General features: G+C 41.2%; 2 protein-coding genes, 1 non-coding gene and 2 pseudogenes across 6 annotated transcripts; 4 read left to right on the top strand and 1 right to left on the bottom strand.

Moving 5' to 3' along the window:
- Positions 1-93,482: 93,482 nt before the first annotated feature.
- On the bottom strand, positions 93,483-104,578 carry LOC132888820 (DNA mismatch repair protein Msh6-like). Its single transcript, XM_060924914.1, has 6 exons — positions 104,315-104,578; positions 102,250-102,367; positions 102,006-102,092; positions 101,750-101,904; positions 97,374-97,576; positions 93,483-93,667 (listed from the first exon to the last, which is right to left on the bottom strand). The coding sequence occupies exons 1-6, from the start codon at positions 104,558-104,560 to the stop codon at positions 93,586-93,588; spliced, it is 891 nt and encodes a 296-aa protein (XP_060780897.1). The 5' UTR covers positions 104,561-104,578; the 3' UTR covers positions 93,483-93,585.
- Positions 104,579-123,313: 18,735 nt separating this feature from the next.
- On the top strand, positions 123,314-203,875 carry msh6 (mutS homolog 6 (E. coli)). Of its 4 annotated transcripts, XR_009655004.1 has the most exons (11): positions 123,314-123,644; positions 124,074-124,276; positions 151,110-151,285; positions 188,705-191,246; positions 194,716-195,008; positions 199,145-199,262; positions 199,420-199,509; positions 199,611-199,765; positions 200,335-200,537; positions 202,822-203,064; positions 203,691-203,777. XR_009655004.1 is itself a non-coding variant. In XM_060925334.1 (10 exons), the coding sequence occupies exons 1-10, from the start codon at positions 123,400-123,402 to the stop codon at positions 203,770-203,772; spliced, it is 4,107 nt and encodes a 1,368-aa protein (XP_060781317.1). In that variant the 5' UTR covers positions 123,315-123,399; the 3' UTR covers positions 203,773-203,875. The 4 variants fall into 4 exon arrangements, 3 of the variants coding, with proteins under 3 accessions (XP_060781319.1, XP_060781317.1, XP_060781318.1); XM_060925334.1 differs by lacking the exon at positions 202,822-203,064 and having other exon boundaries at positions 123,315-123,644; positions 203,691-203,875; XM_060925335.1 differs by lacking the exons at positions 124,074-124,276; positions 202,822-203,064 and having other exon boundaries at positions 123,507-123,644; positions 203,691-203,875.
- A 17,294-nt stretch (positions 203,876-221,169) lies between these two features.
- On the top strand, positions 221,170-221,353 carry LOC132889828 (U2 spliceosomal RNA). Its single transcript, XR_009655105.1, has one exon. It is a non-coding gene; the product is annotated as a U2 spliceosomal RNA (small nuclear RNA).
- Positions 221,354-221,370: 17 nt separating this feature from the next.
- On the top strand, positions 221,371-221,528 carry LOC132889827 (U2 spliceosomal RNA; annotated as a pseudogene).
- Positions 221,529-224,099: 2,571 nt separating this feature from the next.
- LOC132889826 (U2 spliceosomal RNA) lies at positions 224,100-224,267 on the top strand (annotated as a pseudogene).
- Positions 224,268-288,358: the final 64,091 nt, after the last annotated feature.

Here is a 288,358-nt window from a genome sequence, read left to right as displayed (position 1 = left end):
AACTTCTCCAGCATTTCAGGAGTTAATGACCTTCTGTGAGGCCGGTAGACCATGCCAGCAAAAGAAAACAAGCGCTCGATTGGTGCTGATGATGGTAGTGTGGTGTTGAATCTCACAAAGAGTAGTTTGATAAGTGGATATGAATCCAGTGAGGCCAGATCCTTTCTGGGATCCTCTAGGAAGTGAAGGGTCTCTAACTCTGCCTTGCTGTGGCTTGGTAAGGCCTCGCTCTCCATCTGGTTGTCATTTCCTGTTGACATTGAAGACAATCAAAACAAACAGTGTTATTCACTGTCTAAATCCTGAAATTGTACATTTATCACTAAAAGATAATGTGACATATTAATGACTTAATTTAGTCTTGTAAAGTGGAAAGATGTTCTCCTTACCTTGATCAGAGAAGACAAAGAACTCATCATCATTCTCATCAGTGGTGCTTGATGATGTAGCATCACTCTCTGACAGAAGACCAAGCTCTTCAGCGGAGTGCAGAATGAGTTGATGAATCCTCTTCTTCTCAGAAGTCAGTCTAGGAGGCAACCACCTCATCTTGAAGTATGGGTGGGTTACTGTCGCCAAGATAGCTTCGTTGACATCAGTCTCCAGCTGCAAGAAATTGCTGAACCTCTTCTGAAAACCCGCTATGGTAGCTTGCAAAATAAGCGAACAGTACCGCAGGTTTGAAGCTTGCAAGTCATCAAGTTTAGCCTGAATAGCAAAGAGAGTTGGCAAAAGCTCACCATAGTAACATGATGTTTGACCCTGAAGGCAATCAATTGAGATGGCAATAGGTTTTAACACTCTGCAATGTTCTTCAATGTAGTCAAGTTCCACTTCCCTGAACAGTCGAAGTTGCAGGGCAGTCATGATATTAGGGAGCTTCTCACGCAAAAATGTCAACTGACTCAAACAGTCATAAAGAGAGTTCCACCTAGTAATGCAGGGTGTCTTGAGTTGGTGGTCAATCAGTTCGCTTAGCACTTCAGCACTCTTTGGTCTGCCTGATGCTTTCCATAGTGCTGAGCACTTTGCCATAGTTGAATGATTCAGCCTAGTGAGAGTTGGATTGTTAGTGATCAATTTTTTGACATCAGTAGTTGAAATTAAACTCAGTGTATGTGTTGCACATCGGATGTGTGGTGGTAAAATGATGGAACACTCAGATGTTTCTTCTCTCTCAGGATCTATGATCAGGAAGGAAAGTTCATGTTCCAGCTCTTCAACTTGATCCTGTTCATTCGAAGTTCCAGTGATATTGAACTCTACAAATGCCTTTGCAAAGTTGGATGCATTATCAGTCACTGTAGACACAATAGTGTCTGAAGACAGCCCATACTCTGTGTGAATTTCATCCAAAAGTTCTGCTATTCGGTTGTAGGTGTGGGGGCTGAGAAAATGCCTAACAGCAAGAGTGGCTGATTCCCTTTCCAGCGGGTATCCATTTATCCAGTGTACAGTTGCACCCATACAACTGTTTTGGGTTTTTTTGTTGTTGACCAAATATCCACTGTTGTACAAACATGATGAACATGTTTAAGTGTCTCTTTTAGGTTTGCTCTTTTTGTTGCAAATTCATCATCAATTCGTTGACCAAGTGTCCTTCTAGACATTACACTGGCACCTGGGCGAAGCCCTTGCACAAGTTCTATGAATTCTGTTTGTTCGAACAGTGGCTAATGAGTGCATTCCTTTGATAATAAAGGATTTCACAAGGGAGTCGACTTTACTTTGTGGTATTGGTGGACTAGCATGATCAAACAATTGAGTCTGTCTTAATGTTTTGGCTCTCTTCTGTTGGCCACTAGCATATTCCTTTTTGTAATTTTCAAATTCCTGTAGTTTCTCTGGATGCCGTCTTTTCAAATGTGTCTTGAAATTTGATGTTGCTTGATATGAGCCACATATAATGACTTTCTTGGTTATGCACAGCTGACACTCATCTTCTATCTTTCCACTTGGAATTTGAGATACTATTTTGAAGAATTTTCCATCCAATATGGCACACTTCAACCCAGTGGTACCTTCTGATGTTGTGGCGGCCTGACACTCATCTGATGCCTCTTCATCGTTGTGATCATCACTCATCTCCATTCAGTGGGACATCCTCTATTTCAAACTAAATTGTATAAAAAAAAAAAAGAAATATATATATATATATATATATATATATATATATGGCGGCACGGTGGTGTAGTGGTTAGCGCTGTCGCCTCACAGCAAGAAGGTCCTGGGTTCGAGCCCCGGGGCCGGCGAGGGCCTTTCTGTGTGGAGTTTGCATGTTCTCCCCGTGTCCGCGTGGGTTTCCTCCAGGTGCTCCGGTTTCCCCCACAGTCCAAAGACATGCAGGTTAGGTTAACTGGTGACTCTAAATTGACCGTAGGTGTGAATGTGAGTGTGAATGGTTGTCTGTGTCTATGTGTCAGCCCTGTGATGACCTGGCGACTTGTCCAGGGTGTACCCCGCCTTTCGCCCGTAGTCAGCTGGGATAGGCTCCAGCTTGCCTGCGACCCTGTAGAAGGATTAAGCGGCTAGAGATAATGAGATGAGATATATATATATATTTAGATCAGTTGCTATTCAAAAGACACAGACTTAAATCATAACAAATACAGGAAAACAATTTCATATGACCAGAGAATGAATGAATAAATAAATAAATAAATAACACTTTGCTGAAAGGACTCTCTTCTAGCCTACCAAGCCTAATATTACCTAGGATACTAGAGGTGATAAGCATTTGGAAGTGAAAAACTCCACCAACAGCTAAACTCCATGCACAGAACTGTACCATTTTAAAATAGTTAAGCCTAATGCTAATATGTTTAGATACTGCTGATTCATGTGCATTTCAAAATTATGACAACATCACTGAGAGTGATTCATTTAGGTAAGCTACTGTCATCCACCTAGCTTTGGTTGTAGCTAAGGCATCATTTAGACAGACAATAACTGAATCTCCAGACACAGAATTAGCATTAATTTATTCTTCAGAAAGCCTTATCTTGCCCTCTGATGGACATTTGACAAGCCAGTCAACAACTGTACAATTTTAAAATACATAATCCTAGTGCTAATATGTTTAGATGTTGCTGATTTTATGTGCATTTCAAAATTATGACAACATCAATGAGCACAGTTATGCAGGGACTATTCTGATTTTAAACTGAATAGTGGTGATATCTGGTTTGAGCGCAAGTCATGTGAACTCCTCTTTTCCGTTTGATATCAAACAATTTGGCCGTAACCCGAATATCACCAATATTCCGTTTAAAAATAGTTCCTGCACGTAACTGCGTTCATTGGGAGTGATTCATTTCGGTCAGCAACAGTCATCCACCTAGCTTAGTTTAGTGTAGTTTAGTTATAGCTCAAGCACGTTTAGGTTAATTTAGCTGACCTAAGCATTTTGCTGACCTTCATCTGTCAATCCGTCGTGGCTTCGTTAGCTAAAATGTCACGAGTAAGCTAACAATCTAGCATACTACCTAGGAGCTAAAACACAGTGAATTGTTATTTTAATGCAATTTTCACTCTAATGCCATTCACTTGACATTATGTGTGGGAAGACTGTGTGTATATATATATATTTTTACAAGACACTTTACCTTAATTCTCTTTCCACGACCTCGAACACCAGAGCAGTAGAACATTTGCTTATCGTGTTCTGTCACTGGAGGAAAGCAGCAACCGCACTCTGTAGGGCCTAGCAGAGCTGGGCAGTATTTTAATTAAATGTATTTAAAATACGTATTTAAATACTTTGGTGTATTTTTTAATTTGTATTTTGCAAGATTGGAAAAAATGAAATGTAGTTTGTAATCAAATATTTTGTGGTACTGTATTTTGTGTATTTCAAATACTTAAATATTTCTATAAAAACTTATTTTTTTTTTACTCAGTTAAAGACAAGCCAGTCACCAGTGGAAATGTTAGGGTCAAATGTAAATCATGTGACACACCCAGTTAGAAATGCGAGATTTCGCATTTCTCATGCGAAATCTCATGCGAAATCTCGCATTTCTAACTGGGTGTGTCACATGATTTACATTTGACCCTAACATTTCCACTGGTGATTGGCTTGTCTTTAACTGAGTAAAAAAAAAAAAATAAGTTTTTATAGAAATATTTAAGTATTTGAAATACACAAAATACAGTACCTCAAAATATTTTATTACAAACTACATTTCATTTTTTCCAATCTTGCAAAATACAAATTAAAAAATACACCAAAGTATTTAAATACGTATTTTAAATACATCTAATTAAAATACTGCCCAGCTCTGGTTGTTGGGTATGCCCAATGTCACCTGATGAGTAGGAACAGGATACATTTTGCACTGAGTGCAAGCAGGGACTCTGCCAAGATTAACTATGACAGCATAAATAAAAGGGGAAAGCCAGAAGGTAACACATACATGAGGGTGCCCTGGGACATGAAGCAGCCAGCCACTATACCGTCAACAAACCCAAGTGAGTGAATGAGAGTTTGGGGGGGGGGGGGGGGTGAAAGCATCCATACATCCCAGTTTATCAAAACACACTATGCCTGAGGACCCTCCAGATCTACTCCTTTACCTCATAAACATTATTAACAAAAAGCTTGACTAAACAGATATGTTTTCAGCCTAGACTTAAGCACTGAGACTGTGTTTGAGTCCTGAACACTACTTGGAAGGCTATTCCATAACTGTGGGGCTTTGTAAGAAAAGGCTCTGCCCCCTGATGTAGCCTTCATTATATGAGGTACCACCAGATAGCCTGCACCTTTTGATCTAAGTAGATGGGTGTAACGGTTCAGTGTTCGTGGGTGGAGCACAGAGGACGGCAGGACAGAGATCAGGTTTGACAGTGCGTTTATTGCTAGACTTTTCAGTTTTAACAATAATTCATTCACTCAGACACACACACAACCGGCGTCTGGTTCAGGGATGAGCTCCTCTGCTCTCGCTCCTTAAGTAGGGCGCGGTCACTGGGAAGACACAAACACAGGTTAATTGCTCTCAGGTGTAGTGATTTTGCCACTCACCTTCCCTGACTCCGCCCTCCTGTCACAGACCGGCGCTTGCCCACGCCCCCGCTGCCACATACCCCCACCGCCCGGCCATCCGGCCTGCAGCCGACTCCCCCCCCCCCCCCCCTTGGCGGGAGAGGAAGTCTGCCACGACCATCTGCGCCCCCGGCCTGTGGACCACCTTGAAATTAAAGGGCTGGAGTGCCAGATACCAACGGGTGATCCGCGCGTTGGCATCTTTCATGCGGTGGAGCCACTGGAGGGGCGTGTGGTCCGAACAGAGGGTGAAAGGGCGCCCCAGCAGGTAGTACCGGAGGGCGAGGACCGCCCACTTGATGGCCAGACACTCTTTCTCTATGGTGCTGTAGCGCCCCTCACGCACTGACAGCTTCCTGCTTATATACAGGACAGGGCGATCCTCCCCCTCCACCTCCTGGGACAAAACCGCCCCCAGCCCTCTGTCCGACGCATCAGTCTGCAACATAAAGGGGAGAGAAAAGTCAGGGGAGTGTAGAAGTGGCCCCCCACACAGTGCAGCCTTTACCTCTGAAAAAGCCCGCTGGCATTGCTCCGTCCACTGGACCGGATCTGGTGCCCCCTTTTTAGTGAGATCAGTCAGCGGGCTGGTGACGTCCGAATAATTAGGTATAAACCTACGATAATAGCCAGCCAGCCCCAGGAACTGTCTCACCCCCTTTTTGGTCTTGGGCTTCAGGCAGGCCGCAATCGCTGCGGTCTTATTAATTTGGGGACGCACCTGCCCGTTGCCCAAGTGGAAGCCCAGATACCGTACTTCCACCTGCCCAATCGCACACTTCTTTGGGTTGGCTGTGAGACCCGCCCGCCTCAGCGACCTAAGGACGGCCCTTAGGTGTTCCAAGTGCCTCGGCCAGTCATTACTATATATGATGATGTCATCCAGATAGGCGGCCGCATAGGTGGCGTGGGGGCGGAGGACCCGATCCATCAGCCGCTGAAACGTAGCGGGCACCCCAAACAGCCCAAACGGAAATGTGACAAATTGGTGTAACCCAAACGGTGTGGAAAAGGCCGTTTTTTCTCGGGATAGTGGAGTCAAGGGGATCTGCCAATATCCCTTCGTCAAATCCAGTGTCGAATAAAAGCGAGCCGTGCCTAGTCGATCGAGCCACTTATACCAGTTACGTGCGTCCTCACTTACGAATTTCTTAATAATATTTTTGAGGGTGCGGTTGAATCGTTCCACTAAACCGTCCGTTTGTGGGTGATACACGCTGGTGCGGATCGGCTTAATCCCCAATAACCCATACAGTTCGCGCAGTGTTCGTGACATAAACGTAGTGCCTTGATCAGTCAGAATCTCTTTCGGGATTCCAACTCGGGAGATGACGCGGAAGAGTGCCTCTGCAATACTGCGTGCTGAGATATTGCGCAGAGGCACTGCTTCCGGGTATTGCGTTGCATAGTCCACCAGAACTAATATAAAGTGGTACCCTCGTGCTGACTGATCTAATGGCCCGACGAGATCCATCCCAATTCTCTCAAATGGGGTCTCGATTAACGGTAGAGGGCGCAAAGGCGCTTTTGGAATGGCCGCTGGGTTTACTAACTGGCATTCGCGGCATGCCGTACACCACCTACGGACATCGCCGCGAATCCCCGGCCAATAGAATTGGGCCATTATTCAGGCTAGTGTTTTATCCTGCCCCAAGTGTCCAGCCATGGGATTAAAGTGAGCCGCCTGGAATACCAATTCCCGGCGGCTCTTCGGAATTAAAAGCTGCATGACTCGCTCTTTAGTTTGAGTGTCCTGCATCACTCGGTATAATCTATCCTTCATAATCGCGAAGTAGGGGAAGGACGGGGTGGGGTTCGGCTGGAGCGTTTGACCATCGATTACTCTCACTTGGTCAAACGCATGCCGCAGAGTCTCATCTCGCGACTGCTCTAATGGGAAATCCGCGAGGGATTCCCCAATAGAGAGAGGAGGAGCCGGCGGCTCCTCACTGTGACGCGGAGATGACGTAGACGGCTCTGTGACAGCTGCTCCCGCCAAAGCGACACCGGGACCTCCCCCTGTCAAATGGCAGGACCCACTCTCGACTAGGCGTGTTATTAAACCCCGAAATCCTGGCCAATCAGTCCCCAAAATTAGAGAGTGGGTAAGGCGGGGATTAACCGCCGCCTTCACTATAAATTTTTCCCCTCTGAAAATAATGTGGACCGACACCAAAGGGTAGCTGTGAACATCCCCATGCACACACAACACCTTCACCCCTTGTGCTCCCCCCAATGCCTCGTTTTGAACCAGGCTTTGGCAAATTGAGGTCTGATTACAACCAGAATCCACCAACGCCTGATATGTAGCCCCTTGGATACTCACCGGTATGCGATATGCTCCGGCCCGATCGAGGGCGGCCTCTGGTGCGTCGGGGATCCGAACCACCGCGCCCACTTCCATTGCCGTGCACTGCTGTTGAAGGTGGCCCGGCTCCCCGCAGCGCCAGGAAACCGGCCCGGGCTTTCCCTCTGCACCGGTGATCTGGGGCTCACTCACCTGAGGTGGGGGAGAGACAGACACAGAAGGGAGAAATGGGAGGGCACCGCGGGTGCGGCGGGCCGGCTGGGGGGGTGCCGGCCCCCGCCTCCGCGGAGGGGTAATGGGGCGAGGACGGGACACAGGAGGAGGGGGGGAGAGAGAGAGAGAAGAGGAGAGAAGAGAAGATGCCATCTGCTGTCCTGCCGCCGGGACAGCCGCCAAATGGTCCTCCGCCAGCTCGACTGCTCGATCCAGCGACGCCGGGCGGTGGCACCGGACCCACTCCGCAGTTCCTGCTGGCAAGCGAGCGAGGAACTGTTCCAGCGCCACCTGGTCGAGGATTCCTTCGGCGTCGTGGTTGTTGGCCCTCAGCCACCGCCAGCAGGCGTCCCAGAGCTGCTGGCCAAACGCGAACGGCCGGCCGACTTCCTCCAAGTGCAGCGCGCGGAAGCGCTGGCGCTGCTGTTCTGGGGTGCGCCCTATGCGCTGGAGGACGGCCTGGTGGAGGTCCGCGTAGGCTGGTCGGCGGGGAGCTGTAGCGCGGCCAGTTGTGCTTCTCCCGTGAGCAGGGGGAAGATGCGCGCCGCGCGCTGCTCCATCGGCCACCCCGAGGCTTCGGCGACCTGCTCAAAGAGCGTGATGAACGCCTCGGGGTCGTCCTGCGGGCCCATTTTGGTGGTGGTGAGGGGAGACGGGCCCGCGGTAGGAGCGCTGGTGGGCCCCGCCAACGCGAGGAGGTGCCGGAACGCCTGGCGATCTTCTTGTTGGGCCAACACCAGGGCCTCGAACCGCTCTTCTTGCTCCTTTCGGAGGGTGAGTAGCGCCTGGTGCTGGCTTTGCTGGGCCGTGGCGAGGGCGTGGATCAGTTCAGCGAACGGGGAGGACTCTATGGGGCTGTGAGGCTGCTGTGCTCCAGGTCCCGGGTTTCGGCACCACTGTAACGGTTCAGCGTTCGTGGGTGGAGCACAGAGGACGGCAGGACAGAGATCAGGTTTGACAGTGTGCTTATTGCTAGACTTTTCAGTTTTAACAATAATTCATTCACTCAAACAGACACACACACAACCGGCGTCTGGTTCAGGGATGAGCTCCTCTGCTCTCGCTCTCCCTCCTTAAGTAGGGCGCGGGCACTGTGAAGACACAAACACAGATTAATTGCTTTCAGGTGTAGTGATTTTGCCACTCACCTTCCCTGACTCCGCCCTCCTGTCACAGACCGACGCTTGACCACGCCCCCGCTGCCACAATGGGGCAGGTTATAAAGGACCAAAAGTTCGCTTGCGTATTGTTGTGCAAGACGATTCAGTGCTTTAAAGGTCAATAGTCGTATTTGACAATCAATAGGAAATTTGACTGGGAGCCTATGCAGTGTGGATAAGATAGGGGTGATGTGGTCATATCTTCTAGTTCTAGTAAGGACTCTTGCTGCTGAATTTTGGACTAACTGGAGCTTATTTATACAACTACTGGATCATCCAGACAGTAAGGCATTACAATAATCCAACCTAGATGTAACAAAAGCATGAACTTGTTTTTCTGCTTCGTGTGGTGACATGCATTATATTTCATATTTTTAGCAATATTTCTGAGATGAAAGAAGGCTATCCTTGTCATATCTACATGAATTTCAAATGAAAGACTGGTGTGAGTGATCACCCAAGTTTTTTACTGTTGCACATGAAGAAACAGAGACTATCCGAAGACTATCTGGTTACTATAGACTTCTTTTTACACTCTATACAAATGAATGTAGATGTCACTATACAAATAACTATATCATTAAATTTTCAGATGACACAGCCATTCTGAGTTTATTAACATCCGATTCACTGGACATCAGCCCCTACCAATCAGAGGTAGACCTTATGGTAGATCTATTGGGAATCATGATTCAGTATTGATTAAGGGAGAGTGAGTGGAACAGGTCACTTCATATAGATATCTAGGTGTCCACTTCGACTGTCAGCTGAAGTGGGCCCAGCATGTTGAATCTTTTTGTGTTAAAATAAGCCAGCGCCTGCACTTCTTGAGAAGGCTAAGGGTCTTTAGGGTGGAGAAAGATATTATGCTGACTTTTTATAGGGCTGCTATAGAGTCCATCATTCGGTATGGGATAACAATATGGTTTGGGAATCTATCGGTGAAGCTTAGAACACAATTGTATATACTCATTAGAAGGGCTGGGAAGATAATAGGTATGTCACCCCCTTCCAGACTGCAAGACATTTTTGAAGATATGGTGCGAAAGCAGGGTGTGAAAATTGTAGAAGACCTGAAGCATATCCTTCACTATGAGTATGAGTTGTTGCCCTCTGGCAGAAGGTATAGGGTCCCTAACTGTAAAACTACAACCCCGATTCCAAAAAAATTGGGACAAAGTACAAATTGTAAATAAAAACGGAATGCAATAATTTACAAATCTCAAAAACTGATGTTGTATTCACAATAGAACATAGACAACATATCAAATGTCGAAAGTGAGACATTTTGAAATTTCATGCCAAATATTGGCTCATTTGAAATTTCATGACAGCAACACATCTCAAAAAAGTTGGGACAGGGGCAAGAAGAGGCTGGAAAAGTTAAAGGTACAAAAAAGGAACAGCTGGAGGACCAAATTGCAACTCATTAGGTCAATTGGCAATAGGTCATTAACATGACTGGGTATAAAAAGAGCATCTTGGAGTGGCAGCGGCTCTCAGAAGTAAAGATGGGAAGAGGATCACCAATCCCCCTAATTCTGCGCCGACAAATAGTGGAGCAATATCAGAAAGGAGTTTGACAGTGTAAAATTGCAAAGAGTTTGAATATATCATCTACAGTGCATAATATCATCAAAAGATTCAGAGAATCTGGAAGAACCTCTGTGCGTAAGGGTCAAGGCCGGAAAACCATACTGGGTGCCCGTGATCTTCGGGCCCTTAGACAGCACTGCATCACATACTTGGCTACCAACCATCCTTGTTCTCATGGGATGACTCACCAGCACAGGTACAGGTGGTGGAGGACTGGTTCTCCAGAAGCCAAGCAGTATGGGAGGAGGTTCACCAGCACATTGAGGCGATGAACTCAAAGTACAAGGAGTATGCCGACAAATACCAAGGTAACAATCCGGAATTTTCACCAGGCAACAGAGTATGGGTGTCCACACGTGACCTAAGGGAACCCAATTCATGCAAGAAACTTCGGGCATGCTACATCAGCCCATACAGGGTGCTATGTCGCATCAGTGAGGTCTCCTATAGACTAGCGCTCCCACCGCACAGTCACATTGCTCCTACATTTCATGTGCCATGTCTGAAACCCGCTATTCAAGGTCCACTTGCTGAGAACACACTCGTCCAGGAACACCAGCCTCTGAGTCTTGAGGGAGAGCCCATCTACCAGGTAAACAGAATCCTTGATTCCAGAAGGAGGACACTTGGAATGCCTGGTAGAGTGGGAAGGCTATAGACCTGAGGAATGTAACTGGGTAGAAGCTAAGGACATTCTTGACCCCCTGTTGACAGGAATTCCACACCCAGCACCCTGACAAACTTGCACCAAGGGGGTAGAGGACGTCCCAAGAAGAGTATAGCGCCCAGAGGGAGCTCCTCGGGGGGTTCTGTCAGTAATGGTGTTGTGAGTCGAAACTCTAACCGAACTACAAACATGGCTTCCCAAGACCACAATGCCCAAATTCACAGCACCCCGTCTCCTGCTTATTAAGTTCAGCTGACTGTTGTTAACTGTTAATCAGCAGTGCTACTTAAACCTCTTCCTCACACACCTTCAGTGCGAAGTATCGTTGTGTTTACCCAGTCATACCGAGCCTTTCTTGTCTGCCTGCCTCTAGTTTCCTGAACCTTTGCTACGTTTACCCGTTTAACTCTTTAGTCTGCTGTCTACTATTCTGTTTGCCGATCAACCAACCCCTGCATGCTTTCTGACTAAGAGTTTGCTTACTGATTTGACTACACTTCCTGATTACTCCCCGCTCTCCCCTACACTTACATCCGTGAGTACCTGCATTCTGACAACTTCAGTAAAAATTTATTTGGCATATCATACTGAAATGGGGGCGGCACGGTGGTGTAGTGGTTAGCGCTGTCGCCTCACAGCAAGAAGGTCCTGGGTTCGAGCCCCGGGGCCGGCGAGGGCCTTTCTGTGTGGAGTTTGCATGTTCTCCCCGTGTCCGCGTGGGTTTCCTCCGGGTGCTCCGGTTTCCCCCACAGTCCAAAGACATGCAGGTTAGGTTAACTGGTGACTCTAAATTGACCGTAGGTGTGAATGTGAGTGTGAATGGTTGTCTGTGTCTATGTGTCAGCCCTGTGATGACCTGGCGACTTGTCCAGGGTGTACCCCGCCTCTCGCCCGTAGTCAGCTGGGATAGGCTCCAGCTTGCCTGCGACCCTGTAGAAGGATAAAGCGGCTAGAGATAATGAGATGAGATGAGATGAGATACTGAAATGGTATTTAGGAACAGGAAAAATACACAATGATTCTAACCAGTGCATAGTTAAAAAAAAAAGTTATTTCTTTTCAGCGTATGCATCCTGAATCTCCCTGACCAATATTTCCTCCAAATTTTCTATTATAACTTTTTCTAACCTCCCCCCCCCATAAAAAACACACACACACATACACAGTAACTCTAGCTATGTAATAACTGAGAGGCTGAGGGCTATAGAAATGGAGATTGACGCCTCCCGATGTACCTTAAAGGCCTAGGATGGGAGACTGCATGGGAAGACCAGGTCGTGGCATCAGAGGGACTTTGACTCTTTTTCTTGTTTCGATACATGACAGTCACATGATACAGTTCACACATTTATTTTTGTTAGAAAGCTGGATTTAGGGAACAAGGGTGTATCAGCAGGGATCTCTCCAGGTGAATGATTCAACCCAGTCTCCCATAAAAAATGTATGCAAGTGGCTTATTTGCAGCACTTTCCATAGTCATCAGAAGTTTACATACACAAACATGATATTCATGTTTACATAATATAACATGATATTCATGTCATCATGGACATGAATATCATTGTAATATTGGGCTTTCAACAATTCATTGAACCATTCTTATTCTTTAAACTGTTCATTCTTCTTTGAACTGTTCTTATCTCTTGCACAATGATTGCACATTATACATCTTTAATGAAAAAAACAAGAATTTGGTGCACAAGCTTTAATTAATTTTGATTTTCTGAAATCAACATGGGGTCAAAATTATATATCCAGGGTCAAAAATATGTATATTGCACACCTAATATTTGGTTAAATGTCCCTCAGCAAGTTTCACTTTGACTAAATGCTTTTGGTAGCCATCAACAATCTTATGGCAGAACTCTGGTTGGATATTTGACCACTCTTCTTGGCAGAATTGGTGGAGTCAAATTAAATTGGTGTGTTTCCTGTCACAGACCCGACTTTTAAGCACAGTCCACATGTTTTTGATAGAGTTGAGGTCAGGACTTGTTTTAAGCTTAATGCTTTAAGCTTTATCCATTCCACAACTAGCTGTGATGTGTGTTTTGGGTCATTTTGTCTTTTGGAACACCCAACTATGTCCAAGTTTCTGATGGGTTGAGGTTATAATAATAATAATAACAATAATAATTTAAATTTATATAGCGCCTTTCTCAAAACCCAAGGTCGCTTTACAATTATAGGTAACAAACAAATAAATAAATAATTAAAAAAAAAGTCCACCAAATAGAGGCCAGGATGTCATTTCAATGGTGTAGCAGCCACAGTCCCACCAAAAGGTGCACGAAAACAAGTCCCATACCGCCAGCACAGCCGCCACGACGACGCCGGCAACATCACTCAGAACACCACGCCATGGATCCACAAAGTGAGCACAGAAGCACTGCCATGCAGAGCGCTGGTACGTCCCAAACTGCCTGCACAGCCACTGCAACGCCACTGAGCAACATTGTTCAGAACACCACACCAAGCACTAAAGCACAGAGCGCTGGACAACCACGATGAGCAACGAAGCTCACTGCAGTCCATAGCTCGGAGCACAGGCATCACCCACGGTGAACCTGAAGTTATGCTGAAGAATTCTGAACTCGTCCTCCATCTTCCATCACTTTGTACAATGCACCAGTTCCACTGGCATCAAAACAGTCCAAGAGCATGATGCTCCCACCACCATGCTTAACAGTTGATATAGTCCTTGTGACCAAACAACTCAATCTTTGTCCCATCTGACCACAAAATGTTCCTCCAGAAGGCTTTTTTTTTGTCTGTGGTCAGTGCCAAAAAATATTTTTTGTCAAGCTTGAAGGTATCAATTTTGGAGCAGGGGCTTCGTTCTTGGATGGCAGCCTCTCAGTGCATGACAATGTAAAACTTGCTTGACTATAGACATTGTCCCAGCAGCTTTCAGTTCATGGCAGGCTTGGTTGTTCATGGCAGGCTTTCAGTTCATGGCAGGCAGGCTTGGTGGTTGCTGGGTTGTTCCTGACCATCCAAACCAATTTCCCCTTAGCTGAGGGTGTTGGTTTAGGTCTTCTTCCAGCAAAGTGGCTATGCTACCCAATAACCTGTACTTGCATGCATTAGTTTGAACTAATGATCTTGGAATCTGCAGTTGTTTAGAAATTGCTCAAAAAGACATTCCTGTGTTGTGTAAATCTATGATTCTCTTTCTCAAATCTACACTAGAGTCCTGTGACTTTCCCACTGTACAATGCCATATCCAAAAAAAAAAAAGTTGGGACACTGTGTAAACTGCAAATAAAAAGAAATGTGATGATTTGCAAATCATAAAATCCTATATTTCACTGAAAATAGTAGAAAGATAACTTATCAACTGTTGAAACTGAGAAATTTCATTGTCTGAGATGTTAGAGCAGAACATCTCAAAGCATTTGAGTCAATGTTTGATACTTGGCTATGCAGTGTATGCTTTGTATGCTTGTGCCAACACATTGATATTCATTGAATGGAGGGTGCTGCAAATAAGCTGCATGTGAAGGCATTTTCTTTGAGACTAATGTTTCAGGGTGGTACGGTGGTGTCGTGGTTGGCGCTGTCTCCTCACAGCAAGAAGGTCCGGGTTTGAGCCCCGTGGCCAGCGAGGGCCTTTCTGTGCGGAGTTTGCATGTTCTCCCCGTATCCGTGTGGGTTTCCTCCGGGTGCTCCGGTTTCCCCCACGGTCCAAAGACATGCAGGTTAGGTTAACTGGCGACTCTAAATTGACCGTGGGTGTGAGTGTGAATGGTTGTCTGTGTCTATGTGTCGGCCCTGTGATGATCTGGCGACTTGTCCAGGGTGTACCCTGCCTTTTGCCCGTAGTCAGCTGGGATAGGCTCCAGCTTGCCTGCGACCGTGTAGAACAGGATAAAGCGGCTAGAGATAATGAGATGAATGAGACTAATGTTTTAAGAATTCTGTAATGTATTTGCTTCACCGGGCGGCACGGTGGTGTAGTGGTTAGCGCTGTCTCCTCACAGCAAGAAGGTCCGGGTTTGAGCCCCGTGGCCGGCGAGGGCCTTTCTGTGCAGAGTTTGCATGTTCTCCCCGTATCCGTGTGGGTTTCCTCCAGGTGCTCCAGTTTCCCCCACGGTCCAAAGACATGCAGGTTAGGTTAACTGGCGACTCTAAATTGACCGTGGGTGTGAGTGTGAATGGTTGTCTGTGTCTATGTGTCGGCCCTGTGATGATCTGGCGACTTGTCCAGGGTGTACCCCGCCTTTCGCCCAGCTGGGATAGGCTCCAGCTTGCCTGCGACCCTGTAGAACAGGATAAAGCGGCTAGAGATAATGAGATGAGATTTGCTTCACCTGCAAGTGATCATGAAGTGATCATGCACAATCCTGCACACAAACATGCAACATGCAAATGCCTCAAGTTATGCAGTGTGAAAGGGACAGCAATAATGAGATTTTAATTGTCGTGTAGTATGTAATTGGCATGAAGGACAAATTTCATTGCTTTACTAAACCAAAGTGTTTACTAGCACAGAAATGTAAACTCATAGAGTTTGTGTTCAACTAAAATAAAGGGCACAAAAACGATCAACTGATTTTCAGATGAACACACAAAGGAAATCTTTACCTTTCTCATGCCTGCCCAAAAACACCTGCCACTGGCTCCCCAGTCCATCACAACCATCTCCACCCCCTTTGGAGTACCTCAAACTTAAATGGCTGAAGTGCCATATATTAACAAGTTAATGACAAGGGTGAGGAGGTGTTCTTGCCCACTCTGACACTCTGTGTGCGATTTGTTAAGTCCACAATCCAATTGCACAGGGTGGTGTTGAGTCACAGCTGGTGGAGTTTGGACCGGAGTTTGAACGTCCGGATGGTATTAAAAGCCGAACTATAGTCCACAAAGAGGAGCCGTGCATAGGTGTTCTTATGCTCCAGGTGCTCCAGCAGTGTGTGCAGCACTGTGGCAATGGCGTCCTCAGTTGACCGGTTCTCTCTGTAGGCAAATTTGTGTGGATCCAGTATTGGTAGTAAGGCGGCTTTGATGTGTTTAATGACCAGTCTCTCCAGGCATTTGGCGGGAATGGAGGTGAGTGCCACAGGTCTGTAGTCGTTAAGACATGTGACATTGGACTGTTTTGGGAGGGGGACAATGGTGGCTGCTTTGAAACAGGCTGGAACCAGAGAACAGGACAGCGAGGTGTTGAAGATGGAGGTGAAGACGTCTGCCAGCTCCGCAGCACAGTCTTTAAGCACCCGGCCCAGCACTCTATCTGGTCCGGCCGCCTTCCTGGTGTTAATGCTGCGGAACACACATCTCACCTCATGCGTACTCAGGACTGGAGCAGGGTTGGTCGAGGGGAGGGGGGGCCAGGACAGGATCGGTGTTGTCCCTGTCAAAATGGGCGTAAAAGAGGTTTAAATCCTTAGCCAAGGTGGGACTGTCAGCTGAGGGTTGTGGTGTTTTCCTCTTATAGTCCGTGATGGCCCTGATGCCCTCCCAGACCTGCCTTGGGTTTGTGGTGGTGTCAAACCTGGCCTCAATATGCCTCCTGTGATGGTGTTTGGCAGTATTGATGCCTCTCTTCAGGTTGGCCCTGGCAGCACTGTACGCCTCCTGGTCCCCAGAGTGAAACGCAGAGTCTCTAGCTCGGATAAGCTGTTTTACTCCATGTGTCATCCATGGTGGTGTATTAGGGAACACACGGAATTGCCTCCAGCAGGTGACATTGTCCACACAGAAGCAGATGTAATCTAAAACAGTGGAGGTGTAATTGTCCAGTGAAACACGATTGTCAGTGTCCTGCTCTTTGAATACATCCCAGTCTGTGTGGTGGAAACAATCCTGGAGCATAGGAACTGCGTCCACCGGCCATGTTCTCACAGTTTTGGTTGTGATCCCAGCGCTCTTGATCTTAGGTGTATACCGTGGGTGTAGCAGAAGAGAGAGGTGGTCTGACAGACCCAGGTGGGGGTAAGCCTGGGCCTTGTATGCGTCTGCTACATTAGTATACACCTGGTCCAAAGTTCTATCTCCTCTAGTAGCACACTTCACATGTCATCTTTGTCAGCATGGGCCCTGGCAAACTCTAGGCGGGCTTTTTTGTGCCTGGGCTTTAGGAGAGGCTTCTTTTGTGGACGGCATCCATGCATGCCATTCCTCTGCAGTGTACGCCGTATTGTGTCACAGGAAATAGTCACCCCAGTTTGGCTTTCCATTTCTTTAGATAACTGCAGTGAACTTGCATGCCGATTTTCTTCAATCCTTCTCATCAGAAGACGCTCCTGTCTAGGTGTTAACTTCCGTGGACGACCTGGACATCTCTGTGAGATAGTTGCAGTACCATCTTTCTTAAATTTTTGTACCACTTTTGCTACAGTATTCTGACTGGTAAGTAAAGCTTTGCTGATCATCTTGTAGCCTTCACCTTTGTGGTGTAAATAAAGTATTTTCTTTGGGGAATTCTGAAGAGACAAGTTGAGTATCACTCTCCATCCAGCATCCAGTCACTAAAAGAAATCATTGTTGAAGAATGGAAAAAGATTGATGTTGCAAAATGTTGCCAACTTGTTCATTCCATGCCGAGAAGACTTGGTGCTGTCATTAAAAATCATGGAGGCCATACAAAGTACTAGATGTAGTAGTTTTTGTTGTGGGGTGTACTCATTTTTGCACCACCCTAATTTGAGTAAAACTGAAAAATGTGTAATCTACGTTTATATTATTAACCTTACTTTCACGTTATAAGTTAAACAGATGTTATATTAAACTTTGTCTTGTCAACATTTTGGAAATTGTTTGTGTTCATTGAGATATTGTTTAAAACGTTACTTTTCAAAGGGGGTGTACTCATTTATGCTGAGCACTGTACACACACACACACACACACACACACATATACACACATACATATAAATTGGAGCAAAAGGACATAAAATAAACAGTCAAGGGCCTTTGAGGTATAGCAGGTAAACATGAAATAAGCAGTATAAACAATAAACTAATAGCTGTTAAGGTGAGGTAGTGCGGAATAGTGCAAATGAGCAAGGTAAAGTGAAATGTGCAGTCCCTGAGTTCAGTGTGCGAATGAATGTTGTGTGTGTGTGTGTGTGTGTGTGTGTGTTGGGGGGGGGGGGGGAACTGTGAGGGTGACATGATGTCAGATGCTGAAGGGGGGGCAGGGGGGTGTACGGTCAGAATCTGTGGCGGGGGGAGAAGGGGCAGAACAGGGAGTGAGTTGAGCCTCCTGACCACCTGGTGAAAGAAACTGTCTTTGAGCCTGCTGGTTTTGGCCCGGAGACTCCACAGTCTCCTCCCCGACGGCAGCAGGCTGAAGAGGCTGTGAGATGGGTGAGTGGGGTCACCTGCAATCCTGATGGCTTGCATTGGATCATTGGATCATTTTCCTCAATAAATAAATGACCAAGTATAATATTTTTGTCTCATTTGTTTAACTGGGTTCTCTTTAAGGACTTGTGTGAAAATCTGATGATGTTTTAGGTCATATTTATGCAGAAATATAAAAAATTCTAAAGGGTTCACAAACTTTCAAGCACCACTGTACATTCTTGGCATTGAGATGGTACTTTAAACTCGAGGTGCTTCGGTGAAACAAAAACTCCTTCCTGCAGTTTGTGCAAATGACAACGTGTTTACTGATTGTTCCATCTTTTGTTTTTTTTTGTACTCGAATTTCCCATCCAGAGGGCCAACAGGTTCTTCGGGTTCCTCCATCTCGCATGGGTCACAATCAACGTTATGACGTTAGAGTGACGACAAGTGGGCAGAGTGGGTTGAATTGTGGCATATACTGAGCGGGTTATTTTGGGCATGTGTTAATGCATTTAAAAAAGTATTGCGTTAATTCCACAAATTAATCGTCTCACGTTAACACATTAATTTTGACAGCCCTAATATATATATATAATTTTTTTAGGCATTGCCTAAACGCGGAGCTCCCAAGGAGTGTAAAAAGTGTTCATAAATAATCCTATATTATTTTTTAAAAAGCAAATTAAAATTAAAAATGACACTTCTCTAAATACAGATACACATTTCGTTGTCTGGTGCGCCACACTCCTCTGTGCTATATTATTTATTTATTTATTTATTGGCATTGCCTAAATGCCGCACTCTTGCCAAGCGACAGCTTGGTTCCGAGTGTGAATTTATAAATTCACACTATAAACTATATAAATGAGTGCACCGCACTCCGCTGTGCTATAACTTTTTCTAACGCATGCGCAAAATGACCTGCTCAGTATATCCCACAATTCAACCTACTATGCCCACTCGCTGTCACTCTAACATTATGGCTGATTGTGATCCGCGTGAGATGGAGTGCAGCGCACTCATTTATATAGTTTATAGTGAGAATTTATAAATTCACACTTGGATTCGAGCTGTCACTCGCCTATATTTAGACCATATTAACTATTGTGGCACATTGCAGGTCCATACGTGTATTCTCACATGCAATAAATAAACAAATAGACTTTATAGCTAGTGTGGAAACAAACACATATATAAACACATGCGCGCGCACACACACACACACACACACACACACTGAGTTTCTATATATAAAATAGGCTGCTTACCAATTTGCGAGTTCTCCAAGTGCTCCTGCCCTGTATCAGGCTACCATCCTGTCATGCTACATGCTACACACAGGCTATCATGTCTGTATATAGTTAATTTCCAATGCAGGCTTGTGTGTGACATACGTTTCCAAACTGGGTTTATCTATGAAACAATTCCGTGACTATTGTATTATAATATTACAATACAATATTATATTACAATATTAGTATTGTAATATATATTATATTGCATAAAAGCTTGTGCTCTTTTCAACAAACGCATTTAAATTCAGTTTTCTGCTTGGCACACATCATGTGTGAAAGTACCAGATAGATGCCAGACCCTTTTTCCTGCCTTCTTGACTTTGCGCTTGCACAGCACCACCAATTACATCCTTAGGATCATTTGATGATTTGCTGCTGAAATCATTTCCCAGATGTAGATAGTCCTTTTTCCGAGGTTCATATAGATAGTTTCTCCACTGTCCTTACCAACTTTAATATAACTGATGTTCATCATACTAAATACAGATTAACAAGTATGCTTACATCAGCTACACTTAAAGGAGATATGCAGAACCATGGCCTCACTTTTTGTTTATAAATGCCTCGAGACCTCAAGAATGGCATAGGAATCGTTTTAAGCGTTAACAGTAAATCTAATATAGTAATTTTTATGATTAAAATTATTCATATAGGTAGCGGTCTGAGTGAATGATCTTGACATCTGTGATGTCACCGCAGGAATGCTATCGGTCTCATCGCCATTTTCGCTATACTAAAACACAGAGCTGACTGCAACTTCGAGCTTCCATTTTGAGCTAATTTATCGCTATGCCACATAGACGTGTTGCTGGCGGGTGCAGCAACACAACAGAAGGTGGATTTACGTTGCATTCGTGGCCCAAGAATGTTCAAACTGCAAAGATTTGGACACATTTTGCGAGAAGTTCACGGGTACATTGTGCGCCTACGAAGTGGTCTCTCCTCTGCTCTGCACATTTTACTGAAGACTCGTACGAGACCTCTGATCTGTTGAGGAGCATTGGCTGTAAGCCCGTATTGAAAGAGGGTGCAGTACCAACAATTAAAGGAAAAGAAAACTACAAGAAAAGGAAAGCAAGTTAAGTTGCACCAATTCTCCTAGAGTGTGTGCCGAGGGTTGTTGCTAAAACCTGGGACAGAATGGCATGGGACGGGACATATTATCACTTGGGTAGTGACCTCCCCGCGGTTGTTGGTAAAACCGGTGATGTCCCGTCCCTGGTTTTAGTAATTGCCTGAGTTGAGCAGTGATGGCAGAGTACTCAGTATGGAGAAAATGAGTGGACCAGCAGTCTGATTTCTCCACTGGATACGCTCGCCCTTATGTGGAAGAAGCGAATGAACAGAGAACTGAGCGAACAACTGAAAGTCAGATTGTTTCAAAACAATCGGCCACAAGGTTGGCTTTCAAGAAGCGAGAACACAGATGGGTAAGATGTGACTCTCATTTGGATACAAAACAACAAAAACAATAACACTCGTTGTTTACCTGCATTTAGATTAATACATGTAACTTGTATTGTGTATTTAAGTTACCGGTATAAGATTATTTAATTTGCTTCAGAATGTGATTGTCTCAGTTCACCTGATTATTTAATTAGCCTTTTACTTTTTAGCAGTGAAAATGCATGCATGTATATGTATGTTGCATAAGTTATAACACCTATCCTGTTTTAATGAGAGTCAACCCACAATCAATGAAGTCAAATCAGTCTTAGTTGAGCAAGTCGGTAATGGTATTTCTTACTTTCACCATAAGTTTTTATTTATATGACTTTGGTCTATAGCTGTCAAAGGCCTCGGCCTTAAAACCGGTTCCTGCTGTGACGTCACGCACTCAGGGCTGGCTAGCTTAGCGGGACAGCTCGAATGCCAACTTTGCAGTCGATTTTAACTCTCAAAAATACATATTTTTATTCCCATTTATGCAGCATACAAGAGTCAAGGATGGAGATCCTATCCACTCAGAAATGTATTTAAAAAATAAAGGTTCTGCGTATCTCCTTTAACTTCTGGTACCTGGCTATCAATGAATTTATGTCACATTCTGGATGCCATATTGGTTGCCCATGTGCAATAACATTTTACATGATTTTAGACTTTTAAGCTTAATTGACTTTTCTAAATCAAGTGGTTTGCACTTGTGTGCAATATTATAATTAGAGCTTGTACTGTTGATATCAAATCATGTTTAAATGCTGTACCGGTACCCTTTAATTGCCCCAAAGCCCAAAGTTAAATGCCTCCACAACTGCTAATTGTCCCAACCTGTGAAGATCATTACCCCAGTGACTGCTAAATTCTCTTACACCCATAAATACTAGACTGCTAAATACATCCAAACCCCAAAATAAATATACCACTGAATGTTAAATTGCCCAAACTAAAAAATAAATGCCCAGACCCCATAACCTCTTATTGCCCTAATGGGAAATACAGTGGGGCAAAATAGTATTTAGTCAGCCACCAATTGTGCAAGTTCTCCCACTTAAAAAGATGAGAGAGGCCTGTAATTTTCATCATAGGTACACTTCAACTATGAGAGATAGAATGGGGGGAAAGAATCCAGGAAATCACATTGTAGGATTTTTAATGAATTAATTGGTAAATTCCTTGGTAAAATAAGTATTCGGTCACCTACAAACAAGCAAGATTTCTGGCTCTCACAGACCTGTAACAACTTCTTTAAGAGGCTCCTCTGTCCTCCACTCGTTACCTGTATTAATGGCACCTGTTTGAACTCATTATCAGTATAAAAGACACCTGTCCACAACCTCAAACAGTCACACTCCAAACTCCACTATGGCCAAGACCAAAGAGCTGTCAAAGGACACCAGAAACAAAATTGTAGACCTGCACCAGGCTGAGAAGACTGAATCTGCAATAGGTAAGCAGCTTGGTGTGAAGGAATCAACTGTGGGAGCAATTATTAGAAAATGGAAGACATACAAGACCACTGATAATCTCCCTCGATCTGGGGCTCCACGCAAGATCTCACCCCGTGGGGTCAAAATGATCACAAGAACGGTGAGCAAAAATCCCAGAACCACACGGGGGGACCTAGTTAATGACCTCCAGAGAGCTGGGACCAAAGTAACAAAGGCTACCATCAGTAACACACTACGCCACCAGGGACTCAAATCCTGCAGTGCCAGACGTGTCCCCCTGCTTAAGCCAGTACATGTCCAGGCCCGTCTGAAGTTTGCTAGAGAGCATTTGGATGATCCAGAAGAGGATTGGGAGAATGTCATATGGTCAGATGAAACCAAAATAGAACTTTTTGGTAAAAACTCAACTTGTCGTGTTTGGAGGAGAAAGAATGCTGAGTTGCATCCAAAGAACACCATACCTACTGTGAAGCATGGGGGTGGAAACATCATGCTTTGGGGCTGTTTTTCTGCAAAGGGACCAGGACGACTGATCCGTGTAAAGGAAAGAATGAATGGGGCCATGTATCGTGAGATTTTGAGTGAAAACCTCCTTCCATCAGCAAGGGCATTGAAGATGAAAAGTGGCTGGGTCTTTCAGCATGACAATGATCCCAAACACACCGCCCGGGCAATGAAGGAGTGGCTTCGTAAGAAGCATTTCAAGGTCCTGGAGTGGCCTAGCCAGTCTCCAGATCTTAACCCCATAGAAAATCTTTGGAGGGAGTTGAAAGTCCATGTTGCCCAGCGACAGCTCCGAAACATCACTGCTCTAGAGGAGATCTGCATGGAGGAATGGGCCAAAATACCAGCAACAGTGTGTGAAAACCTTGTGAAGACTTACAGAAAACGTTTGACCTCTGTCATTGCCAACAAAGGGTATATAACAAAGTATTGGGATGAACTTTTGTTATTGACCAAATACTTATTTTCCACCATAATTTGCAAATAAATTATTTAAAAATCAGACAATGTGATTTTCTGGATTTTTTTTTCTCATTTTGTCTCTCATAGTTGAAGTATACCTGTTATGAAAATTACAGGCCTCTCATCTTTTTAAGTGGGAGAACTTGCACAATTGGTGACTGACTAAATACTTTTTTTGCCCCACTGTACACTGCAACCATGCTATAATGAACTCCTTGGGGGACATCCAAATAACTCCTAATACCGTAAAGTTTGTAATACTGAAATGGACCCACTTGTCAAACCTATTCATATAGGTTATTCAGGTGTTCAAACACTGCCCCTGAGATTAGAAGGGGTTAGTTAGAATGTAATAAGGTTACATATGTAACTGTGTTCTTTGAACATTAGATAAAAGCCAGAGTTCCCTGTCTCTTAGAACCTAAGTTCAACTCAGTAAGAAGGTTCCAAAAGGAATGCTTGCCATTATTGATGCCATTTTATAGTGTCATATGGTCACTATGTGACTTTGTTAAAGATCTCAATATATGTATGCATGCATCCAAGAAAGTATCCATGTCCATTACACCACTCCTGACATTTCTCTGGTGTTCATTAAACATGGTTAGGTATATAACCTAATGATATTTTAAAGAAGCAAGAAATGATCAGCAATATGTTAATGTGCATACAGGAAAAATTTCTTGGTGAATAGTGTAAAAGTGAAATTGATTTAGTTCTATATTTAGTAATAAATAGCTGATTTAAGAGTGTTTATTTTGGCATAAAACTTGTTTACTTAATTCGTTGATGAAGTTATACTAAGTGTATTCTCAAGCTTTAGCTCATAGCATTTATTTTCCTATCTGACTGCAGCTGTTCTCCCTCTCTCTGTGTGTTCAGCAACATACCAAAGGATCAAGTCCATTACACTGCCCCCTGCAAACAAAGATCATGAGAACACCAGCTGCTCAGGGACTGTTCATAAGGACTGGAGAGAAGCTCAACAGCAGTCCTGCAGCAGACAGGAATTCTGAAGAGCTGCCCCTCAGCAGTTATGCTAGTTTCCCATATGTTTCTTTTGAAGGACTGTTAACAGGGCTGTAGTCAGCTTGTGGGATGGGATGGGATGGGATGGGATGGGTCTCTTTGCAATTATGTGGACCTTTTTTTGTGTGTGCATGCAACCACATATAGTCTTATGCAGTGTTGTAGTCGAGTCACTAAACCTAGAGTCTGAGTCCAGTCTCAAGTCCTCAGTGGTCAAGTCCGAGTCAAGTCCAGGTCATTAAAAAAAAAAATGGAGTCGAGTCCGCGTTGAGTCCACTATTGATCTGAGTCGAGTCCGAGTTGAGTACAACACTCCAACCACACCATTTGACGGTGGCTGTTTTAACACCATTAACATTAGTTTGTTCCTGAACATGAGGTGACTCATTTTAGATTTTTTGGATCATGGATCCGCCGACGGCAGTTAAATACTACCGCTTGAAAAATAAAAAGTCTGTGCGTATTTTTATTTTTATTTTCACCGCCAAAACGTACAAAAAGAAATGTAAAAAAAAATAGTCACATATTTTTCTTGTAACAACACTGTATCCCTGGTACTAGGCCATATTTCTTTAAGTAAACAGTATTAGAATTGCAAATACAAACGACAATGTGTGTTGTATATATCCACCTCAGCCGAGTCCGAAAACGAAACTATTTACGACATTGAGTATTCACTTGAATGTTTTTATGGTATTTACGACCGCTTTACGACAGTGTCAACCTCGTGCTGACCATGGCTGATGCTGACAGCATGGATTCAGAGCTATCGCCTCAACTGTACGTCAGCATAAAGTGTGGTAAAGAAAAGTCTTTTCACTGTCTCACTAACCAAAACGTGGGCGATTTCATCTCTCAAGCGTTGAAAGTAAACAATGAAAAGATCAAAACGATCTTTGGTTCTCAGAAAGAAGGTGGTGATGTAACGAGCATGATGCCGAATATGCCTGCCATAAGGTTAGTTCGCGATTTTGGCTGCAAGTATCTGACTGTGGAATTAGAAGAGGATGGTGCCACAGAGAGTCCTATCGAATCAAGTAGCACGAATATGTCAGCCTTCGATGTGCTCATGAGAGCTCAACGGTCATATGATCACATATACCTTCAGAGAAGCAAGTACTGGAATGCTAGTCCGTGTTATAAACTTATACACAAGAACACACACACACTATATATATGTGTGTGTGTGTGTGTGTGTGTGTGTGTGTGTGTGTGTGTGTGTGTGTGTGTGTGTGTGTGTGTGTGAGAAAGTGTGTCTCTTGAATTTAAATTATTTTTTCATCTTAATCCGACATTGACATTTTGCCATGCAAAAAAAAAAATTGGACAAGGACACTTTTATTTTTATTTCGACCGACATCATCAAAAACATGTTGAAAAAATCCGTGAACCTAAAGATAAAAAATGGGTGGCCTGACGTATGAACAGGTGAATGTGCATTCTCTTTGTCAGGGAGTGCGAAGTATTCTGTCAGAGATGGTTGGGAGACGGATGTAAGTGCAGAAGGTCTGTTTATTAATACAAATGAAGACAGGTAAACAATCCAGAATGGCAAGCAAAATCGTAAAATGGTGAAACAGGTAATAGGTTGAGCGAGGCACAAACAGGCTATTGTAGACTAAGCAGAGTCAAAGACGCAAAACAGGAAATCAGGGATCCGGAAACCAAACGGGGAAATAAGGCTTAGTAATGTGTCAGCAACGTAACTCAATACTTTGCAAAGTAAGCGTGTTTTCACAGTTTTTATGTAGGTGCGCTGATTGCATCTTAATCCTGTGCAGGTGCGAGTCGTTTACTCGACTTGGCGTGTGTGCTGTCCGGAGTGCGCCCGAGAGTCTATCTGATGCATGTGCCAAGGTGCGTAGGTGTGACACTCTTAGATGAAATTAGTACAAAATGAATGTAGATATAAATATCTCATCTCATCTCATTATCTCTAGCCGCTTTATCCTTCTACAGGGTCGCAGGCAAGCTGGAGCCTATCCCAGCTGACTACGGGCGAAAGGCGGGGTACACCCTGGACAAGTCGCCAGGTCATCACAGGGCTGACACATAGACACAGACGATTCACACTCACATTCACACCTACGGTCAATTTAGAGTCACCAGTTAACCTAGCCTGCATGTCTTTGGACTGTGGGGGAAACCGGAGCACCCGGAGGAAACCCACGCGGACACGGGGAGAACATGCAAACTCCACACAGAAAGGCCCTCGCCGGCCCCGGGGCTCGAACCCAGGACCTTCTTGCTGTGAGGCGACAGCGCTAACCACTACACCACCGTGCCGCCCAGATATAAATATCTTATGCCAAATTATTATGGCATGTTACAAAACAAACCAAATCTCCCATTCTCTTAAATGCAAAATGCACATATTTAATGAGTGTATGTACTGTTCTTTAAAAATACATTTCGAAATTACTTGAAGTAGATAAGTACATTGCTCAGCACTGAGTTAACTCATAAACTATAGAGGGTAGTAGCAGGCTTCTCGTGATTAATACCAGGTCAGCTAGCAAATTAGCTGCTCTTTGTGTAGTCTATGTAGGTTTAGTTAGCTCTAAAATTATTAGAATATTTCCTAAGAGCAATCAAAAAAGGATTTACAATACAGAAATGTCGAACTTCTGAAAAATATTGTTAGTTTTTTCTTTTTTATCAGACATCTAATTTTTTAGGTTTGTTTACCTGACATGTTTCGACGTACGACTGTCGTCTTCCTCAGAGTGTCACCGGATGTTATTGGTGACACATCTTTTATCAGCTGATGTTTCCGAAGGCGTGGCCTTCCTGTCTGGATTGACAGGTCGGTCACGCCTTCTACTGTCAGTTTGTCCCCTGCAAGATGGCACTCCAGGTATGGGAGAGCATGTATGCTCCCTCATCTCGGTTGATGGTCCTCGGACTTCGCTTACGGATCTCTATGGCCTCCCTGATCCAGCGCTGATGTTTATTATCTTCTGTGCGGATGACTCTGGCATTCCCCCAGTCCATAATATGATTTTCCCTTTTGCAATGATCTGTTATGGCTGACTTATAATTTTCCTGTTGTGCCTTTTCTTTTATTGTTCGGGTTTGTCTTGTAGCTGTCTCCTTTTCGCACTCTTTCTTATGTTCATTTTTTCTTGTGTTGAAACTCCTTCCTGTCTCCCCAATGTAAGTTTTATTGCATAATTGGCATGGAATCTCATATATGGTGTTGCATCTGTTTTCCGGATGTATTCTGTCTTTGGGATGAACCAGGATCTGACGGAGTGTTGTGTGTGGTTTGACAGGTGTGTTAATGTTGTATTTCCTCATTGCTCTTTGAATGCGTTCCGTTATTCCTCTGATGTATGGTAATGTCACTACTCCCCTGTGTTCTTGTTTGTTGGTTTGTTTTTTCTCTGTAGAAGGCGTGACCGACCTGTCAATCCAGACAGGAAGGCCACGCCTTCAGAAACATCAGCTGATAAAAGATGTGTCACCAATAACATCCGGTGACACTCTGAGGAAGACGACAGTCGTACGTCGAAACATGTCAGGTAAACAAACCTAAAAAATTAGATGTCTGATAAAAAAGAAAAAACTAACAATATTCAATATAAGACATAATGAACGTAATCGAAAGATTCTGAAAAATATGTTCTTTTATACACTCAGTTCTACTTGGTTGAGTCTCTTTTAACATGAATTCCTGCATCAATACACTGTGACATGGAGGCGATCAGCCTGTGGCACTGCTGAGGTGTTACTGAAGTCCAGGTTGCTTTGATAGTGGCCTTCAGCTCATCTATATTTTTGGGTTGGGTGTTTCATCTTCCTCTTGACAATAGCCCATAGATTCTCTATGGGGTTCAGGTTAGGCAAGTTGGTTGGCCAATCAAGCACAATAATATAATGGACAGCAAACTATTTGGTACTAGTTTTGGCACTGTGGGCAGGTGCTAAGTCCTGCTGGAAAAGGAAATTGGCATCTCCATAAAGCTTGTGAGCAGATGGAAGCATAATGTGCTCTAAAATCTCCTGGTAGATGGCTATGTTGCTTTTGAACTTTTTAAAACACAGTGGACCAACACCAGCAGATGACATGGCAATCCATGTAATCACAGACTGAGGAAACTTCATACTGGACTTCAAAAACTTTGGATTCTGTGCATCTCTACTCTTCCTCCAGACTCTAGGACCTTGATTTCCAAATGAAATGCAAAATTTACTTTCATCTGAAAAGAGGACATTGGACCACTGACCAACAGTCCAGTTCTTTGTCTCCTTAGCCCAGGTAAGATGCTTCTGACGTTGTCTCTAGTTCAGGAGTGGCTTGATATTAGGAATGAGACCGTTGTAGCCCCTTTCCTGAAGACATCTGTCTCTTGATGCACTGACACCAACCTCAGTCCACTCCGTGAGAAGGTGTCTCAAGTTCTTGAATTGACTTTTCTTGACAATCCTCTCAAGGCTACGGTCATCCCTGTTGCTTGTGCACCTTTTCCAGCCAGCCTTTTCAGCAATAACCTTCTGTGGCTTACCCTCATTGTGGAGGATGTTGATGATTGTCTTCTGGACAACTGCCAAGTCAGCAGTCTTCCCCATGATTGTGGTTGCATATAATGAAATAGACCGAAAGATAAATGGTATTTATACTGTTTTTTGTTTGTTTTGCACTGGAGCCCGTAATTATCAAAGTTAAAATAAAAAAATGCTTGAAACATTTTAGTTTGCATGTAATGTGTCTAGAATCTATTAAGTTTTCCCTTTTTTAAATAACTGATGGAAAATATTGAATTGTCTCACAATATTCTAATTGTTTGAGATGCACTAGTATGTTATTGACTGGCTACCAATAAAACTTAGAGGAATTGCTTTTAATAAATCTCATTTACATATGTTGTTTAGACGGCAAGAATGTTTTGATTTCTTTACAAGTACTGTATTTTTGTCACTGAAATGTGTCATGCTATGAAAACTATAAAGCTGTATTATCAAATCTCATGTTTACCAACTGCTTGTAAGCAGTAAATCCTGTCATCCGTCATCATTTTCTTTTTAAGATGACCTTTTATGATTCCACAAAATTTCACCTAATTCAGGATAGAAAAAAATCAAGTTTGCTGAGCTTTGATTATTCCCTTTACACCAAATTCAGCCAGTGAAGGCTTTATTAATTAGCTAATTGATGGACTCCAGTACTCTGTAACTCCGCACACAGCATTGTTGTCTCACAGTTTCAGGGTCCTCTGTTCAATCCTGAGCTCAGGTTACTGTCTATGTGGGTTTCTGTGCATGTTTTCCCAGTACCTCTCAAAACCATGCTGGTAGGTGGATTGTCAGTGCTAGTCAGCTCCTACAGTGGTGCTTGAAAGTTTGTGAACCCTTTAGAATTTTCTATATTTCTGCATAAATGTGACCTTAAACAACATCGGATTTTCACACAAGTCCTAAAAGTAGATAAAGAGAATCCAGTTAAACAAATGAGACAAAAATATTATACGTAGTCATTTATTTATTGAGGAAAATGATCCAATATTACACATCTGTGAGTGGCAAAAGTATGTGAACATTTGCTTTCAGTATCTGGTGTGACCCCCTTGTGCAGCAATAACTGCAACTAAACGTTTCCGGTAACTGTTGCTCAGTCCTGCACACCTGGCTCGGAGGAATTTCAGCCCATTCCTCTGTACAGAACAGCTTCAACTCCAGGATGTTGGTGGGTTTCCTCACATGAACTGCTCGCTTCAGGTCCTTCCACAACATTTTGATTGAATTAAGGTCAGGACTTTGACTTGGCCATTCCAAAACAGTAACTTTATTCTTCTTTAACCAATCTTTGGGAGAACAACTTGTGTACTTAGCATCGTCGTCTTGCCGCATGACCCACCTTCTCTTGAGATTCAGTTCATGGACAGATGTCCTGACATTTTCCTTTAGAATTCGCTGGTATAATTCAGAATTCATTGTTCCATCAATGATGGCAAGCTATCCTGGCCCAGATGCAGCAAAACAGGGCCAAACCATGATATTACCACCACCATGTTTCACAGATGGGATAAGGTTCTTATGCTGGAATGCAGTGCTTTCCTTTCTCCAAACATAATGCTTCTCATTTAAACCAAAAAGTTCTATTTTGGTCTCATCTGTCCACAAAACATTTTTCCAATAGCCTTCTGACTTGTCCACATGATCTTTAGCAAACTGCAGACAAGCAGCAATGTTCTTTTTGGAGAGCAGTGGCTTTCTCCTTGCAACCCTGCCATGCACACCACTGTTGTTCAGTGTTCTCCTGATGGTGGACTCATGACCATTTAATATTAGCCAATGTGAAAGAGGCCTTCAGTTGTTTAGAAGTTACCCTGGGGTCCTTTGTGACCTTGCCAACTATTACTTGCTCTTGGAGTGATCTTTGTTGGTCGACTGCTCCTGGAGAGGGTAATAATGGTCTTGAATTTCCTCTATTTGTACACAATCTGTCTGACTGTGGATTGGTGGAGTCCAAACTCTTTAGAGATGGTTTTGTAACCTTTTCCAGCCTGATGAGCATCAACAATGCTTTTTCTGAAGTCCTCAGAAATCTCCTTTGTTTGTGCCGTGATACACTTCCATGAACATGTGTTGTGAAGATCAGACTTTGATAAATCCCTGTTCTTTTAATAAAACAGGGTGCCCACTCACACCTGATTTGTCATCCCATTGATTGAAAACACCTGACTCTAATTTCACCTTCAAATTAACTGCTAATCCTAGAGGTTTACCTATTTTTGCCACTCACATATGTAATATTGGATCATTTTCCTCAATAAATAAATGACCAAGTATAATATTTTTGTCTCATTTGTTTAACTGGGTTCTCTTTATCTACTTTTAGGACTTGTGTGAAAATCTGATGTTGTTTTAGGTCATATTTATGCAGAAATATAGAAAATTCTAAAGGGTTCACAAACTTTCAAGCACCACTGTAGGTGTGTGTGAATCTGTGTTCATGCGTTACAATGGTCTGGCATCCAGTGTGTTCATCTCTCTTGTGCCTAATGTTCCCAGGATGTGCTCCAGATCCACTGTGACCCTGAAAAGGATAAAGGATTTACTGAAGAGGAATGAATGAATAAACTGAAATCCAGTGTTTACAATGCTAAACTGTGCAGGTCTTTAGGCCTAACTGAAAAACCTGAACTACTTGGAGCACAGCACTGAATGCTCATTAAATATATTACTCCGATTTATTAGATTTTCATGTTGATAATCTCCTTCTTAAACATGCAGTGTCATTTAGTTTAAATTTTATGTGGATTGTGATTATTGTTGTCCTTGGACTGACTGCAGATTATCTTGCCATATAGTGTCTTTTTAACATCTACTAAGCCTGAATTCTGTAAGGACAAGGAAATCCAGAATGGATCTTTTATAATAGTGACACATCAAGGAGACCCACAAACTGAGTTTAATCACAACTTGTAGTGTGTTTGTGTACTGTACTATGAGCTTATTATTTATGCTAATTCTATATTGCTTGACTCTTATTCTGTAAAGCTGCTTTGCGACAATGTTTATTGTTAAAAGCGCTATACAAATAAACTTGACTTGACAAAGAAAAAACTACAATACCCTGGTTGTATAAGTGTGCACAATCATTAAATAATACTTTGTTAAAGCACCTGTTGCTTGTGATACAGCAATATAGGGAGTAGGAGTCTACCTTCTTAGCACCTGTTGATTTAGAAATTTTATTCTACTATTTTTTACAAAAATGATCCAGTTCTGTCAAATTTCAAGGGGCTCTTCAATCACACTGCAGGTTTTCAATAGTATTTAGATCTAGGTTTTGACTGGGCCATTTTAAAACACTGATCATTTTCTTCTGAAGCCATTCCTTTGATGACCTGGAATTTTGATTTGGGTCATTGTGGTGGAAGGTGATTTTTATTTATTTATTTAAATTCATCTTAAGCTGTCAAACAGAGGCCTGGAGGTTTTGTGCCAAAATAGATAATAGATAAGCTATCCATTCTCTCTATCTTGACTAGAGCCCCTGTCCCAGCTGAAACCACCTCATAACACCAAGCATCACGGGCGCAGATAGAGGGTGGGACGGGTGGGATTCGTCCCACCCAGATTTAAATTCACCTCGTTCGGTCCGCCCCACTTATAGAGGGATTTCACTGACGTCACCCGAAACCGGAAGTAAACAGACCCTGCGCCATATTGGAAGACCAACAAACTCGTGATTGGGGGAAATAACGGCAGTGGTATGTGAACCCACGAGAATAAAGTGGAGTGGCAAACGACTTAAACAAATCTGAGCTGTTTTATTTATGATTTATTGGCTCAACAGTAGACTTGAAAGAAACCTGTGTGAGACTTGGCAAAAAACTGTGGATATAATGGATAAGTCTGTGCATGATCTGTGGACACTTTGAGGTAAGCAAACGCAAGAAATTCAGATTTAAAACATGCTAAATTGGCCCCAAGTTGATAACTGTATGAGGAGCAAGCCTCCCAGACTTCTACAATTTAATAATAATAATAATAATAACAATAATAATAATTTAGGATGGTTTGGGGCTTGCTCGCTCTCCCTCCTATTATATAAATAAAGTATAGTTGTGTAGGCATATATCATAAATACATATGTATAATTTGGATAAATTAACCTAAATTATGGATACCTTAATAGTAACAAAAAGTATTAATTTTTCAACTGAAAAGATATATTATTAAAAGATATCAACAAGATTACCTTGGTCATAACTATGTGTAGGTTATTCTTAACAACAGCTGTAATATCACGAACCAAGCCACTAACAACATAATTGTAAGCCTGTAGCTCTTTGTAGGCCTTCAAGTCATCAGCAGTGTAGGCACCGGGTGTAAACAACAAATAGTTTACAATGTCTGGGTAGCAAACAGATGGCAGAATTGGTGTCAGGTCCTCCTTATGTTTCCATTCTCCCTTGCCCCGAGTCTTATCATATGGGTCAAACCCATCAATCACAGCCAGTTTCTCCACATACCGTGCCCTTTCTGCAGCTGGTAATGTACTCACATAACCAGAATTATCAGCCATCGTGTCACTTCACTCTCGCTCGTAGTTTGTTTTATATTGTGAGTATGTATGTATGTATGTATGTATGTACTTGAGGTCTTCCAATATGGCGCCCTAACAAAATCCCGCGGTACGGTGACGTCACGCGGTAGCCCTCTATAGGGAGGAAAAACCGTCTATGCTGTCTTTCTTTGCATAAGGCAAACCTCACGGAAAAATCAAAAGACTAATTACCATTCGGTTTATTGAGGTGCACAGCAGTACATACATAGTTGCAACAACTCACATAAAACAGAACAAAGACTGATATTCGGTTGGTTGAGCTGCGCAGACTGCACAGGTTGCGAGGCAAGGCAAGGCAAGTTTATTTATATAGCACATTTCATACACAATGGCAGTTCAATGTGCTTTACAGAAGTAAAAACAAAACAGTAAACAATAGAGAAATAAAATTACATAAAATAATTTTATCTTTATTCTAAAATAATTAATTAAAAGAATTAAAAGAAAATAATAAGAATTAAACAACAGTAGAAATAAAATATTAAAATGCCAAAAAGAAAAAGGAGAAAAAGAGAAAGGGAAAAAAAAACCTAGCAGAATAAAATAGAATAAAGTTAAAGTAAATTTAAAACATGCAGAGAAAGTAAAGATTATAAAAAATGTAAAAATATTAATTATTTAACAGAAAGCATCTGAAAACAACTTGGTCTTTAACCTAGATTTGAAGCTGCCAACAGCAGGAGCATTTTTAATGTCCTCTGGCAGTTGGTTCCATAGCTGTACTGCATAGTAGCTAAAAGCTGCTTCACCACACTTTGTTTTAACAACTGGTTTTAATAGTAAATTTTTCTGTTGCGATCTGGTAGATCTGATTGGGTTAGGTCGCTGCAACATATCAGAGAGGTAATTGGGCCCTGTACCATTTAGAGATTTGTACACCAGCAGCAATGCTTTAAAGTCAATTCTGTAGCTTACTGGAAGCCAGTGAAGGGACCTTAGAATTGGAGTAATGTGCTCTGTTCTTTTTGTTCGTGTGAGAACCCTAGCCACTGCATTTTGAACCAGCTGAAGTCATTTGATGGTCTTTTTTGGCAGGCCTGTGAAAAGGCCATTGCAGTAATCAACCCTACTAGAGATGAAGGCATGTATTAGTTTTTCCAGATCATGTTTTGACATAAGTCCTCTTAGTTTGGAAATGTTTTTTAGGTGATAAAATGCCGTTTTAGTGATTGCTTTCATGTGACTGTCAAAGTTTAGCTCGCTGTCAATGAAAACACCAAGATTTTTAACCATTTCTTTAGTTTTAATCCCTTTTGTGTCAAGAATAGTGGTAATCCTGAGTCTTTCATCTTTTTTTCCAAATAGAATTACTTCTGTACTACTACTACTGAATTACTACTTCTGTTTTTCAATTTTTTGCAACTGAGATATATTATGAGAAATATTCTGCCGTATTTTATCAATTTTACCTTTGAAGAAGGATGCAAACTCATTGCATTTATTAACTGAGAGAAGTTCAGGTGCTAATTGTGGTGGGGGATTAGTTAGCTTCTCTACTGTTGAAAATAGCACACGGGCATTGTTCATATTCCTGCTGATGATATTGGAGAAGAAAGACTGTCTTGCTTTACGAATTTCATAATTATAATTACAAAGCATCTCTTTATGGATTTGATAATGGATGTGAAGTTTAGATTTGCGCCATTTTCTTTCAGTCTTTCTACATTCTCTCTTTAGCAGTTTAACAGCCGGGTACTGCTTCCATGGTGCTTTCTGCTTATCATTGACTCTTTTTATTTTGAATGGAGCAATATCATCCATAATTTGGGTCATATTTAAATTAAAAAATTCCAGTAAATCATCTACAGAGTCTGACATTTTGGTTGAGTTCTGAGAGAGAGCTTGCTTAAAAAGAGCACGTGTTGTCGTTTATGACTCTCCTGCCTATAGTCGTTGAGCTATTCTGAATGTGAGGAGACATAGAAACTTCAAAGAAAACACAGAAATGATCAGATAAGGCCAGGTCAACAACAGTATAAGAAACAGTAAGACCCTTTGTGATGACGAGGTCAAGAGTATGACCACGAGAGTGGGTCGGCCCCTGTACATGTTGTACTAGGTTAAAGTTATCAATAATTGCAAATAGTTCTTTGGCATAAATGTTATCAGTATTATCTACATGCAAGTTAAAATCCCCAGATATAATAAGACAATCAAACTCTAAGCAAATGACTGATAACAATTCACCAAACTCTTCAAGAAAGACTTTGGCTGAATGTCTCGGAGGCCTGTAAATAGTTAATAATAATATGTTAGGAGAGCATGTAACAAGTGCACATAAGTGTTCAAAGGACATAAAATCACCAAGTGAGGATTGTTTACATTGAAAAGAGACTTTGAATATATTTGCGATCCCTCCACCTTTCCCTTGTCGGGTAACATTCAAAAAATTAAAATTTGGGGGAGCTGCTTCGATAAGGGTGGTAGCACTATTTGCTTGATCCAGCCAGGTTTCGGTTAGAAGCAAAAAATCAAGATTGTGTTTACAAATAAGATCATTAATTAAAAATGACTTGTTTAAAAGTGATCTAATGTTCAAAAGGGCTAGTTTTACAGTAATATTTGGTTGTGCACTCTGATGCTGTTTTAAAACAGGAAGGAGATTAGATTGGTTCACCCCCAGGGTTAAATGTGCTCTATGTTTTCTGTTTCTTATCAACACAGGAATAGTGTCAACATCGGATCCCTGCTTTTTTCTACATCCATTTGCAGGGACCCAGAGTACATCAAACAAGACTTTCTAAATGTTCCATTTGGTTTGAGGGTGAAAGGACTGGAGATGACATGTATCTTTTGGATGGTGAAAAAGATTTGTAGCCAGCTGAAAGTCCTGGACGAACACAATTTTGATGAACTGGGTACACTGCTTGTCGCGACAAATTTGGACTAGAAAAAGAGAGTGTAGCCATAGGAAGCAATTTTTTCATGCTATTTGGGAAATCCATCCGAGGAGAAGTGGAGTCGTCTGTCCTTGAATGTTGGGAGGCCTGCAAGTCAGATGTTTGTGTGTCCTTGATGACGACTTGCAAAGATGATTGTTTAGGCTTTGTAACTATGTCAGTCTGCGACATCTTATCAACTGTTTTCCTCGGTGCTGACTGAGAAAAGATTGCAAGTTTGTAGTGGTCTGCTAAGACTTTGGCTCCAATCCAGCTGAGTTCAGTGCTATTTGGCTTGTAGAATTCTTTGCGATTCCAAAAAAGATTAAAATTGTCTATGAAATTCATACCAAATGAAGAACAAGTTTTTCCAAGCCAGGTGTTAAGACTGAAGAGTCGAGAAAAAGCAAAACTTCCTCTCGCTGGGAGTGGGCCACTGATAAAAGATTGAATTCCAGTCTTATAGAGCTCAGAAAAAAGTTTTCTGAAATCATCTTGGACAAACAGCTGTTCTCTGAAAACATCGTTTGCTCCCACATGTACAACGATACGCTTAATCGTTTTATGCTCGGACATGAGTTTCAAAATGCTGTCTTTGGTGTCAGAGATGGATGCATTTGGAAGACAACAAATAATCATCTCATAACCTTTTAATTGTCTTACAGTGGAATCACCAAGAACAAGGGTTGTGGGATCAGGTGGTGTTACGAGCTGCTTTTTGCCTCTTCTCACAGCTCTTCGATCTTGGTGTGATCTCTTTTTACTATGTGTTTGTCCACTTGACAAATCCTCCTCCACATCCCTGAGGCATTCAAATTTGTTCTGAAGCTTTATGGGCTGTGGATTTTCCATAGGATTGTAGATCCTATTGTAATTTGTAGAACGAGCTGGTGTTGAAGTAATTACTTTTCTGTTTTTGTTTTTGGGCTTAGCACCCATCATTTGCCAGTTTTCAGTACTCACATTTTGTACAGCTTGAGTGATGAATTCTTCCACTTGGTCTGCAATGTCCTCAGTCTGTCGGAGCGCAATCTCTGCATTCTCAGCCACTGTTTCTGTACTCCTTTCCTGAGATATCGCTTTTAATTCGTCCGTCTTTGGCAGAGCATTAATCTTTGATTCCAGAATAGAAATCCTCTGTTCTAATTCCATGCATTTTCTGCAGGATTTTTTGCTTCCTGGCATTTAAAAAAAAAAAAAAAGTGGAAATTAAAATTAAAAGCTTATAAAGATGAAGAAAAGAGAAAAAAAAAGTGGAAATTCAATGAGAAAGTCTCATCTCATCTCATTATCTCTAGCCGCTTTATCCTTCTACAGGGTCGCAGGCAAGCTGGAGCCTATCCCAGCTGACTACGGGCGAAAGGCGGGGTACACCCTGGACAAGTCGCCAGGTCATCACAGGGCTGACACATAGACACAGACAACCATTCACACTCACATTCACACCTACGGTCAATTTAGAGTCACCAGTTAACCTAACCTGCATGTCTTTGGACTGTGGGGGAAACCGGAGCACCCGGAGGAAACCCACGCGGACACGGGGAGAACATGCAAACTCCGCACAGAAAGGCCCTCGCCGGCCCCGGGGCTCGAACCCAGGACCTTCTTGCTGTGAGGCGACAGCGCTAACCACTACACCACCGTGCCGCCTCAATGAGAAAGTAAAGTATAGAAATAAAGATTAAGAAAGCAGGAGCAAAGCAAAGAAGCGTCCTACTCGCTTGAGTAGGAGGAGCAAGAGTGAGCTCGAGCTTGGTTGCTATGGTTACCCACAACAAATTTGACAGGCATATCGGGGACAGCTTCTAGTTCAGGACCCCAACACGGCATGATGAAGGGTGCCAAACCGAAAAGGCAGAAAACGATTGCATCGTTTTTTCAAAAAACAACGACTAAGTAAACTGTGCCTTACTTTACCATATCACCTTGCAATTTTTTTGATAGTCTGTTCAAAGTAATGTCGTAGTGAAAGTAAAATCGTACGGAGTAGAGATGCCTTTCTGGCAGCCTCCTTCTTTCGGTGGTAGCCTGTAGCTACAGTGCTCAGAAGGCAGTTTTAATGTTTAATCTGGCGTTCCCTGCCATAATTTCAGCGAGCATATTGTTTCATAAGGAAACTTTGCGAAGAGTTGTTGACTGACTGCCGCTCACGCAACACACAGGCATAGTTAGAACGTCAGGATGCACTGGTTTACACTTTACACACACACGTAGCCCAGCCTCTCGCTATGTTTAACAGTTGGAACTTAGCGGTTTTAAAACTAGTTTTGCAGTTTTGCAATTCCTACTCTTTATTAGTAGGCCTAAGCTAACGGTTGCAGGGATGAAGGAGTGATGTTTTTTTTTTGTCTTAGCTGAGTAATGTCGCCACCCTGAGGGCATCAGAGTATATTCCTCGCACAACACATGTTGGGGGTGGGGTTAGTTTGCTGGCAGCTTTGTCCCCCCCAGTTCAAAAAATGTATCTGCGCCCCTGTCAAGCATACCTTTTAGAATTAAGATCAAAATGTTCTACATTGGTCTTATCAGACCATAACACATTGCAAAATTTAGACGTTCTTGGAGGAAAAAAGCTAACACCTAGCCAACCTACTCTATAGCCCGGACATGAAGAATATGAGAAATTATGTCACATACAAGGAGTGACCAGTTATTGGAAAATATTTCTGAGGTTCCTTAAATGTTGCCATGGTTGCCAAAATTGTCCTTTAGGCAATTTTGGAGGGATATCCAGTTCTCTGTAATGTTACTGTGGTGCCCCATTTTCTTCACTTGTTGATTACCTTTGGTGTTCCATATACATCTAGAGTTTCGGAAATTCTTGTTTACCTCCTTCCTGATTCTCTTTGAGATCCTGTATATTCTCTTTGCAGTCCTTGGGTTCAGCAATCAGATGAAGCCAAAAAGTTGTCAAGAAAATCTTCTAGAAACAGTCGCTCTTTAGTGGTTTATTGATCAGAATCACTTAATTGATTACTTTTGAACATGAGTTTGAATGTCATGATTCTGAGCACCGTCACATGCCCCATGATAAGGTGAGCACACTTATGTAACTAGATTATTGCAAGTTTTTTCTTTTTTTCTGTAAAACATTTATATTTGTTTTTCATTTGAATTTTGTTGGTTGCTGTATTACATTAAAGGGGGGGGGGGAGATCTGACATGATTTACCTTGGTTTCTTTTTCACATCACAAAAACCTGCCATGTTAATTTTATTTTAGTGCCCCGTCTAGGTGGAACATTTAATTTGCCTGAGTAGGGGGTGGGATATTGGAACAAACTAGCAAATTCGGTGGTGATATATTAACGATAATGCTGTCTTAGAGCTGTTTAAGTAAATTAAGCTCCTTCATGCAATGATTCATCTCATCTCATTATCTCTAGCCGCTTTATCCTGTTCTACACAGCAAAATCCGCATACCCAAATTAACACTGTCAGATTTAATTTCAACACTTTTAAAGTGTCTATATGGGTCCACCCCATGAGTGTTAATTTAACTCTTTTTGCAGTGTTGGTACCTTAACACTAATTTGGTGTCATTTTTCACTCTTTTTGGAGTTAAAAGTTAACACTTATTAACAACATCCAGTGTTAGTTTTTCTCAACACTGATATGTAGTGTTAGACATGAACTTTCTCAGAGGATCATTTGTTGACTATAAAAGTGTTAGCCCCATAACCCTTAAAAGGTGTAAATTCAGTTCTTCCTGGAAATGATTTTCAAATTAAAGTTTGCTGAAATAAAGGTGGACATATTTTGTGTTTTACAATTAAACATTTATTTTAAACATAATGAAGTCACATTAAAAAATGTAACAATATGGAACAATATGGAACAATATATGTCCTTTCACTCTCATTAGAATATTGCTTCTGAAATGGTCTAAAGTAAGTCAACTGGTCAACAAAAATCAAAGCATGTTCATTGCTTTGTTCAGCAGTCGGTGAAGGATCTTCTGGCTTCAGCCAATCGATGTGTGTCTATGCAGTGGGCGGGGTGACATGAACACTTCAAGTGTAAAACCCAGAATCGGAGTTGAGAGTTAGAAGTTCAGAGTTAGTATTTATACAATTACACTGACAGGTTTGATTTAGTGACACTTTGTTTTTACACCCGATTTTGACACCAACTACTTATCAACTGAAGTCAAATATAATGGATTTAGCTCTATCAGAGTAAAATTAACTCTACTTTTGCTCAAATTTCACTAACACCCAAAATTTAACACTTCTGAATTTGCTGTGTACAGTGTCGCAGGCAAGCTGGAGCCTATCCCAGCTGACTACAGGTGAAAGGCGGGGTACACCCTGAACAAGTCACCAGGTCATCACTGGGCTGACACAGACACAGACAACCATTCACACTTGTGGTCAATTTAGAGTCACCAGTTAACCTAACCTGCATGTCTTTGGACTGTGGGGGAAACCGGAGCACCCGGAGGAAACCCACGCAGATATGGGGAGAACATGCAAACTCCGCACAGAAAGGCCCTCACTGGCCACACGGCTCGAACCCGGACGTTCTTGCTGTGAGGCGACAGTGCTAACCACTACACCACCGTGCCGCCCAAGTTAGAGCTGTTTGAGTAAATTATACTCCACCTCATTAGAATTTGATATGTTGTGGCCATATTGTTTTCAAATGTCAACGTTTCTAATAGTGCGGGCCACACAGAGTAGTTTGACACCAAAATTGTGAAGATAGGACAAAAATTGTAGGACAAGTTCTTAAAAGCAGGTTTTGCATATTATGCAAATTATTATGAACTCGAGTGGGCAGGGCTAAATGAGTCAAAGGGCAAATTTATATGGATTGAGCCAAGAAATTTCACTATAGCTCTTATTATCCAAGTAACATTATTACTTTCTACAGTATAAGCAAAATCAATAGCACCCCCAGTGGCCAATTTGAGTGTGAGTACATCAGATACTTGAACCCACCATTCGTGTAGCTCAAAATGCCTACCGAAATCTGATTGGCAGCCATGATTTTTTTTGTGCGCGCGTGTTATTTTTAAATAATTAGGTCATTATCAATTACAGATTAATATAATTATGCACCATACCAAATTTCAGCTTGATCGGATTTACTGTACCTGAGAAACAGTTATCATAAACGTACATAACCTCAGAATCACACTCTCCTGAATAGTTCAACACCAGTGTCATGGAGTGAACCATAACCCTTACGAGTTGTGCATCTAGCATGCAGTCAGTCATCTGCCGGCGCTTTAACATCTAAACTGACTTGTCACTAGCGCCACTAATATTCTCCACACTGCATTGTCACTGCTGTTTGCATGGTTTCATATTGCTGGTCAGCTTGTCATTTATCATTCATTGCCATAACTTCATTAACATTCTCACAACTTTGTTGTGTAGGAATGCGGGGAACTGAACTGAAGGGGTTTAAGGACGAGCCCAATGAGAATTGATATGGCGTCCTGTAAAGGTTTGATTTATCTTATTAAAATACTAAATATTTAATGCAGTACCCTCAAGAGTTTGACAAGTTTTATATATATATTTATATATCTATACATATATACACATTTTTAAATTGAAATATTGTTTTCAACAATGAATTTATATACATTATAGAACATTGGTTGAGACAAAATACTATATACAGAAATATTTAACCCTTCTTCGTTTAACTTTAATATAATTTGTTGGTGGAAGTTAACATATTTGACACAATCAAGAAGAACATGTTGTACATTTTCTAAGAGTCCACAAGTATCACATAAACCATTTTCATGTTTTTTAAACAAGATCATGTCATTGAAAAGGCATTTGCCAAACCTCAGACGAGTAAAAGTTGTTTGTACCATTTTATTTTTATTAGCAAATTTAACTTTGAATGAAACTTCTGGTTCTATAGAATGATAAAATCTGCCTTTTTCACTAGAATCCCAACGATCTTGCCATTTAACAAGACAAACATCTTCAATTAGTTTTGCCACATCATCAACATAGTATGGGAAAATAATATCCAAAGAGTTTTTATTCAAACCTTTTTTAGCTGCCAGATCAACAATATCATTTCCTCTTATGCCAACATGAGAAGGAATCCAACAAAAGATTATTTCAACTCCCATATTAGACAATTGGTAAAATAGATAACGGAAATCCCTAAAGTCAAAGTTTTTGAAATCATCTGAATTAATAGCTTGTAAGACGGATAAGGAATCTGAGAAAATAACACATCTTAAAGGAGGTTTGTTAATTAAAACTTCCAAAGCCTTATTTATTGCAATCATTTCAGCTTTAAAAACAGATCCATTACCAATTTTGAAAGATTTTGTCAACTTTAAAGCTTTAAATATGAAATGCTGCTGCACATTTTTCATCAGCTTTAGATCCATCAGTATAAATTTCTAAACTTCCAAAATATTTTCTCATGTGTTCCCTCGATAAAGATTTTATAACATGAATATTATCAGACTTCTTATTTAACTTTTCTTTTAGCTCAAGGTCCACTTCAGGAGATGGATATTCCCAAAAAGGAAAACTGTCAACTAGGGGAATAATTTCTGGTTTTGGAAAACCATTAACAAGATGTCCAACTTTAGATAGAATAGGTCTAAAATTGACATTTATATCACATTTTGTTCTTCAATACAACAAGAGGAAGTAGGATGATTAACCAAAGACCGGTATCTTAGAGCACACTTTGCCTGTTTGAGTTCTCTTCGAAGGTCCAGAGGCATCACCCCACAATCTACTTCTAATGCAGCAATAGGGGTCCATCTTAAAGCTCCAGTACATATTCTGAGACATTGATTTTGTATAACATCTAAAGACCTGGGCGGCACAGTGGTGTAGTGGTTAGCGCTGTCGCCTCACAGCAAGAAGGTCTGGGTTCGAGCCCGTGGCCGGCGAGGGCCTTTCTGTGCGGAGTTTGCATGTTCTCCCCGTGTCCGCGTGGGTTTCCTCCGGGTGCTCCGGTTTCCCCCACAGTCCAAAGACATGCAGGTTAGGTTAACTGGTGACTCTAAATTGACCGTAGGTGTGAATGTGAGTGTGAATGGTTGTCTGTGTCTATGTGTCAGCCCTGTGATGACCTGGCGACTTGTCCAGGGTGTACCCCGCCTTTCGCCCGTAGTCAGCTGGGATAGGCTCCAGCTTGCCTGCGACCCTGTAGAACAGGATAAAGCGGCTAGAGATAACGAGATGAGATGAGATCTAAAGACCTTTTCCTAGTTATACATGCAGTATCATAAATTTCACAACCATAGTCTAAACAAGATAACACAATTGCCTTATAAACTAATACCATTGATTCTTTATCAGATCCCCATCTACTGCCTGATATTGCTTTTAATAAATTACAATGTTTCCTACATTTACCTAATAATCAACATGAGTTTTCCAATTGAGACGAGAATCAAAATGTAGACCCAAAAATTTTACAGATTTATCATTTTTTAAATTCTTATTATTGTATTTCAAGAGAACCTTCTTAGAACCTCCACATTGAAATAAAACAGAAGATTTGGTTTCAGAAATTTTAAAACACCACTTGTTACACCAATCTTGAATACAATCCAAAGCAGATTGAATTTTTCTTTGAAGAAATTCAACATTACTACCAGATTTCCAAATAGCTGTGTCATCAGCAAAGATGGAAAAAGATACATTTGAAGGATATAAATCATTAATTGCAACAAGAAATAAGAAAGGACTGATCACACTTCCCTGCGGAACTCCATTTTGCACTTCAAAAGAAGAAGTTCAGCATCTCCTCTAACTTTGATGGAACGATCAGTAAGAAAAGAGGATATCCAATTGAAGATATTACCAGAGAAACCCATTTTATGAAGTTTAAAGAGGATACCTTTTCTCCATGCCATGTCATAAGCTTTCTCAATATCTAAGAACACAGCCAAGACTTTATGACCTCTACCAAAACTTTTAATTATATTATCACTCAATCTTAAAAGATGATCCAATGTATTTCTTTTCTGTCGAAAGCCAGATTGATTATTATTAAATAAATTATGCTTTTCACAGAACCAATTTAGTCTGGCAACAATCATTTTTTCCATTAATTTACAAAAATTTGATGTTAAAGCAATAGGTCTATAAGAAGCAGGATCTGAACTCGGTTTTCCTGGTTTAAGAATAGGCACAACTATAGCCTCCTTCCAACAAGAGGGAACCACTCCATATTTCCAAGATATATTAAAAAATTCTACTATAAATTCCTGAGAAAAAGACATATTTCTAAACATGTGATAACATAGTTCATCACCTCCAGGAGAAGAGTTTTTGCACTTCTTTAAAGCCCTTCGAAACTCAGACAAGGAAAATACAATAAGAGGAATCATTAGGTCTAAATGAAAAAACATTCATTTTCTTTCTCAAAAGACTTTATGTTTTTTAAATGTATCAGTATAATTTTCATCACTACTAACTTTAGCAAAATGAGAAACTAACACTTCTGCCTTTTGTGCATTACCATTTGTAAAAGAACCATCATTTTTTCTAAATTCTGGGATTTTTAAATTTTTTCCTACATTATCCAGATTTTTCAAAACTTTCCAAATTTTAGATAGCCTTGATCTTTCATTCAAGGTAGAACAAAAGGAATGCCAATGATTTCTTTTAGCTTTTTAAATAATTTTTGTAGCCATAGCCCTTTTACATTTGAAATTTATATAATCATTTGAATTAAAACTATGCATTGCATTTTGCAATATTTCTATCATTAACAGCTTGTTGGCATTCATCATTCCAAAAGCCTTTATTTCTTTTACCAACACCTTTAGATCTAGGAATACTAGATATTACAGCAGAATGAATAGCTTCTATTATTTTTATTGTTAATTCATTAACATCTGAATTATCAAGATCAATATATTGAAAATTTTCATCACAAAGTTTAGAAAACTTGTCCCAATGAGCCTTTTTAAAAATCAATCTAGGAATACCTAATTTTTCATATGGAACTAAACACTTAATTTCCATTGAAATACAATTATGATCACTACCTCCATCAAAATTAGTTACTTCCCAATTAGATAGACAGGCTATATTAGGAGAAGCAAAAGATAAATCAATATGTGAAACTCCAGTATTATAAATTCTGGTAGGAGAACCTGTGTTAAGACAAACAGTATCACAATTATCCAATACTCCCTCAATTATTCTGCCTCTAAGATCAGAAAAAGGACTTCCCCAAAGAACACTTTTAGCATTGAAATCACCACAAATGATACAGTTTTCTAAATTCAAGATAGTATTCATGTCTTCAACACTCAACGGAAAAGATGGAGAACAATAAACATTTACCACATTAATAATACCTAAAGTAGTATTGATTTTAACAGAGATTGCTTCACAATTAAGATTAAGAGTTTGGAAAGATGAGAAAGAAATATCTTTACGAATCAAGAAAGCTAAACCTCTATTTGTATCTGCAAATAGTACTGTATAATTATCAAAAGTAGTTATTTTATTTTTAATTAATGATTCTTGAAGACATATCAAATCAGGGAGACTATCTAAAGAATTAAGATACTGTTTGAATTCTAGAGTTTTATTAAGGAAACTATTACAATTCCATTGCAATATATATAAACCATTGTTCATTATGTATTTTTGGTAGTTTTATTTTCATTTGTTTTAGAAAGTTCAGTTGTTTTTCCAATTCCGAGATATGTTAAAATTTCATCTCTATTCAAGTGAAGGTCTAATAACTCATTTAGATTGGCAACCATTTGAGTTACAAAGAAAGTTCTGCTAGTCATTGTACTCTTCATCTCTGAGAAAGTTGTAAATATCTTGAAAAGGAGGCTGGCCAAGTCCTTTGCTTTAATGAAATTGTTATCTTCTTGGGGATTGACATTTTGTTTATCCTGTTTATTTGGGGAAGCATCAGGTTTAGAAGTTTCTATTTGTGTTTTTCTGACACTTCTGACTGCTTCAGCATAAGACACCTTTTGGACAGACTTAATTTTGATAATTTCTTTGGCCACCAAAAAAGATTTACACTCAATTGAACTAGCTTCATGAGAGCCCCCACAATCTGGGCATTTCAACTGTTCATGGCATTCCTCTACATTATGATTTAGCCCACATTTTTTACATCTTTTGATGGAGTTGCAACTATTTGCAGTATGACCAAATCTTTGACAGCTGTAGCACCTAATGGGTCGAGGAATGTACTCCTTTACTCTGAATTGTAAATAGCCAAATTTCAAAAATTCTGATAATGATTTTTCTTTAATTTTTATCATAACTGTTGGTATTGGGTTCTCACCCTTTTTGAATCTGGAAACTTGGGTTATTGTCAAATCTTTGTTACATTCCTTAAATCCCTCTAATAGTTCTTCCTCTGAAAAGCCAGGGTCCACCCCATGTATCACCCCCCTGATCTCATTGTACTCTTCCAGTTTACTTACATAGACATCAATATTAGTCAATTTTTTCAGGCTTGTTATAGAGGTCAGTTTATTTTCTGGTATTTGCACTTTAACTTTTTTCCCTATTGGTGAAATTTCAACATTTTCTCCAATTCTTTTACTAAGATGTTGCCAATTTTTATATGGGTTGACCTTAGCTAGATTGATTGTTGGATCTGTGGCACTAAGTACCACAGTTACAGTGGAATCAGTTCTCATGTTTTTACAATTGTTTTCTATTTCCTCAATTTCTAATTCATTGCAAGATCTTTTTGCCATTTACTCTTATTTGGTACTGCAACAAATAGATAGTAAACAAACACAGCTTTTTGGAAAAGTCAATGTGTATCCAAAAGTATCCCTTTTCTCCCACTAGTCGTGCTCCTGCAACTGCCTCCCACCACTCAGAGAGAGAGAGAGAGAGCTCCTGCTGCAATACAAGTAGCTCCACTGCCCTGTCTCTTCGACTCACCCCTCCTCCAGGAATGCGGGGAAAGGACTACTGGCATTTTAATCAACCACAGTTTGTTTTTCATTCTTCGTTCATAGTATTCCATTAAAATATGCTCACCACTCATCTGTATTAACTCTGTCTGACTTCCACAAATTCAAGTATACATATTGGATGTAAAAAAATCATTTATTTGTTAAAACTTTGTAATTACTCGCTCTGTAAACAGCTCATTTCAGCAACCATTTCCAGGTTCCGGGGGAAACCGAAGGACCATCCCATTCACTGTAAATAGGGGTGTTTGGCGAGGAATGGTCCATTTTGGAAGGGGCGTTTTCATAGTTTTACCAGAGTAGACATCCTAACTGTACAGAAATGTATTGGGTGAATGAAAATGCTTGTTTGTTTATTTTATGTTTTCTTATTTGATTCATTATTTTGTGAGGATTTTGTTGACATTGAGTTAATTGATTATTTTTGTGAATGGTGTAAGCCAGTGGGAGGGGATACAGCTAGCTTTAGGGCAGGCTGTATTAGGCCCCAGATGGATGGAGGCCAATCAGAGAGTAGGAGGGTACCGACTGAAACTCCACTCCAGGCCTGATAGATACAGACTGAGACTCTTCTGTGGAAATGGGGTTTTCCAAAGCAACAACATTTTGTTTTTCTTTGTCTTGATTAGCAGGATTAGAGTAGTTTGAGTGGAGGGAATATTTTGCGAGAGTATCAGCCGACGGCCTGTATGGGTCCGGTAGACGATACACTTGCGCATATTCTTTACCATGGCGGGGAGTCAGGGGGAAGGTTGTTGGAGTATGGATGACTTAGATGAAGATGATGGTAGTTGGCAGTTAAGGAAGATATATAAAGCTAAGCGGTTGAGGCAAAGTAACGAGAGTGAGGAGAAATGGAATGTTGTGAGATTTAAAGAGGGAGGAGTGAAAAATATGGATCCAATAAAGCTGACGAAAGTAATTAAGAATCAGGTTGGGGAAGTTAAATATGCAAGAATTTTGAATGATGGCAATTTATTAATTGGATGTACATCTGAAGAACAGATTGGAAGAGCTGAAAATTTGCAAGCAGTTGGAAAAGCAAAGGTAGTGAAGATTGTGAGAGTTGGTGATCAAGGAAGTAAAGGGGTGATTTGTGGGATTCCTTTATCAATGGAGGTGAAGGATCTAGTTAATCATTTAAAGGAAAAGTGTGACGCTGTTCAGAGTGCAAAATGATTAACTAGGGGAATTGAGAAAAAGGAAACTGAATCAGTTTTAATTCAGTTCAGTACTAAAGAATTATACTTTGGGTATATGAGATATATACCCCCCCCAAAAAAAAAAATTTATATATATATTTATATATATATATATATATATATATATATTAGACCATAAACCAATGAGATGTTTCAAGTGTCAAAAGTTTGGGCATGTAGCTAAAATGTGTAAAGGGGAGAATTGTGGAGGGGCACACAATGCAGCTTACTGGGGGTGTGAAGTAATGAGAAGGGAGATGGAGATTTATAATGTGAAAATGAAGAACAAAGTTACCTATGCAGAAGCAGTTAAAAGGGTGGAGCAAACAAGGGTTAATGGAAGAAATGTCAGAGGGGAAGTAGCCACAGGGAAAGTATGGATGCAAAGACAAGAATCTGTTAAAAAGAAGGAGACAAAGGAGTGGGGGGGGGAAAGAGGGACCTAGTTATCTTCATTGTAGGGGTGATTAATGCAACAGCTGAAGTTAAATCAAAAACTGAAAGGATTCAAATTATTACAAAGGCAGCAATTCAACATTTGGGTATGGCAGGTTTAAAATGGGAAGAGGTGCGAGATAGTCTCAGTATGACATCAGCAAGCCAGGAAGGAAGTAGTGTAGGATGATCATATTGATTGTTACTTTTACAATGGAATGCAAGGAGTTTATTAGCAAATGGTCAAGATTTTAAACAGTTTATAGATAATAGGAGTGCAAAACCAGATGTAATGTGTATCCAAGAAACTTGGTTAAAACCTAGATTTGATTTTCTCATTATCTCTAGCCGCTTTATCCTTGCAGGCAAGCTGGAGCCTATCCCAGCTGACTACAGGCGAAAGGCAGGGTACACCCTGGACAAGTCGCCAGGTCATCACAGGGCTGACACATAGACAACCATTCACACTCACATTCACACCTACGGTCAATTTAGAGTCACCAGTTAACCTAACCTGCATGTCTTTGGACTGTGGGGGAAACCGGAGCACCCGGAGGAAACCCACGCGGACACGGGGAGAACATGCAAACTCCGCACAGAAAGGCCCTCGTCGGCCCCGGGGCTCGAACCCAGGACCTTCTTGCTGTGAGGCGACAGCGCTAACCACTACACCACCGTGCCGCCCCTAGATTTGATTTTGTTTTAGCTAATTATATTGTCATTGGACGAGACAGAGAGCAAGGAAGTGGTGGGGGCTGTGCTACCTTTTATAAGGCAGGGTGTGCCTCATAGGGTGTTGAGTACAGGTAAGGAACAAGAATATGTGGTAGTGGAAATATGGGCTGATAAAAAGAAAATAGTAGTAATAAATTATTATAACCCTTGTAAACTCATCTCATCTTATTATCAGGATAGAGATAATGTTATATGGTGTGGAGATTTTAATGCTCATAATACAATGTGGGGAGGGGAAAAGACAGCCAATAAGGGACAGGTGATTGAGGAGATAATGAATGATAGGAATTTAGTTTGTGTGAATGATGGTAGAGGGACTAGGATTGATATAAGAACTGGTAAAGAATCAGTACTAGACCTTACGTTTTTGTCTAGTAAATTGGTGCCAAAGTATGAGTGGGAAGTGTATGGAGAAAGCACTATTGGAAGTGACCATTACCCAATTATATGTAAACTGGATGTTGATGTAAGGTTGAGCACAGAAGATAGCCATGGAAGGTGGATTTTCAAAAAGGCAGACTGGAAGAGATTTATGGAAATAAGTGATTTGTATTTTAGTTCAGTCCAAGAAACAGATGATGATGATGATGATGATGATGATGAAATTGAGTTGCGACAAAGTATTAATATGGCTGCAATGGCTACAATACCAAAAAGTTCAGGAAAACTAGTAAGAAAAGCAGTCCCATGGTAGAATATTAAATGTGAAGAGGTTGTTAGAGAAAGGAATAGAGCCTTTAGAAGGTTAAAAAGAACTCATAACTTTCAACATATGATTGATTTATAAGCAAGCACAGGCAGTAGTGAGAAGGACAATAAGACAAAGGAAAAGATCATACTGGAGGGACTATTGTAGTTCAATTGGAAATACTACTAAGATAAATGATGTATGGGGAATGATTAAAAAGATGGAAGGTAATAGAAGAGGGTGGAATTACCCAATCCTTTCAGATGGAAATCAGTTGGTTACATCAAACCTAGAGAAAGCAGAAATGATGGTAAACACACTGAGTAAGGTACATAGTTCTGGTAATCTATCAGAAGAAGAAAGAAGAGGCAGGGAAAAAACAAGGAGCATGTATGCAGAGGTTATTCAAAAGAAGGAAAAATTAGAAGATAAATATAATGTTCCATTCACAATGAGAGAATTAAGAAATGCATTGGATAGGTGTAAGAATTCAGCCCCTGGTAGAGATGAAATTTGTTATAGCATGTATTTAATAAAGTTTGGGAGGAAGGAAAGATTCCTACAGGATGGAAGGAGGCAGTCATTGTTCCAATAAGAAAACCGGGAAAAGATGCTAGTAGCCCAGCAAATTATAGGCCAATAGCTTTAACTTCTCATTTAGGTAAATTAATGGAAAGGTTGGTTAATGGAAGGTTAATGCACTTTATTGAAGAAAGGGGGTTGATGGCTAGCTATCAGAGTGGTTTTAGGAAGGGGAGAAGTACTATTGATTCAATCATATGTCTTGAGGATGAAATAAGAAAAGCACAAGTAAAGAAAGAGACTGTTGTGGCAGTATTTTTAGATGTGGATAAAGCATAGGATATGCTATGAGTAGAGGGTCTTTTAATCAAAATGCATATGCTAGGGATTGGGGGAAATTAGTTTAACTGGGTAATGGACTTTTTAAGTAATAGAAGTATTCAGGTGAAAATAGGGAAAAATATCTAGAAGTTGTGTGGTTGAAAATGGGGATTCCGCAAGGCAGTGTTATTAGTCCATTACTTTTCAATATAATGATTAATGACGTTTTTTCTAATGTTCAGCCAGGGATTGAAAAGTCGCTATTTGCAGACGATGGTCGCATATGGAAAAGGGGGAAGAATGTGAAGTACACCCTGAAGAAGGTGCAGGAAGCTCTAACCCTGGTGGAGGATTGGGGAAGGAAATGGGGTTTTAGACTATCTATTGAAAAGACTAAGGTGATGTTCTTCACTAGGAAGAAAATAGATGAAAGTTTAAAACTGGAACTGTATGGTAGGACTTTGGAAAGGGTTAAAAGTTTTAAATTTCTTGGTGTATATTTTGACACAAGACTTACATGGAGAAATCATGTATCAAAAGTAATAGACAAATGTAAAAGGGTTATGAATTTAATGAGATGCCTTGCTGGCACAGAATGGGGAGCAGATGTAGCTTCTTTGAAGCAAATTTATATATCTCATCTCATCTCATCTCATTATCTCTAGCCGCTTTATCCTTCTACAGGGTCGCAGGCAAGCTGGAGCCTATCCCAGCTGACTACGGGCGAAAGGCGGGGTACACCCTGGACAAGTTGCCAGGTCATCACAGGGCTGACACATAGACACAGACAACCATTCACACTCACATTTACGGTCAATTTAGAGTCACCAGTTAACCTAACCTGCATGTCTTTGGACTGTGGGGGAAACCGGAGCACCCGGAGGAAACCCACGTGGACACGGGGAGAACATGCAAACTCCGCACAGAAAGGCCCTCGCCGGCCACGGGGCTCGAACCCAGGACCTTCTTGCTGTGAGGCGACAGCGCTAACCACTACACCACCGTGCCGCCCAAATTTTATATATATATATATATATATATAAAATTACAGCAAGAATTGAATATGGATGTTTGGTTTATGGATCTGCAGCCAAATCAGTTTTAGCTGGGTTAGATATAGTTCAAGCTAAGGCACTGAGAATATGTACAGGAGCTGTGCGATCTTCCCCAGTATGTTCTTTACAGGTAGAAACAGGAGAAATGCCACTTTGTTTGCGGAGAAAGCAGCTTCAGGCTAACTGTTGGGTTAATCTGATGGGTCAAAGGTGTGATCACCCAGTTAAAAGTATAATTCAGGCAAGCTGGGAGAGAGAGGTGGTGAGACATCCAAGTTTTGGATGGGTAGGAGAGACAGTGGCACAGGAAATGGCTATTCTTGACAAGAACTTTTGTCCAGGAGTAATGTGGCCATCAGTTCCTCTATGGCAATTGGAGTTCCCAAAGACTGATTTAGAATTGCTTGAAATTAAGTCAGATAATCCTGAGGCAGATTTGGTGCATGAATTTCAATGTCATGTAAGAGAAATGTATTCCTGATACCTATTAATTTTTACTGACGGTACAAAGGATCAAGAAACGGGTGCTACAGGAGCAGCTTTTGTTGTTCAGAGGTGGAATATCCAAGCTGCTAAGAGAACCTCAAACTTTTTAAGTGTATTCACAGTGGAATTATATGCAATCCTGATGGCAGTACAATGGGCTGAACAGATTCAGAACCATAAAATATTGATATGTAGTGACTCTGTGTCAGCAATTAATAGTATTGGGAAAGGGTCATCAAAGAGCCGACAAGACCTTATATATGATATTCTTCTGGCAATTAGAGATGTGAAAAGGAGAGGGGTAGAAATATAATTTCTATGGGTCCCAGCACATGTAGGTATAGCATCAAATGAAAAGGTTGATAAGTTGGCTAAGGAAGCTGCTCAAAAAGTAACCATAGATGTCAACATAAATCTGTCCAAGGCGGAGGGTAAAAGTATTGTGTGGCAGGAAACAATTTTAAAATGGCAACGGCTTTGGGAGCAAGAAAACAAAGGGAGGCATCTATTCTCAATTGTCAGTAGGGTAACTGATTCAGTTAATGTCTGTAAAAGAGGGGGGGGGGGGGGGCTAGACGTAAGGAAGAGGTAATTATTTCTAGATTGAGGATTGGTCACACATTTCTGAACAGCACTTTATTTATTTTGGGAAAGCATCAAAATGGCCTGTGTTATTGCCAAGAGTACGAGACAGTGCATCATGTTTTGATTTCTTGTAGAAATTATGACCGCCAAAGGCAAGATTTAATTAGACAGCTGTGGGAGATTGGCTTGGAAGAAATATCTCTGAAAGGTATTTTAGAAATAGGGTCAAGCGGGAGGGGAAGACGATGTTTTTTCAAGTTCTTAACGGACACTGGTATATATAACAGGATATAGTGCACTAAGGTTGTAGTCCTGTAGATAATAATAATAATAATAATAATAATAAATTAATAATAAGTTAAATTTATATAGCGCCTTTCAAGAAACCCAAGGACGCTTTACAATAATAAACAAAGAAAGAAAAAAATAAAAATATAATAAAAAAAAATTAAAATAAAAAAATAAAAAGTAAAAAGTCCACCAAGTAGGGATCAGGATGTAATTCCCGTGGTGTAGCAGCCACAGTCCCACCAAAAGGCGCACGAAAACAAGTCCCACATCTCCAGCAGCGACGCCGTCAACAACATCGCTTGAACACCACGCCATGGATCCACAAAGCGAGCAGAGAAGCTCCGCCACGCAGAGCGCTGGTGTGTCCCAAACCGCCTGCACAGCCGCCGCGACACCACCAAGCAACATCGTTCGGAACATCACGCCAAGCATTAAAGCGCAGAGCGCTGGACAACCATGATGTAAAATGAGCAACGAGCTCACTGCAGTCCACAGCTGGGAGCACAGGCATCACCCACAGCGAACCAAGGCCTGGAGGGAACCGACGCCCAAAACTAGGTCCGGAGCTACACCACAACCGGTGGAAAAAACACTCAAACAAACATCAAACTACACAAGCACACCAGAAAAAAATAGAAAAATAAATAAATTAAAAAAAAAAACTCCGGTAGATGGCAGCAATGGAACTTTTTGGATGCTGGCTGCCATAAAACCTCAAAGAAGAAGAAGGTCCTCAGATGAGCAGGAGAAGGTGGTGCAGACATTAAATCATTCTAACTAGTGCTTAGCTAGCATAGCCTTAGAATGCATGGGCCCGACTCCACAGTAGTGAGTATGGAGTTATACATCTAAAGTTTTTATCTTACAGAGATAAAAGCAATAATGGAGAAAAGATACATTAGTTTTTTGTTTCACAGATCTATTCATGAACATCAACCACAAATTACATACCTGCAACTCAAAACTCTCCAAGGCCAATGTAGACTCAATATTTTCTGTGCATCACCATCTTGGTGTGATGCAGTTTCATAGTTATGCTAATTAGTTAAAGCTCCTCATTTGGCTATTTCCGTAGGGCCATACTGTTTACCTCAAGAGGTAGAAACATGGTCCCAAAATGGAGAAGAGCAACAGAGTATGGGGTGTGATGCGCAATTCTCGGTTTATCTGCTAGGCTTAGAAGGCAGTGTCTGTAAGTCCTGCTAAGTCTAATCGCCTATCACACTCAAGCCAGACTCCACCTCCGTCATTAGGACAGGTACACCCTGGATAGCTCGGTCTTGCGAGTGGGCGAACCAACGGAGTCACTGGCGCTAGGAAGTGAAGTAGCCTCTTCCCTCTTAGTTATAAAGCAAATTTGATAACGTTTGTTTAAAAGGTAGAAAAGTCTTTGTCCTCTACCGGACGTAAAACTATTGTCTCTCGAGAAACTATTGTTTCTCGTTGTTTGATAGACTAATATCTGTAGTAGTATTACTCTAATACTCCAATAAACTGTCGCACAGTCAGTCACTATGAAAACCAGAATTACACAGCACCATAAAACCAAACGAAACCCAAAGAACTACCACCAGGTCAAAATCGGAACAATAAATGTAAGAACTGCAAAATGCGAGATAAAGCTGGCAGAATACTTGATACAGATAAAGTCTCTACAACATGACGTGTGCTGTATACAAGAGGCCCGAATTACTGGCCAGGATGAGATTGAATTCACTGATGAGATGCTACAAGGATGGCGTGTCCTATATAGTGGACTACAGAGAAAAGCCTATGCAGGTGTTGCGATAATAATAGCCCCCCATGTCAACTTGTTGGACATAGAGCATATTATGGAAGGGAGAATTATACTGGCTAGAATATCTGTCCACGGTGTTAAACTGACTGTAGTTTCCTGCTATTGTCCGACTGAAGAACATGCAAACTCCACTAAGGAAGCCTTCTATAACACCCTATCCAAGACTTTAAAAACAGCTAAGCAAATGCATCCAGGTTCTAAACTGGTTGTATGTGGTGACTTCAATGCAACGATAGGCAACGATTGCCAGAGTAACAACTGGAACTGTGTTAGTCGTTTTAATGACGATGAACCCACAAGCTTTAACGGCACGAAGCTGATCGAAGTTGCTGAGAACAACAATCTATATATTCTCAATACCTTATTTGCCACTAGAACACCTATGCATACAGTGGTGCTTGAAATTTTGTGAACCCTTTAGAATTTTCTATATTTCTGCATAAATATGACCTAAAACATCATCAGATTTTCACACAAGTCCTAAATGTAGATAAAGAGAACCCAGTTAAACAAATGAGACAAAAATATTATACTTGGTCATTTATTTATTGAGGAAAATGATCCAATATTACATAACTGTGATTGGCAAAAGTATGTGAACCTTTTCTTTCAGCATCTGGTGTGACCCCCTTGTGCAGCAATAATGGCATAAACGTTTCCGGTAGCTGTTGATAAAAGTCTTGCACACCAGCTTGGAGGAATTTTAGCCCATTCTTCCGTACAGAACAGCTTCAACTCTGGGATGTTGGTGGGTTTCCTCACATTAACTGCTCGCTTCAGGTCCTTCCACAACATTTCAATTGGATTAAGGTCAGGACTTTGACTTGGCCAGTCCAAAACATTAACTTGATTCTTCTTTAACCATTCTTTGGTAGAATGACTTGTGTGCTTAGGGTCATTGTCTTGCTGCATGACCCACCTTCTCTTGAGATTCAGTTCATGGACAGATGTCCTGACATTTTCCTTTAGAATTTGCTGGTATAATTCAGAATTCATTGTTCCATCAATGATGGCAAGCCGTCCTGGCCCAGATGCAGCAAAACAGGCCCAAACCACGATACTACCACCACCATGTTTCACAGATGGGATAAGGTTCTTATGCTGGAATGCAGTGTTTTGCTTTCTCCAAACATAATGTTTCTCATTTAAACCAAAAAGTTCTATTTTGGTCTCATCAATCCACAACACATTTTTCCAATAGCCTTCTGGCTTGTCCACGTGATCTTTAGCAAACTGCAGATGAACAGCAATGTTATTTTTGGAGAGCAGTGGCTTTCTCCTTGCAACCCTGCCATGCACACCATTGTTGTTCAGTGTTCTCCTGATGGTGAACTCATAAACATTAACATTAGCCAATGTGAGAGAGGCCTTCAGTTGCTTAGAAGTTACCCTGGGGTCCTTTGTAACCTCGACGACTATTACATGCCTTGCTCTTGGAGTGATCTTTGTTGGTCGACCACTCCTGGGGAGGGTAACAATGGTCTTGAATTCCCTCCATTTGTACACAATCTGTCTGACTATGGATTGGTTGAGTCCAAACTGAGAGAGATGGTTTTGTAACCTTTTCGAGCCTGATGAGCATCAACAACGCTTTTTCTGAAGTCCTCAGAAATCTCCTTTGTTTGTGCCATGAAACACTTCCACAAACATGTGTTGTGAAGATCAGACTTTGATAGATCCCTGTTCTTTAAATAAAACAGGGTGCCCACTCACACCTGATTGTCATCCCATTGATTGAAAACACCTGACTCTAATTTCACCTTCAAATTAACTGCTAATCCTAGAGGTTCACATACTTTTGCCACTCACAGATATGTAATATTGGATAATTTTCCTCAATAAATAAATGACCAAGTATAATATTTTTGTGTCATTTGTTTAACTGGGTTCTCTTTATCTGCTTTTAGGACTTGTGTGAAAATCTGATGATGTTTTCGGTCATATTTATGCAGAAATATAGAAAATTCTAAAGGGTTCACAAACTTTCAAGCACCACTGTAGATGGTCATTTAAATCCAACCTTGGATATTACAGGCGGCTTGATTACATCTTGGGCGAATGGTTTGTCAAGAGGGCCTCACAGAATTGCCGAGTATACCCCAATGCTAGTACACCATTTGATTCCGATCATAGAATAGTAGTTCTCCATGCTATGTTTCCAAGTAAGAACAAGTGGAAAAACATCTTCAGAACGAGGAAGAAGGAAGCTCATCCAACTCCAAACATGCAAGCACTTAGAGACTCTGAGGAACTGAGAGCTAAGTACAGTAGACATCTTGATGATATCCTCAGAGAGGCCCAACCAACGATGCAAGCTGACATAATAGAACAACAAATTGTCAATGCTATCTGTACATCCACAAATGAAAATATCCCATCGCTAAAGTCAGGGCACCAAAATAAACCCTGGATAAATGAGGAATTCCTTGCTCTTCTTGAAAAAAGACGAAAATCGACCAACGAAAATGACATGAAAAAACTTACCATACAAATACGTAAACTCTGTCTTAAGCTTAAATGTCAGTTCTACAAGGAGAAAGCCAAGAGAATCAATGCTGCCAGTGAACAAAGGAATACAGAAGAGGAATTCCGGTTAGCAAAAAGCCACTCTGCTGTCTCCAAATGTAAACAACAGACCATTCAACGTGAGAAACTAGAAGAACACTTTGCACAACATCTAGGAGAAAGAGCCTTTACTATACAGCCAGAACTCTTAACACCTGAAAGATTCCCTCACATCATCCCCCCTGCAGACCAGCATACTATTGACGAAAGCCCCCCTGAGGCACCTGAGATAGAAGTGTGCATGTCTAAACTGAAAAACGGCAGATGCCAGGGAACTGATAAAGTATTTAGCGAACAACTCAAGTACTCCAGTTCGAAACAACTCCTCTTCTTCCTTGTACTGTTAATGGGGACAATCTGGGAATGCTTAAAGGTCCCTAGTGGATGGTTGCTCTCCTCAATTACATGCCTCTACAAGAAAGGACTGAGATACTTGGCAGAAAATTATCGAGGCCTTTCCATCATAGCAACGGTATCTAAGGTACTATCCATGGTCATTATCCAAAGAATAAGACCAGTCTATGAGCGCATCATCTTACCCACCCAGTTTGGATTCAGAAGTAATTGATCCACGTGCGATGCAATCTTTATTGTTCGAAACATCTTAGAATGGAGCCCACTCTATGTCTGCTTCATCGATCTCCAAGCAGCCTATGACTGTGTCCCAAGGGATGCACTATTTCGTGTCCTAGAGATTCGCCTCAAATGTCCTAAGCTGATATCCATACTTAAAGCGCTCTACTCTGGAACAATGGCTTGCATTAAAGGTGCCAGACACTATTTCAACACTTATGTAGGTTGCAGGCAAGGTGCACTGGAGAGCCCAACCATATTCAATGTATATATGGATTTTGATATGAGATGCGCTACTCATAAGATTAAAAGCCAATTTCCTGATGCTGGAGCTCGCATTGAGTATGTTATACCAAACAAAATGTCGCCTAGAGAACTGCGCACCCGAACATCCTGTGGTGTGATCAGAATACTGGAGCTCCTGTATGCTGATGATGTGGTGGTGTTCTCTGAGAACCTGGACGAGCTCCAGAAGATCTTAGAAATATATGATAGTACATTCTCAAGGTTTGGACTCCAGATGTCCTACAAAAAGACAGAAACAATGGCCTTTAATGTAGATGAAGACATAAAGGCAAAGACAAGCCTGCTTTCCATCAATAGCACCGAGATAAAAAATGTAAGACAGTTCCGGTACCTTGGTCATCTTCTGAGCAATGCTGGAAAGTCCTCAAAGTTTCTTCACCACAGGATCTCATCAGCCTACGAGAAATGGAACGAGCTGAAACATGTTCTTACAGACCGGGAAATAAATTATATCTAAACACACGCATGAAAATTTTAAAATCATGTGTACGCTCTCGACTCCTCTACAGTACACAGTACTGGGAGCTAACTAGCAGTGAAGTCCAGAAACTTAATACCGTGTGGACTGGCTTCCTACGACAAATGATTTCTGGTGGCTATGAAAGAAAGAATGTCCCACCACCACACCTGCGAAAGAAGGGGGTCGACCCTGCCACACTAGTAGAAGGCGATATAGATTGGGCATTTAAAGTGTCAAACGAGAAATTATATGAAATAACCCAATCTGGGCCACTTGAAGATTTCTGTCATGCGCAGTGGCTTAAATACATAGCACACGTATGCAGGATGCCTAATGATGCCATACAAAAGATTGTATTGTGTGACGTACAGAGATCATGGAGTGGAGTAGAAAGACTACTCAGAGTTTCAAAAAGGCAGGCTATCAGGAGTATGATGGACAAGAGAGACTTCGGGCAGCTGCTGGATATTAGATTTCCTTCCTCCAGGCAGCTGCACCCCAAGGCCGATCACGTGCCAAGTGGGAAGCAATGATGATGATGATGATGACTGTGGTGTAACTGTTTTGTGTACAACTACGGAGCGCGAGATGATGACGTCAGAGTTGGAACGTTAGGCAGTTAGAGTTAGGTCAGTCAGGCTGCCTGTGTGTAGTAGAGAGAGACACGCTATGAAATAAACATTCACGCTTTACAGTCGGACTCCACGCAGTTATTGGATAACACGACATGGTGTCAGAAGTCCTGTAGTTAAGCGTGAGGGAGAAGCCCTGGAAAAAGGACCATTTTACACATGCGACGGAAAGAAAGAGAAGGGCAAAATGAGTGACGGAGAAGGGGATAGCAGCAGTGGTCGACGGCTAACGGCAGCATCAACGGGACCTTGCGCTACATTTAATATCCAGCCACCTGAGTCCTTCGACTTTTCAAAGCCGCAAGAGTGGGATAAATGGATCCGGAGATTTGAAAGATTCCGCATGGCAAATCTTAATGCAAGCTCTGAAGAGAATCAAGTTAATACATTGATATACTGCATGGGGGACGAAGCGGACGACATCTTACGTGGGCTAACTCTAACGGCTACTCAGAAAGGCACCTACAAAGGGGTACGTGATGGCTTCCAAGGTTTCTTTGTGGTCAAGAAAAACGTAATTTACGAACGGGCTAAGTTCAACATGCGCAAGCAGAGAGAAGGAGAGCCAGTAGACTCTTTTGTTACTGCATTATATGCGCTAGCAGAACATTGCAGCTATGGTGTGCTTCATGATGAGCTTATCCGAGACAGACTCGTTGTTGGACTGTTAGATAAGGCGCTGTCCGAACGCATGCAGCTGGACGCAGAACTTACGTTGGATAAAGCTGTTAGAATGGTGCGCCAAAGCGAGGAGGTGAAAAAGCAGCAAGTTTCACTGCGGGGTGACACCAAAGCACAGGCAAGTGATGCTAAGTCTGTGGATAGGGTCAGAATGCTCAAGACCAGCAAGCCTGTTAAAGACAAACCTCGGCATGTACACAAGCCTCACGGTGCCCAGTATAGCAAAGGGAAAGCAGCGCAGTGTCACAAATGTGGCAGTTCTCCATCTCATCCTGCGCGAGATTGTCCTGCAAATGAAAGCAAATGCCATGCATGTGGCAAAAAGGGTCACTACAGCCGCGTGTGCAGAGCACCAAAATCTGTGCATGAAGTTGAAGGAGAGGAGGACGATGCAATCTTCCTCGGCAGCATCACGGCAGATGGTGAACCCTGGACAGTCAGCATAGGCATCCATGACAGTTATGTGACATTTAAAATCGACACAGGTGCCGATGTCACTGTCCTGCCACACGCTGTGTTCCTGGAGATATACAAGAACAATCCGCCAACTCTCAGAAAAGCAACAAAGCCACTCCTGGGACCAGGTAGGAGTCCACTGGATGTCGTGGGCGTCGCCAGGCTGCTGCTGAGGAAAGTTGGGAAAGCGGAGATGGAGGATGTATATGTTGTACGTAACCTGCACACTGCCTTGCTAGGAAGATCCATAAGCTGTAAGCTGGGGCTGGTTGCACGTCTTGACAGTGTTAATGTGGAGACATTAAAACAAACCTACCCAAGACTATGCAGTGGACTTGGAGAATTGCGTCAGCCATACGCCATAAAGCTGAAACCAGGGGCTCAACCATTCTCACTCAAAACACCTAGGAGGATCCCATTGCCACTGATGGACAAAGTCAAGCAGGAACTGTCCCGCATGGAAGACCTCGGGGTGATATGCAGAATTGAGGAACCAACAGACTGGTGCGCTGGTATCGTGGTGGTGCCAAAGAAGACGGGTGCTGTACGCATATGCGTTGATCTCACCAAACTGAACGAGTCAGTACGTCGGGAGAAGTTTATCCTGCCATCGGTGGAGGAGACACTGGGAATGCTGGCTGGAGCCAGAATTTTTAGTAAGCTGGATGCGAATATGGGGTTTTGGCAAATTCCCCTAACACATGATTCAGCGAAACTGACAACGTTCATCACACCCTTCGGACGCTTTTTCTTCAAGAGGCTTCCTTTTGGCATAGCATCAGCTCCCGAGCACTTCCAGAACAGAATGGTGACGGAGGTCACAGAAGGGCTTGAGGGCGTGGTGTGCCACATAGATGATGTGCTGGTGTGGGGGCGTACACAGGCGGAGCATGACGAGCGCCTGCATGCCATGCTGGAGAAGATCCAAAAGGTGGGCATCACCCTGAACATTGAAAAGTGTGACCTGTCAAAGTCAGAGGTGAGCTTTCTAGGCCACATGGTCTCTGCCAGCGGTATCCGCCCAGATACAGGAAAGACAGAGGCTGTACAGAGGATGCAGGAACCGACAACAGTGAGCGAAGTAAGATCCTTTCTCGGCATGGTGAACCAGCTGGGCAAGTTCATTCCACAGCTGGCGGAGAGGGACAAACCCCTGCGAGATCTCCTGTCGAAAAAGAACTGCTGGATGTGGGGCATCGAGCAGGCCAAAGCTTTTCAGGATCTGAAGAACGCACTGACGTCGCCACCCGTGCTAGCCATGTATGATCCTAACAGAGAATGCAAGGTCTCAGCAGACGCATCATCATATGGGCTAAGAGGAGTGCTACTACAAAGGTGGGACGAAGAGTGGAGGCCAATAGCCTACATGTCGCGGTCTCTCACTCCAACCGAACAGAGATATGCGCAAGTGGAAAAGGAGGCATTGGGACTGACATGGGCCTGCGAGAGGTTCTGCAACTTCCTGATTGGAAAACACTTCCAGCTGGAGACGGATCATAAGCCTCTCTTGAGTCTCCTGGGTTCTCAAGCTCTAGATGCCCTACCTCCTCGGATCCAGCGTTTCAGAATGCGTCTGATGCGCTATTCCTACTCCATATCACATGTGGCAGGGAAAAGTCTGTGGACGGCAGATACACTGTCACGGGCGCCAGTCGAGAGAGCAGAGACACCGGCTGAAAAAGAGCTGTTTGAAGACACGAATATCTACGTAGACATGGTGATGGAGAACCTACCTGCGAGCACCGTTTACCTAGCTGAACTGCGGGGCGAGCTGCAGAGGGACAGCGTGTGTGCACGTGTGATGCAGCTGTGTACAGAGGGATGGCCAGCCCACGGCACCAATGAACCTGCACTCAAGCTGTACTGGCCTGAACGCGCTCTCCTCACAGTTCAAGATGGTCTACTGTTAAAAGGACAAAGACTTGTTATCCCCTCAACGATGAGAAATGATGTTCTTGTCAAGTTGCACGAAGGTCATCAAGGTGTGGTCAAGTGCAGAGAGAGGGCGCAACAGTCAGTATGGTGGCCGGGGCTGAGCCAGCAGCTGAACGAGGTGGTTCTGAACTGCCGGGCATGCTGCCAGGAGAGACAGAACCACAGGGAGCCGCTGATGCCAACGCCGTATCCAGGCCAACCATGGCAAATGTGTGGAGCAGATTTGTTCGTCCTAGAGAGCAAGACCTACCTGCTAGCGGTGGACTACGCATCAAGGTATGTGGAAATCGCACTGCTGACCCACACAACGTCCAAAGATGTGATCAATCACCTCAAGTCCATTTTTGCACGTCACAGGATCTGTGAGACACTGGTCACCGATAACGGGCCACAGTTCTCAGGAGCCGACTTTGCTGACTTTTCTGAGTCCTATGGGTTTTGCCATGTGACCAGCAGTCCAAAATACCCCCAGGGAAATGCTGAAGCTGAGCGGGCAGTACAGACCGTGAAGGGACTCCTGAAGAAGTCTGACGATCTGTACCTCGCCTTGCTTGCATACAGGTCTACTCCTCTGCAAAATGGATATAGCCCAGTGCAACTTCTCATGGGGAGGAGACTTCGCACCACTGTGCCTATTCTGCCTGCACTTTTGGAGCCTGCTCTTCCTGATGGAGGCGCTGTTCTTCGGAAGGAGGAGGAGAGGAAGAGGAGAGATGCACAGCGCTACAATCTGCGACACCGTGCACGGGACCTCAACAGCCTCACTCCTGGGCAGGACGTGTGGGTCACAGACCAAAAAGCGTCTGGAGCTGTCATCGGAAGTCACACCACCCCTCGCTCATATCTGGTGGAGGGTCCCCATGGGATCATCAGGCGAAACCGTCGCCATCTCATCGCCATGCAGCCTTCACCAGAGCAAAGCAACAGTGGTGCAGCCGAGCAGATTCCAGTAGGGGTTCCAGAACGACCTGCAGCAGCACCACCGCAGCAGAATGTTCCAGAACCACCATCTACTCCCACGGTCAGAACCAGGTCTGGGAGAGCTGTGGTAAGACCGACCCGGTTCAACTTGTGATTCTGCTTATCACAGACTTTACAGAGACTGAGACAATCACACACACACTCACACAAAGGAAGACAAAAATGTGTTTTATATTGTGATTGAGCTATTTTTATTATTGCAGTGTTTGAATGTAAATGTTCCAAGTTTCAGAGTTAGAAGAGCATAGACAGTACAAGATGTTTTGTATTGTATTTTATAATTTCCTGTTCCAAAGTAAGGTTAAATTGCTGTGTGTCTGTTGGGAGTGTGAATGACTCAGATAGGAGCAGACCTTCCAGCCACAGGGGCAGAATAATCCCCTAAGGTCCTGCTGAATCAATGGTAGTCTACCCATTGATTCTAAAAAGGGAAGATGTGGTGTAACTGTTTTGTGTACAACTACGGAGCGCGAGATGATGATGTCAGAGTTGGAACGTTAGGCAGTTAGAGTTAGGTCAGTCAGGCTGCCTGTGTGTAGTAGAGAGAGACACGCTATGAAATAAACATTCACGCTTTACAGTCGGACTCCACGCAGTTATTGGATAACACGACAATGACCTTCAGCACATCAAAATGATCATGTTTCGTCCACATGGTATTGTTCTTGAAAGATATAATAAAAATATATCTTATATCATAAAAATATATCATAATAAAAAAATTTGAAAATTTCAGATGACTTTGCAGTGAGCACCTTTAAGCTTAAAACAAGTCCTGGCCTGAATTCTATTGAAAATGTTTGGACAGTGCTTAAAAGTCAGGTCTATACCAAGAAACACACAAATGTAATTGAACTCTACCAATTCTGCCAAGAAGAGTGGTCAAACGTCCAACCAGCATTCTCCAGAAGCTTTTTGGTGGCTACTAAAAGGTGAAACTTGCTAAGGAACATTTAATCAAATAGCAGGTGCTACACCAACCAGAAAAAGTATACCAGACAGTGAGGGCATGTATTGTTATCTGCAACATGGCACAGCAGAACAGACTCCTCCTCCTCTTCTCCCCTTAATCAACAACTCTATCAATCAGTTCACATCTGTACATATCAGACAAGTAAGACTGAGAGACCACAGGAGGACATCATGCATCAATTGTGAATAGTTGAGACCAGTGCAAAGGTATGTTTACCAGGATTTTTTATGTTATTGGTATTTCAGACACAATTCCTTTCTATTTATTTTTGAGGTAATAGTGTCCTTTTGTCTCGATCTCTTACACAACCTCCTATTCACATTGCCCAACATCCCACTTTTTTTTTGCCTTTCTCTCCACCATTGTCAATGCTATGTCACTCAAAATGAAAGGGACACTAATAAAGCTGAAACAGCATGTGGGTGTGCATACACATGGTTTTAGAAAGCAGATTTTCTTTTGTGAATTGTTTTTTGTCCAACCAAAGCAATTTAACATTCTACAAAATGTTATGTTTAACCCACTTAGTGCCAGTGTCAGAAATTTCTGGAACACTGACCCGCATTCTGGAACACTGCCAGAGGGTTCTGGAATACTGAACCTCTATAGTGCCAAGCTAATATGGCTGCCAACATTCTAACTGAGAAAATGAACCTTAGAAATAAGACTATGTAGCAGCAGGAGCATGGTCAAATGTCGGTTTGTGAATGGAGGCGGAGGCCGGGGAAAGTGAGTGGCAAATTGATCATACCTGTGTCGAAGTAATTGTATGTGTGTATGTCTTGCAGTGATGGCTGAGGGTGAAGAAGGAGGGAGGAAACAGGGAGGAGAGAGCTTCCCTGCGCACCGTGTGTGTGTGTGTGTGTGTGTGTGTGCGCGCATGTGTGCACATGTATAAGAGAACAGTGGTAAAAGTTGACAAGCTTGAATAAAAATAGGTTGCCCTACAATTATCACATCTGTCAAGTGCTTTGGTGTTCTGCCCCATTACAGAGACTGTTATACTGGTGCCAAAGCCCGGGACACTGAAGGGAACTGCCTGTATGGAGTCCTTGCCCTTCAAGGACTTTGTCCATACCCTTGCCACCACTGCGCTGCTCACTGTATGCCAAGAACAGGAGCAGTAATTTGAAACCTTGCTGCGAGCAGGCATTCAGTACTGCCACTACTGACTAGGGAAGCACAGCTTACCACTCAGCAACTACCCACTGACAACAGGCTGGAGTACGCCGACCTAAAGTGAACTATCCTGTAATGTGTCAACCACACCCCTGAGCAAGACCGACAACGCTTCCATACACTCACCTTGGAAGAGATCAGCTGGTCATTCGCATTTGGCCAACAGCTCCAGGATGCCTGCCAGCGGTGGCTGAGGGCGGAAGGTTGTGATGCTGAGGGAATCATCGACACAGTGACACTGGAACGGTTCATCGCTCAGCTGCCAGGAGGGACAGTGGAGTAGGTCCATTGCCACCAACCAGCACCATGGAAGCAATGGCCAACCCCCCCCCCAGCCCATTCACCAAGTCGGTGGTGTTCCCCTGCCTCCCTCCCCTTGTGTTTCTGTGTCTTCCCCCTCTCAGGTGAGAGCTCCCCGAGCTGCCAGTACAGGAGTGAAGCCTGAGCCGTTGTGCTGGCACTATGTGGAACCTGGGCATTTCCAGGATCAGTGCCTCACAATGGCGGTTGGAGCAGTGGTCTGGATCCCCAACACACCCTCGATCGGGCCGGAACGTATCGCATACTGATGAGTATCTAAGGGGATACATATCACACGTTGATGTATTCAGGCTGTCATCAAACCTCCATGCAACAAGGCATGATTCAAGGTGAAACATTGGGTGCAGCATGTTTGTTTGGTGAAGGTTCTGTGCGTACATGGGGATGTTCATGAATACCCACTGGTGCAGGGGTGGGCAATTATTTTTTGCATGGGGCCACATGAGAAACAGAAAATTTTGTGGAGGGCCGGACCAAAAGGCTGAACTAAATTCTACATAATATTAATTGTATTTCTTTATATAAAGCAGTAAATAACATTGTTTTTACAAGCTGCTAAGACTGGTAAGAGTATGGAAAAAAATGAGGTTGCCTTCCAAAAAATGTCATTTATTCAATCAAATTTCCCAAAACAATGGTTAACAAAATGTGAATGTTTGTACCATTTTTTTTCAGTCACATTCATCCCAAAACACAATAAAGACATCACAGTATTGTCTTTCTACTCCAAATATCAAGCAAGATACATCATATTATAATAATGATGCCCACATTTGTAGTCTAATCACCTCATGTGACCTGCTCGCAACAACGTCAATTCGGTGTAGGTATCAGATCTACTGTATAGATTGGCTCGGGCTCCGGCGCCTGCTGGTGACGTCACACTATTGCCGCTTTTCCACTACAAACGCAGCTGAGCCGTGCCGTGCCGAGTCGAGCTGAGTCGGGCTGAGCGGGGCTGTTGGAGTTGCATTTCGACTACAACCGCGCTGAACCGTGCTGGCTGGAAGTGGGTGGACACATTGGGTGGAGTTAGCGAAAGTGGGTGGATGTCATGTGATGTCGTTAAGCAGCGCAAACAGTGACATCAGTGACAGTGGCGGAACAAGTCAGAGCCGGGCCGGGGGCGGGGCAAATGACCGGGCCCTTTATTAAAGCTTATCATAACATCATTTTAGGCTACAAAATGTCCGCAACTGCGGTGTTTACCAATTTCAACACTACCGGGTGCAACTATGTTATTTAGTACATCAAGTCCTTCAAACGAACATGTAACTCAGAAACAAAAAACATTAGGATACTGTACATGGCTCATAATAAAACATCAATAGCCTATACTGCGCACATTATTTGAAGGGCATACGAATGAGCGCTCAGAGGTTGCAACGGTGACAGGAAGAGTCAGAAATAAAAGGAGGGCGGTGCAAACCTCACTGAATGCACTGTGTTTACCAATTTCAACACTACGGGGTGCAACTATGTTATTTTGTACATTAAGTCCTTCAAACGAACATGTAACTCAGAAACAAAAAAAAACATTAGGCGACATACTGTGCATGGCTCATAATAAAACATCAATAGCCTACTGCGTGCATTATTTGAAGGGCATACGACGAGCCTTGCGCTCCGCGAACTCGTCCACGATGCTCTGTATGTCACTGATTCAGTGATCTTTTCAGCGGTAGTCTCACGACCCGGATAGTAAACAATAAACATGGAGGACATGGAGTCGTTAGTGTTGCTGGTCTTGGTGCTGTGGCTTGTTGTCACCGACAACGCGGACAGATACTGGCAAGAGCGTATAGATGAGGCGAGGCGCATAAGGCTTCAGAAATTCTCGTAATTCGTAATTATTATTCTTCCGGGTTTGCGGTGTTTACAGATCCCAGCGCGCTCGCAGGGCGTGTGAGGACACTCCTCCTCACCAATCAGTGCACAGGGGAGTGTCTGCTCACGCCCCCAGCCTCACTCGGCACGGCTTGGCTCGCTTCAGCCCCACTCCAAAACGGTGCGAGTTTTAGGGGCTAAGCAGGGCTGAAGCGAGCTGAGTCGTGCTGGTTTTTGGTAGTCGAAACGCGAGCCGTGTCGGGCTGAAGTGAGCTGAAGCGAGCTGAAGTGAGCTGAAAAAGGGTAGTGGAAAAGGGCCATAAGTGATTGGCTGGACCGTTTGAAGGATGACATACAAGTTTGTGGTTGGTCTGGACAAATTATGGAAGTAGTTATCGCGGGATTAGGTTTCGTGGGATTTCATGTCATGTTCATGTCGCGCGCATTGCGTTTTTGTTGAACACACCTTCAAAATAAAAGCAATGCACATTCAGTCCATGCATAAGGTAAAATTAGAAAATACGTTTATTTTGTAATTTCTAATTAACCTTACGCGGGCCGGTCAGAATGAATCAAAGGGCCGGATGCGGCCCGCGGGCCGTAAAATACCCAGGTCTGCACTGGTGCCAGTTTGCTTTCACTTTCAGGGGACAAAATACAGTGCCTTGAAAAAGTATTCATACCCCTTGAACTTTTTCACATTTTTCCACCTTACAACCATGAACTTAAAAGTTTTTTTATTGAGATTTTATGTGATAGACCAACACAGAGGAGCACATAATTGTGAAGTGAAATGAAAATGACAAATGGTCTTCAAAATTTTAAACAAATAAAAATCTGAAAAATGTGATGTGCATTAGTATTCAGCCCCCCTGCGTCAATACTTTGTAGAGCCACCTTTTGCTGCAATTACAGCTGCAAGTATTTTGTGGTATGTCTCTACCAGCTTTGCGCATCTAGACACTGAAATTTTTGCCCATTCTTCTTTGCAAAATAGCTCAAGCTCAGCCAGATTGGATGGAGAGCATCTGTGAACAGCAATTTTCAAGTCTTGCCATAGATGCTCAATGGGATTTAGGTCTGGACTTTGACTGGGCCATTCTAACACATGAATATTCTTTGATCTAAACCATTCCATTGTAGCTCTGGCTGTATGTTTAGGGTCATTGTATTGCTGGAAGGTGAATCTCCTTCCCAGTCTCAAGTCTTTTGCAGCCTCCAACAGGTTTTCTTCCAGGATTGCCCTGTATTTAACTCCATCCATCTTCCCATCAACTCTGACCAGCTTCCCTGTCCCTGCTGAAGAAAAGCATCCCCATAGCATGATGCTGCCACCACCATGTTTCACAGTGGGGATGGTGTGTGCAGGGTGATGAGCAGTGTTAGTTTTCCGCCACACATAGCGCTTTGCATTTAGGCCAAAAAGTTCAACTTGGGTCTCATCTGACCAAAGCACCTTCTTCCACATGTTTGCTGTGTCCCCTACATGGCTTCTGGCAAACTGCAAATGGGACTTCTTATGCCTGTCTTTCAACAATGGCTTTCTTCTTGCCACTCTTCCAAAAAGGCCAGATTTGTGGAGTGTACGACTTATAGTTGTCCTCTGCACAGATTCTCCCAGCTGAGCTGTGGATTTCTGTAGCTCCTCCAGAGTGATCATGGGCCTCTTGGCTGCTTCTCTGACCAGTGCTCTCCTTGCTTGACAGAGCTGTCAGTTTAGGTGGACGGCCATGTCTTGGTAGGTTTGGAGTGGTGCCATAGTTTTTCCATTTTTGAATGATGGATTGAACAGTGCTTCTTGAGATGTTTAGAGCTTGGGATTTTTTTTTTATAACCTAACCCTGCTTTAAACTTCTCCAGAACTTTATCCCTGACCTGTCTGGTGAGTTCTTTGGTCTTCATGATGCTGTTTGTTCTTCAGTGTTCTCTAACAAACCACTGAGGCCTTCACAGAACAAGTGTATTTATGTGGAGAGTAAATTACACACAGTAGGACTCTATTAACTAATTAGATGACTTCTGAAGGCAATTGATTGCACTGGATTGTATTTAGAGGTATCAGAGTACAGAGGGCTGAATACTAATGCACACCACATTTTTCAGATTTTTATTTGTTTAAAATTTTGAAGACCATTTATCATTTTCGTTTCACTTCACAATTATGTGCTACTCTGTGTTGGTCTATCACATAAAATCTCAATAAAAAACTTTTAAGTTCGTGGTTGTAAGGTGGAAAAATGTGAAAAAGTTCAAGGGGTATGAATACTTTTTCAAGGCACTGTATAGTGTAGAGGTGGCGGTTAACCCATGCCTCACCCACCCATTCACTAATTCTGGGAACTGATTGGCCTGGGTTTAGGAGTTCTTCTTCTTCTTCTAATGGCGTGCATAGTGGTGGGGGAGTCCTGGTGTAGCATTAGCGGGGGAAGTTCTGTCAGAGGCATCCATGTCACCCCCATGTCACCGTGACACAGGGGGGAGTGCCCCTGCCCACCCCTCCCCATTCTTTAGGGAATTCCCTCAAGAATTTCCCTTTGGAACAAGCACAAGACGAGGCTTTGTGTAGTGCTTTTGACCAAGTGAGAGTAGTCAATGGAAAACTCCATCCATCCATCCATCCATCCATCCATCCATCCATCCATCCATCCATCCATTATCTGTAACTGTTTATCCTGTGCAGGGTCATGGGCAAGCTGGAGCCTATCCCAGCTGACTATGGGTGAGAGGCAGGGTACACTCTGGACAAGTCACCAGATCATTGCAGGGCTGACACTTGGAGACAACCATTCACACTCACATCTACGGTCAATTTAGAGCCATCAATTAACCTAAACTGCATGTCTTTGGACTTTGGGGGAAACCAGAGCACCCAGAGGAAACCCATGCAGACACGGGGAGAACATGCAAACTCTACAGAGAAAGGATCCCGTCAGCCACTGGGCTCAAACCCAGAACCTTCTTGCTCTGAAGTGACAGTGCTAACCATTACACCACCGTTCCACCTTTGATGGTCAACTCCTCCAGCCAAATGTTACACTCTCCTACCCATGCTTTGCAATAATTAATAAAAATAACTTGTACCGAATGATACAGGACACTCAAACCGAAGAGAAAATGACTCAATTGTTTATCTCAAAGAACTGTAGGGAACTCGTATTCCATGTGGCTCATTATATTATTCCATGACCAGACACCTAGAGCAGGAAAAACACTTGCCTGGCTCATGGCCCGTTTCTATTGTCCAGGGATTTACGGGGATGTCCGTAGGTGGTGTGCAGCATGCTGTGAATGCCAGCTGGTAAATTTGGCTGCCACGACAAAAAATTTGTGCCCTCTTCTCTTAATTGAGACCCCTTCAAAAGAATGGATCCAAAAGATGGATATCATCAGGCCATTGGACCGGTCTGCACAAATGAATTGCTTTATTTTAGTCCTGGTGGACTATTGGAGTGGAGACAATTTGAATCTCAAAGTGGGAGTTATTCTACTTTTGTAAGGGATGGATGGTAGAAGGTCAAGTTGGCCTCAGTAGTCTGAGTCTGGAGAAAAGCTATGTCTAGTCTGTCATGAGATAAAAGAAAAATGATAAAACATTGAATAAATGGGTGAATCAGAAACATTTGGGCAAAGTTTGCCCTCTTTCGCAGCCTACTTAGTGACTTGGTCTGCTAAGTGGTTCCCACTGGCTTCAGTTGAGTCACCAGAGTCATGACCTTTGGTTTTGATGATGGACAATTGTTTTGGGTAGGGAACATAGTGATCCATGACGAGAGGCATATGATATGTTTACCATCAGTGGCCTTAAAGTCACATGAGTGCCAAATTTTCCCAAAATCATAAGCTACCCCAAAGGATTAATGGAAATTTGTATAAATAGAATATCCACACAGAAAAACTAAAACATTAGGTTTTGAAGAAAAGCTGTCAAAAACATGTGCACACCATTCTCAAAGGGAGTCTGAGACCTATTACACCTCAGCAACGAGGTGGAGGTAATTTCATTGAGACAGTCATGTTCCAACCATGCTGGATCTGGGCCAGACCTGCAGGAAGACAACAGACAGAGTAACAAGAGAGCTGGGGTATTATCTGATGTGACAGGCTTGATAAGACAAGTTCAGTGTGGCACACAGAATAGACTTATAACCAGAATGTAGCTTAGTGGTCATATGTTGTGATTGAATATTGTTTAAAATTAAGCGTACCTGATGTGATGCATGTAAAATCAGAGGGTGAGACAATACCAGTTTTTCAGCATCAGTAACCATGAGAGCAGAGGCTGCAACAGCACGTAAACATGTGGGCATATTTTGTACCACTGGGACCAGGGTCATTGATAGGTAAGCTACAGGACAATAACCCCCACCATGCTCTTGGGCCAGGACCCTCACAGCAATCACTCCATCTTCCAAGACATAGAGGTGGAATGGCAGATTGTAGTGAAGCAGCCCCAGTGCTGGACCTGATGTGAGAGATTCTTTCAAATAACAGAATGAGTGCATAATTTCAGGAGTCCATACAATGTAATTGGGCTGTTCTTTGAGGCAAGAATTTCTCAGGACCTTGTCATGATGAGAACAGTCTGGAATGTATTGATAACTGTAGTTAATGAGTCAGAGAAATGACAACATGGTAGTCTTATTCGAGGGAGGAGCCACCTCAAGTATCACAGAGAGTCGGTCAGATGAGAGATGACACTCACCTTGAGAGATGTCAAAGCCGAGGTATCACACTGAAGACTTACAAAACCACGGCTTGGACCATGAGGCTTTAGATCCCCACCTAGCCAAAGAGCCTTGTTCACACTTGGACTTGTCCTCAGCTGATAGCACAATGTCATCTGCATATTAGAGCAATGTGCAGCCATCAGGGGGTTCCGTGAGTCTTGAACAACTACACAGAAGACCATGGGGGAGTTGATGAACCCTTGACATAGGCGGGTCCATGGATATTGTTGCTGCTTAAAAGTAAAGGCAAATGTAGGTTGAGTCTCAACACTCATGGGGACACTGAAAAACGCACTGTAAAGATCAATGACAGTAAAGTGGATATGTTGTGATTAATAGTGACAAAATCAATGCCCTTCTCCTTTTCAGGGGGCAGTGGATATTGTTTACAGTACATAGGGATAGATATTTTCAAACTGGCAGTGTATGGGGGTACCTATACATATTCAACCTCATTGGAGTGCGATGCCGAGAGAGTTTGAGGCACCTGATTCAAAATCTGAGACCACACTCACAACCTGCCATATGTGCTACTACAGGCGATCTACAATAAAAAAAATTTGGCAAAACTGTGCTTGAGACTTGTGCAACACTTGCATGTGTTCAGTGCCATAGAAGGTCGCAAACTGGCCATAGAGACTTTTTGGTTCTGCACATGCAAATTTTACAGGTCTTGCAAAAAATTCAGAATGCATATACTACGTACAGGACCTGTACTCCTTTTGTACGCCTGAACCAAGTCAGCAGCATGGCTAGTAGGGGCTTTACAATGACTGTAAGATGCATAAGTGACGCACGGTCATTGTACAAGTGATGTGCCTCAGAAGTACTACTGTACACAAGTACTCCACACTTGCTATTTGTGCAGCCCCCAAGACAGAAGTACATCTCACTTTCTACCCCATGTGTGGTGTGCACAAAGCGCACGCGACCTGCACGCGACACAAGGGGCAAAACTCTGGGTATATATATTGGGAGAGGAACTAAGGAACCGATCATGTAGTGTGTAGCATTGTAGAAGGGAAGAAGATGGCTGTCGCCACACCGCTGAAACGACTGAGGGAGTTGGACCCTTATAGGCAGCTGAGGAGCAGCACAAAGCGATATTGGCTTTGCTAATACAGGAACACTGATGTCAGAATGCGAGGTGGTGGTGGATACACCCATAGATTGAATGGCAGAGGCTCTTTGGACAGTATCATACCCTGTTCCAAGAGCTGGAGAGAGAGTTGCGAGGGGACTTTCTGTTGTACATGCGGATGCCTCCTGACCAGTTTGCACAGCTCTTGTTGCGTGTGACACCCCGCATTACCAAGGGTCCAAGAAGCTGCTGTCCACTTGAGCCCAGACTGAAACTGGTTATTATTGCCATCTGATTCCTGGCTATAGGGAATAGTTACAAGTCCCTCGAGTTTTCCTTCCGTGTGGTGGCCAACACCATTTGCCTGTTTGTGCCCGAGGTATGCAGTGCTATATACGAGGAATACAGAGCTGAACTATTTGTCATTCCTGAGACCGGCAGACAGATGGTGTGAGGTGGCAGCCAAGTTTTCCACATGCTGGAACTACCACCATTGTGTAGGAGCCATTGATGGAAAGCACATTGCTATTAAGAAGCCCAAGAAGAGTGGGTCCATGTACTACAATTACAAGGGCTTCTTTTCTATAATACTTCTGGGCCTTGCAGATACCCAATACAAGTTCCTGTGGGTGAGTGTAGGTGCCAATGGCTTGGCCTCGGACTGTGGGGTCCTCAACAGATCAAGCCCCTTTGTACTGCATTGGAAGATGACGAGCTGGGTCTGCCTCCTCCAGAACCACTGCCCAGGGATGACAGGGACATGCCCTACTTCTTGGGTGGAGATGATGCCTTCTCATTGCAAACTCGGATGATGAAACCCTACAGTCTTCGTGGGATGACAAGACCCCAGCGTATTTTCAACTACCGCACGTCCCATGCGCACCATGTTGTTGAGAATGCATTTGGCATTCTGGCACACTGTTGGAGATGCCTCCTGATGATGCTGCAGTTGAAACCGCACAGGTGCACCAAGGTGGTCCAAGGATGCCTGACCCTACACAACTTCCTTCGTATGCAGGTGCCAGGTTTCCTAGCGGCTGATGCGGACCATGAACATGGAAATGTTGTGCCTCGTGCATGAAGAGAGGGCTCTCAATTAACTGATGCAAGAACAGTTCATGGACCCCAAGTTTCGTGTGAAGCCAAGATACAGAGGAATTATTTGTGACTATTATAACAATCCCATTGGTGCTCTGCCCTGGCAAGAGCATATCATTGATATGCAGTGAAAGCACTGGCAATTAAGTGTATTTATAATAATAATATGTTCAATTTATATAGCGCCTTTCTCAAAACTCAAGGTCGCTTTACAATAATAGGCAGGAGGAAAAAAATATGATAAATAAATACATTGAGTACATAAATTATGATAAATAAATACATCGATTGCATGTGTATACCATGATATTTGTCTGAAGCAAGTAAATAAATGTTTTAAATGTGTGTACCATAATATTTATCTTTGTCTTATTAACCATAAACAATTATAACACAAAGCAAAATGGTGAACATGTGGGAATGTTATCCCACACATATTGCCCTATCTCCTTGCCATAGGGCAATATGTGTGAGATAATGGATATTTAAAGATTGACATTTGACATCGGTATTGACTCCATGACCTTGAGCACTTAATAAGTTCATCCATCCTTTATACTAAAATCTTGTATGAAGTTTGGGGGCCAAAAGCCTAATAAAAATTTAATTGACATTGATATTTTGACCATTTGTAGGAACATCTTGAAATATTAGGTCAATTATTTGACTCATGACATTTGAGAAATCTCATCTCATCTCATTATCTCTAGCCACTTTATCCTGTTCTACAGGGTTGCAGGCAAGCTGGAGCCTATCCCAGCTGACTACGGGCGAAAGGCGGGGTACACCCTGGACAAGTCGCCAGGTCATCACAGGGCTGACACATAGACACAGACAACCATTCACACCTATGGTCAATTTAGAGCCACCAATTAACCTAACCTGCATGTCTTTGGACTGTGGGGGAAACCGGAGCACCCGGAGGAAACCCACGCGGACACGGGGAGAACATGCAAACTCCGCACAGAAAGGCCCTCGTCGGTCACGGGGCTCGAACCTGGACCTTCTTGCTGTGAAGCGACAGTGCTAACCACTACACCACCGTGCCGCCCCACATTTGAGAAATGACCTTTTATTTTCTTTTAACACCATGACCACCTCATTTGCTATTTTTATTTGAGTATATGTTAATTTACCATGCAGACATCAAATAATAAAACATGAGTATAAGGGAATAATGCATTTTATTACATTGTAAAAAATCCCAACTAAATAGCCCACAGTTTGAGCACTGAAACACACTTTGACTCCGAGCTACTGTCCTGCTGCTACTCCTGCTGAGTGGTGGGAGGGGGTGTCAGGCAGGGGCGATTTCTCAGAGACAACAAGGGAAGCCGAGCTTCCCCTAAAATTCTTTCCCCAAACTGCGGCATCTATGACGTTGAATTCTCATTAAAACAATAACTTGCATAACATAATATATGCCCAAGATTGTATTTACGTTCATAACTATCCTGTAACTTATTTGAGTGATGTCTGATGAACTTGCAGTTGGCTACGAGAATCACCTTTGCTGCCAGGCTGTAACCAGCGTTGCCAGATACTGCTGACGTTTTCCAGCCAAAATATGTTCAAAACCCACCAAAATCCACTTAAAACTGCCCAATCTGGCAACACTGGCTGTAACCTTTCTTATTTCAATGGGCTCTATGCGCTGGCAGCCGGGTATCCATTGCAGTCTATGAGAGGGCTCTGAACAGCCAATTTCGGCTAGTTGTTATTGGTTAAAATCGACAAAATCATCATTTCCAGGGAAGCCGGGCTTCTCTGGGACTAAACGAGACAGTGGGAGGGGCAAGAAGCCAGGCTGATGAAGGATTATTGGAGGTAGTGTTTGAAAGACATGAGGAGGGCGGTACTTCGGCGAGGAACATGGAAGTATGATCAGTCAGTCCGTAGCGGATGTTGAGAAAGTGTAGTCGTGTGCCAAAGTGCTGTCCGACTTTCTTTTCATATAAACGTTTCTTCTCATTGATGTCTCTGTACATTACTCTGTAAATAAATGTAAATATTACTCGTTGTGCTCTGTTAACTTTCATCCATTCTATCAGTTTGATCATTCATGAATTCACTCGTTTATTTCATTTGTAGTTCAATCTGGTTGTAGGCTAGCTTGAGCCTTATTGGGATCTGCAGTGCTAGCTGCTAACAGAAATTGGTGAAGTCTCTGGAAAGCACAACCAGCTAGTATGACAGGGTCACAGACCATTTTCTGGAAAAGGAGCAGAGGGCAGAATTTGTGCATAAATAGTGTGCATCATATAATGTTCATGAATCTGAAGTGTGTATATTGTTCAGTAATGTTAAGAGAATGGTGGGCTCTGTGTTACAGGTTATACCTGGGTATAATATTCAAGGTTCTGTGTGTTGCATAGCCTACCTGGTTATGAATTTCCAGACTGTGTTGCAGAAGATGTTCAAGGATGTGTTGCACAGCTGGGTGTTGTGTTAAAGACTCTGTGTTGCATATCAGGGTATGATTGTTCAAGGCTCTTCGTTGAATAGCCAGTGATTTTTGGATGTTTGATATTTTTGATTAAGGATATGAGGCACTAGCCTGGCAAGCCAGACTATAACATGAAATGTACAAGCAAAAATACTTTCTGCCACTAGGTAGGGTTGTCTAGTTCACTATGCTAATGGGGCACACCTTTCTATGCTTTGATATCCGGCCCACAGGTTTTACGATGAATACGTAAAATGGGCTTCCCCGTTTTAAAAACCAGCAGCCGCCACTGGTGTCAGGATGTCCTTGTCCTGATCACTGAGCATGACACAATGGTCTGACAGCAATGATGGGATTGCAATGTCCTCACTTCTGGGTGTCGTTAGCTGAAACATACATGAAAATCAGCATATATAATATTAATTACATAAGCATATACATACTGAAATGAATGTTTAAAGTAGGGATGAGCGAGTACAGCATTATCTGTATCTGTTAACCATATGAATTATCTGTATCTGTATCCGTACTCGGAATGGGCGGGGCCTAACCCGGAAGTGGGTTTGGTTGTCTTGAAACGGGCGGGGCTTTAACCAGTATGTTATATTAAGCATGCAATTGATATGGGTTGATCAGAAATTGTTATATTTATTGCTGATTAGAAAACTATTTACAGGACAGCATCAGCATTGAGCTTCAGATCAATGGTTTTGATCACGATAGCAAACAGAACAAGTTTTGCAACAATGAATACAACACGTGGTTGCAATTATGAAATGAAATGTAACGAACAAGAGTTTTTATACTCAACATAACTTTCTTTTTTTAACTTTTAATTTTTTTATGATCAGTGTGATTTTTTTTGGTTCTTTTTTATTTTTTTTATTTCCACAAAAGGTGTGTGTGTGTGTAGCTTAATTTGTAATATTATTTATACCACTACTACCTAGAAAGTGTCAGACACTCAGTGCGTGAAGTAAAATAAAAACTGGTTAAAGCCAACTGATGGTTTAAAAAAAAAAAACTCAGACGACCGGCAGAGAGAGAGAGAGAGAAAGAGAGAGTGTGTGTAGCTTAATTTGTAATACTTATACCACTACTACCTTTATTTTTACATGAATTGCAGCAAGAAAGTGTCAGACACTCAATGCGTGAAGTAAAAAAAAACTGTTTTAAACCGACGGTTAAAAAAGAAAAAAAAATCTCCGACAGGCAGAGACGCAACACGAGTCGCTTTCTACCAAGCACCACGTCTGAACGAACCCACGTTTACCAGAACTCTACTGGTTATAAGTAAGTACAAACTGAAATAAAAACAAACTTGAAGCTGAAGAAACCCGAAACGTTAACAGAAAAGAGCCGTGAACCTGAGTGACTGTGGGAGAGACAGAGAGCTGTTCTCTGTGTGAGTGAGCAAAGCGGTGTGTGTAGGGGAGGGGCGCTGTGAGACTGTGTGAGGATTTTCATTGAGTCCGAGCACAGATATTGACTCGTATTACTCATATAATACTTGTACTCGACAAAAGTGCTTTATCCATACTGTATACTCGTTTCAGCCAAGTATCCGGCTCAACTCTAGTTTAAAGCATGTTTATTATAGTGAAAGAGATTTAATTAGTATTTACCTGTGAAAATACCTCTCACGGGATGCTGTGCAGCCTTGAAGGCGGTAGCACAAGTGGCCCCGAGGCCACCATCACTATTGACTGATGGAACTGCACCTGAGTCGGTGTCCAAAACTGCTGTGATACTGCTGGAAATGGCCACTGCTGCTGTGCGTAGCGACCCTGGCCCCACTGCTGCGACTGTGGCTGGTCCCCTTCAGGCCTGGAGTATCTACTCAGCAGCTGCAGAACATCCATGGTGAACTGGTCCCACCTGCTGTTGGGGATCTTGTGCATGTACTGGGCCATGTACTGCCCGAAAGCCTCCCTGGCATCCACTGGTCTGGAAAGAGTCTGCAACTGCAATCAGAAGAAGAAAATATTTGTAACTTGTGTTGCAGCATGTTGGCCTGCTACACTGATAGGTCATGTGTTGGTGTAATTTTTTTTAACAGAACCTTTTTCAGTGATAGGTGAAAAAAACATACCTGTTTGCAGATGTCCTGACTGGGCCATGGCTGCTGAAAGTACTTCAGCATCACATCCTTTAGGTGGCTGGTCTTTGCCCACTTGCCCGGCCTGCTGCCTCCTAGAGCCACACTTGAACTGGCAGGGGACTGTGGACGATCTTTGTTGCCACTCTTGGAGTCACTGTGTACATCCTGTGATGAAGAGGCCTTCCCAAGCTATAAGCATTAACAAAGAACAGTTTGGATTAGAAGAGTGAGGACAATTATGAAACAGCAAATTAACCTATCAATGAAAAAGGTTCTGTTAAAAATTACAAGCAGCACACGGAAATACATGTATAATCACACTCTCAAATCATTCTGTTTGAGGCAAATGCCTCAAACAGAATGGTGTATGTCCAGGGTGTGATGTGATCCTGCAAAAAAGTGAATGACTTCAGCTGCCACCCCTGTCTGGGTGTCCTGTTCTGGGCCGCCGAGCCACTCTTCATACACTTCATCAGCTTGCCAATGGCCATTCGCTGATTTTGGAACCAATCCTCGAGCTTGGCCACTGTAGAAGAAAAATAATTTTTAAAAAAACCTTTTCGATTACTACCAAAAGAAAATACAAACAAAATAAATCTCAGTGACCAAATAAAATACGAGTCTGACCAAATAAAATACAAGGGAAAAAATATCTTACCATCACAGCCAAGCCTCTTGGCCAATGCCTCCAGTTTCCGCCTCTTGGAGGTGTTGGCATAGAACTTGCTATCTGACTTGTCATAAAATTCCTTCCTCTCCTGGAACCACTCAACAAGGATGTTCTCTTCTGCCGGCTTGAAGGCATACTTCTCTCTGTCCGTGCAGGGCTGCTACCATCATCATCAAATTCTTCCTCCTCCTCCCCCTCTGCTGTTTCAGGCTGGGTTTCGTGAGGCTGCTCTTCAGGCTGTTCCCTCTCTGGAGATGAAGATCACTTCACTTTTGTTTGCTTCTTCTTGGGTCCCATTTTCTAAACTTTAAACTGAAAATTAAAAAAATTTTCCCACAAAATATCCAATGTTCTTCAGTCAAAAGACAGATGCAGGATGCTGCAGACACGCTTTTATACCCACTCCTGGCTTGCATCACACACAAGTCATGAGTGATTGTCACGTGCTAATCACGTGCGTCACATATGCTTCACAAGTGCAGCTCGTACTCCTAGCGCAGGAAACTGGTAAAATGCAAGTCACATGCACTCCACACTCACTGAACACGCACTGATCACGTGCGTCAGACATACGTTTTCCATGGGCTAACGGCTCAATTTTTCCCACGCCTCGAGGAAGTCAGGCATGCAACCTGTACTTGACAAGTACTTTGCCCGTACTCCTCCCCAAAACTTTCCTCCGGGTTCACCGCAACCCTGCGGCATGGCTGCAAGCTACCAAACCCTGCAACTCGTGCGTGTCCAAAACACTTACAGTGGGTTGTGCGTGTGGCATGACTAACGGAGACTAATCTGACCTTCTCCCAGGTCAGATTCCAAGAAAACAGCAGAAGCAAAAGATATTTTGCTTATCTGGTGTGCACAGAACAAAATGGCCTCGTTCCAAAAAATACAACAATTGAGTTTAGTCAAAATATCATGGCCTAATAGATTAAAATGGGAGCTAGGAATGACAACAAAGTGATGCATGAAACGCAGTTTAGGATTATTTGGCATGGTCACAAGTAGGGGAAAAGTCTCAGGGCATCTAACCCCTTTTATTTTCACAAAGTTAATAGTGGCCCCTGATACTGGCCCACTGTAAGATATCCCAGTAAAAGATGATCTAGTGGCACCTGTGTCAAGGGACAAGTGTTGCCTTCTACACAAAGATTAATTATGGGCAATGTGCTGGAGTCAGCAACAAGAATCAGGGACAACATATTGGGGTTCATGTCACCCAACAGGCAGCCCTGTGTAAACTCCCAAGCAGTGGGATACTGGGGGAGCACTTTCTGTGAGTCTGAGTCTGAGTTTGATGTCTGTGGAGTGAGATTAGGCAGACTGTAGTACTGCTTAAAGCAAGTGTTACCTTGTCTCATGTCACATGCCTTTTTCCAGTATTCACGTTCCCAGTGACCAAGTCTGTCACAGTAGTGATATTGGCCAGGCTTCAGGTCAAATTCCAGTTACCTGTGAATGGTGTCCACGTTGTGGCATCAACTGATGATTTACACTCACCTGTCGGAGATTTGGGCTTAATCACAGGGTCAAAGGCACCTGGGGAATCCAAGGCTCAGGTTTTATGACCCACTTCCTCAATGCTCATGTAATTTAGGGCACCTGCAGTAGAAATTCTCAAAACCTGAGCATTTTCAGGAAGCAGATTATTCAAAAAAGTTATGAAAAGTATAGTGAAATGCCTACTGTCTGCAGGATCAGAGGGCAGCCTTGCATGCTTGTTCCATGCAGTTTTAAAATGTGTAAAAACGGAAGTGCAGGATTCATTCTGGCCTTGTTTAAGACCTTTTACTTGAGAGAGAGATCAGAAGTATATTGAAGTTTATTCTTCACAAACCTGGTTAACTGTTCAAACATACTTGTAATGTGTTTTGCATCAGACCATGAAAAATCGTACTCTCAATTGTCCTCTGAACCCTGTGTAGGTTCGAGAGGCAGGTCATAGTAATCACTTAAAGCTCTCACCTCCTTCTGTAACATAGCATCCGTGACCGCCGGCCCCAAAGTGCATGAGAGAATACGGCGATAATCAGGACCAATGAGTTGAACGTAAGGAGTGTGAGAGTACAGTGAATCACAAAAGGCTAGAAAATCACATCTTTAGGGCTAGGACATACTTGGATTAATGTCAGATATTTGGGGAGGTGAAATGTGGTACTCCTCTCCCATAACCACAAAAGGGAAAGCTAGATTAGGTCGTGTATCATGTGGCTGTATTGGGTTGCAACATTTCTGGTGAGTATTAGGTTTATCTCAAGACTAATATATCACATCTTGCCTGGAGCAGACAGATACAATATTTGCATTCTTTTCAATGGGGAGAGTCAGCTCAAAAGTGGGGTTAATAAAGACTGCAGTGAAAGTGCTCACTGCTTGTGCATGTGTGTTAGTCTGCGAAGGCACGGCAGGCTGAGCACAGTTCATAGATTCACAACACGCCAGAGCTAGAGCCTTTCCCCATGCATTTACAGATGATACAGGGACAGATGAGCACACCACCAATGTGGATTTGGTCAATTTCACATCTTTTCTTGTAATAATTTTACCATCCTTTTTTCTGCAAGTGTGGGCACTGTCCCAATTATGTTTCTGATTATGCCAAGCATTCAAACTATGCTTCATGTAGTCAAAATCCCAGCTGGGATCTCCTAGCTTATCATATACCATTAAACCAGCACTTAATGAATGGTTCTCATCAAAAGTACCATCTTGAGGATAAGATTTCCACTGTGGTTGAGCTTCCATCCATCCAGCCAAATTATCAATGAAAGGCTGCACAAGACCAAAGCCCTTATCATACATGAATTGATGTGGAGTCCTATCTTCAGTCTTAGACTGACTACTTCCACCCAGTTTGACACACATGAGGAGAATTTCAACAAATTATAGTCTTAGGACATAATTTTCAGATTAGAGTGTATAGACTTCTCAATCTGTTTCTGGGAACACCTTGGTAATCTCTCATTGCCCGAGGATGACCATCCGTTGAGGTGTCATCTGTGGGATCACATGTGACTTTGAAGCCCAAAGGCAGAGGCACAGATGCAGTTGCAGGTAGGACGTGGAACACCCGTCCTTGGGACAGGAGTCATGGCAGCTTGATGATGGCGTTCGCATGCAGTGGCTAGGCCTTGTCGACGGTTGTCCACAAAGTTGGTGACTGCTCTTCTTGTCAAGACATGCCACCTGGTTCTGTCTGAGGCAGCATCCTCAAGTTGCTTTGGTGGAAGGTCGGCCTGCTTGCAGTAGGTCTTGAGGTTATCCTTGAACCTTTTCTTTGGTTGCCTTTTCTTGTAACTGCCGGATGCCAGCTCTCCATAGAATAGCTGTCTGGGGATTCTGGACCTGCCCATTCAGATCACATGGCCAGCCCAGTGTAGTTATGCCTGGAGCAGCTTTGTCTCAATGCATGTGGTGCTCACTCTGTCGAGGATTTCCTGGTTGCAGATCCTGTCCTGCCAATGATCAGCATGATCCGGCGGAGAGACCACATGTGGAATTGCTCCAGCTGCCTGATGTGTCTGCGATAGTGTGTTCAGGTTTCACAGCCATACGTAAGTGAAGAGAGTACTACTGCAGTGTACACTTTCAGTTTAGTAGATGTGCAAATATCCTTGTGCTGCAGGACTCTGGAAGGGAGTCTGCCCATTGCCTGGCTGGCTTTCTGGATTCGAGCTGTAATTTCTTTGTCCAGGGAGCCATCGCTGGAGATTGTGCTTCCCAAATACTTGAAAGCATCTTTAGATGAGTGCCATCAATGGAAATGCATGGTGCCTGTGGGATGCTGTTGGGGGCAGGCTGGAAAAGAACTTCAGTCTTTGCGAAGCTGATTGTCAGCCCAAACAGCTTGGAAGCCTCTGAGAATCTGTTGACAATAGTCTGAAGGTGATTCTCCTGGTGGGCCATCAGGGCACAGTCATCATCAAATAATGCTTCTGTGATGAGTTTCTTCAGTCTTTGTTTTTGCTGCGAGATGACGAAGATCAAACAATGAGCCATTGCCTAACGTAGATGTCGAGATTGCTGTCAGTGTACAACAACAAAAAGAGGTTGAAGAGCACCAGAGCAAGGACACAGCCTTGTTTCACATCATTTGAGATGCTGAATTTCGCAGATGGCTCTCTACCTGACAGTACTTCTCCTGTCATGTCATCATGAAACAGCTGAATAAGTTTGGTGAACTTTACCGGGCAGCCCAGTTTCTTGAGTATGACACACAGTGCCTCTCTGTTGACTGTGTGAAATGCCTTTGTTAGATCTATGAAAACACAGTAGAAGTACTTCCACCCAATTTGACACACACGAAACACACATGAGGAAATTTCCTTGGCGGAGTCAGGTAAAATTTCAACAAATTATAGTCTTGGGGCATAATTTTCAGATTAGAGTGTATTAGACTTCTCAACCAGTTTCTGGGAACACCATTGAGACCATATCCACACCGTATATGAGAGCTTTAGAATATACGTGGTTGAGTAAGACTCAATGACTGTCTTATTCCCTACAAACACTTGGGCAAATCAGACAAATCAAATCAGACAGATCAGAACACTGTCTCTTCCAATCAGCCCTAGGAAACACCATAGGACACTATGCATGCATGTGTGAGACTAGGATAACCAAAATCTACTTCATCCAATTGGATGAACAAACTGGAACTGGAATAAACAAAAACTACTTTATCCAATCAGCCAAAGGAAACAACATGGGACTATTTATATGATCAACATATGTGTGACTGGGATAACTGAAAACTACTTCATCCAATCAGCCCTGGGAAACACCACAGGACTATTCATATGATCAATATACCGTATGTGTATGACTGGGATAACCAAAAACTACCTCATCCAATTGGCCCTAGGAAACACCATAGGACTATTTATACAAGCAATGTATGTGTTTGCCTGGGATAACAAAAAAACTACTTCATCCAATTGTCCCTTGGAAACACCATAGGACTATTCATACGATCAGCAAACGTGTGCAAATGGGATAACCAAAACTACTTCATCCAATCGGCCCTAGGAAACACCACAGGATTATTTATATGATCAATGTATGTGTGCGACTTGGATAACCAAAAACTACCATCCAATCAGCCCTGCGACTGGGATAACCAAAATGACCATCCAATCGATCCTAGGAAACTCCATAGGGACCGGATATCCATGAGGCAGAACCTCTTAGGAAGTAGAGGTCTACATTCCTAGATCATACTTTGTCAATTCAACCTCCTTCGCTATAGACAGATCAAAACCTCATGGATTGACCCAGAAACCTCACAGATTCTGCCTCACGGATACAACCCCGATTCCAAAAAAAGTTGGGACAAAGTACAAATTGTAAATAAAAACAGAATGCAATGATGTGGAAGTTTCAAAATTCCATATTTTATTCAGAATAGAACATAGATGACATATCAAATGTTTAAACTGAGAAAATGTATCATTTAAAGAGAAAAATTAGGTGATTTTAAATTTCATGACAACAACACATCTCAAAAAAGTTGGGACAAGGCCATGTTTACCACTGTGAGACATCCCCTTTTCTCTTTACAACAGTCTGTAAACGTCTGGGACTGAGGAGACAAGTTGCTCAAGTTTAGGGATAGGAATGTTAACCCATTCTTGTCTAATGTAGGATTCTAGTTGCTCAACTGTCTTAGGTCTTTTTTGTCGTATCTTCCGTTTTATGATGCGCCAAATGTTTTCTATGGGTGAAAGATCTGGACTGCAGGCTGGCCAGTTCAGTACCCGGACCCTTCTTCTACGCAGCCATGATGCTGTAATTGATGCACTATGTGGTTTGGCATTGTCATGTTGGAAAACGCAAGGTCTTCCCTGAAAGAGATGTCATCTGGATGGGAGCATATGTTGCTCTAGAACCTGGATATACCTTTCAGCATTGATGGTGTCTTTCCAGATGTGTAAGCTGCCCATGCCACAGGCACTAATGCAACCCCATACCATCAGAGATGCAGGCTTCTGAACTGAGCACTGATAACAACTTGGGTCGTCCTTCTCCTCTTTAGTCCAAATGACACGGCGTCCCTGATTTCCATAAAGAATTTCACATTTTGATTCGTCTGACCACAGAACAGTTTTCCACTTTGCCACAGTCCATTTTAAATGAGCCTTGGCCCAGAGAAGACATCTGCGCTTCTGGATCATGTTTAGATACGGCTTCTTCTTTGAACTATAGAGTTTTAGCTGGCAACGGCAGATGGCACAGTGAATTGTATTCACAGATAATGTTCTCTGGAAATATTCCTGAGCCCATTTTGTGATTTCCAATACAGAAGCATGCCTGTATGTGATGCAGTGCCGTCTAAGGGCCCAAAGATCACGGGCACCCAGTATGGTTTTCTGGCCTTGACCCTTACGCACAGAGATTCTTCCAGATTCTCTGAATCTTTTGATGATATTATGCACTGTAGATGATGATATGTTCAAACTCTTTGCAATTTTACACTGTGGAACTCCTTTCTGATATTGCTCCACTACTTGTCGGTGCAGAATTAGGGGGATTGGTGATCCTCTTCCCATCTTTACTTCTGAGAGCCGCTGCCACTCCAAGATGTTCTTTTTATACCCAGTCATGTTAATGACCTATTGCCAATTGACCTAATGAGTTGCAATTTGGTCCTCCAGCTGTTTCTTTTTTGTACCTTTAACTTTTCCAGCCTCTTATTGCCCCTGTCCCAACTTTTTTAAGATGTGTTGCTGTCATGAAATTTCAAATGAGCCAATATTTGGCATGAAATTTCAAAATGTCTCACTTTCGACATTTGATATGTTGTCTATGTTTTATTGTGAATACAATATCAGTTTTTGAGATTTGTATATTATTGCATTCTGTTTTTATTTACAATTTGTACTTTGTCCCAACTTTTTTGGAATCGGGGTTGTAGATCCAGGAGCAAACAATCACTGACACAGACACAGCTGCTAGAAGATGTTTCTCAGTTTATTGTAAGATGAACATGAGTATATATTCACATTCAAGAGTGTGTTGTAGCTATGTGATTGGATGATTATTTCATTGACGAAGCTATCTATGCATAATGTAAATGGGCGATGAAGCATTATATCACTCGTTTAGACTACTGTATGAAAAATGAGAGACCTTATGTGACACTACATCACCCGTCAGGATCATAGTCTTATGAAAAGAAGAAAGACATTAACTGGTCAACATAACCTTCATTAAGCAGAGAGCAGAATATGTGATTGAAGATAAATCTCAAGGATTTAACTTGACCAGGTACAAGTAGCAGTCAGGACTGCCTGTACCAGTTTCAAGAACAAGCCAAACAAATATCTCTATCAACTGCTCTTGTCTTTTAAACTCTCAGTGTGATCAGATTGATCAGACGTGTACCCCTGATCCAAACTACCTAAGCGACCTTAGTGAGTTTTGAAGGTTTCTCATCTCATCTCATCTCATCTCATCTCATCTCATCTCATCTCATTATCTCTAGCTGCTTTATCCTGTTCTACAGGGTCGCAGGCAAGCTGGAGCCTATCCCAGCTGACTACGGGCGAAAGGCGGGGCCCACCCTGGACAAGTTGCCAGGTCATCACAGGGCTGACACATAGACACAGACAACCATTCACACTCACATTCACACCTACAGTCAATTTAGAGTCACCAGTTAACCTAACCTGCATGTCTTTGGACTGTGGGGGAAACCAGAGCACCCGGAGGAAACCCACGCAGACACGGGGAGAACATGCAAACTCTGCATAGAAAGGCCCTCGCCGGCCACAGGGCTCGAACTTGGATCTTCTTGCTGTGAGGCGACACCACTAACTACTACACCACCATGCCACCTTTTGAAGGTTTCATTAACTAAATTTCATCTCATCTCATCTCATTATCTCTAGCCACTTTATCCCATTTTACAGGGTCGCAGACAAGCTGGAGCCTATCCCAGCTGACTACGGGCAAAAGGCAGGGTACACCCTAGACAAGTCGCCAGGTCATCACAGGGCTGACACATAGACACAGACAACCATTCACAGTCACATTCACACCTACGGTCAATTTAGAGTCACCAGTTAACCTAACCTGCATGTCTTTGGACTGTGGGGGAAACCATAACACCCGGAGGAAACCCACATGGAGAACATGCAAACTCTGCACAGAAAGGCCCTCGCTGGTCACAGGGTTTGAACCTGGACCTTCTTGCTGTGAGGCGACACCGCTAACCTTTTGAAGGTTTCATTAACTAAATTTCATATTGATTATAAAATACTACTATTGACCTTTAAAGCACTGAATGGTCTTGCACCACAGTACCTTAGTGAACTTTTGGTTCTTTATGACCTGCCACACCTACTTAGATCAAAAGGTGCAGGCTATCTGCTGGTACCTCATATAGTGAAGGCTACATCAGGGGGCAGAGCCTTTTCTTACAAAGTCCCACAGTTATAGAATAGTCTTCCAAGTAGTGTTCAGGACTTAGACCCAGTCTCAGTGTTTAAGTCAAGGCTGAAAACATATCTGTTTAGTCAAGCCTTTTGTTAATAGATTTTATTAGGTAAAGGAGTTGATCTGGAGGGTCCTCTGGCATAGAATTTTGGTAAACTGGGATGTATGGATGCTGTCATCCCCCACTCACTTGGGTTTGTTGACAGTATAGTGGCTAGATGCTTTATATTCTAGGGTGCCCTCATGTCTGTGTTACCTTCTGGCTCTCCCCTTTTAGTTATGCTGTCATAGTTAGTTCTGATGGAGTCCCTGCTTGCACTCAGTGCAAAATGTATCCTGTTTTTACTCATTAGGTGACATTGGGCATACCTAACAACCTATGTTTTCTCTCTCTCTTTCTCCCTCCCCCTTCCTTCTGTCTGTCCCTCTGAGTTACATGTCAATCCTGAGAAACCAGTAAGATGCTGACCTCTTCTGCTCCTCAGATCTGCCTGATCCATCCAGATGCCCTACGTCTGGCTGGAGTCTCATCACATTGTTCCTGTGGAGGATGGCCCCATATGGACAGTCAAAAGTCACACTTGAGTCTGGTTCCTCTTGAGGTTTCTTCCTCATGTCATTTGAGGGAGTTGAACAACCAGTCTTGGTCACTCACCATTTGTCGCTAACTCAAGTTTAGACTTTGACTGACACTCTAGGTCTTGATAAAGGCAAGCCAGTAAAGGTCTGATGGTTTTCCTACATATGTAGATTTAAAAAAAAACCTTTAGAACATTGGTGAATAGAGTTTAAAAATATTTTAACTTAAGGCTAACTTAGGAGTGAGGACAGCTAAGAGGTTAGTTTGTAAGATAGTTTGTTTATTTTCTAAGGCAAGGAATAAAAAAAGTGCTGTATGTATGCTGTATATAGCATACTTTTCAGGGTTTTAATTGCAACATCCAAGCTAAAATTTACTTATTATTTAAACTAATCAAGAATTCAGAGTAAAATCAATCACAGAGTTGAGGAAAAAATGGTGAGAGTAGACTCGGCATGAAAACTTCCAGTTTCGGCCATGATGGCATAGGCAGCAAGAGCGAGGAGCCCTGACCAAATTTGCATGCAACTATATAAAAATTTACCTGAACATATCAGAATCAAAGTAATTTAAAGGCCCGGTCCCACTGCACTTACGGATGCAAAGAGGATGTAAAACGTAAAAAAATCTTTGCCATCCGTTGGAAAATGCTATGCATCCGTTGTGTACTCATTGCATACGTGCTTCATACGTTCTATCCATCGAGCATCCGTCCACTGTGATTTCATCTGTGCAAAAAGTTTTGAGCTGCACAAAACTTTTAGAACAGATAAACTTTCCGCCGTGTACGATGTAAATCCGCGAGATATACGAGCAACAAACGTTCTATGTCCGTCATCATCCGTTAAACGTCTGCTGTATCCTCTCTGCATCCTCTGGGCATCCTCGCAACTCACATCCGCTGCAGCTGAAAACGGAAAGAGGGAGGAAAAATAAGGTACATGAAACGTCTATTCATCGTTAGTAGCACGGAAATAGAAAGGATGTAAGCGTATGCATCTCGTATCTAAAGTATTCAAAACGGACAAAGCGTTTATATCTGGGATGTATCTCATATATTTAGGATGTCTGGAGTATGTCTAGAGTATGTAGAAGGACACCTAGTGGACAATCGATATTTTGTATAAAAAGGGGGAGAAAATCATCTAGTAGTAGAGATGTATCGATGTAGCCGCCAGCACGTCTTTCCACTTTATGCTGATGGCGTGCGTGCTGCATCCCTTTATATCCGCGGAGCAGACGCAATTCATACCCCCCGCATGCGCAGTGAACGGTCTGCATCCGATATACATCCGCGCAACATCCCCTTTGTTTCCGTTAGGCGTACGTGATGCATCCCCTTAATCTGCTATGCATCCGTTCTTTCTGCTATGCGTCCGCTTCTCAGTTATCACCGGTAACCCCTTCGGAGCTGTCATCCACTTCCATCCGCTTCCATCCGCTAGGCTTCCTATGAACATGCGTTTAACATCCCCGCTATATACTACCCACGTCCGTTCTTTTCCGTTCTGTTTTCGCAAATTTTCGCCAATTTTGTCCATTTCTGGAGTGGATGAAAATGGATAGAGCCACCCCCGAAATTTTGCTCGTCCGCTGTGTCCTTTTTGCATACGTTTTGTGTCCATCGGCCAGTGGGACCGGGCCTTAACAAGCTGAGTGTTTTATAGGGCTACGAGCTTATAATGATTTCCTCTAGTCAAAAACAAACCTCTCTTACAATGAGAAACATGATTGATAACTAGCTAACAGTCATGGCCTCCCCTGCCATGTGCCATGACAACCTGTGTGATATATGTGCTCTGGTTTCCCCCACAGTCCAAAGACATGCAGGTTAGGTTAATTGGCAGCTCTAAATTGACCGTAGGTGTGAATGTGAATAGTTGTTTGTCTCTGTGTCAGCCTGGCGACTTGTCCAGGGTGTACCCTGCCTCTCGCCCATAGTCAGCTGGGATGGGCTCCAGCTTGCCTGCGACCCTGTAGAACAGGATAAGCGGCTACAGATAATGGATGTGTGTGTGTTATTACATTATGTATTTATTTATTTTATGTCAAGAAAAGTCGATTCAAGAACTTGGGAGAGCTTCACAAGGAGTGGACTGAGGCTGGTGTCAGTGCATCAAGAGCCACCACACAGATGTCTTCAGGAAAGGGGCTACAACTGTTGCATTCCTAATATCAAGAAGCATCTTACTTGGGCTAAGGAGAAAAAGATGACTGTTGCTCATCATTTCAAAAGTCCTATGGTGTTTCCTAGGGCCGACTGGAAGGAACTTTGACTGATTTGTCTGATTTACCCAAGTTATCCTCATCTCCAAGTGTTTCTGGGAAAAAGAGTAAGACTTTACTCAACCACATATATTCTCAAACTGTCCTATACTGCATGATATGGTCACAACCGTGTTCCCAGAGACAGGATCCATCCTGATGCCCTACGTCTGGCTGGAGTCTCATCACATAACTCCTGTGGAGGATGGCCCCATATGGACAGTCAAAAGACACACTTAGAAGATGGCTCAGGACACTTACAGTTTTGCCATGATAACTTTAGGACTGCAATTGTCATGAACAGTCTGGCATTCAAGTCTCCATCAAGGAACAGTGTGGCAGCGGGGGCGTGGTCAAGCGCCGGTCTGTGACAGGAGGGCGGAGTCAGGGAAGGTAAGTGGCAGAATCACTACACCTGACGGCAATTAACCTGTGTTTGTGTGTGTCTTCCCAGTGACCGCGCCCTATTTAAGGAGGGAGAGTGAGAGCGGAGAGGAGCATCCCTGAACAAGACGCTAGTGCGTGTGTCTCTGTGTTTATTACAGGTTGTTAGACTGAAAAGTTTGGCAATAAAGCCGCTATTTAACCCTGATCTCTGTCCTGCCGTCCTCTGTGCTCCACCCACACGTAGGGAACATTACAAACAGTTAATAACGTCAACAAAATGGACTTCATGATAAAACTATAAAGCATTTCCTGGTTACACAGTTGTACTTTGGTTACATAGGACACACTTATAGAAGCAAGTTAATTATAATCATACTATCTGTAATCACTCAAAAAGGGGTGGGTTCCTTTTTGAGTCTGGATCCTCTCAAGATTTCTTCCACATGTTGTCTGAGGGAGTTTTTCCTTGCCACAGGCTTGCTCAGCAGGGATAAATAAATTTATTAGGGATAAAATTAGCTTATATATTTAAAGTCTTTCTTTTTCTATAAAGCTGTTGGTGCCATTGTTGGCACAAACATTACTATTAGAGCTGGGACTTTAGCTCAGCCAAAACTTAGCCAGACACACCAAAAAAGCAGCAGGGCAAAGGATTTTACAAGGGATTAGTGCCGGGCTGCCAGGTAGCTCTATCTATTTATAAAACTCTAAATGATGCATTTAATGCCTCTGCAGAAATTGCCATTTTTGGAGTATTAGTCAATGAGATTTTATTGGCCACAGACAAGAAAAATGCTTTTGCCTTTGCCTCTCTTTTTGCCCATAGAAGAATAGTTCTAGAGTGGAAATCTCCTGATCCACCGAAAGTTTCTGTTTGGGTCAGCAGCTTTTTCTAACTTCAGAAAAAATTAAGTATTTCACCAGAGGATCAATGAGAAAGTTCCACAAGATATGGGACCCCTTAATTTTGTATTTTGACAGGCTCAACACTCTCCCATGGCATCATAGGGCCCTGATGATTATAACATAGCAGATGAGAAGACAGTGCATACTTTGAATAAAGTGTGAAATTCCCCTACCTTTTTCCTTTCTTTCTGCTGACCCCCCCCCCCCCCCCCCCCCTTTTTTTGGCAGTGTGTGGGTGGGAGGGACTTGAATGATTAAAACAAGGGAAAAATTCAAGACATTGTATTTAAATACATCCTGTACTGTACTTCCTTTCTTGTGTGTTATTAATATGAATTGTATGCGTTTCCCATGACAGCTAGACTTAATCATTAAAGTACTTCACAATGTAGATATTAGCAAACATCAAAAATCTAATTTCCTAATGAAAGAAAGTGAGCGTTTTTCAGATAAACTTTATTAGATCATCATGTCAGAAGGAGAAAAGAAAAGACTTTCCAGGTGAACAATACCCCTCTTATACAGAGTACAGCTGTTTTCTCTATTACAGGTTGCAAATCATCTGAACCAGTCTGGCAAACTGTTCATGGTTAGCCATAGGATCTTCAGCAAATGAACACAGTTTCCTAAAGAGAGAATATACACACACAATATATTAAAAATACACACACACACATATATATATATATATATATATATATATATATATATATATATATATATATATATATATATATATACACACACTGCTCAGCGTAAATGAGTACACCCCCTTTGAAAAGTAACATTTTAAACAATATCTCAATGAACACAAACAATTTCCAAAATGATGAAAATAAGGTTAATAATATAAAATATTACATATTTTTCAGTTTTACTCAAATTAAGGTGGTGCAAAAATGAGTACGCCCCACAACAAAAACTACTACATCTAGTACTTTGTATGGCCTCCATGATTTTTAATGACAGCACCAAGTCTTCTCGACATGGAATGAACAAGTTGGCGACATTTTGCAACATCAATATTTTTCCATTCTTCAACAATGACCTCTTTTAGTGACTGGATGCTGGATGGAGAGTGATGCTCAATTTGTCTCTTCAGAACACCCATAGGTGTTCGATTGGGTTCAGATCAGGAGACATACTTGGCCACTGAATCACTTTCACCCTGTTCTTCTTTAGAAATCCAACAGTGGCCTTAGATGTGTGTTTAAGATCATTGTCATGTTGGAAAAGTGCATGACGGCCAAGGGCTGATGGTAGCATCTTCTCTTTCAGTATAGAGCAATACATCTGTGAAGTCATGATGCCATCAATGAAATGCACACATTTTATACACGCACAATAATGTCTCATCTCATCTCATTATCTCTAGCCATTTTATCCTGTTCTACAGGGTCGCAGGCAAGCTGGAGCCTATCCCAGCTGACTATGGGCGAAAGGCGGGGTACACCCTGGACAAGTCGCCAGGTCATCACAGGGCTGACACATAGACACAGACAACCATTCACACTCACACCTACCGTCAATTTAGAGTCACCAGTTAACCTAACTGCATGTCTTTGGACTGTGGGGGAAACCGGAGCACCCGGAGGAAACCCACGCAGACACGGGGAGAACATGCAAACTCCGCACAGAAAGGCCCTCGCCGGCCACGGGGCTCGAACCCGGACCTTCTTGCTGTGAGGCGACAGCGCTAACCACTACACCACCGTGCCGCCCCGCACAATAATGTCTGTATGTTTATTTACATAAGCTTTTCTTTTTAACTCTTTTGGCAAGATGAATAGATATTTTTGTCTTCCAATTAAATTTATGGCACTACTAACACTGTTCTTGCCATCCAAACTGGTCCTATTACAAGAGGATAGTGATGGTTTTTATACTTTTCCTCGTTAAATAAGATTTGATTTGGGGGATCGCCTAATTCAATTAAATTTTCTTGTCATATGTACTCAAGACAGTATCACACAGTACAATGAAATTCTTATTCTGTGAGTCATCCAGCAACATTACCTGAACATGAATAAAGGCATTAAAAGACAAAAGAAAGTAATTAAAATTAAATAGGGATTAAAATAAAGAAATTAAAGAGATCAAGTAATTAAAAACAAAGACAAATAGTAAAAATGATGCAGTAAAGTGTCAGTGCAAATAAATGGGTAGTTCAGTGCAAACTCTACTGAGTGGAGAGGCAGTGGCTGGGCTTTGTTCATAAGCCTAATGGCATGGGGGGGGGGGTGCGACGACATCACACAACATGTCTTTCAGCCTAGTTGTTTTGGCTATCATACTCCTGTACATCTCCCTGATGACAGCAGCATGAACAGTTTGTGTTGTGGATGGGTAGTGTCCTTGATAATGTTCAGGGCCCTCCTCAGAACTCTGGTGTTATAAATGTCTTCCAGTGCAGGGAGTGCTGCTCCAGTGATGCTTTACTCTCTTCCTCTGTGTCAATGATCATCTCCTTTGTTTTGCTGATGTTAAGAAAGTGATTACTGTCCTTACACCACTTCACAAGGCTTGCCACCTCCCTCCTGTATTCTGTCTCATCTTCCCCAGAAATCAGTGCAATGACTGTGGTGTCATATGCAAACTTGATAATGCTCATGTTAAGCTGGGTAGCGACATCGTCATGAGTGAAGTGTGTATACAGCATGGGACTCAGAACACAGCCCTGTGGGATTCCTGTATTTATGGTTATTGTTTTGGAAATGTTGTTCCCCAGCCTGATTGACTAGGGTCTGCCTGTTAAAAAAAATCCAGGACCCAGTTGCAGAGAATTGGTGGCATGTGTGTGTGTATCAGTGGCAGCTGGTAGTCTTTCAAACAGGGGAGGCTGGTTGGTTACGATATTTCCAGATTTTAAAAGAAAAAACATCAATTTTGCCCATACTCTTGCCTCTGATCTGGCTGATTGTTGGCAGCGTCACAAACTGTGAAATAACAGGTTCTTTTGGCCCATTAGCCTACTGTCCAATATACACGATGGTGGTGTTGGGGGGGGGTATATTTTAACATTTTATATTTTAAAATTGTGGCATGTTGTTTAAAAATTGATCATTATTGAAAGCAGCTCTTTGTCAGGAACCTCAGCAGTAGAGCTGGGTGCCACACATTTCATTCAATGACACTTTCCCTATATTTTACTTATTTTGACTGAGAAACGCTGTCACGAGGGGGAAAAACTCACACACACAAAGTTATAAGGGAATGATTTCGCACTGTAGTGGGTTGAGCACATATATTTCTATGATTCTGGATGTGAAATAGCAATGTTGTAAGGTCGGCTATAACATAAGCCTAGCGCAATTCATCCTACACGATGTTCGTCATTTTTAGAGGAGGCTGAGCCTCCCTCGTTGTCTTAGAGCAGTCGCCCGTGGTGTGTACGTATATACACACACACATAGACGGCACGGTGGTGTAGTGGTTAGCGCTGTCGCCTCACAGCAAGAAGGTCCGGGTTCGAGCCCCATGGCCGGCGAGGGCCTTTCTGTGCAGAGCTTGCATGTTCTCCCTGTGTCCGCATGGGTTTCCTCCGGGTGCTCCGGTTTCTCCCACAGTCCAAAGACATGCAGGTTAGGTTAACTGGTGAGTCTAAATTGACCGTAGGTGTGAATGTGAGTGTGAATGGTTGTCTGTGTCTATGCGTCAGCCCTGTGATGACCTGGCGACTTGTCCAGGGTGTACCCTGCCTTTCGCCCATAGTCAGCTGGGATAGGCTCCAGCTTGCCTGCGACCTTGTAGAACAGGATAAAGCAGCTAGAGATAATGAGATGAGATATATATACACGCACATATATATAAAATAACAGATTCATATATGTATTTTAGACACAAACACACAGGGTTTCCCTTAAACTATCTTTGTGTAGCAGCCCCGATACACTTAATTTATTGACTGATACACTTAGTGACATGCTGCTACCCATTAAACCGCCGCCATGACACTTAGAATTTAGACCCTACCAGGGATCGCATTAATGCAGAAGTTGTGCATTTTTATGCCAAAAAAAATGCCCCCCCCAAAAAAAAGGCATGTTCAGAATTTTAATGCCCCCCCCCACCCCCCACCCCCCAACATGTTGAACTGGTAAAAATCAGGTCTAGATGTCACCAGAAGCCACGAAATGAACCATTTCATTTCAAAATTTTCCACAGGAGCATGCCCCTGGACCCCTCTAACTTACATGCACGTGCGTGCACACACACACACACACACACACACACACACACACACAAATAAATTCCCACACTGTATAGTGGAGAACCTGTTTTAAGTATTAATTATTCTATTTTAAATAAATTAAATAATTTAATATCTCTCACTTAAAGGTAGTCAGAACCATGGTACTCCTCTCAAACTCATGGGCTTTGCAATGTCCTGACTGAATCACCTCTTCGGGAATGTCGGCAAGGCGTGCAGCATTAAATCCATAGCTCTTGGGACAAGCACCACTGATGAATTTGTACAGGAAAGTGATGGTTTCCTGGCTAGGATCCTCATCACACTCATTCTCCACCATGCAGGCCTGAGTGCAAGTGTAGTAGAAAGATCACAAGTTTTAAATCCACAAGTGAAAAGTCTGTCAAGACCCTCCAAGATGTACTAGACAGGTAGCTTTATATTTCCCTTTCTTGATAAATGTGCCTTGGTGTACAACTGCAATAATATTTCTGTAAAAAGACAGATTATGAAAGCTGCAAAAATTGTATTTTACGGTAACTTTCATGATGTTGCATGGTTCACCTTGAAGTTTAAAAAGTGAAAATACAATGTGTTTGAGCAGTTTTTTAAACCACATACTACATTTTAGCAATGTGCTTAGCTAAGTTTAGCTTTATGTTGTAAGATGAATGTGTACAAAGTACAAAGTGTGGATTTTGACTTGCAAGTTGTATTTAACATTATCTTAACATTAACTTAACCAGGGATGAGAGTGGGTCCTGATGAAAAAAGCAGAAAATCTGTAAAATGTCCTGAGGGTGCCGAAGGCACCCGAAGTAATAAGGGGGGTCCAGGGGGACACCCCCCGTGAAATTTTTTTTTCAAAATGAGACCTTACACACCCTATTTCCTGCAATCTGAGCTGTAGTTAATTAAAACACCTGATGCCTATTTTCATACTTATTGAAATAAAAACACTATTATATAGGACAATATGTATCAAAATCAATATGTGTATTGCATTAATTCAAAATAATATGTACATTTTATGGGGACTGGTTATTACTCATTGTCAACATCACTTGTTTTTCTAAAAAATGTCCTTTCAAATCCATAGTTATTTACAGTTCCATTAATAAATCAAATTTTCATATATTCAATATTTTGAATTAAATAAAAACATTTATATATCTTATCGAGACTGACCTTTTCCGAATGTCCACATTACTTGTATATGATTTCTTCACGTCTATTTAAACTTTAAAGTTATACAGTTATCAACACTGTCAGCTATAATTCAAATTATCATATATTCAGTGTATTGAATCAAATGAATGCATATTTTATGGGGACTGTCTTTGTCTTATTGTCCACATCACTTGTTTATTTTCTTCAAAAGGAAGAGCATATGTCTATTCACACTTTTTACAGTTAAGTTGTTTCCAGTTCTCAGTTATTTTTGAAACAAATTTTCATTAGATCATTTAGAATTCTTCTTCAGCTTCTTGGCCAAAGCCATCATCAGTCCTATCTTTTTTCCTTTTTCTTTCATTAGCCAGCTCCTCCTGTGTTTTTACATGCTCTAACCTAGCTCTCTTCTGCTCTCTCTCTCACACTCCTCCCTTGCTTTCCTTTTGCTTTGCTAAACTTGTTTTTTATACCAGCATCAATTTCACGTACCTTCATTTCATCTTGCTTGTCAATAATATTCGGCATCTTGAGAAAACACGTCGATTAGAGGAACATATTTTTGATATGCAGCTCACGAACATGGGCTCTCGCCTCACAGCAAGAAGGTCCAGGTTTGAGCCCCGTGGCCGGCGAGGGCCTTTCTGTGCGGAGTTTGCATATTCTCCCCATGTCCGCGTGGGTTTCCTCCAGGTGCTTCGGTTTCCCGCATAGTCCAAAGACATGCAGGTTAGGTTAACTGGTGACTCTAAATTGACCGTAGGTGTGAATGTGAGTGTGAATGGTTGTTTGTGTCTATGTGTCAGCCCTGTGATGACCTGGCGACTTGTCCAGGGTGTACCCCGCCTTTCGCCCGTAGTCAGCTGGGATAGGCTCCAGCTTGCCTGCGATCCTGTAGTATAGGATAAAGCGGCTAGAGATAATGACATGAGATGAGATGAGCTCACGAATACGTGTAAGTTTTGATAAAAGAAAACGGCTGTGGGTATCTTTGTAAAAACTGTTCTGATTGGCTATTATGGTCTCGACATCGATGTTTTGACCAATAACAATGTAGATAACACGAATTTTACATCACATTCAACAAGATTAAATGAGACAAAAGATGGCGACTTACAAATAATGTGTAAACATCGTTGGAGTTAATTAAGTTTGAACAACATGAATACCCCAACCCCCCTCAATTAATTAAAAAAATTCTCAATGGATTTGGCATAATATAAAAAGGTTGTTTTTTACTCAGAAAAAGCGGAAATCCGCCGAAAAGCGGAAAACTCTCATCCCTGATTAACATTATGAAGAACAATATCTGTGCCAAAGACAGATCTGTCATAACCTTTTGCTGAGTAGTTAAATTACTAAGACATGAGTGCATGGGTACCGCCAGGGGGGGAAAGGTTAGAACAATTCTAGGGGCCCAGCACTGCCATGGGGCCCTTTAAGGGGCTGATAATATGCTTTTAATGATTTTAATAAGACTTTTGAAATAACAACAATGCAATATTCCATCTGGTAAAATGAGCTAATTGAACAAGGTTGTCTATTTCTTGAGTTCTTCAACATATTGTCATTTAACCCTCCCCCTTTTGCGAAATAGTACGGTCCAGTTCTGGTAGAAGCGCGATTGCTGTGTCGCGGTGCAGCAGCCAGCCAGCCAGCAGTGGAGTGCGTACAGTCTATGATCGCTAAATAGGAAGAGTGGCTGTCAAAAACGTAAAGAAAGGCAGCTGAAAGCTGAGAGGGACTGGAGAGGCAGGCAACTGGTCACTCACTTTTTCCCAAAAAAAGGTAGCTATCGCTCACATGTGTGTTCAAAATATTAGTGAATGGTAAATGAACAGTATGAACGTGGATGGATTAGCCTATAAAGAGAACACTTTTACAGTTTGTACAGTGACATTTTTTCCATTTTAATAACTGAACTGACTTGTGTGATAATATTACGTTATGCTGGTGCTAATAACTAGTGCTAATAACCAGTTTCATAACTAATGGGGTGCCCTAAATATGCACAGATTCAGCCTCAGGGGGACCTCCGCCCTACCAAACCACTGAACCCCCCTTTGGAGAAGGAGGTAAGCAGCAATACAACCCATAAATGCTTTAGGATTGAAGTTTTTAATGAGCGAGCGCCATACACAGTTTGCTAGATTAAAGTGTTGCTAATAACGGACACCAGTCAAGTGTTTGACATGGTTACATTTGGATTGGTTGATATTGCTGGTAAGAATCTATCTTGAATATTGAATATTTTATTGTTCATGGATATTTGAATATTTGCTTTGACAATAAATGAGTGCTGCCTAAAAGAAAGCATAAACTCTCAGTGGATTTCTTGCAGTGCATTATGTTGTATGAAATAACTGTTGCCTAGTTATTAATCAAGGCAGGAAATTGTGATTACTGATGTTTTCTGGAACTCTCTGGCACTGAAATAGCCTATAAAGAATGTATATCTTATAAATCCACACAGATACAGTGATGCATGCAAGTTGTGTCAACACATGAACGAATGAACTCCATACTAAGTAGCCCAATTTTGCACACTTGAATGAAGAAGAGTTCAAAGCAGTGTGTTAAATAATGTTGGTTATGTTTATTTACAGTCAACTCAATAATAACTGCTGCATCATTCACCATTTTATTTCCTTTTTCTTTTTATGTATGGGCTTATATTGGCCTGAATTATGTCTGGGCTTATACTGCCATCTACTGGTCAAACAATATAAAAGTGTAAATTAGAAAACAAGGTCAAAAACTCCTGGTCCATGGAGGGGCAACCAATAGTCTAACTCTGCTTATGCTCAAATTTCTGTCTAGACACACTTTGCTTTGAACATATTCCCTTTTTGCAGAACAGTACACACAACTTTCTACCTAACACATAACAATCCATGGGATTTCCATAGGTATTTTGATGCTGGGTAGAAAACTTTTTCTATGATTTATTAGCAGTCACATCACATATTTCACTACCAATTGTCCTAGCACAAGAAGGCATGTGGCAAAATCTTGAAGTTTAATTTGTGATTGTAAATGCACCAGAATTAGTCACTGACCAGTTTTCATCTAGTCCCTGGTAGGTTAATACATAAAATGTAATAACAAAGTCACAAACTCAAGGTCCATGAGCTATCAAAAGTCAAATAATGACAATAGTGCAATTGTGACGAGGGTGGGCAAAGTTGGGGGGCCCAAAATTTTAATCTTTCATGGGGCCCAAAATTTCTGGCGGCGCCCCTGCATGAGTGTGACTTTCAGGAAAGGGCCATGTGTTGTTCGACTAAATTTATAATTATTAAATCATGTGATCCATCTCAGTTTGAGCTAACAAAAGAATAAGACTCACCATATGACCAAGTTTAACAGCACAATTCTGAGAATAGTCTTCTACCAGTGAGTGGTACTGGGTGGAAAATATAGTTCGGCAGCAGATCCTCATCGACAGTTCCTTCACCATTGCACTTGCAATGGCCGTGCCATCATAGGTGGCAGTACCCCTACCTATAGCCAATCACATTAAATGAGGCACAGAGTTGTGTTGGGTGTATTTCAGGCTTGGGGGACCCCCAAAACTAAGGTTGTTAAACATAGAAGTGTGTTACCCAGTTCATCAAGAACAAGTGAATGAGTGGTCCCATGCAAGAGGATACTGGCTGTTTCATTAAGTTCCACAAAGAAGGTACTCTCTCCTAATAGTACCAGACAGGTAAGCATGAACATTCAGACCAAGTCAGGTGATCTCTTCTCATTCAAACTTTTTTCTTCTTGCAATATAAAACATTTTCTTTTTGAACCTTAAACAGACACCTTAAATAGCACATCGTACAAAAAGGGGAGGCAACTCACCAGACATGATACGATCGGAGGCACCAAGGCGAGTGAACACTCGGTCCACAGGGGTTAGGCGCAGGCTTTCAGCTGGCACATAGCAACCCAACTGTGCCAAAATCACAATCAGGCCACACTACAGTGCAAACAAACAAACAAACAAACAAACAAACAAACAAACCCACATATAGATCACTAATAGAATAACAATCTATACAAGAGTGTTTTCCCAGACCAGGACAAACCCCGTCCACTTTAAAACATATATGCAGAGCCATGGCCTCACTTTCGTTTATAAATGCCTTGAGACCTCAAGAATGGCACAGGAATAGTTTTAAGCGTTAACAATAAATCTAATATAGTAATTTTTACGATAAAAGCAATTTATATAGGTAGCGGTCTGAGTGAATGACCTTGACATCTGTGACGTCACCAAAGGAAGTTTATCGGTCTCATCACCATTTCCGTTATACTAAAACACAGAGCTGACTGCAACTCCGATCCTCCATTTTGAGCTAATTTATTGCCATGCCACGTAGATGTGTTGCTGGCCGGTGCAACAACATGACAGAAGGTGGATTTACGTTGCGTTCATGGCCCAAGAATGTTCAAACTGCAAAGACTTGGATGCATTTTGCGAGTAGTTCACGGACACATTGGGCGCCTACGAAGTGGTCTCTCCTCTGCTCTGCACATTTTACTGAAGACTCGTACGAGACCTCTGATCTGTTGAAGAGCATTGGCTATATTGTGCCCATATTGAAAGAGGGTGTAGTACCAACAATTAAAGAAAAATAAAACTACAAGAAAAGGAAAGGTTTTTTTTAAAGGAAAGTGAGTTCAGTTGCACCAGTCCTCCCTGAGTGAGCAGAGGGTTGTTTTTAACTTTTTGGTTTAAATGAGAAGCATTATGTTTGGAGAAAGGAAAAAACTGCACTCCAGCATAAGAACCTTATCCCATCTGTGAAACATGGTGGTGGTAGTATCATGGTTTGGGCCTGTTTTGCTGCATCTGGGCCAGGATGGCTTGCCATCATTGATGGAACAATGAATTCTGAATTATACCAGTGAATTCTAAAGGAAAATGTCAGGACATCTGTCCATGAACTGAATCTCAAGAGAAGGTGGGTCATGCAGCAAGACAACGACCCTAAGCACGCAAGTTGTTCTACTAAAGAATGGTTAAAGAAGAATAAAGTTACTGTTTTGGAATGGCCAAAGTCCTGACCTTAATCCAATGGAAATGTTGTGGAAGGACCTGAAGCGAGCAGTTCATGTGAGGAAACCCACCAACATTCCAGAGTTGAAGCTGTTCTGTACAGAGGAATGGGCTAAAATTCCTCCAAGCCAGCAAAAATTCACATACTTTTGCCACTCACAGATATGTAATGTTGGATCATTTTCCTCAATAAATAAATGACCAAGTATAATATTTTTGTCTCATTTGTTTAACTGGGTTCTCTTTATCTACTTTTAGGACTTGTGTGAAAATCTGATGTTGTTTTAGGTCATATGTATGCAGAAATATAGAAAATTCTAAAGGGTTCACAACTTTTAAGCACCACTGTACATGTATGTTGCATAAGTTATAACACCTATCCTGTTTTAATGAGAGTCAACCCACAAATATATATATATATATATATATATATATATATATATATATATATATATATATATATATATATATATATATATATTATTCCCATTTATGCAGCATACAAGAGTCAAGGATGGAGATACCATCCACTCAGAAATTTATTTAAAAATAAAGGCTCTGCGTATCTGCTTTAAACAACCTTCTAAAGGAAAAACCTTACAAATCTGGGACAAACAGTGAATACAGCACTAACACTGCTTATCTTATACCTACAGACCTTTCTTTTTGTTTTTTCAATGTGAACTGCAGCTTATCTAAATTAAAAAAAACTTAGAAGTTGCATGTATATAAACCAATATCCATCCCAAGACCCAAAACCAAATACTCTGCAAGGACAAAACTCATTCCAGGCCAACTTGACATTAAAAATTTCTAAAAACTCACTAGAATTGTGTCCTAAACAGTCTACAAGAATGAACTCACCTGCCTCATTAGGGTGGACTTGCCTCCCATGTTTGGCCCTGTGACAAGTACACAGGGAGCCAGTGCCTTCCTATTGTCCTCACTCTCCTCTTCCTCATTGCCAGGACAACCAATAAAGATGTTATTGGGGATGAAGCCATCATCAAAATAGGTTTTCGTGACACAGGGGTGCCGGGATCCGTGGAGGTCCAGGAAAGGGGAAGAATGGGGGCCATTACCTGGCAGAATAATCTCTGGTTTTACCATCACTCCATTCCCACTCTGGCTGTATCCGGACAAACTCAACAGCACATCTTCAACAGCATAGACACCATCACTATTGTACTTATTAGACTGTGAAATAGGGTTTCACAAGGATCAGTTGGGTATCCATATAACTTGATGTTTAGGTGATCCTAAAAGGTATATTGGTAAAATATACCCAAGTCAAGAAAATGTAATGATGTAATTTATCATAAATATCCTCTAAACATAGAGTAAAACAAAGTCAACCAAAGGCTCAAACACATTAAAATAAATACCAAATATAGCTGCAAGCAGCAATTAAGGGGGCCAAGAACTTTGTCCCCACCCCTTTGCTATGGCAGAAGACAAAAGCCACTAGCCTCATCAGTGGTTGCTCCAAGTAAATGGACTAAATTTAAAGGCAACCGGTCAAGCTGTTCTTATCACCTCACTTCTTGTTTTCATTTCAGTTCAGTGCACCCCCCAAGTTGCAAATGTCAAATTTTGTTTCTTAACATCAGATCATATTGCTAAATATGTGCAACAACTTTAAATGTCAATTTACAAAAGGCACTGCTGAGATATGCCCTCATGTCCTGTTTGGTGACTTAATTAATTTACAGATTAAAGATGATCCAAATTTCTTGATTGGGGGGGAAATGGGATGGATGGACAGATGGACACTGAATTTCAGCATGGCCGAGTTCCTATTTGGCAGATCACCAAAAAAAAACCAACAACCAGCAACCCATAACTCCACACCACACATCGAACCAACATATCTCCAAGGATTCACAGAAAGAAGACTCATCATTGCAGGTTACATGGTTCAAAAGTTATGAACCATTTTACTAAAATTTTTGAATTACAGCACTTCCTACTTGGGTTTTAGGTTAAACAACCTGTCCCTCAGGACAAGGTCAGTGACTCATCTACAAAGTTTGGTCAAAATCCATCACAACATTGCTGAGATATGCCCTCATCCTGAAAATTTTGTTGCACATTATGGATAAACCATCAATCATGTTAAAAATCTAAGACAGAAATTTTGTTCTTGGTCTCCTGATGATAGCTTCCAAATTTCATAGTTATTCAACAAAATTTGTGGTAAGTTTAAAAAAAACAACAACAACAAAACCCCATACCCCTTAGCAAAAAGTAGTATACTTAAAGTTCATTTTATTAAGTATGCTTCAGTATGAGTATAAGTATAGCAAGTATACTACAGACCATGTACTTTTAGTGTACTAGAAAGTATACAAATTTAATACTTTTTCGGACTAAATTGGAACATTTCAAGTTTATAAAAGTATACTTTAAAGTTCATTTTAAGTTTGCAAAAGTACACTTTAAAGTATACAACAAGTACACTCATCTATATACTATCAATGTACTTGGTATATCCCTCTTGCATGCTTAAAGTATACCACAAGTACACTTATTGATGTACTTCTTTTTTTGGGCTTTTTTCACCTTTAATGGATAGGACAGTGTAGAGACAGGAAAGGGATCAGGAAATTACCTTGGGTTGGAATTGAATCCAGGTCCCCAGATTTATGGTATGGCACTTTAGTTGACTGAGCCACAACACCCCTTGGTTACATACTTCAAGTCCCTATTTTTAGTTTATTATTGTATACTTTAAGTATACTGTTATAAACATTGGTTATTTCACTAGTTTACTTGTTATACTTTAAGTTTGCTTGGCATATTACTTGTAGCTTACTATTTATATACTGGAAATATACTCCTTAATGTATTCTTAAAGTTTACTCATACTGTATGTACACAAGAGTGTGATGCATTTACAAAATCACAAGACAGAATGTTGAAAACAAGTTTGATATATTTTCAAACATTTCAAAAATAAAGACCTATGAAATCAAGTCCTTCCTTACTGGAGAAATTGATCAATAAAGTCAAGTCAAAAGTTTTTCTGTTTTTGTGTATGATTTTAAGGTACATAAAGATAATGCAATTGAGCACACATACTATATACTGTAAAGTTTTAAACTCCAGCATTATATTATATTAATATATAAATTAAATGTTAAGCATGAGTCAATGACTTGACCTTATTATGCACTTGGAGCAAGATATACTAAGTATTAGTACTTTGTGGCAGAAAAACGTGAAAAGTATACTAAAGTATACGTTTTAGTATTAAAGTATAAGTCTTAGTATTAATGTACTTAGTCTTAGACTTTTATTTATACTTTTCAGTATAAGCCAAGTATACTTCACTATACTATTCTTAAGTATATAAAATATAGTTTATAAAAAGTCAACTTCAAGTATACTTCTGCAGTTTTAGTAAAAAATAAGTATACTCATATTACACTTGAATAAACTTCTTTTTGCTAAGGGACACCACTGTTTTCGTTAGACACCAACTTCCTCTTTAAGAAATGACAAATTTCTTCAATCATCAAACACATTGAACCTTCAAGAAAATCACCAGAAATAGGAATTTTGATCTGATGTTGAATGGTTCAAAAGTTATGAGAAGTTTTACAAACTTGCAAATTATACCATCACCTAGAGGTGAATTTGGACAAAATTTTGGAGACCCTTAAGATGAGGACAGTCATAAAGTGTTCTATGGGGCGTCATAGACTCCCATAGGCAGCATAATAATAATCATAATTATTATTATTATAGAAAACACAACTTGTAGTGATTGTATGCAAAAGTAAGCCTTTTAACAACTTATTTCTTGTAAGAATGTTTATTTTAAATTCAAAACAAAGAATGCTCAAGTGTTATTCATTTGGCTGTTCAGTTTTCATTTCTTATGGACAAGAAAACCCCGTCAAGTCTTTACATGCAGCTTTGATTAGGGTTACCAACTCTGTATGACCAAAATCCTGGAAATTGTTTAAATTATTTGTGCCTGGGCTGACTTTTTCCTGCAGGTTGTGGAATGTACATGCATTCAATTAACTCTATAAAGCTTCAGTTGAGACGATAAAAATGCCAAGCATATCCATAAACCTTGCATTTGATTTTCTCATTCTCATAACACATTTATGGCAACACTCACCAAACACTTTCTTAGGAACACTATACTCATACTAGATAGAGCCTCCCTTTACACTCAAAACACCCTCAATTCTTCATGGCATGGACTCCACAAGGTTCTGGCCCATGTTGACATGATGGCATCATTGCAGTTGCATCCTGCAGACTTATCAGGTGCACCTTCAAGCTATGAATTTCCCATTGTACCACATCCCAAAGGTGTTTGCCTGAATTCAGATCCAGTGACTGGGAAGGCCACTGAACTGATTTTCAAGTTAATGAAACCAGCTTGAGATAACGTTTGCTCTGTGTATTATCATGCTGAAATAGTCATTAGAAGATTGATAAACTGTGGCCATGAAAGCAACATACCAAAACAGCTGTGGCATTCAAGCAATGATTAACAGACGCAAAGTGGGCCAAGAAAACATTCTCCACACCATTATACCACCTCCACTAGCCTGGACTGTTGATACAAATCAGATTGGATGCTGTTAGCACCAAATTCTGACCCTATCATTTGCATTACTCAGCAGAAATCAAGTGTCATCAGGTTGTTTTTCCAGTCTTCAGTTGTCCCAGTTTTGGTGAGCTTGTGCCCACTACAGCCTCAGCTTTCTGCTCTTGGCTGACAGAAGTGGAACCCAGCATAGTCTTCTGCTGTTTTAACCCATCCACCTTAAGTTTCAATGTGTTGTGCATTCTGAGATGCTTTTCTGCCCACCACAATTGTACAGAGTGGTTATGCTTTACTGTAGCCTTTCTGTCAGGTCAAACTCAGTTGACCTCATCAACAAGGAGTTTCCACCCATAGATCTGCTGCTCACTGGATGTTTTTCCCTTTATTGTACCATTCTGAGTAAATTCTAGAGTGTTTTGTGCATGAAAACACTCAAACCAGCCCATCTGGAACAATCATACCACAGTCAAAATCATATTTTTCTCCCATTGTGATGGTTAATGTGAACATTACCCAAAGCTGCAGGCCCATATCTGCATGATTTTATGCATTACGCTGCTGCTACACAACTGGCTGATTGGATAATTGCATAAATGAGTAAGTGTACAGGTGTTCCTAATAAAGAGCTTCATGAGTGTACAATGTTTTTTTAAGCCAATGGTCTCATTGGTAAAATGTAAATTTGGTCAGCTTTGGAAAAAATGTGTAAATATGTGTAAAATGTGTAAATGTTAAATATTATATTGCATTTGGCATTGATAGTTACTGATGTTGGAAATCAAAAGCAGTGGAATTTGGAAAATAACTGGGGAACTAGTGTTAGAACTATTTCAGGAGTTTTGTCTCATGTTAAATTTTTGAAGTCATGTTTTATGTCACTCAAATAAGCCTATATATTCAAACTTTTCAGTTTATTTTAAATATTATTTCAACCTCATAAAAATCTCCAAATTTTTTCTCTCATATTCCGGGAGACTGAAGCTGATTATCACCCAGACAACCTGACAGGGTTAGCAACCTTTGACCCAATGCAACCATCAATAAGTTATGCAAGGAATATTTTAGGACAGACAGCCTGCAGGATGACCTCAACACTTTCTACACCCGCTTTGAGACCTCCAGCTACAGCACAGAGAGGAGGCAGGCACACACACACACACACCTGGACAACCCAACCAACAGTCTCATCAGTCCAGGTACACAAAGCTCTGAGGAGGATCAACCCCAGGAAGGCAGCAGGACCAGACAACATCCCTGGGCGGGCCCTCAGAATATGTGCCAATGAGCTAGCTGATGTTTTCACCACCATCTTCAACCTTTCCCTCAGCCAGAGCACCATTCCCTCCTGCTTCAAGACCACAAACATCGTCCCTCTTCCCAAGAAGAGCCCACTCACCTGCCTGAATGATTACAGGCCAATAGCACTCACTCCAATCATCTCAAAGTGCTTTGAGAGAGTGGTAGTGGCCCACATTCAGAACAGCATACCGGAAACCCTGGACCCCCTGCAGTATGTCTACAGGCCCAACAGGTCCACCTCAGATACCATCACTGCTGCCCTCGATTATGCCCTCTCCGACCTGGAAAACAAAGACTCTTACATCAGGATGCTCTTTGTTGACTACAGTTCTGCCTTCAACACAGTCATCCCCCACAAACTCCTCCATAAACTCTCCACACTTGGTTTGCACCTCAACCTCTGTGACTGGCTCTTTGACTTCCTGACTGGCAGGCCCCAGACTGTCAGGATTGGACCTATTGGACTTTATCCAGCATCATCACAAACATTGGCACCCCACAGGGATGCGTCCTCAGCCCTATCCTCTACACTCTGTTCACTCATGACTGTGTCGCCTCCCACAAGGACATCATCCTGAATTTCACAGATGACACTGCAGTGATGGGATGCATCACTGGCGGTGACGAAATGGCCTACAGGAGGGAGGTGGCCAGTCTGGTGTCATGGTGTGAGGACAACAACCTCACCCTCAACACAGACAAGACAAAAGAGATGATAGTGGACATGAAGAAGGAGAGGAGACCTCATCAGCCACTGTTCATCCAGGAGCTTGAGACTGTGAGCAGCTTCAAATACCTGGGTGTTCACATCAGTGAGGACCTCACACTTTCTACACCTGCTTTGAGACCTCCAGCTACAGCACAGAGAGGAGGCAGGCACACACACACCTGGACAACCCAACCAACAGTCTCATCAGTCCAGGTACACAAAGCTCTGAGGAGGATCAACCCCAGGAAGGCAGCAGGACCACACCACACAGCTGGTTAGGAAGGCTCAACAGTGACTGTACTTTCTGAGGAGGCTGAGGAAGTTTGGTATGTCACCCAAGATCCTCAGCAACTTCAACAGCTGTGTGATTGAGAGCATCCTGACCAACTGCATCACTGTGTGGTATGGCAGCACTACAGCAATGGACCGCAAATGCCTGCAAAGGATGGTGAAGACTGCTGAGAGGATCACCAAGACTCCACTGCCCTCCCTGCAGAGCATCTACCACCGCAGAGTCCACAGGAGAGCTGCCTCCATCCTCAAAGACCCCACCCACCCCCAGCATGGACTTTTCACACTCCTACCCTCAGGCCAGAGGTACATAATGTTACATGTTGATCCTGGGATTGAGATGCTGGCCTATTCTGCCCCTCGGACCTGCTTGATCCATCCTGGTGCCCTGTGTCTGGTCGGAGTTTTATCGCCCCACTCCTGTGAAGGACGGCCCCATGAGGACAGTTGATGGTTATACCTGTTAAAACTGTTAATATTATAGTCAGGCTGTCTGTTGTTGCCCAAATGAGGATGGGTTCCCTTTTGAGTCTGGTTCCTCTCGAGGTTTCTTCCTCATGTCGTCTGAGGGAGTTTTTCCTTGCCACCGTCGCCACAGGCTTGCTCATTGGGGATAGATTAGGGATAAAATTAGCTCATGTTTTAAGTCGTTCAAATTCTGTAAAGCTGCTTTGCGACAATGTTTATTGTTAAAAGCGCTGTACAAATAAACTTGATTTGATTTGATTTGATAATGTGAAATGTAAAACTGTCAGACTAAAGAACTCTTTCTTTCCCACCGCCATCAGACTCCTGAACAGCTGACAGGAGCCTATAACCATGGACTACCTCCCTGTAAACTGTCCTTGACTGTTTACATCTGTTTACATTTATTTGCACATTACTCCCCTTTTTGCTGCCATTCCTTGACTATTTACATCTGGTTAAATTGTTTGCACATATTTGCACATTACTGCCATTTTGCTGCTGTTTCCTTGACCGGTTACATTGTTTGCACATTCGCACATTACTGCCCATCTGCTGCTACGTCAGATCATTGCCTTATTTTTGTATTACACTACCTATTTTGCACTACATTTACCTTTATTTTTTTTTATACTGGGTGTTTTTGTTTTTGTTGCTTTTATTTTTGCACTATATTGCCTTTTTCTTCTTCCGCCAATTTATTTATTTATAATTGGCATTCATGGTGAACAGCAAACTAAGAATTTCATTGTGCAAGTGGACATGTCCTAATTGTGCATATGACAATAAACACTTTGAACTTGAACTTAAAGCCTCATAGTCTAAGCTGCAGTTTTGTCAGCCCTTGATGTGATACCTTGGCTTTGACATCTCTCAAGGTGAGCATCATCTCTCATCTGATAGACTGTGGTACTTGAGGTGACTCCTTACTGGAATAAGACTGCCATGTTGTCATTTCTTGGACTCATTAACTATTGTCATCCATACATTCCAGACTGTTCTCATCATGACAAGATCCTGAGAAAGTCTTGTCTAAAAGAGCAGCCCAATGACATTGTATGGTCTTCTGAAATGATGCACTCATTCTGTTATCTGAAACAGTCTCTCACATCAGCTCCAGCACTGGGTCTGCCTGACTACAGTATGCCATTCCACCTGTACATCTTGGAGGATGGAGTGACCACAGTAGGGATCCTGACCCAAGAGCATGGTGGATGTTATCATCATATCTTTCTAATACACAGGGCCCTGTGGTCCAAGGTATGCCCACATGTTTGCGTGCTGTTGCAGCCTCTGCTGTCATGGTGACTGATGCTGAAAAACTGGTTCTGTCTCACCATCTGATTTTACATGCACCATATCAGGTATGCTCAATTTTAAACAATATTCAGACCCAACATATGACCACTCAGTAGCATTCTGTTTGAGTCTGCTATGTGTGCCACTCAAAACTTGTCTGTCAAACCTAGCACATCAGTGAATACTTCAGCTTTTTTGTTACACCACATGTTGTCATCCTGCAGGTCCAGCCCAGATCCAGCGTGGTTGGAACATGACTGTCTCAAGGAAATTACCTCCACCTTGTCGCTCAAGGTCTGATATGCCTCAAACTCTCTTTGAGCATGGTGCGCATGTATTTGCTGATGGCTCTTGTTCAAAACCCAATGATTCAGATTTTCTGTGTGGGTATTCTGCTTGTTCTACTGAGTCCCCTTATGCCTTTGGGGTAGCTGATGATTTGGGGAAAATAAGCATATTCCCTACCTAAACAATTGCCCATCATCAAAACCAAAGGTCATGACTCTGGTGACTTGTCTGATGCCTTTGATAACTGCTTAGCTGACCAAGTTGCTAAGTGGGCAACTTGGTCAGCTAAGTTTCTGAATCTTAGACACTTAGACAACCTTTATTGTCATTCAGTATGCAACAAGTGTACACCAAACAAAATTTCATTGCAATTTGGCTCAGCACAGAAATAAATATGAAGTGTATTAAATTAAATTATGCAGCAGCAAAAATATTATAAAGTGCAATAGTATAAAGTGACCTGTGGAATTTGGAATGTTCAAGTTATAAATAGAAGTTTAGGGTTTGGGTTTGGAGTTCAGCAGTCTGGTGACCTGGGGGAAAAAACTGTTACAGAACCTGGAGGTCCTGCACCTAATGCTGCGGAACCTCTTTCCAGAGGCCAGAGGGGAGAACAGTCCATAATGAGGGTGTGAGGAGTCACTGATGATATTTCTGGCTCGAGACATGCAACGCCTTGGTGCAATGTCCTGAATGGAAGGAAGAGAAGTCCCAATGATTTTCTCTGCTATCCTCACCACTCTCCTCACATTCTTCCAGTCAGAGGCACTGCAGCCTCCACACCACACAGAGATGCAGCTGGTTAGAATGCTCTCTATGGTGCTTCTGTAGAATGTAGTGAGGATGGGCGGGGGCAGGTGGGCTCTCCTCATCCTACGCAGGAAGTGCAGACGTTGCTGTGCCTTCTTGACCAGTGAGGCGGTGTTCACAGACCAGGTGAAGTTGTCTGTGATGTGCACCCCCAGGAACTTGGTGCTATTGACCACCTCCACAGCCATGTTGTTGAGGAGAAGTGGAGTGTGGCTGAGTTGTTTTTTCCTGAAGTCAACAATGATCTCTTTAGTTTTGTCCACATTCAGGATCAGGTTATTTTCCCTGCACCAGCCCACCAGCTGCTCCACCTCCTTTCTATAGGCCAGGTCATTATCGTCCCTGATGAGGCCCACCACTGTTATGTCATCTGCAAACTTCACAATGTGGTTGCTGGTAGCCTTGGGGACACAGTCGTGTGCCATCAGAGTGAACAGCAGAGGGCTCAGGGGACAGCCCTGAGGGGAGCCTGTGCTGATGGTGATGACACTGGAGGTGTTCTGTCCGACCCAAACTGACTGTGGTCTTTCAGTGAGGAATTCCAGCAGCCAGTTGCAGATGGGGGTGCTGAAGCCCAGGGGACCCAGTTTGTTCACCAGATGCTATGGAATGATAATATTGAATGCTGAAATGAAGTCCAGGAACAGCATCTGCACATGAGTGTTCTTCTCCTCCAGGTGTGCAAGGCTCAGGTGAAGAGCGGAGGAGATGGCATCTTCACTGGAGCAGCTTGGCCTGTAGGCAAACTGGAAGGGGTCGAATGTGGGAGGGAGCCTGGAGGTGATGTACTCCTTTACCAGACTCTCAAAGCACTTCATCATAATGGGAGTGAGTGTGATAGGCTGGTAGTCGTTGAGTGATGTGATATGAGATTTTTTTGGCACTGGGATGATGGTGGCAGTCTTGAAACATGATGGGACTTTGGCTTGATCCAGTGAGGTGAATCTCCTGTTTATTCAATGTGTTCTCATTTTTCTTTGTCTCCTATGTCTAGACATAGCTTTTTTTACAGACTCAGACTTCTGAGGCCAACTTGATGTTGTACCATCCATCCTTTGTGAAATTAGAATAACTTCCATTTCAAGATCAAAATTGTTTCCTTTGGAGGTAATTATGGGCAGACCTTTCCCAACCCCTTGGACAAAAAGTAATCCCAGCGTTTCATTTATAGGTGATCTGGACATGACTGTTTGTGATAACTTAAAAGGTACTGGTACAGCATTTAAACATGATCGATATCAAGAGTACAAACCCTAATTATAATAACACACAAAAGTGTAGCCATTGTCTTGGAAACTTGCTCACCTCAAAAAGAGCCAAATGTCAAGGAATTGCAGAAAATAGCCATTTATTGAATCAATCAACAAAAACCAAATCAGTCTGCAGAGTGATTTTATCAATAATGACAATTTCCCATATTATACAGTTCTAAAATATAGTTCACACCCATTTTGATATTGCCAACAATCTTATTGGCTGACATTTCATAACAGTCTTTACCAGATTTCCACCACTGTTTCCTATTGATCAGTACATCTCCCATTATCCATACAATGTAACCAATGTTATTTCCAAGCCGTTGACAACATTATTAAAAAAATAACATGGTGGGGTTTCCACTGTTGCCTCACAGCAGCAAGGTCCTGGGTTTGAGCCCAGCAGCTGACGAGGGCCTTTCTATGTGGAGTTTGCATGTTCTCCCTGTGTCTGCATGGGTTTCCTCTGGGTGCTCCGGTTTCCCCCACAGTCCAAAGACACACACAGGTTAGGCTCTAAATTGACCATAGGTGTGAGTGTGAATGGTTGGTTGTCCCTGTGTGTTAGCCCTGCAATGACCTGGTGACTTGTCTAGGGTGTACCCTGCCTCTCACCCATAGTCAGCTTGGATAGGCTCCAGCTTGCCTGCAACCCTGTACAGGAAAAGCGGCTACAGATAATGGATGGAATAACACGTGTTTTGTGCATGATTCATGATACTTGGCAAAAACAGTAGTCAGCTTTTAATTTCTTTTACTTGCTAACTTTAATATAATCAATCACTTATTTTATTATTTCAGCAGAAACATGTCCCAACAACTCACATTTTCATACTTCCTTTTCGACTGTGTTGACCAAACACTCCACTACCTGAACCGATGAATGAGAATGAACAATATACTAAGTTACTTAGTATACTTTGATAAACTCTAATACATTAATTTCCAAGACCAGCACAACACATAATTAAAGCAATACATAATAGCAAGTGGATAATTGCTTAAGACTGTGGCAGTGGGGGTGTGGTCAAGCATCAGTTTGTGATGTTACCTCTCTATATGTTACCTCTGGGCGATATTATTCGTAAACACTGTATTAGTTTCCACTGTTATGCTGATGACACACAGTTGTATGTCTCTGCAAAACCTGATGAGAGACACCAGCTTAATAAAATTGAGGAATGTGTTAAGGACATTAGACACTGGATGCTTATAAATTTCCTTCTGCTTAACTCTGACAAGACTGAAGTACTTGTGCTAGGACCACATACAGCTAGAAGTACGTTTTCTGATTACACAGTAACTCTGGATGGCCTTTCTGTTTCTTCACGTGCAGCAGTAAAAGACCTCGGAGTGATTATTGACCCCAGTCTTTCATTCGAAACTCACATTGATAACATCACCCGGATAGCTTTCTTTCATCTCAGAAATATTGCAAAGATAAGAAATTTAATGTCATTGCATGATGCAGAAAAACTAGTCCATGCTTTCGTTACCTCCAGGTTGGATTATTGTAATGCCTTACTGTCTGGATGTTCCAATAAGTGCATAAACAAGCTCCAGTTAGTTCAAAATGCCGCAGCAAGAGTCCTTACTAGAACTAGAAAATATGACCACATCACGCCTGTCTTATCCACACTGCATTGGCTCCCAATCAAATTTTGTATTGATTATAAAATACTACTATTGACCTTTAAAGCACTAAATGGTCTCGCACCACAGTACCTGAGTGAACTTCTGCTCCTCTATGACCCACCACGCCTACTTAGATCAAAAGGTGCAGGCTATCTGCTGGTACCTCGTATAGTGAAGGCTACATCAGGGGGCAGAGCCTTTTCTTACAAAGCCCCACTGTTATGGAACAGCCTTCCAAGTAATGTTCGGGAATCAGACACAGTCTCAGCATTTAAGTCTAGGCTGAAAACATATCTGTTTAGTCAAGCCTTTTGTTAATGGTGTTTATGAGGTAAAGGAGTAGATCTGGAGGGTCCTCAGACATAGAGTGTTTTGGTAAACTGGGATGTATGGATGCTGTCAGTCCCCACTCGCTTGCTCACTCGAGTTTGTTGACGGTGCAGTGGCTGGCTGCTTTATGTCCCGGGGCTCCCTCATGCCTGTGTTACCTTCTGGCTCTCTCCTTTTACTTATGCTGTCATAGTTAGTTGCCGGAGTCCCTGCTTGTACTCGGTGCAATATGTATACTGTTCCTACTTATTCAGGTGACATTGGGCATACCTAACCACCTGTGTTTTCTTTCTCTCTCCCCCCCCACCCCAAATCTGTCCCTCTGAGTTACATGGAGTCAACAGGAAATCTTTTGGTGGAGACGGTGGGGACCTCGACTGGCTATCGTAGCCTGCAGGGAATCGGCCGTCAGACATTCTGTCGCATGTCCCAGACCCGGTGAAATGTAACTGAATTGTCTTGGCCAGGCCTAAGGGTCCCATCTGCATCTCATCATTGCTGAGGAGTGTGCTCCCATCACCCAATCAAGCATCCAGCCAGAGCAGGGTCATGATATATTTTTTACCATATTAACATGCCATTGTGCATCATGCCTGATGTAAAGACTCTCGTCTCTGCGAGCCTACCACACAGATTTAATACTTGTCATTTTTAGGGCATACCTAACAATGTGTTTTCTTCCCCCCCCCATCTGTCCCTCTGAGTTACATGTTGATCCTGGGATTGAGATGCTGGCCTCTTCTGCCCCTTGGACCTGCTTGATCCATCCTGGTGCCCTGTGTCTGGTCGGAGTTTTATCACACCGCTCCTGTGAAGGACGGCCCCATGAGGACAGTTGAGGGTTATACCTGTTAAAACTGTTAATATTATAGTCAGGCTGTCTGTTGTTGCCCAAATGAGGATGGGTTCCCTTTTGAGTCTGGTTCCTCTCGAGGTTTCTTCCTCATGTCGTCTGAGGGAGTTTTTCCTTGCCACCGTCGCCACAGGCTTGCTCATTGGGGATAGATTAGGGATAAAATTAGCTCATGTTTTAAGTCGTTCAAATTCTGTAAAGCTGCTTTGCGACAATGTTTATTGTTAAAAGCGCTGTACAAATAAACTTGATTTGATTTGATTTGATTGGAGGACAGGGCCAGGGAAGGTGATTGGCAAAGTGATCACACCTGTTGTCAGTTGATGTTTTGTGTGTTTCAGTGATGACAGAGCGGTGAAAAGGAGGGGGAGAACAAAGAGGTGACTGTCTCCCAACCAGAGCTTGTGTGTGTGACAAAAGTCATAATGTTAAGCTGAAAAGTGAAATTGAGAATAAAAGAATGTGTGTCTAAAACCATTACCCACCTGTCTGCGCTTCAGTGTTCCACCCACCCTCAGGGACATACAACATGCACATTACTTGATTACATGGTCATGGCTGGGTCATTATGACAAAGAATACAGGTGCAGGTCAGAACAATACAGAACGAAGCAGGTCAGGATGATTAAGCAGAAAACAGCCTCTTAGTAAAGGCCCAGTCACACAGCAGATCACGCATAAATCACATATAAATCACGTATAAAGTTGGCTTGTGCGTGATTGTCAGTGGAGAAATTGACCATTTTTTGGGGGTGTGCGTGGTCGAAAATCACCGATTAATTGTGCATGAACTACGTACAAATCACTTACAATCACTTACAAATCACGCACATCAGCGCATAGGGTCAAAAGAGGGACAATTTCTGGTTTTTACTGACGAACACTCCACGCATAAACTGCGTATGAACCACGTATAAGCACACATGAACCGCACACTAGCACTGATGAATGACGCATAGAGCGCGCATGGATCACGCATGGATCACTGGATCAGTGGATATCAGTGAAATGTACGTGTTACTACAGCGAGACATGCGTGATATGTGCGTTATTCGTCAGTGAAAAGTCATCGACGTGCGCGGTAGCGGTAAATTTCTTGCGATCAACCACTAACAGTCCACGCATATGTCGCGCATTGTCCGCGTCAGAACTATGGCAAAGGACGCACGAATTACGTTAAACGGCGCACAATCGCGCATACTTGTGCGTGATCAATATTTTTGAGCAGCTCAAAACCTGGAATCGCGCACAAACCCGATTCGTCGAACATCCACTGACAACTACTGATGCTCCATGTCAAAAAAAACTTATGAATTACGCACAGCACTGATGAATCGCACACGACTCGAAATTTATGCACAAATTGTAAGTTTTGGCTGTGTGACTGGGCCTTAACATCAACCTGTTAGGGTTTTACTGGGAATCGAACCCAGGTCGCTGGTGTAGTAATCCAGCAAACCCCCACTAGGCCACCAGGGGAATGACTCAAGTGCAGAGGAGTGAGGCGAGAGTAGAGTAGAAAAAAAACAGTTTATTGACAATGCTCCAAAAATCCAAGGCAAACAAAAGGTATAATCCAAACGCTCAGAAGATACAAGGGAAAAAATAAAAAATCCAAAAGTTCAAAGTCAAAACAAAACCCAAAAATCAGAAAAGAGGCAAAAATCCAAACGCTCAGAATATCCAAAAACAGTAAATACAAAGTCCAAAAAGTCCATAAGAAAGCAAAGCACTAAAAACCACAAAGGCATAGACAAGGAACACAGAACAGAGGTTACTAATCATAAACAGCACAAAGACTCCGTGACTAGAAGCCAAACTGAGGGAGTATAAATACACAAACTAAATAGAACACAGGTGACAATAATGAAGACTAGGCGGGGCACAAGGCACATGGAAAAACAAAAGCACATGGCTGTCAAAACAAAAACACAAAACACAGAAACAATAGCGGCCTCTAGCAGTCAAAACAAACATGACAACAAAAAGAAATGGTAGCGGCCTCTAGAGGCCAAGATAGTCCAAGTCCTAACACAACCTCAACTACATTTAAAAGAAATAGCATTTAAGTAGGCGGCACGGTGGTGTAGTGGTTAGCGCTGTCGCCTCACAGCAAGAAGGTCCTGGGTTCGAGCCCCGGGGCTGGCAAGGGCCTTTCTGTGTGGAGTTTGCATGTTCTCCCCGTGTCTGCGTGGGTTTCCTCCGGGTGCTCCGGTTTCCCCCACAGTCCAAAGACATGCAGGTTAGGTTAACTGGTGACTCTAAATTGACCGTAGGTGTGAATGGTTGTCTGTGTCTATGTGTCAGCCCTGTGATGACCTGGCGACTTGTCCAGGGTGTACCCCGCCTTTCGCCCGTAGTCAGCTGAGATAGGCTCCAGCTTGCCTGCGACCCTGTAGAAGGATAAAGCGGCTAGAGATAATGAGATGAGCATTTAAGTAAATCAATAGAAAACATGGTTTTTATGTGAGGCCATCCTTAAAAAAAAATCCATTTCCTGTCCACCGGGTGAGCAAAAATATTTTCGGGAGGGAGGGATTTTTTTTTATGGATGGATAAGAAATCGCAATGCTGTGTTTGCTTTTTCTTTCAGTACTTTTTTATTACAAAAGCAGACACATTTAATAAAATGACAGTTTAATCAACTGAAACTTGTACAAAAACTTTAAGTTAGCATTTTAAATGCTGACTGCAACATTTGCAAAACTTTTACAAAGGTACTTAAAATGTCCGACACACGGACTTTTTGTAGTTCTAAATCGACCATTAGGCCTAGTTCGGATGAAATTACACTATTAAAATGATCACTGAATGATTTGTTTTTCTGAATCTTTACTATTTTGTTGTTCGCTAGAATACCATTTTGCGATTTCACACTGGTAAACCAGTCTTCTCTCGTTCAATTACATGCTGGCATCCAAACACACCGTTGGTTGTAAATGAACCCAATGTTGGAGTGTATTTTCATACACAAATGGAGAAATGTTCGCTGAGTGTTTAATTGTGTAGCCACCACTGCAGACCATTGTCGTTGTTAATTCATAGCATGCTCAGTTGTGTGAATGCACTGAAAATAAGAGATTTACACGCCAGGAACGCCTCATGATGCAATACGCAAGAAAAGAAAGAAGATTTACTGCCATTTTACTTTGTATTTGAGTAAAGTGAATAAATAAATGGTCTGTGGAAAATACATTTAATCCTGGGAACTGCATGCACAGGAGTTTATTTTGTGTTTACTCCCCCCCACTGGCTAGCTACTTATTTGTCATGACTGGCTAGTATGAGCCTTAGTGGAAAGCCCTGGGAATGCGTAAGTGTCAAGTTCGATTTTAGATTTATGAACCCGAAAAAATGTCGAAAAACCGGCGTTAAAAAAAAAAATTTCAACTGCACAAACGGCACTCACCCGGCCGGTGGACCGGAAACAGAACATTTTTTAATAATGGCCTGATTACAAATTAAATATTCCATATATTCTCCCCTTTCTGACTTCTAAGTCAGACCACAATTTTAAGGAATGGAGTAATTTCCAGAAATCACAATGGCATATAGTTGATTAGCAGTAAAAAAAAAACATTCATTATATGATTAAATTGATTATATAATGAACTGATTATGTAATGAAAAAAATTAACTTTCAGTCCATATACCCGGGTGTTCACACTGCACAAGATGCACAGAAACCTTAGTCAGTATATGTCCAGCTAGGTTGTTTCCATTGCAGTATTTTCTTCTGTCCCCGTCCCCTCCCATCAGTCCCCCAGCATGTTACACCATGCTGGGGGACTGATGGGAGGCCAGAGATAGGTTACTAGCAGGTCATCCAGCCCCATGAAATCCAGTTTACTCCATGAGTATGGCACAGGCATAATATGATTCCCTTAGCTCCCTAAGGCCTGGCTCCAAATCCCATCTCAGGACCACTGTAAATGATATGTTCAAACTCTTTGCAATTTTACACTGTCGAACTCCTTTCTGATATTGCTCCACTATTTGTTGGCACAGAATTAGGGGGATTGGTGATCCTTTTCCCATCTTTACTTCCGAGAGCCGCTGCCACTCCAAGATGCTCTTTTTATACCCAGTCATGGTAATGACCTATTGCCAATTGACCTAATGAGTTGCAATTTGGTCCTCCAGCTGTTCCTTTTTTGTACCTTTAACTTTTCCAGCCTCTTATTGCCCCGTCCCAACTTTTTTGAGATGTGTTGCTGTCATGAAAGTTCAAATGAGCCAATATTTATGAGATTTCAAAATGTCTCACTTTCGACATTTGATATGTTGTCTATGTTCTATTGTGAATACAATATCAGTTTTTGAGATTTGTAAATTATTGCATTCCGTTTTAATTTACAATTTGTACTTTGTCCCAACTTTTTTGGAATCAGGGTTACACACACACACACACACAGAGAGGGGGGGCTGTATGTCTTTGGTATGTATGGGGTTAGTTGTTTGGGCATCTTTGCCAGTCAAGCTGATGAATGAAATCTGGTCTTTTCATATTGCATATGTCAATGCCATTTTTGAATAGGATACCCCCTCCCACACTCTCCCCCTTGGCAGCATCGCCACCGTCAATCAGTATCAGCCTCTGAGACACTTCAGAAATGGACTAGCATTTGGAAGTTGAAAACTTGGGACCTATGAAACATGCAACTGGATTTTTTGACATACAGGAAACAGTAGAACATGCAATTAATTGCTGTGCCCAGTATCAGTGGGAAAGACAAGTTAAAAAAAACTGGAATAAGGGTGTATAAAGTTTGAAATAAAGACCTGCTACAATTAAACCCATGTTATGTGATATAAAGGGTGCTATTTGCTTTCTTTGAAAAGATCGGACTTCACAGAAAAAATTTAATAGCGTTTGAGCCATTCTGATCCATACTACAGTTCAAATAGGTGGCGGTAATGCACCTCCCAGTTGTTTGCCAAGCACCAAAAAACGCCTGAAGAAGAAACACGCCAATGACGCACAGGCCCCAAGCACTGAGCTCTCGAGCCCATTCCCCGCTGTCGAGTGAAGCCATCGGCCGCCATCTTACCACTCACATCGCGTGTATTTGGCTTATGTTAAACCGTCGTATCCGATCAAACTTGCCCCAAGAAAATATCTCCTGACTTTTCCCCCTTTTATTACCTCTTCTTATTTTCTCAACTTTACCCCATTCCTTACATATTTTTATAGTGCTCCCCTTCAAATGTTGTAGGTTTTTTTTTACTTTTCTTTGTCTGATCACTTTTTTGAATGGCTCATTTTTACTACTATAATTATTTTTACGGAGATTATTTCAGTTTTTCTCTGATACAGTATCTTTCTCTTTCATATAATACCAACAAAAAGGCTGTACAATACTTCCTTTTTATTTAGGACAGTTGTTGAAGCAGGATTATTTTCTCATGTTATTTGCCATTTTCACTTCATTCTCACGTCTTAACAGTATTTATTGGTCACATAATTCACCGTCATGCTGTAGGAGTAGTAGCGGTTCCAAAAATACAAGTGCACTTTATGGATTCAGGCAAGACGAGTCAGAGTTGGAATGGTGTTATGATCTCAAAAGCTGTAGGAAGAGTCGTGGTTCCAAAAAAAAAAAGTGTGAACAGGATTACTTAATTGATTGATAGATTGATATATAAATACATGAATAAATAAAGTAAACAAGTGTGCTTGCTGCACAAAGCAGCGCAAGTACAAGATAGATAGATAGATAGAAAAATATATGAAAGAGATATACAAAAAAGAAAACTGAAATAATCTCCATAAAAATAATTATAGTAGTAAAAGAGCCATTCAAAAAAAATGATCAGAGACTGGAAAGGGGGGGGACAATAACAGTAAAGGGAAACGCTATAAAGATATGTAAGGAATGTGGGTAAAATTGAGACAATAAGAGGAGGTAATGAAAGAAAACAAGTTTATCTGATTCAATGGTTTAACATAAGCCAAATATGTGAATGGTAAGATGGCGGCCAGACGGCTTCACTCTGACGAGCCTATGAGCTCTCCAGAGTTTATATCGAGCTCAGTGGCCCTAGCCCACTTCCTCTTTACACTTTCCCGCGAATTGTTTTTGTGGACAATCTGTGTATGAGAAGCAGCTTAGCATTACAAGTATCAATTTTGTGCAGCTAGTTATGGCAAAGCAAATTTCCATTGTTAATTTCCTTACAAAGTCATCGCCAGTCGTCGCGAAAGCAAAATCTACTCTTTGCACTGCCGAAGCAGATTTGTCTTCAATTTCCAAATCTAGTAGTTCACAGATTGAGGAAGCTAAACAAACCGCCCAAAAGAAGAAGCCTGTGGAAAACCCAAACAAAACTCTGGCTAAAGTCGGTCATGATAAACCGTTTGGATCAAGAGCTACGGATACAAATAAGAGGTTTGGAGAAAAATAGACTATATCACTACTTGTAGCGAATACATGAAGTAGGTTAGCGGAGGCTATGTTGAGGATAATGGCTTCAGCATGTTTAGTTAAACTACCTCAGTAACTAACTTTTCGGGATATTGGGCTAGTTAATGTTTTGACATTTATTGGCGTTTTACTTTTATGTAAGCTTTAGAACAACAAATCCCAAAGGAAGCGCAACGGTTTGGCCTGTCTTGTACTCGCACCCCTCGCCAGTTTAGGTTTTCTTGGCGGGAGATAGAAAGCTGGGCAGATGCTTTGGATCATTCTGCACTCATTTCTGTGCCATTTGTTTCGAAATGAAGCCTCCTGAGTATTCTCTTAAAAAATGCTCTAATGTAAAAGGCGAGAGAAAAGAAAACTATTCAAAGTTAATGTTTTATTTTTAACGTTTTTCAGCTCTTCATTTACCTTCCATGCGGGTGACCTGGTATGGGCAAAACTTGAGGGACACCCATGGTGGCCATGCATGATCGTGCCCCAACCGTTGAGTGGGCAGCTGATGAGGGGCAGAGGCCAAGCTCAGAGAGTGCATGTTCATTTTTTTGATGAGCCAGCAACGAGGGGTTGGGTCAGAAAGAAGTACGTTCGAGAATATAAAGGTGGGCTGAGGTTGCATGACCTCTATCTGGAACTAATTAAGCAATCCACAGTGGATATTAAAAAAAAAAAGTGTACACACCCTGTTAAAATGATATTTTTACATCAGAAAAACCTGAGACCACAATAAATAATTTCAAAACTTTCCCCACTTTTAATGTGATCTATAACCTGTACAATTCAATTGAAAAACAAATCTGTTAGGGAGAAAAACACAAAATAAAAAGTGTAATTTTTTTTATTATACATTTTATTTAAATGGTTGCATAAGTGTGCACACCCTTAAACTAATACTTTGTTGAAGTACCTTGTTGGCCTTCCAAGTTACTCCAGCTTCAATCTTTCCAACTAGGCTGTGGGCGGCATGAGCAGTGGTCATTTTATACGCACTTCCAACTCTTTGTTTCCAAAATGTATTCCATTTATTTGCTCCAAAAATATCAATAGAAAAGGCTTCGATAATGCACAACAAACTCATAGATAAACGAAACTTAATTCATATTCCTTCAAAAAGTTAGAAAGTGGTCAAAAAATTGTATTTAAGCCAACGTCACCCAACATTTGACTTGCAAACAAATTCTAACTCAAAGGCCTACCGTATGTAGATCCAAGCGTAGGCGTGTTCAAGCTAATTACCAAATTAATGACCAAATTAACTAGCGGACTAATAACTAATTATTGGCACAAAATCTACAATAATTTGACAGTAAACATATATACAAATTCAGAATAAATAAATATTTAGATTTAGAAAACATGAAATCTAGCAAAATGGCCATAACATTCCGGCCCCTAATTCTTGTTCAACAAGCAATTACCAGCACAGTATACAAATGGCCATTATAATAAATAATATTAAATAATGCATAATCCAAAGTCACCTTTTTAAACAATTAGTTCAATAGCATTATAATTAGAAGTCCATGTATTCACAAACATATCAAGAAAGGTTATTTTCATTTCTCTTATAAATTGTCCATATATGTCTTTTTGAAAATTCAAAAAGTCAAAAACTGAAAAAGACGAATGCTCCATGTGTTTCTAATAGACTGTATGCTTGTGTTCAAAAAGGTGTATGTTGCGTAATGAGATGTAAAGCATGTCAGTAGATGAGCATCAGTGTATATGCAGAGCCAGAGGTTCCAGAACTTGACTCAGTTGGAGGCAGACATTCACTGTTGCCTCTACACCGCCTCCATCAGAAGGCAGACCTTGCTGATTGGCTTTTCCAATTCATTCGTTTGTGTCTTGATACGAATACGCTGAACAAATCCTTTAGAATCTGCCATGGTTTCAATGATGCGTAGCCTGGCAAGCCAGACTAAATGTGAATATTTAGTCTGGCCTCGATCTGTAGACATTTCCGACGGGGGTGGGAGGAACAAACCGCTGTCTTTCAAACTGTCTGTGCGTATAGGCCAACGCTCTGACCAATCAGTGCAACAGTGACTGTGACGTGGTCAGAGCGACAGAAAGCAATGGGGGAGACCTTGAAATAAATAATTTTTCAAAATGCATATTAATTAATAAACAGGTTCTAGATATTAAGAAGTTTGGAGATAATGACCACAAGTTTGGAGTCTGTACCACATACACTCCCCCCCCCCCCCCCCCACTTGAAAAGTGTTTTTCAAGGGTTTACTTAAACTGTTTTTGAGAGTTTTTATTTAGTGGTGTTTGGTGAAATAATTTCCCTTAAATTTAAAATAACGGGAAAATAAGAAACAATCAAAAAGTAATGTTTCAAAGCTGTTTATTAATTCTTCGTACTGCACAAACTAGCCCTATCCTTTTGGCTACGAGCGGAGCCCGCTGGTAGATCAGACTTTTGCCATAGCCGGTCGGCAAAACAGCGAAAACGTCCTTCTTGAAAAGGAATGAGCGGAGAGCCTCTTCCTGCTCATGTTTCAACGAAAACTCCAAGTCTAATTCTTCTAAAACTGATTCCAAAGCGGAGTCAAACGCGCGCTGTTCACTAGCCGTAGCCATCTTTCCTGCTGCGCTTTCTCCAGCGTCGCGCAGCTTTGTCGTCACTCCTGCAAAAGCCTGCCCAAAGAATCCAAATAAAAACCTTGCGTTGTGATTGGCGGGCACGATTTGATGCCCGGGGTGTTTTTGTTTATATGGTGCGAGGCTAGACTCATTTACTAGGCAAAAATATTTTTGACCGCTAGGCGGGTAGGTCTAGTTTACTAGGCTAAATGATGCGTCCAATAGGCCAAGAATTTCTCGGTGCAGATTCGTCTACAACGAGCACATCACCGATGGCAAAGTTCCTGCGAGTTCTGTTCCATTTCTTTCTCTCTTGCAACATAGGAAGGTATTCCCTCACCCACCTCTTCCAGAACAGGTCCACAATGCATTGGACTTGTCTCCACCATCTCCGGACATACAGGTCCTCTTTCCTGAATAACCCTGGTGGCAGAATGGGTTTGCCTTTCAGTTGGAGCAAGAGTCATTCCACATCAATTCAACTGGGGCCCATGCACTTAGGTCTCAGAAAATTCTAAAAAAAAATCACCGGATGTACCCATGTTACCTAGGAGAAACACTGTAAATTTATTTGAATGTAAGATGTATACTTTCCATGTTACAGCCAGTTTTACTGGGGGAGGGGGGTGTCAATTTTGTTCAAACTTTTTTTTTTTTGTCAAAGTTCACAAGCCCATAGCTCAAGAACTAAACCATGTAGGAGGCTCAAATTTTGCATGATGGTACATAAATAGGAATAGTATGTAGCAAAACTGTCATTTTGGGTCTGGATGATCCTGCATGGTCATAGCACTCCCTCAAAGATGATCACAATTTTATTGGAGTTTTTGGCTGTGCTCTGTTTAGGCCTTCAGAAGACATATTTTTACCCAACATAGGCTCTTGATTTTTTTTCCCTTATTGAGATAAGTAGAAACACTCTCAAAAAAGTAATAAACAGAAAAGAAACTCTGTCAGTGTTTGAACAGAAGACCTCACAAGTCTGACAGATCATTTTGGATGTCATTTTCAGAGCACCGTAACACCTTGTGGGAAAGTGCGCAGATTTTTTAAATATATATTTTTAAATATATTTCAATGATTCAGTGATTTTAGGGGCACCTGTGGTTACTCTCAATATTGAGAGTAACCACAGGTGCCCCTAAAATCACTGAATCATTGAAATTGGAAAGGATACCTCCACCCCTGCACAGGCACACTCAGGTGATCGTGTCAGGGCAAAATTGGCCTTTGGTTATTTACTCTTTACATTAATGTTATAGAAAACATATTGCTCTCAATGGTGCATTTTGCCCATGTTCAGGGTGGAAAATAAAAAAGAAAGATTCGAATAAGACAAGCCAAATTGGTGTTTTTAAAAAGAAGGGATCATGGAGAATAAAGAAAAAAAATTTAAAAAATCTGCGCACATTCCCACAAGGTGTTACGGTGCTCTGAAAATGACATCCAAATGATTTGTCAGACTTGTGAGGTCTTCTGTTCAAACACTGATAGAATTTCCTTTCTGTTTATTGCTTTTTTTGAGAGTGTTTCTACTTATCTCAATAAGGGAAAAAAATCAAGAGCCTATGTTGGGTAAAAATATGTCTTCTGAAGGCCTAAACAGAGCACAGCCAAAAACTCCAATAAAATTTTGATCATCTTTGAGGGAGTGCTATGACCATGCAGGATCATCCAGATCCAAAATGACAGTTTTGCTACATACTATTCCTATTTATGTACCAGCATGCAAAATTTGAGCCTCTTACATAGTTTAGTTCTTGAGCTATGGGCTTGTGAACTTTGACAAAAAAAAAAGTCTGAACAAAATTGACACCCCCCTCCCCTAGTAAAACTGGCTGTAACATGGAAAGTATACATCTTATTCAAATTTACAGTGTTTCTCCTAGGTAACAGGGGTACATCTGGTGATTTTTTTTTTTTTTTTTTCAGAATTTTTTGAGACCTAAGTGCGCGGGCCCTGGTTGAATTGACGTGGAATGACCCGCAAGTGATTTGGAGTTAAAGCTTCAATGTCATTGGGATCATTAGAGGAAGGGGTGATTGGGCGGTCATTCAGTATTGCCTCCACTTCACATAACACTATGCAAGGATTCATCATCTAGCACTTGTAAGTTTGTGACGGAGTACAACACTCTTTTTACTTCCTGTACTAAGCGCTCCCATAGACCACCATGATGGGCCCCGTAGGGCGGGTTAAAGGTCCACTTTATACCATCTCAGGCTACGTTTACATTAGACCGTATCTGTCTCGTTTTCTTCGTGGATGCACTGTCCGTTTACATTAAAGCCCCTGGAAACGCCAGGAAACGGGAATCCGCCAGCGTCCACGTATTCAATCCAGATCGTGTCAGCTCCGGTGCTGTGTAAACATTCAGAATACGCGAATACGCTGTGCTGAGCTCTAGCTGGCGTCTCACTGGACGTCACTGTGACATCCACCTTCCTGATTCGCTGGCGTTGGTCATGTGACGCGACTGCTGAAAAACGGCGCGGACTTCCGCCTTGAATCACCTTTCATTAAAGAGTATAAAAGTATGAAAATACTGCAAATACTGCCCATTGTGTAGTTATGATTGTCTTTAGGCTTGCCATCCTTCCACTTGCAAGTAGTAAGTGATATGCGCTGGGATCTCACACACAGCGGCTCAGTCCTGAATCATGGCTTGTTCACTTCACTCGCGCGCTGTGTGAGCTGCGCAGGGCCGGAGTGCGCACCCTCCAGAGGGCACTTGCTGTTCAGGGCGGAGTGATTTGGAGCGCAGGATGCCTGCGGAGCCGAGCGTATCCGTGTATTAGGCTTGCCATCCTTCTACTTGCAAGTGGTGAGCCTTGCGCGGCTTGCCATCCTTCTACTTGCAAGTGGTGAGCCTTGCGGATGCCCTAAATGCACTGGGATCATGTTACGCGCCGTCTAAAGTCATGTGATTAGCGTATCCGCGTATTGGCGTTGCTGTGTGCACGGCTAACGGTTTTAGTGTAAACGCGAATCGTTTTAAGAACGTTAATCTGATGATCCGCTGATTCGACGTAATGTAAACGTAGCCTCAGTGTTTCCCACAGACCAGGTAGCAATTTGTGGTGCTCCACTGTGCTGATGAGGGAATCGTACACGGTGGTGTCGTGGCGGTCGGTGGAGTTGGTCATTGGGGTGTATGCAAAGTGTTTACAGCGGGCGGTGTTCAAACACAGTATTTTTCTTCAGAGTCACCTGCTGGGACTATTTTAAAGCTACAAGAAGCATTTGAGATTATTCAGTTCAATCTAAATTATTTTAAGTTCTTTAAGAGAAGACAGCTAAAACAACTTTTACCAGAACCCTGCCTTGTTTCATTCCTCAACCCAACTTTACATTACAGGGCAGGCCATTAGTTTGCTGGGCTTGATGTTGGTGGAAAACCTGTCTTTTAAATTTATGAAAATTACTCACCAAAATTGAAGTTAAAGTTTAGTTTTTACTAGAGATGCACCGATTGCAATTTTTTGGGCCGATTCCGATTTCCCATGGAGTGTGACCTGCTGATACCGATTTTGGCCGATTCCGATTTCATTTTTTCAAACCACTTCACAGCACACACAAAGACTATTTGTGTCAGATAACGGAATCCAGGGACACATGTCCACCCGGGGGAATTTTGAGTTATTGACAGATTCAGAAAGTACAGTTTCTAAGCTTTCCAATGATGCCTTCCATGTGGAGATCTGACAATATTTGAAGAATGTGTGGCCTTTTGAAAGTGCATACCTCTTAAAACAGAAAAGGGAGAAAATCGCCCTCAAAGTTTTCCATCTCAGCTACTCTGGGTGCAGGGCGGGCACATAATGGTGCTCATCTGCATGACATTAAGGAAAGCCCCAACCCCTACTAGCTAGCACGATGCTACTTTCATGTAAACAAAGATCACCACGTCAATTTTCCTTCCATGCAAAGTATGCCCAACACAATTATGAAGTACAAAAATAAGTCCTAAAGTATACTTTAACATTTTGTGGTTGAAAAATTACTCACACCGTAAGAAAGAAAGATAGCACAATGATGACACAACTAACACAATGCTAGTTTCATGTAAAGCCTCGGTCACAACCGGCTGTACGTGCTCCTACGGCCGGTCTACATGCAAAAAACGCAAGAAACGCACAGAGGGCGCACGTGTGACGTGCTGATTTTCGAGCCGCAGAGGTTCGTTGTCATGTCAAACAAACTCTATGGGCGCTTACGTTTTTTTCAGGTTGCAAGACAAACTTACGGCCAACGCGCGTCTTTCTCCGTGAACAAGAAAAACCCACAGCGATTTGGGAAACGCCAAAAATCGCACGGCCAAAAAAATCGTACGTCCGGTTGTGACCTAGGCTTAACCAAACCACAACACACTCCGTTACATGCAAAAATAACCACACAGCCTTAGATTAATAAACTTGCCCCATCAGAAAGAGAAACGTCGCCTTGCACACACCAATGCCTCTGATGGAAAGTAGTCCTAGAACGGTCCGTGTATCATCCGATCATTCAAGTATTCCATTCAATCTGGAAAACGAGGTTGCGTTTTTTTTTGCTAGAAATGGTTATCTCCGATGTAAATACCATGTGTCTGTTTGCTTCGCGGTGTTTCAGCTCCTCTGTGCTCTGTTTAGCTTGCTCATTCCATAGTGAAATTACATGCCTGTATGCAGCTTAAGTAGCCACGAGCTCAGCTCGTATCATACAGCTGATTCGCGAAAAAAAACCCAAAAGACTTAAATCAACATGTGAATGGCCCATATGGTAATTTACCCACACCCCCCAGCAGGCTACAGTCCTGACAAAAACGAGACAATTTGCAACAAAAAATGTATGCTTTTCCAACAAAACAATCTATTATCTGAAATACTGATTGTATTCTTCAAGATCTCAACTTGCACATGATGGAAAAAAAACAATCACAAATTAAAAAAAAATGCTTCTTTTGCGATTATCTCGGCTTCGTTTCGGCCGACATGTGTCCCTGGATTCGGTGAGGGGTCACATTTTCTTTTTATCTTTTCTTTAATAGAACATTCTGCCAGATTTTCAGTAATAAATTTTCAACACCTCAAAGGTTGAAAGCAAACAAAAAGACATTGTTCTTTGTAAAATCTTTCTTCATGTTTGGTATTAACATATTAATTCCTGAAATAGGAAATTCACACAAACATTTTTTCTTTTCCCATCCAATATCTGGCACAAAAAACAACTTCCCCCTCGTATATTATTTGCCTACTGCTATGGAACACACTTTCATAAGCCTATTTAGATCTGAAAACTTATGCCTTATAGAACAACCCATTTCTTCATTCAGTATCAAAATACAAAAATAATTTCCAGTCATATACCATAGCCATTCTATCATCTTTGTCAAATGTGTATTTGTAGAGTTATTTCCAATGGAGTCAAGTGCAACCAAGGTTGTAAAACAAACAAAGACATTTTTTTTCTTTCTCTCTTTGTACAAATCTAACTAGATGTTTGGTAATAGGCTAACGTATTAATTCCTGTAATGGGAAATTCACACAACCACAAACATTTTCTTCTTTTCACAAAAATATCTGGCACAAAAAAAATTCACTATATTTGGATATATAATATATCCAAATATAGTGAATTTTATTTATTTATTTTTTTGTTAACGGCGCGCGCGCCGGAGCTTGTTAGGCGCGCAGGACTGACACTGTTCTGCGCAAGCGCAACACAATCGCACTAGAAAGCATGTTCAAGCTGCCAGTGTAGCTGCAGTCTTTTTAGTTTTTTGTATTTCCACTTTCATCTCTATGTGATACACAAGTTTTGATCGGCAGAAAATCGGCATATTTTAATTTTGACCGGCTGGTCGCTGGTCATGGCCGATCACGTGAAAATCGGCCGATTCCGATCGGCAGCCGGTCAATCGGTGCATCTCTGGTTTTTACCTTAGTTTTTTGCCTTTTTGGTGGCAATCTTTCAATCATTCTTTAGTTGATATTCAAGGAATAAATTGCAAAAAACAAGCTGGAGGTTTTTATTTTAAATATTGAACTCAACACTTACCTCAACCAATACTAAAATGAAATAAATAGTATAATGTAACAAAATAATAATAAAATATAATTGGATGTAAGAAACCACTTAAGATAACACCAAGGCAACTAACAATAATGAAAAAGCATTACCCTAATTGGTGCAAAGCCTGCATGCCCTATCAGAACATTTAATTCTGCGTGGCTTCCTGAAAAAAAACTCAAGTGCCCTATCGTAAGGGAAGTCATTGGGTTCGGGACCATTTATGGAGATTCGTAAGCAGGCTGCCAGGTGTTCCGCTTGGAACATGAAACTATGTGTTGTTCATTTTCCCTTTTGTAAAGTACCAGAGGAAAGTGATGTCTGACATCTGATGCTCCCCTGGTGGTGCTCTGTTTTCAGGTGTCCTTCTAATGGCCCTTTTCCACTACCCTTTTTCAGCTCACTTCAGCTCGCTTCAGCTCACTTCAGCCCGACACGGCTCGCGTTTCGACTACCAAAAACCAGCACGACTCAGCTCGTTTCAGCCCTGCTTAGCCCCTAAAACTCGCACCGTTTTGGAGTGGGGCTGAAGCGAGCCAAACCGTGCCGATTGAGGTTGGGGGCGTGAGCAGACACTCCCCTGTGCACTGATTGGTGAGGAGGCGTGTCCTCACATGCCCACACACGCCCCGCGAGCACGCTGGGATCTGTAAACACCGCAAACCCGGAAGAAGAATAATTATGAATTACGAGAATTTCTGAAGCCTTATGCGCCTCGCCTCATCTATACGCTCTTGCCAGTATCTGTTGGCGTTGTCGGTGACAACAAGCCACAGCACCAAGACCAGCAACACTAACGACTCCATGTCCTCCATGTTTATTGTTTAGTATTCGGGTCGTGAGACTACCGCTTAAAAGATCACTGAATCAGTGACACAGAGCATCGTGGACGAGTTCGCGGAGCGCAAGGCTCGTCGTATGCCCTTCAAATAATGCGCGCAGTAGGCTATTGATGTTTTATTATGAGCCATGTACAGTATGTCGCCTAATGTTTTTTTGTTTCTGAGTTACATGTTCGTTTGAAGGACTTAATGTACTAAATAACATAGTTGCACCCCGTAGTGTTGAAATTGGTAAACACAGTGCATTCAGTGAGGTTTGCACCGCCCTCCTTTTATTTCTGACTCTTCCTGTCACCGTTGCAACCTCTGAGCGCTCATTCGTATGCCCTTCAAATAATGTGCGCAGTATAGGCTATTGATGTTTTATTATGAGCCATGTACAGTATCCTAATGTTTTTTGTTTGAGTTACATGTTCGTTTGAAGGACTTGATGTACTAAATAACATAGTTGCACCCGGTAGTGTTGAAATTGGTAAACACCGCAGTTGCGGACATTTTGTAGCCTAAAATGATGTTATGATAAGCTTTAATAAAGGGCCCGGTCATTTGCCCCGCCCCCGGCCCGGCTCTGACTTGTTCCGCCACTGTCACTGATGTCACTGTTTGCGCTGCTTAACGACATCACGTGACGTCCACCCACTTTCGCTAACTCCACCCAATGTGTCCACCCACTTCCAGCCAGCACGGTTCAGCGCGGTTGTAGTCGAAATGCAACTCCAACAGCCCCGCTCAGCCCGACTCGGCTCGACTCGGCACGGCACGGCTCAGCCGCGTTTGTAGTGGAAAAGCGGCATAAGTAGTCTTTGCGGTAAATGACTGCAGCCACCTCAACAAATGCCCTCTGATTTGCACCTTTCTTGGGTGCAGGCTTGTGCTGCCTACAAAATCTGCAGAACATCCCTTAAACAGTGTAAAAGACCATTCATCTAATTTGCTAAATTTAACATCCACAATTATGTATAATACAAAATAAGTAAATAAAAAATCAATCAATATGCTGATTACCATGCTGAGTATGGTATAACCATGGTTTAAACTGGGGCATAGTTAACCATTCTGGTTTGAATCCAGTCTCCCTATGTCCAGTTTTCCTCCTCGCCTCCTCTATCAGAAACATAGAATCAAATTTACTTTCCCCACTTTTTTTTTTATTTAGCTATAAGTCTATCTGTTTCCACCTCACCTGTTGTTTCAGCAGTAGCTGCCTGTCCTACAGCAGCAATGTCAAGCCATTATTAATAACTTGCATGAATGCTGAAGTGGGATAATGCTATAAGGCCGGTTCCTCGCGTCAAACTGCTACTGTATGCATCAAAATTGGTTTATAGCCTGACTCAGGGATGTCCGTTTCATGTAAGCCAAGAAGGCTATGATAAAGCTCATCACGAGCATGACGTAGGCTACCTTTTAAAATAAGGGGTCGGAAGGCGAATCGGGAAGGCTGCGTTATTTTTTATTAGCCTAACAGGCCTACTTGCAGTCCGGGTATATGAGCAACGGCAGGCCTCTGTACACGTCTCTGTGTGCACGCGCGAACGAGAAGAAAGAGCACTATGAATGAACGGAACGATACGCAACGGAATTTTTTTTTTTTCAAAATCGCGAGTCTGATTGTGTGGCGATAGGAATCCATTGTGTGGCGCTGCGCCACACAATGGTCTATGTATGGGAAACCCTGCCATCTTGTGTTAGACTACTATGGATTCTGCTTTGATTCAGTTCCAGTATGGCTTGTTTTAACTCATGGTTGGAGCTGACGAAGTTGATCCCATTGTCTGACCGGAACTCCTTGACTTGTCCTCTGCGGCAGATGAATCTCCTGATGGCGTTTATACAGGAATCTGTATCAAGAGAATGCGCCACCTCCAGGTGAACTGCACGACAGGTTAGGCAAGTGAAAAGGACCCTGTATCTTTTAACAAGACTTCGGCCTCTTTTTACTTCTATTGGCCCGAAGTAATAAACACCAACGTAAATGGTGGTAAATCAGCTGAGATTCTGTCAATAGGAAGATCAGACATCTTTTGCTCACCTGGCCTTTGCCGTTGTCTTTGGCACACCATACACTCTCTGATGACCTTTCTAGCTGCTGCGTTGGCATGAGGGATCCAGTAGTGACGATGAAGTGTGGAAAGCATGTGGTTTCTTCCTCTATGACCAACTTTTTCATGGACGTGTTGAAAAATGAACTTTGAGACATGGCTTTCTTTGGGCACAATTGCAGGATGTTTCATTTCCTCAGGTAAGGCTGACTTGCTTAATCTGCCACCCACTCTCAACACGCCATCAGAAACAACTGGATCAAGCTTGTACAGATAACTTGACTTCCTCACAGCACCAGAGCTCAAGGCAGCCATTTCATCGCCATAATGTTTCTTCTGTACAAGGCGCACTATGGCTTCCTCTACCAAAGACAGGTCATCAGTTGTGAGTGGTGAATTCCATTTGTTTTTTTTGTTTAACACAGATTTCATTTCCACAGTTTATGTTCTGTAACTTCTGCTTGGTTTTTATTTGCAGCTTAAGTCTTTCTTTTAGTTTCAAGATCCATTCCACGGCTCTTTTAAGCTTTGCCCAGCTGGAGAAGTACATCAGCAGCTTACTGGTGGGACACACCTCTTCCTTCCATACAGCTGCACACAAAACCTTGCTCTTCGCCTCTGGATCAGCTTCTAACTGGACAGATGTTTCATGCATGACTGCAGGCCACTGGACTTCAGGTTTGGTGAGGAAATCTGGGCCACTGATCCAGGTGGAAGATTTTAGGAAAGGGCCAACCTTTATGCCACGAGAGGCTGCATCAGCTGGGTTTAGCTTGGTGCTGATGCGTCTCCACTGAGTGACATTGGACAGTGTACGTATGATGGACACTCTATTGGCCACATATGTCTTAAACCGTGTGGTTGTGTTTGCAATGTACTTTAAAACGGTCATGCTGTCAGACCAGAAGACTGAATCACACAGGTTGAGCTCCAGTTGAGCAGACAGCATTTTGTTCAAGCGCACAGCTAAAACTGCCACGGCAAGTTCAAGACGTGGTATGGTGACTTGTTTTAGTGGTGCCACCCTTGCTTTACCAATAACAAAGGCCACACACACTTCTTGTTTGCTATTAGATAGCCGAAGGTATGACACAGCACCAAATCCAGCTTCGCTGGCATCACAGAAGTGATGCAGCTGTGCCATTCTTATCTCACCAAACTCATTGGGTGCGAAATGTCTTCTGACACTGAACGTGTCAAGCAGAACTAAGTCATCCATCTATCTTTGCCAAGCTTGTGCCATCTCTGCTGGAATAGCCTCATCCCATCCAAACTTCATTTTGCACAAATGCTGCAGAATTTGTTTTGCAGGGAGAATGACAGGAGCCAAGAAGCCCAAGGGGTCATAAATAGAGCTTACACTAACAGAATTCCACGTCTTGTTAGTGGCTTGTGTTTGTTCATTATGCTGAAAGTGAAGACATCCCGCTCAACATCCCACTGGACTCCCAGAGCTCTTTCCATGGAAAGCTGGTCCCAGCTGAGGTCCAGCATCTTAACATCTTTGGCTCGATTTTCCTCAGGGATCTAGGAGAGGACAGAACAGTCATTGCACACCCACTTATCGAGTCTGAATCCACCGTTGGCACACATGTCAGTGAGCTGCTGGTAAAGAAAGATGCCCTGCTCTACAGACTGGATGGACTTAAGGCAATCATCGACATAAAAATTCTGTCTGATTGTATTTATGACCTCTTCTGGATAGAGATGTTGGTTGTCATCAGCAGTCTTTAAAAGAGCATAAGTGGCACAGCTGGGGGATGATTCCGCCCCAAAGATGTGGACTAACATTCTGTGCTCAGCAAGGTCTTTTGTGATGTCGCCATCAGGCCACCAGAAAAAGCGAAGGTAATCGACGTATTCTTTAGCCACTCTGACTTGATGGAACATCCCTTTAATGTCCGTCATAAGGGCTATTGAACCCTGGCGAAAACGAATGAGCACACCAAGCAAGGTGTTAGTCAAATCTGGCCCTACAAGGGCCCTACAGCTCTTTGTTCAGTGAAGTTCCAGCAAAAGTTGAGGCACAATCATACACAACACGCAGTGTCTTCTTGCAGGGGTGGTAGACCCCATGATGAGGTATATACCACACCTTTCCCTCTTCATATTCCAGCTGATCTTGTGGTATGATCTCCGAATGTCTTTCTGCACTGACATTATGCATGAACTCTTTGTATTCATTAAAAAATGATTGGTCTCTTTGAAATTTTTTCAGCAGGTATTGCGCTCTCTGCCTGGCCACATTTGTTGTTGGGCATTCTTATGTCACACTTACGAAAAGGTAATTTCAAGTGATAATGTCCATCTTTAAGAACAGCTGATTTTGACATTATGTCCATAAACTGTTTATCTTCCACAGACATTTCTGCACGTTCTTTACAGTGCTGTTCCACAAAATCTTGGTTATACTGTCTAACCATTTCTTCCAAGTTGCCTATGGAGATACGATTGACCTGGACTGAGGCAGCAGCATGCCCGTCACCGTCTTTAACATGGCCAAGAGGCCTATTGATGACCCACCCAAGACGAGTCTGTACAGCATAGGGCCCACTACCCTCACTGTTCGCTGCTCTCCAGGGCTCAAGTGCTTTAGGAGCGTTCACACCAATCAGCAGCCCAATACTTGCATCTATTGGTGTCAATTCAACATCACTCAGGTAAGGCCATTTTCTTAAGTCTTCCTCTTTAGGAACATTTTCTTTAGTGACAGGGATGGACTTTTGAGTATACATAGTTTGCACATGACGTCACAGAGTCGGGGATTCCCTAGTGGCGGCCATCTTGCGGGTCAAGCTTACCGTACGGGTCACTGAGCACACATTATAATGCGCGAGTACAAAGTCTTCAAAAGAACCCAAGCAGGCTATTTAAAGCTAGCAATGGTGCACACCTGTTGTATTCACGGCTGTCGTAATAGGTCAGATGATGACGTCAAGCGGAGCTTTTATGGAATTCCCACTGTACGGGAGCATGAAGGCGAGCAAACAAAGAAACTCAGCATACAAAGGAGAAATCTGTGGCTTGCGAGAATCAACCGCAAAGATTATCAGCCTTCCAAACACAGCAAAGTCTGGTCCGATCATTTTATAAGTGGTAAGTTGTTTAAATAAACAATCAATTGTGTTTAAGTTTGTTTTTGGAAACCAAAACATCGTGTAAACAATCTCTGGAGAATGCCTAACTGGAACTGCTGAGTGTACGTTTACATTGTAATGTATACTTAATATCGCTCGTTTGTCACGTTTTCGATTTCTATTTCCAATGTTTACATACCTTGGCTGTAATTAGGACACGACTGTCACTTGTTTTTATATGGTGGACTTCACGGACCCAGCCACAGACAAAATAATTGTATGACTCCAACGACTTGTATGCTTTGAGGTCGTCAAGTGTGTAGGCACTTTTACTATTCACGAAATAGTTCACAATATCAGGGTACAATATGGATGGCAGCCCTGCATAGTCACTTGAAAATGCATCTTTGTCCACTTCGTAGGGGTCAATTCCCCGAATCAAAGCCAGTTTGGCTGCATACCGTTGTCGTGAGATGTCGTCCAATGTATCTATATACTTCCGTTTGCTTGATTTTGCCGACATTGATCTTTATTTTAGAAAACTGACTATATAACTTCATAAGTTTGTCCGAGATAACGTAGCCGGTAATAGCGATGGTCCGTTTTGTTTGCCCCACAAGATGGCGGCTGGAGGGCGTTCCCCAGAATGCCGTGACGTCAGTGAAAACTATGTATACACATCAGGTAGCCTCAGATACTCCTTTTCTTTTAGAGCAGCCACTTCCAATCCAGACAGCTTATAACTACTCACAGGCTTTTCCTGCCCCATAGTCCTAAGCAATATTTCCACCTTCTGTCCAATTGCATTTAGCTGCATCATCAGCGCTTCAGTGCAAAATGTTGCAGAGCTGCCAGGATCAAGAAAGACATACGTCTCCACAATCTTGGTTCCTTTGTCCAACTTCACTTTCACTGGAATGACAGACAGTGCACATTCTTTTGACCCGGCCCCATTATGGTTCCCAGCATCTAAAGACACGAGAGCATTTGACACAGATTGTTCTTTACGTTCAGCTTTAGGTGGAAATTCTTTGTTCTATGTGCAGAACAGTAGGGTGATTTTTGTTACAGGTGTGGCATGACAGATGTTTCAGACAGGTCTTACTCGTGCCCTTTTTTCCAGCAACCAAAGCACAAACCTCTATTCTTGAGGAATTCTATCTTTTCTTTATTGGATTTCTGTTTGAAAGACTCACATTTATCTATTGAATGTATTTTGTTGCAAAACAAGCACAGAGTTTGAACAGCATTTCCAGCTTCATGATTTAACTGGTTATGATCCAATTTCTGTTTGCTACTGGCCTGTTCTGACACTGGAGCCACAGAGGTAGCAAAGCTGCTGCTTTTAGTTTTAAAAGTTGATTTTGCTGGTTTCAAAGCAACCTTTTCTTTTGGGTTCTGATTCTCAGCATAGACTGGATCTAGTGCAGCCCTCATTTGCCTTTCAAGGAAGTCAAGAAGGTCTTTAAATCGTGCTCTGCGATTGTGCTTCTCTCTAATATCACAGACTATTATTCGCCACTTATCACGAAGTCTGAAAGGCAATTTTGAAACAAGAATTCTCATGTTGGTCGAATTTTCCAGCTCATCAATAAAACCAGCTTCATCCATTGTGTTAAAACAGCTTCTTAGGGTCTTCTATGTGTAAGACCATAAAGCTGAAGCTAGGGCTTTGACTTCGAACTTCGATATTCGAATACAATTCGAATGTTGTGAAAAAAAGTGATGTTCGAACGAATATTAGGCAGCTCTAAATATTCGAACCTGTATATGGTATCATTAGGCATAATTCTTTTATTTTTGTGAATGTGGTTGTAAACGTTTTCAGTTCAGGTCGCAGTTTTTTTTTTTTTTAACGTCTGTGGAATTTATGTGAATTGCGAAGGTCATTGTCTTTTATCTTATCTGGGCACCTGTAGACGTTAGCGTCAAGCTGGCACGCATTGAACAATGGAGTCAGATGCTAGCACGTTGGAGATTTGCACTCGGAGAATTTAAAAAGTGATGCGTGGTGCTATTTTGGATTCGAAAAAAAAGATGGAGAATGCGATTTAAAAAAAAAGGTTACCTGTAAAATATGTGGAAACAAATTGGCCTATCAATCAACAACTTCAAACTTGAGGGCCCACTTGAAGACATTGCACGCGGGAGCGCTAGAAGGTGAGAGGGGGCTGCGAGAGGGGTCTGTGATACGCCGGCAGGTGAAGATAGACACTCTAATTCCTAATATTAACTCTAATATTTTTCATTTCCTCATCAGAAGTCAGTCATTTTTGCAGATTGGACAGAGTCTGACTTTATTAAGTACAACATAGGCCTACAATAAATGAAGTGTAATGTAACTGCTGATGTGATTAAATGCAATATAAAATGTGACTTTTTCTTCTGAAAATATCGGTGTTTGTTTTTTTCTGCAGATATTTGGTTGGTTTTTGTACACCTGATGTTATAACATAAGAAATGAAATTACTAACGTAAACTATGCGACACTGCGCAGTAATGCTTTCATGTGCTGTTATTTTTGTCAACTTGGGATAGTTGCTAAAAAAAAAAAATTATTAGCTTACTTGCGCAAGTAGCCTATAGGCCTAAATTAATTTAGCCTACACATGGTGGAATTTACATACCATGAAGTTCATAAGTTAACGAAGTGAGCACGTAAAACTAATCTGTGATCTTATAACATATCGTGTCCGTGTTTGTTTGAATTGTCATGTCACTGCAGGAAGCAGTGACATGACAGCTGACACCGGTCTCATTCAAAACAAACATTCTCAAAAGCCAACACGAATGGGCTCGGAATGGCAGTGTTATAAACTCACAGATTAGGTGTAGGCGTAGCAGTACCTGCTCATTTTGTAAACGTTCCCCTTTGATTGTCAGTGAGGCTACAGTTTAGAGGCTTTCATCAGTACAAGCAACCAGGAAACCGAAGGAACAGCGTTTCACACAAAAAAGGCAACGGACAAACGACAAAGTTTGTGGATTATGTAACGTTAAAAGTGTCAGCCGGTATAATGCCAATTACTACAACACTGCACGTTTCATTAGTAGTGGTTGTAAAAACACGCCTGAATATTTCATATTTCCTGCACGTAATCTTATTGACATTGACTGAACACTGCCCCCTGGTGGATTGAATATCATATTTAATTTTGATGCCGAGGTGTTAGTGAGGCATTTAAGAATAATATAATTAATAAAAGTTTGAATACTATTCGAATGTCTAGATTAATTTCCAAACGAACTTCGAATATGATTTTTGGGCCAAGGTCAAAGCCCTAGCTGAAGCATCATCAGACTTCAAGACTGACCAATTCAAAGCCTTGTTTACGAAAGCAGATGTTATTTTCACTCTGTTTCCAAAGTTCCACTCAAGCTGCCTTTTTGGTTCTCCATATGTGGTTTGTGGACTCATGTGCATACAACTCCGCACTAAGATTCTGGGCTGACCAGCTGTAAATTGCTCCAAATAATAAAGCCTGTCCTGCATGTTATCTGTTTTGGTCTCTGTTCCTTGCTCAAATGCTTTGATAAAGGATCTGAATTGAAGGGGATCACCATCAAAAACAGGAATGTCTATAGATGGCAGAAGAGACGATCTCTGCTGTTTTACAAGCATTTCAGTGCTGTAATTTTGTCTTCTCATCACCTCAGTAAGAGCACTGGTTTGAAGGTTAGGTTCTTCACTAGAGATTGGTCTTGGACTTTTCCCCTCAGATTTAACCATTTGGTTAAATCATTTAACCATTACTCTTGGAGCCTTTTGAACTGTTGCAGGTGGTATGAAATCAGTAGACATTCTAGATGAGGCTGTAACTAAAATTTCGGATTCAGCTTTAGACCCATGGCTTTGCTGTTCCTGCAATGAGCTAAAAACTTGCACTTTTGCATCTGCAATAGCCAAATTAGTCATCAGAGTTAATGTCTCCTTTCGTGCCTTTAACTGCGCTTCTTCGAAGTCAAGCGTGTGTTTTTCTTGCAGTGCGTTTGCTTGCGCTTTCAAAGCAGCTCGTTCTACTTCAGCCTGTACATGCGCAATGGAAGCAGCTCGGGAGGTTTTACTCTTCTTGCTAGAGGTTTTACTAGTGTTACTAGAACTGGAGAGCTTGCTAGGTGGTTTAGTGAAGGCCTCGCCAGCGGCTGTGTTGGAGCTCGTGTCAGAGACGGCCTGTTGCGCTGTTTGTGAGACACTATCTTGCGGCCCAATGCGAGACGCGGCCTTTGCTGTGTTTAATTTGGCTACGGTCACTGGATTTAACTCAGTATTTTGTTCATCACCGTCTTCATTCAACCAAACTTCAATCCCATCCAAGAATTCTTTAAAACTAATCAGTTTAGGTTCATACCAATCGCTGTGGTCAGTCTCCCTTTCATCTTCATTTAATAAACTTTGAACTGAAACCTGTAGCTCCATAAATTCCCCTCAAATAATTATTAAAGGCTTTCATGTGTTCGTTTATTAAGGGTTTGGATTCCCCAGCATCAATCAAAGAATTAATTTCATTTCATTTCCTTGTAAGAACGCAGAGTTTTCCTCTGCACGTCTTAATCAAACTAAAAAGCTCTCGTTCCTTTTCAAGTCCTTTGTCTGATTCATTCAACATTTTAAACTCAGAATTTGTTTCACTACATCCAACAGATAATTTTACAACAGAAAAGATCCACAACTTCACATTATAGTTGCTTATATAATAAAACTTCTTTTCAAAATTTCTTAAATCAGTGTCCGCTTTTCAACCCGACGTTTCGGCTCATCAAGCAAATACTTTGAGTTAGCATATGCTCACAGCACGTCTTCTCCAAGTCCTTTTTATAAAGTTCCAATAATCCAAGTTCCATGTTAATATCCAAGTAAATCCATACGATTTTTTTTTACTTAAATGTATCGGCCTTCCAAGTTACTCCAGCTTCAATCTTTCCAACTAGGCCGTGGGCGGCATGAGCAGTGGCCATTTTATACGCACTTCCAACTCTTTGTTTCCAAAATGTATTCCATTTATTTGCTCCAAAAATACCAATAGAAAAGGCTTAGATAATGCACAACAAACTCATAGGTAAACGAAACTTAATTCATATTCCTTCAAAAAGTTAGTGGTCAAAAAATCGTATTAAACCAACGTCACCCCACCCAACATTTGACTTGCAAACAAATTCTAACTCAAAGGCCTACCGGGCGTGACGTATGTAGAGCCAAGCGTAGGCGTGTTCAAGCTAATTACCAAATTAACTAGCGGACTAATAACTAATTATCGGCACAAAATCTACAATAATTTGACAGTAAAGATATACAAATTCAGAATAAATAAATATCATTTAGATTTAGAAAATATGAAATCTAGCAAAATGGCCATAACATGACTGACTGCTGTAATTAAATCAGTCTTTTTGGCTAGGAGTCTATCAGCCTGCCACATATAGACTTGGCAATATTTGCCCACTCTTCCTTGCAAAAGTGTTCCAAATCTGTCAAATTGCAAGGGCATCTCTTGTGCACAGCCCTCTTCAGGTCACCCCACAGATTTTCAATTGGATCTAGGTCTGGGCTCTGGCCGGGCCATTGTAAAACTTTGAGGTCATTGTCATGCTGAAAGATGAAATTCCACTTCAGCTTTCTAGCAGACACCTGAAGGTTGTGGGCCAAAATTGACTGGTATTTAGAACTGTTCATAATGGCACGGTTCCGCTAGGATATGTGCGGAGTAGTCAACAGGTGGCATGCGCGTCACTGGGTCGTTCAACAATGTCAACAACGGTGGACGCCGCACAGCCCAAACCAACAAAAGTAGTGTTTATTCAGGGTTTATTGTGGTTTGTTTTAAGTTTAATAAGGGCAATTCCATGTAAATGTCAACCTCACCATGCAAGAATAAAGCAACATGTAATACATCAAAACCACTCCCAGAGATATCACCTAGGCCTGTATTTTACAGATGTGAATAAGTTGAACCAATTTGTCACAAGAATTGTTCCCTTCGCCTTAATATGCAAGTCTTTCTTTCTTATAATGTAAAACCCAAGCTAAAATCAACTTTGATCATGTACAATTCTATATTATTGCCACAAGCCACAGAAATGTATGCTAAAATCCACAAAACAGCAAAAACAATAGCCATCCTAAATATTATTTAAGAACTTTGATAGTTTTAGCTGATATTTAGAGAGTTTTTCAAAGGGTTATAATGGTTAAATTGCTGATTTTCTAAACATATGCCATGTCTATTTCAGACGCGTCACATCCATAACGGAATTTCGTCACATCCATAACGCTGACTTTTCCTTCCGAAACTCTGCATGAAATACAAAATATTTTAAACAAAGATTTTTTAATATTCACCTTGGACCCCTCTATCAAATGGATATCTCCATTTCGACATTAGGTTTACAATTTCACAGAGTTTGATAAAAATGTACAGTCACCCAAGAAAAGTGATACTTTTTCTGTCACATCTATAACGCATCTTTTATTGGCATTTTCTGGCATGCCCTAGATGTACTATGGGAATTGTTCTTGTTCTATCACTTCTCCAGTATGGTACAGCCTTAAAATATGCAACACCTGTTTAAATATTGGGGGACAATAAAACATGCACTGGGTCATTTGTTGCCATTTTGAGTTCAAGTGTCACGTCCATAATGCTGGAATTGCTCATAACATCTTGTAAATTTTAAAGATACGGAGCCATCAAGTAAATGTTTTTCGTGATGAAAATAGTCTGTTAAATCGTAAATTTGTCAATTGTTCATTCTTGTCACTGTGAGTGTAACCCCTGGATTCCTTGACATTAGTTGATTAGAGTGATATTTGCAGGAAATGGACACGTCCAATTTCATTTCTGTTCGCATTGGTGTTTGGTGTTTTAACATATACTTACTGAAGAGGCTCAATTTACATTCCCAACTCAAAACATCCTCAAAACATTGAAAGTTTTCAAGGAATATGAGGGATATAATTATTGTGTAGGTTTTTGGAATTGGGCTATGAACCAGAGTTAGGATGTTATGCTGGTATTTAGACATCAACTTTTCAAAAATTGTCAATCCCCAAATATTTGAAATGTTTGAAAACTCACGAGGACTCGTGCATTACCCAAGCGTGCAAACGGCGCGCTTTTCGGCGCATTCATTCCGCTTTTTCCCCGGCATTTTGGGCGACTTGTGTAATTCGTGCAGATCCGAAGAGGTTTTTTTTTTTTTTTGGGTTGGGAGGGGGGTTGCTCTCCGGTAATCCACTCTGGTAGTAATGATAGACCCGAGTACTGTGCAGACCATACATTGTATGTGTTACTGTAGCTCTTGAAGTGTTTCCGCGGAGTGGTGGATCGGACTCGAGCCTGGCATGAACCGCTCCGACGCGCTATAATGACACCAATCTATCACCAGCCAATCAGGAGACTTAATCAAACGCATCCCCGCCCACTCGTGTCCGCGTCTGAGACGTTGAATTTCCACAGAAGGAGGGAAGAAGTTGACTGAGGTAAGACTGTGTGGTAAATTAACGAATGAATAAGAGAGGAATTTCAAGATATAGGGCTTAAGTTTGTTACCGTTAAATAAGCATTGCTTGTACAGTCACGTTATGTCGTTACAACATTGACCCACTTTTAACGTGCCGAGTACCGACTGTAGCCGCTAACATGCTAATTAGCTTGCTGTCAAGTTTTTCCTTTGTCGAGCTTTAAGCGTAAGGTCATGGATACTACTGCTTGTTCCTGCTGTAATATGATACGTGATATGAACCTAACTATAAGGCACTCACTGACCGTGTTCAGTCACAGCCATCACATTGACTTGAGTTGCGTGATGAACTGTAACCTCTGTAGCATGACAGCAGTCATTGGTAGTAGTATCACTGCAAGTTCATATTTGTCTTTATTGTGTATGTATGGTTAAAGAAAATCAGTTCATGTTGAATTGAAGTTGTCATTTTGTCACTTAAGTTACAATTTGTGATATATCATCACTGTTGTGTTGTAATTTCAGTTGACAATTTCCATTTTATGTTGCTGTGAAATTAATTTAGTGTTACAATACAAACAAGACAGTGCAACTGATGTTAACAGTTCAGCTTTCTCATTACAATATTATTAGTTGATATGAATAACAATCTGAGTCATTGGTGGTTCATTCATTCTGCTCACTACAGATATAGGCCTATATATTTTTTGTGTATAGTTAATTTCCATTGTATGTTGTACTGAAATTAAGTCATTTAGTCAGCTCCCACAAGAAATTAAAAAGTTGGACCAGGGTCTTAAATCTTATTCAGTTAAAATTAGGCTAAATAAAAAGCCTCAACTTGAAACAGTCTAGTCTGGATTTCTTTTTCTGTCAATGCTTCAAGGGGTAGATCTTGCTTGCCATCTAGGCAGAGGTTAGGGATCTCGGGCATAAAAAGGATGGTGACCACTGCCATACAACGTTTGGTTACCCCTGGTGGATATATGGAACCATTGACAGCAGAGATAGTAAGATTGACAGTGTAGCTGCTGGCTGCTATTATAATATTCAACAGCATTCCGTTACAAACTGCTAGCTGCTACACTGTCAGTGGATGGAACCGATGGCTGGGCAGTCTGGTTGCTAAGGAACGTGACTCCCGGGCTTTTCCTCAGATAGGTGTGTTCATTTATCAATTTGCTGAATTTCATCTACTAGTGTGTATTTCTTTGGAGCCTCGGTGACTGGGAGTAAACGATCAGCGTTGAAGTGGAAGTAATTTACTCGTCTACAATCAAAGCGTAAGTGTTAAAATAATTGTGTGTGTGTATGTGTGTGTATATATATATATATATATATATATATATATATATATATATATATATATATATATATTAACCCATGTAGACACTACGTTGAGAACATATACAGTCATCATGCAACTCCTCAAATAACATGACGTTTTTCAGGCGTTTTTTACCCCAAGGCTAGGTTACGAACTTTGTCTCTCGTAACCTAGCCTCCTTCATCTAACCATATTAGCCATGACCTATCCTTGGGGTAAAAAACGCCTGAAAAACGTCATGTTATTTGAGGAGTTGCATGATGACTGTATATGTTCTCAACGTAGTGTCTACATGGGTTAATGACTATTGTTTTTTGTTCCTAGATAATATTTAAGTGCCGTAATATCGTTCTATACGTGCAAGAATTGGTCTTATTAAAGCTTGTGGCTGTCTGGCTTAGTTAAAATGCTAACCATTAGCACCCGACTAGCTGCCATTTTAGAACATCGAGTGATCAAATGGTAATGTGTAACCCATGTGTGTGTTATGAGTTTGTGGTGCATACATCTATCCGTGGTAGCCACAACATTACAGTCACTTAGGCTGTCTAAATTAAGCAAAAACATTGCTCTTCAGGAAGTGGCAAAGAAAAGGAAGAAAAAGGAGTAAAGATGGACTGACTTTAGGGTGGGGAACTGAAGATGGATTGGGAACTGAATTAATAAGTAATAGTAATTAATAAATGTTCTGTTTTGTTGAAACTGTTGTCTGACTGATATTTTGTGTGTGTGGGGTGGTGGGGAGGGGTCCGCGTCGCTGCGCTACCTCACTCTTTTTTGACCATGGTTGTGTTTGCATCCCTGATTACCGAATGCTGTGATTGTTTCAACTAATTGAACTTGCATGTCCATGCATTCTCTCCACATTCTCCATAACCGCAGGCAATCTCGAGGGAGCCATGTGTGTTAATTTCTGTTACCAGAATTCTTATCCCCAAATATATGAACTATACACCAATATAGAATCAGCACTCATCAAAATTAAAATTTATGCATTCTTTTGCTCTGTATGCATTCTTTTGAGGAAATATTTTAATTATTCAAGTATGTGATTTAATATAAAAAAAAATCAAACATCATTATGATTTCACAATACCTGGCCCATCAATAAGCATGATGAGCACAAATATCTTACAGGCTGCGTGAAGTAGACACGGTTACCCAGACCACAAGCCCTAACTTAAAGGGCTGATGACACGAACATGACTCTATGCAATTTCTTAAATAAACTATACAACATGGCAAACATGTTAGATTTCTGTTATAATTACGTGAAAAGAAGCTGTTGTTATGCAAATATCCAACTTTTAATTGCACAGTGCAAGAAAACTGGGTCTGTGGCTCGCGGCCATGTTGTGACGTCAGCGGGAGAACACGCTGCGGTTCACTGGCTGTTCTACTCATAGACATCCTATGGTTCTACTCTGGTTCTACTCAATGGAAATGGCGCATGAAAACACCAGTGAACTCTCTAGTGCTACCTCTTCCTCTTCTGGGAGTCTAGAATTGTGCTGATCTCTTCCGAATAGAATCTATGATAGCCTACCCTCTTTACCCTTTGCCTCTCGTTGCTAGGTGGCAGTTACATGAAAGCCGCAAGCTTTCACAAGCAAATACATGACTGATATCACGCCGACTTTATGGTTACATTTATGATTATCATGTAGAATCTATAGCTCTACGTACCTTTATCTTATGTCGTTTCACAACACATGTTCTGACAGGAGGACTGTCTTTGGATCCGGCATAGCTACTAGTAGACCCCCTCCGGAATACTGGCAGTGTTGCCAGATTGGGGTTTTTCCTGCCCAGTTGAGCGGTTTCAAGTGCATTTTGGTGGGTTTTGAACATATTTTGGGCTGGAAAACTTCAGCAGTATCTGGCAACAGATACTGCTGACGTTTTCCAGCCCAAAATATGTTCAAAACCCACCAAAATGGACTTGAAACCGCTCAAGTGGGTGGGAAAAATCCCAATCTGGCAACACTGTGTAGGCACTGCTGATGGTAGTAACACACGTTTGTGATGAACTGAACACCCAAGAGATTCTTTTAAGCTGGGAAGGGTGTCAAAACAATCCAAATCGAAGTGTTCAGAGCACAGGACGGATGTTGGTGAGGGCTCCCACTTGTCACGAGTGCGCCTGACTTGCTTCACCCACTTCGCATGCAGCTCGGGATCTCTGGGAAACTTGAATAAACTTACCCCATCCTTGTAGGTTTTGGAACAAAAGTTGGCAACACAACACGAAGGCATAATAACTAATATATATATATATGTGTGTGTGTGTGTGTGTGTGTATATATACACACACACACTAATATATATGTGTGTGTGTATATATATATATATATATATATATATATATATATGTGTGTGTGTGTGTGTATGTATATATATATATATATATATATATATATATATATATATATATATATATGTGTATATATATGTGTATATATATGTGTGTGTGTGTATATATATATATATATATATATATATATATATATATATATATATATATATACATGTGTGTATAATAATACTAATAATGACAAACTGAACACCTGTCGCATCAACAATAAACTGGTAAGTTAGGAGGAAGGTTCTTTCGCTGACGTCATATAGCTCCTCCTCCTACTCCGTCTCCTGGGTGCTGCAGCCCTGTCAAATTTGCCCAAATAGCTGCGTTTTTTATCATAACTTGTAAAATAGGCGCCTTCGTGAATTAATATATGGATCATCGGGAATTACGTTTTATGTTATAAAACATCGCCAAAGATGTCAAAAACGTGTCATCAGCACTTTAAGCACAATAATGGATGTGGCATGGGCGATAATTCGCGTATTTGTACGTTTTGACAACATTTTATAAGCGTCTTTTCCAGTCTATTCCAGTTAAATAAAATTTATTAATTCTATCTTATTTCAGCGAAACGTTATACAAACCAATGTCACAGTGAGTATTGTTTTGGCTGGGAACGACCCGGAAGTGGAGGACTGATCACAGCGCCACCTACTGAATACAGCTAAAATGTTGGGATAGCAGAACCGTGCCATTCCCTCCACCCCTGTTCCAGCTGAAGAAAAACAACCCCAAAACATGATGCTGCCACCACCACCATGCTTCACCATGGGTATGGTGTTCTTTTGGTGACTTGCAGTGTTTTTGTGCCAAACGTACCTTTTGGAATTGTGGCCAAAAAGTTCAACCTTGGTTTCATCAGACCATAACACATTTTCCCACATGCTTTTGGGAGAGTTTTTTTTATTTTGCAAAATTTAGCCAGGCCTGGATGTTTTTCTTTGACCCTACCTTATAGTCCAGATATATGGAGAATACGGAAGGTTGTTGTCACATGTAGTACACAACCAGTACTTGCCAGAAATTCCTGCAGCTCCGTCAGTGTTGCTGTAGGCCTCTTGGCAGCCTCTCTGACCAGTTTTCATCTTGTCTTTTCATCAATTTTGGAGGAACGTCCAATTCTCAGTCATGTCACTGTTGTCCCATATTTTCTCCACTTCTTGATGGCTGTCTTCACTGTGCTCCATGGTAATGCTGTGGAAATTTTTTTTTTTGTACCCTTCTCCTGATTGATACCTTTCAACAATGAGATCCCTTTGATGCTTTGTAAGCTCTCTGTGAACCATGGCTTTTGCTGGAGGATGCAACTGAGTAAATGCCTGAACTTTATTTGGGGTTAATCAGTCATTTTAATTGATGGCAGGTGTGTACCCAAAAAGACTGAATGCTGTAATTTAAATGAAAAGGTGCTTCAACAAAGTATTAGTTTAAGGGTGTGCACACTTGTGCAACCAGCTTATTGTACTTTTTTTTTTTTCCCCCTGAACAGATTTGTCTGTGTTTCAGTTGAATTGTACAGGTTATAGGTCACATTAAAGGTGGGAAAAGTTCTGAAACTATTTATCGTGGCCTTTTTTTTTTCTTTTTAAATACATCAGAAAAACCTATCATTTTAATGGGGTGTGTACACTTTTTATATATCCACTGTAACATCAAATGCATTTTGATTATGCCAAACAGGTTCACACAGTGCTGATGCCAAAACAGGTGGTTTGTTCTTCAGTGGTAAGCCTGTGATTCGCAGGGCAATGGAGTTGGCAGATCGTGTGTTGCAGGACAGTCCTGAACAGAGATTAAAGATGCCCGTCTGTATGGATGCCTCTGATGACGAAGTCGAGCATGAAGAAATGATGGAGGTATGAAGCAATTTTAAGTATATTTCTGGCATCTTTTTAAATTAATTAATGGATATGTTAAGTTATTATTTTATTAACTTATTATTGTAATTGTTGTGCAGTTATAGGTAATTGCATCTGGGTTTTTAATAGTAATGCTATCAGATCTGCCAAAATTAAAACTGAATTAAAGAATAAAATAGATTTGTGTTTCCTGAAGGAAATAATATAGTACTTGCAAAGCAAGCAAACAAACTCCCTCTCTCGAGGGAGAGAGTGAGAGAAAATGGGGGTCGCCATGACACCCACCTCTCCTGGATGCCGTTTTTGAGTTCTGGTTTATCCAAGCAGTTCAGGCTGAGGGAGTGGAATGTAGCCAAGCGGAGCTATGACACCCATGTTTTCGTCAAGAGGATAATGTCTTTTTAAATTGTCTTTTTCTGGTTCAACGTGTGCCGTCGTGGAGTGTACAAACAACTCTCCAAAGCTTAACGATTTTATGAATGGAATCTCTTTTGAGCACAAACGGACTCACAAGACGTGTTGTCCAGCACCATACGCTGCTTATCTGTACATGCGATTCCTGTCTTTCCACTAACCACTGCAGTTTGGACCTGAATCAACAAAGTTATTTTTATGTAATTGTTTAGATATTATACATTATTCAAATATTACACTACATTAGTCATTTAGCTGATGATTTTATTCATAGTGACTAGCAATAAGTGCATGTAGCCAAGAGAATCCAAGAGCGACCAGTGCTGAAGTACTAGGGCCCAGTCCTACAACACTATAACTATACCTATAACTACAACTAATACATAGATTTAGGCACTGTCTAAAAGTGGAGCTCCTATCTATTTCTGGGTTGTAGAATTTTTTTTTATCATAGCCAGCCTCTTTTATTTCTTTACTGTTATAGTGACTATACTGTTTCCTTACGTTGTACAAAACATGCACAGAAAGAGAATAGCTCTGGCCTGATGAGTCGAGTCAGGGCAGTGATTTTATTTACAAATTTGATTTCACCATTGCTGAGACAAGAATACAAAAAAAAAAATTGGAAAAATATCATCATATTGAAAACAAAATATAATACAATGAATACGCTGCCCGGTACGAAAACCCGGGATAAAAACCCAGTCGGATTAAACACTCCTGGGAAAATACTCATTTGAATGCAGCGCATGTAGCTCTGAGGATTAGAGCTTTGACTTTGAAAAGACAATAGAGGTTTTGTTAAAAAAAAAGTGCAGTTGAGGAAATATTTAAGGGGTCATCCATAATTTTCATCGTTATCACGAGCATACAAACCGTACGCGGGGGGGAGAGAGTTAATGACCAGGCGTACACTTTTTAAAAATGAAAAAATGATGATCTGTCAATGTGCGAATCGGCAGCCGCCATGTTAAAAATTTTGCGCCACATCGGTGTTGCCAGCAAGCTCTACATGCTTTCTTTCTTCAATACAACAACAATGGCTGACCCAGATTTGACCGCATTTACAAATTTGTGAATAGCAGAAATACCGCTATTCACAAGACTCCTTCAAACGAGTATGAGCAGTTTTTAAACGTTTATTGTTTCCTGCATTCATCTGAGAAGCGGCAGGAGGCAGTTAGGGCAGGACAGCCTGCTTGGAAAGAATCAAAAACGAACGTTTCAAAGCCAAAAGGCAACAGCTCCCCTTAAAAAGACAGTCCCTAATTTTCAAAAATGAATCGCCTGCTTTCTATGAAAACTTCTGGACCCATCTTGTGTCTTCTTTTCAGTGTTGGGCAAGTTATTTCAAAACTGTTTTGCGTTATTTATTACTTGTTACTGTCATTTTAAAGTAATTCATTACATTACAATATTACTGTATTTAAAATGTAAGGCATTACACTACTATTGCATTACTTTTAAGTTACTCTCACCAAAATAACTGGAAGTACGGTATGGATTTGGCAATCTAAATGTAGTTCAAGACGCTCAATTAGCTCATTAGACATCCAGTGGACAGGGTGTCCGCGGAGTCTAAAGTCTAAAAAAAAAAGTCTAAAATTACACATTTTCAATTTTAGGCCTAAAAAAGTCTAAAATACAAAGATATTTTGCACTGTTGGTCTAAAATCTCATTTGGGTAATTTTAAGACCTAGGTTACGTGCAGAATTATTCTGCACGTAGAAAATCTTCCAGGAAGTTCCTTTCAGCACCTAGATGTCACCCGGGATTGGTTAGCATCTAGGTGCTGAAAGGAACTTCCAGGAAGATTTTCTAGTTTCGGTTGTGTTGCCAGATTGGGCGGTTTTAAGTGCGTTTTAGCGGGTTTTGAACATATTTTGGGCTGGAAAACGTCAGCAGTATCTGGCAACACTGCCAGTGGGAAGATTTCCTGGTTCCGGTTTACAGCGCTGACTCAGTTCATGCAATTGCTGGTGTTGCGTAGGCTACCGTGTAAGCTCTGTCAATTTCAGCGACAAATTAAAAATGGAAGCGGACGAATTGGTTCCTAAAAGAACTAGTAAGGGGTCAGTCATCTGGCATTTTTTGGATATCGCGAGGAGGACGTGGAACAGCAAATGCCAGTTTGTAAAGTGTGCAAAAAAACCTGTCATCACGAAAGGCAGCAGCACGACAAATATGTTCCATCACCTGAAACTCACCCGGTACAGTATGAAGAGTCTCTTAAACTCCGAACTACTTGCCCACGAGCTAAAACCCCCCATGAGCTAAACAAATGACCATAGCGGCCTCGTTCTCCTAAGCCCCCCCATATGAGAAACCGAGTCAGAGATGGAGAGCTATAACGGATGCAATCACTAACTTCATTGCCGAAGACATGATCCCAGTTAGTATAGTGGAAAAACCAGGCTTCCAAAAATTACTAAACACACTCGATCCCAAATATGAGTTGCCTGGTCGCAGACATTTTACAGAGAAGGCAATACCGGAATTATACACATCTGAGAGGCAGAGCCAGAAAACATTCAGTTCAAAAGTGTGCAAAGAGAGAAATTATGTTTTGCAGATCTCTCTCTTCTCTCCCTCAATCTCTCTCTCTATTGTGAATGTCCCAGTGGTTCTCAGTAGTCAGGTTAATAGCTTGGAGATCTATTTTTTAAAATAATTTAATGAAAGAGCACTTTTCTTATTTAGGCTAAATGTCTTTCTCAGTGTTGAGCTTGCACTTTATTGATTTGAGCTCTGAGCAGCTCTGCATTGTATTGCCCCTTTGTTGCAATTTTCAAGATTGATTGTTTTTGCAGTTTGTGCCACATCTTTGTTGAATAAAAATAGCCTTATTTCAATTCAATTGTGATTAATCACGAACGAGAAAATTTAAAATTTGTTGAAAACCACCTGTAAAATTAACCAAGAATGTTATTTAATCTGCAGGGATTGTAGTGAAAACAGTAAAGAGTAAAAGTTAGATTTCATGGGGTCCTTTAGAGGAGATTTAAATATATCGAGATGTATATCGTGAAATGGAGAAAATGTATCGGGATATTCATTTTTTCCCATATCGCACAGCCCTATTGTCACGGTTTGTAGCAAAATGGGCAAATGCAAGTTTAACGACTGCTGGCTTGAACGCAATGATTTCGTAGACTGGTTAAAACGTGTACCAAACAATCCATTTGAGGCGTACTGCACATTGTGCAAAAGAACACTCAAACTCAGCACCCTGGGTGTAAAGGCACCGGAATCGCACGCGAAAGCGGAGAAGCACCAGGCTGCCATAAAAGTCTGCAACAATCGCATGCCATCACTCAATTTTGTTCACCGTTGTCAGGTCCAAGCACATCTCGAGACGGTGTATCAGCTAACTCCGTGCAAACTGTAACGCTACAACACGCAAACCGTACGGAATCGAATGCCTCATCCTCAAGTGATTTGTGGGATGTCTTTGGCTCCACTGCAACTTAGTTCCTCATTAATGCAAGCGCGCACCCTCGGGATGTAATGAGTTCATTGGTGAATGATGATAAATTTTATTTCGAAATTCAGGCTCTCCCAATTTTCTTTATTTTTTTGTGTGGCATAAGTCTTAAATTTTAACCTGCTATGGTCTTAAAAAGGTCTTAAAAAGTCTTAAATTGAACTTGTTCAAGCCTGCAGACACCCTGAGTGGAAGGTGATGTGGTATCTGACTGAGCTAGGCTTATGGTTAAAAACAGTGAAATATAATAGCCACAGTGATGGCTCATGGCACAATACAAGGAACAATCATCGCAAGAACAGACAAAAGGTCAAAGTCTGGCAAATTGTGATAGAAATACTGTAACTTTAGGCCTATTCATATTAACATTAATTGAACTGTATTGTAATGTCTAAAGATATGACAGGATACAAAATTAGCATTTCTATGCCTTTATTGTTTTAAAGTTTACAGCATTAAGCATAGTTTATGCTTCGTTAAAAAAAAAAAATTAGCCCTAAGGGATATGACTCCATTTCAGAAATTTAACAAAAATGAACATATTATGGCAAATCGTAGCCTAGAATAAAACTGGCCTGAAAAAAAAAACCCAAGCCTTTTAAATCACGGCTAGACAATGACTATTAGCTATATGAGGCTACCCAGTCACATTTCGAAAAACGGAATTAGAAATAAAATCAAAGTGCTTTTAATGATATTGAAGTGCTTAGGCCTATTAGCCCTCGAAGGAAAGGCAGCTTTAGTCTGACTTCCGACCAGAAAAAAAAACTCAGGTATACAGGACAAAAATGTAAACAAACTGTCAGCATATCTTCAACAACATACTCCGCCACAAGTCTCCTAACCTCTTGAGGCTGAAGTAGCATCTCAGAGCGGCAGCACGTTAATTTTGGCTGTTTTGTGATTTTTATCGCCACTCTCATCCTCCGCTTGCTTCCTTGCTAACTTCGTGTTACTATGGCACCTCTGTAAATGTTTAGTTAAATTACTGGTGCTATTTTGGCAAGTGGACAGTTCTTTAGGTTTAGCACACAAAGTGCATTTGGCTATGATGATCTTCACATCCTTATTTTTCACAAACTTAAAGTAATGGGCGTATGCCTATCTGGAGAATGTGCTATCCGGCGTTAGATCAGCTGCAGGTTCACTCATCTCTCTCTTCTGTCTGACTAGCCTAAAGGAAAAGGAAGCGAAACATTTTGCGCGGACGTTTCACCTCTGCTGATCTCGCGGTGATTTTGGCGAATTTGTATGAAGGAAAAAAGCCCCACCACTTCATTCCAGGTTAAAAATGCATTGTAACGCGCGTTACTGACATTTGTACCGAGTAAAATGTTACCAATTTTTTTTCTGTAATGCCTTTCATTACCGTGTTACCGCAAAAAGCAATGCATTACAGTAATTTGTTACTTTTGTAATGCGTTACTCCCAACACTGCTTCTTTTCTTCTTTTGTGAATCTTTGTATTGTCCTGTCATCCGATTTTAATAAAAAGTAATACAAGACATGGTTTTATTTTGAATTCCTATTCCATGTACAGTTAGGTCCATAAATATTTGGACAGAGACAACATTTTTCTAATTTTGGTTCTGTACATTACCACAATGAATTTTGAACAAAACAATTCAGATGCAGTTGAAGTTCAGACTTTCAGCTTTAATTCAGTGGGTTGAACAAAATGATTGCATAAAAATGTGAGGAACTAAAGCATTTTTTAAACACAATCCCTTCATTTCAGGGGCTCAAAAGTAATTGGACAAATTAAATAATTGTAAATAAAATGTTCATTTCTAATACTTGGTTGAAAACCCTTTGTTGGCAATGACTGCCTGAAGTCTTGAACTCATGGACATCACCAGACGCTGTGTTTCCTCCTTTTTAATGCTCTGCGATCATCCACCACTGTTGTCTTCTGTGGGCGTCTTTACTGCACCGGTTTTCAGTTGTTGTTTGTTTGTGGGCCTTTCTGTCTGAAGTTTAGTCTTTAACAAGTGAAATGCATGCTCAATTGGGTTGAGATCAGGTGACTGACTTGGCCATTCAAGAATATTCCACTTCTTTGCTTTAATAAACTCCTGGGGTGCTTTGGCTTTGTTTTGGGTCATTTTCCATCTGTATTATGAAACACCGACCAATCAGTTTGGCTGGATTTGAGCACACAGTGTGTCTCTGAATACCTCAGAATTCATCTGGCTGCTTCTGTCCTGTGTCACATCATCAATAAACACTAGTGACCCAGTGCCACTGGCAGCCATGCATGCCCAAGCCATCACACTGCCTCCGCCGTGTTTTACAGATGTGGTATGCTTTGGATCATGAGCTGTACCACACCTTCGCCTTACTTTTTTCTTGCCATCATTCTGGTAGAGGTTGATCTTGGTTTAATCTGTCCAAAGAATGTTCTTCCAGAACTGTGCTGGCTTTTTAGCAAAGTCCAATCTAGCCTTTTTTTCTTGAGGCTTATGAGTGGCTTGCACTGTGCAGTGAACCCTCTGTATTTACTTTCATGCAGTCTTCTCTTTATGGTAGATTTGGATATTGATACGCCTACCTCCTGGAGAGTGTTGTTCACTTGGTTGGCTGTTGTAAAGGGGTTTCTCTTCACCATGGAAATTATTCTGCGATCATCCACCACTGTTGTCTTCTGTGGGCGTCCAGGTCTTTTTGCATTGATGAGTTCACCAGTGCTTTCTTTCTTTCTCAGGATGTACCAAACTGTAGATTTTGCCACTCCTAATATTGTAGCAATTTCTCAGATGGGTTTTTTCCGTTTTCGCAGTTTAAGGATGGCTTGTTTCACATGCATGGAGAGCTCCTTTGACCGCATGTTTTCTTCACAGCAGAATCTTCCAAATGCAAGCACCACACCTCAAATCAACTCCAGGCCTTTTATCTGCTTAATTGAGAAGGACATAATGAAGGAATTGCCCACACCTGCCCATGAAATAGCCTTTGAGTCAATTGTCCAATTACTTTTGGTCCCTTTAAAAATGGGGTGGCACAGGTTAAGGAGCTGAAACTCCTAAACCCTTCATCCAATTTTAATGTGGATACCCTCAAATAAAAGCTGAAAGTCTGGACTTTGTCCATGTCCATTATATAACTATAACTTGAATATGTTTCAGTAAACAGGTAAAAAAACAAAATTTGTGTCGTGTCCAAATATATATGGACCTAACTGTAGATCCATCATTTTTTTTTTTGTCCGCTAATGTACACTTTTGGGGGGGGGTTTGCTCAAAAGTCTACTCTTTGTAGACTCATGATAATGATAAATTATGGATGACCCCTAAAATGCTCAGCATTATCAACATACTAATATTAAGAAATTGTGTTATGAAATTAGAAAGACCATTAAAGAGTTTTCTAGAGTTATAGTTTGTTCGTAAAAGATCAACTTATTATTTTTTTTTAAAAAGTGCATGTTTTGCACGAAGGTAGGCCTAAAAAAAAAATCTCCCAGCCTTACTTGCCCAATGAGCAAGCAGCACCCAAAGCCCAGAGCTTTATTTTATTTTGGAGAGGACAGAATGCAGTTGATTTATTTTTATTTATTTATTTTTTTTAATATAGGTGAAGCAACATTATTATAAATCCACAAAACCATAACACCAATATATGCACACACATTCAGAAAGAAAAGTTCTAGTAGCAGAGGAATTAATAATTTAGGGTATATTAAGCTGTAGAGTTTTGAAAGAGAATAATGATGATACTGGAGCTTTGTTTCTGTTATCAAAGGAACACAGTCCTGTGCAAAATGTCACTGTAGAACCAGAGTGTAGAAATTAACCTACAGTTCAAGAGAGTTCTACACAAACACACTCAACTTTACAACAACTGCATGCATGTGAAATGGAAATAAATCAGGACAGGAAAAACTATTTTGGATAAAATTATTGTCCTTACACAATGATCAACCTGTGGTATTCAGTTGTTCCTTTGAATTGAGAATTAATGAAAAGGGAACTGAACATTAACCATTTATTGAAATTATTACAAGAATGATAATTACTGTATGACTATAGCTACAACTGGAATGTGCTGATTGTTAGTGTTTGTAATTATGTACCATCCACTGGTAAAATTAAATAAAATCTTACAGTATTGTTTGAAAGTCTAGAGCAAGATGTTATTTTACAAAAAAACACTTCAGATATTGTTTTAACAATCATAAGCATCACTGTATAAATGATAGAGTGCAGATAGCTGTGTAACTAATTGTCCTTGGGGTTGCTGAGACATGGACGAGTGGGAATAAGATCTAGCCCACAGTTCAAGTTAAAGCCCTTTGAGAGTAAATGCTTTGGCTTTCACAACATTATGTTCACAAAAGCTGATTTCGGGAAAAAGTCTTTACACAAAGGTTTTCTTGCTTCTGTAGTTTTTTTTTTTTTTTTTTTTTTTTTTTTTTTTAAACTGTTCTTCTGTGTTGGGACTTTTTGGGGAAAAAGAAGGTATATTCCAACATGTAGCTAACACTAGGCCATAAATTTGCAGTCATTTAGAGGAATTTTGCATGGCTCAGAACCGCTAATAAACTCTCATTTCTATGTATGTCTATCTTTCACTTCTTTCTGACTAAGATTGTCCAAGTAATCTGGTAGTAGAGCTTTTTTTTTAGCTGTAGTTTTCTTCGGACAACAGCACCGGATGGCGGACATCTCCGCTTGGCTTCAGTATGTGAACAGCCAATCAGCTGGTCGCGAATGTGTTTACAATTCTTATGTCACGATTAACAACCAATGGGAGACGCCCTTTGTTGGCTGTCCACCAATCACATAATGCCACAATGGCGGTATGTTGATACAATTTTTATTTTCTAAATATTTAGCATTACGAAATACATGAAACCATCAACAATTTAAAAAATTGTAAAATATATACTGGTTAGAGGTAAGGAACATTATTACAGTAAATCCTCTAATACTGGCCTGTATTCCATTACTGGCCGGGACTCTAATATTGGCCGGTCTCACTGTCGGAGGAGGTAAATAATGGCCGGACTCTAATACAGGCCGGGGCTATAACCAACGATGTTTCTGAGATCATAGTGGCCTTACACAATCGTTCCGATCTGAAAGACAATTGTGATCAGTGGCGCCGCCAGGCGTATGGCCGTACGCACTAGGCGTACCTTGGGGAGAGAGATATTTTTTTTAATTATAATTGTTACCTGAATGCTTTGGCAATGCAACATAATAAGAGAGAGAGAGAGACGTGTGTGTGCCGGCGCATTTGTGTGCTTCAGGAGTGGGCGGGGTGTGCGTGACCAAGAAAGCTCATTGGTCAATGCAGATATACTTTTCTTGCACCACTGAGATTCTCTCCAGTTTTGAGAAACGGAGACAGACAATCGTCAGTAGTCAGAGCTTGTGCGAGAATTTATTGAGAAGCGAGTCAAAAATGAGTAAACGAACCCTGAAACAAACGAGCTTGTTTCAGACTTTTACGAAAAAGTCCAAAAGCAGTGATCCAGGGGTGTCATTTGCTTGCCAGTCCTCTCCAGTATCAGCTAGTAACACGGCACCGGCAGCTTCCACTCCTCCGCAACCTAGCAGCATTACGCTGCAGCTGGATGCTAGCTCAGTTCCTTTGAGGGAATTGCCTTCATCTACCTCTGAGTTTGAAACTAGCCATACATCCAGTGAATTTCATATAAGAACACCTACATCTCCCCATGTCCCTTACGATCAGAAGTAGATGGTTGCTCCACCTTGCTGACAAATGAGCCATCAGATAGCTTTACTAATGAGCCACGAGTCAGCCCGCTATCACTGACATCAGATTTATCAGACATAGGTAAACTTCAACCAGATGCCTTAAAATGTGCACCGGACTCTGTAAAGCTCAATGTCCTACAGAACCGCTTCAAACCAGACAGAGGGTGGGTGGCTCCTTCTACTCTGATTTTCGGTAAACTCAGAAAAATACCCGAGGAGTTTTTCAACGAGTCTATGTACCCCACGTTGCGCTACAGTGTGTGTCAGAGTCGTGCGTGCGGTAGTGCTGAGCAAGTTCACTAGATTCTAATCGAGGCTATAAAGAGTTTATTGTTTATTGTCGTGTGTAGTTCACATATGTTGTTCAAATATCAGCCTGTGTTCATGGAAGGCTATTGTTCAATTTCAAGTTAAAGTTCTATCGTTGTTTTGTGTATAAGCCTATAGATCGACTCTTCATAGAAACTGCAGCACGCAAGCGTTTTTTTTGGGGGGGGGATTACACCGCTAGTGCGTACCTTACAGTTCAGGCACAGGCAGAACAGTTTCCGTTAACTTTTTATCCCATTTTTTCAAAACTTTGTTTTGCAAGTCGGTTTGGCCAAGATTGCAGCCTGTGTTGTCTTTTTTTTTTTCGTATTGCCGTGCAGAAAAATTGCAGCTGCTGGAAAGGATGTCTGAATTACCGGTATTTGTTGATAATGTTCTGTATACCGTTATGGTAACTGTACTTTTTCAATAAATGAACCTATTTTATAGGTTCAAATAGACACAAAATCTCGTTTTTATTCATTCCACTGGTAGTCTGTTTTGCTCAAATAGAAATAGAGGCCTGCCTCTAATTCTGGCCTCCTTCCAATAATGGCCTGGACCAAGATGCACTTGAGTGAAATAAAGGCCCCGGCCTATATTAGAGGATTTACGGTATAACGCCAATCGTGATATAAAAGTTCCAAGTTTGACACTTGCCTGCTTCAACCACGCTGCTGGCACACGATGTCCTTGACCCTCGTCGCCCTTAGCCAATTGGTATAATTACATCATTAGGTGGACCCCTCTGAGCTGAGTACACTGGAAAAAGTACACTCGAACACATGCATACTTTGATGAATTATAACCAAAACAAGGAAATTTGAATGATTTCCTCAAAATATTTTTGTACTTATATATATTGTGTTGATGAATAAAAGTTTTTAATGCATTTCTCGTGAAACGAGACGAGCTACTTTAGACTGGTTCCCTGCTCTTTTAGTGCCTGTGTTGCTTAGGTTGCCAGCACTGACTTTTGTTGTCCGATCGGACGATTACCATTAAAGTTTTGCTTGTCCTTGCACAGACTAGTCGTCTGTGACGATCGGACATGAGGTTTTTCGAGCATTGCACGGTTATCAAAATGAATAACGCATTTAATACAGTATATTGAGACATAATTAACTTATCAGAAAACAACTTGATGGGGTTACTCACTACACAGCTGTTGGGTTACCTGTGGTGGCATGCACGCACAGGACCGAAACCATCAGAAAGCAACTCGATAAGGTTACTCACTACTCAGCTGTTGGGTTTCCTGTGGTGGCAGGCACACACGCACAGGACCGAAACCATCAGAAAACAACTCAATGGGTTTCTTTATGTATCCACACACTATGGCTTGGCCCGCGCAGGAGCTGCACTATAACAATACCCATAAATAAATCAGTCCCCTGCAGTTTGTGGTTGGTGGTCAGACCAGACCGATCACTGTACCTATAGCCCAGGCCTGGCTTCATTGGTATCGATGAGATTGCTTCTGAACCGATTTTTCCAGACCTGAACCTGATCCAATAAAACATCTGACCAATCAGGTAATTGTTTACATGTGACGTTGTCTGAGCACATGCTATTTTTCCTGGATGTATTTGTACATCCTTGTATCAATGGAGGAGAAGCTGGTTATAGAAATGTCAAAAAGGCAAATGTATGGAAGATGTCAAAAAGGAAGATGTATGGAAGATCATCGGCAGTAGAGTGGGTATGACTGGTAAGTGTGTGTATGGTGCGTGGCTGTGCACTCTAAAATCTCTGTAAACCATGCCCATGTTACCCAATACCAGCTGTAGAACATGTTTGTGGGTGGAGCACAGAAGCACGGCAGGCAGTTGTTTGCGTTTGAAGTATTTGTCTTTATTGCTGCTTTTCAGCATAGGACTGAAAAGTTTGCTTCTCTCTCTCTCACACACACACACACACACACACACACACACACACAGGCTAGTATCGAGCCCTCGGCCCCGACCTCCCCTTTTCGCTCTCTTCTTATAGGGCGCGGTCACTGGAGGAGACACAAACGCGTTAATTGACAATAGGTGTAGTGACATGACCACTCACCTTCCCTGACTCCACCCTCCATTCACAGACTGATGCTCGGCCACGCCCCCGCTGCCACAATGTTTTAAAAAAATAAATGTAGAGTGAGAAGCGTCATGTCACGCTGCGAGTTGAGCCATTTTAAACCAAAATTTTAGTGTGCGCAGCCATACACACTACACACACTTTGCCACAAATACTATCTGTGGATCATGTAAAAAAGACTTTGCAGTGAGAGGTCTCATGTCTGATATAATTTCCTATGTGCCCACTGCCAAATAATATATATTTTTTTAATTACTTAAATTAGATTAAAAATAAAACTTGTCACTTTAGTTACACGTGAGTCGGCGCGCTGAGCACCCACCCATTCACAAAAGAATATTAACATGGTAACAGCATCATAATTACTTCCACTCTTTCGGTTTCGATTGGTTTCTCTTTCGCAGTGGGAATGCCCACTGTAAACAGGATAAAATGTCAACTAGGCTACCTGTTTGTGTTAAAGGTTCATTGATTAGCTCTCAAAGCAAAACACAGCAAGGAAGAGCTGCTTGCATGTGTCTTATGTATGTACAGTGTATAGCTGTGTCTGTCATACCACTGACTGTCCAAGTGGGTCTGTTACTCCTGGGAGTGCCAGGAGTCTGAGATTAGCAGTCATCTGTGTGCTGCTGGATTTTATGCACCCAGAGTCTCCTTTTCTTCTTCTTTTGGCTTTGTCTTCTGTGCAAAATGAGCATCAAAAGCAGCTCTTCTTCATTGTCACTGTCAGTCATTGTGTGCGCACACAGCATACAACCGCTACATTTTCCTGTGAAAACCAATAACCGATAGTTGGGATTATAGTTGTGGTGTGACTGCTCCAGACTGGAACTAAATTCAGGTATAGTTATCAGTGTTGTGGGACCGGAGCATAAACAAATAGCCTACAAATACCATCCAATATTTGGAATGATCAGGGTAGTTAAGAGGTTGAAGAAGCTTGGACAAATACATAGACAAGGAATTATTAAGTATGGTATATTTATTGTTTCTAAGGTTTGACAGCATTTGCATCTGCATTAAAATGGTTAGCCTATGCCTCTCTCCTAGCTTTTGCTTCTTTAGTAGAGCTGTTAAGGCCCTATAAACATAAGAATTGTGCACAACATGATAAAAGCATGAAACTTTCAGGGTTTGTTCTCCAGGGCATAACAATTAATTTAAGATCTGGAGGCGCTCTCAGTTTGACCTTGGAGGTCATTTAGAGGTCATCGACCCTTATGTGCAATTTCAATGCACAGGATTAAAAATTGGGGCATTTTATCATACAAGTGTGACAAAAATTGTAATTACATGTGGATTTCCATTTTTCTAGGTCATGAGGGTCCATTTATAGTGATATTACACTTAGAAGTCAAGGTTAAGATGAAGGTCACTCTAAAATATATGATGTGTTATGTCAATTTCAACAACTTTTGTGATTTTGTAACATATTGCCAAGAAGTATATACTTTTGTAATTGTAAAATGACTTCCAAATGAGTGATACAAGTGATACAGGCCTAATGTGAGTATTCTAATCATTGCAGTCTCCAGAACATGCACAAAGGGCAGTACACTTCAATTCTGCCTTTTTGCATTTGCAGTGACCACAACAGCCCTTTTTTCAACCACAATGCAAAAGCTCATAGCACGACTGTGAGGCCTCAGGTAGTGTTGTCCAAAGTGGCTGCCATCCATAGTCACTGTTAACCCATCCCCAGTCTGAAGGACTTGGCAACTGGGGCCTAATAACCAAGGCAAGGTTCCATACATGAGCCTGATACATGGCTCATTTGATGTGTTGTCTCAAAGCAGCTTGTGTAGGGGGGATGTTTTCCAACGATCTTGACTTTCGTGTGAAAAGATGTTTCCGTGCCTCATTGACACCTACACATGCACTTGTTCTGTCATAAATGAGAACAACAAAGCGTTCCAGCTGTGACAAAGACAGGTCGCTCAGTTCTTGTGGCATTTGCAACATTTCGTGAAAAGCCGTGAGACTTCTGGGTACACAAGCCACGTGTCCCAAGCAGTCTTTTTACCACGGCCACAGAATGCTGATGATGTATCACAGCCAGTGAAAGAATTAAATGCGAGCAAAGCATCGCTAGTGGAAGGACCAAGAGCAGCAACCACCTTGTGGATGCCAATATAGCAGAAAGTGCTACCAGTTCCAAAGGCTATCCACATTTCTTCAAGGTCAACTTTCTGAAATGCAGCTACTGCCAAGACGACCACATCTGAATCCACTGTTCTAACTAACACATTCTTAAGTCCCTTTTTAGCAGCATCTGCCACATGAAGGAATAGCCTTGTGTCTGCCTCCTCTTGAGTGCATGGAACCAAATTACTTACATCAGTCAACAGGAGAGCTGAGGACATTTTTTTCGTTTGTGGCATATACTTCTTTGCCAGGAGCTAATGCCATGGCAGCAATTTGAACAGAAAGTGGAACAACTCTGTTTTGTTTTCACTAACAGATAAGAAATCCTTCCAGTTTAATGATTAAATTTATGTAGTTTACCTGGGTATCTATCAGTTACAGTTAATCTGCCATTTCCCAATTTTACGTTATTATCATTACGTTTTTTGTTTATTTCATTCATTTACCTCTATGGGTGTATATTTATGTTTATTTACTTGATTATGCCTTAATACATGCATATTTATACTTACTGTACATTTTTTTAGCAAAATTGCTCCCAAAAACACACCCATTTCAGCTCTCATGCATAGAAATGTCCTATTGATGACCTCTAATTGACCTCCAAGGTCAAACTGAGAGCGTCTCCAGATCTTAAATTAATTGTTATGCCCTCAAGAACAAACCCTGAAAGTTTCATGCTTTTATCATCTTGTGCACGATTCATCTGCTTATCTGCTCTACTACTTGAGCCCATACAAGTGACATCATGGTACAATAGGCTGGTAGAGTTCTATTTGACTAGATCTAGGTGCTTATGGTTCATATAGTTATGGTATTTGGCAGATGCTTTTGTCCAAAGCGACTTACAATATATAAACACTTAATTATTAGTAAACCTGTACAGTAGCTCTACTCTGACAAGGCCTACCTTCCAGCTGATAGCTGCTGCATGACTGCAGGATTTTTCTTTTTTTTTTTTTCTCTGGCTAGGCCCAACCTCAGCCTTTAGGCAAACAAACTCGCCCTCTCTTTTACACATAATTTTGCCCATTTTATTACTGTGTAGATAATTGTATGCCTCCGTGCTTTTGTAGTTTGTAGTTTTGTAGTTCCTTAGCTCCTTGCCATCAATGCCCTCACGACCGTTTTCAAGGAGGAAATCTGCGTCTATACGGTGACGCATAAATGTCTCCGCTATGTCTGCACGCATGCGCAACATCTTCCGTCTTGTCTGATCTGTACATCTGCGCCACTGTTCTGTCAAGTTATCCTACCAAGCCTACTACACATGCGCGAAATCCAGGAGGGTAGGAAAATTTAACAGTAGTTTTGTCCCACCGATCAGCTGGGCTGATAGAAAATCGGTGAGAATTTCACGCATTTGCCGATTTTTATGTTTTGTGCATATTGGTCGAGTCTTTGGCTGAGTCAAATGATTTGTAATGACTTGTTTTGAATAATAAAACGGTCTGTATGAGAACTTGCTAGGATAACTTTATAGAACACCGGTCCGGCTGAGGTACTGTAGTGCTCGAGGGAGGAGCAGGAGCAAGCCGAAACTCTTTTAATCTGCCTTTATTAAGTAACACTCACTCTTGTTTCAGTGAAGAAGAGAAAAGGCAGTGTCCATCTCAGCAAAATAAACCCGTTCGGCTGCTAGTTTTGTTTTCAGTCTCGGGTTTATGGTTTCACGAGCGGCTTGAATAGGCGGCGTGTGCGTGTGTGTAACTTGGCGACACCAAACTGAGGAGCTCCAGCTGGGCGGGTGAGCAGGAAAACACATCTACTGCATTAAAACACAGAGCAGCTTGAAGGTCCGTTGGATCAATGTAATCAGACATGCTCTTACTTTTTTACTTACTTTCTTACTTCCCGGGCTGGCATGTGCAGTATATGACATATGTATGACGTAAACGCGTACCCGACATGAGCAGATCCGAGCAGAGTTTCGCGTATTGGGTAGTTTAGACGGATATGCAACGGGGGCCGTTTTTAACTTATCCACTTTGGAAGGCGTTTTCAATTTTATCCGTTTTTCAGCCTCGGAAACGCCGTCCCCACTTCTGATAAAATATTTAGTCGTTTTTACCCGACAGCGTCCTCGTGTAAACGGGCCCTAAGAATAAAATAATTGACAATGTCAGTGTAGCGGACATCAGGCCACAACTTCATGTTGCCTATCCATTCCGTGAGGGTAGACAGATGGGGCACTTTGATCGTATTATTCCCAGAATATGTCAGAAAATTGGGACCCATGTAACCATCTTTTAGTCATCTTTGATCTTGGCTACCTAGCAGTTAGTGTTGGCTACAAATGTCAATACAGTGAAGTGGAAGAAAGATCCCAGCTTCTGCTATGATGCAGCAATGAAGCATGGGAAAGGTCAGAGTTTGGGAAAGTTGTGGATAGAATGTTAAATTATTGAAATTCCACCATTCATATTGATTTGTTATTGAGGTAGATAGAGAGTGTGAGTCATGGAGAGTAAAGTGAAAGAAATATAGATTAATATTAGGAAGGTAATAAAGACATGGATGGGGGGGCGAGAGAGAGAAAGAAGTGAAATGGATAGGGAAGTTGAATTTTAAGTTGGATGTTAACCCTCTAAAGCCCATGTCGATAAAGAAATGCCTGGATGTAGTTTTATATTTTTGCCAATTCTGAACTACTTATTTCAGTCAGTATCAAGTGTTATACATCATATTCTACAGGGATGGTGCTAGCTGTGCTCACTCTAGGACCCAAATTGTTTTAGCGAAAAGTGCTAAAGACTCAAATTTTTCTTTAGCAATTTGCAATTTCGCTTAGCAAGAAATGCTAAAAGAACAATTTTCTTTTTAGCAAAGTAACTTTTTTAGCAAGATATGTTATACTTCTAAATTTTTCTTGCACTGACATAATATTGAAAAGTTAATTATTGTAGTTTGTTGGTGTTTCAATAGTGTTTGCAAGCTTGTTTCCTGCCTTTGTCTTTCCATGTTCTTGATTTATGTTCATAGCATGCTTATTTATTCTTGAATCCTCTTATTTTGATCATTTCATCAACTGTATATATGTAATGAAATTGTGTGTTTAATTTAACCCGCTTAATCTGGTTTACGGAGTCCATATTTTTCATTATTATATCTAACATCTGGTGTGATGTGCTTTGCATTCTTTGCTCTCTATGCACCTTTTAGCCCTTAGGGCCTCTGCATGCTCTTGCGACAAGGCTTTCGCAGATAGCTTTTCACAGACAGTTGTAATTTATCGTTGAGCGGGGAGTAATAGGCGTGCGCGATGTTATTCACCGCCACAATGCAAGGGGGGGGGGGGGGGGGGCGAAGTTGCGAAATCGCTAGGAGTAGTTGGTGGGTGTGGTTAGTGGAGTGTTTATCCTCCGGTTACTTATAATGACTAGAACTGGAGTCGTATAGATGTACGTACTTCCTCACTTCCTCGATCAACCGCTCTTCGTGCTGCTCCATCTTCGCTCGTGTTTTTAAAAATGGCGGTCATGAAAACAAACCAAACCGGGAAAGTAGGGAAGCGGAAGTGCGTGTACAGCGGATGTAGAGTGGACCAATCAGAGCCCTCTTGTCTGCGACACTGTCTGCGAGGCTTCTGCGGTGGTCACAATTTTTGGGTGGTGCGCGCAGAGCGTCTGCGAAGGTGGGGGGGGCTACGCAGACGCCATCTGCGAGGACTGCGTTGTCAGCATAAATTGGCCTTTAGTCACCCTCTATAGTATGCTGACTGGCCTGTGTGGGTATGTGTGTGTGTGTGTGTGTGTATAATTGGGATCCATGTGTGTGTTTAGGGGGAGGGGGGTGTCTTTATGGGTAGGATGAAGGGAGCTCAGGGAGTTAAAATCAATGGTTGTTTCTTATAAATTAATCTCATAACCCAAATATAACGATATTCACCATTAATTTCTCAAGTGAAACTTGCAGTCAAAACTTTGAACCATGTGCGTCAAAACGCTCTGAAAACAAGGTACACTTGGTCGATATATCCTGGTTCATCTGAGAGTTCTTCCAAAGTTCTGTCAGGGTTGATATGTAGAAAATACGTCTTTAGAACGGTTATATCGTGTCTTTATCCCTAACTGAGAAAGCTAACAGAATATTCTAATATGTTATCTCACTTTTTAGATAAGTTTTTGTCATACGTAAAGTTGGATAATTTATTTTAAACAAACCTCGCTATAATCTTGTTCACTAATGAGTGAGAATTGGCGACATTATCAGCGCAACTCGGAAATTGATCATTTTATATGTAAGGTCCGATGCTATTGGAAGACGTAATTTGCGGTCAACCAATAAGAAGCTTCGAAACTCGGGGGCGTTGGTTATAAATCAAAACATCGAAGATGGACACGAAAGGCAGGGCCTGAATTTCATTTTTCAGAATGGGAGGGGAATTCCCCCCCCTTAGTGACTCAAATGGGGGGGATTTATACAGTTTGTGGGGAACGCTACTTGTGGGCTTAAATAGCTTAGGTCTTCTGCCACTACTCAGATTGAAGATCTCTACAGTATGTAACCTTTTGTCACCATTTGAGGTATCCTTTTTAGTAGACTTTTCATTTTGATATCTCCAAATTTGGATAGCATTGTCAGACAAAGGGTGGATAAATGCAAGTATTATTCCCACCAGCCGTCTAAGATATGGACTGTTCAGTTTCGGGTGGAGGGTAGAAAACCACCACAAAATGAAAGAGATCCTTTACAGCATGACATTGCTGACTGACTGTTATGCTATCAAACACCAATAGCCTTTTTCTAGCAGTGCGAGTAAGGCTTTAGGAAGAGTTTGGAAGGTTGTGTGCCTTTTAGTTAAGCTAATTTTACAACCTCCTTAGTGTTGCTTTACACAGCTGCTTCTTCCTCATCTTCATGCACTATTCTTTAAGTGTCACTGCTTCGTTTAAAGGTGGGGTACGATATTTTTTTCAGGAGTATTTTTTACCAAATTGCTTGAAAAGCTCCTCACACCCATGTTGCAAGCAGTACAATAGAAGGTTTGACCCAAAAACGAAATATTTTAATTCAGTCTACAGTGTAAAATAAAGGAAAAACGCCATCCAATCCTATCGAGGTACCACCTCAAAATTATTGGATACTGACACGTCAATCAGACTGAAGCCCGCGAGCAGCCCGTCCCGTGTGTGTGTGTGAGAGAGAGAGCGAGCAGCCCCAACCCGCGCACTGCGAGCAGAGTGTCACAGGATTTTCTCAGTGTGCTCCCTCCAAACAACGGGGATTTACACGAAAACGGAAGGATATATTCACAAAATTCTTTCACAGTGAGTGCCACAAGGCTCTCCTGAATACACTGATGTAATTGTTTTGTCTGCAGTGTAAAAAAAAAAATGAGGTCACTAGAGTGAGTTAAAAACGAGTGACTTTTCTGCCAAGTTTATAATGGCAGTCTATGGGGCTGCGTGGCTGTCCTCTCCTCACTTTCAGGCTTCTCATTCAAAAACTGCAAGTCCTATCGTGTAGGTAGACACATTGTGTGAATCAGGACAAGTGTGGCTACTACTTTTGAGAAAATTATGTGTGGAGTGAAAATTGGGGCTGAAAACACAGTTTAAATGAGAGTTTGAGCTATTTTTCCAAGCTCTCTACACTCTCCACTGGTGTGTAACGCAATAGACACCCATTATAAAGCCTGATTTTCTCAGGCTTTATAAGGGGGAGGAGGGGTGGAGACGCGGGGGGTGGGAGCATGGCGAGGGCAGGCGTGTTTCTTTTCAAAATATGGCTTGCGGGAACCGTTATTCCAAAATCTCGTACCCCACCTTTAATTATAAAAAAAGAAAAAAAATCAGTCTGTTCTTAATAGCACTCAATGAATTTATTGACCCAACAAGTCTAACTTAAAATCTAACTTAAACCAGTCTGCTGGCTTTTCAGGATTCTCTTAACTATGTTTGTGTTATTTGTCTCTTCTTTTAGTGGCCATGTCTTTAATCAGTGACCTTTGCTTTTTACTTTTATAACATTTTTATATCTTTTTTATCAACTTTTATATCATTTTTCTTTTCTCATGTCTGATCTGATCATCCCTGTCCTCTGTTTAATATCTACAATTAAAATAAGAAAACACTATCAAACTGTTCTTAACACTGAATGAATTTACAAACTTTGTCCACATATGGAACGTTAACATGACAACAGTCTTTGTTGACTTTTCAGGATTCTCTTATACCATATAGCCCTGTCTCCTGTGTCATATGCCATCTTTAATTTAAAAAAAATCAAATTGTTCTCAACACTGAACAATTCATCTTTGCTGAGTGCAGGATTCTTGTACATATGTAGTCTTTCCTACTCTTTCTCCTAGTGGTCATCCCTTTTGTCAGCATCAGTGTCCTTTGCTTTTCCTTGTAAATACTTTTTTCTTCTAGCCATGCTCTGATCTAATCCCCTTTGCAATGTCGACGTTAATGTTAGCTGTCTCGTCCTGTGTATTCTCAGCAGTATTCTCAACGGTATCACTCACACCGCTATTACCACCATCGGATTCAGGAGTTTTCCTCTTAGCAGGGGAAACTTCTGCAACTGCACTTGTACGTTTTAGCCAGCGGTCCATGTGTTTTACAGCGAAAGTCCGAGAGAGGAAGAGTGCGCGCGCTGTATCTGTGTGTGTGTGAACTGTCTGTGTCTGCTGTTTTTTTCTGAGTAGGCTACGGGGGGAGAGGGGGGTCAGTCAGCAAAAGGAGGGTTAAATTCAAGTAACCTTGAGAACAGAAGGTAGTCGCGCATTCACACTGATCCATTACAGTGTTTCCCCTAGAAAATGTTTGAAGGTGTGATGGCAAGACCTGCACTCAGACATCCCACCCCAGTACGAGGATAAAAACAGCCAACAGCACAGAAGGCTATACATAGATTAATCCATCGGTCATGACTTTAGCCCACAACATGCCAGCACATAACTGCGCAGAATAAAATGCTAAAACAGCCAACAGTACACAACAAAAGCACCTCGGTAGTAGGCTAACTCAACTTGAACAACTTGCTTGTATCAGTACCAATGCAGTATAGAAACATTGAAAACAGAGGAAGCAGTGCACTCAGCGGTGCTAATAGAAGTAACCAATGACTTACCCTTAAAACTTCCCAAAGGCCTGCCTGCGTCTGTCATTGGCCTGCATGAACTCCTTTGCGATGGCTGTCATGTCAGTTTGTTCCAGAATGTCACGGTGAATATGGCAGTTCATCAAGTCATTCAGTCTCTTTTGTGTCATTGTGGATCGGAGGTATGATTTCAGTTGATGAAGTGTGGAAAACAAACGCTCTGCTGATGCCGAGGGCACGAAGGCCAAAAGCCAGGGCACCGAGGCCATAAAATAAAACAATGATTTTAAGTTCATGTCTATAACGAATTTAATTTAAGGACTAATGACTCTTCTGAGGAAGATTGGAGTCCCGGTCAAAACTATCAAGCAGGTAAAGAAACATCTACAATATTATGTCTGAAGATAAGAAAATATTGAACACATCTAAACTTATCAATCCATCACTCACTTCAAAAATTGTAAAACTTATTAAACCTATATCCTCCCATAATTTCTGTTCAATTGACACCGAATGTGCAAGAGCATCTTCAGACTGTACTACTATGCAGATTTTTGATTAATCAAAACTGAGCCTGGAGTACATCAAAATGTTTGACTGTAAATGGAACATATACTAGCATGCAGGCTACTGATTAACCCATAAGAGCCCAGACCGATTTCTCGATCAAGGAAAATTATTGAGGAAATAAAATGAACTAAATAGGCGACAAAGAAAACATCTCTGACCTTTTATTTTTTAAAATAGCACTTTCATGTCTCAAGATCTGAAATATTAAATTGCAAATTTGCAGAACACTGCAACACTATTACACTGTTAACCCAAAAGTTCATTCTATGCAAACAGTTTGAGTAAATACCACTTTTAAAGATTAGTTTTATTGCATTACTTACAGTATGAGTATATGAAGAGTATATGAGACAGTCATTGGGTGTACTCATTTTTGTAATTTAAACAAACTTAAACTATCATGTTTTACCTCAGGCCACAGTGCTGCCCTGTTGTGATTGGCTCAAAACTCAAGACAAGTTGAGTTGACTGCTACAGAGGAAGTTGCGCCATTTTCTAATTTATACAGAGCAATTTAAGGTCTTTGCACTTTTGACAGCAAGCTAATTAGCATGTTACCGGCTACAGTCGAGTCGGTACTCAGCACGTTAAAAGTGGGTCAACGTTGTAACGACATAACGTTACTGTACAAGCAATGCTTATTTAACGGTAACAAACTTAAGCCCTATATGTTGAAACTCCTCTCTTATTCGTTCGTTAATTTATCACACAGTCTTACCTCAGTCAACTTCTTCCCTCCTTCTGTGAAAATTCAACGTCAGACGCGGACACAAGTGGGCAGGGGATGCGTTTGATCCAAGTCTCCTGATTGGCTGGTGGTAGATTGGTGGGCGGGGGATGCGTTTGATTAAGTCTCCTGATTGGCTGGTGATAGATTGGTGTCATTATAGCACGTCGGAGCGGTTCCTGCCAGGCTCGAGTCCGCTCAACGTCAAAAAATATTGGTTTAGCCTATTTTTTTTTAAATAGGACTGCCTAGGGGTGCTACGGAATTCCTGAAGGTGCGGCGGCAAAAATCAAGGTGCGGCGGCCCACCGCAGCCAATTGTACATAGCGGAAACCCTGCATTATTAGATTGACGTTGTCAGGCAATGCAGTAATGTGTGCGGGAATCTCTCGCATTAGAATCGTTAAAGGTGCGGGAATTTAAAAAAATATGCGCAATACCCGCAATCCCGTGCCCAAATTCAGGCCCTGAAAGGTACTGTTTATCTTGAGAAATCGCAATTGTTTGATGGATTTTGCTTAAACTTTAAATGACTTTCGCATAAAATGCGAATACAGATGATTTTCTTTTCGCAAATTGGAATAAAACTTCGCAATTTGTGGACGTGCGAGCAGCTAGCGTGAGCCCAGGCTAGGATTTTTCATTCTGGGTCCAGGTACCCACATGACCGGCCAAATTGGGGTCCATGGCATTTTTTTTGTGGGGCCCAAATATATATATATATATATATATATATATATATATATATATATATATATATATATATATATAAAACGGTCAGAGAGAGAGGAAAAATATATATATATATATATATATATATATATATATATATATATATATATATATATATATGCCATCAAACACCAATAGCCTTATATATAAATATATATATATTCTGCCATACAGTTGCAACAACGACTGTAGCAACGATCTTGCCATTTTTTTCCACTGACGTTTCATAAAGTTAAAGGTTTTTCAGTCATTCTTTGCGAGTGGTTAACCTGGAATAGAACATTTCTATGTTCTATTCCAGGTTAACCACTCGCAAAGAATGACTGACTGAAAAACCTTTAACTCTATGGAACGTCAGTGGAAAAAAATGGCACTTTTACTGATGTTGCAGATTGTTGTTTATCATGCAGTATCTGCCCTATTCCCGGGCAAACAAAGAAACAGCCATGACAGTTAATAATGAAAATTGAGACACACCCATTTACAAAATATGGATGAGTCACGGAATACGGATTCATGGAAAATTTAATCAAGTATAGCATGGCTCTTTTAATCATGGATATGTGATGTTTTCCGTGAATATCAATAATTAAAATTAAATAGTAAACTAATAAACATACAAATGCAAGTCAAATATTTTATAATGAACTTCGGCAGTCCAAATGTTTAATTGTTCTCAACCTCTTTTTTTCTTTTTTTTTTTTTTAAACTGAGTTTACAATGCTGGCATCTCAGATGGAACCATTTCCTGCATTTTGTACAATTAAATCGATATTCTGGCGTTCTGCATGTGCACTAAAGTTTTATTTCACATTTACTAGATAGAAATTGTGAAAAAAAACTCCTCTAATGATGCATCTTCTCAGATGTTGTCTCACAGCTTTGTGGTCATAATCTCTGACAATCCACTAAAACAAATTTCTACAGTGTTTATCGCATACACATCACAGCCACTGGCATTTGGTTATACGTCTGAGTTCATGAAATGTACAATTATTTTAGATTCCAGAGAATGCATTATGTTGGCAATACTCATTTGAACTGAATAAGAGATGGAATTTGTCAATTCGATCCATGTTGTTGTTTTTACTGTCTCCTCAACGTTTTTAATGACAGAAGGCTTTGGTCTTATGGATATTTTTGTTTGCTTTTTGCTGTTTCCATGTGCCTTTGGTTGAGAGATAGATTAATCACTGATGTAATGCAACACTACAATGTTCTTAAAGTTTGGCGACAGCGGGGTATAAACTTTTTTGAAAATGCTTGTCCATTACTCTTTTCCCATTTTTGTTTTGATATATGGGTTTCTTCACAAGAAAAACTGAAGAAAAAAATAGAATAAGACGTCATTGTTCTGTAGACTTGTAGCAATGCTCGTAAAATTACCCATCCATAATACATCTGTATGAAATCCGTAACCAAGCCATAATATACTTAAACGTCTGTGACGCTTGTGTTTAAAATCTGTATTTTTTTTCTGTGATCCCTAGTCTGTGACTCGTCCGTATTTTGTCAACCACTTTGAGAAAACTGCAGTCAATACGATCTCTCAAACGATTAAAAATTAATTTTATACCAGCAGATTGCATTACATCGAAAAACTGAAACAAGCAGGCATTGCTGATCCATTATAATTTACCCACATATGTATTTATTTATTCTGCCTATTGCGCTCTCTCTCTGTCTCTCTCCCCCCTCTGTGCACGCGCACATTCACTACTTCAGATGGATTAAATGCAGAGGAGGAATTTGGCTGTGCTTGAGTATACATGTGATAAAAATCAAAAATAAAGGTGGTTTCTTCTTAATTTACCCACAAATGTTTATTCCACTTGAAAAGTGTTTAGCAAACCAGCTACCGGATTTGGGATACTACGACATCCTGGATGATTTAGTATTGGGTGGCACGGTTGTGTAGTGGTTATCACTGTCGCCTCGCAGCAAGAATGTTCTGGGTTCAAGCCCAGTGGCTGACGGGGGTCCTTTCTTTGTGGAGTTTGCATGTTCTCCCCGTGTCTGCATGGGTTTCCTCTTGGTGCTCCGGTTTCCCCCACAGTTCAAAGACAAGCAGTTAGGTTAACATGGGGCGACCTTAGGCTGACGTGCCCTTGAGCAAGGTATTGTAGTAATCCCCGATGTGGGTGGAGCACAGAAGCACAGCAGGCGAGAGTTTGTGTTTACACACGCACTTTATTCGGCTTTTCTTTCTTTCTTTCTTTCTTTCTTTCACTCATGCACGCGCACACGTGTTATGGTCGGGGAGCGAATTCCTCTTCTCTCCTCTCCCCCTCCCTTTATACTCCATCCCTGCAACACACACACACTGACATCAGGTGTAATGACCTAGCCACTTACCTTCCCTGACCCCGCCCTCCATTCACAGACTGCTGCTTGGCCACGCCCCCGCTGCTACATACCCCCACCTCCCGACTCAGGCCGGGGAGCCGTCTGGCCTGAAGCTGACTCCCCCCCCGACGGGACAGGAAGTCCGCCACCATCATCTGTGCCCCCGGCCTGTGGATCACCTCGAACTTAAATGGCTGGAGAGCGAGATACCAACGGGTGATCCGCGCATTGGCATCCTTCATGCGGTGGAGCCACTGGAGGGGTGCGTGGTCCGAACAGAGAGTGAAAGGGCGTCCCAGCAGGTAGTATCGGAGGGCGAGGACCGCCCACTTGATGGCGAGACACTCCTTTTCAATTGTGCTGTGCTTGCTTTCGCACACCGACAGCTTTCGGCTGATGTACAGCACCGGGCGCTCCTCACCCTCCACCTCCTGGGACAGAACGGCCCCCAGCCCCCTGTCCGATGCATCAGTCTGCAAAATAAAGGGGAGAGAGAAATCAGGGGAGTGTAAAAGTGGCCCCCCACACAGTGCAGCTTTTACTTCAGAGAAGGCCTGTTGGCATTGCTCCGTCCACTGGAACGGATCTGGAGCCCCCTTTTTAGTGAGGTCGGTTAGCGGGCTGGTGACAGCCGAATAGTTAGGTATAAACCTACGATAATAGCCAGCCAGCCCCAAGAACCGCCTCACCTCCTTTTTGGTCTTGGGCCTCGGGCACGCCGCAATTGCTGCAGTCTTGTTAATTTGGGGACGCACCTGCCCATGACCCAAGTGGAACCCCAGATACCGTACTTCCACCCGCCCAACTGCACACTTGTTCGGGTTAGCTGTGAGGCCCGCTCGCCTCAGCGACTTTAGAACAGTCCTCAGGTGTTCCAAGTGCCGTGGCCAATCATGACTGTAGATTATTGTCATCTAGATAGGCGGCCGGGTAGGCAGCATGAGGGCGGAGGACCCTGTCCATAAGCCGCTGGAATGTAGCGGGCGCCCCAAATAACCCAAAGGGGAGCGTGACAAATTGGTGTAAACCAAATGGTGTGGAAAAGGCCATTTTCTCTCGGGATAGAGGAGTCAAGGGGATCTGCCAATATCCCTTGGTTAGATCCAGTGTCGAATAAAAGCGAGCAGCGCCTAACCCAAGGGTGTCCAAACTGATCCATGAAGGGCCGTGTGGCTGCAGGTTTTCATTCCAGCCATGCAGCAGCACACCTGATTTGGCTTATTCAATCAACTGACACACCCACCCTTTAATCAAGGGTGGGTGTGGCTGCAAGTATTTGACTGTGTGAAGACAGTTCAGTTGATTGAATGAGCCAAGTCAGGTGTGCTGCTGCATGGCTGGAATGAAAACCTGCAGCCACATGGCCCTTCGTGGATCAGTTTGGACACCCCTGGTCTAACCGATCAAGCAACTCATCAATGCGAGGCATTGGGTACGCGTCAAATTTAGACATCACGTTGACCTTTCTATAGTCCACACAGAACCGGACCAACCCATCAGTCTTGGGAACCAGGACCACTGGGCTGCTCCAGTCACTGTGGGACTCCTTGATTATGCCCATTTCGAGCATGGCCTTGAGTTCATCCCGAACCACCTTTTTCTTGTGTTTGGGCAAGCGGTAAGGGTGGCTACGCACTACCACCCCCGGGGGCGTTTCGATGTGGTGTTCTATCAGGTGGGTACGACCCGGAAGGGGTGAGAACACGTCGGAAAATTCCTTCTGCAACTTGGCTACCTCCGTGAGTTGGATCGGCGAGAGGTGGTCTGCACAAGGGACCGGAGTGGCCTGAGATGTTATCTTTTTTACCTCCGGCCCCAGCTCCGCCTTCTCTGGGACTGCCAACGCCATGGGGACCCCCTCATTCCAGCATTTTAAAAGGTTAAGGTGGTAGACTTGCAGTGCCCCGCCCCTATCCGTTCGCTTTACTTCATAGTTGACGTCCCCAACTCGTCGTGTGACCTCGAAGGGCCCTTGCCACTTGGCGACTAATTTAGAACTCGACGTGGGCAATAATACGAGTACTTTTTCTCCCGGCATGAATTCTCTAAGGCGCGTGCCCCTGTCATACAGCCGGCTTTGACGTTCTTGTGCCTGCCGTAAATTCTCCTGGGTTAATTGCGTGAGGGTGTGGAATTTTGCGCGCAGGTCAAGAACGTACTGGATTTCATTTTTACTCTGTGAAGGTCCCTCCTCCCAATTTTCCCGCAGCACATCCAGAATGCCACGCGGCTTACGCCCATATAATCATTCAAAGGGAGAAAACCCTGTGGAGGCTTGCGGGACCTCTCGTACTGCGAACAACGGGTTCGAGCCACTTATCCCAGTTACGCGCATCTTCACTAATGAATTTCTGGATTATGTTTTTGAGTGTCTGGTTGAATCGCTTGACTAATTCATCCGTTTGTGGGTGATAGATACTGGTGCGGATAGACTTAATCCCCAGTAACCCATACAGCTCGCGCAGTGTGCGTGACATAAACGAGGTGCCTTGGTCTGTCAGGATTTCTTTCGGAATCCCGACCCGGGAGATAATGCAGAAGAGTGCTTCCGCAATACTGCGTGCTGAGATATTGCAGAGAGGCACTGCCTCCGGATATCGCGTTGCATAGTCCACTAGATAAAATAAAATAAAATAAAGCGATATCCCCGTGCTGACCGATCTAATGGCCCGACGAGATCCATCCCAATTCGCTCAAACGGGGTCTCGATTAGAGGAAGAGGGCGCAACGGCGCTTTTGGAGTGGCCGCGGGATTTACTAATTGGCATTCACGGCACGCCGCACACCACCGACGGACATCCCCGCGAATCCTTGGCCAATAGAACCGGGCCATTATTCGGGCTAGTGTTTTGTCTTGCCCCAAGTGTCCGGCCATGGGATTAAAGTGAGCCGCATGGAATACGAGTTCCCTATGGCTCTTTGGGATTAACAACTGGGTTACTCGTTCCTTAGTTTGAGTGTCCTGCATCACTCGGTACAATCTATCTTTCATAATGGCAAAATGGGGGAAGGTTGGTGCCGCGCTTGGCTGAAGAGTTTGACCATCGATTACTCTCACTTGGTCAAACGCATGCCGCAGAGTCTCGTCTCGCGACTGCTCTAACGGGAAATCCCCAAGGGACTCCCCGAGAGAGGGAGGAGGAGCGAGGTGCTCCTCACTCTGATGCGGTATCGACGTGGACGGCTCTGCGACAGCTTCTCCAGCCAATGCCACACCAGGATCTTCCCGTGACCTACTAGGGCAGGACCCACTACGTGTTAAATACTCCATTAATTCTTTAAATCCCAGCCAGTCAGTACCCAAGATCAACGAGTGGGTAAGGCGAGGATTAACCGCTGCCTTCATTTTATGCGTTTGACCCTGGAATAGAATCTGGACCGACACTAGAGGGTAATGGTGAACATCCCCGTGCACACACAACACCTTCACTGCTTGTGCTCCCCCCAATGCCTCACCTTGCACCAGGCGTTGGTGAATTGAGGTCTGATTGCAACCGGAATCCACCAAAGCGTGATATGTATCCCCTTGAATACTCACCGGTACACGATACGTTCTGCCCCGATCAGGGGTGGTTTCTGGCACGTCGGGGATCCGGATGACAGCCCCCACCTCCCTTGCGGGGCTCTGACTCGGGAGACGCTCCGATTCCCTGCCGCGCCAGCACACCGGCCCAGGCTTTCCTTCTGCACAGGTGTTACGGGTGTCACTCACCTGAGGGGAAGACAACACAGACACAGAAGAGGGAGATGGGAGGACACCACGGGTGTGACAGGCCGGCTGGGGAGGAGCCAGCCGCCGCCTCCATGGCAGGGGAACAGGGTGGGGAGGGGGACAAGAGACGGGGGGGAAGAGAGAAGAGAATCGAGGGGAGACGCCTCGTCTGCCTGCCATCGGGGCCGCCTCCAGATGGTCCTCCGCCAGCTCGATGGCTCATTCCAGCGACGCCGGGCAGTGACACTGGACCCATTCCGCCATTCTTTCCGGAAATTGAGAGATGAATTGCTCCAGTGCCACCAGATCAATGATCTCCTCGGCGTTGTGGTCTTCCACCCTCAGCCACCGCCGGTAGGCGTCCCGGAGTTGCTGGCCGAATGCAAACGGCCGGCTGACCTCCTCCAGTGTCAGCGTCCGGAAGCGCTGACGGTGTTGCTCCGGGGAGCGGCCAAGCCGCTGCAGGATAGCTTTCCTCAGGTCCGTATAGACCAGCCGGCTGTCAGCAGGGAGCTGCTGCACTGCGAGCTGCGCTTCGCCAGTCAGGAGCGGGAGGAGGCGCGCCGCGCGCTGCTCCAGCGGCCACCCCCACGCCTCGGTTGCTTGCTCAAAGACAGCGAGGAACGCTTCCGGATCGTCCTGCGGTCCCATCTTCGTGAGGGTGGCGGCAGCGGTGGCCGGCGGCCCTGCTAACGTGAGCCGGTGCTGGAACGCCTGGCGATCTTCCTGCTGGGCCAGCATCAAGGCTTCGAAGCGCTGCTGCTGCTCCTTCCGGAGGGTGATCAGCTCTTGATGCTGGTTCTGCTGGGCGGTAGCGAGGGCAAGGATGAGGTCTTTGAACGGGGAGGACTCCATGGGGTGGTTCCCTTCTGTGCGTCCCAGGTTTCGGCACCACTGTAGTAATCCCCGATGTGGGTGGAGCACAGAAGCATGGCAGGCGAGAGTTTGTGTTTACACACACGCACTTTATTCGGCTTTTCAGCTTGCTTTCATTCATTCATTCATTCACGCACGCACGCACACGTGTTATGGTCGGGGAGCGAATTCCTCTTCTTTCCTCTCCCCCTCCCTTTATACTCCATTCCTGCAACACACACACACACACACACACACACACACACACAAATTGACATCAGGTGTAATGACCTAGCCACTTACCTTCCCTGACCCCGCCCTCCATTCACAGACTGCTGCTTGGCCACGCCTCCGCTGCCACAGGTATCTAACCCCTAACTGCTCCCCGGGCGCTGTAGTATGGCTGCCCAGTGCTCTGGGTGTGTGTGTGTGTTCACTGCTTCAGATGGGTTAAATGCAGAGGATAAATTTCACTGTGCTCGAGTGTGCATGTGACAAAGGCTTATTATTATTTGGGACTTCTAAATACACTGGAGATGCTAAAGGCGTACAAAAGTATGCCTACCAATATTTCGAGGCAGATTTCCTATACGACAAAGTTGTGGGGAAATTTCCGATAAAGGAAAATACCTTAGTTTTCACATGACGTCACAGAGTCGGGGATTCCCTAGTGGCGGCCATCTTGCGGGTCAAGCTTACTGTACGGGTCACTGAGCACACATTGTAACGCGCGAGTACAAAGTCTTCAAAAGAACCCAAGCAGGCTATTTAAAGCTAGCAATGGTGCACACCTGTTGTATTCACGGCTGTCGTAATAGGTCAGATGATGACGTCAAGCGGAGCTTTTATGGAATTCCCACTGTACGGGAGCACGAAGGCGAGCAAACAAAGAAACTCAGCATACAAAGGAGAAATCTATGGCTTGCGAGAATCAACCACAAGGATTATCAGCCTTCCAAACACAGCAAAGTCTGGTCCGATCATTTTATAAGTGGTAAGTTGTTTAAATAAACAATCAATTGTGTTTAAGTTTGTTTTTGGAAACCAAAACATCGTGTAAACAATCTCTGGAGAATGCCTAACTGGAACCGCTGAGTGTACGTTTACATTGTAATTTACACTTGATATCGCTCGTTTGTCACGTTTCTATTTGAAACTTGTCACTTCACCCACGCAAGGGTCATTTTTGAAAAAAATTTAGGTCTATTCTGTATGATTTGATTTGTGCTTGGGATGCAAACAGTGCGCCTTTTGGCGGATGCCGCCTGAATCGCGCAGATCCGATTTTTTTTTTTTTTAGGGGGGGCGTTGGAGTGTCTGATTATAATTTCAAAGTAAATTCTGTATTAAAATTACTAAATAAGCAAATCCATTACAGTCCATGAAACAGGAAGTATAAGGATGAGAAAAAAAAACAGTTTAAATCGCAAAGCTGCGCACATTTGCGCAGCCCGACTGCGAAAAAGGCAGCATCCGACAAAAGGCGCGCTGTGAATATATAAAGTTGTATATATCAGACAGCCTTTAAAGTTTGATGAAGTCAGTTTCAGGCTTTGGAGCAGGCTTTGGCAGTTTCAGGCTTTGGCAGCCCTGCATAGTCACTTGAAAATGCATCTTTGTCCACTTCGTAGGGGTCAGTTCCCCCAATCAAGGCCAGTTTGGCTGCATACCGTTGTCGTGAGATGTCGTCTAATGTATCTATATACTTCTGTTTGCTTGATTTTGCCGACATTGATCTTTATTTTAGAAAACTGACTATGTAACTTCATAAATTCGTCCGAGATAACGTAGCCGGTAATGGCAATGGTCTGTTTTGTTTGCCCCACAAGATGGCGGCTGGAGGGCGTTCCCCGGAATGCCGTGACGTCAGTGAAAACTATTATGACACAATTAAGCTCAAACATGGACTTCTAATAGTAATAAACAAGCCAGGGCTTAGATCGAACATATTTTATGGTGTTTGGCTGAGTCCACATTATCAGTACGTAACAAACATGCTGCTAATCTAGCCAAGCATTAGGTCTAATAAAATATATTGCGTGCAAAGCCAGATATATTTTTAACATTGCAGAGCTTTCACATTAACCTGATATAAAATGTTCTCCCCACACACAGGAATGTTTTGCTGGCATCCAGTTTAACTGCAGCTCACCATTTTTCTCGTCTTTCTGGGTTTGCTGGGAAGCGGTGAAAAGTTAAACCAGGCTTATCTCCATGTCTCTTATTAAATCCAAAAGCACTACAAGTCTCTGTCAGTGTTCTTTTAGATGTAACTGCTACAAGGATATCTAGATGCGGTGAGTGTGGCTTACCCACGTACACTTGTGCCGGTCATTGTCAAACACAAAGCTCACCAGGCAATATGGCTGCATAAACAAATCCGCAGTGCAATGACCTGTCACGTGATCTTTTTGTTCTGTTCACGTTTGCTTTGTTTGTTAAGCAACATAACAGATTTGCCAAGGCATTCGGGAAAAATTCAAGTAGCAGCCATGTCCCAGGACACACTAAAATTCTGAAAATGCCTTTTTTTTTCCTTCTCATTTTTGTGCGTAAAAATGCACAATTTCTGCATTAATGCAATCCCTGTTCTAGTGCAGTGCAAAGTCCCGATCATGCATTACCTTTATGTGAGAACTCAATATTTGACATAAAAACCGCTTGATGAAAAAGATTGTGTTTTATTGAATAACTCTGTCATCAGTCAGTCAGTGACCCCCCCCCCCCCCCCCCCCCAAAAAAAAAAACACCATACAAGCACCATTCAAGATGCTTTGAAAAGTGGAGAACCTCACGGTTCAGATACAATTTAAAGTTCATCTCGATCATAAATGGCTCAAAAGTTATTTAAAGTTTTGTACAACAAATCTATTATGCATTGTGCCGGTCGAGAGAGAGTGCGAATGAGCGAGGGCGCACACGTGGGTCGAGAGAGACGTCGGATATTAACAAATAAACTAGATTGCATTTCCTCTGCAGAAACTGCTGGAGTATGCTTTCTCAAATGAAGCCACATTCTCTCACATTCTATAAAATGCATACAATAACTGACATGCACAAAAATACCTTATTGAACCCTCCAAATGGCTTTTAAGTCATTACCCCTAAAACACCCCCATCACAATGGGCTGCCCCACAAAGAACCCGGGAAACCCCTCTATTTCCCCCCAGTGGAACAGTCCATCTGTTTCCCCAAACGAGACACGGAAGAATGTTTTGAATGTCTAGTGAGTGAATTGCTACCGCAGTTGTAATAAAAGTTTTAACCAATAAATGAAGTTTTTAACAGCCAGTGTGAATTATTTTACTTTTTGAGACTAGACAAAGCTTATACAGATGAAGAATATAGCAACAGGACAGCAGTGATTTAAAGATGCAGGCAAATGGCTGCCTGCGCGCTATGTCAGCATCACGGCTCAGCCCGTCACACACTCATCATTTTGAAGGGAGATTTCACTGTGCTTCGCGCAGTGAAATCTCCTCTCCACCCTTTTATATGTTTTTCAATTTAATTCAGAGGTTTTACAGGGTTTAAAACATGGATTTTGGCTGTAAAAATCGCAGTTTTAATTTTTTTTTCTGCTGCTCCCACTCTAACGTATAGAGTGGGGGCGCTCCTTATGACGTCATCACTCCCATTTCAATGGCACGGAATTTTGCTGAAAAACGGGAATACCGAACGAACGACAAGGGGTAGTCCAACCATTTTAACAAGCACACCATTCCAGATGTTTCAGTGTTGGAACGGTGTCTCTATCTCGAAAGCCCTTGGAGGAGTAGTGGGTTCAAAAAACAGGTGAAAACGAATAATAATAAAAATAAAACTTAAGAAGAACAATAGTGTGCTTTTGCAAGCACACTAATAAATAGGTAGCTAGAGTGATTGATTGATGAGATGAACTGAAGCCACATGAGGGAAAAGTGAGGGATGAAAAAATCAAAAAGGAATGTCGGATGTATGAAAAGAGGTAATGTACATTGTAATGTTGTATTGTTTGTCATTGTGAGTATTTCAAAAATGGACGATATGGGAGCAGTTTGAAAAATTTCCCATTCAAAGTCTATGGGGAAAATTGGACAGATGGAGGGATTAAAAGAGGGTATATCAAAATGAAAAGTCATAGCCTCTGTCCTAGTTACAAGGCCTATGCAAGAACATTTAAAGGGATTTTTATTCTCAATAAAACAGTGGTTTTATTCTCAAGCTTATTTTAAGTAAAAGTAGTCGCAGATTTCAGAAATCAAACTTTCATTTGCGGAGACCAAATAGTGTTCAAGAAAAATGAATTTTCTTTAAAATGTCAGATGGGCTTTCTGCAGTGATGACACATGCGATGACGTCAGGTAGCTATCGCTTGGAGCAGCTCAGCTGTTTATGTTCTCTGTTTACATTGTAGTTTTGCTAGTTTTACAAGTATGATTTATCAGTTTTTAAATAAGTATGCTTCATTGGGTAGCATATAAATGCCAAAATGATACTAAAAAGAAAGCATAGACTGCATTTCCACAGAGAAAATGCAAATTGTGTTTACTCAGCTGTGGCAAAGTGTCACCAACAGAAACTGGATCAGACATTACATTATGCTAATGACATTTAGCAGATGCTCTTATCCAAAGCGACGTACAGCATACCCAGAGCAGACTGGGGTTAGGTGCCTTGCTCAAGGGCACTTCAGCCATTCCTGCTGGTCCAGGGAATCAAACCGGCAACCTTTTGGTCCCAAAGCTGCTTTTCTAACCATTAGGCCATGACATGAGACCTCACCCTGCAAACTCTATCCGCACCAAAACTCAGCTGACTTCAATGACTTGCATGATGGTAGAGAGAGCCAATGACCCAGAGATCACCCTAGCAACTCTCTAGGCTACTAAACACTGTTCTCACTGGCCCCCAGTGACCTACAAGATGACTCAATTGCTCTCCTTAGGGTTGCTTTTGATCCACTAGAGGATAAATACCTGGAATTCCTCACTAGTCAGACAGAACTGAAGAAGCTTTTTGGATGAGAGGTGAAATGTCTTCAAGAATTTCCAGCAAGTCTAGTTGCCTTTTTTAACACCTATGGTTTTCTCTGTGGAAATGCAGTCTAGATCCAGCTTTCTTTTTAGCATCATTGTGACCATTTATATGCTATACAATGAGGCATACTTATTTAAAAACTGATAAATTTGGTAAAATATTTGTAAAACTAGCAAAACTGCAGTGTAAATAGAGATTATAAACAGCTGAGTTGCTCCAAGTGACTGTAATCTGATGTCATCACATATGTCACCACCGCAGGAAGCCCAGCTGACATTTTAAAGAAAATTTCATTTTTCTCGAACACTCTTTGGTCTCTGAAAATGAAAGTTAGATTTTTGAAATCTGCGACTACTTTTACTTAAAATAAGTTTGAGAATAAATCCGCTGGAAGATCCCTTTAAACAAACTTTCTATGTTATGCGATTTGAGCTGAATTAATCCTGTAATAATAATAATAAGCAGCATCAAAGTGATAAAAGTAGATAACAGATAATGCTTTGCTTTCCAAGCATTATAATACATGACTAAAATAACTAGCTGATTTATGCTTGTAACAAGTTAAGCATTTTATGTATATATTGATTCATCTTTGACACATTCTTAAGGAAAATATTTTTGTTTGCAAATATTTTAAGAATTATTTTTGTTAGAAACGTATGTAATTTCTTCAATTGTTTGAGTGAGACATTTTAAGTGTGGTGTGTAATGTATTTTATATAATCATTCTTTGGAAGGGTGATGACAATGCCTCAGTTGACTGTATGTCTTGACCAGGGCTTTGAACCAGAATTTTTTTCCTATTGGTTCGTTCCGAACAGAAACGGAATTTTAACATTTCCGGTTTTGGGTTCCACCATTAAATAGACGTTCCCGAACCGGTTAGAACAAAAAAATTTCATTCCCGGAACGGTTAATTACGTTCCCTGTCAGCTGTTTAACAAATGGCTATAAAATTATGTCTGTCTCATCCAGCTTAAGCCAAATGTAGGCTAATTCTATTACAACCTTCATTAAATAAGACAAGAAATAATTCAAAACAATTATTTCAAATGTTGGCGATTTGGATTCTCAGTATGTCTTCCCATCTACACAAACAGAAAAAGTGCCAAAAATGAAAGATAATTCGTTTAGTGTGTTACCAAAGGCTAGTCAGGCCCTATAGAGGGCTACCGCATGACGTCACCGCGCCGCGAGATTTTGTTAGGCGCCATATTGGAAGACCAAGTACACATCTATGCAAGTACATACATTCATAAAACAAACTACACCTGAAATGTAGCCAGGGCCGGTTCTGCCCTAATCTGGACCCGGGTGCAACATCGCGCAACCCCCCCCCCAAAAAAAAAACACACACACCAGTCTAAATCAGGACAACCATCACATAACTATAAACATTTATCAACTATTTTAACTAAATGGGCTATAATAAATAAGCCTGCAGGCAGCCACGGCGGGCTGCCTCAGAAAAGTAACCATTCAATGACACAACTGAAAGCCTGCAGCCACGGCAGGCTGCCTTAAAAAGTAATCATTTGTCCTACCTTAAAACTCGTTTTGCATTTTCTGCCTCCTTTTTTGTATTTTCAACCCTCCGTTTATTTTCTTTCCTTTTCTGAAAACCCGATTTGTGTCCAGACATTTTGTTCTGCTACCAACGAACTAACTCATCAGGTCTCGTCTCTCGAGCCCACGATGATTCCCGTGGGAAGGGCAACAATTGATACATTTTTACAAACAGCCAATAGGGAGGTTGCAATGTTCAGGCTCTTCTTTGCTCAGACACTCAGTAATGGAGACGTGATGATAGTCCACCTTCCCGCTCTCTCCATTCAGTCAGCGAACGTCACACAGGAAGTGAACCCCAGCGGGTCATAGAAACTTGCGCAGGAGAAGAATGACTTTTATTTGTAGGCTACGGAAACTTTGAGGAACGAAATAAAAACCGGTATTAACCGGTTACCATTATTTTTAATAAGCGTTTCTGTTCCGGAACATAAAAAATAATAAAGTTTCTGGTTTCGTTTCTGTTCCATGTGAAATAGAAAAAGTTCCCGGTTTTCGTTTTCGTTCCTTGAACCGGTTCAAAGCCCTGGTCTTGACCTAGGGGGACACAACAGAAAGGATATATGAAAGTAGTTTTATTTACTGTAAGGAAACAATTTCCAGCCTGCTTGACATTAAACATGTATGGGGAGGAAGTTCTGAATTTTGTATTGTTGTGAAATCACATTCTCTCTCTGTAGATTGAAAAATCAACACCATCAGATGAAGAAATGTCAGAAGAAGCGGTTCAGATGGTGAATCCATGCAGGCGTTCACCACGCGCTGCATCAGAGCATGCTCAGAAACCCAAACGCCGACGTATTGTTGTGGCCTCTGACAGTGAGAGCTCTAGTGATGGGTTCAAGCCAGATCAGGTAGAAACGAGCAGTGAGGATGAAGATGAGGTCATCAGTGATGCAGAGGAAACCATACCTGAATCTGAAACGGACAGTACTGTGAAACCTGTGAAACGGAAACGTGCATCAGAGAAAACTTCTGAAACAAAGAATAAAGCTCTACCTTCAGGGATCCACAAGCGCAATCCTGTGAGTCTTGCAGCTGACACAAAATCACGCCTGTCTGCTTTTTCTGCTCCAGGCAGCTTTGAGAGCCAGGACAGTGCTGCAGGAAACTTGGGTGGGACTGGCATGTGGGACCATGAAAAATTGGATTGGTTGCAGGATGGCAAAAGAAAAGATGCTCAGAGGCGGTGTCAGTCAGATGAGAACTATGACCCAACAACTTTATATGTGCCTGAAGACTTCCTTAACAGGGTTACACCTGGCATGCGTCGATGGTGGCAACTCAAATCAGAGATGTTTGATACTGTTCTTTTCTATAAAGTAGGCAAGTTTTATGAGCTCTACCACATGGATGCTGTGATTGGTGTCAGTGAGTTGGGGCTTATTTTCATGAAAGGCACCTGGGCACATTCTGGTTTCCCTGAGATAGGTTTTGGCCGTTTCTCTGATGTGCTCGTACAAAAAGGTTACAAGGTGGCACGTGTGGAACAGACTGAGACCCCTGAAATGATGGAAGCACGATGCAAGGCTATGGTGCGTCCCACTAAATTTGACCGTGTAGTTCGACGAGAGGTATGTAGAGTAATCACCCGGGGCACCCAGACACACAGTGTGCTTGATGGTGTGCCTTCTGAGGCTGAGAGCAAGTACCTGCTGAGTGTGAAAGAAAAAAATCAGGAGGAAAACGTTGGCAAATGTCACACTTATGGGGTCTGCTTCATTGACAGCTCAGTGGGTCGCTTTTATGTAGGTCAGTTCCAAGATGACCGTCACTGTTCCCGTCTGCGTACCTTACTGGCACATTATGTGCCTGCCCAGGTGCTATTCGAAAAGGGTAACTTGTCAGCTGAGACACAGAAGATCTTCAAGGCTGCTCTGTCCTCAGCAATGCATGAGAGTCTCAATGCTGGCTCACAATTCTGGGATCCCCAGAAAACCCTGAAAACCTTGGCAGATGAAGACTACTTTAAAGAAAGTGAAGAAGAGTTTGGTACTTCTTCAGGATCAGCTCTCCCCAGTGCTCTAAAAGCAATGACTTCTGAAAGCGACTTGCTAGGTCTTACTCCAAAAGAAGGATATGAACTTGCTCTCTCTGCACTTGGGGGATGCATATTCTATCTCAAAAAATGTCTGGTCGATCAAGAGCTGCTTTCCATGGCTAACTTTCAGGAATATGTTCCAGTGGATGTGGAGATACAGAAGTCAGAGAATGCATCAAATTTATTTGCCCAAACATGCCAGCGCATGGTGGTGGATGGAGTGACACTGGCCAACCTTGAAATTCTCCAGAATGGTTCTACTGGAGGCACTGAAGGTACTCTGCTGGAACAGTTGGACACCTGTTGTACTCCCTTTGGCAAGAGGTTGCTGAGACAATGGCTCTGTGGTCCCCTCTGTAACCCAGCCTCCATCAATGATCGGCTGGATGCTCTTGAAGACCTAATGGCTGTTCCAGCACAAGCTGCTGAGGTTACAGAACTCCTGAAGAAACTTCCAGACCTTGAAAGGTTACTCAGCAAAATCCATAGTATGGGTACTCCTCTGAAGGGACAGGACCACCCAGACAGCAGAGCAATTCTTTATGAGGAGATTGCCTATAGCAAGCGCAAGATTGCGGACTTCCTTTCAGCACTGGAAGGATTCGGAACCATCCAGGAAGTAATGTCAATCATGGAGTCAGTCTCAGTAGGATTCCAGTCAAAATTGCTGCGGCAAGTAGTGATCCTAAAAACAAGAAATGATGAGGGGCTGTTTCCTAATCTTAGACCAGAGCTTAACCGCTGGGACACAGCTTTCGACCATCAAAAAGCACGTACAACTGGTGTGATTACACCCAAGGCTGGCTTTGACTCTGAGTATGATCGAGCTCTGAGTGGGATTAAGGACTGCGAAAGAAATCTGCAAGACTACTTGGTTCGACAGAAGAAGAGACTTGGCTGCCAGAATCTATCTTACTGGGGCACAGGACGGAACCGCTATCAAATGGAGGTTCCAGACAGTGTGTCTGAGAGGAGCATACCAGAAGAATTTGAGGTGAAGTCCACAAAAAAGGGTTGGAAGAGATACTCAACAAAGGAGATTGAGCATATGTTCTCAGAGTTGCAGAGTTGGGAAGACAAAAGGGATGCTGCACTGAAAGATTGCATGAGGAGACTGTTTTACAACTTTGATAAAAACTACAGAGACTGGCAGACTGCTGTGGAGTGCACATCAGTTCTTGGTAAGGACAAAAATAATTTTGTTTAAAACTCCCCCCCCCCCCCCCCCCCATGTTATTACTACATATTTATAACATTTTCATCCAGTTTTTATATTTCTTTTAGAAAAATGCTGACTGCAAAATTAGATATTGTTGTCATCTTCAAAGACTCCTAACTGCTTGTTTTAGTTGTTAAAAAAATTGCAAATATAAATACTACGACAAGACTACAAATTGCAAGGGAAACAAGTTGTATTTTAAATATTAAAAATATTCCTTGCATAACTTATTGATGATTTGCAAATCGTGTTGCATTGGGTCATCAAAGGTTGCTAACCCTGTCAGGTTGTCTGGGTGATAATCAGCTTCAGTCTCCCGGAATATGAGAGAAAAAATTTGGAGATTATGAGGTTGAAATAATATTTAAAATAAACTGAAAAGTTTGAATATATAGGTTTATTTGAGTGACATAAAACATGACTTCAAAAATTTTTTTAACATGAGCCAAAACTCCTGAAATAGTTCTAACACTAGTTCCCCAGTTATTTTCCAAATTCCACTGCTTTTGATTTCCAACATCAGTAACTATCAATGCCAAATGCAATATAATATTTAACATAATACACATTTTTTCCAAAGCTGACCAAATTTACATTTTACCAATGAGACCATTGGCTTAAAAAAAACATTGTACACTCATGAAGCTCTTTATTAGGAACACCTATACACTTACTCATTTATGTAATTATCCAATCAGCCAGTTGTGTGGCAGCAGCGTAATGCATAAAATCATGCAGATATGGGCCTGCAGCTTTGGGTAATGTTCACATTAACCATCACAATGGGAGAAAAATATGATTTTGACTGTGGCATGATTGTGCCAGATGGGCTGGTTTGAGTGTTTTCATGCACAAAACACTCTAGAATTTACTCAGAATGGTACAATAAAGGGAAAAACATCCAGTGAGCAGCAGATCTATGGGTGGAAACTCCTTGTTGATGAGGTCAACTGAGTTTGACCTGACAGAAAGGCTACAGTAAAGCATAACCACTCTGTACAATTGTGGTGGGCAGAAAAGCATCTCAGAATGCACAACACATTGAAACTTAAGGTGGATGGGTTAAAACAGCAGAAGACCATGCTGGGTTCCACTTCTGTCAGCCAAGAGCAGAAAGCTGAGGCTGTAGTGGGCACAAGCTCACCAAAACTGGGACAACTGAAGACTGGAAAAACAACCTGATGACACTTGATTTCTGCTGAGTAATGCAAATGATAGGGTCAGAATTTGGTGCTAACAGCATGTGTCTGTGGACCCAATCTGATTTGTATCAACAGTCCAGGCTAGTGGAGGTGGTATAATGGTGTGGAGAATGTTTTCTTGGCCCACTTTGCGTCTGTTAATCATTGCTTGAATGCCACAGCTGTTTTGTTATGTTGCTTTCATGGCCACAGTTGATCAATCTTCTAATGACTATTTCAGCATGATAATACACCATGTCACAGAGCAAACGTTATCTCAAGCTGGTTTCATTAACTTGAAAATGAGTTCAGTGACCTTCCCAGTCACTGGATCTGAATTCAGGCAAACACCTTTGGGATGTGGTACAATGGGAAATTCACAGCTTGAAGGTGCACCTGATAAGTTACTATATAACTGCAATGATGCCATCATGTCAACATGGGCCAGAACCTTGTGGAGTCCATGCCATGAAGAATTGAGGGTGTTTTGAGTGTAAAGGGAGGCTCTATCTAGTGTGAGTATAGTGTTCCTAAGAAAGTGTTTGGTGAGTGTCGCCATAAATGTGTTATGAGAATGAGAAAATCAAATGCAAGGTTTATGGATATGCTTGGCATTTTTATCGTCTCAACTGAAGCTTTATAGAGTTAATTGAATGCATGTACATTCCACAACCTGCAGGAAAAAGTCAGCCCAGGCACAAATAATTTAAACAATTTCCAGGATTTTGGTCATACAGAGTTGGCAACCCTAATCAAAGCTGCATGTAAAGACTTGACGGGTTTTTCTTTTCCATAAGAAATGAAAACTCAACAGCCAAATGAATAACACTTGAGCATTCTTTGTTTTGAATTTAAAATAAACATTCTTACAAGAAATAAGTTGTTAAAAGGCTTACTTTTGCATACAATCACTACAAGTTGTGTTTTCTATAATAATAATAATTGATTATTATGCTGCCTATGGGAGTCTATGACGCCCCATATGACTGTCCTCATCTTAAGGGTCTCCAAAATTTTGTCCAAATTCACCTCTAGGTGATGGTATAATTTTCAAGTTTGTAAAACTTCTCATAACTTTTTGAACCATTCAACATCAGATCAAAATTCCTATTTCTGGTGATTTTCTTGAAGGTTCACTGTGTTTGATGATTGAAGGAATTTGTCATTTCTTAAAGAGGAAGTTGGTGTCTAACGAAAACAGTGGTTTGTGTGTTTTTTTTTTTTTAAACTTACCACAAATTTTGTTGAATAACTATGAAATTTGGAAGCGATCATCAGGAGACCAAGAACAACATTTCTGTCTTAGATTTTTAACATGATTGATGGTTTATCCATAATGTGCAACAAAATTTTCAGGATGAGGGCATATCTCAGCAATGTTGTGATGGATTTTGACCAAACTTTGTAGATGAGTCCTGAGGGACAGGTTGTTTAACCTAAAACCCAAGTAGGGAGTGCTGTAATTCAAAAATTTTAGTAAAATGGTTCATAACTTTTGAACCATGTAACCTGCAATGAGGAGTCTTCTTTCTGTGAATCCTTGGAGATACGTTGATTTGATGTGTGGTGTGGAGTTATGGGTTGTTGGTTTTGGGTTTATTTTGGTGATCTGCCAAATAGGAACTCGGCCATGCTGAAATTCAGTGTCCGTCTGTCCATCCATCCCATTCCCCCCCCCAGTCAAGAAATTTGGATCATCTTTAATCTGTAAATTAATTAAGTCACCAAACAGGACATGAGGGCATATCTCAGCAGTGCCTTTTGTAAATTGACATTTAAAGTTGTTGCACATATTTGGCTACATGATCTGATGTTAAGAAACAAAATTTGACATGGGGGGGTGCACTGATCTGAAATGAAAACAGGAAGTGAGTTGATGAGAACAGCTTGACCGGTTGCCTTTAAATTTAGTCCATTTACTTGGAGCAACCACTGATGAGGCTAGTGGCTTTTGTCTTCTGCCATAGCAAAGGGGTGGGGACAAAGTCCTTGGCCCCCTTAATTGCTGCTTGCAGCTATATTTGGTATTTATTTTAATGTGCTCGAACCTTTGGTTGACTTTGTTTTACTCAATGTTTAGAGGATATTTATGATAAATTACATCATTTACTTTTTCTTGACTTGGGTATATTTTACCAATATACCTTTTAGGATCACCTAAACATCAAGTTATACGGATACCCAACTGATCCTTGTGAAACCCTATTTCACAGTCTAAGTACAATAGTGATGGTGTCTATGCTGTTGCAGATGTGCTGTTGAGTTTGTCCCAATACAGCCAGAGTGGGAATGGAGTGATGGTAAAACCAGAGATTATTCTGCCAGGTAATGGCCCCCATTCTTCCCCTTTCCTGGACCTCCGCGGATCCCGGCACCCCTGTGTCACGAAAACCTATTTTGGTGATGACTTCATCCCCAATAACATCTTTATTGGTTGTCCTGGCAATGAAGAAGAGGAGAGTGAGGACAATAGGAAGGCACTGGCTCCCTGTGTACTTGTCACAGGGCCAAACATGGGAGGCAAGTCCACCCTAATGAGGCAGGTGAGTTCATTCTTGTAGACTGTTTAGGACACAATTCTAGTGAGTTTTTAGAAACTTTTAATGTCAAGTTTGCCTGGAATGAGTTTTGTCCTTGCAGAGTCTTGGGACAGATATTGGTTTATGTACATGCAATTTTTAAGCTTCTTTTAATTTAGATAAGCTGCAGTTCACATTGAAAAAACAAAAGGAAAGGTCTATAGGTATAAGATAAGCAGTGTTAGTGCTGTATTCACTGTTTGTCCCAGATTTTTAAAGGTTTTTCCCTCAGAAGGTTGTTTAAAGCAGATACACAGAGCCTTTATTTTTAAATAAATTTGAGTGGATGGTATCTCCATCCTTGACTCTTGCATGCTGCATAAATGGGAATTATATTAGTGCTGTCAAAGATAACGCGTTAACGCGATCTCAATTTAATGCGATTTAAAAAAATAGTGCCGTTAACGCAAATTCTAATTTGGCCCTGCGAGTCACCCATAGTTCCTGTTGAGGCTTGTCGCGCGCTGCTTCAATAAGAGTACGTGAGAGTGATGGAGAAAGGCATAGACACACAAACATCCTCGCCGCCATATTGGATGGGGCAAAGTGGAGATTCTTCAACCGTCTCTGGTATAGCGTCTAGACAGTAGCCGAGAATAAAGATGCCTCATTCATGTGCTGCGTTTAACTGTACCAACAGGTTTACCGTCCAAACGAGATCACATGGGATTACCTTTCACAGGTGAGACTGGAAAAATACTTTTCAATACTGTTCCTTCAGTCTTCAGTTTCCCAGCTCATCTCCACCGGGTAGGTGTAAGCAGTGAGAATTAGATAATACAGTGCCACACTATGATGAACGTTTTTGAACGTATGATGAATGTTTTTATTTTTATCTGTTTTTTTCTTCTTTTATGGCAAATACTTCTCTTCAAAAGAAACTAATGAAGAGTAAAATAAAACTTTTTTTATTTTCACAGTGATATGCACTTTATTTTTCATCCCTTGGTTTTCTCATCTAATATGGAAGTTATGGATGTCAGTGGCTGTGACAAGACGTGTTATGCTCTGCAATAAAAAAAAAAACATTGGTACAAAGCAAGCCCGTTCACTTTTTTATGCTGATAAGAGAATTACAATGGTTTTTCATGTGACAAAAATGTGCGATTAAATTGCGATTAATCGCGAGTTAACTATGACAGTCGCGACATTAATCGCGATTAAATATTTTAATCGCTTGACAGCACTTATATATATGAGAGTTAAAATCGACCGCAAAGTTGGCATTTGAGCTGCCCCGCCGCTAGGCCACCCAGCCCTGAGCGCGTGACCGGTTTTAAGGCCGAGGCCTTTCACAGCTATAGACCAAAGTCATATAAATAAAAATTTATGGTGAAAGTAAGAAATACCATGACCGACTTGCTCAACTAAGACTGATTTGACTTGAGTATGTCAACTTTTGCTTTCAGTGTCTGGTGTGACCCCCTTGTGCAGCAATAACTTCAACTAAATGTTTCCGGTAACTGTTGATCAGTCCTGCACACCGGCTTGGAGGAATTTTAGCCCGTTCCTCTGTACAGAACAGTTTCAACTCTGGAATGTTGGTGGGTTTCCTCACATGAACTGCTCGCTTCAGGTCCTTCCACAACATTTCCATTGGATTAAGGTCAGGAATTTGGCCATTCCAAAACAGTAACTTTATTATTCTTTAACCATTCTTTAGTAGAACGACTTGCATGCTTAGGGTCATTGTCTTGCTGCATGACCCACCTTCTCTTGAGATTCAGTTCATGGATAGATGTCCTGACATTTTCCTTTAGAATTCACTGGTATAATTCAGAATTCATTGTTCCATCAATGATGGCATGCCGTCCTGGCCCAGATGCAGCAAAACAGGCCCAAACCATGATACTGCCACCACCATGTTTCACAGATGGGATAAGGTTCTTATGCTGGAGTGCAGTGTTTTCCTTTCTCCAAACATAATGCTTCTCATTTAAACCAAAAAGTTCTATTTTGGTCTCATCTGTCCACAAAACATTTTTCCAATAGCCTTCTGGCTTGTCCACGTGATCTTTAGCAAACTGCAGACGAGCAGCAATGTTCTTTTTGGAGAGCAGTGGCTTTCTCCTTGCAACCCTGCCATGCACACCATTTGTTGTTCAGTTTTCTTATGATGGTGGACTCATGGACATTTAACTTTAGCCAATGTGAAAGAGGCCTTCAGTTGCTTAGAAGTTACCCTGGGGTCATATCTGTGAAGATTCTCAATCATCCAGGTCATATGCCCTTTTCTACCACCCACAGTTTACCCTGGGGTCCTTTGTGACCTCGCCAACTATTACACGCCTTGCTCTTGGAGTGATCTTTGTTGGTCGACCACTCCTGGGGAGGGTAACAATGGTCTTGAATTTCCTCCATTTGTACACAATCTGTCTGACTGTGGTTTGGTAGAGTCTAAACTCTTTAGAGATGGTTTTGTAACCTTTTCCAGCCTGATGAGCATCAACAACGCTTTTTCTGAGGTCCTCAGAAATCTCCTTTGTTCGTGCCATGATGCACTTCCACAAACGTGTTGTAAAGATCAGACTTTAATTGATCCCTGTTCTTTAAATAAACCAGTGCCCACTCACACCTGATTGTCATCCCATTGATTGAAAATACCTGACTCTAATTTCACCTTCAAATTAACTGCTAATCCTAGAGGTTCACATTTTTGCCGCTCACAGATATGTAATATTGGATCATTTTCCTCAATAAATAAATGACCAAATATAATATTTTTGTCGCATTTGTTTAACTGGGTTCTCTTTATCTACTTTTAGGACTTGTGTGAAAATCTGATGATATTTTAGGTCATATTCATGCAGAAATATAGAAAATTCTAAAGGGTTCACAAACTTTCAAGCACCACTGTACATGCATGCATTTTCACTGCTAAAACGTAAAAGACTAATTAAATAATCAGATGAACTGAGACGATCACATTCTGAAGCAAATTAGATAATCTTATACCAGTAACTTATACACACAATACAAGTTACATTTATTCATCTAAATGCAGGTAAACAACGTGTTTTTTTTTTTTTTTAAATTTAAATGAGTCGGAGCTTACCCGTCTGTGTTCTCGCTTCTTGAAGGCCAATCTTGCAGCTGATTGTTTTTGAAACTATCTGACTTTCAGTTGTTCGTTCAGTTAATTCGCTTCTTCCATGTAAGGGCGAGATGGCAGCAATATCCAGTTTAATAATAAGACGGCTGCTCCACTCATTCACTTTTCTTCGTACTGTGCATTCCGCCATTACTACTCAGCTCAGGCAATTACTAAAACCCAGGACGGAACGAGATGTCACCGGTTTTAGCAACAACTACGGGGAGGTCACTGCCCGAGCGGTATGTTCCGTCCCGGGTTTTAGCAACAACTCTCTGCTCACTCAGGGAGGACTGGTGCAACTGAACTCACTTTCCTTTAAATAAATAAATACGGTCCTTTTCTTGTAGTTTTATTTTTCTTTAATTGTTGGTACTACGCCCTCTTTCAATATGGGCACAATATAGCCAACGCTCCTCAACAGATCAGAGATCTCGTACGAGTCTTCAGTAAAATGTGCAGAGGAGAGACCACTTCGTAGGCGCCCAATGTGTCCGTGAACTACTCGCAAAACGCATCCAAGTCTTTGCAGTTTGAACATTCTTGGGCCATGAACGCAATATAAATCCACCTTCTGTCATGTTGCACTGGCCAGCAACACATCTACATGGCATGGCAATAAATTAGCTCAAAATGGAGGATCGGCGTTGCAGTCAGCTCTGTGTTTTTAGTATTGTGGAAATGGTGATGAGACCGATAAACTTCCTTTGGTGACGTCACAGATGTCAAGGTCATTCACTCAGACCGCTACCTATATAAATCGCTTTTATCGTAAAAATTACTATATTAGATTTATTGTTAACGCTTAAAACTATTCCTGTGCCATTCTTGAGGTCTCAAGGCATTCATAAACGAAAGTAAGGCCATGGCTCTGTGTATATGCTTTAAAGTGTACAGGGTTTGTCCTGGTCTGGGAAAACACTCCTTGTATAGCTTCTTATTCTATTAGTGATCTATATGTGGGTTTTTTTTGTTTGTTTGTTTGTTTGTTTGTTTGTTTGCACTGTAGTGTGGCCTGATTGTGATTTTGGCACAGTTGGGTTGCTATGTGCCAGCTGAAAGCCTGCGCCTAACCCCTGTGGACCGAGTGTTCACTCGCCTTGGTGCCTCCGATCGTATCATGTCTGGTGAGTTGCCTCCCCTTTTTGTACGATGTGCTATTTAAGGTGTCTGTTTAAGGTTCAAAAAGAAAATGTTTTATATTGCAAGAAGAAAAAAGTTTGAATGAGAAGAGATCACCTGACTTGGTCTGAATGTTCATGCTTACCTGTCTGGTACTATTAGGAGAGAGTACCTTCTTTGTGGAACTTAATGAAACAGCCAGTATCCTCTTGCATGGGACCACTCATTCACTTGTTCTTCTTGATGAACTGGGTAACACACTTCTATGTTTAACATCCTTAGTATTGGGGGTCCCCCAAGCCTGAAATACACCCAACACAACTCTGTGCCTCATTTAATGTGATTGGCTATAGGTAGGGGTACTGCCACCTATGATGGCACGGCCATTGCAAGTGCAGTGGTGAAGGAACTGTCGACGAGGATCTGCTGCCGAACTATGTTTTCCACCCACTACCACTCACTGGTAGAAGACTATGCTCAGAATTGTGCTGTTAAACTTGGTCATATGGTGAGTCTTATTCTTTTGTTAGCTCAGACTGAGATGGATCACATGATTTAATAATTATAAATTTAGTCGAACAACACATGGCCCTTTCCTGAAATCCACACGTCTTAGTAATTTAACTACTCAGCAATAGGTTATGACAGATCTGTCTTTGGCACAGATATTGTTCTTCATAATGTTAAGTTCATGTTAAGATAATGTTAAATACACCTTGCAAGTCAAAATCCACACTTTGTACTTTGTACACATTCATCTTACAACATAAAGCTAAATTTAGCTCAGCACATTGCTAAAACGTAGTATGTGGTTTAAAAAACTGCTCAAACACATTGTATTTTCACTTTTTAAACTTCAAGGTGAACCATGCAACATCATGCAAGTTAAAATACAATTTTTGCAGCTTTCATAATTTGTTGTCTTTTTACAGAAATATTATTGCAGTTGTACACCAAGGCACATTTATCAAGAAAGGGAAATATAAAGCTACCTGTCTAGTACATCTTGGAGGGTCTTGACAGACTTTTCACTTGTGGATTTAAAACTTGTGATCTTTCTACTACACTTGCACTCAGGCCTGCATGGTGGAGAATGAGTGTGATGAGGATCCTAGCCAGGAAACCATCACTTTCCTGTACAAATTCATCAGTGGTGCTTGTCCCAAGAGCTATGGATTTAATGCTGCACGCCTTGCCGACATTCCCGAAGAGGTGATTCAGTCAGGACATTGCAAAGCCCGCGAGTTTGAGAGGAGTACCATGGCTCTGACTACCTTTAAGTGAGAGATATTAAATTATTTAATTTATTTAAAATAGAATAATTAATATTCAAAACAGGTTCTTCACTATGCAGTGTGGGAATTTGTGTGTGTGTGCATGTGCATGTAAGTTAGGGGGGTCCAGGGGCATGCTCCTGTAGAAAAGTTTGAAATGAAATGGTTCATTTCGTGGCTTCTGGTGACATCTAGACCTGATTTTTACCAGTTCAACATGTTTGGGGGGGCATTAAAATTCTGAACATGCTTTTTTTGGGGGGGACTTTTTTTTTTGCATAAAAATGCAGAACTTCTGCGTTAACGCGATCCCTGGTAGGGTCTAAATTCTAAGCATCATGGCAGCAGTTTAATGGGTAGCAGCATGTCACTAAGTGTATCAGTCAATAAATTAAGCGTAGCGGGGCTGCTACGCGAAGATGGTTTAGGGGAAGCCATGTGTGTTTGTGTGTCGAAAATACAAATATGTATCTCTTATTTTATATATATATGTGTGTATATATATCTCATTCATCTCATTATCTCTAGCTGCTTTATCCTGTTCTACAGGGTCGCAGGCAAGCTGGAGCCTATCCCAGCTGACTACGGGCGAAAGGCGGGGTACACCCTGGACAAGTCGCCAGGTCATCACAGGGCTGACACATAGACACAGACAACCATTCACACTCACATTCACACCTACGGTCAATTTAGAGTCACCAGTTAATCTAACCTGCATGTCTTTGGACTGTGGGGGAAACCGGAGCACCCGGAGGAAACCCACGCGGACACGGAGAACATGCAAGCTCCGCACAGAAAGGCCCTCGCTGGCCACAGGGCTCGAACCCAGACCTTCTTGCTGTGAGGCGAGACACCACCGTGCCGTGTGTATATAATATATACACGCACGCGCCACCAATTCTCTGCAACTGGGTCCTGGATTTTTTTTTTTAACAGGCAGACCCTAGTCAATTAGGCTGGGGAACAACATTTCCAAAACAATAACCATAAATACAGGAACTCCACAAGGCTGTGTTCTGAGTCCCATGCTGTATACACACTTCACTTATGACGATGTCGCTACCCAGCTTAACATCAGCATATCAAGTTTCCACAGTCATTGGACTGATTTCTGGGGAAGATGAGACAGAATACAGGAGGGAGGTGGCAAGCCTTGTGAAGTGGTGTCAGGACAGTAATCTCTTTCTTAACATCAGTAAAACAAAGGAGATGATCATTGACAGAGGAAGAGAGTACAGCATCCACCACTGTATATTGGAGAGACTGAGGTGAAGAGTTGCCACATTTTAAATTCCTAGGCATTAACATCACGGAGGAGCTCACTTGGACCCACAATATCACAGACCTAGTGGGGAAAGCCTAACAGAATCTGCACTTCCTGAAAAGGCTGAGGAAGTTTGGCATACCAAGCATGATTCTCCGCAACTTCGACAGATGAAAAATTGAGAGCATTCTCACCCATTCCATCACACAGCACAGGATCGCAAAGCTCTACAGCGGGTGGTAAAATCAGCAGAAAGCATCACTGGAGCAGCACTCCCTGCACTGGAAGACATTTATAACACCAGAGTTCTGAGGAGGGCCCTGAACATTATCAAGGACACTACCCATCCACAACACAAACTGTTCATGCTGCTGTCGTCAGGGAGACGTACAGGAGTATGATAGCCAAAACAACTAGGCTGAAAGACATGTTGTGTGATGTCATCACGTCCCCCCATGCCATTAGGCTTATGAACAAAGCCCAGCCACTGCCTCTCCCCCCAGTTCTGTAGAGTTTGCACTGAACTACCCATTTATTTGCACTGACACTTTACTGCATCATTTTTACTATTTGTCTTTGTTTTTAATTACTTGATCTCTTTAATTTCTTTATTTTAATCACTAATTTTAATTACTTTCTTTTGTCTTTTAATGTCTTCATTCATGTTCAGGTAATGTTGCTGGGTGACTCACAGAATAAGAATTTCATTGTACTGTGTGATACTGTCTTGAGTACATATGACAAGAAAATTTAATTGAATTAGGCGATCCCCTGAATCAAATCTTATTTAACGAGGAAAAGTATAAAAACCATCACTATCCTCTTGTAATAGGACCAGTTTGGTCCTATTTACGGCACTACTAACAAGAACAGTGCTAGTAGTGCCGTAAATTTAATTGGAAGACAAAAATATCTATTCATCTTGCCAAAAGAGTTAAAAAGAAAAGCTTATATAAATAAACATACACACATTATTGTGCGTGTATAAAATGTGTGCATTTCATTGATGGCATCATGAATTCACAGATGTATTGCTCTATACTGAAAGAGAAGATGCTACCATCAGCCCTTGGTTGTCGTGCACTTTTCCAACATGACAATGATTTTAAACACACATCTAAGGCCACTGTTGGATTTCTGAAGAACAGGGTGAAAGTGATTCAGTGGCCAAGTATGTCTCCTTATCTGAACCCAATCAAACACCTATGGGGAATTCTGAAGAGACAAGTTGAGCATCACTCACCATCCAGCATCCAGTCACTAAAAGAGGTCATTGTTGAAGAATGGAAAAATATTGATGTTGCAAAATGTCGCCAACTTGTTCATTCCATGCCTAGAAGACTTGGTGCTGTCAGGCCATACAAAGTACTAGATGTAGTAGTTTTTGTTGTGGGGCGTATTCATTTTTGCACCACCCTAATTTGAGTAAAACTGAAAAGTGTGTAATCTAAGTTTATATTATTAACCTTACTTTCACATTAAACAGATGCTATATTAAACTTTGTCTTTTCAACATTTTGGAAATTGTGTTCATTGAGATATTGTTTAAAATGTTACTTTTCAAATGGGGTGTACTCATTTACGCTGAGCTGTGTGTGTGTGTATGTATGTATGTGTGTGTGTGTGTATATATATATATATATATATAATATTTTTTTTTTTGTGTGTGTGTGTATATATATATATATATATATATATATATATATATATATATATATATATATATATATATATACAAATATATATATATATATACAAATATATATATATATATATATAATGTGTGTGTGTATATATAATGTGTGTGTGTGTATTTATTTATTTATTTACTATAGTGTGTGTGTGTGTGTGTGTGTGTGTTTTTAATACATTGTGTGTGTATATTCTCTCTTTAGGAAACTGTGTTCATTTGCTGAAGATCCTATGGCTAACCATGAACAGTTTGCCAGACTGGTTCAGATGATTTGCAACCTGTAATAGAGAAAACAGCTGTACTCTGTATAAGAGGGGTATTGTTCAACTGGAAAGTCTTTTCTTTTCTCCTTCTGACATGATGATCTAATAAAGTTTATCTGAAAAACGCTCACTTTCTTTCACTCGGAAATTAGATTTTTGATGTTTGCTAATATCTACATTGTGAAGTACTTTAATGATTAAGTCTAGCTGTCATGGGAAACGCATACAATTCATATTAATAACACAAGAAAGGAAGTACAGTACAGGATGTATTTAAATACAATGTCTTGAATTTTTTTTTCCTTATTTTAATCATTCAAGTCCCTCCCACCCACACACTGCCAAAAGGGGGGGGTCAGCAGAAAGAAAGGAAGAAGGTAGGGGAATTTCACACTTTATACAAAGTACACACTGTCTTCTCATCTGTTATGAAATAATCATCAAGGCCCTATGATGCTATGAAAGTGTTGAGCCTGTCAAAATACAAAATTAAAGGGTCCCATATCTTGTGGAACTTTCTCATTGATCCTCCTAGTGAAATATTTAATTTTTCCAGAAGTTAGAAAAAGCATCAGGCCACTGACCCAAACAGAAACTTTCGGTGGATCAGGAGATTTCCACTCTGGAACTATTCTTCTGTGGGCAAAAAGAGAGGCAAAGGCAAAAGCATTTTTCTTGGCTGTGGCCAATAAAATCTCATTGACTAATACTCCAAAAATGGCAATTTCTGCAGAGGGTTTCACTTTGGTATTAAATGCATCATTTAGAGATTTACAAACAGATAGAGCTGCCTGGCACTAATCCTTTGTAAAATCCTTTGCCCTGTTGCTTTTTTGGTGTGTCTGGCTAAGTTTTGGCTGAGCTGAAGTCCCAGCTCTAATAGTAATGGTTTGTACCAACAATGGCACCAACAGCTTTATAGAAAAAGACTTTAAATATATAAGCTAATTTTATCCCTAATACATTTATTTATCCCTGCTGAGCAAGCCTATGGCAAGGAAAAACTCCCTCAGACAACATGTGGAAGAAATCTTGAGAGGATCCAGACTCAAAAAGGAATCCACCCCTTTTTGAGTGATTACAGATAGTATGATTATAATTAACTTGCTTCTATAAGTGTGTCCTATGTAACCAAAGTACGACTGTGTAACCAGGAAATGCTTTATAGTTTTATCATGAAGTCCATTTTGTTGATGTTATTAACTGTTCATTGATGGAGACTTGAATGCCAGACTGTTCATGACAATTGCAGTCCTAAAGTTATCATGGCAATACTGTAAGTGTCCTGAGCCATCTTCTAAGTGTGTCTTTTGAATGTCCATATGGGGCCATCCTCCACAGGAGTTATGTGATGAGACTCCAGCCAGACGTAGGGCATCAGGATGGATCCTGTCTCTGGGAACACTGTTGTGACCATATCATGCAGTATAGGACAGTTTGAGAATATATGTGGTTGAGTAAAGTCTTACTCTTTTTCCCAGAAACACTTGGAGATGAGGATAACTTGGGTAAATCAGTCACAGTTCCTTCCAATTGGCCCTAGGAAACACCATAGGACTTTTGAAATGATGAGCAAAAGTCATCTTTTTCTCCTTAGCCTAAGTAAGATGCTTCTTGAAATATCAAGAAGCATCTTACTTACAGGAATGCAACAGTTGTAGCCCCTTTCCTGAAGACATCTGTATGGTGGCTCTTGATGCAGTGACACCAGCCTCAGTCCACTCCTTGTGAAGCTCACCCAAGTTCTTGAATCAGCTTTTCTTGACAAAATAAATACATAACGTAATACACACATTTTATATATATATATATATATATATATATATATATATATATATACACACACACCCATTATCTGTTGCCGCTTATCCTGTTCTACAGGGTTGCAGGCAAGCTGGAGCCCATCCCAGCTGACTATGGGTGAGAGGCGGGGTACACCCTGGACAAATCGCCAGGCTAGCACAGAAACAAACAAACATTCACACCTACGCTCAATTTAGAGCCACCAATTAACCTAACCTGCATGTCTTTGGACTGTGGGGGAAACCCATGCAGACACAGGGAGAACATGCAAACTCCACACAGAAAGGCCCTCGCTGGCTGCTGGGCTGGAAACCAGGACCTTCTTGCTGTGAGGCACTAGTGCCAACCACTACACCACCATGCTGCCCATATATATATATATATATATATATATATATATATATATATACTAATCAGCCATAAAATTCTCAAAATGTAGATTTGCATTTTTAACGTCATTACAACCTCTTAGTGTTATAGGTTCAAGCAGAAAATAGTGCTTTTCATGCAAACAATTGTTTGGTAAAGAAAATACTTTTTTCTCAAGTTTATCACAGTGGATTTATCACATTTTGGAACCAAAGTCTTTGTGTATACACACACACACAGCCATAAAATGAAAAAACACTGACATATAAAATGATTCACATTATGTTGTTACAACGGTACCTGTCAAAGGGTGGGATATATTAGGCAGCAAGAGAACAATCAGTTCTCAAAGATGATGGGTGGGAAGCAGGAAAAGTAGGTAAGCATAAGGATCTGAGCAACTTAGAGAAGGGCCAAACTGTGATGGCTAAATGACTAGGTCTGAGCATCTCCAAAATGGCACATCTTGTCAGGTGTTCCTGGAATGGAGTGGTTAGTACCTTGCAAAAGTGGTCCAAGAAAGGACAACCGGTGAACCACCCTCAGGGTCATGGGTGACCAAGGTTCATTGATTAGCACGGGGCACAAAGGCCAGCCTTTGGTCCAATCCCTACTGTAGCACAAACTGCTGAAAAAGTTATTGCTGTCGGAAACACGAGGGTTCCATTAGTGGTTGGAGGGGATTTTAATTGTATTTTATCAAGAAAAGAAAGAAGGGGAATTTTTCAAAATGTATAAATCATCAGTTTTACTACAGGGCATTGTCAAGGATATTAAGTTATTCGACTGTTTTCGAAAAGTGCATCCAGAGGAGGAGGCCTTCACCTGGTTCAGTGGTGATGGTGCCCAAGCCTCCCGAATTGACTACAAGGGACTGCCCACCAGCTGATGCTACACTTATTCCCCTGTTCTTTTCCAATCACGTTATGCTATCTTGTACCCTGTCTTTCCCCACAGGTGTGACTGTAGGGGGAGGGCTGTGGAGGCTGAACTGTTCCCTTTTACAAGATGAAGAAATAGTTAGAAGTTACAGGGAGCAGTACAGCCTCTGGCAGACTTTCCAGGACTTGTATGATTCATGAGAACTTTGGTGAGAAATGGTGAAAAGATGGACAAAATATTTTTTTAGTAGGATAGGGAGAGAAAAGAGGCACATGATGGGGTTGAAAAAAGACTTCAGAGGTATTTTAATCTTTTAAATTAGGGTTATGACTTTTTTGAAGAAATTAAGGAAGTAAAAAAAAATTCCATTTTAATAGAAAATAAAGGTAAAGGAGCAATATTAAGAAGTAAAGAACAAGAAATTGAAGAAGGAAAAAAATGTGCATGATACTTTTTAAAGAAAATTCTATCAAGAGGAGGAGGAGGGACAACAAAATTGAAAGAAGAAGGAAGGGAATTAGATGGAAGGGAAGAAGAAATTAAACAGGAGAGATTTTCAACATGGTAGAGTGTTTTTATGAAAACCTCTACAGAAGTAAAGTTATGCAACCTGAAACCGTGCCAGAAGTTTTTTTTTTTTTAGACAAACAAACAAACCCCACAGTCAGGGTGTTTTACAAGGATTTTACTATTTTAGAATTGCAAAACTGTCTTAAAGATTTTAAACGAGGAAAGTTTCCAGGAGAGGATGGACTCCCTTTGGAATTTTATCAAACCTTTTGGGACGTTTTAGCAAATAACATTTTGACTATTTTTAAAGAATTTGAAAGACTGGATTGACTTCCAGACAGTTTCAGGATAGGGATAGTTTCTTTACTCCACAAAAAAGGTGACAAGATGGACTTGAGGAAATGGAGACCAATCACCCTTTTAAATTTTGATTGTAAGCATTTTAGCAAACTTTTATCACAACGTATGTCAACAGTATTTTAGAAGACATGATCCACCTGGCTCAAGCCTGCGCCATCCCCCAGAGGAAGATAATGGACAACCTAGTGCTGGTTCGAGAAGCCATCTGATTTACGAGGGACAGAAACATTTGGCTATTACTTTTAAATTTAGACTTTGAGAAAGCCTTTGATTGGGTCTTGCACCAGTACCTTTTTCAGGTACTGCAAAAGATGGGATTTCCTGGGAGGTTTTTAGAGTGGGTGGGTTTGCTGTATCAAGATATTAGCAGCAGAATTTTGGTAAATGGGCACCTCACAAAAGCGATAGATGTTCGCTCTGGTGTCCACCAGGGGTGCCCGTTATCTCCACTCCTGTTTGTAGCCTGTATTGAGCCACTGGTGCAGATCTTGAGAAAGGACAAATGGATCAAAGGACTAGACTTGCCATGTGGACTGACTGTGACCTGTACTTTGTACAGGTCACAGTCAGTCCACCTGATTTGTACATCACTCTTTTATGTTTGGATGTTTTATTGGTTCAAAGAGCTCTGGACTTGACTGACTATTATGGAAAGGCCTTGGGTGCTAAGCTCAATAAGAGCAAGTCCGAGGCCCAGCTCTTTGGACAATGGGATAACTTACAGACCGACCTGGATCTGGATTTTACAGAAAAAGATATTAAAGTTTTAGGAGTCTAATTTGATGAGGAGGGTGGTGGATAGGACAACTGGACTGACATGTTAGGGAAAGTCAGGCAATGGCTGGGGTTTTGGGAATTGAGACAGCTTACGATGGAGGGAAAAGTTTTAATAATAAATGCTGTTATTTTACCTTTGCTTTTATTCATCTGTTCTGTTTTTAGTTCTCTGAGACAATTTCTTTTAGATCTGGAGAGGGTGTTTTTTTTACTTCCTGTGGGGGTCCAAGTGGGAGAGACTGCAGTAAGAGATAGTGAAGAAAAGGCCAGAAAATGATGGGAAAGGCCTCCCAGACCCCCGCCTGTTTTTAGGTTCCAAATTCACCACCGTGCACATCAGTTACACCACGTCCCCATCCAGAGATAGTAAAATGGCAGCTATGGTCAAGTTCTGGATGGGGTCATATCTTAGACAGCTGAACATTTTAAAGACAAATTTAAAACACCAGTTGCTTTTACATTGGACCAAGAATATGCTTTTATTGAAAAGTTTTTCAAGAAAAAATTTTTGGAAAAGGAAGATGTCACTGTTTTAACTAATGCAAAGCTTCTTGTCTCTCTTGTGCAGGACCAGGAGGAAGTTAGCCCCATTCTTGGCCTCACAGTATATGAGGCCAAACAGATTTAGGGGAACGCACCCCACCCTGCTTTTCAGAACAAGCACAAGGACCTGTAATGAATGGCTGCCCATGAGATCCTCCCGGTCAGGGCCATGATGCGTTCCTGGGGCATGGTGGCAAATCTGGTCTGCCCACGGCCAGGGTGTGGCCAGCCTGAAACCGTGCGGCGTGTGCTCTGGGAGTGCAGTGTGGCAAAGGACCTGTGGGCCATAACTGGCCCCTTAGAATACCCAAGCCTGCCAGCAGGGGAGGTCCATCCGCAAGTTTACTGGCTAGCAGTAAACGGGGTGAGCCAGGGCATTGAAAAGTTACCAGCAGCTGAATTTACCATGCTCTGGCTCACCCTGAACAGCATGAAGGCCGCCCTGTGGACCTCCCACAACCTGATGGTGGGGAAGCGGGTGACTGTGCCCTTGCATGTATTTGAAAAGCTGGTAAAATCTTCACTGCAAGAGGCACTGCATGCCAACAACTGGAGGAGGGAGACAGGGTCACACGGAGGGGGGTCCCTGGCTCCCATAGATGCCTGCCAAAAAGACGTGGAAAACTACAAGAGCATTGCAGTGGGCATAGGGTGAGGATCTCCGCTGGGGGGACAACTTGATAGTGGCTCACCCTTGTCCTGTATGACAGAGACTATTTTGGTTTTTTATTGTTTTATTTATTTTTTTATTTAAAATTGTTTTTCATTTACTTCCATTGGTTTGCATTTTATGTTGCTTTATTTATTTAATCATTCATTTATTAAGTTATGTACTAACATACTAATTAATGTTCTCTACAAAATTGTTTTGTGAACAAAGCATGGAATTTTTTTTTGTATCCTTATTTTTATTGATTTAGACAACCAACAATTTTTCAACATATGCATTCAATACATCAAAAAGATATACTTCTTGCCCACCTCCCAACAACCCACCCCCAAACTTTGAGCCATCTGTTAATAGAAAAAATATATAATAATAATAATAATAATGGTTTACAATAAAATTAAGAAATAATAATAATAAAGTAATAAAAAAACGCATACATGAGGGTACAGTCTCACTTGTTATTGTAACAATTAAAGATTTATGTTACTAGGTCTTGATTCCAAAAATGTAATGAATGAATCCCACATTTTATGAAAAATATGGCTTTTGTGTTTAATGGCATACGTAAGCCTTTCAATCACTATACATGAAGATAGTTCATTAACCCATAGAGTTACAGATGGACAACAGACACTTTTCCACTGTCTGGCAATAAGACGTTTTGCTTGTAGTAAGCAGAGGTTGACCAGTTTGCTTTCATGTGTTCTAAGGGATAATACCTCGGGGATAAGGCCAAGTATACAGATTACTGGACATACAGGGATTTCTTTCTGAATGATGCAGGAAATAATCTCAATTATACCAATCCAAAATTCTTGAATATGTTTACAGGTCCAGATACAATGAAATAAGGTTCCTTTCTCTGTCATACATTTAATACAAGTGTCCAGAATATTAGGGTTAAACTTATGGAGTTTTTCATATGTTCTCATGAGCCAGTTATATTGAATTAACCTCAACCTACTATTAATAGTCATAGTTTGTGCTTGACAGCATGCCTTTTCCCATTCTGTCTCTGTAATAACTGTCTGGAAATCTTCCATCCAGGCCAATCTCTTATAGTCTGAGGACTCTCTTGATGACATAAGTAATCTACTGTACACTTTTGAGATAGTCCCTTTAGCACAGGGATTGGGTGTTACCATTTACCATCTATACCATTTAAAGAGGAAGGTTGATATGACTATGGTTCTTAGGAATCCTAAAGTTATCTTTCAAATATTCAAAAGACATAAGGGTGTTGTCCATAAAGAGATCTGAAATCTTCTGTAAACCAAGCTGTGTCCAAAGTTTAAAACCAGGTCTCATGTACCTGGTGTAAATCTTGCTTTACCCCAGATAGGAGAGAAATGTGATATATCCCTTGGCTCTCCAACCATTTCTTGCGACTCATACCAAGCTATAATTATGGTTTTAACAAATGGGTTAATTGTGTTCTGCTTAAGCATTTTGGGGGAATTGGATTATAAGTATCTGTCCAAAGTTAGCCCTTTTGCCTTTTGTTCCTCTATCTGGACCCATGACAGATTCGAAGGATTAGAGAACCAAAAGAGTGCGGCTCTAACTTGGGCTGCTCTGAAGTACCATAGAAGGTTGGGTAATTGCAAACCTCCCATCATAAGGTAGATATGGTATAGCAGGGTTAAGTGAAGTCTTGGTCGTCTTTTATTCCAGATGAAATTTGTGAATGTTTTCCTCATAGTAGAGAAAAAGGCTGGTGGGGGAGAAAGAGGAATTGACTGAAACAAATACAGAAATTTGGGGAGAATGTTCATCTTGATGGCATTGATTCTACCTATTAATGTAAGGGGAAGAGACATCCATCTATTCAAAGTATTGTTTACATATGAAACAATGGGGTCATAGTTATGTGGGATTATGTTTTTTATTTGAGGTGTGAGAATAATCCCCAAGTATTTAAAGCCGTTTTTAGATACTGTGAAAGGGTGTTGGATTGCTGGATTATTTCTTTCTTTTTCATTGAGGAAGCGTATCGAAGATTTGGACTGATTGACCTTATATCCTGAGAAAGTTCCAAAGTGACTAATCATATTGATCAGAGTAGGCATTGTGTTTTTTAGATCTGCAAGGTATAATAATATATCATCTGAAATAATGAAATGTGATGTTTCTGACCTGAAACATCAATTCCCTTTATCCCAGGGTGATTTCGTGTAGCTATTGCCAGGGGCTCAATAGACATCACAAATAGAAGGGGAGACAGTGGACAACCCTGTCGCGTACCACACGATAGATTGAAGGGTTCTGAAATTAAGTTGTTTGTGACTATTTCAGCTAATGGTTCACAGTACAATAATTTAATCCACTGACAGAATTTAGGTCCACAGCCATATCGGCAGAGCATATCAAATAAATAAGGCCATTCAACTCTGTCAAACGCTTTCTCGGCGTCCAGAGACAATATGCAGTTATCTTTAGCATCTTTCTTTTCATGGATGATATTCAATGCTCGTCGTTATGCCTGCCTGTTCTTCACACTGATGCTAAAATACTAGCCAAAGCACTAGCTTTGAGACTAGAAGTTCATCTACCAACAATAATTCATAATGACCAAAATGGATTCATTTTGTCAAAGAGATAGGTCTATAAGATTCACAATTGTGTTGTGGTTTATCTGGCTTTGGTAAAAGTGTAATCAAGGCCTTCCTTAAGGATGGGGGCAGAATTCCAGCTTCTAGGGATTCCTCAAACATTTCAAATAAAGGGCAAATTAACTGATCTTTGAAGGCCTTGTATATATCTATGGGGAGACTATCTGGTCCAGCTGTTTTCCCATTTTTCATTGTATCTATAGCCTTCAGTAATTCCTCTATAGACAAAGGTGAATCTAATTTCTGTTTTACTTCATCTGAGAAGGTAGGTATTTGAAGACCATCTAGAAGTTAGTTTGTTGGACGGTAACTCCAGGAGATTCTGATTTGTATAATGATTTGAAGAAATGGGTAAAGGCTTCATTGACCTCTTGTGGATCAGATGAAAGAGTCTCTGAGATTGTTATAATGCTACCGTATGAATGGCTTTATCAGATTGCATTTTTTTAATTTGACAGGGCAGAAGCTTGCCAGATTTTTCTCCCTGCTCATAGAAAGTTTGTTTCAAGCGAAATAGGCTGTTTTCAGCTTTAGATAGTGATAGTTTGTTATATTGTGCTCTGAGGAGGAGTAATTCTTGTTGCTGTGACATTGTATGCATATCATCTTCATAGGTTTCTTTTTCTAGCTTCTTGATTTCTTCATCAAGTGATCTCAATTTTAAATTAACTTTATTGGTTATAGAGCTTGTATAGCTAATCATCTGTCCTCTAATGTAGGCTTTGAAAGCCTCCCATCTTACAGAAGCATTTGTTTCATTTGTGTTTATTTTGAAAAATACATCAATGTTAATACCCACAAATTCTAAGAAATCTGTATCATGTAACCATTTTGGGTGTAGCCTCCATCTGTAAGGACCTCTAATGATCTTGGCCATGTCATATATTAGTGTAACAGGGCTATGATCAGAGATCACAATAGCCTCATACCTTATGTCATATATTTGCGGGAATAACTGATTTGAAACTAAGAAATAAACTATACGAGAATATGAATTTGATGATGATGAAAAGCATGAAAATTCTGATTTGTTTGGATATCGTCTTCTCCATGGGTCACATAAGTCTAATTCCTGCATAAAGGTCTGTAATACTTTCCTACTTTGCGCATGAGTGTTGTCTATACTTTTGAGTCTATCAAGGTCTGTTGACAGGGTTGTATTGAAATCTCCTCCAACCAGGAGTTGACCAGACATAGGAACTAAAAGTAAAAAGAGGTCTTCAAAGAAATGTGGGCTATCTGAATTTGGCCCATATAGATTTACAAGATTTATCTTTTTGTCAGTGAGTAGCCCTTGTAGAATTAAATATCTGCCTGCTTTGTCAGATATGACATTCAGTACTTGAAATGGAACAGACTTGTGAATCAAAGTTACTACCCCTCTTGCATTAGATGCATATGATGATGCAAATACCTGTCCTGCCCATCTTCTTTGTAATTTCTGCAGCTCACTAGATAGTAAATGTGTTTCTTGTAAGAACACAATAGTTGCTTTGAGTTGTTTTAGTCTATGCATGACCTGTTTTACTTTAGATAATTTACCTAACCCCCTCACATTCCAGGATGTTATATGTGAGTCATTCCACATGTAACCATTGTGTATTATATTTCTTTAAATGAGAGACAGTACCCGTTGTAAAAGCAGCCACTAACATAAAGTCAACAAGAAAAAAACAAAGTAATAAAACATTTTACAAAACAAGGCTCCTGGATGCAGTTAACCCGAACAAACTTGCATCCCTTTTCCCTCCCCCCACATGTAAAAGATTCAACAGTGGACTTGACTGATCCTTCTATAAGGAGCAAGTCTCTTACAAGCATAGGTTATCGCTGTTCGCTACCATTACCATCATTCCACTCCAAAACAGCCACAAACAACTTGTCATACCAACTCCATTGACAGTCTTAAACTTTTATCCAGAGAAATGAATGACCTACGTCAATATATCCTTGACATAAATTGAACAACCAAAACAGTAGGCTAATCTCACCCGGAATAAACAGTAGTACAATTTAACTAGTAGGCTAATTTTGTTATCATGTATGTCTAGGCTAAACACAAAAGAGGGCTAGCCAGCCAACACAAAAATAAGACTGTCACACAGTTCACAGTATCCTACTGTACAATGTCTCCTTGCTCCCCTGTGTCGTTGGCATCAATACGTTTCTCCACTTCCTCTGGTGAGTTGCAGATGGTGTTTTGTCCACTACAGGAGATGATTGATTTGGCTGGGTATCCAAATCTGTACTCGATGCTCAGTGATTGTAGATGCTTTTTCACCCCATCAAACTGCTTTCATTGCTTGCGCACCTCCACAGAGAAATCCGGAAAGAACATGACTTGTTATTCTTGGTATTTTACCATTTTCATTTCTCCCCATTACTCGTTGTCGATCTTGAAAGTTCAGGAACTTCATGATTAGCACTCGGGGATATGTTCGTTTGGTTGTAGGCCTACTTGGGAGTCTGCCAATTCGATGTGCTCGTTCAATTGTAACTGGACTTGATAATGATGCTCCAAACATGTCAGGCAGCCATTCTTCCAGAAATCTAACAGCATTTCTCCCCTCTGCCTTTTCAGGGAGGTTTACCAGGCGTAGGTTGCAACGCCTATTTCTATTCTCCAAATCCTCTATTCTGGAGTTGAGCCGCTCGATTTGGTTCTCCATAGTTTGTGCCATTTTTTGCACACCGCTGATGGTATCTTCTGTACTCCTAATTCGATGTTCAGCTTCAGAAAGCCTACCTCCAAAGTCACGAATTTCAGTCTTAATGTCTTGTATGGCAGATATCACACCGTCAAATTTGGAAGTGAAAACATCCTTCAGGTCTGAAATGGCTTTCATCACCTCACCTTCCTCATTAACCATAGCTTCTGTGCTTAGCAAAGTGTTAGCTTCCTCAGGTGTTTCACCCTTTTTGTCAGGATTCTTTTTAGTTTTCCCCTGTCGAGTCATCATGTATGGTATTTCCTCGTCTTAAATGCAATCTGGTCGATCAATTTTGTTTTGGAGCTGAGAAACAGTTAAAAACAGGATTTAAGGCTTTTTGTCGCGAGAGCTGCTTCTAACGTGACCTACTTGCTCGCCGCCATGTTGGATCCCTCATGGAATTAAAAAAAAAAAGTGATACTGTCAGAGTGCAGGCACTTATGGATGCAGGGGAGTACAGGGGAGAATGGGGAGCAAACTTGTAACAAAGCCAAATCGCAAAACTAGAAGCATGGTCAAAACGCAGGCAAGAGTCGGTCAATCGGCAAACAGGGCAAGACAGAAGAGACAAGAAACATAGACAAAGAGATAGCGAGGGTCAGAATAACTAAAGTCAGGCAGAGATAGAAAGGCTTGGTATGAACTGGAAAACAGAATGATACTTCACAATGAGGGGGAGTGTGAGTGAGGCTTAAGTAGTGTGACTGATGAGTTGTGAATGAGCAACAGCTGATTTCAATAAGCCGGTGACAGAGGGTGCTGTGCTCTTTGGGTGTTGTAGTCCTGAGTAGTCATGTTTGTAGTTTGGCTAGCGCTGTCATTCTCGATGCCTTTACTGACAGAAAGGAGCTCCATCTGGGATGGCCCCACGTGCTCTTGGACGGGAGTGTTCTCAGCAAGAGGGCCTGGAATGGCAGGTTTCAGACAGGAAACATGAAACATGGGGGATATCCGGCTGTCATGGGGGAGCTCTAACGTGTACAAGACGTTGTTGATATGCTGAAGTACTTTAAATGGGCTGATGTAGCTTCCAGCAAGTGTTGGGGTCCCTGAGGTTTCTTGTGGAGACCCATACTCTGTCACTTGGAGAGAAATCTGGGTTTTTGCTTCTGTGTTTGTCTGCATATTCTTTATACTTGGCGTTAACCGTCTCAATGTGTTGATGTACCTCCTCCCATATGGCTTGGCTACCAGTCCTCAACAGCTTATACCTGTGCCAATGTGTCATCCGAGGGGAACAGGGGCGGTTGGTACCCAAGTGTGCACTGAAAGGGTCTTAGTTGCATAGTGGAATGTTTGAGTGAGTTCTGTGCATACTCGGCCCATGGAATGAATTGAGACCAGTCCCCCTGGTTCCTCATGCAGAAGATTCTTAGAAAGCATCCGATCTCTTGATTGGCCTGTTCCACTTGGCTGTTAGATTGGGGATGATAAACCAGATGTGAGACTCACTGAAACTCCTAATTGTTCCATGAAACAGGTCCATAAGTGTGAGATGGACTGGGAATCACTGACTATGTCCTCAGGGATGCCAAAGCACCTGAACACCTGCTGGAATAGCAATTCAGCTGTTTGGAGTGCCGTGGGGATACCAGGTAGAGGAATGAGTTTCAGAGTGTTGGAAAATCTGTCAGTTGTCACCATGATGGTGGTGTTGCCCTGGGAAGGAGGTGGGTCTGGGACAAAATCGATGGCTAGATGGGACCAGGGTCTTTGAGGTACCTGGAGCTTACCAGTGGGAGGGGTTTGTGGGACTTTTGCCTGGGCACACTCAGAGCAGAAGGCAATGAACTGGTTAATTTCAGTGAGCATGTTCTCCCACCAGTATTTGTTCCTACGCATTTGATAAGTTCGTAGGCTGCCAGGATGTCCCATGGCGGGAGATGCATTAGCCCAGGTGATGAGTCATCCTTGAAGATGTTTCGGGACATAAAGGAGGCCAGGTGGAAGACTGATTGGGCTTGTCCGTGATTCAAAGTGATTCCCATGCCATGTGGCGCATAGGGTGGCGCCGATCTCCGTTTCCATAGCCCTCGGCCTCTTGCCTATTACATAGCTAGGGTTACAGTGGGGGGCTGGTCCTCTGGTAACTGTGAGAGTTTGACTCCCCATTCGCACTGCAGCATGCCTTGCCAGACGGCAGTAGGTACCATTTTTATGATGGTCTTTGGTATGACCCAACCATGAATAGAACTCGCAATCTCCCGATCAAGAGGTGGACAGGCTAACCACTAGGCCAGTGGTTCGACCAGTGAAGCGCACCACCCGAGCCGATGACACCGACGAACCTGACCGACCATGTGCACAATGCGGGAGAAAACCGATTTCGGGAGACATTCTTTGTCATAATAGTCTTTGTCTTTGTCAAAACTGATTAGTGCATTACAGCAGAGACACGCAGTGTACAAAGAAACCTGCACATACTTCGGATTTCTAACGCAACTAGACAAATTGTCCCTCAGTGAAATACGCGAGAAAAGTGTCAACCTGCAGGCAAAATACCATGAAGACCTGGCGGATGATTTCCCTGATGAACTGGGGCAGTTTGTGCATTTCGCAAAAGTTTCCACTGAAAACAGAAAGCCGAGGAACTTACTGGCATTCATTCGAGAGAGGCATCTACAAAATGTTTTCCCAAATGTCGACATAGCACTCAGGATTTACCTTACATTGCCTGTCAGCAATGCCAGCGGGGAGAGGTCATTTTCCAAACTGGGTATTATCAAGCATGAGAACATCAAAATGCAGCAGCAAGAGTCCTTACTAGAACTAGAAAACATGACCACATCACCCCTGTCTTATCCACACTGCATTGGCTCCCAATCAAATTTCTTATTGATTATAAAGTACTATTATTGACCTTTAAAGCACTAAATGGTCTCGCACCACAGTACCTGAGTGAACTTCTGGTCCTCTATGACACGCCATGCCTACTTAGATCAAAAGGTGCAGGCTATCTGCTGGTACCGCATATAGTGAAGGCTACATCAGGGGGCAGAGCTTTTTCTTACAAAGCCCCACAGTTATGGAACAGCCTTCCAAGTAGTGTTCGGGAATCAGACACAGTCTCAGCATTTAAGTCTTGGCTGAAAACATATCTGTTTAGTCAAGCCTTTTGTTAATGGTATTTATGAGGTAAAGGTGTAGATCTGGGGGGTCCTCAGACATAGATGGTTTTGGTAAACTGGGATGTATGAATGCTGTCAGTCCCCACTCGCTTGCTCACTCAAGTTTGTTGATGGTGTAGTGGCTGGCTGCTTTATGTCCTGGGGCTCCCTCATGCTTGTGTTACCTTCTGGCTCTCCCCTTTTAGTTATGCTGTCATAGTTAGTTGCCGGAGTCCCTGCTTGTACTCAGTGCAATATGTATACTGTTCCTACTTATTCAGGTGACATTGGGCATACCTAACAACCTGTGTTTTCTCTCCCCCTCTCCCCCCCCCCCCCCAAAAAAAAAAAAATCTGTCCCTCTGAGTTACATGTTGGTCCTGGGATCAAGATGCTGACCTCTTCTGCTCCTTGGACCTGCCCAATCCATCCTGGTGCCTTGTGTCTGGTTGGAGTCTCATCGTATTGCTCTTGTGGAGGACGGCCCCATGAGGACACACTTGAAAGTCACACTTGGAGGATGCTCTGGACTCTTACAGTAATGCTTTTATGGCTGAGGACTACAGTTGACTTGCTAACTTTAGGACTGCAGTTGTCATGAACAGTTTTGCACTCAAGTTCCCATCAACGAAGAGTTTATAACATCAACGAAACTGACTTCTTGTTAAAACTGTTAATATTATAGTCATGCTGTCTGTTGTTGCCCAAATGGATGGGTTCCCTTTTGAGTCTGGTTCCTCTCGAGGTTTCTTCCTCATGTCGTCTGAGGGAGTTTTTCCTCGCCACCATCGCCACAGGCTTGCTCATTGGGGATAGATTAGGGATAAAATTAGCTCATGTTTTAAGTTGTTCAAATTGTGTAAAGCTGCTTTGCGACAATTGTTTATTGTTAAAAGTGCTATACAAATAAACTTGACTTGACTTGACTTGGCTTTTCACCTTCCACATCATTACATTAAAAAGTTTTTTAAAATACTTTGTAGTAGAGAAGGAAGATGTCACTGTTTTAAGTCATGCTAAAATCTTGTTTCTGTTGTTCAGGACCGGGAGCCAGAGAGCCCAGTGCACAGCCTCACTTTAGAGGACGCCCAGACAGTTTTGCGCAATGCAGCCCACCCAGCTCTCCAAAACAAACACAAGGATGCATGGCAGCACATGAGATCCTCCCGGTCAGGGTTGTGATGCACTCCCAAAGCATGCCACAATCCTCCATTTTCCTATGGTTGGGGTGTGGCACGCCTGAGACCATGCGGCATGCCCTCTGGAAGTGTGGTGATGCGATGGACCTGTGGGCCATGCAATGCATGAGTCTGTCAGCAGGGGAGGTTCCCGCACTGATGGCTAGCAGTTAATGGGGTGAGTCAGGGTGTCAAAAGTTTACCAACTAAGGATTTCACCAAGCTCTGGCTCACCTTCAACAGTGTTAAAGATGCCATCTGGACCTATAGAGATCTTGCAGTCACGTGACCGGAAAGTACACAACTGCCATCTTGTCGGTCAAAAACACCACTGAATACTGCTGCACTCGTGTACAGAATGGCTCAATTTCAACCGATGGACTACATGGCTCATTTTTCTAATGAACAGATAACTAGATATATGTCTAAAATAAACGATCTACAGATTAGTGACCCTTATGGCTTACTGGACGGAGTTTTCACGACCGGATTTTGAACTGCCAGCGGAATACCCGGACGTGTATAATTACCTCATTAACTTTCCCTCGCTGTTCAGTGGTGAAGCACTGCGTGCCTATAAATCTCTGGACAGTTATCTTTACAGAAATTCAGGATTTGTCAGCGACTCAGATGTGGCATCTTGTAAACAAGAATCCTCATTGGATGGGTAAGTCACTTAAGTATTGAGTATAGCACTGACCAGCCAATAATAGAATAGAATAAGGTCATTCCAGCTGTAATTCCAAATCGTCTGTCTTGTTTACATGGCTCTGGCGTTGGAGAGGTAGAGGCTTGGCAGTGGAGGTTTGAGTGGCTGTTTTCTGAGCTTAGTCAACAGGCCGGCTCTGCAGCCTCGCTTTTGCTTCCGGTCCCGGCGCTGCCTTCTTCGCTTTGCTTCCAATAACAATCCATGGAGACCCCGCTGGTCTCGCTATCTTGTCCGGAATGTTGTGCATGCGATGGAAATCACTACAAACCGTCATTTTCTGCTGGAAACCAATGTCCAGTAAGTCCATACGGTTGTAGTGGATATTGAAGTCCGGTACAGACAAACAACACGCAAAAATACACACAAAAAACATAAAAAACGTGCACAGGTAGGGAGAGCTTGTAGCCGCAGCCGTTGTAGTAGAATTGTATATAGTAGGGTTTTCCAGAAGAAAAGGTAGAAGTAAAAGCAGAAGTAGAACCAGAAGTAGAAGTAGAAGGCGGAATATGGCGTTTGACCGACAAGATGGCGTCTGTCACAGTCTGGATCGGCTGTGGCGTCACATGCAAGTGCTCCATAGAAACCTGTTGGTGGGGAAGTGTGTGACAGTGTCCCTGCATGCAATGACACAGCTAGTAACATCTACGGTACGCTGCAGGGGTATGTTGTATGTCGCCATTCAGAGGAGGGGGTCAGGGTCACACGCAGGAAGGTCCCTGCTATCACCGTTCATAATTGTCTGTAGATGCCCCCCAAAACCATCTGGCTGGAGCAGTGGCCCAAGAGGGGGGAGGGTCTCCTCTCACACCAGAAGTGGTAGGCAGTGTGACTTGGACTGGAGGTTGGGGTGGAAGCAAAGTTTATTAAGGGCTCACCCTAGCCTGAACATCAGAGGATTTTAAAATGGTTTTCTGTTAATATTCAGGTTACTTTTATGGCATAATATTTATGATTTTGAATTTTTCAACTGTATACACAGGTACACTTTCATGGAATGTACAAAAGACGATAACAAGTACATATTTAAAATGTGAGCAAATAGGTTTGGACAAGGAAATGTGTTCAAGTGTAATTTTTTGTTTCATGACTTGGCAGTCTTGTTAATGTGTAAAATGCAAAAAAAATTATTTATTTATTTATTTATTTATTTATAATTGAAAAATGTAAACTGGAAATTGTCAGTGAAAATAAAAATCTAAAAAAAATCTGTTCTTATCTGTTTTAATATTTGATATGTTCTCTAAGTGACGATTTTATATTAACAACAATTATATAGATTCTTAGAGCAGGGAGCATGGAGCAGGGAGCTTGCTCCTTCTGCTCCATGCATCAAACTGGCATTGCAGTACCTTCAGGAATGTTTCTCTTGTTCAAAAACTAAAGAAAAAAAAGTTTCTTTCTTTAATAAATTAGTTTAAAATTTTATATGCTCGCTAAATGAGGATATTAAACAAATTTTGGAGCAGGGAGCTGGAATAAGGGCTTGCTCTTTCTGCTCCACATGTCAACCTGGTATTGCAGGACCTCCAGGAATGGTTCCCTTGTTCAAAAACTAAAGGTAAAAACCTTTCTTTCTTTAATGAATCAGTTTAACAATTGATATGTCCTCTAAATGAGTACAATATACTAAACAAATTTTTAGAGCAGGGAGCTGGAATAGGGCCTTGCTCTTTCCACTCCATGCATCAACCTGGCATTGCAGGAATGCATACATGTCAACCTTTAGTTACCCATGCCCTTACAAAATCTGTACTTTTCCCTTACATACACCCATGAGCCCTTATACAAGAGAAAAATTCCAATATATAATCCAAAGCACCGATTGTTTTATTCCACATTATACACTCCTATTGTAATTATTTATCACACTGCATCAAATTAAAATAAGCATGTACTGAATAAAAAGAAATTTTAGATCCCAGAGAAAACAACTGAATTAAAAAGGAATATATGTACAGTCAAGTAAACAATTATCTACTAAAGAGAATGACTGAACGATAAACGTAATTATTTAATATACATTGTATCAGTAATACCAGAATTATTGATGTAAATTTTGCAAATAAAATTTATTAATATTAAATAGTTCATAAAAATTACACAAAGTTCTATTTGACAAGTGTTGACATCACCTACAATATTACATTCCACCAAAGAAAATTACTTGAATTATAACAGCAGTACTAAGTAGGAATGTTAATAGTAGGTTACATGTAATAAATTATATATAATCATGTCAAACAGTAAATGAAGGTTAGTGAAAGTTCCATTTGAGAAAAAAGTGTTGATACCATAAGCAGTGTTAGATCCAACTAAAGATGACTGAACCACATCAAGTATATTAAGTGAAAATATTAATAAATTATCAAGTTAAACTGAAAATCTTCACAGTAATTTATAACAAGAATTTAAATCTTATTCCTTTTTAGAGTGTTATTTGTTGTACAAAGATGTTGCAGAATTGCTTGGGTAGCAGTTGTAGCACTCCTCATCAGAGTTCATTTTAATTTGCAGATATGCAGTTAATGTGTCTGCAGCCATATTTTTTCTGTACTCAGTATGAATTTTCGTAACCAATGAAAAAGCCCTCTCACTATCTTCATTGCTATGTGGGAGGCACACAGCAAAGCAGTAAGTTTCAGCATTGGAAACCTGGCAACACCTAGAGCAGTTTTTACATCAAAGACCTTTCCCCAATATACATCTATTATTTTCCTGGTCAATAAAAGAAAATCACAGCACGGCAAACATGTAGATGGTGTTAAATTGCTTCCATCCCCTACTACACATTTTAGAGACAAGTTACCAATGGCCATTACCACCGTTACTCTTCATTCAATACTTTCCCAGTTTACTGATGACTGATGGTAGTAATGAATGTTGGTCATCTGTGTCTACATATAATGTCGATCAACAATTAAAATGTTTAGGGAAGCAAAACCAGAAATCGCCAGATAACTACAGTTGCCGTTGTATAAAAGGTGACTCCCAGTATCGCCTCCCTAAATTATCTTCATAATGGAGGAAGCTTTCCTACATGCAAACAGTAAAAACTTAAAAAAACAAACACAAATGCTTACCTGTGCAGTCTGTTAGGCGTTGTGACTATCTAGGCCTCTAGAGGCCGCTATTGTATCTGTGATTTGTGTTTGTTTTGACAGCCATGTGCTTCTTTGTTTTTCATGTGCCTTGTGCCCCACCTGTTCTTTATTTACTGCCCCGCCTATTTTCTTAATTGCCTGGTCATGTGTCTTATTACTCTGGGTATTTATACTACCCCATTTTGTGTCTCTTGTTACTGAGTCTTTGTGCTGTTCATGATTAGTCACCTTTGTTCTGTGTACCTTGCCTGTCTACTAGTGTTTTGGACATCTACTGTCTTAGGACATTTGGACTGTTTTTGTTTACTTGGACCCTTGCTGTTTTTGTATCTTCTGAGCGTTTGGATTTTTGCTTTTTTTTTGCCTTGGTTTTGGACTTTTGGATGTTTTTCTTGTATCTCCTGTGTGTTTTTGTATTTTTCTTTTTTGGATTTTTGCCTTTTCACAAACTTTGGTTTTTCTGAGCTTTGGTGAATAAACGTTTTTGAACTCTAACTTTCATCTCACTCCTCTGCACTTGAGTCATTCCCCTGGTGGCTTAGTGGGGGTTTGCTGGGTTATTACACCAGCGACCTGGGTTTGATTCCCAGCCCAACCTAACAGTCTTTGAATTGGGGAAACTTTTTTTTTTTTGGTTAGCTGTGAAAAATGGTCTGCCACAGTCGGGGGGGATGTTGTGTTCCATGAGAAACTGGCAGAACATAACTTCTGCAGCTGTCACGGAAGTCTGGGCAGTCTGAGCTGATGTACTTAAATGACCAAGAAAACCACATGCAACTATAAAACCACATAAATCGAAAATAGTTCCATTTCATGAGGCATGCATGTTTGAAAAAATAAATGGTGGGTGCTAAGAATTTTCTCAGCGTAACAGAAAAATCTCTGATACGAAATGTAATTTTCCCATATGAAAATCAGTGTATGCCATATTAGCCAAAAAATTGCATTTTCCCGTACAAAATATGGGGAAACCCTAAAACTTGACATGTATGAGAATGGTGCCCTTGTTCAAAACAAACACTTTTTTTTTTTTTTAAGATATCAGCTTAAGATTTGATAAGTCCTCTAAATGGGGATGATATATTAAATGGGTTTTTAGAACAGGGAGCTGGAATAGGGGCTTGCTCTTTCCACTCCATGCATCAACCTGGCATTGCTATCCCTCCAGGAATGGTGACCTTGTTAAAGAAAAATATCTTTCTTTCTTTGCCTGGCCTACCCTTTCCCCATTTCCTGGTTTTCTCCATGCTCAACAATCAACTGTACCTTTAGCCTTTCCCCTACTCTTTCACTGGACATATCACACAACACTCAACTGTTCCTTTTACAATTCAACCCCCCCCCCCCATTTCCCCTCTTAAAGTTCTCATTGCATTGTTTTTTTCATTAATTGTGCAGTGGTCTCTAGTATGAATGAATGCCCTATGAGCCAGTTTTGGTGAAAAAATGCTGTGGTTCTCCTGTTTCAGGCTGTTCTAGTTTGGTGGATGGTGGGAGAACGACAGGATTTCAGCTCTTACTCATTAATATTCATGACATGTACGGTAAACGTGTTACCTCTGATTGGCTAACAGCACTGTGACGCTACCTCCAGTGGGTCAGAACAAGCAGATGTGGGTGTCTTTGTAAAAACTGTTTTGATTGGCTATTATGGTCTCGACATCGATGTTTTGACCAATAACAATGTAGATAATACAAATTTTACATCACATTCAACGAGATTGAAACGAGACTAAAGATGGCGACTTACAAATAATGTGTAAACATTGTTGGAGTTAATAAAGTTTGAACAGCATGAAGGAACATACCCCAACCCCCCGAAATTAATAAAAAAAAAATTCTCAATGGATTTGGCATAATATAAAAAGGTCATTTTTTACTCAGAAAAAGCGGAAATCCGCCGAAAAGCGGAAAACTCTCATCCCTGCCTGCCGGCTTGTGACCATGTCATGCAAGCTAACATGGAGAATATGAACATGCGATTTTGTAACAAAAACCTTCGAACAAAAAGTTCATGTTTTACTTACAGCTTGTGAGCTGGTGGTCGATCATCTTGACGGTACAGATCCAGGTATTAAAAACAAACCTCAAAAACAACCACTACTGAAGGCACTGAAGTTTGAAAAGTTACTGTGGTTGAAATGATCAGAACACAGTAGTAATGTTGCGTTATACTTCTCTGGTGGTGTTCCAAAGATAAATTCCAACCATTTCTTCTTCACCTCTTCTATCTTGGGCAAGAAATGCAACATTGATGTGTTACTGCCACAAATAACACAGGCATGAACTTGTTCAGACATGTTTTCAACTTGCTGTTAGGTTCTCTTCGTTATCTACTGATGAGATGGGCTCTGCTATCTCTCCTCGTGCTTAAATCTAAACTTTCTTCCCGTGGGCAGTCGCAAGCCAAGGTGGGCGAGGCCATGAATACTAATTTTCGAAGTGACGCAAGTTCGTAGGGCTTTTTCAGATTCGCTCATTTTTCCGACTATTTTCTTTCATAAGCTAATACAGGGAATGGGAGTAGAATTACATTTTCACATGCAGCATGCATATGCAACTCGGAGTGAACTATAGTATTTCAAAAAGAGCCAGTATTAAACGTTTTTGGTGGAAGGGCACCTTTAAAAATTTTCCTAAAATGCTTGTTGGCCAGACATTTCTTTCCCTGTTTGCAATGGCTAACAAAGGTATAATGATGCAAGAGGTTGGTCCAGGCCACCTTACCCTATACCAGCTTTCTGGACCTCTGATACAGTTTCACTAGCCTGATCCAGTGTTAAGAGTAGCTCAGGTTTCTCTTCATTGACAACCTTTTATGAAAGATTTCCATGGCAAGGAATGTTAGTGAGTTCAAATTATTTTTGCGAACTTTGCTCTGGCAGAGCTGTATATGCTTGGGGGTCAAATGTTCAAAATATCTAGCATTTTGCATGGAGACACACCTCCCCCAACACACACACAAAAGGCGCTAACCTAACCCTGACCTACAGTAATTCCTGAATCTAACCCTGACCATAACCTTAACCATAACACAAACCTGGACTTTAAACTTAACCCTAAATCTTACCCACTCTACTTAACCCTAACCCTAAATTTAATCCTAACCCTAATGCTATACTTAACCAGAAAGATAAATTTAACCCTTTGGTGACTGACCCCTTGAAAATGGTTCCTCCAGGAACCATGACATTTCAGTTGTCAAGACAACGGAAAAACACAAATACAAATACAAGAGCATTTTGTTTTGTGCACAAGAGCATTGTGACGTATCTTTCTGTTTTTGTATTTTAGTTTTTCCGTTGTCTTGACAACTGAAACGTCATCGTTCCTGGAGGAACCATTTTCAAAGGGTCAGTCACCAAAGGGTTAACCCTAACCTTTGCCCTAGCCTTAACCCTCATCCTAAACTTAACCCTGTCCCTAACACGAAGCCTAACCCCTAACCCTAAACCTAACCCTAAATCTAATCTTAACCCTAACCCTAACAATAACATTAACCCTCAACTTAACACTAACCTTAACCCGAACGCTAACCTTAACCTTAACCATGCACATGGTTAAGGTTAGCCTTAACCTTAACCTTAACCATATCTAATCCTAAACCCATACCTTAATCAATCTAATCCTAAACCTAACCCTACCTTAAGCCTAAACCTAACCTTAATCCTAACTCTAATGATAACCCAAAACGAAACTCTAACCCTAACAGTAATCTAACCTAACCTTAACCCTGTCCCAAATCATAACCTTAACCCTAACTTTAACCATATGCCTAACCCTTCCATTAAACCTTACCCTAAGTTTAATCCTAAACCTAACATTAACCCTAAACTTGAACCTAAACCTAACCATAACTTTAACCCTAACCCATATCCTAAATATAATCTTAAGCCTAATGCTCAACTTAACCCTTACACTAACCCTTAACCCTAATACCAATCTTAACCCTAACCCTAACCTGCACCCTAAATCTTCCCCTAACTCTATAACCTTAACCCTAAGCCTGAACTTAAACCTAACCTTAAACCTAACCCTACACTTAATGCTAACTCAAACCCTAACCCTATCCCTCACTGTAACCTTAAACATAACCTGACCCCAACCCTAAGCTTAGCCTAAACCCTAAGCCTAACCTTAACCTGAACCTTAACCCTAACCATAAACTTAACCCTATGCCAACCAAAGCTTAGTCTAAATCCTAAATCTAACCCTAACCCTAATCTTATCCCGAAACCTGTATTAGTGGTGAAAATTCATATACATATTCATGTCAAGGCGCTCCTGCATGAGAAAAGTTGTTTCATGCATTGGGTTTCACAGAGTATGTTGTACCATACAGAAAAGCTGCTTTTCACATGCTGCTGATAAAAACTCCTTTCTGACTTTATCAACGATAAATGAACAATCATGTGAATATGAGTGGTATGATGATAAAGTGTCAAAAGCTCGAAAACATGAAAATCCATGATTAGAAAGTTGTTACTTGTCAAATATACTTGAATACACTCACTTCACACGAAATACACGTGTGCTGTGAAGTGGCTGCATTAGGTGCATGAAAACAGCTTTCCTTCAGCAGGAGCTCCTTCAGCCTCTTTCTATCGACTTTTCAGGGCATAAAGCAAACGTTTGACAAGGAACATTGATTTTGAGTGAAATGAGTGCTTTCGAGCATATGTGACATGAAACAACTTTCCAAGCATGGATTTTCATGTTTTCGAGCTTTTAACACATTTTGATCATATTGGTCATATTAACTGTAAAAGCACGTCTGAAACGAGTTTTCAACATAGTACTGTGATATGCACTTGTTCAGAGTAGGAAAACACACTTTGTGTCACTGAGTGCATGAAAACAGCTTTCCTTCAGCAGGAGCGCCTTCAGCCAGTTTCTATCGCCTTTTCTGGGCGAAAAGGAAAGGTTTGACAAGGAACGTTGATTTTGAGTGAAATGAGTGCATTCGAGCATATGTGACATGAAACAACTTTCCAAGCATGGATCTTCATGTTTTCGAGCTTTTAACACATTTTCATCATATTGGTCATTTTAACTGTAAAAGCACGTCTGAAACGAGTTTTCAACATAGTACTGTGATATGCACTTGTTCAGAGTGGGAAAAAACACTTTGTGTCACTGAGTGCATGAAAACAACTTTACTTCAGGAGGAGTGCCTTCAGCCTGTTTCTATCACCTTTTCAGGGCATAAAGCAAACGTTTGACAAGGAACATTGATTTTGAGTGAAATGAGTGCATTCGAGCATATGTGACATGAAACAACTTTCTAAGCATGGATTTTCATGTTTTCGAGCTTTTAACACATTTTCATCATATTGGTCATTTTAACTGTAAATGCACGTCTGAAACGAGTTTTCAACATAGTACTGAGATATGCACTTGTTCAGAGTGGGAAAACACAATTTGTGTCACTGAGTGCATAAAAACAGCTTTCCTTCAGCAGGAGCGCATTCAGCCTCTTTCTATCGCCTTTTCAGGGCTTAAAGCAAACGTTTGACAAGGAACATAGATTTTGAGTGAAATGAGTGCATTCGAGCATATTTGACATGAAACAACTTTCTAAGCATGGATTTTCATGTTTTCGAGCTTTTAACACATTTTCATCATATTGGTCATTTTAACTGTAAAAGCACGTCTGACGAGTTTTCAACATAGTACTGTGATATGCACTTGTTCAGAGTGGGAAAAAACACTTTGTGTCACTGAGTGCATAAAAACAGCTTTCCTTCAGCAGGAGCGCCTTCAGGCCTGTTTCTATCGCCTTTTCAGGGCATAAAGCAAACGTTTGACAAGGAACATTGATTTTGAGTGAAATGAGTGCCTTCGAGCATATGTGGCATGAAACAACTTTCCAAGCATGGATCTTCATGTTTTCGAGCTTTTAAAACATTTTCATCATATTGGTCATTTTAACTGTAAAAGCACGTCTGAAACGAGTTTTCAACATGGTACTGTGATATGCACTTGTTCAGAGTGGGAAAACACACTTTGTGTCACTGAGTGCATGAAAACAGCTTTCCTTCAGCAGGAGCGCCTTCAGCCTGTTTCTATCGCCTTTTCAGGGCATAAAGCAAACGTTTGACAAGGAACATTGATTTTGAGTGAAATGAGTGCTTTCGAGCATATGTGACATGAAACAACATTCCAGGCATGGATCTTCATGTTTTCGAGCTTTTAACACATTTTCATCATATTGGTCATTTTAACTGTAAAAGCACGTCTGAAACGAGTTTTCAACATGGTACTGTGATATGCACTTGTTCAGAGTGGGAAAAAACACTTTGTGTCACTGAGTGCATAAAAACAGCTTTCCTTCAGCAGGAGCGCCTTCAGCCTGTTTCTATCGCCTTTTCAGGGCATAAAGCAAACGTTTGACAAGGAACATTGATTTTGAGTGAAATGAGTGCCTTCGAGCATATGTGGCATGAAACAACTTTCCAAGCATGGATCTTCATGTTTTCGAGCTTTTAAAACATTTTCATCATATTGGTCATTTTAACTGTAAAAGCACGTCTGAAACGAGTTTTCAACATAGTACTGTGATATGCACTTGTTCAGAGTGGGAAAACACACTTTGTGTCACTGAGTGCATGAAAACAGCTTTCCTTCAGCAGGAGCTCCTTCAGCCTGTTTCTATCGCCTTTTCAGGGCATAAAGCAAACGTTTGACAAGGAACATTGATTTTGAGTGAAATGAGTGCCTTCGAGCATATGTGACATGAAACAACTTTCCAAGCATGGATCTTCATGTTTTCGAGCTTTTAAAACATTTTCATCATATTGGTCATTTTAACTGTAAAAGCACGTCTGAAACGAGTTTTCAACATGGTACTGTGATATGCACTTGTTCAGAGTGGGAAAAAACACTTTGTGTCACTGAGTGCATAAAAACAGCTTTCCTTCAGCAGGAGCGCCTTCAGCCTGTTTCTATCGCCTTTTCAGGGCATAAAGCAAACGTTTGACAAGGAACATTGATTTTGAGTGAAATGAGTGCATTCGAGCATATCTGACATGAAACAACTTACTAAGCATGGATTTTCATGTTTTCCAGCTTTTAACACATTTTCATCATATTGGTCATTTTAACTGTAAAAGCACGTCTGAAACGAGTTTTCAACATAGTACTGTGATATGCACTTGTTCAGAGTGGGAAAACACACTTTGTGTCACTGAGTGCATGAAAACAGCTTTGCTTCAGCAGGAGCGCCTTCAGGACTGTTTCTATCGCCTTTTCAGGGCATAAAGCAAACGTTTGACAAGGAACATTGATTTTGAGTGAAATGAGTGCCTTCGAGCATATGTGACATGAAAAAACTTTCCAAGCATGGATCTTCATGTTTTCGAGCTTTTAAAACATTTTCATCATATTGGTCATTTTAACTGTAAAAGCACGTCTGAAACGAGTTTTCAACATGGTACTGTGATATGCACTTGTTCAGAGTGGGAAAACACACTTTGTGTCACTGAGTGCATGAAAACAGCTTTCCTTCAGCAGGAGCTCCTTCAGCCTGTTTCTATCGCCTTTTCAGGGCATAAAGCAAACGTTTGACAAGGAACATTGATTTTGAGTGAAATGAGTGCATTCGAGCATATCTGACATGAAACAACTTACTAAGCATGGATTTTCATGTTTTCCAGCTTTTAACACATTTTCATCATATTGGTCATTTTAACTGTAAAAGCACGTCTGAAACGAGTTTTCAACATAGTACTGTGATATGCACTTGTTCAGAGTGGGAAAACACACTTTGTGTCACTGAGTGCATGAAAACAGCTTTCCTTCAGCAGGAGCGCCTTCAGGACTGTTTCTATCGCCTTTTCAGGGCATAAAGCAAACGTTTGACAAGGAACATTGATTTTGAGTGAAATGAGTGCCTTCGAGCATATGTGACATGAAACAACTTTCTAAGCATGGATTTTCATGTTTTCCAACTTTTAACACATTTTCATCATATTGGTCATTTTAACTGTAAAAGCACGTCTGAAACGAGTTTTCAACATAGTACTGTGATATGCACTTGTTCAGAGTGGGAAAACACACTTTGTGTCACTGAGTGCATGAAAACAGCTTTCCTTCAGCAGGAGCGCCTTCAGCCTGTTTCTATCGCCTTTTCAGGGCATAAAGCAAACGTTTGACAAGGAACATTGATTTTGAGTGAAATGAGTGCTTTCGAGCATATGTGACATGAAACAACATTCCAGGCATGGATCTTCATGTTTTCGAGCTTTTAACACATTTTCATCATATTGGTCATTTTAACTGTAAAAGCACGTCTGAAACGAGTTTTCAACATGGTACTGTGATATGCACTTGTTCAGAGTGGGAAAAAACACTTTGTGTCACTGAGTGCATAAAAACAGCTTTCCTTCAGCAGGAGCGCCTTCAGCCTGTTTCTATCGCCTTTTCAGGGCATAAAGCAAACGTTTGACAAGGAACATTGATTTTGAGTGAAATGAGTGCCTTCGAGCATATGTGGCATGAAACAACTTTCCAAGCATGGATCTTCATGTTTTCGAGCTTTTAAAACATTTTCATCATATTGGTCATTTTAACTGTAAAAGCACGTCTGAAACGAGTTTTCAACATGGTACTGTGATATGCACTTGTTCAGAGTGGGAAAACACACTTTGTGTCACTGAGTGCATGAAAACAGCTTTCCTTCAGCAGGAGCGCCTTCAGGACTGTTTCTATCGCCTTTTCAGGGCATAAAGCAAACGTTTGACAAGGAACATTGATTTTGAGTGAAATGAGTGCCTTCGAGCATATGTGACATGAAACAACTTTCTAAGTATGGATTTTCATGTTTTCCAGCTTTTAACACATTTTCATCATATTGGTCATTTTAACTGTAAAAGCACGTCTGAAACGAGTTTTCAACATAGTACTGTGATATGCACTTGTTCAGAGTGGGAAAACACACTTTGTGTCACTGAGTGCATGAAAACAGCTTTCCTTCAGCAGGAGCGCCTTCAGCCTGTTTCTATCGCCTTTTCAGGGCATAAAGCAAACGTTTGACAAGGAACATTGATTTTGAGTGAAATGAGTGCTTTCGAGCATATGTGACATGAAACAACATTCCAGGCATGGATCTTCATGTTTTCGAGCTTTTAACACATTTTCATCATATTGGTCATTTTAACTGTAAAAGCACGTCTGAAACGAGTTTTCAACATGGTACTGTGATATGCACTTGTTCAGAGTGGGAAAAAACACTTTGTGTCACTGAGTGCATAAAAACAGCTTTCCTTCAGCAGGAGCGCCTTCAGCCTGTTTCTATCGCCTTTTCAGGGCATAAAGCAAACGTTTGACAAGGAACATTGATTTTGAGTGAAATGAGTGCCTTCGAGCATATGTGGCATGAAACAACTTTCCAAGCATGGATCTTCATGTTTTCGAGCTTTTAAAACATTTTCATCATATTGGTCATTTTAACTGTAAAAGCACGTCTGAAACGAGTTTTCAACATGGTACTGTGATATGCACTTGTTCAGAGTGGGAAAACACACTTTGTGTCACTGAGTGCATGAAAACAGCTTTCCTTCAGCAGGAGCTCCTTCAGCCTGTTTCTATCGCCTTTTCAGGGCATTAAGCAAACGTTTGACAAGGAACATAGATTTTGAGTGAAATGAGTGCATTCGAGCATATTTGACATGAAACAACTTTCTAAGCATGGATTTTCATGTTTTCGAGCTTTTAACACATTTTCATCATATTGGTCATTTTAACTGTAAAAGCACGTCTGACGAGTTTTCAACATAGTACTGTGATAGGCACTTGTTCAGAGTGGGAAAAGACACTTTGTGTCACTGAGTGCATAAAAACAGCTTTCCTTCAGCAGGAGCGCCTTCAGCCTGTTTCTATCGCCTTTTCAGGGCATAAAGCAAACGTTTGACAAGGAACATTGATTTTGAGTGAAATGAGTGCTTTCGAGCATATGTGACATGAAACAACTTTCCAAGCATGGATCTTCATGTTTTCGAGCTTTTAAAACATTTTCATCATATTGGTCATTTTAACTGTAAAAGCACGTCTGAAACGAGTTTTCAACATAGTACTGTGATATGCACTTGTTCAGAGTGGGAAAACACACTTTGTGTCACTGAGTGCATGAAAACAGCTTTCCTTCAGCAGGAGCTCCTTCAGCCTGTTTCAGGGCATAAAGCAAACGTTTGACAAGGAACATTGATTTTGAGTGAAATGAGTGCCTTCGAGCATATGTGACATGAAACAACTTTCCAAGCATGGATCTTCATGTTTTCGAGCTTTTAAAACATTTTCATCATATTGGTCATTTTAACTGTAAAAGCACGTCTGAAACGAGTTTTCAACATGGTACTGTGATATGCACTTGTTCAGAGTGGGAAAAAACACTTTGTGTCACTGAGTGCATAAAAACAGCTTTCCTTCAGCAGGAGCGCCTTCAGCCTGTTTCTATCGCCTTTTCAGGGCATAAAGCAAACGTTTGACAAGGAACATTGATTTTGAGTGAAATGAGTGCATTCGAGCATATCTGACATGAAACAACTTACTAAGCATGGATTTTCATGTTTTCCAGCTTTTAACACATTTTCATCATATTGGTCATTTTAACTGTAAAAGCACGTCTGAAACGAGTTTTCAACATAGTACTGTGATATGCACTTGTTCAGAGTGGGAAAACACACTTTGTGTCACTGAGTGCATGAAAACAGCTTTGCTTCAGCAGGAGCGCCTTCAGGACTGTTTCTATCGCCTTTTCAGGGCATAAAGCAAACGTTTGACAAGGAACATTGATTTTGAGTGAAATGAGTGCCTTCGAGCATATGTGACATGAAAAAACTTTCCAAGCATGGATCTTCATGTTTTCGAGCTTTTAAAACATTTTCATCATATTGGTCATTTTAACTGTAAAAGCACGTCTGAAACGAGTTTTCAACATGGTACTGTGATATGCACTTGTTCAGAGTGGGAAAACACACTTTGTGTCACTGAGTGCATGAAAACAGCTTTCCTTCAGCAGGAGCTCCTTCAGCCTGTTTCTATCGCCTTTTCAGGGCATAAAGCAAACGTTTGACAAGGAACATTGATTTTGAGTGAAATGAGTGCATTCGAGCATATCTGACATGAAACAACTTACTAAGCATGGATTTTCATGTTTTCCAGCTTTTAACACATTTTCATCATATTGGTCATTTTAACTGTAAAAGCACGTCTGAAACGAGTTTTCAACATAGTACTGTGATATGCACTTGTTCAGAGTGGGAAAACACACTTTGTGTCACTGAGTGCATGAAAACAGCTTTCCTTCAGCAGGAGCGCCTTCAGGACTGTTTCTATCGCCTTTTCAGGGCATAAAGCAAACGTTTGACAAGGAACATTGATTTTGAGTGAAATGAGTGCCTTCGAGCATATGTGACATGAAACAACTTTCTAAGCATGGATTTTCATGTTTTCCAACTTTTAACACATTTTCATCATATTGGTCATTTTAACTGTAAAAGCACGTCTGAAACGAGTTTTCAACATAGTACTGTGATATGCACTTGTTCAGAGTGGGAAAACACACTTTGTGTCACTGAGTGCATGAAAACAGCTTTCCTTCAGCAGGAGCGCCTTCAGCCTGTTTCTATCGCCTTTTCAGGGCATAAAGCAAACGTTTGACAAGGAACATTGATTTTGAGTGAAATGAGTGCTTTCGAGCATATGTGACATGAAACAACATTCCAGGCATGGATCTTCATGTTTTCGAGCTTTTAACACATTTTCATCATATTGGTCATTTTAACTGTAAAAGCACGTCTGAAACGAGTTTTCAACATGGTACTGTGATATGCACTTGTTCAGAGTGGGAAAAAACACTTTGTGTCACTGAGTGCATAAAAACAGCTTTCCTTCAGCAGGAGCGCCTTCAGCCTGTTTCTATCGCCTTTTCAGGGCATAAAGCAAACGTTTGACAAGGAACATTGATTTTGAGTGAAATGAGTGCCTTCGAGCATATGTGGCATGAAACAACTTTCCAAGCATGGATCTTCATGTTTTCGAGCTTTTAAAACATTTTCATCATATTGGTCATTTTAACTGTAAAAGCACGTCTGAAACGAGTTTTCAACATGGTACTGTGATATGCACTTGTTCAGAGTGGGAAAACACACTTTGTGTCACTGAGTGCATGAAAACAGCTTTCCTTCAGCAGGAGCGCCTTCAGGACTGTTTCTATCGCCTTTTCAGGGCATAAAGCAAACGTTTGACAAGGAACATTGATTTTGAGTGAAATGAGTGCCTTCGAGCATATGTGACATGAAACAACTTTCTAAGTATGGATTTTCATGTTTTCCAGCTTTTAACACATTTTCATCATATTGGTCATTTTAACTGTAAAAGCACGTCTGAAACGAGTTTTCAACATAGTACTGTGATATGCACTTGTTCAGAGTGGGAAAACACACTTTGTGTCACTGAGTGCATGAAAACAGCTTTCCTTCAGCAGGAGCGCCTTCAGCCTGTTTCTATCGCCTTTTCAGGGCATAAAGCAAACGTTTGACAAGGAACATTGATTTTGAGTGAAATGAGTGCTTTCGAGCATATGTGACATGAAACAACATTCCAGGCATGGATCTTCATGTTTTCGAGCTTTTAACACATTTTCATCATATTGGTCATTTTAACTGTAAAAGCACGTCTGAAACGAGTTTTCAACATGGTACTGTGATATGCACTTGTTCAGAGTGGGAAAAAACACTTTGTGTCACTGAGTGCATAAAAACAGCTTTCCTTCAGCAGGAGCGCCTTCAGCCTGTTTCTATCGCCTTTTCAGGGCATAAAGCAAACGTTTGACAAGGAACATTGATTTTGAGTGAAATGAGTGCCTTCGAGCATATGTGGCATGAAACAACTTTCCAAGCATGGATCTTCATGTTTTCGAGCTTTTAAAACATTTTCATCATATTGGTCATTTTAACTGTAAAAGCACGTCTGAAACGAGTTTTCAACATGGTACTGTGATATGCACTTGTTCAGAGTGGGAAAACACACTTTGTGTCACTGAGTGCATGAAAACAGCTTTCCTTCAGCAGGAGCTCCTTCAGCCTGTTTCTATCGCCTTTTCAGGGCATAAAGCAAACGTTTGACAAGGAACATAGATTTTGAGTGAAATGAGTGCATTCGAGCATATTTGACATGAAACAACTTTCTAAGCATGGATTTTCATGTTTTCGAGCTTTTAACACATTTTCATCATATTGGTCATTTTAACTGTAAAAGCACGTCTGACGAGTTTTCAACATAGTACTGTGATAGGCACTTGTTCAGAGTGGGAAAAGACACTTTGTGTCACTGAGTGCATAAAAACAGCTTTCCTTCAGCAGGAGCGCCTTCAGCCTGTTTCTATCGCCTTTTCAGGGCATAAAGCAAACGTTTGACAAGGAACATTGATTTTGAGTGAAATGAGTGCTTTCGAGCATATGTGACATGAAACAACTTTCCAAGCATGGATCTTCATGTTTTCGAGCTTTTAAAACATTTTCATCATATTGGTCATTTTAACTGTAAAAGCACGTCTGAAACGAGTTTTCAACATAGTACTGTGATATGCACTTGTTCAGAGTGGGAAAACACACTTTGTGTCACTGAGTGCATGAAAACAGCTTTCCTTCAGCAGGAGCTCCTTCAGCCTGTTTCTATCGCCTTTTCAGGGCATAAAGCAAACGTTTGACAAGGAACATTGATTTTGAGTGAAATGAGTGCCTTCGAGCATATGTGACATGAAACAACTTTCCAAGCATGGATCTTCATGTTTTCGAGCTTTTAAAACATTTTCATCATATTGGTCATTTTAACTGTAAAAGCACGTCTGAAACGAGTTTTCAACATGGTACTGTGATATGCACTTGTTCAGAGTGGGAAAAAACACTTTGTGTCACTGAGTGCATAAAAACAGCTTTCCTTCAGCAGGAGCGCCTTCAGCCTGTTTCTATCGCCTTTTCAGGGCATAAAGCAAACGTTTGACAAGGAACATTGATTTTGAGTGAAATGAGTGCATTCGAGCATATCTGACATGAAACAACTTACTAAGCATGGATTTTCATGTTTTCCAGCTTTTAACACATTTTCATCATATTGGTCATTTTAACTGTAAAAGCACGTCTGAAACGAGTTTTCAACATGGTACTGTGATATGCACTTGTTCAGAGTGGGAAAACACACTTTGTGTCACTGAGTGCATGAAAACAGCTTTGCTTCAGCAGGAGCGCCTTCAGGACTGTTTCTATCGCCTTTTCAGGGCATAAAGCAAACGTTTGACAAGGAACATTGATTTTGAGTGAAATGAGTGCCTTCGAGCATATTTGACATGAAACAACTTTCTAAGCATGGATTTTCATGTTTTCCAGCTTTTAACACATTTTCATCATATTGGTCATTTTAACTGTAAAAGCACGTCTGAAACGAGTTTTCAACATAGTACTGTGATATGCACTTGTTCAGAGTGGGAAAACACACTTTGTGTCACTGAGTGCATGAAAACAGCTTTCCTTCAGCAGGAGCTCCTTCAGCCTGTTTCTATCGCCTTTTCAGGGCATAAAGCAAACGTTTGACAAGGAACATAGATTTTGAGTGAAATGAGTGCATTCGAGCATATTTGACATGAAACAACTTTCTAAGCATGGATTTTCATGTTTTCGAGCTTTTAACACATTTTCATCATATTGGTCATTTTAACTGTAAAAGCACGTCTGACGAGTTTTCAACATAGTACTGTGATAGGCACTTGTTCAGAGTGGGAAAAGACACTTTGTGTCACTGAGTGCATAAAAACAGCTTTCCTTCAGCAGGAGCGCCTTCAGCCTGTTTCTATCGCCTTTTCAGGGCATAAAGCAAACGTTTGACAAGGAACATTGATTTTGAGTGAAATTAGTGCCTTCGAGCATATCTGACATGAAACAACTTTCTAAGCATGGATTTTCATGTTTTCGAGCTTTTAACACATTTTCATCATATTAACTGTAAAAGCACGTCTGAAACGAGTTTTCAACATAGTACTGTGATATGCACTTGTTCAGAGTGGGAAAACACACTTTATGTCACTGAGTGCATGAGAACAGCTTTCCTTCAGCAGGAGCGCCTTCAGCCACTTTCTATCGCCTTTTCGGGGCATAAACCAAACGTTTGACAAGGAACATTGATTTTGAGTGAAATGAGTGCCTTCGAGCATATGTGACATGAAACAACTTTCTAAGCATGGATTTTCATGTTTTCCAGCTGTTAACACATTTTCATCATATTGGTCATTTTAACTGTAAAAGCACGTCTGAAACGAGTTTTCAACATGGTACTGTGATATGCACTTGTTCAGAGTGGGAAAAAACACTTTGTGTCACTGAGTGCATAAAAACAGCTTTCCTTCAGCAGGAGCGCCTTCAGCCTGTTTCTATCGCCTTTTCAGGGCATAAAGCAAACGTTTGACAAGGAACATTGATTTTGAGTGAAATGAGTGCATTCGAGCATATCTGACATGAAACAACTTACTAAGCATGGATTTTCATGTTTTCCAGCTTTTAACACATTTTCATCATATTGGTCATTTTAACTGTAAAAGCACGTCTGAAACGAGTTTTCAACATAGTACTGTGATATGCACTTGTTCAGAGTGGGAAAACACACTTTGTGTCACTGAGTGCATGAAAACAGCTTTGCTTCAGCAGGAGCGCCTTCAGGACTGTTTCTATCGCCTTTTCAGGGCATAAAGCAAACGTTTGACAAGGAACATTGATTTTGAGTGAAATGAGTGCCTTCGAGCATATGTGACATGAAAAAACTTTCCAAGCATGGATCTTCATGTTTTCGAGCTTTTAAAACATTTTCATCATATTGGTCATTTTAACTGTAAAAGCACGTCTGAAACGAGTTTTCAACATGGTACTGTGATATGCACTTGTTCAGAGTGGGAAAACACACTTTGTGTCACTGAGTGCATGAAAACAGCTTTCCTTCAGCAGGAGCTCCTTCAGCCTGTTTCTATCGCCTTTTCAGGGCATAAAGCAAACGTTTGACAAGGAACATTGATTTTGAGTGAAATGAGTGCATTCGAGCATATCTGACATGAAACAACTTACTAAGCATGGATTTTCATGTTTTCCAGCTTTTAACACATTTTCATCATATTGGTCATTTTAACTGTAAAAGCACGTCTGAAACGAGTTTTCAACATAGTACTGTGATATGCACTTGTTCAGAGTGGGAAAACACACTTTGTGTCACTGAGTGCATGAAAACAGCTTTCCTTCAGCAGGAGCGCCTTCAGGACTGTTTCTATCGCCTTTTCAGGGCATAAAGCAAACGTTTGACAAGGAACATTGATTTTGAGTGAAATGAGTGCCTTCGAGCATATGTGACATGAAACAACTTTCTAAGCATGGATTTTCATGTTTTCCAGCTTTTAACACATTTTCATCATATTGGTCATTTTAACTGTAAAAGCACGTCTGAAACGAGTTTTCAACATAGTACTGTGATATGCACTTGTTCAGAGTGGGAAAACACACTTTGTGTCACTGAGTGCATGAAAACAGCTTTCCTTCAGCAGGAGCGCCTTCAGCCTGTTTCTATCGCCTTTTCAGGGCATAAAGCAAACGTTTGACAAGGAACATTGATTTTGAGTGAAATGAGTGCTTTCGAGCATATGTGACATGAAACAACATTCCAGGCATGGATCTTCATGTTTTCGAGCTTTTAACACATTTTCATCATATTGGTCATTTTAACTGTAAAAGCACGTCTGAAACGAGTTTTCAACATGGTACTGTGATATGCACTTGTTCAGAGTGGGAAAAAACACTTTGTGTCACTGAGTGCATAAAAACAGCTTTCCTTCAGCAGGAGCGCCTTCAGCCTGTTTCTATCGCCTTTTCAGGGCATAAAGCAAACGTTTGACAAGGAACATTGATTTTGAGTGAAATGAGTGCCTTCGAGCATATGTGGCATGAAACAACTTTCCAAGCATGGATCTTCATGTTTTCGAGCTTTTAAAACATTTTCATCATATTGGTCATTTTAACTGTAAAAGCACGTCTGAAACGAGTTTTCAACATGGTACTGTGATATGCACTTGTTCAGAGTGGGAAAACACACTTTGTGTCACTGAGTGCATGAAAACAGCTTTCCTTCAGCAGGAGCGCCTTCAGCCTGTTTCTATCGCCTTTTCAGGGCATAAAGCAAACGTTTGACAAGGAACATTGATTTTGAGTGAAATGAGTGCTTTCGAGCATATGTGACATGAAACAACATTCCAGGCATGGATCTTCATGTTTTCGAGCTTTTAACACATTTTCATCATATTGGTCATTTTAACTGTAAAAGCACGTCTGAAACGAGTTTTCAACATGGTACTGTGATATGCACTTGTTCAGAGTGGGAAAAAACACTTTGTGTCACTGAGTGCATAAAAACAGCTTTCCTTCAGCAGGAGCGCCTTCAGCCTGTTTCTATCGCCTTTTCAGGGCATAAAGCAAACGTTTGACAAGGAACATTGATTTTGAGTGAAATGAGTGCCTTCGAGCATATGTGGCATGAAACAACTTTCCAAGCATGGATCTTCATGTTTTCGAGCTTTTAAAACATTTTCATCATATTGGTCATTTTAACTGTAAAAGCACGTCTGAAACGAGTTTTCAACATAGTACTGTGATATGCACTTGTTCAGAGTGGGAAAACACACTTTGTGTCACTGAGTGCATGAAAACAGCTTTCCTTCAGCAGGAGCGCCTTCAGCCTGTTTCTATCGCCTTTTCAGGGCATAAAGCAAACGTTTGACAAGGAACATTGATTTTGAGTGAAATGAGTGCCTTCGAGCATATGTGGCATGAAACAACTTTCCAAGCATGGATCTTCATGTTTTCGAGCTTTTAAAACATTTTCATCATATTGGTCATTTTAACTGTAAAAGCACGTCTGAAACGAGTTTTCAACATAGTACTGTGATATGCACTTGTTCAGAGTGGGAAAACACACTTTGTGTCACTGAGTGCATGAAAACAGCTTTCCTTCAGCAGGAGCTCCTTCAGCCTGTTTCTATCGCCTTTTCAGGGCATAAAGCAAACGTTTGACAAGGAACATTGATTTTGAGTGAAATGAGTGCCTTCGAGCATATGTGACATGAAACAACTTTCCAAGCATGGATCTTCATGTTTTCGAGCTTTTAAAACATTTTCATCATATTGGTCATTTTAACTGTAAAAGCACGTCTGAAACGAGTTTTCAACATGGTACTGTGATATGCACTTGTTCAGAGTGGGAAAAAACACTTTGTGTCACTGAGTGCATAAAAACAGCTTTCCTTCAGCAGGAGCTCCTTCAGCCTGTTTCTATCGCCTTTTCAGGGCATAAAGCAAACGTTTGACAAGGAACATTGATTTTGAGTGAAATGAGTGCCTTCGAGCATATGTGACATGAAACAACTTTCCAAGCATGGATCTTCATGTTTTCGAGCTTTTAAAACATTTTCATCATATTGGTCATTTTAACTGTAAAAGCACGTCTGAAACGAGTTTTCAACATGGTACTGTGATATGCACTTGTTCAGAGTGGGAAAACACACTTTGTGTCACTGAGTGCATGAAAACAGCTTTCCTTCAGCAGGAGCTCCTTCAGCCTGTTTCTATCGCCTTTTCAGGGCATAAAGCAAACGTTTGACAAGGAACATTGATTTTGAGTGAAATGAGTGCATTCGAGCATATGTGACATGAAACAACTTTCTAAGCATGGATTTTCATGTTTTCCAGCTGTTAACACATTTTCATCATATTGGTCATTTTAACTGTAAAAGCACGTCTGAAACGAGTTTTCAACATGGTACTGTGATATGCACTTGTTCAGAGTGGGAAAAAACACTTTGTGTCACTGAGTGCATAAAAACAGCTTTCCTTCAGCAGGAGCGCCTTCAGCCTGTTTCTATCGCCTTTTCAGGGCATAAAGCAAACGTTTGACAAGGAACATTGATTTTGAGTGAAATGAGTGCATTCGAGCATATCTGACATGAAACAACTTACTAAGCATGGATTTTCATGTTTTCCAGCTTTTAACACATTTTCATCATATTGGTCATTTTAACTGTAAAAGCACGTCTGAAACGAGTTTTCAACATAGTACTGTGATATGCACTTGTTCAGAGTGGGAAAACACACTTTGTGTCACTGAGTGCATGAAAACAGCTTTCCTTCAGCAGGAGCGCCTTCAGGACTGTTTCTATCGCCTTTTCAGGGCATAAAGCAAACGTTTGACAAGGAACATTGATTTTGAGTGAAATGAGTGCCTTCGAGCATATGTGACATGAAACAACTTTCTAAGCATGGATTTTCATGTTTTCCAGCTTTTAACACATTTTCATCATATTGGTCATTTTAACTGTAAAAGCACGTCTGAAACGAGTTTTCAACATAGTACTGTGATATGCACTTGTTCAGAGTGGGAAAACACACTTTGTGTCACTGAGTGCATGAAAACAGCTTTCCTTCAGCAGGAGCGCCTTCAGCCTGTTTCTATCGCCTTTTCAGGGCATAAAGCAAACGTTTGACAAGGAACATTGATTTTGAGTGAAATGAGTGCTTTCGAGCATATGTGACATGAAACAACATTCCAGGCATGGATCTTCATGTTTTCGAGCTTTTAACACATTTTCATCATATTGGTCATTTTAACTGTAAAAGCACGTCTGAAACGAGTTTTCAACATGGTACTGTGATATGCACTTGTTCAGAGTGGGAAAAAACACTTTGTGTCACTGAGTGCATAAAAACAGCTTTCCTTCAGCAGGAGCGCCTTCAGCCTGTTTCTATCGCCTTTTCAGGGCATAAAGCAAACGTTTGACAAGGAACATTGATTTTGAGTGAAATGAGTGCCTTCGAGCATATGTGGCATGAAACAACTTTCCAAGCATGGATCTTCATGTTTTCGAGCTTTTAAAACATTTTCATCATATTGGTCATTTTAACTGTAAAAGCACGTCTGAAACGAGTTTTCAACATGGTACTGTGATATGCACTTGTTCAGAGTGGGAAAACACACTTTGTGTCACTGAGTGCATGAAAACAGCTTTCCTTCAGCAGGAGCGCCTTCAGCCTGTTTCTATCGCCTTTTCAGGGCATAAAGCAAACGTTTGACAAGGAACATTGATTTTGAGTGAAATGAGTGCTTTCGAGCATATGTGACATGAAACAACATTCCAGGCATGGATCTTCATGTTTTCGAGCTTTTAACACATTTTCATCATATTGGTCATTTTAACTGTAAAAGCACGTCTGAAACGAGTTTTCAACATGGTACTGTGATATGCACTTGTTCAGAGTGGGAAAAAACACTTTGTGTCACTGAGTGCATAAAAACAGCTTTCCTTCAGCAGGAGCGCCTTCAGCCTGTTTCTATCGCCTTTTCAGGGCATAAAGCAAACGTTTGACAAGGAACATTGATTTTGAGTGAAATGAGTGCCTTCGAGCATATGTGGCATGAAACAAGTTTCCAAGCATGGATCTTCATGTTTTCGAGCTTTTAAAACATTTTCATCATATTGGTCATTTTAACTGTAAAAGCACGTCTGAAACGAGTTTTCAACATAGTACTGTGATATGCACTTGTTCAGAGTGGGAAAACACACTTTGTGTCACTGAGTGCATGAAAACAGCTTTCCTTCAGCAGGAGCTCCTTCAGCCTGTTTCTATCGCCTTTTCAGGGCATAAAGCAAACGTTTGACAAGGAACATTGATTTTGAGTGAAATGAGTGCCTTCGAGCATATGTGACATGAAACAACTTTCCAAGCATGGATCTTCATGTTTTCGAGCTTTTAAAACATTTTCATCATATTGGTCATTTTAACTGTAAAAGCACGTCTGAAACGAGTTTTCAACATGGTACTGTGATATGCACTTGTTCAGAGTGGGAAAAAACACTTTGTGTCACTGAGTGCATAAAAACAGCTTTCCTTCAGCAGGAGCTCCTTCAGCCTGTTTCTATCGCCTTTTCAGGGCATAAAGCAAACGTTTGACAAGGAACATTGATTTTGAGTGAAATGAGTGCCTTCGAGCATATGTGACATGAAACAACTTTCCAAGCATGGATCTTCATGTTTTCGAGCTTTTAAAACATTTTCATCATATTGGTCATTTTAACTGTAAAAGCACGTCTGAAACGAGTTTTCAACATGGTACTGTGATATGCACTTGTTCAGAGTGGGAAAAAACACTTTGTGTCACTGAGTGCATAAAAACAGCTTTCCTTCAGCAGGAGCGCCTTCAGCCTGTTTCTATCGCCTTTTCAGGGCATAAAGCAAACGTTTGACAAGGAACATTGATTTTGAGTGAAATGAGTGCATTCGAGCATATCTGACATGAAACAACTTACTAAGCATGGATTTTCATGTTTTCCAGCTTTTAACACATTTTCATCATATTGGTCATTTTAACTGTAAAAGCACGTCTGAAACGAGTTTTCAACATGGTACTGTGATATGCACTTGTTCAGAGTGGGAAAACACACTTTGTGTCACTGAGTGCATGAAAACAGCTTTGCTTCAGCAGGAGCGCCTTCAGCCTGTTTCTATCGCCTTTTCAGGGCATAAAGCAAACGTTTGACAAGGAACTTTGATTTTGAGTGAAATTAGTGCCTTCGAGCATATCTGACATGAAACAACTTTCTAAGCATGGATTTTCATGTTTTCGAGCTTTTAACACATTTTCATCATATTGGTCATTTTAACTGTAAAAGCACGTCTGAAACGAGTTTTCAACATAGTACTGTGATATGCACTTGTTCAGAGTGGGAAAACACACTTTATGTCACTGAGTGCATGAGAACAGCTTTCCTTCAGCAGGAGCGCCTTCAGCCACTTTCTATCGCCTTTTCGGGGCATAAACCAAACGTTTGACAAGGAACATTGATTTTGAGTGAAATGAGTGCCTTCGAGCATATGTGACATGAAACAACTTTCTAAGCATGGATTTTCATGTTTTCCAGCTGTTAACACATTTTCATCATATTGGTCATTTTAACTGTAAAAGCACGTCTGAAACGAGTTTTCAACATGGTACTGTGATATGCACTTGTTCAGAGTGGGAAAAAACACTTTGTGTCACTGAGTGCATAAAAACAGCTTTCCTTCAGCAGGAGCGCCTTCAGCCTGTTTCTATCGCCTTTTCAGGGCATAAAGCAAACGTTTGACAAGGAACATTGATTTTGAGTGAAATGAGTGCCTTCGAGCATATGTGGCATGAAACAACTTTCCAAGCATGGATCTTCATGTTTTCGAGCTTTTAAAACATTTTCATCATATTGGTCATTTTAACTGTAAAAGCACGTCTGAAACGAGTTTTCAACATGGTACTGTGATATGCACTTGTTCAGAGTGGGAAAACACACTTTGTGTCACTGAGTGCATGAAAACAGCTTTCCTTCAGCAGGAGCGCCTTCAGCCTGTTTCTATCGCCTTTTCAGGGCATAAAGCAAACGTTTGACAAGGAACATTGATTTTGAGTGAAATGAGTGCTTTCGAGCATATGTGACATGAAACAACATTCCAGGCATGGATCTTCATGTTTTCAAGCTTTTAACACATTTTCATCATATTGGTCATTTTAACTGTAAAAGCACGTCTGAAACGAGTTTTCAACATGGTACTGTGATATGCACTTGTTCAGAGTGGGAAAAAACACTTTGTGTCACTGAGTGCATAAAAACAGCTTTCCTTCAGCAGGAGCGCCTTCAGCCTGTTTCTATCGCCTTTTCAGGGCATAAAGCAAACGTTTGACAAGGAACATTGATTTTGAGTGAAATGAGTGCCTTCGAGCATATGTGGCATGAAACAACTTTCCAAGCATGGATCTTCATGTTTTCGAGCTTTTAAAACATTTTCATCATATTGGTCATTTTAACTGTAAAAGCACGTCTGAAACGAGTTTTCAACATAGTACTGTGATATGCACTTGTTCAGAGTGGGAAAACACACTTTGTGTCACTGAGTGCATGAAAACAGCTTTCCTTCAGCAGGAGCTCCTTCAGCCTGTTTCTATCGCCTTTTCAGGGCATAAAGCAAACGTTTGACAAGGAACATTGATTTTGAGTGAAATGAGTGCCTTCGAGCATATGTGACATGAAACAACTTTCCAAGCATGGATCTTCATGTTTTCGAGCTTTTAAAACATTTTCATCATATTGGTCATTTTAACTGTAAAAGCACGTCTGAAACGAGTTTTCAACATGGTACTGTGATATGCACTTGTTCAGAGTGGGAAAAAACACTTTGTGTCACTGAGTGCATAAAAACAGCTTTCCTTCAGCAGGAGCTCCTTCAGCCTGTTTCTATCGCCTTTTCAGGGCATAAAGCAAACGTTTGACAAGGAACATTGATTTTGAGTGAAATGAGTGCCTTCGAGCATATGTGACATGAAACAACTTTCCAAGCATGGATCTTCATGTTTTCGAGCTTTTAAAACATTTTCATCATATTGGTCATTTTAACTGTAAAAGCACGTCTGAAACGAGTTTTCAACATGGTACTGTGATATGCACTTGTTCAGAGTGGGAAAAAACACTTTGTGTCACTGAGTGCATAAAAACAGCTTTCCTTCAGCAGGAGCGCCTTCAGCCTGTTTCTATCGCCTTTTCAGGGCATAAAGCAAACGTTTGACAAGGAACATTGATTTTGAGTGAAATGAGTGCATTCGAGCATATCTGACATGAAACAACTTACTAAGCATGGATTTTCATGTTTTCCAGCTTTTAACACATTTTCATCATATTGGTCATTTTAACTGTAAAAGCACTTCTGAAACGAGTTTTCAACATGGTACTGTGATATGCACTTGTTCAGAGTGGGAAAACACACTTTGTGTCACTGAGTGCATGAAAACAGCTTTGCTTCAGCAGGAGCGCCTTCAGCCTGTTTCTATCGCCTTTTCAGGGCATAAAGCAAACGTTTGACAAGGAACTTTGATTTTGAGTGAAATTAGTGCCTTCGAGCATATCTGACATGAAACAACTTTCTAAGCATGGATTTTCATGTTTTCGAGCTTTTAACACATTTTCATCATATTGGTCATTTTAACTGTAAAAGCACGTCTGAAACGAGTTTTCAACATAGTACTGTGATATGCACTTGTTCAGAGTGGGAAAACACACTTTATGTCACTGAGTGCATGAGAACAGCTTTCCTTCAGCAGGAGCGCCTTCAGCCACTTTCTATCGCCTTTTCGGGGCATAAACCAAACGTTTGACAAGGAACATTGATTTTGAGTGAAATGAGTGCCTTCGAGCATATGTGACATGAAACAACTTTCTAAGCATGGATTTTCATGTTTTCCAGCTGTTAACACATTTTCATCATATTGGTCATTTTAACTGTAAAAGCACGTCTGAAACGAGTTTTCAACATGGTACTGTGATATGCACTTGTTCAGAGTGGGAAAAAACACTTTGTGTCACTGAGTGCATAAAAACAGCTTTCCTTCAGCAGGAGCGCCTTCAGCCTGTTTCTATCGCCTTTTCAGGGCATAAAGCAAACGTTTGACAAGGAACATTGATTTTGAGTGAAATGAGTGCCTTCGAGCATATGTGGCATGAAACAACTTTCCAAGCATGGATCTTCATGTTTTCGAGCTTTTAAAACATTTTCATCATATTGGTCATTTTAACTGTAAAAGCACGTCTGAAACGAGTTTTCAACATAGTACTGTGATATGCACTTGTTCAGAGTGGGAAAACACACTTTGTGTCACTGAGTGCATGAAAACAGCTTTCCTTCAGCAGGAGCTCCTTCAGCCTGTTTCTATCGCCTTTTCAGGGCATAAAGCAAACGTTTGACAAGGAACATTGATTTTGAGTGAAATGAGTGCCTTCGAGCATATGTGACATGAAACAACTTTCTAAGCATGGATTTTCATGTTTTCCAGCTTTTAACACATTTTCATCATATTGGTCATTTTAACTGTAAAAGCACGTCTGAAACGAGTTTTCAACATAGTACTGTGATATGCACTTGTTCAGAGTGGGAAAACACACTTTGTGTCACTGAGTGCATGAAAACAGCTTTCCTTCAGCAGGAGCGCCTTCAGCCTGTTTCTATCGCCTTTTCAGGGCATAAAGCAAACGTTTGACAAGGAACATTGATTTTGAGTGAAATGAGTGCTTTCGAGCATATGTGACATGAAACAACATTCCAGGCATGGATCTTCATGTTTTCGAGCTTTTAACACATTTTCATCATATTGGTCATTTTAACTGTAAAAGCACGTCTGAAACGAGTTTTCAACATGGTACTGTGATATGCACTTGTTCAGAGTGGGAAAAAACACTTTGTGTCACTGAGTGCATAAAAACAGCTTTCCTTCAGCAGGAGCGCCTTCAGCCTGTTTCTATCGCCTTTTCAGGGCATAAAGCAAACGTTTGACAAGGAACATTGATTTTGAGTGAAATGAGTGCCTTCGAGCATATGTGGCATGAAACAACTTTCCAAGCAGGGATCTTCATGTTTTCGAGCTTTTAAAACATTTTCATCATATTGGTCATTTTAACTGTAAAAGCACGTCTGAAACGAGTTTTCAACATAGTACTGTGATATGCACTTGTTCAGAGTGGGAAAACACACTTTGTGTCACTGAGTGCATGAAAACAGCTTTCCTTCAGCAGGAGCTCCTTCAGCCTGTTTCTATCGCCTTTTCAGGGCATAAAGCAAACGTTTGACAAGGAACATTGATTTTGAGTGAAATGAGTGCCTTCGAGCATATGTGACATGAAACAACTTTCTAAGCATGGATTTTCATGTTTTCCAGCTTTTAACACATTTTCATCATATTGGTCATTTTAACTGTAAAAGCACGTCTGAAACGAGTTTTCAACATAGTACTGTGATATGCACTTGTTCAGAGTGGGAAAACACACTTTGTGTCACTGAGTGCATGAAAACAGCTTTCCTTCAGCAGGAGCGCCTTCAGCCTGTTTCTATCGCCTTTTCAGGGCATAAAGCAAACGTTTGACAAGGAACATTGATTTTGAGTGAAATGAGTGCTTTCGAGCATATGTGACATGAAACAACATTCCAGGCATGGATCTTCATGTTTTCGAGCTTTTAACACATTTTCATCATATTGGTCATTTTAACTGTAAAAGCACGTCTGAAACGAGTTTTCAACATGGTACTGTGATATGCACTTGTTCAGAGTGGGAAAAAACACTTTGTGTCACTGAGTGCATAAAAACAGCTTTCCTTCAGCAGGAGCGCCTTCAGCCTGTTTCTATCGCCTTTTCAGGGCATAAAGCAAACGTTTGACAAGGAACATTGATTTTGAGTGAAATGAGTGCCTTCGAGCATATGTGGCATGAAACAACTTTCCAAGCATGGATCTTCATGTTTTCGAGCTTTTAAAACATTTTCATCATATTGGTCATTTTAACTGTAAAAGCACGTCTGAAACGAGTTTTCAACATGGTACTGTGATATGCACTTGTTCAGAGTGGGAAAACACACTTTGTGTCACTGAGTGCATGAAAACAGCTTTCCTTCAGCAGGAGCGCCTTCAGCCTGTTTCTATCGCCTTTTCAGGGCATAAAGCAAACGTTTGACAAGGAACATTGATTTTGAGTGAAATGAGTGCTTTCGAGCATATGTGACATGAAACAACATTCCAGGCATGGATCTTCATGTTTTCGAGCTTTTAACACATTTTCATCATATTGGTCATTTTAACTGTAAAAGCACGTCTGAAACGAGTTTTCAACATGGTACTGTGATATGCACTTGTTCAGAGTGGGAAAAAACACTTTGTGTCACTGAGTGCATAAAAACAGCTTTCCTTCAGCAGGAGCGCCTTCAGCCTGTTTCTATCGCCTTTTCAGGGCATAAAGCAAACGTTTGACAAGGAACATTGATTTTGAGTGAAATGAGTGCCTTCGAGCATATGTGGCATGAAACAACTTTCCAAGCATGGATCTTCATGTTTTCGAGCTTTTAAAACATTTTCATCATATTGGTCATTTTAACTGTAAAAGCACGTCTGAAACGAGTTTTCAACATAGTACTGTGATATGCACTTGTTCAGAGTGGGAAAACACACTTTGTGTCACTGAGTGCATGAAAACAGCTTTCCTTCAGCAGGAGCTCCTTCAGCCTGTTTCTATCGCCTTTTCAGGGCATAAAGCAAACGTTTGACAAGGAACATTGATTTTGAGTGAAATGAGTGCCTTCGAGCATATGTGACATGAAACAACTTTCCAAGCATGGATCTTCATGTTTTCGAGCTTTTAAAACATTTTCATCATATTGGTCATTTTAACTGTAAAAGCACGTCTGAAACGAGTTTTCAACATGGTACTGTGATATGCACTTGTTCAGAGTGGGAAAAAACACTTTGTGTCACTGAGTGCATAAAAACAGCTTTCCTTCAGCAGGAGCTCCTTCAGCCTGTTTCTATCGCCTTTTCAGGGCATAAAGCAAACGTTTGACAAGGAACATTGATTTTGAGTGAAATGAGTGCCTTCGAGCATATGTGACATGAAACAACTTTCCAAGCATGGATCTTCATGTTTTCGAGCTTTTAAAACATTTTCATCATATTGGTCATTTTAACTGTAAAAGCACGTCTGAAACGAGTTTTCAACATGGTACTGTGATATGCACTTGTTCAGAGTGGGAAAAAACACTTTGTGTCACTGAGTGCATAAAAACAGCTTTCCTTCAGCAGGAGCGCCTTCAGCCTGTTTCTATCGCCTTTTCAGGGCATAAAGCAAACGTTTGACAAGGAACATTGATTTTGAGTGAAATGAGTGCATTCGAGCATATCTGACATGAAACAACTTACTAAGCATGGATTTTCATGTTTTCCAGCTTTTAACACATTTTCATCATATTGGTCATTTTAACTGTAAAAGCACGTCTGAAACGAGTTTTCAACATGGTACTGTGATATGCACTTGTTCAGAGTGGGAAAACACACTTTGTGTCACTGAGTGCATGAAAACAGCTTTGCTTCAGCAGGAGCGCCTTCAGCCTGTTTCTATCGCCTTTTCAGGGCATAAAGCAAACGTTTGACAAGGAACTTTGATTTTGAGTGAAATTAGTGCCTTCGAGCATATCTGACATGAAACAACTTTCTAAGCATGGATTTTCATGTTTTCGAGCTTTTAACACATTTTCATCATATTGGTCATTTTAACTGTAAAAGCACGTCTGAAACGAGTTTTCAACATAGTACTGTGATATGCACTTGTTCAGAGTGGGAAAACACACTTTATGTCACTGAGTGCATGAGAACAGCTTTCCTTCAGCAGGAGCGCCTTCAGCCACTTTCTATCGCCTTTTCGGGGCATAAACCAAACGTTTGACAAGGAACATTGATTTTGAGTGAAATGAGTGCCTTCGAGCATATGTGACATGAAACAACTTTCTAAGCATGGATTTTCATGTTTTCCAGCTGTTAACACATTTTCATCATATTGGTCATTTTAACTGTAAAAGCACGTCTGAAACGAGTTTTCAACATGGTACTGTGATATGCACTTGTTCAGAGTGGGAAAAAACACTTTGTGTCACTGAGTGCATAAAAACAGCTTTCCTTCAGCAGGAGCGCCTTCAGCCTGTTTCTATCGCCTTTTCAGGGCATAAAGCAAACGTTTGACAAGGAACATTGATTTTGAGTGAAATGAGTGCCTTCGAGCATATGTGGCATGAAACAACTTTCCAAGCATGGATCTTCATGTTTTCGAGCTTTTAAAACATTTTCATCATATTGGTCATTTTAACTGTAAAAGCACGTCTGAAACGAGTTTTCAACATAGTACTGTGATATGCACTTGTTCAGAGTGGGAAAACACACTTTGTGTCACTGAGTGCATGAAAACAGCTTTCCTTCAGCAGGAGCTCCTTCAGCCTGTTTCTATCGCCTTTTCAGGGCATAAAGCAAACGTTTGACAAGGAACATTGATTTTGAGTGAAATGAGTGCCTTCGAGCATATGTGACATGAAACAACTTTCCAAGCATGGATCTTCATGTTTTCGAGCTTTTAAAACATTTTCATCATATTGGTCATTTTAACTGTAAAAGCACGTCTGAAACGAGTTTTCAACATGGTACTGTGATATGCACTTGTTCAGAGTGGGAAAACACACTTTGTGTCACTGAGTGCATGAAAACAGCTTTCCTTCAGCAGGAGCTCCTTCAGCCTGTTTCTATCGCCTTTTCAGGGCATAAAGCAAACGTTTGACAAGGAACATTGATTTTGAGTGAAATGAGTGCCTTCGAGCATATGTGACATGAAACAACTTTCTAAGCATGGATTTTCATGTTTTCCAGCTTTTAACACATTTTCATCATATTGGTCATTTTAACTGTAAAAGCACGTCTGAAACGAGTTTTCAACATAGTACTGTGATATGCACTTGTTCAGAGTGGGAAAACACACTTTGTGTCACTGAGTGCATGAAAACAGCTTTCCTTCAGCAGGAGCGCCTTCAGCCTGTTTCTATCGCCTTTTCAGGGCATAAAGCAAACGTTTGACAAGGAACATTGATTTTGAGTGAAATGAGTGCTTTCGAGCATATGTGACATGAAACAACATTCCAGGCATGGATCTTCATGTTTTCGAGCTTTTAACACATTTTCATCATATTGGTCATTTTAACTGTAAAAGCACGTCTGAAACGAGTTTTCAACATGGTACTGTGATATGCACTTGTTCAGAGTGGGAAAAAACACTTTGTGTCACTGAGTGCATAAAAACAGCTTTCCTTCAGCAGGAGCGCCTTCAGCCTGTTTCTATCGCCTTTTCAGGGCATAAAGCAAACGTTTGACAAGGAACATTGATTTTGAGTGAAATGAGTGCCTTCGAGCATATGTGGCATGAAACAACTTTCCAAGCATGGATCTTCATGTTTTCGAGCTTTTAAAACATTTTCATCATATTGGTCATTTTAACTGTAAAAGCACGTCTGAAACGAGTTTTCAACATAGTACTGTGATATGCACTTGTTCAGAGTGGGAAAACACACTTTGTGTCACTGAGTGCATGAAAACAGCTTTCCTTCAGCAGGAGCTCCTTCAGCCTGTTTCTATCGCCTTTTCAGGGCATAAAGCAAACGTTTGACAAGGAACATTGATTTTGAGTGAAATGAGTGCCTTCGAGCATATGTGACATGAAACAACTTTCCAAGCATGGATCTTCATGTTTTCGAGCTTTTAAAACATTTTCATCATATTGGTCATTTTAACTGTAAAAGCACGTCTGAAACGAGTTTTCAACATGGTACTGTGATATGCACTTGTTCAGAGTGGGAAAACACACTTTGTGTCACTGAGTGCATGAAAACAGCTTTCCTTCAGCAGGAGCTCCTTCAGCCTGTTTCTATCGCCTTTTCAGGGCATAAAGCAAACGTTTGACAAGGAACATTGATTTTGAGTGAAATGAGTGCCTTCGAGCATATGTGACATGAAACAACTTTCTAAGCATGGATTTTCATGTTTTCCAGCTTTTAACACATTTTCATCATATTGGTCATTTTAACTGTAAAAGCACGTCTGAAACGAGTTTTCAACATAGTACTGTGATATGCACTTGTTCAGAGTGGGAAAACACACTTTGTGTCACTGAGTGCATGAAAACAGCTTTCCTTCAGCAGGAGCGCCTTCAGCCTGTTTCTATCGCCTTTTCAGGGCATAAAGCAAACGTTTGACAAGGAACATTGATTTTGAGTGAAATGAGTGCTTTCGAGCATATGTGACATGAAACAACATTCCAGGCATGGATCTTCATGTTTTCGAGCTTTTAACACATTTTCATCATATTGGTCATTTTAACTGTAAAAGCACGTCTGAAACGAGTTTTCAACATGGTACTGTGATATGCACTTGTTCAGAGTGGGAAAAAACACTTTGTGTCACTGAGTGCATAAAAACAGCTTTCCTTCAGCAGGAGCGCCTTCAGCCTGTTTCTATCGCCTTTTCAGGGCATAAAGCAAACGTTTGACAAGGAACATTGATTTTGAGTGAAATGAGTGCTTTCGAGCATATGTGACATGAAACAACATTCCAGGCATGGATCTTCATGTTTTCGAGCTTTTAACACATTTTCATCATATTGGTCATTTTAACTGTAAAAGCACGTCTGAAACGAGTTTTCAACATGGTACTGTGATATGCACTTGTTCAGAGTGGGAAAAAACACTTTGTGTCACTGAGTGCATAAAAACAGCTTTCCTTCAGCAGGAGCGCCTTCAGCCTGTTTCTATCGCCTTTTCAGGGCATAAAGCAAACGTTTGACAAGGAACATTGATTTTGAGTGAAATGAGTGCCTTCGAGCATATGTGGCATGAAACAACTTTCCAAGCATGGATCTTCATGTTTTCGAGCTTTTAAAACATTTTCATCATATTGGTCATTTTAACTGTAAAAGCACGTCTGAAACGAGTTTTCAACATAGTACTGTGATATGCACTTGTTCAGAGTGGGAAAACACACTTTGTGTCACTGAGTGCATGAAAACAGCTTTCCTTCAGCAGGAGCTCCTTCAGCCTGTTTCTATCGCCTTTTCAGGGCATAAAGCAAACGTTTGACAAGGAACATTGATTTTGAGTGAAATGAGTGCCTTCGAGCATATGTGACATGAAACAACTTTCCAAGCATGGATCTTCATGTTTTCGAGCTTTTAAAACATTTTCATCATATTGGTCATTTTAACTGTAAAAGCACGTCTGAAACGAGTTTTCAACATGGTACTGTGATATGCACTTGTTCAGAGTGGGAAAACACACTTTGTGTCACTGAGTGCATGAAAACAGCTTTCCTTCAGCAGGAGCTCCTTCAGCCTGTTTCTATCGCCTTTTCAGGGCATAAAGCAAACGTTTGACATGGAACATTGATTTTGAGTGAAATGAGTGCCTTCGAGCATATGTGACATGAAACAACTTTCTAAGCATGGATTTTCATGTTTTCCAGCTTTTAACACATTTTCATCATATTGGTCATTTTAACTGTAAAAGCACGTCTGAAACGAGTTTTCAACATAGTACTGTGATATGCACTTGTTCAGAGTGGGAAAACACACTTTGTGTCACTGAGTGCATGAAAACAGCTTTCCTTCAGCAGGAGCGCCTTCAGCCTGTTTCTATCGCCTTTTCAGGGCATAAAGCAAACGTTTGACAAGGAACATTGATTTTGAGTGAAATGAGTGCTTTCGAGCATATGTGACATGAAACAACATTCCAGGCATGGATCTTCATGTTTTCGAGCTTTTAACACATTTTCATCATATTGGTCATTTTAACTGTAAAAGCACGTCTGAAACGAGTTTTCAACATGGTACTGTGATATGCACTTGTTCAGAGTGGGAAAAAACACTTTGTGTCACTGAGTGCATAAAAACAGCTTTCCTTCAGCAGGAGCGCCTTCAGCCTGTTTCTATCGCCTTTTCAGGGCATAAAGCAAACGTTTGACAAGGAACATTGATTTTGAGTGAAATGAGTGCCTTCGAGCATATGTGGCATGAAACAACTTTCCAAGCATGGATCTTCATGTTTTCGAGCTTTTAAAACATTTTCATCATATTGGTCATTTTAACTGTAAAAGCACGTCTGAAACGAGTTTTCAACATAGTACTGTGATATGCACTTGTTCAGAGTGGGAAAACACACTTTGTGTCACTGAGTGCATGAAAATAGCTTTCCTTCAGCAGGAGCTCCTTCAGCCTGTTTCTATCGCCTTTTCAGGGCATAAAGCAAACGTTTGACAAGGAACATTGATTTTGAGTGAAATGAGTGCCTTCGAGCATATGTGACATGAAACAACTTTCCAAGCATGGATCTTCATGTTTTCGAGCTTTTAAAACATTTTCATCATATTGGTCATTTTAACTGTAAAAGCACGTCTGAAACGAGTTTTCAACATGGTACTGTGATATGCACTTGTTCAGAGTGGGAAAACACACTTTGTGTCACTGAGTGCATGAAAACAGCTTTCCTTCAGCAGGAGCTCCTTCAGCCTGTTTCTATCGCCTTTTCAGGGCATAAAGCAAACGTTTGACAAGGAACATTGATTTTGAGTGAAATGAGTGCCTTCGAGCATATGTGACATGAAACAACTTTCTAAGCATGGATTTTCATGTTTTCCAGCTTTTAACACATTTTCATCATATTGGTCATTTTAACTGTAAAAGCACGTCTGAAACGAGTTTTCAACATAGTACTGTGATATGCACTTGTTCAGAGTGGGAAAACACACTTTGTGTCACTGAGTGCATGAAAACAGCTTTCCTTCAGCAGGAGCGCCTTCAGCCTGTTTCTATCGCCTTTTCAGGGCATAAAGCAAACGTTTGACAAGGAACATTGATTTTGAGTGAAATGAGTGCTTTCGAGCATATGTGACATGAAACAACATTCCAGGCATGGATCTTCATGTTTTCGAGCTTTTAACACATTTTCATCATATTGGTCATTTTAACTGTAAAAGCACGTCTGAAACGAGTTTTCAACATGGTACTGTGATATGCACTTGTTCAGAGTGGGAAAAAACACTTTGTGTCACTGAGTGCATAAAAACAGCTTTCCTTCAGCAGGAGCGCCTTCAGCCTGTTTCTATCGCCTTTTCAGGGCATAAAGCAAACGTTTGACAAGGAACATTGATTTTGAGTGAAATGAGTGCTTTCGAGCATATGTGACATGAAACAACATTCCAGGCATGGATCTTCATGTTTTCGAGCTTTTAACACATTTTCATCATATTGGTCATTTTAACTGTAAAAGCACGTCTGAAACGAGTTTTCAACATGGTACTGTGATATGCACTTGTTCAGAGTGGGAAAAAACACTTTGTGTCACTGAGTGCATAAAAACAGCTTTCCTTCAGCAGGAGCGCCTTCAGCCTGTTTCTATCGCCTTTTCAGGGCATAAAGCAAACGTTTGACAAGGAACATTGATTTTGAGTGAAATGAGTGCCTTCGAGCATATGTGGCATGAAACAACTTTCCAAGCATGGATCTTCATGTTTTCGAGCTTTTAAAACATTTTCATCATATTGGTCATTTTAACTGTAAAAGCACGTCTGAAACGAGTTTTCAACATAGTACTGTGATATGCACTTGTTCAGAGTGGGAAAACACACTTTGTGTCACTGAGTGCATGAAAACAGCTTTCCTTCAGCAGGAGCTCCTTCAGCCTGTTTCTATCGCCTTTTCAGGGCATAAAGCAAACGTTTGACAAGGAACATTGATTTTGAGTGAAATGAGTGCCTTCGAGCATATGTGACATGAAACAACTTTCCAAGCATGGATCTTCATGTTTTCGAGCTTTTAAAACATTTTCATCATATTGGTCATTTTAACTGTAAAAGCACGTCTGAAACGAGTTTTCAACATGGTACTGTGATATGCACTTGTTCAGAGTGGGAAAACACACTTTGTGTCACTGAGTGCATGAAAACAGCTTTCCTTCAGCAGGAGCTCCTTCAGCCTGTTTCTATCGCCTTTTCAGGGCATAAAGCAAACGTTTGACAAGGAACATTGATTTTGAGTGAAATGAGTGCCTTCGAGCATATGTGACATGAAACAACTTTCTAAGCATGGATTTTCATGTTTTCCAGCTTTTAACACATTTTCATCATATTGGTCATTTTAACTGTAAAAGCACGTCTGAAACGAGTTTTCAACATAGTACTGTGATATGCACTTGTTCAGAGTGGGAAAACACACTTTGTGTCACTGAGTGCATGAAAACAGCTTTCCTTCAGCAGGAGCGCCTTCAGCCTGTTTCTATCGCCTTTTCAGGGCATAAAGCAAACGTTTGACAAGGAACATTGATTTTGAGTGAAATGAGTGCTTTCGAGCATATGTGACATGAAACAACATTCCAGGCATGGATCTTCATGTTTTCGAGCTTTTAACACATTTTCATCATATTGGTCATTTTAACTGTAAAAGCACGTCTGAAACGAGTTTTCAACATGGTACTGTGATATGCACTTGTTCAGAGTGGGAAAAAACACTTTGTGTCACTGAGTGCATAAAAACAGCTTTCCTTCAGCAGGAGCGCCTTCAGCCTGTTTCTATCGCCTTTTCAGGGCATAAAGCAAACGTTTGACAAGGAACATTGATTTTGAGTGAAATGAGTGCCTTCGAGCATATGTGGCATGAAACAACTTTCCAAGCATGGATCTTCATGTTTTCGAGCTTTTAAAACATTTTCATCATATTGGTCATTTTAACTGTAAAAGCACGTCTGAAACGAGTTTTCAACATAGTACTGTGATATGCACTTGTTCAGAGTGGGAAAACACACTTTGTGTCACTTGAGTGCATGAAAACAGCTTTCCTTCAGCAGGAGCTCCTTCAGCCTGTTTCTATCGCCTTTTCAGGGCATAAAGCAAACGTTTGACAAGGAACATTGATTTTGAGTGAAATGAGTGCCTTCGAGCATATGTGACATGAAACAACTTTCCAAGCATGGATCTTCATGTTTTCGAGCTTTTAAAACATTTTCATCATATTGGTCATTTTAACTGTAAAAGCACGTCTGAAACGAGTTTTCAACATGGTACTGTGATATGCACTTGTTCAGAGTGGGAAAACACACTTTGTGTCACTGAGTGCATGAAAACAGCTTTCCTTCAGCAGGAGCTCCTTCAGCCTGTTTCTATCGCCTTTTCAGGGCATAAAGCAAACGTTTGACAAGGAACATTGATTTTGAGTGAAATGAGTGCCTTCGAGCATATGTGACATGAAACAACTTTCTAAGCATGGATTTTCATGTTTTCCAGCTTTTAACACATTTTCATCATATTGGTCATTTTAACTGTAAAAGCACGTCTGAAACGAGTTTTCAACATAGTACTGTGATATGCACTTGTTCAGAGTGGGAAAACACACTTTGTGTCACTGAGTGCATGAAAACAGCTTTCCTTCAGCAGGAGCGCCTTCAGCCTGTTTCTATCGCCTTTTCAGGGCATAAAGCAAACGTTTGACAAGGAACATTGATTTTGAGTGAAATGAGTGCTTTCGAGCATATGTGACATGAAACAACATTCCAGGCATGGATCTTCATGTTTTCGAGCTTTTAACACATTTTCATCATATTGGTCATTTTAACTGTAAAAGCACGTCTGAAACGAGTTTTCAACATGGTACTGTGATATGCACTTGTTCAGAGTGGGAAAAAACACTTTGTGTCACTGAGTGCATAAAAACAGCTTTCCTTCAGCAGGAGCGCCTTCAGCCTGTTTCTATCGCCTTTTCAGGGCATAAAGCAAACGTTTGACAAGGAACATTGATTTTGAGTGAAATGAGTGCTTTCGAGCATATGTGACATGAAACAACATTCCAGGCATGGATCTTCATGTTTTCGAGCTTTTAACACATTTTCATCATATTGGTCATTTTAACTGTAAAAGCACGTCTGAAACGAGTTTTCAACATGGTACTGTGATATGCACTTGTTCAGAGTGGGAAAAAACACTTTGTGTCACTGAGTGCATAAAAACAGCTTTCCTTCAGCAGGAGCGCCTTCAGCCTGTTTCTATCGCCTTTTCAGGGCATAAAGCAAACGTTTGACAAGGAACATTGATTTTGAGTGAAATGAGTGCCTTCGAGCATATGTGGCATGAAACAACTTTCCAAGCATGGATCTTCATGTTTTCGAGCTTTTAAAACATTTTCATCATATTGGTCATTTTAACTGTAAAAGCACGTCTGAAACGAGTTTTCAACATAGTACTGTGATATGCACTTGTTCAGAGTGGGAAAACACACTTTGTGTCACTGAGTGCATGAAAACAGCTTTCCTTCAGCAGGAGCTCCTTCAGCCTGTTTCTATCGCCTTTTCAGGGCATAAAGCAAACGTTTGACAAGGAACATTGATTTTGAGTGAAATGAGTGCCTTCGAGCATATGTGACATGAAACAACTTTCCAAGCATGGATCTTCATGTTTTCGAGCTTTTAAAACATTTTCATCATATTGGTCATTTTAACTGTAAAAGCACGTCTGAAACGAGTTTTCAACATGGTACTGTGATATGCACTTGTTCAGAGTGGGAAAACACACTTTGTGTCACTGAGTGCATGAAAACAGCTTTCCTTCAGCAGGAGCTCCTTCAGCCTGTTTCTATCGCCTTTTCAGGGCATAAAGCAAACGTTTGACAAGGAACATTGATTTTGAGTGAAATGAGTGCCTTCGAGCATATGTGACATGAAACAACTTTCTAAGCATGGATTTTCATGTTTTCCAGCTTTTAACACATTTTCATCATATTGGTCATTTTAACTGTAAAAGCACGTCTGAAACGAGTTTTCAACATAGTACTGTGATATGCACTTGTTCAGAGTGGGAAAACACACTTTGTGTCACTGAGTGCATGAAAACAGCTTTCCTTCAGCAGGAGCGCCTTCAGCCTGTTTCTATCGCCTTTTCAGGGCATAAAGCAAACGTTTGACAAGGAACATTGATTTTGAGTGAAATGAGTGCTTTCGAGCATATGTGACATGAAACAACATTCCAGGCATGGATCTTCATGTTTTCGAGCTTTTAACACATTTTCATCATATTGGTCATTTTAACTGTAAAAGCACGTCTGAAACGAGTTTTCAACATGGTACTGTGATATGCACTTGTTCAGAGTGGGAAAAAACACTTTGTGTCACTGAGTGCATAAAAACAGCTTTCCTTCAGCAGGAGCGCCTTCAGCCTGTTTCTATCGCCTTTTCAGGGCATAAAGCAAACGTTTGACAAGGAACATTGATTTTGAGTGAAATGAGTGCCTTCGAGCATATGTGGCATGAAACAACTTTCCAAGCATGGATCTTCATGTTTTCGAGCTTTTAAAACATTTTCATCATATTGGTCATTTTAACTGTAAAAGCACGTCTGAAACGAGTTTTCAACATGGTACTGTGATATGCACTTGTTCAGAGTGGGAAAACACACTTTGTGTCACTGAGTGCATGAAAACAGCTTTCCTTCAGCAGGAGCGCCTTCAGCCTGTTTCTATCGCCTTTTCAGGGCATAAAGCAAACGTTTGACAAGGAACATTGATTTTGAGTGAAATGAGTGCTTTCGAGCATATGTGACATGAAACAACATTCCAGGCATGGATCTTCATGTTTTCGAGCTTTTAACACATTTTCATCATATTGGTCATTTTAACTGTAAAAGCACGTCTGAAACGAGTTTTCAACATGGTACTGTGATATGCACTTGTTCAGAGTGGGAAAAAACACTTTGTGTCACTGAGTGCATAAAAACAGCTTTCCTTCAGCAGGAGCGCCTTCAGCCTGTTTCTATCGCCTTTTCAGGGCATAAAGCAAACGTTTGACAAGGAACATTGATTTTGAGTGAAATGAGTGCCTTCGAGCATATGTGGCATGAAACAACTTTCCAAGCATGGATCTTCATGTTTTCGAGCTTTTAAAACATTTTCATCATATTGGTCATTTTAACTGTAAAAGCACGTCTGAAACGAGTTTTCAACATAGTACTGTGATATGCACTTGTTCAGAGTGGGAAAACACACTTTGTGTCACTGAGTGCATGAAAACAGCTTTCCTTCAGCAGGAGCTCCTTCAGCCTGTTTCTATCGCCTTTTCAGGGCATAAAGCAAACGTTTGACAAGGAACATTGATTTTGAGTGAAATGAGTGCCTTCGAGCATATGTGACATGAAACAACTTTCCAAGCATGGATCTTCATGTTTTCGAGCTTTTAAAACATTTTCATCATATTGGTCATTTTAACTGTAAAAGCACGTCTGAAACGAGTTTTCAACATGGTACTGTGATATGCACTTGTTCAGAGTGGGAAAACACACTTTGTGTCACTGAGTGCATGAAAACAGCTTTCCTTCAGCAGGAGCTCCTTCAGCCTGTTTCTATCGCCTTTTCAGGGCATAAAGCAAACGTTTGACAAGGAACATTGATTTTGAGTGAAATGAGTGCCTTCGAGCATATGTGACATGAAACAACTTTCTAAGCATGGATTTTCATGTTTTCCAGCTTTTAACACATTTTCATCATATTGGTCATTTTAACTGTAAAAGCACGTCTGAAACGAGTTTTCAACATGGTACTGTGATATGCACTTGTTCAGAGTGGGAAAAAACACTTTGTGTCACTGAGTGCATAAAAACAGCTTTCCTTCAGCAGGAGCGCCTTCAGCCTGTTTCTATCGCCTTTTCAGGGCATAAAGCAAACGTTTGACAAGGAACATTGATTTTGAGTGAAATGAGTGCCTTCGAGCATATGTGGCATGAAACAACTTTCCAAGCATGGATCTTCATGTTTTCGAGCTTTTAAAACATTTTCATCATATTGGTCATTTTAACTGTAAAAGCACGTCTGAAACGAGTTTTCAACATAGTACTGTGATATGCACTTGTTCAGAGTGGGAAAACACACTTTGTGTCACTGAGTGCATGAAAACAGCTTTCCTTCAGCAGGAGCTCCTTCAGCCTGTTTCTATCGCCTTTTCAGGGCATAAAGCAAACGTTTGACAAGGAACATTGATTTTGAGTGAAATGAGTGCCTTCGAGCATATGTGACATGAAACAACTTTCCAAGCATGGATCTTCATGTTTTCGAGCTTTTAAAACATTTTCATCATATTGGTCATTTTAACTGTAAAAGCACGTCTGAAACGAGTTTTCAACATAGTACTGTGATATGCACTTGTTCAGAGTGGGAAAACACACTTTGTGTCACTGAGTGCATGAAAACAGCTTTCCTTCAGCAGGAGCTCCTTCAGCCTGTTTCTATCGCCTTTTCAGGGCATAAAGCAAACGTTTGACAAGGAACATTGATTTTGAGTGAAATGAGTGCCTTCGAGCATATGTGACATGAAACAACTTTCCAAGCATGGATCTTCATGTTTTCGAGCTTTTAAAACATTTTCATCATATTGGTCATTTTAACTGTAAAAGCACGTCTGAAACGAGTTTTCAACATGGTACTGTGATATGCACTTGTTCAGAGTGGGAAAACACACTTTGTGTCACTGAGTGCATGAAAACAGCTTTCCTTCAGCAGGAGCTCCTTCAGCCTGTTTCTATCGCCTTTTCAGGGCATAAAGCAAACGTTTGACAAGGAACATTGATTTTGAGTGAAATGAGTGCCTTCGAGCATATGTGACATGAAACAACTTTCTAAGCATGGATTTTCATGTTTTCCAGCTTTTAACACATTTTCATCATATTGGTCATTTTAACTGTAAAAGCACGTCTGAAACGAGTTTTCAACATAGTACTGTGATATGCACTTGTTCAGAGTGGGAAAACACACTTTGTGTCACTGAGTGCATGAAAACAGCTTTCCTTCAGCAGGAGCGCCTTCAGCCTGTTTCTATCGCCTTTTCAGGGCATAAAGCAAACGTTTGACAAGGAACATTGATTTTGAGTGAAATGAGTGCTTTCGAGCATATGTGACATGAAACAACATTCCAGGCATGGATCTTCATGTTTTCGAGCTTTTAACACATTTTCATCATATTGGTCATTTTAACTGTAAAAGCACGTCTGAAACGAGTTTTCAACATGGTACTGTGATATGCACTTGTTCAGAGTGGGAAAAAACACTTTGTGTCACTGAGTGCATAAAAACAGCTTTCCTTCAGCAGGAGCGCCTTCAGCCTGTTTCTATCGCCTTTTCAGGGCATAAAGCAAACGTTTGACAAGGAACATTGATTTTGAGTGAAATGAGTGCCTTCGAGCATATGTGGCATGAAACAACTTTCCAAGCATGGATCTTCATGTTTTCGAGCTTTTAAAACATTTTCATCATATTGGTCATTTTAACTGTAAAAGCACGTCTGAAACGAGTTTTCAACATAGTACTGTGATATGCACTTGTTCAGAGTGGGAAAACACACTTTGTGTCACTGAGTGCATGAAAACAGCTTTCCTTCAGCAGGAGCTCCTTCAGCCTGTTTCTATCGCCTTTTCAGGGCATAAAGCAAACGTTTGACAAGGAACATTGATTTTGAGTGAAATGAGTGCCTTCGAGCATATGTGACATGAAACAACTTTCCAAGCATGGATCTTCATGTTTTCGAGCTTTTAAAACATTTTCATCATATTGGTCATTTTAACTGTAAAAGCACGTCTGAAACGAGTTTTCAACATGGTACTGTGATATGCACTTGTTCAGAGTGGGAAAACACACTTTGTGTCACTGAGTGCATGAAAACAGCTTTCCTTCAGCAGGAGCTCCTTCAGCCTGTTTCTATCGCCTTTTCAGGGCATAAAGCAAACGTTTGACAAGGAACATTGATTTTGAGTGAAATGAGTGCCTTCGAGCATATGTGACATGAAACAACTTTCTAAGCATGGATTTTCATGTTTTCCAGCTTTTAACACATTTTCATTATATTGGTCATTTTAACTGTAAAAGCACGTCTGAAACGAGTTTTCAACATAGTACTGTGATATGCACTTGTTCAGAGTGGGAAAACACACTTTGTGTCACTGAGTGCATGAAAACAGCTTTCCTTCAGCAGGAGCGCCTTCAGCCTGTTTCTATCGCCTTTTCAGGGCATAAAGCAAACGTTTGACAAGGAACATTGATTTTGAGTGAAATGAGTGCTTTCGAGCATATGTGACATGAAACAACATTCCAGGCATGGATCTTCATGTTTTCGAGCTTTTAACACATTTTCATCATATTGGTCATTTTAACTGTAAAAGCACGTCTGAAACGAGTTTTCAACATGGTACTGTGATATGCACTTGTTCAGAGTGGGAAAAAACACTTTGTGTCACTGAGTGCATAAAAACAGCTTTCCTTCAGCAGGAGCGCCTTCAGCCTGTTTCTATCGCCTTTTCAGGGCATAAAGCAAACGTTTGACAAGGAACATTGATTTTGAGTGAAATGAGTGCTTTCGAGCATATGTGACATGAAACAACATTCCAGGCATGGATCTTCATGTTTTCGAGCTTTTAACACATTTTCATCATATTGGTCATTTTAACTGTAAAAGCACGTCTGAAACGAGTTTTCAACATGGTACTGTGATATGCACTTGTTCAGAGTGGGAAAAAACACTTTGTGTCACTGAGTGCATAAAAACAGCTTTCCTTCAGCAGGAGCGCCTTCAGCCTGTTTCTATCGCCTTTTCAGGGCATAAAGCAAACGTTTGACAAGGAACATTGATTTTGAGTGAAATGAGTGCCTTCGAGCATATGTGGCATGAAACAACTTTCCAAGCATGGATCTTCATGTTTTCGAGCTTTTAAAACATTTTCATCATATTGGTCATTTTAACTGTAAAAGCACGTCTGAAACGAGTTTTCAACATAGTACTGTGATATGCACTTGTTCAGAGTGGGAAAACACACTTTGTGTCACTGAGTGCATGAAAACAGCTTTCCTTCAGCAGGAGCTCCTTCAGCCTGTTTCTATCGCCTTTTCAGGGCATAAAGCAAACGTTTGACAAGGAACATTGATTTTGAGTGAAATGAGTGCCTTCGAGCATATGTGACATGAAACAACTTTCCAAGCATGGATCTTCATGTTTTCGAGCTTTTAAAACATTTTCATCATATTGGTCATTTTAACTGTAAAAGCACGTCTGAAACGAGTTTTCAACATGGTACTGTGATATGCACTTGTTCAGAGTGGGAAAACACACTTTGTGTCACTGAGTGCATGAAAACAGCTTTCCTTCAGCAGGAGCTCCTTCAGCCTGTTTCTATCGCCTTTTCAGGGCATAAAGCAAACGTTTGACAAGGAACATTGATTTTGAGTGAAATGAGTGCCTTCGAGCATATGTGACATGAAACAACTTTCCAAGCATGGATCTTCATGTTTTCGAGCTTTTAAAACATTTTCATCATATTGGTCATTTTAACTGTAAAAGCACGTCTGAAACGAGTTTTCAACATGGTACTGTGATATGCACTTGTTCAGAGTGGGAAAACACACTTTGTGTCACTGAGTGCATGAAAACAGCTTTCCTTCAGCAGGAGCTCCTTCAGCCTGTTTCTATCGCCTTTTCAGGGCATAAAGCAAACGTTTGACAAGGAACATTGATTTTGAGTGAAATGAGTGCCTTCGAGCATATGTGACATGAAACAACTTTCTAAGCATGGATTTTCATGTTTTCCAGCTTTTAACACATTTTCATCATATTGGTCATTTTAACTGTAAAAGCACGTCTGAAACGAGTTTTCAACATAGTACTGTGATATGCACTTGTTCAGAGTGGGAAAACACACTTTGTGTCACTGAGTGCATGAAAACAGCTTTCCTTCAGCAGGAGCGCCTTCAGCCTGTTTCTATCGCCTTTTCAGGGCATAAAGCAAACGTTTGACAAGGAACATTGATTTTGAGTGAAATGAGTGCTTTCGAGCATATGTGACATGAAACAACATTCCAGGCATGGATCTTCATGTTTTCGAGCTTTTAACACATTTTCATCATATTGGTCATTTTAACTGTAAAAGCACGTCTGAAACGAGTTTTCAACATGGTACTGTGATATGCACTTGTTCAGAGTGGGAAAAAACACTTTGTGTCACTGAGTGCATAAAAACAGCTTTCCTTCAGCAGGAGCGCCTTCAGCCTGTTTCTATCGCCTTTTCAGGGCATAAAGCAAACGTTTGACAAGGAACATTGATTTTGAGTGAAATGAGTGCTTTCGAGCATATGTGACATGAAACAACATTCCAGGCATGGATCTTCATGTTTTCGAGCTTTTAACACATTTTCATCATATTGGTCATTTTAACTGTAAAAGCACGTCTGAAACGAGTTTTCAACATGGTACTGTGATATGCACTTGTTCAGAGTGGGAAAAAACACTTTGTGTCACTGAGTGCATAAAAACAGCTTTCCTTCAGCAGGAGCGCCTTCAGCCTGTTTCTATCGCCTTTTCAGGGCATAAAGCAAACGTTTGACAAGGAACATTGATTTTGAGTGAAATGAGTGCCTTCGAGCATATGTGGCATGAAACAACTTTCCAAGCATGGATCTTCATGTTTTCGAGCTTTTAAAACATTTTCATCATATTGGTCATTTTAACTGTAAAAGCACGTCTGAAACGAGTTTTCAACATAGTACTGTGATATGCACTTGTTCAGAGTGGGAAAACACACTTTGTGTCACTGAGTGCATGAAAACAGCTTTCCTTCAGCAGGAGCTCCTTCAGCCTGTTTCTATCGCCTTTTCAGGGCATAAAGCAAACGTTTGACAAGGAACATTGATTTTGAGTGAAATGAGTGCCTTCGAGCATATGTGACATGAAACAACTTTCCAAGCATGGATCTTCATGTTTTCGAGCTTTTAAAACATTTTCATCATATTGGTCATTTTAACTGTAAAAGCACGTCTGAAACGAGTTTTCAACATGGTACTGTGATATGCACTTGTTCAGAGTGGGAAAACACACTTTGTGTCACTGAGTGCATGAAAACAGCTTTCCTTCAGCAGGAGCTCCTTCAGCCTGTTTCTATCGCCTTTTCAGGGCATAAAGCAAACGTTTGACATGGAACATTGATTTTGAGTGAAATGAGTGCCTTCGAGCATATGTGACATGAAACAACTTTCTAAGCATGGATTTTCATGTTTTCCAGCTTTTAACACATTTTCATCATATTGGTCATTTTAACTGTAAAAGCACGTCTGAAACGAGTTTTCAACATAGTACTGTGATATGCACTTGTTCAGAGTGGGAAAACACACTTTGTGTCACTGAGTGCATGAAAACAGCTTTCCTTCAGCAGGAGCGCCTTCAGCCTGTTTCTATCGCCTTTTCAGGGCATAAAGCAAACGTTTGACAAGGAACATTGATTTTGAGTGAAATGAGTGCTTTCGAGCATATGTGACATGAAACAACATTCCAGGCATGGATCTTCATGTTTTCGAGCTTTTAACACATTTTCATCATATTGGTCATTTTAACTGTAAAAGCACGTCTGAAACGAGTTTTCAACATGGTACTGTGATATGCACTTGTTCAGAGTGGGAAAAAACACTTTGTGTCACTGAGTGCATAAAAACAGCTTTCCTTCAGCAGGAGCGCCTTCAGCCTGTTTCTATCGCCTTTTCAGGGCATAAAGCAAACGTTTGACAAGGAACATTGATTTTGAGTGAAATGAGTGCCTTCGAGCATATGTGGCATGAAACAACTTTCCAAGCATGGATCTTCATGTTTTCGAGCTTTTAAAACATTTTCATCATATTGGTCATTTTAACTGTAAAAGCACGTCTGAAACGAGTTTTCAACATAGTACTGTGATATGCACTTGTTCAGAGTGGGAAAACACACTTTGTGTCACTGAGTGCATGAAAATAGCTTTCCTTCAGCAGGAGCTCCTTCAGCCTGTTTCTATCGCCTTTTCAGGGCATAAAGCAAACGTTTGACAAGGAACATTGATTTTGAGTGAAATGAGTGCCTTCGAGCATATGTGACATGAAACAACTTTCCAAGCATGGATCTTCATGTTTTCGAGCTTTTAAAACATTTTCATCATATTGGTCATTTTAACTGTAAAAGCACGTCTGAAACGAGTTTTCAACATGGTACTGTGATATGCACTTGTTCAGAGTGGGAAAACACACTTTGTGTCACTGAGTGCATGAAAACAGCTTTCCTTCAGCAGGAGCTCCTTCAGCCTGTTTCTATCGCCTTTTCAGGGCATAAAGCAAACGTTTGACAAGGAACATTGATTTTGAGTGAAATGAGTGCCTTCGAGCATATGTGACATGAAACAACTTTCTAAGCATGGATTTTCATGTTTTCCAGCTTTTAACACATTTTCATCATATTGGTCATTTTAACTGTAAAAGCACGTCTGAAACGAGTTTTCAACATAGTACTGTGATATGCACTTGTTCAGAGTGGGAAAACACACTTTGTGTCACTGAGTGCATGAAAACAGCTTTCCTTCAGCAGGAGCGCCTTCAGCCTGTTTCTATCGCCTTTTCAGGGCATAAAGCAAACGTTTGACAAGGAACATTGATTTTGAGTGAAATGAGTGCTTTCGAGCATATGTGACATGAAACAACATTCCAGGCATGGATCTTCATGTTTTCGAGCTTTTAACACATTTTCATCATATTGGTCATTTTAACTGTAAAAGCACGTCTGAAACGAGTTTTCAACATGGTACTGTGATATGCACTTGTTCAGAGTGGGAAAAAACACTTTGTGTCACTGAGTGCATAAAAACAGCTTTCCTTCAGCAGGAGCGCCTTCAGCCTGTTTCTATCGCCTTTTCAGGGCATAAAGCAAACGTTTGACAAGGAACATTGATTTTGAGTGAAATGAGTGCTTTCGAGCATATGTGACATGAAACAACATTCCAGGCATGGATCTTCATGTTTTCGAGCTTTTAACACATTTTCATCATATTGGTCATTTTAACTGTAAAAGCACGTCTGAAACGAGTTTTCAACATGGTACTGTGATATGCACTTGTTCAGAGTGGGAAAAAACACTTTGTGTCACTGAGTGCATAAAAACAGCTTTCCTTCAGCAGGAGCGCCTTCAGCCTGTTTCTATCGCCTTTTCAGGGCATAAAGCAAACGTTTGACAAGGAACATTGATTTTGAGTGAAATGAGTGCCTTCGAGCATATGTGGCATGAAACAACTTTCCAAGCATGGATCTTCATGTTTTCGAGCTTTTAAAACATTTTCATCATATTGGTCATTTTAACTGTAAAAGCACGTCTGAAACGAGTTTTCAACATAGTACTGTGATATGCACTTGTTCAGAGTGGGAAAACACACTTTGTGTCACTGAGTGCATGAAAACAGCTTTCCTTCAGCAGGAGCTCCTTCAGCCTGTTTCTATCGCCTTTTCAGGGCATAAAGCAAACGTTTGACAAGGAACATTGATTTTGAGTGAAATGAGTGCCTTCGAGCATATGTGACATGAAACAACTTTCCAAGCATGGATCTTCATGTTTTCGAGCTTTTAAAACATTTTCATCATATTGGTCATTTTAACTGTAAAAGCACGTCTGAAACGAGTTTTCAACATGGTACTGTGATATGCACTTGTTCAGAGTGGGAAAACACACTTTGTGTCACTGAGTGCATGAAAACAGCTTTCCTTCAGCAGGAGCTCCTTCAGCCTGTTTCTATCGCCTTTTCAGGGCATAAAGCAAACGTTTGACAAGGAACATTGATTTTGAGTGAAATGAGTGCCTTCGAGCATATGTGACATGAAACAACTTTCTAAGCATGGATTTTCATGTTTTCCAGCTTTTAACACATTTTCATCATATTGGTCATTTTAACTGTAAAAGCACGTCTGAAACGAGTTTTCAACATAGTACTGTGATATGCACTTGTTCAGAGTGGGAAAACACACTTTGTGTCACTGAGTGCATGAAAACAGCTTTCCTTCAGCAGGAGCGCCTTCAGCCTGTTTCTATCGCCTTTTCAGGGCATAAAGCAAACGTTTGACAAGGAACATTGATTTTGAGTGAAATGAGTGCTTTCGAGCATATGTGACATGAAACAACATTCCAGGCATGGATCTTCATGTTTTCGAGCTTTTAACACATTTTCATCATATTGGTCATTTTAACTGTAAAAGCACGTCTGAAACGAGTTTTCAACATGGTACTGTGATATGCACTTGTTCAGAGTGGGAAAAAACACTTTGTGTCACTGAGTGCATAAAAACAGCTTTCCTTCAGCAGGAGCGCCTTCAGCCTGTTTCTATCGCCTTTTCAGGGCATAAAGCAAACGTTTGACAAGGAACATTGATTTTGAGTGAAATGAGTGCCTTCGAGCATATGTGGCATGAAACAACTTTCCAAGCATGGATCTTCATGTTTTCGAGCTTTTAAAACATTTTCATCATATTGGTCATTTTAACTGTAAAAGCACGTCTGAAACGAGTTTTCAACATAGTACTGTGATATGCACTTGTTCAGAGTGGGAAAACACACTTTGTGTCACTTGAGTGCATGAAAACAGCTTTCCTTCAGCAGGAGCTCCTTCAGCCTGTTTCTATCGCCTTTTCAGGGCATAAAGCAAACGTTTGACAAGGAACATTGATTTTGAGTGAAATGAGTGCCTTCGAGCATATGTGACATGAAACAACTTTCCAAGCATGGATCTTCATGTTTTCGAGCTTTTAAAACATTTTCATCATATTGGTCATTTTAACTGTAAAAGCACGTCTGAAACGAGTTTTCAACATGGTACTGTGATATGCACTTGTTCAGAGTGGGAAAACACACTTTGTGTCACTGAGTGCATGAAAACAGCTTTCCTTCAGCAGGAGCTCCTTCAGCCTGTTTCTATCGCCTTTTCAGGGCATAAAGCAAACGTTTGACAAGGAACATTGATTTTGAGTGAAATGAGTGCCTTCGAGCATATGTGACATGAAACAACTTTCCAAGCATGGATCTTCATGTTTTCGAGCTTTTAAAACATTTTCATCATATTGGTCATTTTAACTGTAAAAGCACGTCTGAAACGAGTTTTCAACATGGTACTGTGATATGCACTTGTTCAGAGTGGGAAAACACACTTTGTGTCACTGAGTGCATGAAAACAGCTTTCCTTCAGCAGGAGCTCCTTCAGCCTGTTTCTATCGCCTTTTCAGGGCATAAAGCAAACGTTTGACATGGAACATTGATTTTGAGTGAAATGAGTGCCTTCGAGCATATGTGACATGAAACAACTTTCTAAGCATGGATTTTCATGTTTTCCAGCTTTTAACACATTTTCATCATATTGGTCATTTTAACTGTAAAAGCACGTCTGAAACGAGTTTTCAACATAGTACTGTGATATGCACTTGTTCAGAGTGGGAAAACACACTTTGTGTCACTGAGTGCATGAAAACAGCTTTCCTTCAGCAGGAGCGCCTTCAGCCTGTTTCTATCGCCTTTTCAGGGCATAAAGCAAACGTTTGACAAGGAACATTGATTTTGAGTGAAATGAGTGCTTTCGAGCATATGTGACATGAAACAACATTCCAGGCATGGATCTTCATGTTTTCGAGCTTTTAACACATTTTCATCATATTGGTCATTTTAACTGTAAAAGCACGTCTGAAACGAGTTTTCAACATGGTACTGTGATATGCACTTGTTCAGAGTGGGAAAAAACACTTTGTGTCACTGAGTGCATAAAAACAGCTTTCCTTCAGCAGGAGCGCCTTCAGCCTGTTTCTATCGCCTTTTCAGGGCATAAAGCAAACGTTTGACAAGGAACATTGATTTTGAGTGAAATGAGTGCCTTCGAGCATATGTGGCATGAAACAACTTTCCAAGCATGGATCTTCATGTTTTCGAGCTTTTAAAACATTTTCATCATATTGGTCATTTTAACTGTAAAAGCACGTCTGAAACGAGTTTTCAACATAGTACTGTGATATGCACTTGTTCAGAGTGGGAAAACACACTTTGTGTCACTGAGTGCATGAAAATAGCTTTCCTTCAGCAGGAGCTCCTTCAGCCTGTTTCTATCGCCTTTTCAGGGCATAAAGCAAACGTTTGACAAGGAACATTGATTTTGAGTGAAATGAGTGCCTTCGAGCATATGTGACATGAAACAACTTTCCAAGCATGGATCTTCATGTTTTCGAGCTTTTAAAACATTTTCATCATATTGGTCATTTTAACTGTAAAAGCACGTCTGAAACGAGTTTTCAACATGGTACTGTGATATGCACTTGTTCAGAGTGGGAAAACACACTTTGTGTCACTGAGTGCATGAAAACAGCTTTCCTTCAGCAGGAGCTCCTTCAGCCTGTTTCTATCGCCTTTTCAGGGCATAAAGCAAACGTTTGACAAGGAACATTGATTTTGAGTGAAATGAGTGCCTTCGAGCATATGTGACATGAAACAACTTTCTAAGCATGGATTTTCATGTTTTCCAGCTTTTAACACATTTTCATCATATTGGTCATTTTAACTGTAAAAGCACGTCTGAAACGAGTTTTCAACATAGTACTGTGATATGCACTTGTTCAGAGTGGGAAAACACACTTTGTGTCACTGAGTGCATGAAAACAGCTTTCCTTCAGCAGGAGCGCCTTCAGCCTGTTTCTATCGCCTTTTCAGGGCATAAAGCAAACGTTTGACAAGGAACATTGATTTTGAGTGAAATGAGTGCTTTCGAGCATATGTGACATGAAACAACATTCCAGGCATGGATCTTCATGTTTTCGAGCTTTTAACACATTTTCATCATATTGGTCATTTTAACTGTAAAAGCACGTCTGAAACGAGTTTTCAACATGGTACTGTGATATGCACTTGTTCAGAGTGGGAAAAAACACTTTGTGTCACTGAGTGCATAAAAACAGCTTTCCTTCAGCAGGAGCGCCTTCAGCCTGTTTCTATCGCCTTTTCAGGGCATAAAGCAAACGTTTGACAAGGAACATTGATTTTGAGTGAAATGAGTGCTTTCGAGCATATGTGACATGAAACAACATTCCAGGCATGGATCTTCATGTTTTCGAGCTTTTAACACATTTTCATCATATTGGTCATTTTAACTGTAAAAGCACGTCTGAAACGAGTTTTCAACATGGTACTGTGATATGCACTTGTTCAGAGTGGGAAAAAACACTTTGTGTCACTGAGTGCATAAAAACAGCTTTCCTTCAGCAGGAGCGCCTTCAGCCTGTTTCTATCGCCTTTTCAGGGCATAAAGCAAACGTTTGACAAGGAACATTGATTTTGAGTGAAATGAGTGCCTTCGAGCATATGTGGCATGAAACAACTTTCCAAGCATGGATCTTCATGTTTTCGAGCTTTTAAAACATTTTCATCATATTGGTCATTTTAACTGTAAAAGCACGTCTGAAACGAGTTTTCAACATAGTACTGTGATATGCACTTGTTCAGAGTGGGAAAACACACTTTGTGTCACTGAGTGCATGAAAACAGCTTTCCTTCAGCAGGAGCTCCTTCAGCCTGTTTCTATCGCCTTTTCAGGGCATAAAGCAAACGTTTGACAAGGAACATTGATTTTGAGTGAAATGAGTGCCTTCGAGCATATGTGACATGAAACAACTTTCCAAGCATGGATCTTCATGTTTTCGAGCTTTTAAAACATTTTCATCATATTGGTCATTTTAACTGTAAAAGCACGTCTGAAACGAGTTTTCAACATGGTACTGTGATATGCACTTGTTCAGAGTGGGAAAACACACTTTGTGTCACTGAGTGCATGAAAACAGCTTTCCTTCAGCAGGAGCTCCTTCAGCCTGTTTCTATCGCCTTTTCAGGGCATAAAGCAAACGTTTGACAAGGAACATTGATTTTGAGTGAAATGAGTGCCTTCGAGCATATGTGACATGAAACAACTTTCTAAGCATGGATTTTCATGTTTTCCAGCTTTTAACACATTTTCATCATATTGGTCATTTTAACTGTAAAAGCACGTCTGAAACGAGTTTTCAACATAGTACTGTGATATGCACTTGTTCAGAGTGGGAAAACACACTTTGTGTCACTGAGTGCATGAAAACAGCTTTCCTTCAGCAGGAGCGCCTTCAGCCTGTTTCTATCGCCTTTTCAGGGCATAAAGCAAACGTTTGACAAGGAACATTGATTTTGAGTGAAATGAGTGCTTTCGAGCATATGTGACATGAAACAACATTCCAGGCATGGATCTTCATGTTTTCGAGCTTTTAACACATTTTCATCATATTGGTCATTTTAACTGTAAAAGCACGTCTGAAACGAGTTTTCAACATGGTACTGTGATATGCACTTGTTCAGAGTGGGAAAAAACACTTTGTGTCACTGAGTGCATAAAAACAGCTTTCCTTCAGCAGGAGCGCCTTCAGCCTGTTTCTATCGCCTTTTCAGGGCATAAAGCAAACGTTTGACAAGGAACATTGATTTTGAGTGAAATGAGTGCCTTCGAGCATATGTGGCATGAAACAACTTTCCAAGCATGGATCTTCATGTTTTCGAGCTTTTAAAACATTTTCATCATATTGGTCATTTTAACTGTAAAAGCACGTCTGAAACGAGTTTTCAACATAGTACTGTGATATGCACTTGTTCAGAGTGGGAAAACACACTTTGTGTCACTTGAGTGCATGAAAACAGCTTTCCTTCAGCAGGAGCTCCTTCAGCCTGTTTCTATCGCCTTTTCAGGGCATAAAGCAAACGTTTGACAAGGAACATTGATTTTGAGTGAAATGAGTGCCTTCGAGCATATGTGACATGAAACAACTTTCCAAGCATGGATCTTCATGTTTTCGAGCTTTTAAAACATTTTCATCATATTGGTCATTTTAACTGTAAAAGCACGTCTGAAACGAGTTTTCAACATGGTACTGTGATATGCACTTGTTCAGAGTGGGAAAACACACTTTGTGTCACTGAGTGCATGAAAACAGCTTTCCTTCAGCAGGAGCTCCTTCAGCCTGTTTCTATCGCCTTTTCAGGGCATAAAGCAAACGTTTGACAAGGAACATTGATTTTGAGTGAAATGAGTGCCTTCGAGCATATGTGACATGAAACAACTTTCCAAGCATGGATCTTCATGTTTTCGAGCTTTTAAAACATTTTCATCATATTGGTCATTTTAACTGTAAAAGCACGTCTGAAACGAGTTTTCAACATGGTACTGTGATATGCACTTGTTCAGAGTGGGAAAACACACTTTGTGTCACTGAGTGCATGAAAACAGCTTTCCTTCAGCAGGAGCTCCTTCAGCCTGTTTCTATCGCCTTTTCAGGGCATAAAGCAAACGTTTGACATGGAACATTGATTTTGAGTGAAATGAGTGCCTTCGAGCATATGTGACATGAAACAACTTTCTAAGCATGGATTTTCATGTTTTCCAGCTTTTAACACATTTTCATCATATTGGTCATTTTAACTGTAAAAGCACGTCTGAAACGAGTTTTCAACATAGTACTGTGATATGCACTTGTTCAGAGTGGGAAAACACACTTTGTGTCACTGAGTGCATGAAAACAGCTTTCCTTCAGCAGGAGCGCCTTCAGCCTGTTTCTATCGCCTTTTCAGGGCATAAAGCAAACGTTTGACAAGGAACATTGATTTTGAGTGAAATGAGTGCTTTCGAGCATATGTGACATGAAACAACATTCCAGGCATGGATCTTCATGTTTTCGAGCTTTTAACACATTTTCATCATATTGGTCATTTTAACTGTAAAAGCACGTCTGAAACGAGTTTTCAACATGGTACTGTGATATGCACTTGTTCAGAGTGGGAAAAAACACTTTGTGTCACTGAGTGCATAAAAACAGCTTTCCTTCAGCAGGAGCGCCTTCAGCCTGTTTCTATCGCCTTTTCAGGGCATAAAGCAAACGTTTGACAAGGAACATTGATTTTGAGTGAAATGAGTGCCTTCGAGCATATGTGGCATGAAACAACTTTCCAAGCATGGATCTTCATGTTTTCGAGCTTTTAAAACATTTTCATCATATTGGTCATTTTAACTGTAAAAGCACGTCTGAAACGAGTTTTCAACATAGTACTGTGATATGCACTTGTTCAGAGTGGGAAAACACACTTTGTGTCACTGAGTGCATGAAAATAGCTTTCCTTCAGCAGGAGCTCCTTCAGCCTGTTTCTATCGCCTTTTCAGGGCATAAAGCAAACGTTTGACAAGGAACATTGATTTTGAGTGAAATGAGTGCCTTCGAGCATATGTGACATGAAACAACTTTCCAAGCATGGATCTTCATGTTTTCGAGCTTTTAAAACATTTTCATCATATTGGTCATTTTAACTGTAAAAGCACGTCTGAAACGAGTTTTCAACATGGTACTGTGATATGCACTTGTTCAGAGTGGGAAAACACACTTTGTGTCACTGAGTGCATGAAAACAGCTTTCCTTCAGCAGGAGCTCCTTCAGCCTGTTTCTATCGCCTTTTCAGGGCATAAAGCAAACGTTTGACAAGGAACATTGATTTTGAGTGAAATGAGTGCCTTCGAGCATATGTGACATGAAACAACTTTCTAAGCATGGATTTTCATGTTTTCCAGCTTTTAACACATTTTCATCATATTGGTCATTTTAACTGTAAAAGCACGTCTGAAACGAGTTTTCAACATAGTACTGTGATATGCACTTGTTCAGAGTGGGAAAACACACTTTGTGTCACTGAGTGCATGAAAACAGCTTTCCTTCAGCAGGAGCGCCTTCAGCCTGTTTCTATCGCCTTTTCAGGGCATAAAGCAAACGTTTGACAAGGAACATTGATTTTGAGTGAAATGAGTGCTTTCGAGCATATGTGACATGAAACAACATTCCAGGCATGGATCTTCATGTTTTCGAGCTTTTAACACATTTTCATCATATTGGTCATTTTAACTGTAAAAGCACGTCTGAAACGAGTTTTCAACATGGTACTGTGATATGCACTTGTTCAGAGTGGGAAAAAACACTTTGTGTCACTGAGTGCATAAAAACAGCTTTCCTTCAGCAGGAGCGCCTTCAGCCTGTTTCTATCGCCTTTTCAGGGCATAAAGCAAACGTTTGACAAGGAACATTGATTTTGAGTGAAATGAGTGCTTTCGAGCATATGTGACATGAAACAACATTCCAGGCATGGATCTTCATGTTTTCGAGCTTTTAACACATTTTCATCATATTGGTCATTTTAACTGTAAAAGCACGTCTGAAACGAGTTTTCAACATGGTACTGTGATATGCACTTGTTCAGAGTGGGAAAAAACACTTTGTGTCACTGAGTGCATAAAAACAGCTTTCCTTCAGCAGGAGCGCCTTCAGCCTGTTTCTATCGCCTTTTCAGGGCATAAAGCAAACGTTTGACAAGGAACATTGATTTTGAGTGAAATGAGTGCCTTCGAGCATATGTGGCATGAAACAACTTTCCAAGCATGGATCTTCATGTTTTCGAGCTTTTAAAACATTTTCATCATATTGGTCATTTTAACTGTAAAAGCACGTCTGAAACGAGTTTTCAACATAGTACTGTGATATGCACTTGTTCAGAGTGGGAAAACACACTTTGTGTCACTGAGTGCATGAAAACAGCTTTCCTTCAGCAGGAGCTCCTTCAGCCTGTTTCTATCGCCTTTTCAGGGCATAAAGCAAACGTTTGACAAGGAACATTGATTTTGAGTGAAATGAGTGCCTTCGAGCATATGTGACATGAAACAACTTTCCAAGCATGGATCTTCATGTTTTCGAGCTTTTAAAACATTTTCATCATATTGGTCATTTTAACTGTAAAAGCACGTCTGAAACGAGTTTTCAACATGGTACTGTGATATGCACTTGTTCAGAGTGGGAAAACACACTTTGTGTCACTGAGTGCATGAAAACAGCTTTCCTTCAGCAGGAGCTCCTTCAGCCTGTTTCTATCGCCTTTTCAGGGCATAAAGCAAACGTTTGACAAGGAACATTGATTTTGAGTGAAATGAGTGCCTTCGAGCATATGTGACATGAAACAACTTTCTAAGCATGGATTTTCATGTTTTCCAGCTTTTAACACATTTTCATCATATTGGTCATTTTAACTGTAAAAGCACGTCTGAAACGAGTTTTCAACATAGTACTGTGATATGCACTTGTTCAGAGTGGGAAAACACACTTTGTGTCACTGAGTGCATGAAAACAGCTTTCCTTCAGCAGGAGCGCCTTCAGCCTGTTTCTATCGCCTTTTCAGGGCATAAAGCAAACGTTTGACAAGGAACATTGATTTTGAGTGAAATGAGTGCTTTCGAGCATATGTGACATGAAACAACATTCCAGGCATGGATCTTCATGTTTTCGAGCTTTTAACACATTTTCATCATATTGGTCATTTTAACTGTAAAAGCACGTCTGAAACGAGTTTTCAACATGGTACTGTGATATGCACTTGTTCAGAGTGGGAAAAAACACTTTGTGTCACTGAGTGCATAAAAACAGCTTTCCTTCAGCAGGAGCGCCTTCAGCCTGTTTCTATCGCCTTTTCAGGGCATAAAGCAAACGTTTGACAAGGAACATTGATTTTGAGTGAAATGAGTGCCTTCGAGCATATGTGGCATGAAACAACTTTCCAAGCATGGATCTTCATGTTTTCGAGCTTTTAAAACATTTTCATCATATTGGTCATTTTAACTGTAAAAGCACGTCTGAAACGAGTTTTCAACATAGTACTGTGATATGCACTTGTTCAGAGTGGGAAAACACACTTTGTGTCACTTGAGTGCATGAAAACAGCTTTCCTTCAGCAGGAGCTCCTTCAGCCTGTTTCTATCGCCTTTTCAGGGCATAAAGCAAACGTTTGACAAGGAACATTGATTTTGAGTGAAATGAGTGCCTTCGAGCATATGTGACATGAAACAACTTTCCAAGCATGGATCTTCATGTTTTCGAGCTTTTAAAACATTTTCATCATATTGGTCATTTTAACTGTAAAAGCACGTCTGAAACGAGTTTTCAACATGGTACTGTGATATGCACTTGTTCAGAGTGGGAAAACACACTTTGTGTCACTGAGTGCATGAAAACAGCTTTCCTTCAGCAGGAGCTCCTTCAGCCTGTTTCTATCGCCTTTTCAGGGCATAAAGCAAACGTTTGACAAGGAACATTGATTTTGAGTGAAATGAGTGCCTTCGAGCATATGTGACATGAAACAACTTTCTAAGCATGGATTTTCATGTTTTCCAGCTTTTAACACATTTTCATCATATTGGTCATTTTAACTGTAAAAGCACGTCTGAAACGAGTTTTCAACATAGTACTGTGATATGCACTTGTTCAGAGTGGGAAAACACACTTTGTGTCACTGAGTGCATGAAAACAGCTTTCCTTCAGCAGGAGCGCCTTCAGCCTGTTTCTATCGCCTTTTCAGGGCATAAAGCAAACGTTTGACAAGGAACATTGATTTTGAGTGAAATGAGTGCTTTCGAGCATATGTGACATGAAACAACATTCCAGGCATGGATCTTCATGTTTTCGAGCTTTTAACACATTTTCATCATATTGGTCATTTTAACTGTAAAAGCACGTCTGAAACGAGTTTTCAACATGGTACTGTGATATGCACTTGTTCAGAGTGGGAAAAAACACTTTGTGTCACTGAGTGCATAAAAACAGCTTTCCTTCAGCAGGAGCGCCTTCAGCCTGTTTCTATCGCCTTTTCAGGGCATAAAGCAAACGTTTGACAAGGAACATTGATTTTGAGTGAAATGAGTGCTTTCGAGCATATGTGACATGAAACAACATTCCAGGCATGGATCTTCATGTTTTCGAGCTTTTAACACATTTTCATCATATTGGTCATTTTAACTGTAAAAGCACGTCTGAAACGAGTTTTCAACATGGTACTGTGATATGCACTTGTTCAGAGTGGGAAAAAACACTTTGTGTCACTGAGTGCATAAAAACAGCTTTCCTTCAGCAGGAGCGCCTTCAGCCTGTTTCTATCGCCTTTTCAGGGCATAAAGCAAACGTTTGACAAGGAACATTGATTTTGAGTGAAATGAGTGCCTTCGAGCATATGTGGCATGAAACAACTTTCCAAGCATGGATCTTCATGTTTTCGAGCTTTTAAAACATTTTCATCATATTGGTCATTTTAACTGTAAAAGCACGTCTGAAACGAGTTTTCAACATAGTACTGTGATATGCACTTGTTCAGAGTGGGAAAACACACTTTGTGTCACTGAGTGCATGAAAACAGCTTTCCTTCAGCAGGAGCTCCTTCAGCCTGTTTCTATCGCCTTTTCAGGGCATAAAGCAAACGTTTGACAAGGAACATTGATTTTGAGTGAAATGAGTGCCTTCGAGCATATGTGACATGAAACAACTTTCCAAGCATGGATCTTCATGTTTTCGAGCTTTTAAAACATTTTCATCATATTGGTCATTTTAACTGTAAAAGCACGTCTGAAACGAGTTTTCAACATGGTACTGTGATATGCACTTGTTCAGAGTGGGAAAACACACTTTGTGTCACTGAGTGCATGAAAACAGCTTTCCTTCAGCAGGAGCTCCTTCAGCCTGTTTCTATCGCCTTTTCAGGGCATAAAGCAAACGTTTGACAAGGAACATTGATTTTGAGTGAAATGAGTGCCTTCGAGCATATGTGACATGAAACAACTTTCTAAGCATGGATTTTCATGTTTTCCAGCTTTTAACACATTTTCATCATATTGGTCATTTTAACTGTAAAAGCACGTCTGAAACGAGTTTTCAACATAGTACTGTGATATGCACTTGTTCAGAGTGGGAAAACACACTTTGTGTCACTGAGTGCATGAAAACAGCTTTCCTTCAGCAGGAGCGCCTTCAGCCTGTTTCTATCGCCTTTTCAGGGCATAAAGCAAACGTTTGACAAGGAACATTGATTTTGAGTGAAATGAGTGCTTTCGAGCATATGTGACATGAAACAACATTCCAGGCATGGATCTTCATGTTTTCGAGCTTTTAACACATTTTCATCATATTGGTCATTTTAACTGTAAAAGCACGTCTGAAACGAGTTTTCAACATGGTACTGTGATATGCACTTGTTCAGAGTGGGAAAAAACACTTTGTGTCACTGAGTGCATAAAAACAGCTTTCCTTCAGCAGGAGCGCCTTCAGCCTGTTTCTATCGCCTTTTCAGGGCATAAAGCAAACGTTTGACAAGGAACATTGATTTTGAGTGAAATGAGTGCCTTCGAGCATATGTGGCATGAAACAACTTTCCAAGCATGGATCTTCATGTTTTCGAGCTTTTAAAACATTTTCATCATATTGGTCATTTTAACTGTAAAAGCACGTCTGAAACGAGTTTTCAACATGGTACTGTGATATGCACTTGTTCAGAGTGGGAAAACACACTTTGTGTCACTGAGTGCATGAAAACAGCTTTCCTTCAGCAGGAGCGCCTTCAGCCTGTTTCTATCGCCTTTTCAGGGCATAAAGCAAACGTTTGACAAGGAACATTGATTTTGAGTGAAATGAGTGCTTTCGAGCATATGTGACATGAAACAACATTCCAGGCATGGATCTTCATGTTTTCGAGCTTTTAACACATTTTCATCATATTGGTCATTTTAACTGTAAAAGCACGTCTGAAACGAGTTTTCAACATGGTACTGTGATATGCACTTGTTCAGAGTGGGAAAAAACACTTTGTGTCACTGAGTGCATAAAAACAGCTTTCCTTCAGCAGGAGCGCCTTCAGCCTGTTTCTATCGCCTTTTCAGGGCATAAAGCAAACGTTTGACAAGGAACATTGATTTTGAGTGAAATGAGTGCCTTCGAGCATATGTGGCATGAAACAACTTTCCAAGCATGGATCTTCATGTTTTCGAGCTTTTAAAACATTTTCATCATATTGGTCATTTTAACTGTAAAAGCACGTCTGAAACGAGTTTTCAACATAGTACTGTGATATGCACTTGTTCAGAGTGGGAAAACACACTTTGTGTCACTGAGTGCATGAAAACAGCTTTCCTTCAGCAGGAGCTCCTTCAGCCTGTTTCTATCGCCTTTTCAGGGCATAAAGCAAACGTTTGACAAGGAACATTGATTTTGAGTGAAATGAGTGCCTTCGAGCATATGTGACATGAAACAACTTTCCAAGCATGGATCTTCATGTTTTCGAGCTTTTAAAACATTTTCATCATATTGGTCATTTTAACTGTAAAAGCACGTCTGAAACGAGTTTTCAACATGGTACTGTGATATGCACTTGTTCAGAGTGGGAAAACACACTTTGTGTCACTGAGTGCATGAAAACAGCTTTCCTTCAGCAGGAGCTCCTTCAGCCTGTTTCTATCGCCTTTTCAGGGCATAAAGCAAACGTTTGACAAGGAACATTGATTTTGAGTGAAATGAGTGCCTTCGAGCATATGTGACATGAAACAACTTTCTAAGCATGGATTTTCATGTTTTCCAGCTTTTAACACATTTTCATCATATTGGTCATTTTAACTGTAAAAGCACGTCTGAAACGAGTTTTCAACATGGTACTGTGATATGCACTTGTTCAGAGTGGGAAAAAACACTTTGTGTCACTGAGTGCATAAAAACAGCTTTCCTTCAGCAGGAGCGCCTTCAGCCTGTTTCTATCGCCTTTTCAGGGCATAAAGCAAACGTTTGACAAGGAACATTGATTTTGAGTGAAATGAGTGCCTTCGAGCATATGTGGCATGAAACAACTTTCCAAGCATGGATCTTCATGTTTTCGAGCTTTTAAAACATTTTCATCATATTGGTCATTTTAACTGTAAAAGCACGTCTGAAACGAGTTTTCAACATAGTACTGTGATATGCACTTGTTCAGAGTGGGAAAACACACTTTGTGTCACTGAGTGCATGAAAACAGCTTTCCTTCAGCAGGAGCTCCTTCAGCCTGTTTCTATCGCCTTTTCAGGGCATAAAGCAAACGTTTGACAAGGAACATTGATTTTGAGTGAAATGAGTGCCTTCGAGCATATGTGACATGAAACAACTTTCCAAGCATGGATCTTCATGTTTTCGAGCTTTTAAAACATTTTCATCATATTGGTCATTTTAACTGTAAAAGCACGTCTGAAACGAGTTTTCAACATAGTACTGTGATATGCACTTGTTCAGAGTGGGAAAACACACTTTGTGTCACTGAGTGCATGAAAACAGCTTTCCTTCAGCAGGAGCTCCTTCAGCCTGTTTCTATCGCCTTTTCAGGGCATAAAGCAAACGTTTGACAAGGAACATTGATTTTGAGTGAAATGAGTGCCTTCGAGCATATGTGACATGAAACAACTTTCCAAGCATGGATCTTCATGTTTTCGAGCTTTTAAAACATTTTCATCATATTGGTCATTTTAACTGTAAAAGCACGTCTGAAACGAGTTTTCAACATGGTACTGTGATATGCACTTGTTCAGAGTGGGAAAACACACTTTGTGTCACTGAGTGCATGAAAACAGCTTTCCTTCAGCAGGAGCTCCTTCAGCCTGTTTCTATCGCCTTTTCAGGGCATAAAGCAAACGTTTGACAAGGAACATTGATTTTGAGTGAAATGAGTGCCTTCGAGCATATGTGACATGAAACAACTTTCTAAGCATGGATTTTCATGTTTTCCAGCTTTTAACACATTTTCATCATATTGGTCATTTTAACTGTAAAAGCACGTCTGAAACGAGTTTTCAACATAGTACTGTGATATGCACTTGTTCAGAGTGGGAAAACACACTTTGTGTCACTGAGTGCATGAAAACAGCTTTCCTTCAGCAGGAGCGCCTTCAGCCTGTTTCTATCGCCTTTTCAGGGCATAAAGCAAACGTTTGACAAGGAACATTGATTTTGAGTGAAATGAGTGCTTTCGAGCATATGTGACATGAAACAACATTCCAGGCATGGATCTTCATGTTTTCGAGCTTTTAACACATTTTCATCATATTGGTCATTTTAACTGTAAAAGCACGTCTGAAACGAGTTTTCAACATGGTACTGTGATATGCACTTGTTCAGAGTGGGAAAAAACACTTTGTGTCACTGAGTGCATAAAAACAGCTTTCCTTCAGCAGGAGCGCCTTCAGCCTGTTTCTATCGCCTTTTCAGGGCATAAAGCAAACGTTTGACAAGGAACATTGATTTTGAGTGAAATGAGTGCCTTCGAGCATATGTGGCATGAAACAACTTTCCAAGCATGGATCTTCATGTTTTCGAGCTTTTAAAACATTTTCATCATATTGGTCATTTTAACTGTAAAAGCACGTCTGAAACGAGTTTTCAACATAGTACTGTGATATGCACTTGTTCAGAGTGGGAAAACACACTTTGTGTCACTGAGTGCATGAAAACAGCTTTCCTTCAGCAGGAGCTCCTTCAGCCTGTTTCTATCGCCTTTTCAGGGCATAAAGCAAACGTTTGACAAGGAACATTGATTTTGAGTGAAATGAGTGCCTTCGAGCATATGTGACATGAAACAACTTTCCAAGCATGGATCTTCATGTTTTCGAGCTTTTAAAACATTTTCATCATATTGGTCATTTTAACTGTAAAAGCACGTCTGAAACGAGTTTTCAACATGGTACTGTGATATGCACTTGTTCAGAGTGGGAAAACACACTTTGTGTCACTGAGTGCATGAAAACAGCTTTCCTTCAGCAGGAGCTCCTTCAGCCTGTTTCTATCGCCTTTTCAGGGCATAAAGCAAACGTTTGACAAGGAACATTGATTTTGAGTGAAATGAGTGCCTTCGAGCATATGTGACATGAAACAACTTTCTAAGCATGGATTTTCATGTTTTCCAGCTTTTAACACATTTTCATTATATTGGTCATTTTAACTGTAAAAGCACGTCTGAAACGAGTTTTCAACATAGTACTGTGATATGCACTTGTTCAGAGTGGGAAAACACACTTTGTGTCACTGAGTGCATGAAAACAGCTTTCCTTCAGCAGGAGCGCCTTCAGCCTGTTTCTATCGCCTTTTCAGGGCATAAAGCAAACGTTTGACAAGGAACATTGATTTTGAGTGAAATGAGTGCTTTCGAGCATATGTGACATGAAACAACATTCCAGGCATGGATCTTCATGTTTTCGAGCTTTTAACACATTTTCATCATATTGGTCATTTTAACTGTAAAAGCACGTCTGAAACGAGTTTTCAACATGGTACTGTGATATGCACTTGTTCAGAGTGGGAAAAAACACTTTGTGTCACTGAGTGCATAAAAACAGCTTTCCTTCAGCAGGAGCGCCTTCAGCCTGTTTCTATCGCCTTTTCAGGGCATAAAGCAAACGTTTGACAAGGAACATTGATTTTGAGTGAAATGAGTGCTTTCGAGCATATGTGACATGAAACAACATTCCAGGCATGGATCTTCATGTTTTCGAGCTTTTAACACATTTTCATCATATTGGTCATTTTAACTGTAAAAGCACGTCTGAAACGAGTTTTCAACATGGTACTGTGATATGCACTTGTTCAGAGTGGGAAAAAACACTTTGTGTCACTGAGTGCATAAAAACAGCTTTCCTTCAGCAGGAGCGCCTTCAGCCTGTTTCTATCGCCTTTTCAGGGCATAAAGCAAACGTTTGACAAGGAACATTGATTTTGAGTGAAATGAGTGCCTTCGAGCATATGTGGCATGAAACAACTTTCCAAGCATGGATCTTCATGTTTTCGAGCTTTTAAAACATTTTCATCATATTGGTCATTTTAACTGTAAAAGCACGTCTGAAACGAGTTTTCAACATAGTACTGTGATATGCACTTGTTCAGAGTGGGAAAACACACTTTGTGTCACTGAGTGCATGAAAACAGCTTTCCTTCAGCAGGAGCTCCTTCAGCCTGTTTCTATCGCCTTTTCAGGGCATAAAGCAAACGTTTGACAAGGAACATTGATTTTGAGTGAAATGAGTGCCTTCGAGCATATGTGACATGAAACAACTTTCCAAGCATGGATCTTCATGTTTTCGAGCTTTTAAAACATTTTCATCATATTGGTCATTTTAACTGTAAAAGCACGTCTGAAACGAGTTTTCAACATGGTACTGTGATATGCACTTGTTCAGAGTGGGAAAACACACTTTGTGTCACTGAGTGCATGAAAACAGCTTTCCTTCAGCAGGAGCTCCTTCAGCCTGTTTCTATCGCCTTTTCAGGGCATAAAGCAAACGTTTGACAAGGAACATTGATTTTGAGTGAAATGAGTGCCTTCGAGCATATGTGACATGAAACAACTTTCTAAGCATGGATTTTCATGTTTTCCAGCTTTTAACACATTTTCATCATATTGGTCATTTTAACTGTAAAAGCACGTCTGAAACGAGTTTTCAACATAGTACTGTGATATGCACTTGTTCAGAGTGGGAAAACACACTTTGTGTCACTGAGTGCATGAAAACAGCTTTCCTTCAGCAGGAGCGCCTTCAGCCTGTTTCTATCGCCTTTTCAGGGCATAAAGCAAACGTTTGACAAGGAACATTGATTTTGAGTGAAATGAGTGCTTTCGAGCATATGTGACATGAAACAACATTCCAGGCATGGATCTTCATGTTTTCGAGCTTTTAACACATTTTCATCATATTGGTCATTTTAACTGTAAAAGCACGTCTGAAACGAGTTTTCAACATGGTACTGTGATATGCACTTGTTCAGAGTGGGAAAAAACACTTTGTGTCACTGAGTGCATAAAAACAGCTTTCCTTCAGCAGGAGCGCCTTCAGCCTGTTTCTATCGCCTTTTCAGGGCATAAAGCAAACGTTTGACAAGGAACATTGATTTTGAGTGAAATGAGTGCTTTCGAGCATATGTGACATGAAACAACATTCCAGGCATGGATCTTCATGTTTTCGAGCTTTTAACACATTTTCATCATATTGGTCATTTTAACTGTAAAAGCACGTCTGAAACGAGTTTTCAACATGGTACTGTGATATGCACTTGTTCAGAGTGGGAAAAAACACTTTGTGTCACTGAGTGCATAAAAACAGCTTTCCTTCAGCAGGAGCGCCTTCAGCCTGTTTCTATCGCCTTTTCAGGGCATAAAGCAAACGTTTGACAAGGAACATTGATTTTGAGTGAAATGAGTGCCTTCGAGCATATGTGGCATGAAACAACTTTCCAAGCATGGATCTTCATGTTTTCGAGCTTTTAAAACATTTTCATCATATTGGTCATTTTAACTGTAAAAGCACGTCTGAAACGAGTTTTCAACATAGTACTGTGATATGCACTTGTTCAGAGTGGGAAAACACACTTTGTGTCACTGAGTGCATGAAAACAGCTTTCCTTCAGCAGGAGCTCCTTCAGCCTGTTTCTATCGCCTTTTCAGGGCATAAAGCAAACGTTTGACAAGGAACATTGATTTTGAGTGAAATGAGTGCCTTCGAGCATATGTGACATGAAACAACTTTCCAAGCATGGATCTTCATGTTTTCGAGCTTTTAAAACATTTTCATCATATTGGTCATTTTAACTGTAAAAGCACGTCTGAAACGAGTTTTCAACATGGTACTGTGATATGCACTTGTTCAGAGTGGGAAAACACACTTTGTGTCACTGAGTGCATGAAAACAGCTTTCCTTCAGCAGGAGCTCCTTCAGCCTGTTTCTATCGCCTTTTCAGGGCATAAAGCAAACGTTTGACAAGGAACATTGATTTTGAGTGAAATGAGTGCCTTCGAGCATATGTGACATGAAACAACTTTCTAAGCATGGATTTTCATGTTTTCCAGCTTTTAACACATTTTCATCATATTGGTCATTTTAACTGTAAAAGCACGTCTGAAACGAGTTTTCAACATAGTACTGTGATATGCACTTGTTCAGAGTGGGAAAACACACTTTGTGTCACTGAGTGCATGAAAACAGCTTTCCTTCAGCAGGAGCGCCTTCAGCCTGTTTCTATCGCCTTTTCAGGGCATAAAGCAAACGTTTGACA

This window comes from Neoarius graeffei, chromosome 7 (genome assembly GCF_027579695.1).
Source record: "Neoarius graeffei isolate fNeoGra1 chromosome 7, fNeoGra1.pri, whole genome shotgun sequence".
In the NCBI taxonomy this organism is placed as follows: Eukaryota; Metazoa; Chordata; class Actinopteri; order Siluriformes; family Ariidae; genus Neoarius; species Neoarius graeffei.
This window is presented reverse-complemented; position numbering and strand designations above follow the sequence as displayed.

What these genes read in the sequence shown, in the direction of transcription:
- LOC132888820 (XM_060924914.1), bottom strand. Translation starts at nt 104,560, where the DNA reads ATGGTAAAACCAGAGATTATTCTGCCAGGTAATGGCCCCCATTCTTCC. An exon ending in AGTCCACCCTAATGAGGCAG is followed by an intron (nt 102,368 to 104,314) that starts GTGAGTTCATTC and finishes TTTGCACTGTAG; the next exon opens with TGTGGCCTGATTGTGATTTT. An exon ending in ATGGTTCTGACTACCTTTAA is followed by an intron (nt 93,668 to 97,373) that starts GTGAGAGATATT and finishes TTCTCTCTTTAG; the next exon opens with GAAACTGTGTTCATTTGCTG.
- msh6 (XM_060925334.1), top strand. Translation starts at nt 123,400, where the DNA reads ATGGCAAAGCAAATTTCCATTGTTAATTTCCTTACAAAGTCATCGCCA. An exon ending in GCTACGGATACAAATAAGAG is followed by an intron (nt 123,645 to 124,073) that starts GTTTGGAGAAAA and finishes AACGTTTTTCAG; the next exon opens with CTCTTCATTTACCTTCCATG. An exon ending in GGAGTGCACATCAGTTCTTG is followed by an intron (nt 191,247 to 194,715) that starts GTAAGGACAAAA and finishes ATGCTGTTGCAG; the next exon opens with ATGTGCTGTTGAGTTTGTCC.